This window comes from Sciurus carolinensis, chromosome 6 (genome assembly GCF_902686445.1).
Source record: "Sciurus carolinensis chromosome 6, mSciCar1.2, whole genome shotgun sequence".
Classification (NCBI taxonomy): domain Eukaryota; kingdom Metazoa; phylum Chordata; class Mammalia; order Rodentia; family Sciuridae; genus Sciurus; species Sciurus carolinensis.
Genome location: NC_062218.1, coordinates 138,577,828 through 138,803,840, shown reverse-complemented (window position 1 = coordinate 138,803,840; position 226,013 = coordinate 138,577,828). Strand labels below are relative to the sequence as shown.

General features: G+C 35.2%; 1 protein-coding gene, 1 non-coding gene and 1 pseudogene across 10 annotated transcripts; 1 reads left to right on the top strand and 2 right to left on the bottom strand.

Moving 5' to 3' along the window:
* Positions 1-7,759: 7,759 nt before the first annotated feature.
* Rapgef6 (Rap guanine nucleotide exchange factor 6) lies at positions 7,760-220,384 on the bottom strand. 9 transcript variants are annotated; one of them, XM_047556030.1, is made up of 31 exons: positions 220,142-220,384; positions 163,990-164,060; positions 162,171-162,227; positions 154,685-154,768; positions 136,257-136,326; positions 121,825-121,968; positions 99,641-99,718; positions 93,511-93,642; positions 84,622-84,799; positions 81,992-82,128; positions 79,771-79,929; positions 79,046-79,198; positions 75,206-75,370; positions 71,975-72,082; positions 68,968-69,171; positions 65,781-65,889; positions 62,038-62,278; positions 56,300-56,457; positions 53,579-53,593; positions 49,254-49,494; positions 48,430-48,813; positions 40,166-40,377; positions 36,444-36,567; positions 33,947-33,970; positions 30,197-30,417; positions 24,927-25,115; positions 22,192-22,326; positions 16,142-16,367; positions 13,510-14,012; positions 10,793-11,107; positions 7,760-9,689 (listed from the first exon to the last, which is right to left on the bottom strand). In XM_047556030.1, exons 1-31 carry the CDS (start codon positions 220,208-220,210, stop codon positions 9,664-9,666), a joined length of 4,932 nt encoding a protein of 1,643 aa, XP_047411986.1. In that variant the 5' UTR covers positions 220,211-220,384; the 3' UTR covers positions 7,760-9,663. The 9 variants fall into 9 exon arrangements, with proteins under 9 accessions (XP_047411986.1, XP_047411989.1, XP_047411987.1 ...); XM_047556033.1 differs by lacking the exon at positions 99,641-99,718; XM_047556031.1 differs by lacking the exons at positions 33,947-33,970; positions 53,579-53,593.
* Positions 66,347-66,425, top strand: Trnai-uau (transfer RNA isoleucine (anticodon UAU)). The gene has a single exon. It is a non-coding gene; the product is annotated as a tRNA-Ile (tRNA).
* Positions 181,091-182,454, bottom strand: LOC124987085 (poly(rC)-binding protein 2-like; annotated as a pseudogene).
* Positions 220,385-226,013: the final 5,629 nt, after the last annotated feature.

Sequence of the window (226,013 nt, the reverse complement as noted above, 5' to 3'; positions counted from 1 at the left end):
GCGTAGAATCTTAAGGCAGTGATAACGCAGCTCACAATTACTGGGCACATTCTATGTGCTGGGTGTTGCCAAAAAATCACAGGTGTGTGAACTCATTTCACGCTCATAGCAACCATAGATGGATTATTGTTATTATCCTGTTTTTAGGATGAGAAAACCAGGCATGAGGAAATATACGCGACTTCCCCAGCCACACAGCTAACAAGTGGTATTCTAGTTACTTACTGCTACATAACACCACAAAATTTGCAGCTTAAAACAGCATACCATTATTGTCTCCCCATTTCACTAGGTCAGGAGTCTGAGCCAGCTCAGTGAGGTCTTCTGCTTAGGGCTTTACAAGCTACTTAGGGAGTCAAGACACCAGTTGGGTTGTATGTAGTCTGGGGCTTCACAGGGGAAGAAGCCGCCCCTAAGCTCACTCGAGCCATTGACAGAAACTTTTCCTTATGGTCAAGAACTGAGGGCTCCCACTTCTTGGTGACTGCTGGTTGGAGGCCTCCCTTAGTTCCTAGAGGTCTCAACCTGTCCCATGAGTTTCCTCAACATGTCCACTTACATCAAGCCAAGGACAGCCTCTAGAACTAGCCTGTTAGCAAGATGGTTCTTCTAGAAGAGAACTGTGCACTGACATTCCACCTCTTCTGCCATTTTGTTTGTCAGCAGCAAGTCACAGTTTCTGATCATAATCAAAGGGCTTCTAGGAGGGCATGATCAAGTCACCATGTGTGGCAGACTATGTTTTTCAAACAGGGCTACAGCAATATTTTCTGCCCCCATGTTCTTCCAGAAGCTTGTCCCTTCATTAAGTCCACTCCCCCCGCTTCCCTGCCACTGGACCTGGGCGAGACATTGTGAGCATGTGGGGCAGTGAGAGTGAGGGGCTTCAGGGACCAGGTGATGAAGAGCTATGCGGCTTCCCTGGCTCTCTTTTTCAGAATGTTCTTAAAACCCAGCCTCCAGGGAACAAGGAATGCCAAATCAGCCCGCACGGAAAGACCATATAGAGACGGTAGGTCCATGTAGTCAGGAACTGAGGCCTCAAACAACAGCCAGCGTTAGCACCCAGCCAAGGGCCTTCAGATAATTCCTGTCCTCAGGTTAAGACCTCAGTCCTGTGGGGTAGATACAAGTGCAAATTCCTAACTCCTAACAAGCATAATAAATGCATTTTTTATGCCACTGTTTTGGGTTGATTTGTTATATAGCCCTAGCAACTGGAACAGTACATTCATAAAGGAGAAAAAAAATCACTATGACCTCAATAAATTCAAAAAAAGCATTCGACAGAGTTCAACATTAATGATAAAAACTTTGAGAAAAGTAGGAATAAAGAACACTTTCTTAATCCAATAAAGAAATTATACATATTTCATGGTGAAAGGTGGACATTTTCCTTATCATCACTTTCAGCATTATACTGAAAGTTCTGGCTAATAAAATAATAAAAAGGTGTTAGAATTAGGAAGGCAGAAATGGAACCATCTTTAGCTGCAAATTACATACAGAAAATTTAAACTATTAATCACTAGAAATAAGTCGAATAAGGCTGATGGATAAACATTAAAATCAGTTTTATTTCTATGAAGACAAAATAATTAAAAATTGAAAATTGAAAAGCTACTGTTTATAAAGGCAAACACCAAAAGACTTAGATTAAATTTTACATGAAAAGTATGAATGTTTTTAAACCCAAACAATAAAACAGCAATAGAAAATGTAAATGGAGAAACAAACCAAGTTCTCAGAAGACTAAAAGTTCATAAAGATTATTAATTTCCTTCAAATTGATAAACTCAAGAAAATTCCAGTCAGAATTGCAAGTGTATGTGTGCGAAAGCTGATGTGCTAATTCTAAAATCTATTTGGAAATAAAATGATAAAAGAACTAAGATATTCTTGAAAAAGAACGACAGAATACAGATCCCAGAAATAAAAATGTATATGGACACACACTTGATTTATAGCAAAGACGGCACTGAAGTGCGCTGGGAAATATCCTTTTGCTAAATGGCACAGGAGTGATTTGTAGGTAGAGGAATGCAGTCTGACTCCTACCTCAGACTATATACAAAATCTATTCTCGAAGTATTTTAGAACTGAATTTAAAACAGAACAGGTTCTTGAACTTGGAGTAGGGAAAGACTAAATAGAACACAAAAGGCACTAATCATAAAAGAAAATAACTTTCTCTGGTTCAGAATGAAGAACTTCTCTTCATGAAGAGACACCATTAAGGGTATGTATGACAAAAAAAAAAAAAAAAAAAAGCCAGAGTGAAGTATAGTGCTTTTGTATATCCTATTAGAATTTCGACTAGTTCTTAAACATCTTACCTGCTTTTCGTTCCTGTTCAGAGTGCAACCATTTGTATTTTCTATAGATTTCCCTTGGGATCCCTGGAAAAGAGCAGTACTCATCAAGTAGTTCCACATCCCGATGCTCAGGTTTACAAATACCTGCATTAGGAATTCGTTGCAGTTATACTGTTCATTCACTGTTGTTCAAAGATTATCCAACCAGAATCTGTTTAAAACTTCCTGGAATTTCCTCATTTGAAAATGCTCCCAGACCATTACTTTTGTGAAGAATAATTCTACTCAAATATCACTCGGGTCTGCAGATGTAGCCTGGAAAGTTAAGAAATTATCTCCAGTCTCTTAAAAAAATCCTCAAGAATTGCATGGTAGCATGAGGCCACCTAGTGGCTACTGTGTGTTTTTACCATTTCCCCTTGAGTCCACCCTCTTCTTCCTAAGCAGTTTTCTGGATCATCTACCATTACAACTACATTAGAGGGCAGTTAACACTTGCATTGTTGTCAATTCCAGACCTACAGAGGTTTTCATAATGAGATGAAGCATCTCTCCATATGATTATTGATAGCTTTCTCTCTTCAATGAAACGTTAGTCTTTTTTTTTTTTTTTAATTGGTACCATGGTTTGAACCCAGGGACACTTAACCACTGAGCCACATCCCCAGCCTAAAGTTGGCTTTGAAAGCAGCCCTGGTGACCAGGCGACCTTCATCATCAGTGCCTTAAGGACACTGCTGGCACTGCCTGAGGCAAGATGTGGCTGTCTGTAGAATGAGGAGGAGCAGAGAGCCTTAATTATTTCTTTTAGATAGCATTTTTTTTCCTATTTAAGAAATTCCTACCATTCTTGATTTTGTTATGTAAATTCAATGTTATTTCTTCTGTGTTTGGTATAACCTAGCCATGAGGCTGTCAAGGACTAGAATTTTCTCCATGGACTTTTAAGAATGTTACATCCAATTTATTATAGGACTACTAAATTTTCCTCCTCCTTGTTAAGGTTTTGGTAAGTTACTTTTTTTCTTCTCTATGCGGTACTGAGGATTGAACCCAGTGCTCTACCACAAAGCTACACCCTCAGCCACATGAGCTGTTTTATTATCAATTCCTGTGTCTTATTCTCTCCAATAAACTTTTCAGTCATGATGATTACTTTTTAGTCCTAACATTAATTCTGCCCTTTTTTTTCATTAATCATTATCACCAACAGTTTGTCAATTTTATTAGTCTTTTCAAAGAATCAACTTATTGTTTTGTTAACCTTTTGAGGGGGACATGTTATATATTAAACTAATTTGTGCTATTATTTCCTATTTAGGTTTAATTTTGTTATTATTCTGGTTTCTTGAGAACAATGCTTAATCAGCTTTTAGCCTTTCTTTTCATATATGCATTTAAGGCTGTATACTTCCCTTAAAGACCACAGTTAACAGATAATGGGAAAACAATTTGACTGATCATCAAATAGATTCAAGAAAAGCATTTGACAATACTCAAAACCATAAATTCATTTTTTCTTTTTTTTGGTGGCAGATACTGGAGATTGAACACAGGGCCATTCTATCCCTGAGCTGTATCCCCAGTCCTTTTGTTTTAAATATATCTTTTAGTTGTAGATGGACACAATACCTCTATTTTTACGTGGTGCTGAGGACTGAAGCCAGTGCCTCACATGTGCTAGGCAAGCGCTCAACTGCTGAGCCACAAGCCCAGCCTGCACCAGTCCTTTTTGAGACAGGGTCTTGTTAAGTTGCTGAGGCTGGTCTTGAACTTGTGATTCGCCTGCCTCAGCTGCCTGAGTTGCTGGAATTATAGGTGTGTACCACCATGCCTGGCTAAATCATAAATCCTTTTTAACAAAGTATTAAACTTTTTTTTAAAAAAGTTTAATACTTCCTTAAACTCATAAACACCATGGCATTTAATGGTGAAAGAAATGTGAATGATTTCCCCGAGATCAGGGACAAAGATAAGAATTCCACTCTGACCACTTCTGTTCAACACTGAACATTTTGGTCAATATAATAAAATTATAAATTATAAATTTTTATGAGCATATTAGCATGCAGAATAATCTAAAAGAATATATAAATTGTTAGAATCTAAGGGAGCTGTACTCATATATATTTTAATAATTGTTTTTATATATATTTTAGTTGTTGATGGACCTTTACTTTATTCATTTATTTATGTGTGGTGCTGAGAATCAAACCCAGAGCCTCACACATGCTAGGCAAGTGCTCTACCATTGAGCCACAACCCCAGCCCTGCATTCATATATTTTAGCAACAAATAGAAAATAAAAACCTAAACACGTTCCAAGAGTGTCCAAATAGGTTACACAAATGGTACGCCTAAGTTGTACCCCATTTGTTTACAATAAAAAAAAAGGTTCATTGATTTTGTAATATCTTTTAAAAAAAAAAGTGTCCAAATAACCAATAAATACTTGAAAAGATGCATCAATTATTAATCACTATGGAAACTGCAATTAAAATCACAATACTGGTACACACTTACCTGAATGTCTTGAGAGGAGGAAAACAATAGGCTGACTCTGGGATAGTGTCTCTCTCCTAGATTGATCACATGCTTCCTAGGAGTGGGGAGAGGTGGAAGGTTCCTGAGGTTTGCTTATGGACCTCCGCATTGCTGAACTACAGGGTCTAGGTCCCCAACAACAGGCAAATAAACTTATTGTATTAGTTTCCTAGGGCTGTTAACAAAATTGTCAAAAACTAGGTGGCTTAAGGCAACAGAAATAAATTATCTCAAAATTCTCAAGGTTAGGAGTCCAAAATGAAGAGGTCAGCAGGGTAGGACTTTCTCTGGAGGCTCCAGGAGCGAGCCCTCCATCTCATCCCGTTCCTGCTGCTGGCATTACTTGACTTGTGGCTACATCTCTGTGCTCCATCTTCACTTTGGCTTTTCCTGTGTGTGTGTTATATTTCCCTTTTCCTCTTTCTTATAAGAATAGTTCCACCAGCATTTAGGCCCCATCAGGTAATCCAAAGTAATCTTATCCCAAAGTGTTTAATTATTACATCTACAGATTCTTTTCCTAAATAAAGTTTTACAAATTCCTGCATAGGGTTTGATGCTTTTGGCTAGCTGTTATCCAACTAACTTCATTTGTGTTTAATATTTTCCAAATCAAAGAAAAAATGAGAGAGATGGGAGAAACTGTCACGGGAAAAACCTGGTGTTTATTTGGAAGGGGAGAACTAAGAATATGGAAGACCTGGCAACAAAGACTGGAGATTTTACAAAGGGGTGCTAAAGCAGAATTTCCTTCTTCTTTGACAGGTCCCTGATTGCAAAAAAAGGTTGCATTACCATATACTTGTCCAAAAGAGTTGGCAGTAGTATGCTGTGGTAGACCCAACTATCCGCCCAGCTGATATCCATTCTCATTCTTCACTGAAAAGAACTCTAATTTTGTTTGGGCTATCAAATGCTCAGAACAGATCACTTCCCTAATTTCCTTAGAGACAGAGGTCATACAACAGTTTTGACTACTGGGATGTTAAGCAGAAATACAAAAGGAACTTGTGTATTTGTATCTTTCCCTCTAAATCCTTCCTTCCTAAAGTACTGAGGTGATTCCCTGGGTTCTGTCAGGTTCTCAAAGTCCTTTACAGCATACAGCATTGTAGAGTTACTGTATCAAACTGAACAGTTTGGGGACTTCTCTGTTATAAAAGAAAAACAATTCCTAATGGGGTTTAAGTCACTGTTAATTGGTTTGCAATCAGACACAATTTTAACCAAAACAGTTGTTTCACAGATTCCATGTGGGTCAACAGTAACAGTAACAGACCACTCCAATTTCTCTGCACACTTAAAAAAATAAGGCCTAGGGCTAGGGATATAGCTCAGTTGGTAGAGTGCTTGTCTCACAAGCACAAGGCCCTGGGTTCGATCCCAGCACCGTGTAAAAAAAAAAAAGCCTGCCCACCAACACAGATCCCAGAACAGCACGTATAATTATTTCATCTATTCCATACATTTACAATGAAGTACAGAGAACGTTAATGTAGATTCTTTATTGATTCCACCAATGTATTAGTAGATATGGTAATAATAAATGGTACTTTTACATTCTCTTAACCAAAAATATAACAAATATTTACACTCAGTAAAAATACAAAAAGCATACAGAGGCACTGTCTTTCTAAAAGACATAAGTTTAAGAGGTATCAAAAAATAGGAGACAAACATTGCTTGTTACAGGATACCATACAATCACTGAATTGTGCAGTATAATTGCATTTTGATAATTAAAACTGTGCAATTTTGTTTTTGTCTTTTGCTGATAAGCTTACGCTTCAATTTTAATCAAATTTAACTGCATTCTGTATTTTAAAAATAAAGAAGCCTTAAAAGAAGCACAACAAAAGCTGAAGATGAACTGGGGTTCAAGTTTACATTTAAAAATGTATTCATTACTTTTCTGAAGATTTATCCTTTATTTCTAGCCTTTAAGTCAGCTAAAAGGATATACTTTAACAGAATGTTTTCTACAAACTTTTATATCCAAATAACAATCACCGTTTTAACTATATAAAGGACCCCCCACCCGCACCACCTTTTTTTTTTGTAGGGGAAAGAATACTTTATAAAGAACACCTTTCTTGGTTTGTTCTTAGAAATCCCTTTGATTACTGCTGCATTTCCTGTCTAGAAGAGATGCTCAGGAAAGTGATATAGATGACAATGATCTGACTTATCACCTTCATGAAAAACCCATTAAAGAATTTTTTTCCCCCGAAGATCATCTTGAAATCATCATTTGGAGGAAATGAGAATCTATTAATTATAATAAACTTTAATGGAACTATGTGCTGGATTTACTAATTCTCCAAATCTTGTATTACAAAGAGATTTTGTTGAAGCATACCATTTGGCAAAAGTTTACACTGAGGGTTTACTGTTTTACAAGTTTTGGCAGATGTAGAGTTGTGGTGGGAAGAGTGGGCACTAGCCATTTCAATGAAGTTTACATTTATAAAATAAACACAAAAAGGGATTTGGAACTGGAGCAAAGACAAGTTAAGGCTTCCCTGTTCTAGTCATATGAGAAACTAAGAAAAGGCAGAAATGTACCCTAAATTAAAATTTGAAAAAAATAAAAAGTTCATGATTTTGTAAGAGATTCATACATATCAAACTACGAAGCATTTGGTTTTAGTTCCTGATCAATGTGATCAGCTGATCCAAACACTCACAGTTAAAGCTAGATACAACAAAGGCAGCTACATGGTGCAAGTCTAAAACCACAGGCCTCAACTCTCTCTGAGCAAGGTATTATTTACATCGCTAAGGCTAAAGACAGTAAGGCTTCCATTTGGTTTGAAAGACCTGCTAAATAAACAGATGCTGTGCAAATAGCACATTTTTCTGGAGTAATGGATATAAAATGGTGAGAATACCTAAACTTGATAAAAAGGTGGTTATAGAAATTTTTTTTTTTTTTTTTTTTTGCTGAGGACACAAAAACATTATGCAAATCAGAAAATAAAAAACTTATAATCAGAGAACCACTATTTATAGACCAAATCACTAGAGTATGACTTTCAAATCAGTCTTTTTGATTCACTTTTCTCTTCAAAGGACCAAGAAAACTATGGAGTCACCTAGCTTTATTTTAAAATACTGGGGTTAATCTCTAAGACTCAAGTTTCAGATTAATGTTTTTTTCTCCAGAGAGATAATCATTTTGATGGGAAAAATATGAATTACTACCATTTATGACCTGGAATTCATTTATGATTTTAAAAGAAAGGGGACAGGAAGAGAGAGGAGAAAGCCAGGGGGAAAAAATACAGATTCCTAAAAAAGAAGTCACAAACTAAATCCTGTATGGTCACATATGGAGAATCATTCTGAAGTAAACCCATTTAGGCTCCAAGTTGATCTGGATAGTGCACCTTAATGGCTTTGGCTTGTTTTGTTCTATTTTTTTTCCTCCTTTTTTTTTTTTTTTTGTTATCACAGAAATTTGTGAAAATCTCACTTGCCTTTACATTAAAAAACAAATGAAAAAAATTTAAACTCGATATATATAGAAAACGTTAATTTTACTAACTTCATCTAGTAAACAGTCACTGAAATTTTAATTAAATACTTAAATTAAGAATGCTATGCCCAAGAGGACAGAAAGGTATGTTCCATCAAGGGCTAAAATGAGAACTCGGAGACAATCATTCAACTCTTTCTCCCACAGAGTTTTCAACCTGTTATCTACCTTGATGGGCTACTGAGCTTTACTGAGAGGGCTCAGAGCTGCATGTTTTTATCAAGATGGATGCAACCCTGTGCTGAGATATGTGGGGGTAGTATGTTGCAGGACAATGCATAAGATCAAATTCATCTTCTTGATTACAACACCAATGATTATACTTCTTTTAAAAACTGAACTCCATACTTGAATTGTCAGAATTTTTAGTTTAGGGTTTCCATAGAGTAGAATTCTCTGGAACTCATTCTCTATTGGGTTTATACTTTTAGTTTATAATTAGATGCAGCATGACTTCCCCTTCAGAAAGAATTTTATATATGTCATTTGACATTCATTCTTTGGAAATTAGGGTTCTACCTATTATTTTACCTCCCCTCCCCTTCCCCAAAGGTCCTACAAGAAACCCTGTGGCAGCTTCATTTCATATTATGATCTAGAAGGTTCCTAACACTTCCACTGCAAAGAGCTTCTTAGCTTACTCAAACTGAGATTCCCCCACCCCACTGCATTGGTGCTCAGATCAAGTTACATTTCTGTATAGATCAAGCACATCATCTTTACAAGATGACTTCTGTTCAGCCAGATCAGAGACAGTTTTATGGCCTCGAACAAACATCAGCTAACAAGGGCTCCCACATACAAACAAAACCACAACACTTTAAATAATAAATTACTTTTTAAATATACAAGAGTAACTTTGATATTGGCAGACATTTTGAATTTGTCCTTTTAGTCCAAGCTATAGCTTGGAAATAATAATACCACTACCTTTAAAATAACTTGTTAAAAAGGAAAACCTACAGTGATATACATGGGGATGACTCAGTTTGGATTGGTTCTGTAATGTGGTCGGTCCCAAGGCAGGTATGGTGTGCAAAGTGCAGAATGGTATCCAGGCACAGCATCGATAGCTGAGGAAACTGCATCTTCAGGAATTAAATGAAAGCAAGTATTACATAGGTCTATCTCATTGCTCAGAGTACAATGAAACCTCTGGGTTAGTAGTAGCAGCAAGCTATTGGTTGGCAATGGCCTGCGGAATCATCAGGGGTTCTGTTGACTTCTCTAAGACTTTTGGTGGTCTTCAAAAGGGTCATCCAATGGTTAGACTGCTGACACCTGTTCATTTTCTGAAAATTAAAAAAACCCACAAATAACAGATCAGCATATTAATAAAGATCAAGTGATAATCTAGTGATCTGTTAGAAAATTTACAGATCTCAACACAGAAATCCTCTAAAAAACAGCCCATCAAGGCCTAGATTTTATTGTAATGACATTTCTGATCACACCAAAGGGTGGAAAAAAACTGGAATTTCATAAATGTTTTAAATTCATTTTATTATTTTATTGTTCAAAAGGATAAAACCTCAATTATTTTTGCTGGGTGTGGTGGTGCTTGTCTATAAACCCAGCTACTCAAGAGACTGAGGCAGGAGGATTACCAGATTTCAGGTCAGCCTGGGCAATATAGTAAGAAGTCTGTCTCAAAAAAGGCTGAGGATATAACTGCTGGGTTCAATCCCCAGTACCACAAAAAACAAACAAAAGAAATTGATTTAAAAAAGCCAATTAATCCCATTTGTTTACAATAATAAAAAAAAAATAAAATTTTCATGATTTATGACCATTTAGCTCATTAAAAAAAAAAAAAAAAAAAGCCAATTACTGGGGCTGGGGTTGTGGCTCAGTAGCAGAGCACTTGCCTTGCATGTGTGGGGCACTGGGATTGATTCTCAGTACCACATAAATAAATAAAGATATTGTGATCATCTACAACTTAAAAAAGAAAGAAAGAAAAAAAAAACCCAATTATTTTTTTCAAACTATTACCACAGGTACAAAGGCAGTCAAGGACATGGCAAATAAGAGGAACTGTATCAGTAACATGATTTCAGACAATTTTGTATTTGAAACACTTCCAGGCATTATTGTAAGCCACAACTCCACTGATATCAAGTGCTTCTTCTGAAAATTATCCTATTAGACTGAGTTGCTATTCTATCAAAGATAAGAATACTCTACTGGGACTCAGCAGAAAGGTACTGGGCTCACAAAAAGGAGCAGCTTGCATCTCCATTTAAAAAAACACACCATCATATTTAGGGATTTCTTATTTTTTTAGACAGAAATAAAAAAAAACATTAATTACCATAAAATAACCAGAGTAAAGATCATTTATTATTGATTCGGCAATTCATTTAAGAGCCATTAAGGTAGGTTGTCAACATACCATCTGCTTCGCTATCTGCATCAGTCACATCTGCTAGTTTAGGATGGGATGGCTCCAAATTATGCCTCTGAGACTGAGTTACAATCTTCGATGGAACACAGGTCACAGGGCTGCTACTGAGAGAAGCTGGTGGCAGTCTAGAGAGGCTGTTATGCATCATCTTTGACCTCTGCACTGCCACACTATAATCAGGAGGTTTTAGGTGCAGGTGGGGTCCTTCCTTTAGGTCCGCTAAAGAAATTCCCATATATCCTGGAGGAGTAGGAGGTGGCTCCCTATACCTATCATCCTTCTTGGGTGAAGTGACACAGTACACTGGCATGAAAAATAAGCAGTGGAAATGTTAATGAAAAATGTAAGAAATAATACACACACAGAGAAACTTATTATGATGACAAAAGAAATTAAAATGGATAAAATAAATTTAAATATAATGACAGATTAAAACATTTTTAGAAAGCTTAATAAACAATATTGAAACCTGTTTTTAAAACACAGGTTACATTAAAAATACAATTATGTTAATTTATAAACGTTAGAGTGTGCTGAAGATGAATGACACTGATGACAAACTTCCTTCTGTAGCACTCACATCATAGAAGTGCGTGACAAACTCCTGAACTAATGCTAGTCTTAAAGATGACAGAGTCAAACATTTAAAAGTTCACCCTAAACATCATACTCTATTGGTTAGTAGAGTTTTCATTACAAAAAACCCAAAAAACCCAAACAACAAAACAACACACACACACACACACACACACACACACACACACACACACACACACACCCCAAACCAAAAGGACATTTGGATCACTAGAGAGTTGTTTTAACCTTTCCTGAGACATGAACCACTGTTCTATGGTACTACTGGGCAGGTTAGTTCTCAGTCCAGGCACTCAGACAAATTTAACTTTCCTGATAAGGATGAACTCATTTCTCTTAGGACCAGGACCTTACTTCTAACTTCTGCTTTCTGATTAAATGGAGAAGAAACCAAATCCATAATTTTAGGAAATTCATCTTAAATTAGGTTTATCTGATCTTCAGTGGGCATTAAAAGTTAATAATGACTTTAGTTGGGCACAGTGGCACATGGCTGTAATTCCAGCAGCTCAAGAAGCTAAGACAGGAGGATCACCAGTTCAAAGCCAGCTTCACCGCTGGGGGCATAGCTCAGTTGGTAGAGTGCCTGCCTCGCAAGCATAAGGTCCTGGGTTCAATCCCCAGAACCCAAGAAAAAAGCCAGCTTCACCAAAAGCGAGGCATTAAGCAACTCAGTGAGACCCTGTCTTTCTCTAAATAAAATACAAAATAGGGCTGGGGAGGTGGCTCAGTGGTTGAGTGTCCCAGAGTTCAATCCCCAGTACCCAAAACAAATAAACAAAAACCCCCAAATTAATGTTGACTTTAAATCTTTTTTTTTTCATAAGTTTTTTATAAATGTTGGGATTAGGGCAAAGCTTCAAAAAACATGAGAATTAGATAAAAGAGGAAGCTCCATGCAATGAAGACAAATCCATGAGACCTACATGACAAATGGCTCAGTATATTTTGATTTATGCAACTGATTTTCAAAACAAAAAAATGCCTGTAAGAATACATTTGAAAGAACTATTAAATAATTCTAATATTAATTCTCTTATTACAGGATTAGGTTTGTCCATATTGAAATTTCTATACATCTACTAGCATAATTTGAATGTGATATCAAGGTCAGAGAGGATGTCCATTTCAGTTATCAAGAGAAGAATGAAGAATGTAAGTGATTTTCCAAGAGCCACTAAGAAATGAAGAATTTAAAAATGTACATTCCCATTTGGATAAGAGAAAGATTTTTATATTCTCGTACACATATCCCTACAGTGGGGTTACCTAAAAAGGTTTACTAAAAAAAAAAAATCCTTAGGAAAAAAATGAATGAGAACTAAACACCCAATCTATAGTGCAATTTAACAAGTGACTATAAAATAAACACATTTTAGTAATTAAATGTGATATCACGACTATGTCACAGAATTAAGAACTGATAATGAATAATACTGATTTAACAAATAGTCATTCAAGTATTTATATAATTCAGGGAATACATTTTTCAAAAATGAGATTTGATGGTTAAATACACTATGAAAGCCTAGAATGAAATTCTCAAATTAGTTGGCACACTAATGATATGCACCAGAAAGTTATAATGAAAAACATTTCAGAATGATTTCTTTCTTTCTTCATGGTACTGAGGATTGAACCCAGAGCTTCCTGCATGCTAAACATATGCTCTACTAAGCCCACTCTCGATTTCTTTATCATATATTCCCCCTTACTTTTATTACCTAAAAGTAACAGAAGAATTAATGTTTTTACCGTGCATGCAATAGCAATTGTGGTCCAAACAATCTATTCCCTTATGACAAAGGGAAGAATCCCTTTATTACTACTGTATAGTAATGTGATGATGTTCTTCAACAAAACAAAAATATCTTAAAAATAACACGATAAATGTATTCACTTAATTACATATCTTCACACCAGACTTTTCATTTTAATGGTTTGAATATCTGCTCCAAGGCCCTTGAGAAGTCATGAATTTTAGGAACAAAGAGAACGATTTTTTTTCCCCGAGAATAACATCCAAGGTCAATATATTCCAATGCCTTATTATTTTCTTTTTTGCCACAATCTCTAAATACCAAATATACAACAAAAAACACATAACTTACCAATCAAGCCCTTTTCTGTGCTTGAAGTGACAGTTTTATAAACTGGGTCAGTGGCATCCTTGGGGTCCAAGCTGTCAGACGACTCAGTGGGGGTACTCTCCAACACTCTTCGTTTAACTGTCCCATAGTTTGGTTCATATATATCAGACAGAGAACTGGAGGAGGCCCAACTCTGTCTCAACTGATTAGTCTCTAGGTTTCCCTTACACTGGCCACAAGTCCTAGAGCAGCCTTTAGGACAGGAGTAGGGCTCACAGTCAGTGGGTTCCACTTCCGCAATGGGATCATCCAAATGAGTATGCCTGTAGGAGTTCAGAAAGTCCCAGCTTTTTGGGTTTGGAAGGCTCTGAAAGTTGTCATGGGAGCTGCTTGAACAGGAAGTCCAACTTCCACGACCACTATCAGCTGCTTCAATAACAATATGCTCATGAGAAATCTCTTCACTGCTCATAGAAGTGGAGACAGCTAAACCCTTGATTAGAGATGGCTTTGAAAGTGTCCACCTACAATCGGAAATAAGACACAATTAGAAGTAATTTACTGGCTTACTGGGAAATCTTTCTTTTGTCCATTCCAAGTATGACCTCTTATAAGAAACAGAACATACGCAGCTAGAAACATATAATGAAAAACTCAAATGCTTAGGCAACATTTCCTAAAAAAATTTTTAAATAAATTTTAAGTGAAATAAAATTAACCTTCTCATTCTTTTTCAATATACTCTTCTCCAATGGGTAGACTTAAGAATCCCCAACTTGAACCATGTTTTATTTTTCAAGTTACACCTGAGGTTAGCCAAGTATAGTACCAAGGAAACAGCAACTTCCCCCACTATTTACTAAATGAATCCTATCATTTATAGGAAGAATCCTCAAACTTAGGCTGATTGGCCAAATGTAGCCAACAGCCCATTTTTGTATAGTTTGGAGCAAAGAAAGGTTTCTATATTTTAAAGGGTTTCAATAAAACTGTACACGGCCTGCTAGTCTAAACTATTTCCTATCGAGATCTTCACAAAAAATTTGTGAACCCTTTATTTATAATATAGAGAAGGGGTTGGTAAACTACAGGCCAAGGTCAAATTCAGTCCTCTGCCTAGTTTTGTAAATAAATTTTTATTGAGACATAGTAATGCCTATTTGTTTATGTACTGTCTACAGCTGTTTTAGTGTTAAAAAAGGCAAAGTAGTTGTAATAGAGATCTTACAGACTGTGAAATCTAAAATATTCAGTATTTGGGGCTGGCGATTTAGCTCAGTGGTACGGAGCTTGCCTAGCATATCTGGGAACCTGGATTAGATCCTCAGAACAGGAAAAAAACAAAACAAGCAACAATAACAAAACAAACAAGAAAAAAGGTTAATTTTTATAGAAAAACTTATTCTATGATAATCACAACTTAGAAACCTTTACAAATGAATATACTAAAATATATCTTAAAATACATATATTAAAGTAGATGAAATTTAACAATATTTATTACTTTAGAATAAAGTTTTTCCATGCTTTATTGAAGATTTCTATTTTGCTTGATTCTAAATAGAAATTTGAAGTCAAATTTTTTTCTCTTTCTACATTTTTTATTGGTACATTACAGCTGTCATAATGATTGGAATTTGTTGTTACATATTCATATTGGAGTTAAGTTTTTTAAAAAAGATTAATCTTTGCTAACTCATTATTCTTATTCAAGTGATGTTTTCAGACAAGAAGTTCAAGGACTGGTACTACTCTCCCCACCTGTCTATGATATGCACAACACGGGGTGTACTTTTTTTTTTTTTTGATACTATAGATTCAACCTAGGGGCACTAAACCACTGAGCAACATACTCAATCTTTCCCCCCAGCTTTTTAAAAATTTTTGAGACAGTGTCTCAATAAGTTGCTTAGAACCTCTCCAAGTTGCTGAGGCTGGCTTTGAACTTGCTATTATCCTGTCTCAGTTTCCTAAGTTATTGAGATTACAGGCATATGCCACCAGGCCTTGTGGAGGTGTACTTTATATTATACAACCTTTCTGAGAAACCTCCAACCTATCAGCCAGTTTCTTTTTCTTCTTTTTTTTGGGGTGTGTGTGGGGGTGGTGGTGGTGATGGGAGTGTTGCTGGGAATCCAACCCACCGCCCTTGTGCAGGCTAGGCTAGGTAAGCACTCTACCACACAAATTTATCATTGGGCTAAAAATCCTTAGCCCTAATAGCCAGAATTTTAAGTACCACCTTCCCCAGATCAATAGTAGGTACATTTCTAAGTTCTTTTTGACTGAAAAGATATATAATGATAGAAGTTACTTCAATTCAGAAACACTTTAAAATAAGCATACATAGCTGGGAAGCAAGACTAAGACAGGAGGATGGCAAGTTTTAGGCTAGCCTTGGAAACTTAGCAAGATCCTGTCTCAAAATAAAATATAAAAAAGGGTTGGGGTGCAGTTCAGTGGTAAAGTGTCCTGGGGTTCAATCCCCAGTACACAAAAAGAAAAAAAAATCATACTTCTTTCAAAATGTATTTATTTCCATATTTAGCATAGATACGCACTTGGCCTTCACACAAGCTAAGATGGGGAGTACTGCTTAAGGATGGTCTCTTGGCTTAGGTTTTATGATGCAAACACAGACAAGGATGGTTACCCAGGACCAAGCTGAGTATGGTCTCCTATCCCTGAGGAGTGCTCTGTCTTTTCCAATGTCCCAATGGACTCAGGGACTGACATAGTCTGAGAACACCGTTCATCCTGTAGAGTTGCAGACATAGAGTCAACAGAACAATTGCTCACGATGCTGGAACGTGAAGAGATCTCACTATGACTGGAGTCAGACAAGTTGTCCGATTTAACTGATGGTATAAGTGCATAACCTGAATGAAAGGAAAAAAGAAAAACAAAACACTAATCAAACTTCAAAACAAAGGAATAAGAGTGGGAGTAGTTAGGGAGAGGATAAATAAAAATATTTAGAAAACAAAAAGAGAAAGAGGTAGCCATCTCAGTTTTCATCTATATAGATGTAATAGTGCCCAATTTCTCCATACATTCCCCTAAATATCTGTTTACCTACTTAACCCACATCTCACCAATGCTCTAAATTCAATAGCAAAGTAAAAATCCAGCATTACTAAGAAAATCTGTCCCAAGGTATGTCTGGTCTAGGTTTTCACACAGTCACAAGCATTTAATAAAACAAGAAGGCATTAAGCACATAACAAATATTAAGAAGTATACAGAGTTTCTCAATTTCTTTTTAGCCCTATGCCTCCTCCTTTAATTAACGCAAATATTTCATGGCCTAATTTAAATGCAAAATACTACCTAGAGAAAGGGGTGGGAGTTAGGACTCAAAGGAAAGAACTACATTTTTGGTTTTTCGAACTACATATACTTACCACAGTTCTCATTATGCCACCTAAGAAGTCTTGCCCTGAGTTGAGAATTACTCATTTTTTTGTGATGATGAGGAGAAACCCAGAAATCCCACATGCTAGGCAAAAGCTCTACTATTGAGTCATATCCCATGTTCTGTTTCAGTATTTTTTTTTGTTTTGTTTTTTTTTGGTACTGGGGACTGAACCCAGAGGCACTCTAGCACTGAGGCACTGAGCTATTATATCCATAGTCTTTTTATTTTTTGAGACAGGGTCCTACTGGGATTACAGGTGTGTGTCACTAAGCCCAGTCCTGTTTCAGTGTTTTTAAAGATTGTTTTGGATTTGGACTTAATTTTACACCTACTTTTCTCATTCTTCATTTGTTTGCAGAATACTAAACAGCTGAACAGATAGATTTAGAAGAATGTATAATGAAAAAAAAAAAAAAAAGGGACTACATGTTTTAAATTTTCTATAACTTACTGCACAGCAGATAGCCAGAGATTTTCTTTTGTATTCTTTGGGTTAAAAGGGTAAGGATGGAATGAGGTGGAAGGATCCAAAACCAAATCTGCATCATGATGTTTAAATGTACATAATGGTCCATTTTGATAACTGGAAGAATAGAAACCACACTTTTGTATAGAAATGAAAGGAAATGACCTATTAATCCCAATAAGCGGGTAGGTCTCTAGAAAGCAAACAGTATCTTCTTGCTCACAGAGAAAGGATCAACATGTATAATGATCTTGGACCAATCCCTAGCAACATCATTAAGAACTAGAGGCTTAGCTCCAAGATCTTTTTCTGATTTAAGAATCTTGGGAGTTTATTCACACACAATTATAGTCATTCAAGAAAAAATGTGTTGTATAATAACCACAGTAGTAGCCTCATTAACTATTTCAAGGAGAAGAATCAAGCCCCAGAAAATGTGTGATTAACCTATGGCTTAGGGGCCCAAGAACCACGATGACTCAAGATAAGCTAGCCTCTGGAGTTATATCACTCATCTTTGAGCTTGAGAATCATTGTTATTTGCTTATGCCCATAAACTGATTAGCCAATTTTCAAGAGGATCAAGAAAATGCATATGGTAAATTAAAAAAGAAATAAAACATAAAAAAAAAAAAAAACCTTCCTCAAAAGAAAGATCATTACTCTTTTATCCTATGGAACAGTTTTGACTCAAAAATAATTTCATCCTTGTGTGTTAGGTTCAGTATTTCTCAAATATAATGTATTCCAAGACTCACCTGGAAAGCTTATTAAAATATATATTCCCAGGCCAACTTCTGGCAATTTATGAGGTCTGGGATGGGGCATAGTAAAGCATTTTTAAACAAGTTTCCCAGATGATTTTGAACCTGTTAGATCTATTTCTCTTTCCTCAATTGGATATGTGAAAGGCAGATGATACAAAAAATGGATGTGAAAAAGGTACAATTTCTTGCCTCCCAAACTCATCTTTGTCCATTTGCTTATAAAGTACTTGGGAGTACTAAGATGGCAATAAAATTCTCTAAGGCACAGAGAGATAATCAAATCAGGTAATCAAAAATACTCAAATCAGATTATTACCGGGTGTTTTATGGCGAAAATGAACACTAATTCCTGAAAATCTATATTTATTTCACTCACAGACCCAGCTGCAGGAAATAAAGCCAACTACAGAAAACAAGAGAATAAAGTTTACTAACTCAACACATTAGTAAAATAACATGTACAAATAAGGCACTTTTAATCAATATTACTTTGTTGCTAGAGGACCTATAATATTAATCATTAAATGCTTATTAGTAGTATTTTACTAAGTTGTCTGCCCAAATGGCTTAATTCAAGCTACATTTACATTAATAACTGAAAACAAATTCAACACTAAAATTAAATAAGGAACTTCGTCAGAGTGTCTTTCTCCTTTTAGACTTGAATCGCGTATGGAAGCAGTTTAAAGTATTACTGTTGCCTCGGCTATTTGAATTGAAGATGTCACTCCCTTTCTCATCTTTGATATTGCTTCCAACATCCTTCACTTTCTCACAGCTGTCTGTAGCTTGATTGTGATCTGCGTCCTCTTTTTGGCTGTTGACTAGTCTTTCCCTTGAAAGAGTTCTTTCCCTAAATCTTCTAAACGGGGATGTCATTCTTTTTCTGGTTGTGTTCTCATAACTTGTCCTGTCTCTATTCTCCTCAGTGGCCTTCTTGGTCCTGTCTGTTCTTTTGGCTGTGCTCCTGGTAATCTGAAGGATTTTCTTTTGCAAGTAAACCCCACCTATTCCGGGGCAGCTCTGGCCACTGATCTCGATGCTGGACTCACGGGGAGGGGATGAGGAAGGCCCTGAGAGGCGCAGGAGGATGCTGTGATCAGATATACTGCCAACTGGAGGGAGAAATGCAAAAACCCTGACATGATCAATTAATTCTTTCCAGTTAATCACAATCAGCCTGGTTTACATAACATTTCACTAAAAATTTTATTATCTTGACAACATCTGAAAAACTGAAATCTAGCAACTTATTTTTTAATGCATTGAAAATGTACTATATAGCATAAATACATTGTTATTTTAAGACAGAACATAGGAAAAGGGTTATATTGATCGGAACAAGCTGGTGGTAAAAGTGTTCAAAGTAAAACAAGGTGGTCAAATCATCAGAAAAAAATAGAGTAACAGGTAACCAGAACTATTTATCGAAAGAAATTATGCCTGTCTAGAGTTTTCCAGCAGATTTTACTAAGAAAAAGCTTAGTAAAAACCAAATGGAACACACCAATGGTATAAGTATAATATTTATAAAACATAATTTCTAATGCTGCTGTGGCTCTAAGGTAGAAAGGTTGCCTTTCTTAAACGCCAAGGAAGATACAATGCTTAAAGTCTCTTGACTTCCCTCTTTTAAGTGCTTGCTTGTTTAAATTCCTCTTATGAAAACATGAAACAGGATTATTTTCTTAATTGTCAGAAAACAAGTAATTTTAACCCAGGCATGGTGGTGCACATCTGTAATCCCAGCTACTCAGGAGGACTGCAAGTTCAAGGCCAGTCTAGGCAACTCAGTGAGACCTTATTTCAAAATGAAAAATAAAAAGGGCTGGGGATGTAATTCAGTGGTACAGCCACTCTGGGTACAATCCCCACTAGCACATGGAAAGAAGGGGGGAAAATAGAGAGAAAACAAATAATTCTAGAGTTGAGCAAGAACTAAGAATGGAACCTAATAACATACTTAGTGTAATGACATTTTTGTTCAATCAGACAATTGGCAAAAACCTGTCTATGCAAATATAGTCAGTTGAGTGAGTTATTAGTTCATTCGTTAGTTTGTTCATTCATTCATTCATTCATGTGTGTGTGTGTGTGTGTGTACTGGGAATTGAAGCCAGGGGCGCTTAATCATTGAACCACATCCCCAGCCCTTATTATTTTTTATTTTAAGACAGGGTCTTGCTAAGTTGCTTAGGGCCTCACTAAGTTGCTTAGGCTGCTTTTGAACTTGCAATCATCCTGTCTCAACCTCCCTCGATGCTGTGCCACCATCCCTGGCTCAGTTGAGGTTTTGACAAAACATATTTGACAGAACAACAAACTGAAACAGTGCTCAAGAGAATTTCTTCAGGATTCTAAACATGATTATGACAGGTTCACAAATCTATAAACTTCATAGTCAACTGTCAGCTACACACTGAAAGACAATCCAAAAAAGACTTTTCTATTCCAATGGTGAGAGTGGATTTTCTGTTGGGAATAAGAGCAATGGGGGCCTTCCAATTCCTGACATTTCTTCCTCCAAGATATAGTCACAGGCACCAAATCAGATCCAACTAGCTTTCTGCTTACAGAATTTTCTATTCTGGAATGGACCTCTGAACAGTTTCCAAAAGGGGTGAGGGATGTAAAGTACTCCTTCAACAGCATTAGGAGCACACAAGCACTGTTCACAAGGATTCCCAAGGCACTGCTGCCAGTCCTGCTTGTCAAGACCTGATGAGGGCACTCTAGATGGGACCAGAAAAAGAGATAAGGTCCATGTGCCTCAAAAAATCATGTATGAGTCACAACAGGATGAGAGATATGTGTTTATATATGTGTTTATATATTATATATATGTTGCTTATGTGTTCTGATTTTTATGAAGTTTTCCCTGGTAAAATCTGAATGAAAATTCTAGCCAGTCTCAGCTATGTGAGAAAGAGCAGGTGAGTACTGGAGCTATGTTGCCCTGGGTTGGCAGCAGGGAAAGAAAAGAGGTGCTAATTTATAGCAAATAAGACTTTATAAATATTATTACATTTAAACTTTTGAGCACCCTAAAATAGATGGTCTTTCCTCTCCATCTTTCAGAGAGAAAACCTGACCCTATAAATAAGTTATATACTATAACACAGATATAGCAGGGGACAGAGTCAGGATCCAAACTCAGATCTGACATCACTGCTATGTTTGGTGGCAAAAAATAAGAAAGAGCCCTGAAGAATGAGATGAGATGAAACTCAGAACATGGGAGCTGAGGCAAACTCTGGAAGTTTCTCTGTCTTGATAGAATTTCCAAACTTATCTCCTGTCTGCCTATGTACCATCTTAAGTGATAATTATTTAAAGATGTAATTCCTTTATATCTGTGAAGATCCCAGTATTAGGGAGCTTTGTCTTCTAGGGTACAGAGGCCAATGTAAGAAATATATACCCTATCTAGGATGTTACATGTGCATTAGGATGAAATGGAATCTCCATAGGCACTGTCTAGGCTAGCCAAGAAAAGCTCTGGTTTTAAGTATAAAAACACATGTAAAAGAACAAGGACATCAGATTTTTTATGTTGTTCAGTTCTGTGTAAGTATAAATGTAAAAATTTATAAAAGTATTTATTGTTCAAAATACTGATACATAAAAAGGTAATTGCTATTGCTAAAAAAAGGAAGTATCAACTTAAATATTTGTTCCTTTTTCTACATCTTTACTTGCTTAAAAACAATTTTGCTGTAGAAATTTTTATAGGCAAATACTCCATTGAAATGTTCAAATACTGAAAATTTGGAAAATAACATCAAGAATTGGCATAGACCTCTGCCTTATTTTTATTTATGTTGGCCCTCTGTCACAGAAGTTAAGAACTACCCTCTGAATTCTGGAGTCCTAGATATAGGATGAATAACAACTGAAAAGCATTTGAATAATTCAATAAGAAATATCAAAGTTCAAAAAATAAGTCTTAGCAGTTGGACTTTTCTATTATTCATTTATGGACTAAAAAGCAAAATATTTGCTAGAAAGTGATGTTCAGTTTAACAAGAACAAGCCAGAAACGTCTGTCTTACCTTTGCGTGGGGAACCTTGGGGAGATGCAGGAGGACTAGAATGTAAAGATGATACCACAGACAGAGTGTCTTCTGTATGTTTCTTACCACTTATTTCTTCAGTTGGTCCTAAAACTTTCTGAGGTAAACTTGAACCTAAGAATAAAAATCAAAGAAGTGAGTAAGTGCCATTTCACAATTAAAATGTCTATAGTTGCCTAAATCACTACATTACTAAAGCCACAATGTACAATGGCTAGTGTAGTCAACTGAAATGTGTAAATGACAAACGGAGACTAAATGACTGGATAATGGCATACAGAGATTCTCACCTCTAGTTTAATCATTCAAATTCAGCTGGTCACAGACCAGTTTATAATAAATAGTTTGCCTTGTGGCAGAAGAGAAATCAATTTAACAGTCTGAGTATAGTGCCCCACCCCTCACAATTGACACACTTGTTTGAATTCTTAAAGAGGGAAGACATGGATTCAAACTCTTTCCTCCCCTCTAGAGGTGGCCTCTCCAAGTCAGAGTGAGGCATGTGGCAGGGGCAGTGTGGGGATGCTGGCACTGGCACTACCTGTGGTGCATCTGTGCTGAGGGTACACAGAAGAGGCTGCAGGGCTGCCAGTCCAGCCCTTTTCAAGAGCACTAAATTCACACTACAGGAGAGAAGTAAACAACAGAAAGAATCATGAATTTATAGAAAAATAGTATGAAGCCTAGTGGAAACATTCTTGCAAAGTTCTATCATTACCCTTGTCCAACAGCTGGCACTGTTTTTAGCAAGGGTCAAACAGAAATGCTTTCAATATATTGACAACTGACTTTTTACATGTGGTCTTCTCTAAGAAATGTCAAAGAACTACTGACACTGTTCTTAACCAGCAGAGTAAGCACAAGTTTGATGAGGATGTGGCCCCGTAACAAGCAGCTTTTGACACTGAAAACACTTTACTCACAGTATACCCGTATCACTTGAATACAGTTTTAATATACAATATATTTATCCACAAATACCAGTCACATTATAAGGGGCAGATGGGGGGGATGACACAGGACTATTGAGTACACACAGTATTGCCTCTCAGGTGCTGATATCCAAGTTAAGCAATAAAAGCTAAATTTGTCCTTCCCTCACTCTTAACAAAGTTATCAATTTTGCATTCAATTCACTTTTTATTTCTGCAGTCACTAAACTAGTCTAGGCCCTGAGCGATTTCCAATAAACTGTTACATCAGCTTTCCATTCAGGCTTTCTACCTCTGATCTTGCTGCATTCTCTACTATAGTCTGCATTCTCAAACATAATTTGGATTATTACTTTCTCTGTTCAAATCTCTTTAATGGCTTCTCAATGACAACTTGCCTTTTAGCATAGCAAATTATAATTCTGACATATTAATGACAGATTCTCAGTAAGGATAAAATACTACCTTTCTTATTGGGTTATTATAAAGACTAAACAAATGTATAGTCAGTAAAGCACTGTGAACTGTGTCTGGAACTCCCTAAATGCTAACTGTTAACTTTAGTTACTATATCTTTCAGTACTCTGCATGCAATTTGCAGTCAGTCAGCAAAGCACTTGTAGTTCCTTGTAGACACTAAGCAGTTTCCTCTGCTTGAAGCAATTTTTCTGAAATCTTTGCCTAATTACTTCCTTCCTCATCAACCGTCTTAAGGTTTTGCTTAAATCTTATCTCCAAAAAGCTTTCTTTTGAAGCCCCACCTTGTCACTCCTTCTGCTAAAAATACCTCTTGTTTTTTTCTTTTATATGTTCTGTATATACTCCCAGCATAACAGTAAACACATACTGAAGTATCTGTGAGTCTCTAAATATACCAGACTGAAAATCTGGCATGGGAGAGGGCATTTATTTTCAACTTTGTACCTTAAATAAAATGAAATTAAATTCACAAATTTCTACTGAATATGTATTATACATAATGTCTAGATTAAGTAATAATTTTAGGAACCAAATCTAATGTAGCTTCCCATCTGAAGGCTGAAATAGTGATAAACAATAAAAAAAGAGTAATCAGGATAATGTTCACATGGCCTAAAAGCGGGGAAGAAATTTGGTGCATATATAAATCTTTACAAACTTTACATTTTCTTCCTCTCTTTTCTTTTTTTTGGTACCAGGGACTGTACCTAAGGGCATTAACCACTGAGCCACATCCCCGGCCTATCTTATCTAGTTAGCTAGTTAGTGGTGCTGGGGATTGAATTCAGTGCCTGTGCATGAGAGGAAAGCACTCTACCAACTGAGCTATATCCCCAGCCCTTATTTTTTTATTTCGAGACAAGGTTTCACTAAGTTGCTGAGGCTGGCCTTGAACTTTTGATCCTCCACTTCAGGCTCTGGAGTCACGGGGATTACAGGTATGTGCCACTTAGCCAGGCTAATTGTCACAGTTTTTGCAGGTTACACCTGTAGTTGGTATTTCATTAAATTCATCTTTTAATGCAGTAAGCCCTTGATGTATTGCCCAAGTTTTGATGCAAATACCCAAGATATATTACTATAAGTTTTTTTGTGATAAACATTTTAGTATTATAGGAATTCCAAGGTTAACATTTAAAACATGCATGCTGTTATCAAATATCTCTAGGGAAAGTGAAACATTTTCTGATTCATGTGATATTACACAACTTACAACAGCTGATCTTCTGAGTATTTCTATTTGTCACTTTAATTCCCCTGGAATTTAATTAAATGAATATAATATTAATTTTTAATACTCACTCAATGTAGGGTCTCTTGTTTGTCCCTTCTTCCTGATGGGGTGCAAATTAACAGCTGGTACCTGAAGTACCTGGCTTACTCTGTGGGGCTGATGCAAGTGGACTTTAGCTGTTTGGCTAGCTGACCTCAGAGGTACTGGTGACATTTCAGATGACTTGGCAGATCTTTTCTCACTTAAATTCTTGGTCACTACAGGGAAAAAAATATAGGTAAGTGAACTTTATTTTAGGCAAGGCTATTACCACAGGTGGTAATAAATGGCTGATTAAATACCATTTATTTCTGCACAAAAATATTTTAGACTAATTTTTATAAATTTCATGCCTTCAAGTCATTTTCCATACAATGGCAGAATGCTTCTACCAAAATGAAAATCGGATCATATCACTTTCTTTCTCTATATGCCCTATATACAACTTTATATGACTCATGGGATGAAGGTCCAAGGCCCTAAAACATGGCCTTAAAAGACCCTGCATGAGTTAGCATAAACCTGCCCCCTCGAACTATGTGCATTTCCTTTGCTCAATCTCACACTCTCTAGAGTCCTATTAAAATAGATTGTTTAGTTCTCTAGACTGGAAAGCTCCTTTCTACTATGTAACAGTTGCTGTATCTTTCAGATGAAGATGTACTTGCTCACAAACTCAGGGAACTCTTACTAAAGAAATGAAGAGCTGCTTCCTTTGTATAAAATCAATACTGTAGTCTACAGGATAGTCTTCCTTCAGGCAGTACTTTTACTTATTTATTTATTTTTGTGATGCTGTGGAATGAACCCAGAGCTTCCTACATGCCAGGCAAGAACCACTGAGCTACATCCCCAGCTCAGTAAGTACTTTTAATCCTTCAGTGATATATTCAGGATTGTTTTACGCAGGTATAGCCTAGTACTTCGTCATATGTTTGCTTTAAACATCAAGATAAAAGCAAATAGACATTTAAACTATCCCAGCACAGATGTAATAGTGATTATGCTTTTATTTTGAGAGCCTAGTGAACCTTTTTGGTGATAAACATCAAGGGAACATCTCAGAAAGCTAAAACATAGGGACTCCAGGGGACAATACACACTGGCTCATCAACTAATTGGTCCTAAAATGTAATTTTTTGGTTAGAGCTTTGAAACACATTCTCCCTTCCTCTCAATACTAGTCAGTTCTTGACTTCACTGACATTTTAATAATTGCTTTAGAACAACAACAACAACAAAAAAAACTAAGAGACTACTTCAACTATAAAAGAGTCCACAGAAAAATGCCAAAGTTCATGTATTAATCAGCAAGAATTCAATTCTATAACGCTCAGAAATCAACTTTGGGCATGGATAGTTATTTTAATTAAAAAATAATCAATTAAACAAGAGAATATCAAATAAAGACTCAAACTAAATTAAACATATATTGAATTACATTTTCAAATCCAGTTTAGGAAAGAAAAGCCTGCAGGTTTTCTCATTTCAAATATATATTAGTATGTAGTACAGGACACTACTTAGTGTTATAAAGAAAGATAATTCTGGGTTAGGTGTAGCAAAGAGGAAGGCATACAGACGTATATACAAGGATGTGTATAAAATAACCTTGAATCAGACTAACCAAAAGATAATAAATCTTGAGTTAATAAATGTTAAATATCAAGTTACTTAATAATATATTGAGTTATTTAATAAAACAATAGTTATTCAGGAAAAAATACTTTGATGATAATTGAAGCTTAACCAGATGGCTTCAATAAAAAAAACAAAAACAAAAACAAAAACAAAAACAAAAAAAACCTATTTGGGTCTTTTTTTTCTCCTTTTTTTTTTGTGGTGCTGGGGGATTGAACCCAGGGCTTTGTGCTTGTGAGGCAAGCACTCTACCAACTGAGCTAAATCCGCAGCCCCCTATTTGGGTCTTTAATAGATGAATAAAATTTGAAGGTTCTATATACTCCTTACTTTTGACATGTTTCATTTCTACATAGTTGACACTATTCTTGAGATCTCATATGTGTTAAGAAATTTTCCCAGGTACCTTCCAAATTCAACATTAAAGAAATAAAATTATTATAATAATAAAAATTATAATTAAATTACTTTTTAATGGTCATATGCTATTTATTTCTTGTATATTCAGTATCTGAATGACTTCTTTTTCCACTGTAATAAGTACTGCAACACTTCGCATAAGGTTTTATTTAGGTGCTTTATCTCATTAGAATACAAACCCAATATTGGATACTTCAGATAGTTGTGCTGAGTCAATAGCAACAATTTTTTTTTCCAATATCATTTTTTAAAAATTCATTTTTATTGTAAACAAATGGGATACATCTTGTTTCTCTGTACATGAAGTAGAGGCATACCATTTGTGTTAGCAAACATTTACCGAGGGTAATAGTTTTTGATTCATTCTGTTATCCGCCCTCACCCCTCCCGTCCCTCTTATCCCTCTACAGAGTCCCTCCTTCCTCCATTCTTGCCCCCTTCCCACCCTCTAAATGTGTCATCATCTGCTTATCAGTGAGATCATTTGTCCTTTGGTTTTTTGAGATCGGCTTATCTCACTTAGCATGATATTCTCCAACTGCATCCATTTGCCTTCGAATGCCGTAATTTTATTATTCTTTATGGCTGAGTAATAGTCCATGGTATATATATATACCAGAGGTTTTTGTTTTTTTTTGTGGTACTGGGAATCAAACTCAGGGCCTTATGCTTGCAAGGCAAGCACTCTACCAGCTGAGCTATCTCCCCAGCCCCACAGTTTCTTTATCCATTCATCAATTGAGGGGCATCTAGGTTGGTGCCACAATCTGGCTATTGTGAATTGAGCAGCTATGAACATTGTTGTGGCTGTTATCTCTGTAGTATGCTGATTTTAAGTCCTTGGGGAATAGGCTGAGGAATGGGATAGCTGGGTCAAATGGTGGGTCCATTCCAAGTTTTCTAAGGAATCTCCATACTGCTTTCCAGAGTGGCTGCACTAATTTGCAGCCCCACCAGCAATGTATGAGTGTACCTTTTTCCCCACATCTTCTCCAACACCTATTATTGCTGGTATTCTTGATAATTGCCATTCTAAATGGGGTGAGATGGAATCTTAGTGTAGTTTTGATTTGCATTTCTCTTATTACTAAAGATGTTGAACATTTTTTCATATGTTTGTTGACTGCTTGTAGATCTTCTTCTGTGAAGTGTCTGTTCATATCCTTAGCCTATTTGTTGATTGGGTTATTTGTATTCTTGGTGTAGAGTTTTTTGAATTCTTTATATATTCTGGAAATTAGTGCTCTATCTGAAGTATGAGTGGCAAAGATATTCTCCCACTCTGTAGGCTCTCTATTCGCATTAATAGCAACATTTTTTTTTTTTTTTTTGAGATGTTTTTTCACTAGGTTGCCAAGGTTGGTCTTCAGTTGCTAGGATCACTCAAGGGATCCCTACAGGAACATGCCACCGGTGTCCATCATGCTAATATAGGTCTTTATAAATTGCTTGGTGATTCGCTGGCATACGGAATGCTCTCTCTCTCTATTTTTTAAACTGTTGCCCACTCCTACCACTCTTTATATATAAGTTGTATGTAAGACACAATACCTTTATTTTTATGTGGTGCTGAGGATTGAACCCAGCGTCTCATGTGTGCTAGGTGAGCATCCTACTACTACTGAACCGCAATCACAGCTCTGGCACACTCTTTATAATGGTTAGTTTTTGTTATTTTTTTCCTTCAAAATTAATAGGTTTGATATAGAAAGAATCACAAAAGATAAAATGTACTCAACACTTGCCAAAGTTTTACATTTGAGAAAACAGTCCTGGGATGAAGATAACCTTGCTCAAATGGTAATAAATGAGACTCAAATACTGCCTCTTTCCTTAAGTGTAGGTGTTCTTTCCATCACACTCCACTCCATTCCTTTTCTTAGAAGTGTTCAAGATGTTCTTCTTGGATGACAATATTTACCTGAATGGCTCCTTACTCTGGATTTTAAAATTCATTGCCATATATGAATTTTAAAATATCAGTAGTTGGTCCAATATCCATTTTCTTATTTTACTCTGCTAAAATACTTTTCCTACTACTATACCATCCTATTTACCAATCTTAGGATCTGCCCATGGTGACTATCATTTCCCCTCTGCCAATAGAAAACTTAGAATTCTATTGTAATATTTATGGGCATAACAATTTAACATAATTTTTTACTTTGGTTACAATGAAGTTTATTTCACCATTTTTGAATTCTGTTCTTACAAATCATGATTTCCTTGACCAGAGAAGTGTTTTGTTGTTTATACTTCATTTTTAAAAGGTCAGCAGAGGTGGGGATTGAAATCAAATTCCTTGTATGTATAATTTTGTCAAAAGAAACCCAAATACTATGTATAATTATAATAAAAATAAAAAACAAACAAACAAAACAAAAGCATAGGGCTGGAGTGTGGCTCTGTGGTAGAGCACCTATCGAGCATGACAGCCTGGGTGGCAGAAAGGGGGTGTTCAATACTGAGGACAGAATTTCTTTTTTCATTGTACTTTCTAGATATTATCAGAATATGCCCCTTTTCTTGTTTTACCTGACACCTCCCTTAAAACACCTATTATCTTTAATGTTTGAATTAGATTTCTTGTATTTTCTAATTGGTAAATTATATTATCCATTAAATAAAAAAGTAAAAATTTCACTTATTTCACTCTTCATTTTAAGCTCAATGTGAAAATCTTTTCAAACAGACTCTTCTATAAGGTTCCAAGTTTTACAAGATGTCTTTATAAAGCTGCTGCTTCTTCTTCCTGGTACTATGGATTTAACTCAGGAGCACTTAACTACTGAGCTACATCTTCATTCCCCCCATCCTTTTTTTTTTTTTTTTTTTTTTTTTTTTGGTGCTGAGGATTGAACCCAGGGCCTTGTGCTACTAACTGAGCTATATCCCCAGCCCCCATCTTCTTTTTAAAACAATTCTGAGACAGGGTCTCACTAAGTTGCTAAGGCTGGCCTTGAATTTGCAATCCCGTTGCCTCAGTTCCTGAATTGCTGGGATTACAGGATTACAGATGTGTGCCATAGTGCCTTGCTTTATAAGCTTCTTAAAGAACTATTTATCCCTCTCTTTCTTGCATATCAGGGATGAATAAGATTCAGGATCTGATTAGTAGAATTACATGTTTAGGGTATGCCAGTACAAAGTTAATTTTCCTGGGACTTCAGCATAATTCTAGAAAACGAACTATTTTGTTGTCCTCTGTAGCGTCACACGAATGAAAATGTGTACTCACAGGTACCATATGCAGGCTCCCACTGCAGTGACATCATCTGGAACTTCTCCTCATCTGTCTCTACATCCAGACTAGAGAGATACTGCTTCACTTTCCTTGCCATTTGGGCATCCTCATATAGCTTCTTGGCATTAAGCAGTGAGCTGCGGCGTGCCCTTTTTTTGTGAGCACCTCCCTGAACATCTAGCATGTTTGAATTTGTGCTGCCTTGACTGAGTGACCTGTAAGAAGACAGAAATCAAAATAAGGGGTTGTAAATATGAGAATTAAGTACAGAAGAATGAAAAGATCTTGCTCTGTTAATGCTATTGCATGCTGATGTAAATGAGTTAAAAGATGAAGAGCATTAATGCAAAGTAATTTGGCACATAGGGCAATATTCTGAATAAAGAACAAGATTTGGTAAAATGCAAATTTCAAAAGAATAAGATACCAACTCCTCCCTAAGCAATATATTCTATCAGATCTGTGTTTGTGCCTCTGCAACCACAGTACAACTGTGACAAGAAAAAGCATTCCTCTGGCCCTAGAAGCCATCCACACTCTGGAGATTTGGCAAGAGTCTGGCAAGACAAGACCATCCTGTGTCAGATCTCTACATCAAGGTTCTAGAATAAGGAAGTTTCTAGAGCAGTTTTGTTCGTCTGTGTTACTCTGGACACACTACTGCAATCATCATTCCTGTTTGTAGCAGGATTACTCTGAGCGTGCTGTCCAATTTTACAAGTAAGATATTAGTTGAAAATAACAGCATTTTTATTCAATTCAGAATAGTTAGAGATCAGAAATGTAAAAAAAAATTACTCAACTATATTAAGGTTAGGCAATATATGGAGTGTAAGAAATGGGGAATCTGAGATTAACTTTTGTAACACCTCTAAATATGATGGAATTGCAAGTTGAATAAAAACAACCACAATTCAAATAACCTACAGTTTCACCTACCTCTGTGGTTTGTCAAGGTTAGCAAACACAAGGTTCTTGAATGATTTTTATTTGAAAGCAGTTGCCACTCTAAAATAAGAATATCCACATGTTTTTCTAAATTTGCCTCATTTACATCAAAGTATTCTAAATACATAGACCACAACCATACAACAATTTGTTCGTTAGTGCTCACATACTTTAATTTGGTAAAACAGCTGAAAAAGTGTTATGGTATTTTTAAAAAAATCACATCTTAAGATCTCCGAAATGGGGGTATGTTAAGATTTAATGATAACTTTTCAACTGCTATTGGTTAGGCGGAAACTGTGATGTGGTCATCATTACTTACACAGGCAGAAACCTTAAAAAAAAACCTTAAAACTTGCAGAATGATTTGGAAGAAAAACCACTGATGTGATTGAATTACCCTTTCAGGTTCCAGGGAGCAAATGATTATAAGAAAGTGAATTTGACAATTTCAATAACATTCCCCAAAGTTGGCTAGCTCTAATTACTTGCAAAGCCAGCCTAAGAACTCAATATCAGAAGCTTTTTATTATGGCTTATTTTTAAAATGGTGGATTATCAATACACTGGATAGCACAGAAGACAAGATAGTGTGCATTTGAGTCTCTGTGTACTGCAGAAAACCCAGAAACTAATGACTCTAAAAATGCTTCAGAAGATTCACATTCTGAATATGAAGAAATTTTATAAAATCATTTACAGTTTACTTTATGTTTTCCTTTTTAGATATACACAATAAGGTTAGTATGATAAATTCAAACCTAAGTTCACAGACTTATGAGAGCTCTTTCAATAGCACAAAGTAAAAATTTGGTAACAGGATAAAAGTAGTGATCTGGAGGTAAGGGGGTGGTGGCAGCACAGGGGGACTGAACCTGACCACTAAGCTATATCCCCAGCCCTTTTTATTTTGAAATAGGGTCTTAAGTTGTCCAGGGTGGTCTTGAACTTGCAATTCTCCTGCCTCAGCCTCCTGAGTGGTTGGGATGATAGGAATGTGCCACCACACTTGACCATTGCAATGATTTTCTTGGGTTGCATAAAATAATAGTGTAGTCAACTGATGATATTTTGGATTCAAAGAAATGAAGTAAAATTAAGTCCTAAAATTTAGTGAGAAATTTTAATACTAATAATAATTTTATCTTAGTTGATATTCAAAATAAAAAAGAAAGATTTGTGTTAACAAATCTAGGATAGATAAAAATTGTTTTTATTCTTTTGTGGTACTGGGGATTAAACCAAGGGCCCTGAACATGCTAGGCAAGCACTCTACCACTGAGCCAAATTCTCCATCCTTTTAAAAACTGTTTTATTTTAAGACAGGGTTGCCCAGTTGCCCAGGCTGTCCTCAAACTTGTGATTCTTGTGCCTCAACCTCCCAAGTAGTTGGGATTACAGGAGTGTGCTACCATGCCTGGCAGTATAGATTACAAAATTCTAAAAAGAAAACATTTCAATAAATGACAGTGTCTTCTACACTATTTCCAAAACAGAAACTACTCTGATGTAAAATGAAAATATCTATGTGTAAGCATCAATTATCATAGAACGTAAACCCTAAAGCTGAATAAATCACCTCAGAAAACCATTATGATGATAATATTGTCCAAGTATTATCCTTTAAAATATTACTACCAGGTTAGAAGAGCCTGGAGACCAGGATGTAAGAAATACACAAGAAACACAAAGAGAAGGAAGGAAGAAAGTACAAGGAAAGTCAAATTTGCCAAGCTTTAACAGAAAACAACACCACAAATAAGACAAGACTCAAGAAAGTGGCTCACAAAAAAAATTCTTCTTACATGTAATAAAAGATCTAACTTCATGGTTCATTAATCTTAAGAAAATTCTTCTAATTCCTTCATGCATAAAAGTTATCTCACTTTTCATCTAAAAATGAAGGGACTAGGTATATGATATATAAAAATTTAACAATCTATGATTCTAAAGGGATGCCTACCTATGCAGAAGCAAAGACCTGATTTTAAAAAAAGAGGTGGTTTTTTAAAATTCTAACAGTTTTACAGAGAATTAAGGAAGTCTTTAAGCAAAGATGGTAGAAATTTTAAATAATTTTCAATCAGTGCTGGAAGTCTCAGGCATAAGTGGTTTGGAAGAATTAAAATCATCTTATAGTTTTATTTCACAGTATAGCCTGGATAAAAGCTACCTCTTTTTTGAAAACTGATGGAAAATGCAACCTTTACAAACAGACTTCTCATTCATTTTATACCACTGAAACAGTATGTTTGCTTTTATGAAAAAACCCATGGTATTTGAAGAAAAAATGTGGTGTGAACTCTTGATCAGACTGCCTAGATTTGGATCAACCATCAATGAGCTGTAAGACTGGGCAATTCTATCTTCTCCATCTGTACCATGGGGATAACATATCTACTCTAAGGGTGATAGGAGAATTAAACATCTAATTCATTTAGAATATTTAGAATAGTGTATGGCACACAGGAAATATACAACAAATATTCATTACCATCCTTGTCTTCATCGTCATCTAACAGATCCTGCTAAATTAAAAAAACTAAAAAGGGCTTTTAGAACGTCAATAATGGAAAAGTAAAATAAATAAATGAATAAAAATACAAAAAACAAAAACCAAAAAACTAAAGTTCTACTACTACTTTCACCTTGTTAGCAAAGGCATTTGTCAGGAATGTAGTTTGATAGAGTTAATAGAACACATGCTCTTTTATATGCGTGCATTAATGAAAGGGATGCATTATATGTTAAGAGTTACACAACCTTCATTCCAGTTGTGTTCATGTCTACACTTACCCCAGACTCCGCCACCTCTTCTTCCTGTAAGCAAGAGCCACAAACATTGAAGCATGTGTTTGAACAGGAAAGCACAGAAACAGACAACAGTTGAAAGTCAGAAAAACTATGTAGACAGGGCAGAACAGAAATATTTCACCAGGAAAAAACTGTAGCTTAACAGCAAAATGACTTTTATGGAATGCAAGGGGTTAAGATGGTTTATGATATGTATAGAAGGTCAAAAGAAACTTGATGATGTGTTTTTTAAAAACTCTTTAGGGTGCTTTGTCACTGAGTTACAATCTTAGTCCTTTTTATTTTTTTATTTTGAGACAGAGTCTTACTAAGTTGCTGAGGGTCTTGCTAAATTCATGTAGCAGTTTAAAAGAAGCTTAAATAAAAACATTTACTATAAATTTTTTGAGTTAAAAAGTTTTAGGAAAAAATCTTTCAGGGGAAAAAGGTACAAAATTTGTGGACATGATTTTGAAAATATTTTTAAGCTATTCATTTAAGTGATAGGATGAACCTACAAAGAATATAAAATACACAATTTATTTTCTAAGTGCAGAAATTTCTCTGATGAAGTATTCTACAAGAAATTATAAAGAATAGTTGGACAACAAATCCAACTTAAAATATAAGTAAAACTGTATCAGTGAAATCTTACAATACTGTATATCTTTAAGCTATTGTTTAATAAAGATAATGAAAATAGTTAGCAAACTGACTATTGTAAAAATAAAAGGGGTTACTTTGCCCATACTAGAAAATCATACAACACCAAATGGACAATTGTTTGCTTAAAGAAAGATGTTACATTTTAGTACTGGTGGACAAATAACACTGATTCAGGAAAAATTCAATGTTTAAGTGATATTTTCCATTTCTTATTCTATTTAACCCAGACTATTCCCAAGAAAATAGTCAGGTTTACTAATTTTTCACATCAGTTTTTTTCCCCCTTTGCCCTTTTCTGAGGCATAGCTGGTACTTATATTATCAACTGGTCTGGCAACCTCACAAATTCATTATGTCTTCAGGGACTAGAGTGGTAACATACATGAGTAAATGGAGTTCCATATAAGACAACAGGGAGTGTGTCAAGACCACTGTACAAGAACATGCAACAAAAACAAAAACAAAACAAATGAACAAGCCCTCCTCCCAGTTTGCTCTGGTTCCTGGTTCTTAATGTTTTCTGCCACCACACTGTTGAACAATGACATCTCTTATTATATGTAGTGATCTCAAGTGGCAGAAAAGGGAGGGAAATTGGGAAGAGGAGATTAGGCACACTCCTTCCTCCACACCTTGAGGATCTCTAAATTAGAGCAACCATAAGATCAACTACTTACAAAAACAGATTCCTGAAGAGTGATGTAAATAAGCAAAAAAACAAAAAACAAAAAACCAATCCTGATACACACTGGTTCTGTTTGGTTACAAAAACTCTTAACTCTGTTCCCCTCTCCCCCTTTTTTCTTTTGGGGATTGAACCTAGGGCACTCTACCCCTAACCTACAGCTTTTAAATTATTATTTTTTATTTTGAGATAGGGTCTTGTTGAGTTGCTCAGGCTGGCCTTGAACTTGCAATCCTCCTGCCTCAGCCTCCCAATTAGCTAGGATTGTAGGTGTGCACCATGGCGCCGGCTTTTCAACTCTGGTTTTTAAGATTTTTGTTTCCTTAGCAGAATATATATTTTTTAAACCACAGGAATTACACTGGCTTCTGTAAATTACTCCATTTTTAATGCTCTATTCAAAGAAAATAAAATTAGACCAAAAATTACAACTGCAATGTCTACTTATATCCTGAAAACGATAAAAACTACAAAGAGCAGGTTAATAAAACACTTTCTATAAACTACACAGCAATTTGAAGAAGCCTTTGTTATTACATTAAAAATGAATTTAAAATGCATTCATAGAAGATCAGATTAATAAAGAATACAAATACTTTCCATTTTTAATAAAGATGGAGAATAGTTAAATTTGCACTTCCTGAATTCTGTTAAAGAATGTACATGCAAATAAATAGCATTATAACGGGAACAAATGGAACTGTTTTTAAAAAATGAAGTACAAATTAGGACTATAACTTTAAAAAATATTCAGTAAAAAAAAAAAGACAAGGCAAACTAATACATTTAAACTAATATAAATGAGGTTTGAAACCATTTATCCTGTATGATAATTTCAGTGAGAATCGACAATGTGTTTGCTGATATTTAAAAAAATTACAACAGAGCTACCCATATATTCAAAAAAGACATACAGAAACTAGGGTTCAAATCTTAGCAAATACCATAAACTGCTTTGAGCTTTACATTCCTCAGATGTGAAAGGAAGGCTAATACCACCTACCTGTTAGGGTTACTGTGATAAACAATTACTTGAGATTGGCATTTGTAAAGCACTTAGTGCAGTGCAAAAGAAATAATACATATTATGAGGATTATTATTATCACTCTTGACACCACTCTGTAACACTTAACATTTCTTTGTCATACCTCTGTCGGAACATCATAGCTGGGTCCATGTTAGCAGAAGTCATTCGAACAACTTGACGGATTTCCTTAGCAATCATTCTTAGCTTCTCAAAGTTTACTAAACCATCTACTTTGGAATCATTTCCTATAGAATAAAAGTAATTTTTTAACTTTCAAAATTAAGATGTCTAAGTAGCAGAAGTCAAGCTGTTATTCTTGGAAAGTACAAACAAAAGCCTTCTTTATCAAAACTTTTTTTTTTTAGAACTGATACTCATGGATGGCTCAATCCTGATTCCATGGAATGTACTACTGGGAGGGATTGTGTTCCATATGGAAATAATAATTATGCATATTAAAAGGATGATGAACTGTCCCCTGGCACACCCATAAAATGTGCAGTCATTCAAATCTGTATCTCCAGCTGTGTAGCCCATTTGCTCTTTTAGACATCAAGGACATAGCTTGAACACTTAGACTTTAGTCAGAGTGTGCAAGGTTACCTCTGGGCTTAATTATTAATTAACTCAGCCTACAAGTTTTCTTTGGTTTACAATGCTTTGGAAAATTGTTTAATGAATTATAATCCTTTAAGAAGACATCCCAAAGGAATGTGAGATGGGAGATTACATGATGTTGGGTTTGTTTTCCCAAGTGGCAATTCTTAAACAAAGAGACGGCTGCCTCATAGGGGTATATGCTTTTCAGTCTGGCATCTAACTTTCCTTTCCCAGAACTGAATTTATAATCATGACTTCAATCATTAACTTACATTTTCCTGTCCATAATTTTCATTATTTTTGTTTTTCTGAATAATTCTCTGAGGAAAAATGTATCCAATTTTAAAAATGGTCTACTTTTCTCTAAAGAGATTGTTATGAGATGAGATATAGCCCATTTATAGTCTTACACAGGCTGCACTGAGAGGCAAAAACAATGTTCGAAGGGTAATCTGTATGCTCATAGCAGTGTTTTTTTTTTCTTTTTTTCATCTGTCTTTAACAGTGTAACCCCATTTTTTCTCCCATGGAAATCCCTGAGGTGCTGCTGTGTAAATATACACGTGTGGAACACACAGTACTCACAGTAAAGAGCACCTATCCATTAAAAAGATGAATTTTCAGGGTCTCGACATGAGTTGGTAACCAAATAATCATCAAAACTCTCAAGTTATATAAATATGCTTTGAGGGAACATGTCCAAAAAAGGATGTTGGAAGCCTAAGACTTTTTTTTTTAAATGAAAAAATGAGGGATGATAAAAGGGGAGGCAGTTTAGGACAACCATTCTATTGAGAACAATTAGAAAGTTGGACAAATATAAAAACACCTGAATGTTAAGAAGACAGTGAAGATCTGAGAGGAGAATGCAGAGGGGCAGGTATGGCATTTGCCTATGCTTTGTCCCTATATGTACTTGCTGATTTCAGAAGAGGGGGATGATGAGAAGAAGAACAGACAAATAAACAATAACCAAAAAAAAAAAAAAAAACACTGGGAAGAGTCAACCTGCTTTTTGAGATAAGAAAGAAGATACTTAAAGTCCAATAAAACCTCCAGTGTTTTGGGTTAGGATTCAGAAGGAGTCCTATATCCTGGGATGAAGGATGAACCAAATGCAGACTGGAATAAAAGTCTGGTGTTGAATTATTTCAAAATCTAAAAATGGATAAAATGAATTTAGCTGTGCAAGCTTAATCCTCTTTGAAGGAATGGAACATTGTTCAAATCCCTCAGATTTTGGGGGATTTTAAAGTATTCAATATCCATATTCTTTCAAAAAGCAAAACAAAACACCAAACAAAACAAAAAGCAAAAAAACAAACAAAAGCACAAGGTACACGAGGAGAAAAAAATAACATGACTGAAACGTGAAAGAAGAAGAAGAAAAAACACCAAACAAACAGAAAAAAAAGACCCTACAGGGGATCCAGATTATGGAGCTATTAGAGATAAACTTTAAAATAACTGTTAAATATACTCAAAGAAAAAAAAAATGTACATGTGTGATTGCACGAATGGTGTGACTCTATATCCTGTACAACCAGGGAAATGAAAAACTGTACTCCATTTGTGTACAATGAATTGAAATGCATTCTGCTATCATGTATAACTAAATAGAACGAATTAAAATAAAAAATAAATCGAAAAATCAAGAACCGTGGCAAATACAAAACTAAAAAAATAATAAGAGAAATTGCAAAACTAGAATAAAAGCAAACCAAATGCCCAAAATCTGCAATTAGGAATTTTGTGATGGATTAAACAGCAGATTAGACACAGTTGAATAGAGAACCAAATGGAAAACAGGGTAAAAGAAAACATGTAGAATGTAGCGTGGTGAGATTTAAAAAAAAATGATAAAAGAATGTAAGACAATAGGGGAACAGAGATCAGGTTTAAAAGAAGTAAAATCAGAATTTCTAATGGAAAGGCTAGAAAAGGGTAAATAAAACACTTGAAGATAGTTACTGAGAATTTTTCTAAAACTGAGGAAAAATATCAAACCATATATTTAAAGATGTCCTATAAACACCAGTGAGAATTAAAAAGACAACTCCACACCTAATCACATCAGCAAAACTAGAGAAAAACAAGAAATAAAGAGAAAACAAAAATCATAATTGTGTTATCAAATAAATGCAAACAAAAATTAAAAGAACAGCAAAATAAGACTGACAGTTGACTTCGCAACATTAAAAAATATAAGCCAAAAGACAATGAAATGCTATTTTAAAATAGTGAAAGGTGGCAGTTGCCAAAGATACAGTTCTGAAAATTTTAGATAAATAGCATTTTTAGATAAACAAAATCTGAAAGATTTCCATCACACACAATTTGCACCTAAGGGAATGCTAAACAGTGTGCTACAGGTCAAACACATACAGAAACCAACCAACCAAACAAAATGTACCTAAACAAAAAAAAGAACACCCAAGCATATGTAAACTTTGAAATAAAAATGAACAACATAAGTAGATAGATGAGGTTAAATACTGACTTTACTATATTGTGGGATTTAAAGGCATGTAACAACTGCCTAACACTGGAAGTTGAGTAAATGAAATTTAAATGGTTTATGCTTATTGTGTTGTCTGACATGCAAAAAACAGTACTAAAGATGAATTAATGTTAACAAATATATAAGATACAACACTCAGCTTAACACTAGAAATATAACAAGATAGTGAATAGTTATCAAGTTAACCAAGTAGAAAAAATACTATTACCATGTAAAAATTGATGAAATGGACTGTAAATAAGCTATATATAATGAAGGATCAATAAATCAGGCTTTTAAAATGAAAAACTTCGTTCATCAAAAGCAAAGGCAAATCATATCATACTCAGGATGCATAAAAAATTCTTACAAAAATATAAAACAAAAGGGACAAACTAGCCAGGCATGGTGGTGCACACCTGTAATTCCAGCTACTTGGGGGACTTAGGAGGATGACTTAAATTTTAAAAAATGTTGGAAGGAAAAATATTACTGAACAAAAAAAATTAATGATCAGAGTTTCATTCATCTTAGTGTATCAGGTTTACATTTTGAATGCATGTAGTAAAAATTTCAGTTTGTTGTTCTTAACAATGTTGATTTTAGATGCCTAAAATTTACTGCATTTAACTGTGTAAAGCTTTAGTAACTTACAATCATTAAGTTGGAATATATAATAAATCAATACTATAGAATTAGTTGAAGCTAAAGCATGCTGATTTTCAAATAACTTTTATAAATACCTTCATGTAGAAATGTCATGTCTTTCTTGACAACAGGGAACAGTGGAATAATTGGAGGCTGCATACTTTGACTACTAAGAATATTTCTATATTTTGCCATGTTTCTAGATGGATCAAAAAGGTCTTGTAGATCTTGGAGATGTTTCTCATATTTGCTTGGTAACTTTTCCCAAGTACCTCTGAGTCGTGCTACAGGTGCCAGGTTCAAGCCACTGCCAAAGATCAGAATAAAAACATTAAAAAAGGACTTGGGGAAGAGGGTAGACTCAGGTCAGAAATGTGTATATACCAAGTTTTTTTTAATACTGCTAAAAAGAGAAGGAACCTATTTTAATACACTACCGAAAAGAACTACTTAAAAAATAAAACGAACTCCTTTATCTTAAAACATGGAGAATGTCTCTTGGAGGAATTATTTTACGTGCTTATAGACGTATACACATAGCCTTTATTGTGTAGTTTGCATGCAAGTGGTAACTAATAATTCCATAAAACAATTAATAAAACTTCGAGCATCACAATGTTGTTCATTTTACACAGAAGTAACTTTACAGAAACTACATATTTGAGAATGATTTAAGAAATGCTTGGAACAATTGTTCAACAACAGAGGTAGCGTTTTTTCCTCTGGGATTTTGTTCATTTATGGTCCCTAATTTCAAAATTTCCATACCTGTAGGTTCTAATCTTGTCCACTAAGCCTCTTAAATATTCAATGTTTCCTTTCCATAGGACTTTAAAGAAGTTCAGATATTCCCTAACTTGAAGATCCTCATGCTCACTAGGTTGCAACTCTTCCCTATTCCTTTACCTCTATACACTATCACATGGTTAAGTTATCAAATGAACAGTATGTATATGTATGTATGGATATATATTTAAGTTATATGCCTCAATTTTCTTATCAGTTAATCCTTGTTTATCTGTCACTTGAGTTTTACCCAAACCACAATTAAAATGTTCTCTTGATTTCTGATTTTAAGGTGTAGAGTTAAGACCTCTTTGTTACTTTATTTCTTAGAAATTATCCCCAAACAACTGTTCTGAATAACTGAAATGCAAATTTCATCTCCAAGGAAACTAAGAGATATTTAACTCCTGAACTCATAAGAATGGTTGCCAAAAAATAGGCAAGGTCAATCAAGTATATGTAAAGATGCTGAAAATAACGTCTGTAGCTAAAGGCGAAATGAAAGCTGGCAAGCCAGGTGTGGTGACACGCTTCTATATAAGCCCAGCAACTCAGGAAGCTGAGGCAGGAAGAGCTCAAGTTCAAGGCCAGTCTGGCAACTTAGCAAGATCCTGTCTCAAAATAAAAAGTGCTGGGGATGTAGTTCAGTAGTAAAGTGCACCTGGGCTCAATCCCTAGTACTGCAAGAAGAGAGAAAGCTGCCAAAGCAGTTCTCCGTAGCAGGTAACTCCTCCTGATGTCAAAAACAACAATCCTTTATTTGGAACAATACAATAGTTTTCAGGCTGATGGGGTTAGTTAGGCAGGACTGGACATTCTTCTTTACCATGCAGTGTCAGGGAAATAAGATCCAAGCAATGCACACAGTGATACATTTTGGTAGGAAGCTCTTTAACAGAAGAGAGAAACTCTGAGTTGTAAGCAACCCTAAAACTTCCAATCGTCCTTTGCTGTGAAAAAATAAAGGGTAAAACAATTCAGATACAGGGTCAACTCCTGGTAGCTGGGAATTCTGTCCTGGTTTCTCTCTTACATGAACCTCTTGTAAAAACAGCACTGGAAAAACTATTGTCATTCAAAAGGAAGGAATGAACACAGCATCTATAACAAATAGTCACAAGAAAAAAAAAAGCAGAAAGCAGAAAAATGTCAACAATCAAAAACTGGAAATAACCAATGATGTGTCATGATTTCAATTAAACTAATAAAGAGCTTAATGCAATGATACCAGAGCTTAGGGAAAATATAAGAGAAGCTGATAAAAAAACTGACTAGTAAAGTTCATGAAAGACATGGAAGAAAAATAATATATGGAATTGAAGGCTGCACTGGAATCTTTAAGAGACAGAGACATTATTGAACCACTGTGCAAATGACATGGACAAAAGGATTAACAAAAGCAACCAATGGACATGGACAGAGTTGAAAGGGACTTAAAAGAAAATGAATATGTAAAACAAAGGATGTATAAAATTTATATAATTGGTATTTCTGAAGAAGAGGAAAAAAATTGAACTGAAGAAAAAATTCAGAGGTGTAATTTCAGGAAAATTTCTGAAACAAAGGAATATTTGAATCTATAAATTGAACAGGTACTAGGGTCTTATAGAACCATGTATGTAAACATGTATGTAAATAACTTCAGAGAAATGGGAAGAATCTGGGGATGCAGGAGAGAAGAAAAATTAAAGCAAATCTTAGGAACTTAAAATAGTCACACAAAATATTAGAAGAGCCACTGTTTATAAAGTCCCCAAGAAATAATGCATGAGATAAGACTTTTATAGCCAACTGCCAGTCATGTTCAATTGCAACAAAAAGATACTTTGAATAAGCTCAGTAACGATGAGAAAACAAACTGCAACTAAGACATGACTGGAGAAATAAAAAGACTAAATAAGCAGTCTGAGACTGTTTAAAACAAAGGCTTGGTGGCTCATGGGAGTTAAATATACACAACTAAGAAATAAGACTAGGAAAAATAACTGTAGATACATGTGAAATTATAAGAACACACAGAGTACCTAATTCTACATCAAGTTAACTTTATTAAAAGCAAAATTCCCATTTTTTTAGTTAAGTGAAATCTACAAGGAATGGGATGCCTCAAAATATATGTTGGATAAATGATTCCTGACTCCATGTGATTCCAGTGAGGCCATCACTGGAATCTTCTCCTCTATCTTGCTTCCTACCCCTTGTCATAGGATGGGCATATTATCCAAACTGGTCTTGTACCAACTATGCTGACACAATTGGTACAAGAATAAGTATATGACACAAGTGTTCTTATCTAGGACCATATATACTGAAGTAGAGAGAGTCAATAGTGCTCATTTTTCAAAGGGCTTGTTGACCACATAAGCCTGAAATCTTTTGCTGTGTCCATCCTCTAGTACTCCTCTAAATAGACAATCAAGAAAGCAAATAGAATCAGAGCACAATTCACAAAGAGAGAAAATTCTAAGAACATAGTTGATCCCTGGATCCATCTGTCTCTCAGTTCTTGTTATTCCCCTTAAGGCAGTAATTGTGCAGTAACTTGTAATCAAAAGAATCTTAATACAGTGGAACATTAATAAGAATGAAGTCAAATTTATATGGAATCAGAAGTTGATTTTTTAATGCTCAAATATTATATAATGATATTATAAAAATGAAAAATATTTCAAGAACTTGCATGGTTTTTATTTTTTCATCCACTGATGAATATGAATTAAGCAATTGTAACTTACACAACAGTATTTTAGGATTTTTTTCTTTTTGGTGGCGACTGAACCCAAGGCATGCTAGGCAAACACTCTACTACCGAGCTACAACCCCAGCCCCAATACTATATTAGGAAAACAAAAAAACAAAAACAGGGATTGGGTGAATACAGTCCCAACCCTCATACCATTAATGTGGAAGGTGCTATGATATGTATCTTGACACATTCAGTACTAAAGATCTTTAAATAAAGAAGTCAGAATAATCTAATTTGGAGTGATCTTCACATTATAACCATTTTGTTTTAATGGACACAATACCTTTATTTATTTATTTATTTTTTTATGTGGTGCTGACAATGGAACCCAGAGCCTCACACATGCAGGCAAGTGCTCTGCCACTGAGCCACAGTCCCAGCCCACAACCAGTCATTTTTAATAGGAGTCACAGAAAGATTTTTCAACCTTGACTAAGTCTTACCAGTTTTGGTTTCTTTTCTCCCTATGAATCTACCCCATAAGCCCTTATTTTCTGGTCCAAGGTCAAATTAATTTTTTAAAATTCAGATACGACAGATGATATATACAGTCACCAAATGATAACCAGTGGACCAAATTAAGTCTAATGCCTGTTTTAATAAGTAATATTTTAATGGAACATACGTGTGACCATTTGTTTATTTACTTTTTATGAGTGGACTTTTATGATACAATAGCAGAGTGGAGTAGTTTTAAGACTATTTAGCCCACAAAGCATAAATTATTTCTCCTGCAAAAAGAGGGTGCTGACCTCTATTTTGGGAAACACTGAAACTTAAAGACCCATACCTTCCCACTCCATTATAGATTTTTTTTTTGGGGGGGAGAGGGTAATAGTTACTGGGGCCCTTTTACCACTGAGTTATATTCCCAGCTCTTTTTATTTTGAGACAGAGCCTCACTAAATTGTTGAGGCTGGCCTTGAACTTGCAATCCTCCTGCCTAAATCTCCTGAGTTTCTGGGATTGCAGGTATATACCATTGTTCCTGGCCAAGATTAGAGAGATTATTAAAGAACACCAGGCCCAGAGAGTTTCACATGTGAGTTCTTTCAAACTTTCAATCAAGTAATTACCTCCAATGGGATTTAAATTGTTAGAGAGCATAAATAAGGAAAAAACACTTTTAAATTTTATGAAGTCAGCATGGTATTACTGATATTAAAATCCACAAAAAAGCCACACTAATCAGAAAGATACAACACTATAAAATTTACCATGCTTAAATGGAGCTCATGCCAGACTAGAAAGGTAATTCATTTTCAGGAAACTATTAAAATAATTTACAATACTAATATGTAATTAATTTCAATATTTATTCCTAATATTTAGAAAACCAGTAAAAGGAGAATTCAATTGTATAGTTCTTAACCGAGTCCGCATTATGATTAATGAATAAATGTAGGAACCATTCTTTTTATAAAGATATTTTTAGTTGTGGATGAACAAATATCTTTATTTTATTTATTTATCTTCATGTGGTTCTGAGGATCAAACCCAGTGATTCACACCTACTAGGTAAGTGCTCCATCACTGAGCTACAACCCCAGCTTCTTATAGAACCATAAATTATGTATAGAGGCTCATAATTACAATTAGTATTTAATGTGAAAGTACCAGCAGATAGAAACAGACAAGATTAAAAAAAATAATAAATGGAATGAAAAAGGTCAAGTTGTTATTGGTATGAAAATTAGACTATATAACTCAAAATCCCAAAAGACTTAACTGAAAATTATTTGAAACTAGAATGCAGTAAGTTGAGGGTGTACAAAACTGATATACATAAGAATTAGAATCCTTAGGCAGGCGCAAAAAAGTGGATATAAGAATCCCATTCCAAAAAGCATTAAAAGGTATTAAACATACAAAGAAATGTTCAAGATTTACATAAACAAGCTATAAACTCCAGAAAAGAAACAAGAAAATCAGAACAAGTGAAATTGATTGTACTTAGGTGTAAAGGGGCAATGGTATAAGATGTGAAGTAGTCGGCTAAGTCAATCTATCTATTTAATGTAATCTCAATGAAAACACCCACAAAACCTTTCAAAAGAACTAAATGAATGAACAATGAAGTTCATATGAAACAAACATACCAGAAATAGCCAGAGGAAAGTAAAAAAAGATTAATGAGGGTTCTGCCTAACTATCAGCTCTTAAAACTTATTATAAGGTTTTAGCAATTTAAACAGGAAATGAAGAGATAAATGAATGAAACACAGTGCCAGAAACAGACCCAAAATATGTATGGAATTTCATTAAATTTTAGGAGAAAAGATTAATGATTCTGGATAACTGAGAAGCCATTTGGAACAAAGTAAGATATTTTCCTACCTCACTGTTTATATCAAAATGAACTGAAAATTAATAAAGACTGTAATATAAATCAAACTATAATAGTATAAAGGTTCTGAGAGCTTTTGATGTACTCATTCACTGAATTAACCCTATAAGACAGGAACTACCATGATTCCCCATTTTACAGAGAAGAAAACTCAGTTCACTTATTAAGTACCAACACTGAATTCAAACCAAGGCAGTTCTTTGTTCTTAAACAAACGTAAAATGCAGAATCTCCAAGAGAGAAAAATGATTAATCTATTAAAAAAAAAAAAGGCACTTCTATATGGCAAATACAAACATCATACATTGTTTTAAATAGCTTAAAGGCCAAAATTTAGAAATATTCATAAATAATGTATAAAGGAATATTCTGTAGTTGCTTAAAAAACTGAGGCACCTCGAGCTGGGTTGTGGCTCAGTGGTAGAGCGCTCACCTAGCACATGTGAGGCCCTGGGTTTGATCCTTAGCACCACACAAAAATAAATAAAAAAAGGTATTATGTCCATCTACAACTAAAAAAAAAAAAATAAAAAAACACGAGGCATCTTCATAGGTACTAATTTGGAATAATCTCCATGATCAATCAATCAAATAAAAAAAAGAGGGAATACTTTCAAAATCAGGAATGGTATTTCTGAAAGCATGAAATTAAGTGTAAGAAAATTACTTGAGATACCAGGGAACATAAAACTGCCAAAACCCAAAGCAAAACAAACAAAAAACCTCAAATAAACCAAGGTAGGAGAGAAATTTGGGTGAACTGGAGATTAGTGGGAGAGTGGGAGAGAGTCACTTTACACAGTGTACTTTTTAAAGTATCTTTTGGATTTTTTTCTATGTAATGCTTTTTTCACAAAGTAAATATTTATTTTTAATACAAAATGCATTTAATCCCAGTCAGAACAAAATGATTCACCTGTCCCATCTCCAATGAAAAGAATAATTCTTTATATTCTTTGATAAACTTGAATTTAAATATAAGACTACAAAGCAAATTGTATACAACAACTGTTCTTTGTAACAAAACAAATCTCTTAACAAAGCAAAGCATCTTAACCAAACCTTGGGCCTTTCCTATACCCTTCTCGGGGCTACTGTGCACCACCTCTCAAATTCCTTGCCTTCAATTACACTATCATTAACTGTGCTGCTTGTACTGATTCTCCATCTCTGGTTGGGCTCTGTTTCTTCTTAGTTGCTCACAGAAGATAATAAGATATGTTTTTTTAGCCCTCTATCATTTTCTTTCTATACTCTCTTTTTAAAGTGAGATCATCCACTCTCTCCATGTCAATTTTCTTCATGGGATACTCTAAACTGGGCCTATAACTCTCAAATCCTTCACTTGATGCTTCCTATACAAACAGAGTGACTTTCCAGCCTTCTAAATGTTTATCAATGGCATCCCGCTTCTGTTTTAGTGTTAAAAAGTATAAGATAAGTGGTATAATTCCTGCATCTTATAGATAAGAAAACTGGTCTAAAGTTTTCCAAAAACACCTTGCTACTACATGGGAGAAACTGAATTCAAATACAGGTGCAGCTGATTGTAAAGGTTATTTTGATCATCTCTATTCCATACGTCTGCAGTGTTTAGTTCAATTGTAGGCTCATGATTAAAGAGTCCTGGAAAAAGACTCCACTTTTATCTTATGTAATAGGAACAAACTGTACATTTTGTAGGGGATACGTGTAGGTGGCATTGGGAAGGAAAAATTATGCTGTATATAAAATATGGCCTTCAAATGGACCTAACTATAACGCCCTTCCTCTTTAAAATCAGTCCTGCTTTAAGAAGAATCTCTTTGTTGATCAGCAGTATGCTCGATGAAGGTCAGAAAAGAAATGATCTAGAATTAGCTTCTCACAATGAGCAGGCAGAAGATAGCAGGGAGAGCTCATGCAGCCATCTATGTATCCCAGGCTTATAAATGTTTAAGAATTTTTATAATTCTAAAGGCTTATACTGCTCAAATGACAATATGCCCTGAAATACCCCATGCAGTGCCTGGCAAACAGGAAGAGCTTACCAAATGGTTGATATTATTATTTTTGCTATTATTTCAAAATACCAATTTTAGGTCAGAGAACTGATACCACACTGATTTTCCAGTGTCAAATAACAGTAAGGAGGTACTTAAACATGCACAGTACAGAAGTCTGATGATAAAGATCAACCCACTCGGGCACAAATCTAAAAAAAAGAGTATGATCACTGAAAGTAGGGAAAGGAAAAAAAATGGGAAGGCAATCACTTGCATTCATTAAAAAAGGAGTGTGGGGGGTACATTTTTAAGTGACAGATGGAAGAAACAAAATTCCATTCTAATGGTATTGATGAAATCTAATAATACTTCAATGAAGTCTTATTAATTGAACTTTTCTTTTCCTAGGCACTTAATACCTAAGCAGAAAATCAGCTTCATGTCTGACAGCATGAAAAAAACTAGAGATATTTGTTCCTGTTTGTACTAACTTACCTTATTATTGCAAACATGGAATTGAAGTTCTTACATTCTCGACAATGGAGTGCAATTTTAATAAAATGCTTAATAATTTTCATTCGTTTGAGTTGATTTGATTCAGTTAAAATCTCTGAGGCAACCCAGAATGTCTCTTGGTTTACAATGTCCTCAAACTCTTTCAAGTGAGTATTTGCTGTTTTGGAATCCAACTTAAAAAGGTCATCAATGTATTCAGTAGGTTCGATATTACGAAATAAATCAAAGTCCCTCATTGATAACTGGGTGGCCATCTCAATGGTACTGAGCTGCAGCATGGACAGTTGGCTTTCTTTAACTAGTTCTTGAGCATCTTCATCTGAACATAATGTTTCTGTTTCCATATTATTTTTTAAATAATACCTAAAAGGAAAAAAAAATCATAAATGTGATCATATATGTAATTTCATTTTTAAGAGTGCTTTCCCTCTTTATCATCATTTTCAAAATTATCACTGTATTGGAGAGAATGTCACTTACAGATGAAATGGAAACAATTTTAGACGAAAAGTTCTTTGGTGGGGTGGGGGCGGGGGTATGGCGAATTAAACTCAGAGGCACTTTACCACTGAGTTATATCTTTAGTCCTTTTTATTTTAAGACAGGGTTCTCACTAAGTTGGCTTAGGGTCTTGCTAAGTTGCTAAGGCTGGCCTCAAACTTGTGATCCTCCTGCCCAGCCTCCCAAGTCACTGGGATTATAGGCATGTGCCACTACATCTAACAGGGAATCATAAACATACACACACACACACACACACACACACACACCAAATAATTACATTCACTAAGAAGCTTATTCACCTTCCATTCAGTTGAATTCTATCAGCTAATTTGGAGAACTGGTCAGGAAGTCTTCTCTGCTTTATGACGCCCTCTGGAGTAACAGAAACTTCACAAAGAGAATATGTGTCGGATGCACCAGTCAAACCAAATTCATGAACAGCATGACAAACTACTTCTTTAGCTGTAGTGTCTTTACTGATGATAATGTAGCAACTTTGTTGATCTGCTTTGAAAACTCTTATAACTTGATCAGGAATATCTATATAAATAAAAAAATTCCTCATTATTTTCATGAAAATTACTTTAAAACTCTTCAAAAAACAATCTGGAACATAACCATATCTGTAAATGTTGCAATATATTTTCTTATTTCATGTAGGTGATTAGCAGAACTCACTGCTACATTTATTGATAAAAATGTTATATACTTCTTTTCAGGTGACAAAACACTAATACACATTCACAAAGATAAAAACTGGGATCATATCATCATATGGCTTGGAAGTCACAATTTTTTCACTTATAAACATTTTGACATCATTATTCTATAAAATTATTTTAAATATAGGCAAAGTACTCCATAATATGTAATTTACCTATTTCAAACCCCCTAAAGAAAAACATTTAGATTGTTTACCATTTTATATATTTGATAAGATATTATGACATAGACCCCATTCTTACCCCCAAAACAGATAAATCTTTGTAGGCGATTGGATTATTTCCTCCATGAAAACCCTCAAAAAGAATTGCTAAGTCTCCCCACCCCACTTCTGGTATTGGGGATTCAACCAGTGCTCTACCACTACAGTATATCTCTAACCAAATTTTGAGACAGGGTCTCATTAAGATGCCCAGGCTGGCCTTGAACTTGTGATCCTTCTGCCTCAGAATCCTGAGTAACTGTGATTACACGCATGCATCATTGTGACTGGCTCTTAAAGATTTTTGAGACACTGCCAAACTGCCCCCCAAAGAGATTATATTCTATAATACTCAAATGCATCAGTTTTGTTGCATCCTTATTAAAATGTTTTATAAAATAATATTTTATTTCATTTTCCTCCTTTTGAAAGTCCTATTCTTTTCCTCTAAAAGTATGTTATTATTTTATTTTTCATTTTTTTGGTTACTGATGAGATTCAGTAACTGAATTGGTTTCATTAATCATTAGTATTTCTTCTTTTCTAAAATACCTTTTGATATTCTATATGCCTTTTCCCACTGAATTATGATAGATTTGAACACCCATTCTACTCTACAGAGGTAAACATATGCCAAGTTTTAATAGTCTTATTTTATTTTTGACACAGAAAGGTTTTAAATGTTTGTATGGTTAAATATCTCAATCTCTGCCTTTGGGAATTCTGCTGTTAACAGATAAATTCCACCTGTTCATATGATATGCATTATGATATGACATTTTCCTTTTTCTTGTCCTACCTTATTATTTTTTCTCATCACACAGTACTGGTTAAAGCTTCCAGAACAATGTTTACCATGATGGCAGTGGCTAAGTTTTAATGTTATTAAATATAAGTGAAAAGTGATTTGATAGCACAAACAAATGGTAAATATTTTCCTATGAAAATAAATTACTGTTACAAAACTGCTTTTAAAAAAGTTTAGGAATATTTCTTCTTGTGGCTTTTCTCTCTCTCTCTCTGTGTATGTGAGATGACTAATGTGGAGTGAATAGGGGAGATTGTGGTGGATCAAGTAACTTTTTCTCTTTGCCCAGCATTATAAAAATTACTAACTTTTCCTTTGTTTTGTTTTTGGTACTGGGGATTGAACCCAGGGAAGCTCAACCACTGAGTCAAATCCCCAGCTATTTTTATTTTGAGATAGGGCCTTGCTAAGTTGCTGAGGGTGGCCTCAAACTTGCCATCTTCCTCCATCAGCCTCCTGAGACGCTGGTGGGTAACTATTTTTAAGAAGAAAAAATTTACAAATTTGTCTCAAAAGGAATGAAGAGAGTAATGGAACAAATTTGGCAGGAAATAATTTCACAGAATAAGGTGCCCTCCCCATCGCAGATAATAACACAAAAAGACAGAAACAGGCTCCCAGGGCTGGAAGATTCAACTGAATATAGGTGAACATATTTCCAAAGGAGTCTTGGCCTGAATGCTGAATGCTCTAGATCTACTGTCAAGTTGAAAGCTTCATCTACTCAGGTTTCTATCGTAAGAAGAATGCATCAAAATGTTTTTCCTTGATATATTCAAAGATTTGAAGACTGGATACTTCTTGATCAGATTTCTTGCCAATGAGCCAATCCCTTAATGTGTTGCTGATAGCATAAGGTTTCTAAACCCACAAGGCTAAAGGTCAGACTCTTTAATGATCCACCAAAATCAGAGATGTTTCTCTGCAACGTTCTAGAAAATAATTGCAAGCAGATGGATATTTTGGTTTGCCAGGAGAAAGAAAGTGGTTTCACTATTCAATTTAACTTGTTAATAAAAGACTGAACAATATACAGTTATTACTTGTTTTGTTCCTATCCTCTTCATGAAATGGGTCCTGGGCTCCAGAACTGGATCTGTTTACTAGAGCTTTGGAAGTTGAGCCTCAGCAAGTGGTACTAGATGACCTTGGGGGAATTGAGGGCAGATTTCCTTTTTATTACTTTCTTCAGGGGACTTTATTCACAAAAACTGGGTGGGAATTTGCACGTACTTCATGTTCTCTTTCCCTAATGCAATAACATCTTCTAGGAAGGAATACAGTTGTATATCTTGCTGAATGGGCTATTAAAATGCCACATTTTGTTAAAAGCATCTGTTCCCCTAGAGAAGTACAAGTTGTTCTCCGGTCACATAAAAGAGAGGCAAGCATTATCCAGAGGTACCTCTAGCACAGATCTACAAGTGGGATTATTCAAAGAGTCTCTTATGATCCAAACCTTGATGAATCTGCCAACATAATGAATGCCAACCTGGAAAACCAAGACATTAGAAGAGAACAATTTCTCTTTTCTGACACCAATGACAATGTAAACCTTTCTCTATTATAGAATTGCTACGGAAGTACTACATATATATTCTTTACAAATATGTATATGTTCTTAGAAGAACACATCAAGAGCAATACTCACATGGAAGAACTTTTTAAGTATTTAAGATCATCTTAAAAAAAGCAACAAAAGATGCCTTTTCTTTCTACTATAAATTATTCATTGGTACACATTACTTTTTGGTATGTGTCAACATGTTCCAAGTGATAAAGATATAGTGATAAATGAGACAATCTGCTCTCAGGCAATTTACTTTCCTTCAAAAGAGTAGTAAATAGTGTGTAAAAGAAAGACAATAATCAACTAAACATGACAATTCCTATAGTAAAAAGTGCCACTGAGAAAACCAAGTGTAATTAATGGTATAGATCAGGAATTGGTACACTTGTTTTTCTAAAGGGCCAGGTAGTAACTATTTTAAGTTTTGTAGGCTGAGAGGCAACATCCATGATAGTTTTTAGGTACTCATGTAATAAGAAAAAACAAATTTCTACAAAATTTCTACTGACAAAGTTAAAAATATATTAATGATGCAAATATAAAACATAGAGATATGTGTTTAGAAAACACTGTAGAAGTCCACTAATAGGAGACTGTGACAAGAATTCTATCAGCTGCTTAAAAATTTTGGCAGAACACCACATTCCGATATAAGAAAGTATTCAAGGTAACTTGCTAAGTGAAATGGGTAAATAAAAGTATAGTTATTCCATTTGGAATGAAAGCAATAGCATACACATTTTATGGGAATAAATTTTTGAACGAATATATGAGTAAATTAACAACTGTAAATTCTGGGAAGTAGAAACATGTATACCTGATTTTTCTCTATAGTTTGATTTTTCAAAAAAATATGATTATGTCTCTTTATAATTACAAGTTAGCAAAAAAAACCCCTCAGACTTTCAATGAAGAAGTTTGCTACATTAAGTAAATCAAATAAGTCTTATGCTAGTAAATGAAAAAGGAAAAAATTCTATATGCAAACTCTGAAAAAATCAAAACCAACAGAAAAAAACTCCTCAGTTTCAAGTTCCTTTTAGCCACACTCTGAAATTTTTAGGTTCCATCTTCTATTTGGTTAAAAATGTCAAAAACCTTTCACAAGCTGTAGAATAGCATGTACACTCTAAATATAGAAATATAATATATACATATTTTTCAAAGAAAATGACTAAAAGGATACATGCCAGTTAATACCATCTTGTAAGAACAAATAAAAATTCTGCTTTCTATTTCATTCAATTCTCTTCCATCTTACTTTTTAAAAATAACAAAATACCACATACAAAGATGAGGAATAGAATTCCAGGATACTTACAGTAAAAACCAACAGCTGTAAGGCAGCAAAAGTAAAGCAAAATCATAAAGAAGTCAGCAATCAAAAGAAAACTATCAACAGTTCTGTAGTTTTGCCCCCACTTTCATTTTGATCTAGTAACAATTTTATGTTTGCAGAATAAACATAACTAAGCTCAAGATTGGTAACATTAAGTAAGCCTGGCTGATGACACATAGGCACTACAATATATGAATGTGATGTGCTAATTTCAGTGCTGTTGCATACTATGTGAGGAGATGAATTTGGAATTAGTTGGTAAGAAATATTTTTTCAAGATAAATAAAAATAATACCACCACTAGGTAGAAGGCCTTTCAAAAAGGTACACATTTTGGGGCTTAAAATATATTTTGTAAGTTAAATACATATATGTGTTCATTTACATTACTAATATGGGCACAATCTGCAGACTGAACCATATTAAGATTCACTCTGAACAGATTTTAAAAAGGCATTTTCAGTTCTTTAAAAAATGTTTTCAATGAAGAGAATTATGATCCAATCTGTAATCAAGTTGGGCAGCATCTCCTCTGCAGAGGCCTAAAATTTCTGCTCCATGGGGCTTAATTAATAGTTTCTAAATTTTAACAACTTCAACCTCTTTCCTTTGTTTCCCATCTAATAATTCAACTTACCTCTTCTCTCATTCTTTCTCCTGTCCTGTAAGCCCATTCCTTATTACCTTAGTCTTATATTCTACATATGCTGATGGCAAAAGTACAGACATAAATTCATTATCATACACCCCTAAATACTTGTTTTATGAATGTATGCATATTTAGCTTCTCCTCTGGTAATGTAAATTTTCTATAAAGTATAAGAAGTACCAGCACAGAATGCAATACACACAGGCACAGAAATAAATTTCTATCCTATCACATAAGAAATAAAATAAGACAAGACATGAAAATGTGCTGGGAACTTCTGAAAAAAGAGAGAGTAACACTGCAGCAGAGGGAGTTGGACCTCCCAGATGAAGTAACATTTACTTTTAGCACTGATGAAAAGAAAAAGTTAATTGGACGTGCAGGGAGGAAACCCTAGAAGGGCAAGTCACACAAAGAGTTCTACCAGATGGGCTATATGGCCTGCACTACACAAAGAGTTCTATAGGGATATGCCATATTCAAGAAAGGATGAAGAAACAGTGGGGATAACGTCAGGACAGGAGGTAAGAAAGGAGGTTCATCCCAGCAAAACACCTTCACACTGGTAGTTAACATTTCCTTTATGAAACAGAAACTGAATCCAGATGGTAGTTTTCCCTACCCCGTGATACTTCACTGCTTGCTTTCTTACCCTTTCAAGTTAGTTAACTTGGTAACAACCTTTACATTAACTTCTGATCATATAATGAGAGTGATTTCTGTATCATAAGTGAATACTCACTGATAAACTGCTAGAAATCTCTAAGCAAAGTAATGATTCACTAAAATTTTTATTCTTGAAAGAATGCTGATAGCCATATACAAAATGAGGTGTGAAAAATATACAACTAGGTTTAGTAATCTCTCTAGTGGTTAAGAGGCAACTGAAATAAAAAGGAAAAAACCACAAACAGAATGACCTCACTAAACTGTGTTTTTGTGCTGTGTCCTGGAGTTTTAAGTTGTGATCATGAAACACAAACTTTACTACTACACTTATATTTTCTTCAAATACTGAAATTTATGTAATTGAGTTTCCTTCCTTTTGAATACTAGTTGCTGGAAGTGAAAGTTTAAGTTGAACCAGAAATATGTTGATCTTTGCAGAAGCATTTTTTTTCCTTCTCTTCCTTGGACACAATTATATAGCTAAGTTCTTAACTGTATGTGTCTTTTACCAAAAGCCCTTCTGAATTTCTTTAAATGATATCTAGTAGATTCTTAAAAGGTTTTGTTTCTTAAAATGAAATTTTAGATTATATAGTTAGGTGATAATTTCTGTCTCTGGGCATTAATAGGTATAAGAAAATCAACTTGATGTCCCACAATGAAAGTCTAAACAACAATGAAAAAGATGGTGTAATACTTTGATAACAACTTTAGCTTCAGATGTTGAGGGAAAAATCACTGCTTTTAGAAAACTATACTAAGGCATTTTTATACATCCCTGAGAAAGATTAGTGAGGCCACTTAAATTTAAATTTTTCATACTTTGGATTACATATTTCTTTTTTTTTAAATTTTTTTAGTTGTAGATGGACACAATACTTTTTTATATATTTAATTTTATGTGGTGTTGAGGAGGATTGAACCCAGGGCCTCACACATGACTCATACATGATAGGCAAGCGCTCTACTATTGAGCCACAACCCCAGTCCTGGATAACATATTTCTTTTTTGTGTGTGTGTGTGTGGTACTGGGGATCGAACTCAGGGCCTTGTGCTTACGAGGCAAGCACCCTACCAGCTGAGCTATCTCCCCAGCCCACTGGATAACATATTTCTTGACCAAGAAGTGTCTGTTTTCATTCCATTGCTCAGATAATAATTACCAAAGATACCTAAATCTGTGGTCAGAGGTAGTCTTTATGTACTTTTGTTTAATTTTTGAGTAAATACTATGCAAGTTTAGAAAAAAAGATAATCTTTCTGTCAGTTTTTCCTGTGAAGTCACCTAGAGGTAAGAGAAGGTAGCAGGCAAGCAAATTTAATATTTATTGCCCTGCCCAACCATTTATCTGTTCATTAGGTACCAATCACACATGGACATTACCTGAAGGATTGGAAAAGTCCAACATGCTGGTAGTAGGTTGCAAGAGATCAGGGCTGCTGGATGAGAGTGTTCCAGGAATAGGCATTATAGCCAGGCTGTGTCTACAATGCCTTGTTCCCACAATGCTGTCATCTTGTGATTGGCTCAGGCCTCCATCACTTAAAAAAAAAAAAAAATCATATATCACTTTAAAGTATTAGAGGGTATTTAAACAGTAAAGTTTTATTCTCTGTGTATCAAGGCATAACAAGAATTTCAAAATGGTGATTTAAACAATAGGATTAAAATTTTATAGTAATTTTTAAAAACAGGATAACTCTAATGATGACAATATAAATATTTTTTAACAACTATATTCAAATAAAATTTAATTTGTATATCTAAGCAATTCTGCATCATAAAAAAATAGTCATACTTGGTTTCTACTAATTTTGGTAGAGAAACTGAACCTGAATGTTTAGGGAGCCTTTGAAAAATTTGCCAGCTAATTCACGGATGCATGTTTTAGTGTCCTGTAATGTAAGTATCCAACAACGTGTAGCTAAACCACAGAAAATGTCCCTTCCTTCCTCTCTTCTAACATATAAAGTCCAGAATAGAAGGGAAATAGCAAAAGTTAAAACCCTTTTAAGGTTTTTTTTTTAAAGGCACTAATTTAATGGCCAAATTTAAGCAAACAAACAAAAAACATCTTTTAAAATGCTTCAGAAGTATCTCACAGGAAACTCTAAATCTACTTGAAGGGGGGAGGAGGAGCATATAATGCTGTCACTTAAGTTTTATACATCTCAAAATACTGGTTTAATTTTAAAGTATAACATTTCTATATAAACACAGCATTGTGGAGGGAACGGGGGTTAGAAGATTCCCATTAGTGTCAGTAGCCAAAATACCACTTCTAGGGGTGTCATTATGTTTAAAACAACAACAACAACAACAACAAAAAAAACCCAAAATACAGAAAAACAATGCTTTCCACTAATATTAGTTCTCATCTAAATTTTATTCGATGCGCCATTATGCCTCGTACTTGCTGTGCATTCAAATAGGCATTATCATAGAATACTTACCTATTATAATGGAAAGGATAAAGCAATAGTCTTAAAAATGAGTGATACGGAAAATATTTATAATATGTTAGAAGTAAAATATAGGATTTAGGCAGATTAGAAAAGGATGCTACAGAACTGTTAAATAGCTAAAGGATTGTCAGCAGCCATATAAGAAAGAGAGGGCCAGGACTGACAGAGCTGAAGAGTTGGGAAAAGCATGAAAACATGGAAGAAGCAAAGATTTCTGTTACTGTATAAAGGGAGCAAGTTTTGATGTCCTACAGACCTGGATTATTAGCTGTTTGACCTCAGGTAAATTTCTTTCTCTTTCTGGACCTTGGTTTTCCTTATATACCCCCAAACTATTATAAGGATTAAAATAGGTAAAGAAGGTAAATATTTTGGCAAAAAGGAAAAAGTACTTTTACCCAAATTAAAATAATTGCACAAACCTAAGAAAGGATATGAATTTTAATTAATTCACATTGAAAAGTAGAAGAGGACAATATGGGAACAATTTATTCTCAGGGAGAAAAGGAGTCTATCTGACAAGTAAGGCAAAGGAAATACCTTATCTGTAAAATTTATGCTTACCCTAAATTGGCTCCTTACGATTAGTTTGTATTCCTAGATGTCACAGTTAAATATTTTAAAGAAGAAGAGCTTTCATAGATGCTTAAATTATGTAGAAATAAAGATTTTTTAAAAAAGGAACAGCCCTTTTTTTCTTTCAATTTTTGCAAACACACCTACCAATATTTGGACACAGAGGGTCAGATAACTGAATCCAAGAAAGAAAAAAGTTACAGATTAGTGAGTAAAGTAGAAGAAACTTAAATGTTACTAAAAGTTAGAATTTTCTATAAAAGGGAATTAGTTGCATTAGTTACAGCAAATTGGAATTCATTTTAGAGACTAAGAGTAGTTCATGGAATACTAAAAACCCTTATATCATACTGAAGTTATTTAACATTAACTATGCTTACTAATAATGAATTGATATGCCACTGTAGCTACTGTCATGTAAAGTTGGTTACAGATTCATGGCAACTGAGGTGTGAGCATATATAAACGAAAATTATACTGTCATGTACAATCCATGCGATGACAGAAATGATATAGTATTTAAATGGCAAAATATCCATGCTTGAAGCTGAACTGATATAGCCTATTTGGCAAATAAGCACGTCAACTCTTACCATAACAGTCTCCTGAGAGGTGATGCAATAATAGAAACAAGACAGTTTTGAAAAATTCCTCAGTAATTCCCTGACACTAAATTCGCTGAGAATAAAAGTACTGAGTTTCATATTATGGAACTACAATAGTTACAAAAATAGTACCAATATGCAAATGAAAAATAACCCCAATGTTAAAAGCAAACAAAAAAAGGACGTTGACAAGAAGTTTGGAGGAAAAAAATAATTCCTGATAAGCAAGAAAACAGTCTACTATTGGGTATGTTACAATCAATAGTATACATATAACTTAGGCTACTGTGATTATAGAAATAAAAGTTGAGTGATTTATGAAAAGGCAAATGAATTGTCTAAATTGTGAAATATTTTCAGGTCAAATAAAAACCATACTACTATGTCTTAATTTACAGATGTTATTTAAATTAACTTTTTTTTCATTTGAAAAAATACTCAATTTCAAGAATATTCTTTCATCTTGAAAGTGTCATGATTTAGGATTTTGGAATTATCTTTTCTTATCTCAAGTATTTGTTTCTTCCTTATATTCTTTCTTTGTTTCTTTTAGAGATGCAGACATTTTCTCCTATAGCACTCTGAAAAGTCATTCCCTACTCTTTATAGAAATGAGTACTCCTAAAGGAAGAGATTAAGTTCGTTCTTGATGCTTCTCTCAAAGCATCTGGGCATATAGAAGATACTCAGGAATTGCAGTCATTTCAATTAAAAAGTAACAAATATTCAAAGTAGAAATCCTGAAAAATACAGAAAGCAAGGGAAGAAGGGAAAAATAATTTATAAAACTTTACAAAATCACCCACAATCAACATGTTGCTATTTTCCCTTCTAGTTATTTTTGCACTCTGCAGTACAATTGATTTAACTAATCTCCCGTAGTCAGAATTTAAGGGTATTTCCAATTTTGCTTTATTATTGACAAAACAATTAAGAACATCTGTACAAAATGCTTACATAGACATGCAATGGTGCATGCCTATAGTCCCCTTTCAGGAAAATCATGAGACCAAGAATTCGAGTCTTGTCTAGGCAACAGAGTGAGACTATCTCAAAAAAACAAAACTATTTATAGAAACACTACCTCATTTTATATTACCAACAGCAGTCTGAATTGATTATCTATCTTATATTATCAATTCTGGTCCCTACTATTCTCTGTCAATTTTTGATGAAAACAAATGGTGTCTTGCCTTGAACTGTATTCTTGATCAGTATCAATACGAAATATTTGAATTCATGTTCTCTGCCTACTAAGGTTTTAGAGATTTTTCCTGATTTTAAGAAGTCAGAGATAGTAAACTTTTGCGTAGTAAAAGCAATTGTCTGAATTCACTTCAAGAGTTTAAGTGCCAAGAAATACACCATACATTCTCAAAAATGAAAAATGGTCAGTATGATAAAATGATAATTAGCTCTCCTCACAAAATAGGCTCCAGAAACCTTTACGACCTCTACTAAAATATTCTGGGTTTTTTTAGTTGTATTTTGAGACAGAATCTTGTTTTGTTGCCCAGGATGGTCTTGAACTTGCAATCCTCCTGTTTCCTAAATAGCTGGTGATTATAGGTGTGCCCCGTTGAGTCTGGCTATCTTTTGGTATTTATGTGGGTGAAATTATTAGCATTTTACTTCATTAAAACTAATGTTTAGTAAAAACATCCAAGGTTAATATAAGCTTCTAAAACGCAGCACATTTTATTCATGTTTGTACTCATAGCTAACAGTTTGTTGCACAAAGTAAAACAGTCCATAAATGCTTGTTGGTTAATAAATGAGGAAAATTAAAGTTAGAAAAATCCCTTCTGAGTTTAAGTAAAATTATTTCTACTAGATCTTTCTTTTTGTGGTACCAATATAAGGTGATAATGTAGAAGGTACTCAACTGACTGCCCTGGTGATCTCAACTTCTATGCTGTAAGCAAAGATAGAATTCACGTACAGTAACCAATTCTCGTTTCCCAAAGGATTCCGTGGAGATGAGATATTGATTTAGTTGCCTGAAATCTGAGTAGAGCTTGCAAGAATTCAATACTAACAAGCTGAAATGAGTCATAATTAATAGTGTTCTTAGGTTTTAAATGACACATGTTGCAACTGTGCTACCAGTCAAAATGAGTACCACTTAAAAGATTCCAGACCAAACCCCCTGGGGTTTCTAGAAGTAAAAGAGCACTACCTTCTAAGAAACTCTGCTTGTGAATTCTTTTCTGTCTTCTGGTCTCCCTTTCCTACAGTGACGTCTGGTCATCTCAAAATTGTCCTCAACCTCTTCATTGTGGGTTGGTTCCTTTTATATTCTCCTTTATTGGATCCTCATTTGTGAGAATAAGACTTTTCTTACAATGTTTGCTATAGTATGCACAATATTAGCAAATTCTATTATTTTAAGGTTATGATTTTTTATAAATCCTTTACTTCAACTTAAGTCAGGCATTCAGAAAATGAATTATGAATTTCTAGATAGAGTGAGATTAGGAACAAGGCTCAGGATGTTTCAATCTATGAGTGCTACATTAAAGGAAGAGCAAATGTACTTTTCTCTTGGAAGAAAGAACTTTAGGAAGAGTACTTTCTGTTCTTCAAAATCTTTGTGAATTTTAGCTATTGAAAAAAATACTGAAAATTATATATGTGCTTCTTTGAATATGCTTTTTTCCCTCTGCTGATTCACTGTCTTAACTTATTCTATAAGTATTACTTGAGTGCCTACTATGTGCCAAGTATTACACCTGTATTTATAGTGTTCTCAGAACTGCTTTATGAAAGCAATCACAAAAGTTTTGCATTATATGTAACATATGTATAGTAAATAATAATCATGTAATATGTGTATATATACAAAATATAATATACGTACATCTATAAAATATATACCCATATAATATATACTAGAGTCATTCTCAACCAGGATACATCAGTAGACTAATTTAATTGATATTTTACACTTTAATTTACATTTAAAAATTTCAGGTTATCACTTAGTTTTGACGATATTCTGTTTTTGAAATAAAAATAGGTTTGACCTAAAAGTTCAACATTAGACTTCAGGAGGAGAAAAATGGTGTCACGATTTAAAAACAAAACAAAACAAAACAAAACAAAACAAAACAAAGCAAAGCAAAGCAAAGCAAAGCAAAGCAAAGCAAAACAAAGCAAAGCAAAGCAAAGCAAAGCAAAGCAAAGCAGAAACAAAACCAAAAAATGGTAGCAGTGAATGTGTCCCAAGATTGTCCAAACTAGACTGGGGACTGAAATTCGACCAAAAATATATAGATGATTATATAATTTAACAGTGGTAACTTCCTAAAAGCAATGGGGAGAATTCAGAATTTATTTTATTACAGATTGCTAGAAGATGTTATGATGCATTAGCTATATAAAAAACAGGAGTGACCCAAACTTCCCTCTCCCAAAATAAAAATTTTACTGTCAATATAAAAATTCCTATACAACAAAGAGTGATAGCACCTACCTGAATAGTTTTGGAGGCAAGATACTAAATCGTGTTTTATCCAAAATTTTCCTGATTTTGTTTCTTCCACCTGAAACGGTATTTGCTTTAACTTTCTTATTTCCTTTTTCCTGTGATGTCTGTTCAATATCTCCGGGGACATCTTGGATTGAATGCCGATTACTTTTTTTTTCAGCAATTTTGGGAATGTGAGGAACCCCATATTTCTCTTGTTCAATCCTACTAAGCAACTCCTTGAACACTGGAAATAAAAAAATAAGCTGGTCATTTCTTTTCTTTTCATTAGGAAGTTTTTACACCAAAAATAAATTTAAAGGAGAAACACAATTACTTTCTGTTATTTGGCCTTTTGCAGTCCCATTCAATTAAACATGATCACATTTATACCCATTCTTTATTTATCTGCTTTATCTACTTCTTTCTTCAGTTTTCAAATCTGACTATACTTATGATGTTGTACAAACTGATAAAATAAAGTTACTGGAGGAAATGGATAGGAAATGGGTAGGTTGCCAGCATGTTTGAAAAATTCAGAGGTTCCTATTTAGGTAATAAGCAATATAACTACTACTTAACTAATTTTATAAAAACAGATATTTAGATTCTGATGAAATGTGGAAAGGTGACTGCACATTCTGGAAAATACACTTAAATAATGTAACCAAATGATCCTAAGGCATAGCTCTGAGCAGTATACTTTAAAAAAGAAAAGATGTAAATGGTATAAATTTGCCCACCGAAACCCCAACCACAGAGAGTATCTTTTATGTTGTTTGGGGGATAAAAGGAAACAGGAGTTTCCAACAAGATCAAAAACAAATGGATAAAACCTTAAGAATCAACAAATTACAATACTAATACAGTTTGTTATTCAACTGTAAAATCTGTACTGTTTTGAGATTTTTAAAAAAAATTAACACACTAATTATATATATTTATGGAATTTAGTGTGTATACATGAATATAGCATGCATTGATTATATCCAACCACACTTCTACCTTCCTGCCCCACCCTCCCAGCCCCTAGTAACTGCTATTCTACTTTCAGGTCAACTTTCTTATGTGAAAGAGAATATGCTGTACTTGTCTTTCTGTGTCTGACTTATTTCACTTAACATGATGTCCCTAGCTCCATCCAATTTGCTACAAAATTTGCTTTTTATAAAATGTTGGAATAAAACGTATTGTGTATGTATACACATTTTCTGTATCCATTTATCTGATGCTGGGCACTTAGGCTGACTCTATATCATAGGTATGGTGAATAGAGCTATAGTAAAAAGTCAAGCAGGTATCTCTTTTGTATGCCCACCAATTTCATGTCCTTTGGATATACACCCGGAGGAGGGATTGTTGGATCATATGGTAGATCTATTTTTAATTTTATATTGTTCTCTAAAGTGGTTGTACTAAGTTACATTCTCATCAATAGTAAGAGTTCCTTTCTTCCCACATATTCATCCACTGTTATTTTTTAATAATAGTCATTCTAACTGGGGTGAGATGGTATCTCATTGTGCTTTTGATGTGCATTTCCCTGGTGGCTAATGATATTGAACATTTTCCATATATTTGTGTTTTTTAAAACCAAGTTTTTGAGTTCTTTATAAATTCTGGATATTAATCTTATGTCAGATGAATAGCTGGCATATTTTCTCCCATCCCGTAGGAAGATTTCAACTAAGGATATCATTTTATTATCAATTCCTTCTATTGAATGCTTTTGTCACTATCACCATATTTTATATCCTTTGAAGAATTATTTCTTCCTCAATTTTTTTTCCCTTCTAACATGCTGTTCTTGTTTCAAGGGATAAATTTTTAAACTGTTCTAAGCAGAGTTCTAGAAATGTTGTCTCCTTGAATACTTTCCCTCTCAGAATCTTTAAGATCACTTATTAGGGATTCCATCATGCTTTCTTGATGATTCTAATTCTCTTTATCCTTGGTGGTTCCTTGCTGTCTATACTAAGTAATATAAAATGAGTAAATATGGTTTGCTCTGGTATCATCTAAACATTTTCTGTTCACAGCTTTCCTGTTTTGAAGGTGTTCTCTTTGCTTACAAGATCCATGCAATATCCAGTCTGACATTTTGTTGGGCAACATTATTCTTAGCACTCAGAGGGTTCTGAGGGTGTGGGTTCCCTACCTTTTGTATCGTTAAGCCCTACTTTTTCTGTCTTTTGGAGTCAATGTTGTTTAACACTATATTATGCTATCTATACATTTTTGTATATAATAATATTTTATACTAATTAGTAATCATTAAGTGATAAGAAAAAAGGATTTAAAGGTATTGGATCCTATGACATATAGCTGGAGAAAATGAAGCCTGGAGAGTAAATAATTTGCCCAACATGCCCAACTCTGGTTTCATCTTTTTCAAAATTGATCTTTGTGGTTTAAGTTAAAAGCTAGTATTACTAAATACTAGTGTCAACTCTAGGAAATCTAAAAACTGTGAAGGTTTTCTTACTTATTCTATGTTAAAGTACTATATTATCAGGAAATTGCCAAATGACTGTTATGTATCAGAGTCAACATGATGTAATTCAGTCAAAGTGACTCCAATAAAAAGAGGAAAGATAACAAATGTCTTTTTTCAATATTACTAAACAGTATAAAGAGGGTCAAGTGGAAAAATTGAAACTTGCACTTCCTTTCTATAGGCATACTTTTGAAAGTCAACTCTTCTCTAATTGCAACTGAAATCTAGAGGAAACCAGCCCTGCCTTCATAAGGACTCTTAAATTTTCTACGGCTATACTGTGTTTACTGTTGCCTTTCTCAGAATTTCAGCAAAAATCCTGCAGTGTCAAATGAATCCAAATGACAGTGAATCTTTTCTAAAAATTATAAAAAGAAAAAAAAAACCCAGTAAATTTCTTAATAAAAGAAGTACAAGATTAACATTTGCTTTATTTATATGATAAAAACATAATGCAGGGGTTGGGGTTGTAGCTCAGTGGTAGTGCACTTGCCTAGCACATGTGAGGCACTGGGTTTGATCCTCAGCACCACATAAAAATGAATAAAATGGAGGTATTGTGTCCAACTACAACTAAGGAAAAAAAATTAAAGAAAAAAAAAAACAACAACAAACATGTAGCTCAGTGGTAAAGTGTTTGCCTCACACATGTGAGGCACTGGGTTCAATATTCAGCACCACAAAAAAATAAATATATTATGTCCATCTACAACTAAAAACTATAAAAAAATAACAATGCATATAATATAATCAACAATACACAGGAAGGTAAGTCTGTTGTTACAGATCTGTAAGTCACTGATTATTAATTCAATGCTTTAATTTTGATGAAACAATCTGGCATTCACCTTTTTTCAGAAAGCTAGTTAAAAGATTAGAAGTAGACATTGGAAGTAGATTAATTGGCAAATTAACAGGGAAAAAATGCCTGATTATGACTTCTAAGTTCTATTCAGATCATTCTAAATATTCCCCCAACAGAGAACAGACATAATAGATGCTCAACAGATATTTCATAAATGACTGAATTAATGTAGTTGTATGCCTACTTTCAAACTAAGATATTAAAATAATACAAATAATGAAAAGTGAAAATTCTAAATTATACTATTCAACATTAGCAATCCTAATATCTTAATAGCTCAGATAAGAAATGTTTTACATTTTACTGTCTTTTCATTGTAATGACTTTTACGTTTACATTATAAAAACAAAAAAAGCAAAGCTCAGACAGTATTTACAAAAAACTTACCAAAAATGTTGGTCTTCACAGTTAGTGCAAGGTGAGTATTATTCCTCAAAATTTCAATGGCCTTTGCAAATGTAATATTCTCAAAATTTTGTCCATTTACTTCCATTATCTTAAAAGTATTTGAAAAATACAAATTAAGAAAACATCACAAAAAGACAAAAGCTTAAAAGTTTTATCCTGAAAAAATTTAAAACAGGACTTCAATAAAATGTACCGTAAGTGAACAATGGCTCTCTTTGTGAGAAGGTAGACTGCTATTTAATATTTTCTCCTATACGGTTGCATTTTCCAAATTCTCTACTGTAAATATATTCCCTTTGGGATAATACTAAGGAAAATTGTTTTTTTCCACAAAGAACACAGTAAGGTTCATAAATGAAAAATTTTGATCATGTCAGATCATCTAAAAAATTACTGTTTATATATGTGTGTGTATAATCAAATATCCTAAATGTAAATTTACTGTATTTAAAAGTAAAATAATTCATTTGAAAGAAGCACTCTAACTATATTTAAAATCTGCTGTCACTGATTGTATCAGGCTGCCAAACAAGAAGCACAACTAAGGGGTTGGGGAGATAGCTCAGTCGGTAGAGTGCTTGCCTTATAAGCACAAGGCCCTGGGTTCGATCCCCAGCAACCCCCCCCCCCCCAAAAGAAGTACAACTAAGACGAGTTCTTTTTTCATGTGAACGCTGGGAATCCTTCATATCAAGAATTGCCCAATTTGGCTATACCTCAGAATCATACAAGAAGCTTAGTTTTAAAAAATACCAATTCCAGTAAAAAGTGATAATGAATAAAAAATAACAGAGGAGAGATCTAGGGGACTGACATAAAAATTCCAAAAGGATAAGAAAAAAGAGAAAGCAAAACTACATTATGAAAAGAAAATTCTAAAGAAGTAAAATTCATAGTTAAAAAAGACCTGCATCTACATGCTAAAATGGGTTATCAGTAGAATGCAAAGATAATAAAAATAAAGCAATCCCTTTTTTTTGGAGGCGGGGATTGCTGGGAATCAAACCCAGAGCCTCATGAATATCAGGCAAGCATTTTACCACTGAGCTATGTCCTTAATCCTTTTTATTTTATTTTGAGCTATTTTATATGCTATGTTATGATCCTCCTGCTTCAGTCTCCTGAGCAGCTGGGATTCCAAGTGTGCACCATCATGCCTTGGCAAGAGATCTGCTTTTTATCATATCCCAAAGACACTTTTTAATTCTAAGGGCAGAGAAAAAAGATTCTATAAACATCACAATGGGGAAAAAAACCCAGAAGCACAAAAGAAAAATAAGGTTGGTTTGAATTTCTTTTGGGGAACATTAAGATGAAATGATATACTTTCTATAACCTTCAGTGTTCTAAAGGAAAAAAAAAATCATTGTTACTAAGGTATCTCACACTTCACTGAACTACAACATCCTCAGAAATGGAAGGATAAATTTTTGAGAAAAAATACCAGAAGTGCTAAAGGTAATTGTGAAGTGAATCAAAATAATGGGGAAAGATGGTACAGATGAAATGAAGGTAAACAATGAAATTAGTCAAGTTAGTTGCAATGTCTTAATGACCACGTACAAATTTGTGAAACTTGATGCAAATGCCAAAAATATTCTGGAAAGAAAAGAAATGTATCTTTTTAAAAATGGTAATAATCTAGATGGGCACAGTGGTTCATGCCTGTAATCTCCGGAGGCTGAGGCAGGAGGATCACAGTTCAAAGTCAGTCGTATTAACTGTCTCAAAATAAAAAATAAAAAAAACGGCTGGGGATGTGGCTCATTGATACAGCATCCCTGGGTTCAATTCCCAGTACTAAAGGAAAAAACCAAAAAAAAAAAAAAAAAAAAAAAAAAAAAAAAAAAAAAAAAAAACCAAATAGATAACAATGACAATAATATAGATTTAAAATCACAGATCACGTCCCACAGTAGCAGAGAGGGCTGATGGAAGAAGGAAAAGCAGGGTAAATGTCATTCTTAGGAATTCAGGAGGCTAAGGTAGGAGTATTCAAAGTTTGAGGACAGATTCCGCAATCTAGCAAGACCCTGTATTAGAATAAAAATAAAAAGAACTGGGGAGGTAGTTCAGTGGTAAAGTACCCCTGGTTTCAATCCCTAGTACCAAAAAGAAAAAAAATCAATAATGAACAAAATATCTATCTACAGGCTGGGATGTAGCTCAGTGGTAGAATCCTTAAGTAGCACGAGGGAGGGCCTAGGTTTGAGTATCAGCACCTCTGCAAAACAACAACCAACCAAACAAAAAACCCAGAAGTCTCTTGGGGAAAAAAATCACCAATTGGCTGAGAATCACTGTTTTGAAGTTCGGCATCTTTCAAAATACTTTTTTATAATGTGAATACCCTCATCATATTAAAATAATGAGAATGGTTTAGTTAAAAGTGAAAGTCACATTCTAATTGAATGAATGAACACGTTTTTGGAACATGAAAAAGTAAGTTTCTCAAGTGATTCTGATGGTTACTAAGATCTGGGGAACAACTCTTTGATGTGCATGAGAATCACCTAGAGAGCTTTGTTAAAAATACAGATATAAAAACTTAATCTCTTGAGAATGTAATTAATATGACTAGAAGGATTGAGGTAAGCATGGAAATTGCATTTTTAATGAAACAAAAGGTTGTAAGTAAATCACATTTTCAAACAGGCTGCTCAGTTACCTAATGTCTAAATGGAAAGAATGGATCATACCAAATTCCTTCCAGTGTCTCATGTTTTCTGGTCCCTTATCTGGCTCATTCAGCTTATGAATGTAGTTATGTTATCATATGTATCATATGAACATTAGTTAAGCTGGTAACATCAAATTATGGTAATCTCCAGCACTTTTGAGAGTGCTATGAAGCGAAATGACCCTTCCTTCAAAACTTATAATTTCCTAATCCTTGGATATGAGGCAGGCCCAAAGGAGGTCATGATAATGAGGCCCAATCAATCATGCTGTTTCAAATGCTAGATCAAATTTTTCATTTACAGTACTGGATATATAATAAATGCGTTTAAAAAAATAAATCATATTTAAATACTACCTCTAAAAAGACACTCAAAAAAACACTCAAGCTGACAATATCTATTTAAGAAGTATCAGATAAGAACAAAATTAATAGACATACTGTTGCTAAGATGGCTTTAATTTAAGTGGTGAGTAATTTACTCACCTGATCACCACGTTTCAGTCCTGCATCAGCAGCTTTGCTCCCAGGTTCTACTCCTTCAACAAAAATACCAAATCCCTTCTCACTTCCTCCATTAAGGCTGAAATTCAAAGGGGACTCGCGGGAAGCCTTTTGTAGTACAACCTGTCTCCACTTAGCCTTTGCAGCACAGGCTATATTCAATAACCTGAGATGACCATTCATTTTCTGTAAAGTAAAAAAGGGTAAAATTATATATCTATTTTTATAGGCTTCTAAAAATCTTCTAAAATTATTAACATTGAACTTAAACACAGACTACGGAACATGTGACAAGGGATTGAAAAAAAATAACTATAAAGGGGAGGGCACTTCTGCAGTGTACTCTCAAGAATAAGATATCTGAGTATGTTAAAGACTTTTAGATAATCATAGGTTAGCAACTCAAAAGGTGGAGGTAGGAGGGTCAAAAGTTCAAGTCAGTCTCAGCAACTTAGTGAAATCAGGTAAAAAGAAAACTAAAAAACAGAGCTGGGGATGTAGTTCTGACAGACTATCTCTGGATTAAATTCCTAGTATCATCACTACTACTACCACCACCACCACCAAAAGATTTCAAAATGGTATCTCATCTACACAGGGATGATAAAAAATCATATCTCATTCTCTGAACTTTCCTAATATAAACACCTATCTTGCTCATCTCGTGGCTGTTGATGTTGGTGTGCCTCTGTATCAGGTTCCCCAGTCCCTGTTCATATCTCCCCATTTTGCATGAGCAGATATGCTGCTGGTAAGTCTACAGGAATTTAATGGGTAAGGAAATGGACCAATCTCTCAATTTTCTCTTCTTCAGGCAACTCAAGTCACTTATACTCTGAGAACTGTAATTCTTTGAGCATTTGCTATGTGCCAGGTTTGTTTTCAGACTGTTATTCATTAACTCACTAAAATCTTCATACAATCTCACTGAAGTAGGGACTGTTATCTTTCAAATGAGTTACAGGAACATAAAGATTAGGCAACTTGTCCAAATTCACATATCCAGCAAGTGATAGAGCTTGGATGTTAATTTAGGCAAACTGATTCCTGAGTTGTACTCTTTAACCACTATACTACATTATGTATTTCCTAAAATTTCAAGCTGATAGAAGCAGACCTATTTGCAGTTCAGCTGTATCTGACAATGAGAATAAAATGGATTTATCAATAGCTACTGTAGAAGTTAAGAGGATCTTGAGGGAATTATCATAAGTACTGTATATTTAGAAAAGGTGAAATCACATGTAGCAGGGAGAACTATAAAGTCTTAATGTAGATTTGATATAAAAGGTATGCACTGGAAGTTGCACACACTCTGAAATAGCAGAACTGGGAGAAAAGAATTCTATAAGATCTGTGATGCAGAATTACAAAATAGTCTGGTTTGTGCCACGTCTATTTCCTGCCACTCCAGCACTTGACATTGTTGGAGTAGAGGACCTGACACTTGACATGGTCCTGTTGATTGTCCTCCCTCTTGGGGGGTCATAGGCATGGCATGTCTCCATGTGTAGTTGCTTTTTAATATTAATAACCAATATATCATTTAGAAACGTATTGGAAAAACATTGGGAAGGTTTTACTGTATTGGGACACAAAATAGTGCACAATAAAAATTTAGCAGTAATACATAGATAAAAATATATGAAAATAAACAATTGTGGCTGTGCTTGAGTTTAAAGGAGACTGTGATTGCTTTAGTATAATAATAGATGGATAAAGAGGCATTCCTCTGAGCTTGGATGCTGTGTTTAGCCTCTGCTGCTTTCTTAGTTTCAGTAGTTGATTCTAGAGATACTTTACATAACAAAAACATTTAGATTAGTCATAAATATCATTTGCGCTTTTCCTATGTTTAGTCTAATTCTTTAAGAATCAGAATAAGATTGTAGTCCACCATTATATGAAATTAGAATAGACTAAATATTAATTATAAGTTGATTTCTTTGCCCTTTAATAATAGTAAAAACTTTTCACTGTTAAACACTGGAGTTCATGGTGGGGGTGGTTTCTCAGAAAATCTAGTGATATATTTATTCTGAAGGTTAAAGGCTGCCAGATCATGATGCCCTCAGTTTAGCTGGGAGACAAGTTTGTTTTAGTTTAGCTGGGAGATAAGATTGTTTTAATCTAGCTGGGAAATAAGGTTGTTTTGGTCTGGACAGTCATACAGAGAGAATGTGTACTTTGAGAAGAAGCATAGATTGTACTTTTGAAGGTTTTTCTTGTTTTAAACTAACCAAAAATGATATAATCATTACTAAAGAAAAATATCTATAAAAAGGCTAGCAGAAAAAATAAAGACAGATTCAGTCTCAGAACACGGTGTCTCTGCTGTTTCTCCACTGTACCGACGCCTCCCATCCCCCGAGGACCTCCGAGGACCCCCGAACCCTGCAGGTTTGGATATCTAGAGTGCATACGAAAAAGGCTGAAAAAATAGATGAGTGACAGGAGCATATAGGTGAGGAACTACTTTGGTAGAAAATATGATTTATTAACAAAGACAAGCAATATGCATTAGATTTATAGTTTAAAATCTATCTTTTGGACACACAGAATGGACTAGAAAGAAAGCTAGAACTAAGACCATTTACCAGGCTGCTACAACAGATTAGGTATAATGAAATAATGAGCTCCAAAACTGGGCAGTAGAAAAGAAATGGCTGAAAAAGAGACCAAAAGCAAACACATGTATGTATACATATATGCCTAAATCAGTGACACGGGTGAGTTTAGACAATGGGCTGGTCCACATAGGCCCAGTACTTATAAGTCTGAGAAATTAAGAGATACTAGTCTTAAAACAAAAATGAAAGAGTTTAGAGGAGCATGATTTTTGTTTCAGTTGAGGTGGCAGAGGATAAGAAGTACAGAATTCTCAGAATAGACATTTAAGATATAGGAGAATACGAAAGCTACTGCTGTTCTGAATTACTGTTCTTGCCAAGGAGTAGTAACTCTGAAAAGTCATTCTTATGAGCCTTACTGTATCTTCCAGGTTTTTTTCGAATTCCTCCAGAAACTGAGTCATAGCAGGATCACCTTCAAAATCATTAAAATGATTATTTACCCATAATAATACAATCCGTGTCACCTGTGGAAACACAGAAGAGGCAGCACATGGTTATGAGAGGCATTCTTTTTGCAAAAGTAGATTCCAAAAACATGCCCCAAACTGAAGGAAGAACTGAGCTTTATGGCTAACTTTCTTGTCCCCTTCCTTGTACAAAAGAAATTTTGTTCTAATAGAGGCATGGCTTCGTTTGAACTTTTGCTTCCTTGGGTACACAAGCAACAGAGAACTCTACACCCAGAAGATACAAGTCTTGGGTTGGGGCTATAGCTCCGTGGCAGAGCACTTGCCTAGAATGTGTGAGGCACTGGGTTCAATCCTTAGCACCAAGATAAAATAAAAAGGTATTCTGTCCATCCATCTACAACTACCAAAAAAGATACAAGTCTTAAATTCACTAAAATCTAAGTATATGGGATGTGTATTTCAGAGCATCTCAAAATACAAGCTTCATATCATAAGGGCAGGTAATCATGTCAAACAATGGTATGAGTTTCTATGGCTAAGAACATATATAGCCCAAAATTTGAACCAAAACAAATCTGAAATTTCCTTCATTGTAAGTACTGTAAATTTTAAAAAATGAATTGATTTGTTTACTTTGCTTCACAGATTAAAAGTAAACAAATGTTAAGTAGTAATGTACTTAACAATGTAATTTTGAGTCATATATTTTTAAAATTTTGTAAAATGCACATGCCCATAAAATTCAACATTTCAACCAATTTAAAAGGCACAGTTCAAAAGGCATTTCATACATTCACAATGTTATATGACCATCACCACTAACAAGTTTAGCAGATGCTTTGTATACTGTCCTTTCTCCAGTCTCTGGCAGCTTCCACTAATCTATTTTCTATATATTTGCCTATTCTGGACATAATCATATAAATAGAATCACATAATATTAGCTTTCTGTGATTGGCTTCTTTTAATTAGTACTTTCTTTTTATAGATGAACACTATTTTACTCAATTGCTGTATTTTTTACTATTTTTTAAATAAATAAATAAATAAATAAATAAATATATATATATATAATTTTTTTTTACTTGTAGATAGACATTTTATTTTATTTTTATATGGTGCTGAGGATTGAACCCAGGGCCTCACACATGCTAGGTGAGTGCTCTATCACTAAGCTACAACCCCAGCTCCTGCTATATATGTTTTGTTTATCCAAGATAAACGTCAGTGGGACATCCACGTCATTTCCACTTTTTGGCTATTGTCAATGTTGCTATGAATATCTGTGTAGAAATTTTTGTTTGTGAACCTGCTTTAAGTTCTTCAGATACATACCCAGGAGAATTATTACTGGGTTATATGGGTACTCTATGTTCAAATTTTTGAAGAAATGTCAAATGGTCTTCCAGAGAAGTGATACCATACTACATTCCCATCCTCAAAATTAAGGGTGAGGTATATAATTTCTCACATCCTTTGCAATACATTTTTTATTTTTAATTTTTGTATTTTTCCTTCTTTTTACAAAGCCATCCCAGTGGGTACAAAGTGATATCTCACTATGGTTTTGAGCTGCATTTCCCTAAAACTAATGATGTTAAGCATCTTTTTCATGTGCTTGCTATTCATTTATGCCACTTATCTGAAGAAATGTTTAAGGCCTTTGCCCATTTTTCAACTGTGTTGTCTTTCTGTTATTGAATTGTAAGAATACTTTATATATTCTAGATTCTAGACCCTTATCAGATAGATGATTTGCAAATATATTCTCTCATTCTGTGTGTTGGCCTGTATTTCTTGATAGTATCAGTTGATATGGAAAACATTTTGATTTGATGAGATCCAAGTATCTATTTTTTTTCTTTTGTTGCTTGTGCTTTTGATGTCATATCTGAAAAAACCACTGCCAAATCCCAGGTCATGATGACATACTATCTTTCTTGTAAAAGTATTATACTTTAGCTCTTATATTGCCTCTGATTTTGAGTGAATTTTTATATATGGTCTAAGGTAAGTAAGGGTCCAATTTCATTCTTTTGCATGTAAATATCTAGTTATTTCTAAATCATATTTTTGTTCATTCTCTAAGCATGCCTTTATTTTCTCAGCAACCAAAGTAATTATAATTAATTCCAAAAAAGAGGAGAGGAAGACAAATCTGTAGTTTTGGATGCTTCAGTTTCCTAAATAATACAATTCTACAGTTTAATCAGGTGTCAGGGTACACACCCATAATACCAGTGACTCTGGAAACCGAGGCAGAAGGATCACAAGTTCAAAGCCAGTCCTGCCTCAAAATAAAAAACAAAAGGGGCTGGAGATGTGGATCAGTGCTAAGTGCCACTGGGTTCAATCCACAGTACCCCCTCCCTGGCAAAAAAAAAAAAAAATTCCAAGTTTACCTTCATCCAACTTATTTTTTTTAAATATACCAGGCCATCATGATCCTACTTTTTCTTTTCTTAGAACTACTTACTTCCCACTAATGTGCTGAGTTATTACTAGCATTTCCATTAAATAGTACATACTATGAAACAGGTAAAATAATGTTTAAAATAGCAAACATTTAATGAAAAAAATTATTCAAAGAAAGATTTAAACAAGTCTCAGGAGAGAGAAATTAGGATTTGACATATTGTTTTTAAATGATTATAAAATATTTTGGCAAAATTCTAAAACTCTTACGCAGTTATTATGTTTCCTGAGTTTATAGCTATATATCATAGCCTTATTTTAATTTCTGCCTTTTAAGGCTCATGTCCCTTTGAAACTGGCAACTCTGTCATAAAAGTAAACAAGCAGATATATGACTACATCAAATTACTAATTTTTTAGGTGAACTGAATAATGTTATCAAAGTAAACATTTACTCTATCAACTACAAAAAGTTAATTAATAAAATTTAAATGTTGCCGTGTGTTGTGGTGCATGCCTATAATCCCAGCAACCCAGAAGGTTATAGCAGTAGGATCGCAGGCTCAAGACCAGATTTAGTAACTTAGTGAGACCCTCAAAATAAAATAAAAATAAAAGGGGAATGGGTTGTAATTCAATGGTAAAGTACCGCTGGGTTCAATCCCCAGTACGTAAAATAAATAAATAAACAGATAAATTAAAAAAAAAAAAAAAAAAAAAAGTTAAAATCACTTTCATGCCCTTGATATTTTTAAAACCAACCTTATCCCTTAAGCTGTCAATCTTAAACCATTCTAAAAGCTTGATTCCAACATCCAAAGGACTTTCAAGAAATGTCCTATAAGTTAACAGAAAATCTTCTATATAAGTTGGGTCCACAATGGAATGTTCTTCTATTAAATGCATGATGAGACGCTCAGGTGTTGCCTAAAAATTCAAGGACAAAAAGGAATCAATTAATTCCTATTGATTTTTCTTCTTTATAGCCATTCCCTTATACAAGTCCCCAAAGGAGTTTCACCTTTAAATCCTTAGCGCTGGGAGAAGGCAGTCTTTCTAGGTTGTAATGCAGCAGCAGAGGTTTAGATGAGAAAAGATAGAGGAATGAGTACCGAACAGCATTTACTCAGCTGAACCTTTTTCCATTGGCATTTCATCCTCTCAACTTAACTGATTTATCCCTTGTGTGGGCTCTTACTGCCATTTCTGGTACAATGGGGGCACGTAATGACAGTCCCAGGCAAAAGAAGGAAGAAGCAAAAGGTAAGTAGAAGAGGGGGGGGGGGGGAAGAAAAGGAAAAAAGGAAAAGGAGGAAGAAAAGCAAGCAAGCTTTCTTTCAAATTTATTCCACCTCAAATTCTCTTCTGTCCCAGGCTGCAGGAATAATATATCAGTTCAAAATAGCCAGTGTTACAGCTGTTACTTCCTCAAATAGTTTCCTCTTCTACAGTTCTCCCTGCTAGCTCACATCTTGGGAGGAATCAGAAGTCCTATAGAGATAGTTTTTATATTCAGAGTTTTAAACTCTTGCCTGTCTGTAAATTTATAAAAAGAAATGCAAACAAATTATTTAACACTGCTCCTCTTTGAGCTTCTGAATTAAACAGATAAGGCTGGTATAAAAACTAACTGTTGCTCATGACCCCAAACTTTTAATTTGCTTCATTCATTCAAACAACTTGTTGCTCAGAATAAATGTACAGTAAACATACTTTAGTACTTCAGAATTTATCTTCTTAAAAAAGGTGCCTGCTGCTAACAAAGTATGTAAATCATTTCTCTGAAGGAAGTCAGAAGAAAGTATTAAGTATTATCACATAACCAACTCGCAGGACAAGGAGACCATAGATTATTCTTCCACCTTCCAAAACACTACAAAATTGGCTTTATTATCAATAATGGTTTAGGGTCACTTAAATGTGGTTCTTAGATTATATATAGCTAATTCTGGGTGTAAACTGGTCAACACTAAATAGAGGACATCATTTGAACTGGCTAAGTCACTGAGGTAGGGTCTTTATTATAGAAACTAGGTTATACATTCTAAACCTTAAAGATGAGTTCCATAATTATTTTGAGGCACATCACTATTATGCTTATAAGCAGCCAAGATGGCAGGATGCTCACACACCAACAGGTTGCTGTTTCTCCCTCTGGAGAGGGCCCACATTCTTCCTTTAATGTGTATTCCTTGCTTTGTTCCAAAGATGTCTCACTCTCAAGATAGCCCACATTCTCCCCTGAAAGCCTCTGCTTTCCTAAATAAACTTCTATGTCTCTGGTGGAAGAAAAAAGAAGTTGGGATGCTGGATGTATATACACGGAGGTGGCAGGCAAAAGAGATGGCTGAGATTGGTTACAATAAGCAAATATGTAAATATACAGAGTATAATAAGAGTCACTGTTGGTGAATGTATTTACAGAAACAGAAAAAGGGTAGCGAAAACCCTTTGTGAGATATAGTATTGGAATTGGATGTATCTGTATAAACACCTAGATATTTAAGAGAGTTACAGATGGGCATGTATTTGTAATATATATACATACATTTCCTAGCTTTATCTGATGAGAGGCTCTAAAATCAATGCTATCTCAGTAGAAATAAACAAAGGGAGAACCAGATATTGGTTCATAAATACTATCCTCCACTGGAAAGATCATGGACTCTGGGGGAAATGGCTGACTCTAAATCTGTAGCAAGTGAAGTTCATGTCTGCCAGATAGGACATGTCAAAAAATAAAGGAGTCAGCTTGAAGAGGGCTTCACTAGCCAAATCTCACACAATTTGATCTCTGAAATAATACTGGTGAACACATGAGTCTATACCAACATAAATAAATGTAGAAGAGGAAGCTCATTCTTACCAAATGACAGCTTAAAAGTATGCAAGAAATTATGGAAATAAGGTATCACCATTTCAGGCAAGAGTAGTCAGCGGCAGTAACAACTTGTGGGTAGAGGTTTGTACCTACCCACAAACTAGAGGCAGTATATTGATACTATTCAGAATATCTCTTTACCAAGTACTCATCAGTTAAAAAGGATCAAATGGTGACTTTACAGTGAAGAAACCTGGTAGACAGATGGCAATGTTAGCAGGGTATCAAGTGGGAGAGGTAGCATCTTGTACCCGCTGATGCAGCATAATGAGAAGTGCCTATTTCATTTCTGTGGAATTCCTTCTAGGAGGGAACAACCTGAGTATGGTAATGAAAAAACATTACACGGATCCAGGTAAAGGTTCATTCCTATAGGATGTAAAACCTGTATTTTTTAAAATGATTGTGAATATGAATAGTGGGGAAAGATTGCAAAACAGGAACAAACCAAAGTAACATGACAACAAAATCTGTGTTCTTGGATGATTCTGGACCAGAAATGAAAAAGTGGCTCTGATGGGATTGCTGGTGAATATCCGACATGATTTTTGGGCCCAATTCTTTTGTGTTAGCAATGTTTAGTTCCAAACTTGAAGGACTTCATGATGTTTATGCAGGACGGCATTTTTGCTTTTAGGAAATAAATATTATTAGGAAATTAAGAAATACACATGAAATATTTAGAAGTGATAAAGCACTACTTTTGCAGGTTACTTTTCATTTCCACTAATGATAATGGGGCAAATGCAGTAAAATATTAAAATTGGGAGAAATCTGACTCAGGGAAATTCTGTACTGTTCTTGCAACTTTTCTGTAAGTTTGAAATTATTAGAAAAATAGGACTCTCCACAAAAAGATAAGGAAGTTAAAATAAGAAGATACATGTACCTATGGTCATCAATATGTTCATTTTTTTTCTACATAAAAAGCTTACAACCATCAGGTTAGGAAAAAGACAGCTCTGAGGAAGAGCCTCGATTCTAAAGAAGAGTAGACATATCAGCTTCAGATCTGTCTTTCTGGTTTATCTCCCTCATAGTAAATAAATTCCTCCATTTGCAATTAGCAATCAAGACTAGTCTGAAAAGACAAGAAGTTATGCATTTATTTCCTCTCTTTCAACTATATGGCTCTACTTTATATCCAGAGGCATTTAAAGACAGGGGGAGGAGGAAGGCAAGGAATGGGGAAGGCAAAAAAGGGAGAGTATGAATACATACTTAACTGTAACTGTGCTAAAGCTTTTGATTTACCTCATTTGACTTTAATCAAGTCCTTTGGCATTACCTCTGTTTTTAGATTTAAAAAAGTGAGGTATGGAGAAGTCAATGCCTATTTCAATGCTGCAGAGATCCATCAACTGCGTTTTCATCTGCATTTTCATCTAGGCTTTCTTATGCCTTTGTGCCTAGTCCTTGAATTTCTATTGTTTCTAAATATAAAATACATTTTAGAAGAAAAACTTTGACTAGTATATTCCAAAATAATACCCATCCCCTACCCATGCTGATATTAAAAGGCAGTAAGGTATTCTTCATCATTAAAATATACGAAAGCCAACTTAGAAAAAGGCAAAAGAATGAATATATTGATTGAAACTAGATTTCAATGTGTTATGAAGTTATCCTGCACTATTCAAAAAAGCAGTGCAGAGCCTCTTTAAAAGAAAGATGAAAACATTACTCTATCAATGTCTAGAATAGTAAATTAAAATACACACCTTGATTACTATGTGTCCTTTCCTGGTTCCACTCCGGTCTAATTCGCGATGTTCATGCACCATAACAATTTCTCCCTCTTCTTCAACTTTATGGGTATTTTTTTCCACATGATTTAAAATTCTCCAATAATCCTGCTGGGCTATGCAGACAAACTGTCCAAGAACAATATGGGGACAATTAATGAATCCACAGTACATAAATGTATCACTATGCACCAAGACAGAGCACAAAGGCAAGAAATCAAGTGGCATCAGTTCTTTCATTTATCCTTTAAACTTTTAACAAAAATCAAGGTGAAACAATGTACACATAAAGAGACCAAAGAAGTCAAATCTGTTTGAATTTTGCTCTAAAAGGAGAAGTGAACATCCACTTCTCTCAAAACTGACACTACGAAAAGAAAACACAAAGCAGGAGTTCGAAACAAACAATTCTGAAGTTCCTATTTCTTTCCCTCGTTTAAAAATAAAAAGACTGAGCTGGCTAATATCAGACAGATATGCAACAAACTAGTCATTACTTGGCATATTCTCTTAAAAATCTAGTTTGTTCAGTCCCATAAATATATGAGGCAGTTATAAAGTTGAGTTTTCCTTTATGAACAATGAACTATTGAAACTCTTCATTCTCATATAAAGTGATTTTATTTTGAGGAAGAAAAAAAATGAGGTTCAGTCATTTCAAATCAAACAAGCAAGAGTATTTGACCAAAGAGAAAGCTTACCTGACAATCATCTACTTTAGTCCTGACAATACCACGCATGTACTGCTTATCCAGAGTGGGAGTAATTCCAAAACTATTTCCCATAAAGAGATTTTCAACTTTTCCATCTGGATGATTAATTTCTACAGTGCCATTTAAAATAACATACCATGAGTCAAGCTATAGAGAAAAACAAAGGTTTTAAGAATCTTTAAGAAATGACAGTTACATGTTAACTTTGAACAAAACTCTATCAAAATATATAACTTGCATGATTTGAAAAAGAAAAATAGAGAACCTGGTTATATTATTAAGCACTTTCAATAACACTTGATGTTCCTCATCTAATCTGTGCAACCACTGAAGTTTATTTTACCTTCTTCTTTTAGTAACCAAAGGAAATCAGGAGTTTTCATAATGACCAAATTTCCTAAGGCAAAGTAGTGTAATGTTTAAGAGCACAAACTTTTGGAATTTTAATCTGGACCCTGACTGACTTTTGGCATGTTATATAACTGTTCTGGACCTCAGTTTTCCTATTGCTAAAATGGTTATAACAATAGACTCTATCATAGGACTAGTATATTAAGTGATATAATACATACTAAGTGCTTAGAACAGTGTCTGACATATAGTAAAAATTCCAAAAAAAGGCAGTAATTTAGGAAGAATAGGAAAAACCTGAAATTTAAGGCATATCTAACAAAATAAAATGTTCAAAATTTCTCCTAATGTTAAGAAAACAATGCTTTCATTTGTATGAAAGAAATTAATGCTCCAGGGAGATATTCTTTTTTAAAAGTCCTACTGTGTATCAATGAAAGGCCACTTAATCCCCTTTAAAAAACAACCCTTCTTACTACCCTAAACTTTCAAAAGTTTTAATGTGACTTAAGGGAAAAATCTAGGATTGTCAGTTCTGAAGAGGTATGAAAAAATTATTTTTCCCAAAGTGTATATTTTGAGCTATTTTAAACGTAAGATATACTCACTATAGAACTTGTGAGTATAAGCTGGTTGAGAATAGGGACTACCTGGTTTTTCCCACCACTACATCCCTGGGTCTAGAACAGAAGCTGGTACAAAGCTGACATATAACAAAGCTCATCTTATTTCTCATTTATGTGCATATTTTAAATAGTTAAAATTATTTATATTATTCTGCTTTTTAAAAGAATTTAATGCTATACTCATCTGTTCATCAAACTTTTTTTTGGAGCACATTTTGTGTAGGATGTAACGGGAAAATATATAAATAAAGCTAGAGATATGGCCCCTGTCCTCATAGCATTTCCATTAAATAATTTTTAAAATAATATGAGAAGTTGGGTTCAGTGGCAGAACACTTGCCCAGCATGTGTATATTCTGTGGCTATATAATAATTTGGTTAACCATTGCTTATTTTTGGATATTTTGGTGACCATGGCCAATTTTTACTATTATAAATATATTGTAATGAACATCTTTTGACATAATACTCTGAATCATATTATATCCTCAGGAGAAATAGTCATAAGAGGAGCAGTGGGTTAGAGTCTGTGAGTACTTTGGGGTCCATGTTAAGAATAGAAAGTCATTTAGAAAAATGACTTTCCAGAAATACTATACCAATTTACATTCCTACTAGAAGTAAATGACAATATTCAGCAACTGACATCTCAGCATTAATCATTATTAACTTGATAAGAAAAATAGTGAAACATTTCCTAACAATAGTCATACTTTCTAATCCCACTACATCCTTACTGCACTCACCTGAAAGTGTCTAAGCAGTTTAAAACACAGAATTGTCACAAAAGTGCCCCAACTGGGAGTTGTCCAGTAGGAGGCAGTGTTACCAATACATTTGCCTCATTTTTTAAATGTTAATATAGAAAAAGAAAATGAAGAGTAAATACATACCTGATAAACAATCTAAACAATGATATAAATACATGAATAGAATAATAAAGAACCTTTGAGAAATAAAAACAAAGTTGGTTCAACAAATATTATTTATTATCTATTCTGCATAAAGTCCATTTCAAGGAAATAAAATTAAAGTAAAGCTAAACAAAAAATTTCTCTCTTCAGAAATTACAAATACTTCAAATTCAGGTTTTCATTATAACTCAATGTTCAGTTTAAATTTCAAAAGTGAGGATTTACACAAGGTTATGGAAATAAAATTCTTCTAAAAGTAAAACTAGTAAAAATTAGCATCCATACTAAATAATATGTGACATTTATTTGCTAACCTACCTCTTGTCCATCTTCAAGAATAATAGCTCCAGCCTGATCCACCACTTCGAAAATCATCACTGAGCAGAGCTCCCTCCTTACAGACATGGTCATGTTTGCAAAAGCAGGAAGCTGATGCATAAATTCAAGTAACTGTTCTACAAAAAACAAATTTTAGTGTAAAGACCCTGAAGGATGATACATTAAAGATGGAATAAAATCTAGAATTCAATACCCAATTTCCTAAATGGCTTGTGAATTTATACTGCTAGAGTAGAGAAAGATACAATGACCATCGATTTTAAAAAATCAGTTTAGTTTATATGTATATTCAAACTCACACATAAAATATGGGCATATTGGAAGATACCAGAATTCCTAACTCCTACAGAAAATAATGAACTACACAGTGAGATAAAACTGGAGAGCTTATCTAATTTGCCTAGTCTGAGATGCCACTCTTTTGTGAATTAGGGATGCTCTTAGATCTAACAGATTAGTGAAAAAGTCTTTTGTCTAATCTTATTGGTCAGATCTTTCTTTCTTTCTTTCTTTTTTTCCTAATGTTACTAATCAATGCCAATAAACATTAGGAATAGCAAATCTGAATTCTAATTTTAGTATATGTGCTGCTGAAGCCAGCACGCAAATCTGAATTCTAGTTCAAGATCTGTCAAAGCAACTATGTACTCTAATAAATGCTTATGGGTTCTTCAGGTCATTCTTTAGTATACAGACACGTGAACAACAGAGATAAATACAAGGGAGAAACAGGCTGGGGGTGGTGGTGCATGCCTGTAATCCCAGCTATTCAGGAGGCAGAGGCATGAGGACTGGGAGTTCAAGGACAACCTGGGCAACTTAGCAAGATCATGTTTCAAAAAAATAAAAAGGCTGGGGATGTGGCTCAGTGTCAGAGTGCTTGCCTCAGGTGTGGGTTCAATTCCCAGTATGGCAGAGTTTTTAAAAAAAGAAAGGAGTTAAAAAAAAAAAAAGTAGTGTGGAAAGCAATGACTTGGATCATGATCTCTGACTGTTTCATGCCTACATTTTGCTGGAAACTTCCTGTGCACAGTTGTAGATAAGATTGCCCAGTGGCTATGGTGACAGCTGACCTGAGGAAACTGCAAAGGCTGGACCTTGAGCTCAGGCACCAGCTCCAGGGGGTAGAGAATTCTGAGCATAACAGGATAACCCTAATGTCTCACCAGTGCTGTGTCCTTAGTCTGTCTGCTTTGCAGAAACCTTCCCACAAACAACCTTTTGATGAAAAAGACCTATATAGTAAACGTGCTGAGCTAACTCTGGGTCACTGTTCCTCCATCAGAGGACAGTGTCCCATCTAGTCCCAGCTTTCTCTCTACATGTTTGTTTGTCTTTTTTCAATATCCCATTGCCCCTCACAGGTTTCTGAATTAACTGCCTTGGCAGAGAAAGAAGAAAGAAAAAGGGAAAAACACAGTTACTCAGAGGCTTTAATAGAAATGACTATAAGGAGTATTCTATGCTCACGGATAATTGGAACTACTTATATTTCAATTTCTAAAAAACTCTAAAAACAGCACAGCATGTAATTCTTTACCATTAAAAATGCATTTCCAGGCTGGGGATATATAGTTCAGAGGTTAAGTGCTTGCCTAGTATGTGAAGGCCCTGGGTTTGATCCCCCCACATTGTAAAAGACAAAAACAAAAAACAAAAACCTTCTCCATGACAAAAGTACTTCCAGTTTGTGTCCAAATAATGTTCCCATGAGTCTAAACTACAGGTTATTAAACAATGTAATATATCTTTAGAATGGTAATAATGTTCACGTTTTGATCTTTATTGATTTAAATTATGACTGTAATCAGCAGCAGCATCTTCTAATTTCCAACAATATGACTACTATAAATAGAAAATCTACAATACCTTAATTGAATCCTAACAATATGTACTTGACACTGAGTAATCCTTTGTTCCTCAAAGATAATATCAACATCTTTAGCATTTAATTTTCTAATCAATATATAATAAATAGTTCTTTAATAAATTACATAGAAGAATATGCATAAAGTTTTAACCAAAAGTTTAAAGGACATGAGTATCCTTTTCAAGCTAGGGAAATTAAAATATAATCCTTGAAAATTATGATTATTATTTTTGTGGTGCTGGGGATTGAACCCAGGGCCTTATGCATGCGAGGCAAGAACTCTACCAACTGAGTTATGTCCCCAGCCCATTGAAAAATTTTAAAAAGCTACTTCACAAACATTGGACATTATTGTACTGTTTTAATATCTTACTATTTGAACATGAAGAGAAAACCCTGAGTTTGATGAAATTCAAGTTTTTTTTTACAAACTCTGGCAGCTAATCTCAAAGATGGCTCTCAATGATCCAAGCCTCCTGATATTCATGTCCTTGTATAGTCCCCTGAATTTCTTTTTTTCTTTTTTTTTTTTTTTGGGCGGTGCTGGGGATCGAACCCAGGGCCTCATGCTTGCAAGGCAAGCGCTCTACCAACTGACTTATCTCCCCAGTCCCTAGTCTCCTGAATTTCTGACCCATAAAAACTATGAAAGAAAAAATATACTTTGCTTTAGGCATTAAATTTTAGACTAATTTGTTAAACAACACTAGGAAACTATATGAAAAGATGTATTTCTTACCAATGTCATCATCTGTTTTGTCTGCAGGTTCTTTTTCAAGACATTCTCGAACAAGATCTCGCCCCTGCAACGGATCTGTTCGATCAATCTCCTCCTCTTCTTCTTCTTCATCCTCAGAATCCACAGGTCCTTCTGGAAGGCGTGTTAAATCTACATCTCCTACTTCACTCTCTGTAGCCTACAGAAAGAAGTCTTACTCACTTACCATTGTATATTAAAATATTGTTTATCACAGTGTGAATTAACCCAAACTGATGTCCTTACTAAATATTATAAAAAATTTATGCAACAATGCATGCTGTATTAAGATTACAATGAAATGACACTTATTCATAAAAGGTTTCTTTATGCCTCCAATACATGTTTTTCTTTCCATAGCAAGATATCTAGGTAATAAATCTGAGCCAGGAAGTATAAAATGGTGAAGAGATTCAAACATCGCTAAATATATTGTTTTCCAGCAAACACTTGCATTTTTTTTAAACTACAAAGGTTTCTAAAATACAAAGCAAAGAAAGAGAAAGTTTACAACAATCACTTTATGAGTAAGATATTCTTTCATCACAGAGGCTAGATGGTAGGTGATGATGTAAATTCAAAACAAAAGTTTGAGCCAGGCACATCACAAGTTCAAAGCCAGCCCCAGCAACTCACTAAGACCCTGTCTCTGAATAAAAAATATAGGGGTTGGGGTTTTGAATCAGTGGTAGAGTACTTGGAGTCACTGGGTTTGATTCTCAGCACCGCATATAAATAAATAAATATCCATTGACAACTAAAATGTACTTTAAAAAATATATAAAAAAGGTTGAGAATGTGGCTCAGTGGTTAAGTGCCCATGGGTCCAATCCAAGGTACAGAACAAAACAAAAACAAAAACAACAAAACAAAACATCAACACATGCACACACACAAGCCCTGAAACCAAAACCAAACAAAACTTTGAAACAAGGTAGAATAGTACTGATAAAATAGACTTTTAAAGGATGGAATAGATACTCATCATTTCCCCATACCTTATCACTAGATTTAACAGCGTGAAAAGAGCTGAGAATATTCTAACTAATCTTTAAAATGAATTCAACAACCACAACTTTGGTAATACATTGGGTCATATATCTCTAAAAGAACCAGCAGTTTTTACAAAAGTATAAATTAAATGTAATTCACAAAAAATAATGGAGACGTATTTTAGAAAATACAGTAGTCCTGAAGTGGATTATTAGGCAATATTTCTGAATATTAAACTCTTGATTCATATTGTAAATGAAAAAGCATGAATGTTAAAGCAGTTACAGAAAAAATGTATTGAACATATAGAAATTCCATATAACAAAAAAGGACTCAAATATGAGTAACAGTGAAGACTATGGAAGTTTCATCCAAATAATTGCCTCATCTCCTGGTTTTGAACATTGACTGCTTTGTCTCTACAGAAGTAGGTTTTTTTTTTTTTTTTTTTTTTTTTGGCAACTGCTGTTTCTTTCCATTTTAAATTTAAAGATTCTAGTGGTTACAGTGCCTTGTTTCCTCACTATGTAAGCTAAGGTAGAAAGGAAATTCTCTCTGGATTTTAGTAATTGGAGCTAGATATAGAGCATCCTTTCTTCTCTACTTGCTAACCTGGAAGACACATCAGAGTATATTGCCTATAAAGCCAGGTGGAAATGCTTGTGATGGGAGAAAATAGAACCAATAGGTAGAGAAGGGGCAGGAGAATGGGAAAAAGGACACTGAGCAAAAGGCAGAAACAGAAAGACAGAGAAAGAAAGATACAAAGTAACAGATATTAAGCATTCAGGACAGAGAAAGAGCACAACATGTACAGCAAAGAGCACCTGTGACAGTGTCCCAAAGAAAAGAGCGAAGAAAAACAAGCAAGTCACACGGAATCAAATGACCAGAGCAGACAAATGGGACCAACACACTTGCAAGTATCCAGGTTCCCTGAGGCCAGCGTGTAAATACCCACTTCCTCTGTGGGTAAATACACAATCCTTTTGTTAACTCAAGTTAGGGCTCTCATACCTGCAACCCAGTCTTGTTTTGTTTTGTAAGGGCATGACTTTTACTTCCCTTGGATTTCTGCAGATTTAAGTAATAGTGGATAAACAACTCAAACAAAATACCTAACTTAAAGGTTATGCAAGCTGTTTTTTAGCAATCTTCTATGGTTTGACCTTCTTAATTTTTTGTTGTTCTGTTTTGTTTGTAGTGCTAGAGATAGAATCCAAGGTCATGTGCATGCTACACAAGTGTTTGATCACTGAGGTACATATCCCCAGATCCCCTAAAATTCTTATGTTTAAATCCTGATCCCAAGGTGGTAGTATTAGGAGGTGAGGACTTTGGGAAAGGGATTAGATTATGAAGAAAGTGAACGGTCATGGGAACCCTCAAGAATGAGAGATTAGTGCCCTGAATAAAGAGGCCCGATGGATACAGTGGTATTCTTTTGCAATCCCAGCAACTCAGGAGGCTGGGGTAAGAGGATGGCAAGTTCAAGGTCAGTCTCAACAACTTAAACAAGACCTGGTCTCAAAATAAAAAGGGTTGGGGATGTAGCTCAGTGGTAAAGCATCCCTGGATTCCATCACCAGCACCAAAATAAATAAATAAATAAATAAAATAAAAATAAAATAGCCCAGAAGACACAGGTAGATGGTGTCCAGAAAGATGGCTTTTACAAGGTACCAGATGAACCACAAAGAGAAAGGTTTCATTAGATGCCAAATCTGCTGGCAACTTGATCTTGGACTTTCCATAGATTTTGAAAACAAATTCTACTGTTTATAAGTCACCCAATCTACCTGAATGGACTAAGACAGGCTCATACAGGGGCAATCTTATCTTATAACTAACTAGTATGCTCATAAGGAAAACTGGAGTATCTCAATAAGGAAGTATGAAATATAAGATAAAAAATGAGAAAGGGCAACAAAAACAATACAAATTGAAAAGAGGGGAAAAGCCCCTCTCCACATTTTATTTTTAAATTTATAAACAGAATTTGAGAGACTAGTATGATAATATCAAGAGCTGGTACAAAAAATGTGAGCCATACTTTTTCTAAGGTAGGATACGCAGCAAATTGAGACATGGTCTTTCAACTACTTTATCCTAGCACTTCAGATACAGCAAGCCCTCAGAAAGACTATGATAAAATAAATTAAGCTCAGGGCAGGAAAATTATATTGGTGACAGAATTTAAAAGGCAAGTATTAAACCTACTGTGTTTTTCCTTTCCTGTCATATGAATGTGTCTGTGTATATACGTGAATATAATTTGGTGAGGTAGACAGTCTGAGGTAATTTGCTGATGACTTGGACTTTCCTAAATAAACCATCAGAGAACATTTTTCCTGTTCACATCTAGATAAGCATGAAGCTACCACATGTTTAAATTAAAAGAGTTATACAAACTTGCAAAAAACACATTTTCAAATTTAGGGCAAGGATTAAGTTAGAACTTTACACTTTGAATGCTGCTTCTTTCTGCATTCTCATTTTTAGTATTTTATTTTAATCCTTTTCATGGACCATTTAGCCTTTGTATTTCCTCTTTTTATTCCTGGTCAGGGCAAGAATTCTGTGAAATTAATCTTTCATAGTCATGCAGTCTAGGCTGGTCCATTTCATAATCTCTGTAACAGGACAGACAAGAAAAGTAAAGGCTCCTTTGCCCTTACTAATGAAACGTTAGTTAGCAGATATATTCTTCATTTTCCTTGGAACCAATGTTGGTTGGTTTCTACGTTCATTTAAAAAAAAAAAATTCTAGATTACTTTCTGCGTACCAAAACTGTGCTTGACTCAGCATGAAATATGTTAGTAAGATATCAACTCTACTCTCTGTAAATTCACTCTCATGATGCAAAATGTCACTATAAAAAATAAATTGGAAAAATGGTATGACACAGAGAAAAACTGCTGTGCATTCCAAGGAATAGAGACAAAAATAAAAATGTCATCAAGGTGGAGTTATATAGGTAGAGGAACATAAGTACAAAGTACAAGCATAGGAAAAGCAAACATGTTCAGCTGTTCATCTGCCAGGGAGCAGAATCTAGAATGTGTAAATAGGGTAAGAGTGGAATATAAATCCAGACTACAAACTGTGGTGAGAGGTGAAAGGTCTGAACTTATAGTCAAGAGTGTAATCAAGGTAATGGTGGCAACTAAAGCTTTTTAAATATAGAAGTGATTATAACATTCTTGCAATTTAAGTGGGAGTTTTAAAAAGTGGGAGTAGCCAAAACAAACAGATCAAAAAAGATACCTAAGATATTGACTAGGACACAGATGATACTCTTAACAGAAATGTTAAAAGACAGGTGGAAGAGAACATTTGGTGGGGCAAGGCTAGTTGAGGTAACAAAAGAACATACCTGTGGACATGTAGTATCAGAGTTCTGGCAAGATTGTCAGTAGAATCATGAATTAGGGGATTGTGTTGCCAGGGAATTTTTAGGAACACATTTATTTTCCACACAGAAACTAAAAAAAAGATAGGTGGAGAATGAATGTGTACCTCACGGTACTTAAGAATGAGTTAATGACGAACCGGGGCTGTAGCTCAGTGGTAGAGCACTTGCCTTTTATGTGTGAGGCATTGGGTTTGATCCTTAGCACCACATAAAAATAAATGAATAAAAATATTGTGTCCATCTACAATTAAAAAATATTAAAAAAGAAAGACTTAAAAGACAAATTCTTCTCAGTACTTCACAATTTTCCTGCTATTAAAAAAAGACTGAAATAAAGAGAAAAAGAAATCTTGAAAGAAGCATTACTTTGGTAATGTATAAAATATTCCATCCAAGAATATTCCAACATCCTAACACATACTTTTAGCCAAATGTTAAGCTAATCTGATTTTATAAACATATTTGCACTGAAACTATTACTTGCATTCCATGTCCCCCCCACCCCAAACTATGGTAAATAAGTTTCTTTGAGAGCCAAGGGTTTGTTTTTAAACCTCAAGATACAAAAACTCTAAAGAAGGAAATGATCAGGAGGCTGGGGATGGAGCTCGGTGGAAATGTAGGAGGACAGCCACATATTTGGCTATTTAAGATGGTATAAACAGTTTTTGTGCTAAGAATTACTGTTAGGCGCTCTCTCATTTCTTCCTCCCAACTCTTCACATTAAAAATACTTGCATCATTTTATAAGGCTTTACTTATATTCTTATAGGCTAGGTAGTCAGGTTTAAAATATGTCAAATGCTGAAATTCACATGAACAGATAATTCAACTACTGCTGGCTAAGGTACTGGCAATACACACTTGTCATCAAGTATATTTACAGTTTTGTAAGTATTGTAAAGGTAACCTGAGGTCAAGGGAAAACCCAAGAGACCAGTACTGATATTTAACTCTTCTTCTCTTTGCTTTAGTCCCAAGCATGCATGCACACAACACACCCAATTTGGTTCAGTGATATTATTAACTTAATGCAAGGGTTTTAAAAAATTGTAGGTCTAGAAATCCTGCATTTTTCAAAGTACATTTTATCATTCTGAGTCTGTTCTAATTACTTTTACTCTTTAGTAATGAATCCTTTATATTTTCCCATATTTTTTCAACTTTTCAAGAGTACACTCTTTATATCCTCTTTAACAACTGTCAAATATAGAAATAATAATGTTTAAGGAACATAATAAAAACTACCCACAAACCTACCACCACTAGGAAAACAGCAGTAACAATGTCAACTGTGCTCTTGAATTCAGTGTACATTCTGTGAATACAAATATATTTAAGTATGCAGATACCTATGTGTGTATTTTTTAGAACTGTAGTGGTTTCTGTTTCCTTCTGTTTTTATATGTTGCCTTGTTTTTGTTTTAAACTTTATGGCATTTCTCTTTCACTACTGCAATGAAGTGTAAAAGTTTGAGAATTTTTACTTTCTTTGGCTACTCTTAAAGATTTTACATTTTTGCATTTTGATTTTAGCATGACCATAATTTTCTTCTTTAAATTTCTGAGTTCCTACTTCTAGAATTGTAATATTTCTATTCCTTTGTTCACTCTCCCTAAATTCATTAAAACTTACTTTTATTTTATTGGTTAATCTGAGAGTTTCACGGCATTGTGTTTTTAAAAACTGTATGATTCCATTTATATGCCCTTCTAGAAAATACAAAACTATTAGGTAAAAAAAACAGATTGGTGGGTGCTGTGTGTGTGGGGGTTAGGGATCAGGAGAGGGGATAAAAAGGCGTAGGGTATTTTCTTAGGTAATGGAAGTGATCTGTTTTCAGGTAGGCTGTACTAAAGGAGGGTGAACTACATGTTAATTATATGTCAGCTAACACGAAACACACACACAATTAATAATGTAGGTGGCAGAACCAAGATGACTTGATGCTGAATGTACTGACCGAGAGAGAAGAGCCAATGATAACTTTCAAGGTCTGTTTCTGTGGTATGACAAAGTGTCATCTTCAATACCTTGTAACGTGCAGGCCACCTGGCAAAGATACCTATTCATCATCTGTACATCTTAAAGTGAATCTCTTATAGACAGAACAAAGGCAGGTTCAGTGGCACATGCCTCTAATCTGAGTGGCTTGAGAGCTGAGGCAGGAGGATCCCAAGTTCAAAGTCAGCCTCAGCAACTTGGTGAGGCCCTCAGCAACTGAATAATACCCTGTCTCAAAAGAGAAACATAAAAAGGGCTGGGGATGTGGCTCAGTGGTAAAACAACCCTGGGTTCAGTTCAACCCTCAGTACAAAAAGAATAAAGGAAAAAAAAAAAAAAAAAAAAAAAAGAATGAAGTATTACTGAGAAAAGGAAGATGTGCTGAAGGTTGGAAGCAGGGCAGTCACACAAACAGACATCATTCTGCAATATAAGAGTCCAAACAAAACTACCAGATGTACTACAATCCAGTCTCAGATTGGCCAGCTAGGTGGGTAATCTTTAGATGCAAATAGAAGTACAGTGTGTCATAGGCTCCTCCAAAATCATTCAAAGATACTAGTTGTATACAGCCCATTTTCTAGCTCAAAGTAAATTACAACTGACCGTTTACAACTGACCTTGATTTTCAATCTCTATACTGTCCTTTTGTCCCTTATTTCAGAACTACTCAGGGCTGTGCTCCTTGCTCCAAAAAGGTAATCACATCTAGATTAGAAATGGAATGTCCCAGAGAAAGCAGGTTCCTATAATTTGTTACCAACACCACCACAATTCCAAGTACAGTGCCTCTTAGCAAGGTCTAGATATTTCCACTTATCTTGAGAGTAACCTAAGGTTGCATTCCTGAACTTGATTAATTTTCCTCAGGGTTTCTCTCCTGGAAAAACACAAGAGACTAGAGAAGCTAGAGCTCTGCCTTGATTTTTTTTTTTGGTGTGCAACAACTCTTAATTCTTTCACAAAATACTTTTTTTGGGAGGGATAGAATGTGTTGAGTTCCACAACTACACAGTTAGTGGCGCCAGAGCCACTGCATTATTCCAAGTCTCCTCTGCCTTTTAGGAAAAAATTCTTTGTTCTGTCTACTATAAAAGGCAAACAGGGAGATGTGGACTGCCACAGAAATGGTCTTTGTTGAGAAAAGCCAGGCATAAACCAAAAAATGCAAGCTATCTTTTTCTGCCTACAAACTTCTCTTCACAGAGGAAGGCTGATTTTCCTAAAATATCTGAATCTGGGTAACTCTGTAAAAATGCAGTCTAAAATGTTTCCCTTAGACTACAAAAATGATTTCATTTCTACAGATCAGTACTATGAGGTAGCCACTACCAACATGTGACTATGGGCACTTAAAATGTGGCTAGTCTGAACTGAAATGTGCTGAGTTAGAATTAAACTGTCTTCTGAAAACTTAGCATGAAAAATAGAACACAAAAAAAATCCATAATATTAAAACATTGATTTTTATGTTGGAGTCATAATATTTAGATATATATATATATATATATATATATATATATATAACATACATAAAATACATAACAAGAATTAAATCTTACTTGTTTCCTTTTTAATACGGTTACTTTCAAAATTATATTTGTGACTCACATTAAATTTCTACTACTTAGCCCTATATAATACATCTGAATTCTCAAATAAACTAACCATCAATACCATGCATCCTCTACTTCTTTAATTAAAAGTGTTTTAATCTCTGGCATCAACCACCACTGGACTTCAGGACATAAAAGACCACCACCTAGGGAACTGCTCCCAACATCTTACATTAAATGAAACCTCACAGACATTCCATTATCAGGATCATGAAATACTGCACTGGCTTGCACCTAATTTGGATTTTATCTCAGTGGGATATTGTCTCTCCATGTATGGATCTTTCCAGAGCCATCTTTCCATTATATGATCACTGAAAATCTCAGTAAGTTTAGAAGTTTCTATTGGGTTTTTAAGAATGGAAAAGTCTGCAAATATACTGATTTTCTGTGTAATTCATGTTATACAATAATAGTCTTTACAATTCACAAACCACTGTAATTTTCCTTATGACTTGCACTTAACTGAAGACTTACACAACTAAATACAAACCTTTTTATAAGTTTGAGGAGTTCAGTAGTTTCAAAAAACTTTTCTTGCTTTCTTTTTTTTTTTTTTTAAACCAAAGCATTATATATTAAGATAGATTTGTCTGGATTTAAAAAAAAAATGAAAGAGATTGCTACAGTCGTATCTTACTAAATACTTCTCAAAATATAGGTCACCTCCTTAATCAGATTTATTAATTTGAAACAGTATATAAAACATACTTTTCCAAAGACCTTATGCTTGAATTTTATACTCTTATGAAAAGACACAGGACTATCTAAGGTGTAGGCACAGGGTATTTTGCAGAATAAAAAAGCTATATGCATAGCACACAAACTCCTAAGATATTACCTGATAGATATCAGATAAACTGCTGCTCCCAGAATCACTGGCAATGCTACAACCAGATTGACTAGAAGACACATGAGTCACCTGTGGATGAGGGTTGTCTGTGAGGTGCATCTTGGTAAGATCAGCTGGAAGCTGAAGAAGAAAAATAATTTTAGTTATTCTAAATGTCAAACTTTACCTTTTTAGGAGTTTTTAATATAGTATAACTTTTGCAGCACATTTTTGTTTTATGTACATTACTGTGCAACTTCATTTTTAACCTTAATTTTCCATTCTTAGCATAAATCTTTTAAATAGGAACAGCCAGATGACACTTTCTAAAACTCAGGCAAACCTAACAGAGTAGCAAGACCACTGAACATTTTTCAAAAGAGACTGCCATTACTAATTATTTCAGAGGACAAACTTTTCCCCTCTTTACCACCAAATAAAAGTATCAGCTGTTTCCACTGTAAAGGGTGGGAATACTATTTAAAAAACACACACCCCTCCATTCATACAAATTGGTGGCTAATGCCACAATAAAATTACAATACCTTGCCTTAAAATACAACACCTGGCAGTAAGACTTAAGTAACAAATTGACTGATTCAATGTTCTAAACTTTCATAATTATCTTTACAATTAGTATTGTATTATTTTGTAGTTGGCTCCTGAGAAATTTATTAGTGATGAAAATGATTTAAGGAATATCCTAGTGCAGGGATATAAGAAACACAAGAAGGAAATAACTCTACCACTCCATCTTTATTATGGTTGGTCAAGTGTTCACCAGGCTTTTCCATCTATTTCACTGCTATTATTGTAGCTAAACAACAGAAGCTAAACAAGAGGACATGCATCCATCAATATTTCTACATTCCTGTAATCAATTACCTTAGCTCACTGATTTTATTTTTGGTGCTTTTTCTAATATACATATTAGAACTATAAATGGCCTTTGATTTGATTTCAATAGGCTACTGTAGATTTGGGGGAAGAACAATGACATTAAGAGCAGCTGTATTTCTCAGCAGACAATGTTTTGCTGCAGTAACAGAAGGCTCCCAAGTCTTAAATGCTTAACTCATTACAGTGTATATTTTGAAGATTTAAAGTTCCATTTTCCCTCTACTGCTCTGACTGTGGAACTCATGTTTTCTGTACACCTCTTTATAGATACAAAAGTTAATATTCCCCCTCCCACACTTTTATTACCAAATGAAGGGCTGGCATAGTGATCCCTATCTTGTACACAATGTCTGCTCATTAAGTATGTATAAATGACTGAATATATTTGACTTCTGAACACTGTGCTATTCAGGTTTCCAAGGATATCTGAACAGATGAGATTTCATTTGATCTCCTGAACAGGAAACAAAAAGAAATTCAGCACATGCATATTCAGTATTTCACACAGGATAGTAGGTTCTCAACTGTTTAGAATACCATTCCAGGAGATAAAATCCATGAGTATTTGCAAAACTAAAACGAAAGAGTTCCATTGTTCAGTTCCCCAACAGAACAGCAATCCTCAAAAATCAAACTGCATTATTAAAACTTACTTTTAAAAACATAACTACTAGATTATAGAAGTACTATGCCCATCTGTAAGTCACTTATTTGTTAGTTTTAAAATGACCAAGATAAAGATCATCCTTGGGATACATAATGAAGTCTGTAAGTTCCTATATGCTTCTTAAAGGAAGACATTTCAGAACTCTACCCTATACTAATTTATTATAAATAAATTTCTGAGGTTTGGTGGTCTCAATTTTCCCTCTGCTGAATAAAGAGCACCTAGTGTATACCTGATGCTGGCCACAACACAAAATAAAAGTTTTGGGAGTTTGAGAGATTAAATATTTAAAAGAAAAAAAAAACCAAAATAACAAATGTTAATTTAGATCTCATTCCCATTGGATAGATGGCAGGAAGAATAATGTTTGAGATGAGTCCTGGGGATAATAAAGACTAAAGGTGCTGACAAAGATCCAGAACTCCAGCATTCAAAGCAGGAACACCAGTCACACATACTCAGCACTTCAAGTGGAGCTAGTTCAGACACAGACATGTTGTGAGTGTAACATATGGACTGGATTTAGAAGACTTCGAACAACACAAAAAGTAAAATACCTTATTAGTAAGTATTATATCTTTTATGACCTGTTGAAATAGTATTTTGAATAAGTAAGACATTTAAAAATAATTTTACTGGGCTGGAGTTGTGGTTCAGTGGTAGAGCACTTGCCTGGCATGTGTGAGGCCCTGGGCTCAATCCTCAGCATCACATATAAACAAATAAATAAAGGTCCATTGACAATTAAAAGAATATTAAAAAATAATTTTACCAATTTATTTTTTATATCATAGTTCTGTTGAATGGCACAAGGCCAGAGGCTTGAGGAACATGATGTATTCAGAAACCATAAGCAAACCAGGTAGGGATACAGAGAAGGATAGCAGGAGATGCCAGATATGGCATTCCTGGGAGCTTAGATTTCCATACTAAAAGAAAACCATCAAATAGTTTAAGCAAGTAAGTGGTTGGAAGGGATCTGCTTTTAAAAAAGACCACTCTGGAAAACACAGAAGATGAAGTAGAAGAAAAATCATACAAATCAGGGACAGGAAACATTAGTCAAGGCACAAGAAGATGGAGGTCTTATGAAATTAAAAATGAACCACCAGGACTTCCAGGACTTGGCAGAGTGACATATGAAGAAAAGTGTCAGCTGACAGTGGGGTGGGAGGAGATGGAGAGAGGGAGGAGAGGGGGGAGGGAGGGAGGGAGGGAGGGAGGGAGAGGGAGTGGAGGAGAGGGAGAGGGAGTGGGGGAGAGGAAGGGAGAGAGAGAGAGGGAGGGAGGGAGAGAGAGAGAGAGAGATAGAGACAGAGATAGATATATCGATCCCAAGATCTAAAAAATAGTCTGCAGTGTGCTTTGTGGACAGTCTAAAATTTCTCAAAAACTCAGAGGAAATAACTGTATCCGATCTTATTAACACTGGGTATATCTACAAGATCATCACAGAACTATGCTTGAGGCATGCAAAACTGCAGGTGAAAGAAATTTGGCACATTCCTCATTATTTTGTAAAAGATGAGAGAATTAAATGATCTAATTTTTTTTTTTAATTTTAAGATAATTTCTCCCCATTTTAATATTTTTGAAACGAGGAAGAAATTTTTAATCAATATTTACATTTAATATTTATAAAAGTAAAGGCAGATACACTTGTTGAGAAAAGTGAAAGTAGGTATAAAAACGTTGGTCAAATATGAGAACAAGTAAGGAAACCATAGTGGGTGGACTGAATAAGGGGGAGTGCTGGGAGAGAAGAGATCACACTGTCTGATAGGTCATGGGGAAGACTTTTATTCTGAAGAAAGTCTGAATGAGGGAGCAATCAGCTTTGTCAAATGATGAGGACAATCAAAGTAAGATATGGGCCAAGAAATGATTTAGGATTACATAATCCCTCCAATGACTAATGACTCAAGAAGCATCTAAACAAAGGAGAACAGAAGCCTAAGTGGTCTGCTTCTTCTACCTAGTAAACAGTCACCTCATTCAAGTAACCCTAGTAGATCAGGAAAGTGAGCCCCCAACTAAAAATATGCTTGAGGAAAGTCAATTCCCTGAAAGAAATCCAAAAACTCAACCAAGAGAAGAATTTATATTTGAAGATAGAGCTAAAAAAACAATAAGGAAAAAGAAGAGCATCTGTAAAATGGAAACAAAGGTAATTATAAAAAAAATCATTTAACAGACTTCAGATATACATAATACATGGTTAAACTTATAAATCTAAAATATGACTAGTAGTGGTTACATTAAATAGAAAATGAATTAGTGAGTCAGAAAATCAAAACTGAAACAAATGTTTACAGATATTATTGACAGACCCTGAGTTCCAAGATGTGGAGATATTAGAGATAATGAAGGAATTGTAACTTTTCCCCCATAAAATAAGGAAGTTCTCACAATTCAAGGCAAATAAGTATCTTTAATTTGTTAGAGTCCTTTAAGTACCAAGAAGGGAAAGAAAACAAAACTTTAGACAAAACTTTAAAACAAAACTTTATCCATGATAAAACTTGACGGCATCAAGGATAAAACAAAAACAATTAACCGCTAATAAGAAAAACAGATTACTTAAAGGAACAAAAGTTATAATAAGCTCAGACTTCTCATCAGCCAGAAGACAGTGCATTAGTTTTTGCAAAGTACTTTTAAAAGGAAAAGACACTGGACTTGTTATTTATGTCAAACTAAACAGTTATTTTAAGGGTAAATTAAAAATAGGCATCTTGAACATAAAGACTTAAGATTCATTCCCTCAAGGACCTTCCTGATAGAACTACTTATTTTAGCAAGAAAAAAAAAAAAAAAAAAAAAAAAGAATTTAGAAGCAGTGAAATAGTAAGTAACATAGGCAGAATACATAAATAACTAAATAAAAACAATAAAATGTATTAGGGAACCTAAAGTACACAGTAATGAAAAATTAATGACAAGCTTAATGTGTTTCACCACAATTTAAAGTTAAAATTCTGTCAGGAGTAACATCAGAGATGGGGGAAATGGGAAGGAGACATGTACTTTTATAAATCTTCTTTGATTCTTCTATACTTGTTAAATCTTGGACCAAAAGTTGTCTATTAGTACCTTCAAAGTGTTTTTGTTGGTAATCTTATAAAACAACCCCTATGCCTCATTGTTAATTTTCTTTATAAAGTTTTGCCTGATCTGGTCTTGCTCATTTACCTTCCACACACAGTCTGAAACCTTAGAGGAGTGCCACTATCAAGCTTCAGTAATGCTTGGGCCCCACAGGTGGCATTTGCACTAAAGAGGCTACCCTCTTAATATGTGCAGATAATAGCACAAAAAAAGATTGTGTATCTAGGCTTCTTTCCATCTCTTTACATTACAATCAGTTGTTTGTCAAATAGATAGTGCAGTCATTCCAGAAGATGCCTTTAGAAAAGATAGGCAATGAGTTAAACCAAATAAAACAGCATACCATGATGCCGCCACAGTATTTCTCCCTTAGTCACCATCGACTGGGAAACCTTTAAACAAAGACGTGATTTCATACCTTCCTGAAAAGGGCCTCTATCATACCTATCTCTATTCTAGAGATCCAGAAAGCATTTTAACATATTCAATATTACTACTGAAGAATTTTCTAAAACATTTAGTTTTATAAAATAAGACTAAAACTTCATACACCTGTTCATTTTCAAATCAGCACTCAGGAATGATGACTCAAGTGGCATAAAACTGCAGATGTTATGAACAGCCACTATGAACAATAAAATTTCCTGAATTATAGCATGAATTTTACAACAACCTAGTATTTTCTATGTGACATTTTGCTATTTTCAGTTAATATGTTTGCATTAAAATGACAAGTGGTTTATCTATTACTACTTCGAAAATAATTAGGAACATTATTAAATATTTTTACATTCATTGTTTTTTCATATTATTTCACAGCTTACAAATTATCACCTAATCTTCATAAAATTGTACTCTTCAATAACTTATCTCTAGCATCATATTAGGGAAAAATGTTGTAAAATATAAGGATTTTAAAAATATATTTTTAGTCATAGATGGACACAATACCTTTATTTTGTTTAGTTTTTTTATGTGGTGTTGAGGATTGAACCCGGTGCCTCACATGTGCTAAGCAAGCTCTCTACCACTAAGCCACAGACCCAGCCCAAATATAAGAATTTGACTCATAAATCTAAATATACCAACTGTTTAAAAAAAATAAAGCAACAAAATAAATTCAAGTTAAGAGTATGATCACAGTTTAAGTACAGTAATGGCCAGAACCAAATGACGATTCAGTCTGAAGGGAGTACCTATCAAATGTACTGCATTTTTTAAGACTACAGATTATTTAAAAGATACTTTTGAAATCATCTCAGTGGTTACATTAAAATGCTTTAGAGATTTCTTTGAATTATAAATAAAATGGCAATAACATTGAGCTTTTTAGGCTGCTTTGTAGTTCTTATTTTTAAAGTTTAGAAAATATAATAACACAGTAAGGCTAACTTACAATTCAAAATACAATTTAAATTTAATAACTGTATTACATCAATCTCAAAGAAAATGATAATTACTTACTTTGGAGGCCCATGGCTGAAGACAATTGGCATAACAGCGAACAAGAAAAGCCATTTCCCAGGCTGGAAAGGGTAGTTTCTTTTTCAGAGCCACACCAATGAGAATGTTGACAAAATTCTGTTAAGTCTCTTTTTACAAATCATACACCACCGTAAAGTTATATAAATGCAGCTTCTCCAAACCCCTTTACAAACTGAAATCAGGAGCCTTTAGAAGCTTAAGAGTATTGTTCTAAATAACTGTAATGGTTCTTATTCGAATTTTCACTTTAACAAGCAAATCATAGTAAATAAAGATGCTTAGAATTCTGGCTGAGAACATTTAGACATTTACATGCGTCCTTAGGCACCTGGCACAGACATGCAGGGTGGTAGCGTAACAGTTAATATTGTATCAATCAAAGCAAATAAGGCAACATGCACCAAATCTGTGTTCCTGGATTCTGTGAAACCTTTCTTCTCTGTAATATAGCTGTTTTTTTCTTCAACTTATTTCAGTCTGTAGAGCAAGCACTGCAGTGATTCTTCTTCATCAGAAGCAAACCAATATACTGTATCCTGAAGATTAAAGTTTCTTCTTTAAATTCATAACTACCAGAGGTTAAAAATAAAAAATCAACCACTGAACAAACAATAGTTAGAAAAATGTATGCTCTAACAGGTTTATCCTGTAGAATGCTTGAGAAATCTCCAAAATTCAAATTATTTCCTCTTTTCGCATGCACTGTTTACAGCTCTGCAGTACTGCTTCTTGTTCTAATGCATCAGTAAGACAGCACTGTTGATCTAAGTCCGGCTTTTCTGGTTAAAAATTTATATATGATATGGTACAAAAACACTACATCTTTTGATAAAGCAAGATTCTATGTTAGTGTCTTAATTCCTACACTCCTGCCTGTTTCACAGCAGCTCCCTAAGGAAAAGCTCCTATTGATTCTATGCTCTGCAGTAAGATGAAATATCTAATAAGGAGGAAAGAGAGTGGGAGGAGAATACAGCTAAAAGGATGACATCACCTGTACAGAAAGCCTTCAGAAACTGCATTAGATCAATTGGCTACTGTATCTGCAGATGTAGCCCAAAGAGCAATTTATTGAAAACACACACACACACACCCTTCAGTAAGACACGTCAGCAAGCTGAATTCTATAAGAAAAAAATTTGCTTACATATCCTTTGCATTTGTTTTAAAAATCCATTTTGAGTTTCAATTCTGTACACTGATATAAAGCTGTATTTGAGAAGCCATACTTCTAAATTATTATTCAAATTTAATACTGCACTGTCCTCCCAAGGGAAAATAATCAGCTGTGGTGAGATACTCTTGTGTTCCAAATACATAAGGCAGTCTAGTACTCGGTTGTCACATGTGTATTTTTAACACTACTAATTCAGGGGTTTCTGTTTACGAAACTTGCTATTTATCAAACAATTGTTCTGAAAGGTATAATATTCAGGCCCACTCTAACATTAAAAGTATAAAAACTGGTGCTAAGACTTATATGTGAACTATATATTTAAATAACTACAATTTGATTTTTGCAAGAAAACGTTGAAAAAAAAAATACACTGAACAACAGATGCAGTACTGCAACCAAAGTCCTTTGAGGAAGAATAATCTATACACTATAGTACCTTTCTGTGGTCTATTGCTAAATTCCTAGAAAGAGACAAGATGTCAGCAAAACTCAGAAGGAATAAAAGGAGAAAATAATCATTTTTCAGCTTCTAATGAGCTTGGATTAATAAAAACTTGTCCAATTTTTTCTTTAAAAATTACAGAAAAATATTAATTTTGCCACACCCTCTCCCATCTGAAAAGAACAATAACTCTAGTGCCCGCCCTTGTTCTTCATGTTTCTGCCACAAGGCATCTACTGCAGATACTCCTACCTGAGCACTTAAGCTTATAATAGTGCCTCTCAATGGCCAAAGGAAAACACAGTTTCCAATTGTAAAATACAGGTCCAGGCAGCAAAATTCCGAGAACAACAATCAGTGAACAGATTAAGGTAACAGAACCATTTTTCTTTATTCACCTAATTTTTTAAATTTTGGGAGTGAGGGTATGTAAAATAAAAGGAGATTCATTACCTAAGAGACAAATTTTAACAAAGGATTCCACTAACTACAGAAGAAACATCTTGTCAATGGGCACAAAAAAGCGGGGGAGGGGTAAGAAGGGAGGAGTTCCTTAATACCCTCGGGCAAAATCTGAGTCACTTTTAGAACAACACTATACTGCCAGTCTGAATTATGGGGCTACTTACATAACTAGAATGTAACAAAGTAAAACTAGATATTATCCTGAACAAGGAGAAATCATGCTTTCAAAATATGTGATTGTGAACTTGATTCCAAAAACTTAAGAATTGTTTTCTACAAAAAATTGGTGATACACAAAATTCACATTTAAATAAAATTAAATCTCACAAATAAAATAAGCATGACTAATTTTCTAAATGTAAAACATGGAATATTTAATTTGTACAGGTTGGTTTTCAAGCACAAATGTGTTTTTTCAATTTAATTCAAACAGCTGATATTTAAAACATTAAGCGTTTGAATATAAATTAAAATATATTAATCATTTTTTAAAAATAGAAAAACATTAGGCACTTATACATGGATGAAGACAAACTTTGGCTGAAGATAAATTGGCAAAAAGACAAACATTTTGTACTTCAAAATCTAACAGGACTAAAAAAAATTCAATTTCAATGCCAGACAATAATTATTCAATATTCACATACAGTTGTAGGTAGGATAAACTACAGCCAAATCAAAAAGCAAAATTCTAATGGGAACCTTTCCTATTTTATAAAACATGCTAGTATCACACAAAGGACCTCAAGCTAAGTAAGGAAGAGGGTCATCTCTCAGCTGCTTAAAAAATTGCTGCACAGCATATAAAACACAATCTACTAATGCCATATGTTAGGTATACTGCCAACTCAATAAAGGAACAAAACTCTTTTTTTCTTTAGTTTGGCTTATAAGTGAAGATGACATCATCCTTTTCCTTGTTCTACCAATCACCTCTGCTATTCTAGGAAAAAACTGTATGATGACCCTGTCATGCAAAATCTCCCTGTGTAACAGTACCATGAAAAGAAACGAGCTGGTCAAATTCTATACTCAGCATATGATTTTACCAGCATTCTTATGATACACAAAATCGTTTCTTCAGAAAAAAAACCAAAAAACAAAAACAACTTAACCTTTAAATTAATTACTGAAGAAAATCCCTTGAGAGAATAGTAATTTATCAAGTAATGAAAATATACAATTAGGTGAATAAACTATTTTTCACTCACATCGCACAGAATTTTATCATGATCTCACCTTGTTATTTTACCAATTCTAATGAAGTAGTTGCAACAAAGGAGAATGTCCCGATCTATACACTGTCTAGAATCATCACCAAAGAATAGCCATTTATGAATACATTTCCCCTGCACATGAAATGCCATGATACTAAACCATATTGATGAAATCTTTAAGAGGGTCTTTTACACTACTACAAAGCTTCAAACCATTACAATATACTTCTATAAAAAGGTAATTGCTATATACTTATTAAAATTGCTATTAACTGTATTAACTATAAACAAAAATACAAAATGGAATATTTCAAATTATGTATAGAAAATCAAAGATAAGGTTCTGATAGCTACTAAATTGACTATACATAAATGATGTATTTCAGTAAGTAATAACACTGATGAGAAAGGAGGAAAAAGGTTACTATGGATTATGGTAGGTTATCAGAAGATATACATTCTAGGCATTATGAAAAAACTGAGTAAAAAAAACCAGATTTATACTAATCTCAAGCATAGTAATATAGTCTATCTTCATCTGCACAGTGAAGCATAATCACAATTTAGAGAAACTGAACTTGAAAGGTGAGGAACAAAAGAAAAAAAATTCTGTAGTTGTATAAAATAAAATGAACAGGATTCATTTCTGTAATGTAGTTGCAATTATTTGGTATTTGAAATATAAACTGTTAAAGGTACTGATCTACATAGTAAAAACACTTTAATCTGTTTGAAAAATTAATGAATAAATGATGCACACTGCAGTGGACAGAGGTAATATACAGCCTTTTTAAAGGAACACAACAAGCTTTTCAACACCCTTTCAGTCCTATGCCTAACATGAACATCTGAAATGAATCTCTGTAGTTATCAGACATGGTTAACTCTAATTACTGGTGCCTCTTAGGAATTCCTGCCTTCAAACTGCCTATACTATCTATTTCTTAGCTTTTCTGAAGAAAGGGCTGTTATACTATTCTATTTTATAAGAAACAGTGTGCTTTAGCACACTGTCATCTGTGTCCACTAACTGATTACCACATACTGTCAAAAAAAGTCCTGTCAAAGCCACCAGCAGGACACATGCACTATGAAATATGACCTATCCTTAGGGAGTGATCTAGAAAGAAAATGCAAAGAGAGAGAGAGAAGCTGTTATCATCAACTAAGGTGATGTAAGCTTCTATAATTAGAATCAGTGAAACTGAAGGAACAATAAAAGGCACCACACCATGCTTCTACTCTCCACTACACTGGCTGTTTGTATCAAACGTTTTTCATACACACAAAAAAGAATACACTTTGAAAAAAGAGGAATCAGTCAAGTATAATATGTATTATGCATAAACCTACAGTTTTGAAACAGCATATTAATTTTCTTCAAAAATATGCCAATAATTAAAAAACCCATATATAGTATATACAAGAAAATCTCACTGTAAAACTAAACTATCAATATTGCCTCATTTGTAAATGTCTGCATTACATTAGATTACCTTTTTATTACTTCTCTAATTTTAAGTACTACATTTTCTAATGCTATGAAAGTCAAATACAGAAAACAGTTCAGTTGAACAGATATCAAATCAAATTAAAAGGTATAACAACTAGTATTAATTTCTTTGCTATGTTTGAGTAGTTATTAATTCCTTCTAACTGAAATCCTTCACAAATCATTGTCACAGACTGCTGGTATATGTCAATATGTTAATACTGAGTTGCTTAAACAATAATCAAGAGTATTCTTTAGCAATTACTGCGTGAAGTGTTTCAAGTATGACAAAAATCTTTGATTCTGGTTCCTTGTGCATATCCGTAGGAATCAGTGTCACTTTTAACAAAGGGAGAGTTATTCCATACAACCAGAAGGGTAATATGACCTGCTCTTTTCCCAACATTCCTAAGGTTCATACATGGTCAATAATAGAGACAAAGTTTTTTAACTGCCAAGAAGCTAGCAATTTTTATGTACAAACCTAAAAATACCCTAAATCCTGCAACTTAATTTTTTTAATGTTATGGTATTTTTTTGTACTTTTGTTTTATTTACTTTATGTGGTGCAGAGGATCAGATCAAGGGCTTCTCACATGCTAGGCAAGTGTTCTGCCACTGAGCTATAATGGCAGCCCCACAATTATTAATTTCTATGACTCAATCAGAAGGAAGTAATCCGTCATTTACAGATTTATCAATAAAAGTTGTATGTAACAGGAGAAAAATTGGAAGCTGCATGTGAGTACAATGTTTAAAATAATACTTTTGGGGAAAACTTAATTGCATGAAAAAGAAAATTACAGAATATATAATTAAATATTCAGCATTTAATTAGTTAAGAGATCTAAACTAATCAAAAACATATACATTTAAGTCACTAGCTCCAGTTTTGAGAGAGCTCCTTCTTTATACTTCTCTACATAATATATATTTCCATCATGAGCTTTTTTTTTTTTACAAAATTAAAAAAAAGTCTGCTCAACACTGGCATTTATTCTACTTAATTTTAGTTATATCACTCTAGTGCCCTCTTAAATAGGTATAAATACCTTCTACCAAGAATATAAGAACCTTTTACCAAGAATTCTGTTATTTTCCAGCAGACAGCAGAATTCTGCTAGAAGGTATTAGATACCCATGAACAAAAAGAGTAAGTTCTTGTAATTTTTAAGACAGATAGCACCACAAAGAATAAAACACCTATTCAAAGTCCCCTAGGTTGTAAATATAATGAGAGGAAAAGCAATGTAGAAAAGTTTGCAGATTCTCAGAGGTAGAACTCCAAATTTCTGAGTAGCAGTATGATCACTACTCACTGTCTTATACACATAAATAATAGCAAAGGCTCAAAATAAAAAGTTCTTGAGTTTATAAGTGATAAAAAATTGTTTATTCATTCATCACTTTATTCTACAAATATTTACACCAAATGTAATTAAAAACAATCAGGATGGATCAAGTATACAAATACAAAGTTCACAATGTAGACAGTTTCATCTGTGACTCTAATTTACATAGTTTGAATCAAATTCTCCTGATGAATGATGCAACAGGTGTGTGCGTGTGTGTATCTCTTTCATCCTGACTCCTGCTCTATGGAGATATCTTAGCAATCACATACATGCTTGCATTAAAGTCTTCTTATTTTCTCATGTGCAGGTAAGGGATGATTCCTATTTCTCACTACACAAATTGATCAATAAGAGAGACACACCCACACCCACACACGCGTGCAGAATTCATAAAAGCAAAAAACACATTGGGCAAAACAAAAACAAAAAAAAACTTTAGGGGTCACAACCACGAACAAGTGGTAGCATTTGCCATTATTCAGTGCATCATCATAAAGATGCTAAGTGGATCTGGTATCCTAATAATTAGGTTTTCCTCAACTGCATTGACAAGTATGCCTTAATCTCTCTAAAAAATGCTCTAAATCCAATCAAAATATGGAGCACTGCAGAAGAGAGAGGAACAGAAGTTATAATCATGGAAGCAGTACATGAGAAAGACATTTGGTGTATTAGTAATGTGAGACTACAATGAAAGAGTAGATTTCAGAGCATATCACCCACCACACTGTTTCAGAATAAAAGTCTGGGTGGAAAAAAAAATGCAGAAAGTCTGAGCAAAAGGAAGCCCTCCAAGTATAAATCTATGATCAATGATGCTGCCATAAAATTCCTCTTTCCAGGTTGGCTTCATATCTGTATAGGTTCTGTTATGGAGGCAACAGAGAGGAAGAAGACCAGAAGATTATTCTGCAACTAAGAATATAAAAAGGCAACCAGAAACCACAAGAAAGAAAAAGTTATGATTTAGTCTATTAACAAACTTGAGGTCTAGTTAAGTAGACAACAAATACATCAAACATCCATTCTGACACACTGTTATTTAAAAATACAGTAGCAGAAGAAAGGAGATACCAACAAAAATTTAAACCTTTGAGGAATGCCCAGATTTGTATTTGGTTCAATCATATTTCTACAAAAAATAACTGAGTATGAATAATACCTCATATTTCAGAGGTTCACTTCAGGTTGAATAAAGGTATACTGTGGTGCTTGACCTTGATAAAACCAATGTTTCACTTTCACTGGTCCTGGCTTAATTTTATCATTTAACTCTATGTATGTACCAACACCAGAAATACAACTCATCTGAAAACATTGTTATGTACTATTTAAAATGCCACAGTTAACTTTATATAAAAATAAAAAGCACAGAAATCTTTTTGGGTAGTGGTGGTGAGGACTGAACCTAGGGCCTTGCACATACTAGACCAGTGCTCTACCACTGAGCTATACTCCCAACCCCAGGCATTTAAAAATTCTTTAATAAGCTGTTGTTAAATTTTTATGTATGTTGCCATAAGGATAGAGCTGAATTATATGAGTACACTGCATGTAGTGATGTGTAACATCCTATGGGACCAAAGAAGAGAAACGCACTCCAAGACAAAAGATCAGAGAGGGCTTCTCCAAAGAGGTCATGGATGAATAGAGTCTTGGGAGTTACAACATGGTGGAACACCATTCTGCAAGAAAAAACTTCAGCTAGATGCACAGATTTTACATACATTTATCATTTAACCTTGTCACTCACTTCTGGATGTTCCCCAAAGATGTGTACATAAATGTTTATAGCAGCTTTATTTATAATGGCCCCATCAAAGTTCAGAAACGTTATTAGGTAAGAAAGCTCTTAAGAGCCTTCCAGACAAAGAGAATAAGATCATAGGAAGAAACCACCGAACCTAATGGAGACAAGAGGCTGAAGAGGTAGTAGCCAAGTAAGGCAAGGGCTTATATAACATATAATCTCAAAATCTGTTCAAATAATACACTAAATAGGGAAAAAAATCTGTGATACATTTCTAACATATATTGTTTAAAAATTAATACATTAGTGAAAAAATATTTGGATTCATTATGAAATACACAATCCCCCCAAATTTAAAAGGATAAGACACAGTACACACAAATTCTATTATATTCTACTACTTTCTTCCCATAGTCTGGAAATTGTTTCATAATCTAAATTGTAAGATATTTGGGCTAACCAACTGGATTTGTTAATTACTATCAGAAAGTTCCTCCCCCGTCTGAAATTTTGCTTTCTACGGTTTCAATTACCGTGATCAATCATAGTCTGAAGATATTAAGGGGAAAATTCTAGAAATATGCAATTCATAAGTTTTAAATTATGTACTCTTCTGAGTAGCAAAATGAAATCTCCTCTGATTTATTCCTTCACTCTCAGGACATGACTCATCCCTCTGCCCAGCATATCTGTGTGGCATACGCTACCTTCCTGTTAGTGACTTACTGGCCATCTTGGCTATCAGATCAGCTGTCATAGTATGTCACACTTGAGTTCAAGTAAGCCTTATATTATTTAATAATGGCCCCCAAATAGAAGAATGATGATAATGCTGGCAATTCAGATATGCTAAAGAAAAGCTATAAAAGTTCTCTGAATAAAAAGGTGACATTCTTGACTTAAGGGGAAAAAAAGCTGTAGGTCCAAGGTAGCTAAGATCTATAGTAAGAATGAACCTTCTATCCAATAAATTATGAAAAAAAAAAAAAAAAGAAAAAGAAAACAGTTTTGTTGTTACACCTCAAACTGCATAAAGGCAGTATGTGATTAAAAGGGCATTCAATTTGTGGGTAGAAGACATGAAGAGAAAATATGTTCCAACTGATGGCAATGTGATGCACTAGAAATCATGGAGCCAACATGAAGACTTCTGCAAGATATCCTCTGAAACAGAGTTCACTTTGCCATTTACTGCAAATAGATGGTTGTAAGGACTTAGGAATTGGTTTGGATTGAAAAATATAAAGATCACTGGAGAGGTTATGCCTACCAATGAAGAAGCTGACAGGGGTAGTTGGCTAATCATTATACTAACTTCAAACCAGCTTGATTTTTTTTTTTCCTACATTTATTCTCCCTTTGGTCTGATTCTTACTTGTTTTCATTTACTTTAATATATTTTGGTAAGTACTTTACATCAGTTGTTATGATTTGGATCTGAAATATTCCTCCACAGCCATGTACTAGAGGCTCAGTCCTGAGCCCCTGTTGGTACTGGAAAGTGGTGGGGTCTAGATGGAGGAAGTAGGTCATGTGGGGTGTGCCTTTGAAAGGCATATTTTGTATGTGAAGTCCTTTCTTGAATGCTATGAGGTGAGCACCTCTGCTCCACCATGTGCTTTCTGCCATGATGTTCTGCCTGGCTAAAGACTCAAAGTGATAGGACTAAGTAAGCATGAAGTGATACCTCTGAAATTGTGAGCCACAATAAATCTTTCCTCTTTTAAGTTGATTTTCTCAGGTATTTGTCATAGCCATAGGAAAGCTAACAGAGGTATACAATAGATAAATATCATTTTACAAGCAATAAGAAGATAACTTTTGAATATTTATAATAGTAACGACAGCAATATGAAGCTGCTGACATTATTTTTTTCAGAGCACCAGACACTAGACAAAACCCTTTATATATATTCTGACATTTAAGTCTTTTGCAAACTTATAAGTGATACATCAAAACAGACTTGAGAATTCCTCAGCACTGCAAAAACCAAACAAAACAGACTGAGAAAGGTTACATAATCTGCCCGAAGTTATACAGAAAACTAAGAAGGCTGATCAAAAAACAAATGCTATTATTCTCTCTGATAGGCAATATGCTTTGAGGATATAATGTTGATTCACATTTTCTTTTTACTCTTTTTTTCTTTTTGCGGTGCTGGGGGTTGAACTCATGACCTCATACATGCTAGGCAAAGCAATTCTTGCTATAATAGTATCCCATCAAACTAAATGCCTGGGGAGACTAGCAGAATAAATAACTGCACCCAAAAAAGAAAAAGACAAACCTAAGGCCAACCTGTGTTTTGTAGGCAGTCTCTGCAAAAGGATCTCAAGGGAAACCTAAAGAAAAGGATGGAAGGGGCCTCTCCTCCATCGTGTATCAATATACCTAGTATAAGGAAAAGACTTTGAAAACAGCCTCTGAGTACAACTGATAGTGGGGAACTCACTTAAAGTTGATGGCCTTGTGGTCAGGCTCAAAAATATCCTGTGCTCCAACCCCTTGAATGCAACCTGGGAGAAAAAAGATTAAGGCAGTTTTGTATATGCTGGGTCTAACCCTCACCTGGGATGAAATGTGTTGTGTAAATTAAATGCACAGAGAACATTTGTAAGGGCTGTGTCAGAATATTAATTTAAGAAAGGGTAGAAAACTAGTAAAGATAAAAGAAAGTTATAGGTATTGAAATATATTTAGTATGGAAAATTGAAAGGTAAAAGAAATGCTTCTGGACGAGAAAGTATTGGGCTAAGGTCCAAGAAGAAAGGGGGCAAAACCAAGTATGTAAAGTTGTGAATGTTTAAGTCACAGAAGGTTTGTGGAAGGTAAATCTCAAAATGTTTGTGTCTGTCTGTGATTAAATTGGCTATAATTAGCACAGTTAATTGAACTTCAATGTACTGATATGAAGCAAAGTGTGAAACAATGACCTGCTCTTATCTATTGAGATAATTTTCTTGTATTTGTTAGGTTTCATTGCTTGGGGAAACCTAATTAGGGAATTAGGAATTAGGGTTTGTATCTGTTTTAAAGTCTTAAATGATTACTTTGTAACTGGTTAAACAAACAAATATTCTTTAGGTTATAACAACATTGTTGACACCCAAAATACATGTGACTTGCTATATGTATGCATCTGAAAACTATATGTCTAAGCCTGTCTAAGTGTTATGTAAAAGTTTATAAAATGAAAGTTTATGTAAGTTTACTGGTAGGACAACCAGTAAGTATTCTCTTTTATACATTGTAACTGATATAGAAGGACCACACTGTCTTCAACAGTGTCTGCTCCAACTAAGTCCATTTCTGATCATTAACACTGTTTCCTAAATGTGTAAGAGATTTAAAGTTAACTTTTGATTTTTGTTAACCTATGCAGACCTGTGATTGTTGTTACTGTAAATGTAAAGCTTAGGAGAGCACTTTGCCAAGCTGGTGTAATCCAAACTGAAATTATCTGTAGCAAAGATCTTCGATTTGTATAGAAAAAAAAATTTGGTTGGTATTTATTCATGTCATTTGATGTTTTATAGCTGGATAAAGTAACCCATTGTCAATAAATTACATATACAATTTTGTGTTACTTTTCACACTAGAATTGGAATTTAAATGCAGTTTTGGAAGATAATAAGGAGATCCTGATCTGCTTAAAGGTGACACTGTAAAATATGGAAGCATTCTGCCACTTTTCCACAAAAAGAAAGTTAAAAGCTCTCTTAGCCTTTCTTTGATTCATGTTTCAGATGTAATGTTGCATGGTTATTTGTGACGAACCCCGCCTTACCTGAGATAAGGCTCTGCCTCCCACCTTACTCCATGTTAAAATGTCTCCAAAATAGACTAGACTTCAGCTCATTTAACACTGTGTTCAAAAGACTGATTTTTGTTGTAAAGATATCTGTGATATCAAACATGGAACATAATATATAACTAAGTGAACGTTCAAGATTATAAAAGTCATTTTTCTTGGTTCCTAGCTATTACACAAACTAAATATGTTTTTGCTCTGTTAATTTCATTTTGTATTTTCCTTGTAAACTTTTTAACTCTTGCCTGTTAGTATTTTGCAGAGGTACTGCTTCTTAAAAAGAAAAAAAAAAAAAACCTGGGTTAATTTAAGATAGTAAGTCATCATCTACAGGACAAACAGTATATAATGCTGACTTCCAGTACTAATACTAACCCCAACTGAAAGAAAGGGGTATCTGTAAAATTACAGATACTGAAATTATAACCTGTTACTTCCTCTTTAAGACTGGTGAAACTGGTTTGCTGGGTGTTTAAAAACCAAAAACTTGGAGACCAAAGTCAAGGAAGTGAAAGGGCCAAGGAAAAGGAGCCAGCAGTTTGGCCCTTGCCCTCTACTGTCAGTCAGGACTGAAAGAATGAGGGGATCCCTCTCTGGACCCTGAAACTATGGTGAGTCACCTGATCTGATCAGGGATACTGAGAGGACCATAGAGAACAGGAAGTCAACTAGTGCATATTCTGCAAAAAAGAGGGTCAATGGAGATGGAAATGTCCCTGATGCTTCCAAGAGAAGACACAAATGGTCAGCCAGACCCCAACCCATCCTTGCAAGTGGCACCACTGGTAGAAGAGAGCTAAAAAGGAGCCAGGAGGCACATGTCCCCAAGAGTGATCTCTGAAGAATTTCAGCTGACTCTTCAGAGTAGATAGGGCAAGGTGTGGTGGCACACACCTGTAATCCCAGTGGCTCTGGAGGCTGAGGCAGGAGGATCGAGAGTTCAAAGCCAGCCTCAGCAAAAGCAAGGCACTAAGCAACTCAGTGAGACCTTGTATCTAAATAAAATACAAAATTAGGGCTGGGGATGTGGCTCAGTGGTTGAGTGCCCCTAAGTTCAATCCCCAGAATTCCTCCATCCCCTGGGGAAAAAAAAAATAAGAGTAGATAAGAACAAGGTCGATTCTGACCAACTTCATCTTAAACACCTGGCAAGAGTATAGCCTAAAAGCACAGTCCTACATGGACGTTTAAAAGGAAAAAGAATGTTTTTTTTTTTTTTTTAAATGTAACTTAAGATGTACACTTGTGTCACTCCTACCAAAAGTAAGAAAAGCTGGAGGATACAAAAGAAGGGTTCTGTGTGAGAATGCCTAATGATAATGATCACAAGAGTCGAAAATCTGTCCTGAGTTAATTTGAATCTGATTTCACAGACCTAAAAATCTTCCTAACCTTTTACATTGATGAACTTGATCTGTTTTTTCACTGATAAGATTATGAGTTACTGTCCTGGTTTTCAGAGACTGGCTGAAATACTAATTGTTTTTGTGGTAATTATTTACAAAAAAGTAATGCTTTGCTGTCTATTGTTTTCTTAGCATGATCCTTGCCCTATGTATGCCTTATCCAGTCACCTGCCATCTGCCACTGTGGACCCTTGGACTTCTGTGTGGCTGAATGCCCTTAACTGTTCATGCCCTTTGGGTGATCCTTCTTTCAACTTTGCCCCCTTTCAGGAGGCTGCAGATTGGAGATGTTATCACCCATTTTTCCATAGAAATGGAATGTAGAAATTGACAGTGGGGAAATATAAGTGTGGTCCATTTTATGTGTTGAATATAACCCTTGCTGCTCTACTACTGCAACTTATTTTTAAAATGGACATGTTTTTCTTTTCCTCTCTCCCTGCTCCTCCCTAATCTCTCCCCTTTTCTAATCTCAGAGGAAATAAGATTACCTTTCTTCCCCATCCTAGGTAGATATCTGTCCCTGAGTATATATCTAACATAGGAACAATGTAATCTAGATTATGCGGATGGCACCAGAAAAATCTCAGAAATGGCTATTTCCCAAATAAACAAGTGAATTACAACTCCAGACACAGAACACACGAGGAATGTAGCCTTTCAGTCACCTCTGTTCCCTTGTTCCTGCTGATGGGCAGAATCACAGCCTTTGTGACAGGAGTCTAAGCAATAAATCATCTTTTTCCTTTTTCTAAAATTAAAAAAAAGAAAAGAAAAGAGAAAATGGAGGAAAAAAGGGCCTTATAGTGGTCATAAAACCAATTCTCTACTTCCAAAAATACTATTATGATTTTTGATGGAGTGTCATTACCTAGAACAATTGCCAGTAGGTGGCACTGTGGCCAGATGCACAGATTTTACATAATTGATAATATTAATTAAAAGTAAAACAAGCCAGGTGTGGTGTCACAGGTCTGTAATTCCAGTTACCTGGGAGTCTGATGCAGGAGGATTGCCAGTTTGAGGTCACCCGTGGCAACTCAGGAAGACCAAGTCTAAAAATAAAAAGGGCTGGATTGGGGTTGTGGCTCTGTGGTAGAGTGCTTGCCTAGCACATGTGAGGCACTAGATTCAATTCTCAGCATCACATAAAAATAAATAAATAAATAAAATAAAGGCATGTGTCCATCTAGGACTAAAAATATAATAAATAAATAAGTAAATAAATAAATTAATTAAATTAAATAGGAAGGGCTGGGTAGATACAGCTCAGTAGCAGAGTGTTAGCCCAACATGTGTGAGGCCCTCAATTCAACCCCCAGCAATGCAAAAAAAAAAAGTTAATGAAAGCCTCTCAATGCTGCATTTTTCTAAACTGCCTGAAATATATGCTTTTAAGAAAAATACCCTATTAATTTAAGGAGAAAATGCAAGTAATATGATCTTTTAAAAATGCCTTCTCTAACCTGGTTTCATGTTAATAATTAGCTTGTCCAACTTGAATCAACTTAGTTCTCATTTTTCTGATTTGTCAAGTTTCTGACACTATTTGGTAAAATAAATAACACTAACTGTGTAAGCCTAATGTGTAAAAATCACACTCAAGAGTTATTAGTAAACAATCCCAAGCAGTGTGCCTACTGCTCTATTCTGCTCCATTTGGAAGACCAGTACATACAAAAGAAAACTTTTTTTTAGCACACAACAGAGCTAAAAGCAAAAGACCCAGAAGCATAAGCCACAGCCATCCAGAGAAAATATGGTATCTGTTCAGGCTTTACAACACGATACCAAAAAAAAAAAAAAAAAAAAAAAAAAAAAACAACAACAACAACAAAAATCTGGGAACAGAACACACTAATGTTGAGACAAGAATAAATGAAAAAAATCAAAACACAACAAGCTGTACTCTCCAGCTTACACAAGGAGAGTCAACTAGTTTTAAAGTTACTTTAATTAGCAATTCTTGCTATTTTTTTCCTCAAGAAATTAAGAAGTGGGTATATATTTCCACAAATAAACTTCTTAACAACTCATTTAAAAAAAAATGAAAAACTAGAAAAAATTAAATGACCAAACACTGGAAGCTGAATAAACAAGTTATGGCACATTATTATAATGGAGTCTCATGCAATGATTAAGAATAATGTGATCAGGGGCAGTGGCACATGCCTGTAAGCTCTGGAGGCCGAGTCAAGGAGGATCACAAGTTCAAAGCCAGCCTCAGCAGCAGCAAGGTGCTAAGCAACTCAGTGAGGCCCTGTCTCTATATAAGATATAAAATAGGGCTGGGGATGTGGTTCAGTGGTTGAGTGCTTCTGAGTTCAATCCCTGGTACCCCCACAAAACCTCCCAAATAGCATAATGTTATGGTTGGGCACAGTGGCACTTGCTTATAGTCTCAACTACTTGGGATGTGGATGGGGTATGACTGCTTGAGCCTAGGAGTTCAAGATCAATCTGGGCAACATAGCAAGACCCCCTTTTAAAACATAATGTTATAAAAAAACAGCTAACAGTATTTAAAGTTGTTCATATTATAAAGTTTAAGAAATGTTGCAAAAGATATGGACATCTAGGTATAGAAGCCCTACAGGGCCCAAAGACATGAATAGAAAAGATCTTCACAAGGGCATAATTATCAAAAATGTCAAAAGTACAAGAAAAAGAGAATTAAAGAAACTGCAAGAGAATAATGCCATGTACATTTTAAGGGTACCACTATTAGACTAAGTGCAGATTTCTTAGTAGATACCTTACAGGCATATCGAGCACAGCTATCCTTTAGAAATGAGTAAAGTAAAAATTAAGGGGACTCATCACCACAAGACCAGTCTTACAAAAGTTGCTTAAGGGAGTCCTCAGAAGTGAAAGAAAGATAACCACCATTATGCAAATACATGAAAGTACGACACTGGAAGAGCAGTACACAAAACAGAAATAGAAATAATCAAATCTTGCCAATAAACCACCAAATCACAAAGTTGAACCATAAAGAAAAATGGATATTCAAAACAATTAGAAGGGCTGCAGATATAGCTCAGTAGGTAGAGTGCTTACCTTGCATGAAAAAGGTCCTGGGTTCAATCCCCAGTAAAAAAAAAAAAAAAAAAAAAAAAAAAAAAAAAAAAAGGAAGAAAACTAACAAAAAGAGAGGATTAAGTCTTTACCTATCAACAATAACCTTAACAGAAGATACAGACTAGATGAATGCATTAAAAAAAAAAAAAAAAAAAAAAAAAGACAATGATATCCTGCCTACAAGAAGCTCACTGTAACAAATTCATTTGTGTAGGAAAAATTCTACACAAATAGAAACCAAAAGTAACCAAAAGTGACTATACTTACAAAAGACAAGAGACATGAAGACAAAAACTCTAAGAAGAGACAAAGAAGAACAGTATGTAACTATTAAGGGATCGATTCAACAAGATCCAATGACCAGGCATGGTGGTGCATGCCTGTAATCTCAGTACCTCAGGAGGCTGAGACAGGAGGATCACAAGTTCAAGGACAGCCTTCACAATTCAGTGAGAGCCCTAGCAACTTGGAGAGACACTGCCTCAAAATAAAAAGTGAAAAAGACTGGGGATATAGCTCAGTAGTAAAGAACCCTTGAGTTCAATCTCTGGTATATAAAAAAGAAAAAATGATAAAATGTTTGTAAATATATATGTACCTAATGCCCGAGCATCCAATTTAATAAAAAAATACATATTATGAGATCTAAAGGGGGCCAAAGGTTCCAAAACAATGATAGTAGGGGACTTCAACACCCACTTTTATCAATGAATAGATTGACAAAACGACAACAAAGACACATTAAACTATATTATAGACTGAATGGACCCAACAGACATTGACAGAGCATTTCACCCAATAACTACAGAACACTTACCATTTTCATCAGCATATGGAACTTTTTCTAGAATAGACCACATATTAGGCCAAAAAATGTCTTAACATTCAAGAATACTGAAATTGTATTCTGTATCTTTTCTGACCACAGTGGAATAAAACCAGAAATCCACAAAATAAACTTATACAAGCATGTGAAGGAAATTATACAAATAAGTGGAGAATGAACAACACATTATGAAGGAACATTATGTTGCTAAAGAAATAAGAAATAAAAGGGAAATTTTCAAAATTCCTCAAAATAAATGAAAATGGAAACACAACACAGCAAAACTTAGGAAATACAGTAAAAGCAGTACTAAGAGAGGCATTTACAGCAATAAGCGCTTACATTAAAAAAAAAAAAAAAAGATTTCAAATAAACAACCTAGCACTGTATCTCCTGGACCTAGGGGGAAAAAAAAAAAAAAAAAAAAACCCAGAAATTAGGAAGGAAATAACAAAGATCAAAAGAAATAAATGAAGTAGAGTCTTAAAGATCAACCAAATAAAGAGTTGGTTTTTTGAAAAGACAAAATCAACAATCCTTTAGCCAGTTAGACCAAGAAAAAAAGACTCAAATAAATCAGAAATGAAAAAGGAGATATTATAATTTATACCAAAGTAACAGAGGATTATTAGGAAAAACTGTATAACAAATTAGAAAACTCAGAAGAATGGATATTTCTGGACAAAAGTGACCTAGAATAATTGAACCTAAAAGCCCTGAACAGACCAATATGAAGTAGTGAGATTAAATCAATAATAAATACAACTTCCAACAAAGAAAAGCTTAGGGCCAATGGCACCACTGCTGAATATTACCAGACATTTAATGAAGAATTAAAGCGAATTCTTCTCAAACCATCCCAAAAAACTGAAAGAGAGGGACCATTCCGAACTTAGTTTATGAGACCAGCATTACCCTGATACCAAAACCAAATCAGGCAGCAACAAAAAAAGGAAATTTATATATGAATACCCCTGATGAACATGGATGCATAAATTCTCAAACAAAACAAAACAAAGCAAAAACAAAAACAAAAACAAAAAAAACTAGCAAATAAAATTCAACATCACATCAAAAAAATCACTTACTACAATCATGTTGAATTTGTCTTAGGGAACCAAGGATGGTTCAACACAGGCCAATCAATAAACATTCAATATCCTTTCACAATAAAAGCTGGGAATGAGCCAGACATGGTAGTACATGACTGTAATTCCAGCTACTTGGGAGACTGAGGCACAAGGTACACAGTTTCTAGATCAAACTGGGCAACTTAAGATCCTGTTTTAAAATTAAATTTATAAAAGGGTTGGGGATGTAATTCAGTGGTAGAGCACTTGTTTAGTAAATATGAGGATCTGAGCAATATAGCACTGCAAAACAAAACAACAACAACAAAAATACTTCTGAAAAAATCAAGTATAGAAGAAAGGTACTTCAACATAATAAAGGCTGCTTAAAACAAACCCATAGCCAACATCATACTGAATGGGGGAATGTTGAAAGCAGTTCCACTAAGATTTTAACAAGATAAGCAACTGTGTCCACCCACTCTCACTGCTCTTGTTCAATAGTTCTGGAAGTTTTAGGTAGAGACAATTAGGCAACAGAAAGAAATAATAACCATATCAATAGAAAGTAGGAAGTAAAAGTAGGAAGATGATATAATTCTCTACACAGAAAAGCTTAAAAGTTCCACCAAAAGATTATAAGAACTAATAAGTGAATTAGTAAAGTTGTAGAATTATAAACTCTATATACAAAAATCAATAGTACTTTTACACACAAATAATGAACTTGTTGAAAAAGAAATCATGAAAGCAATACCATTCACAACAATTATAATTTTAAATACCAATGAAGAGATGGACCTCAAAAATGAAAATTATAAAATATTAATAAAAGAAATTGAGGAAAATGTAAAAAATTGGAAAGAGCTCCTATGTTCATATATTAGGAAAATTAACACTGCTAATGCCCACACTACCCAAAGCAATTTACAGATTCAATGCACTATTTCCTATCAAAATACCAAAGACATTCTTTATAAAATTAGAAAAAACAATCCTAAAATTCATATGGAACCACAAAAGACCCTGAATACCCAAGGTAACCCTAAACATCAACAACAAAAAACCCTGAATGCATTATTATACCTGATTTAAAGGGATAGTAAAGGCATAAAAACAGAAATATATATACCAGTGGAAGAGAATAAAGGCTCCCAGAAATAAATTTATGCAACTACGGCAAACTAATTTTTTTGGTAAGTACTGGGGATGCATGTTAGCTATGTGCTCTACCACTGAGCTAACTCCAGCAAACTGGTTCTTGATAAAGGTCAAAAACATACATTGTTTCAATACATGATCCTAGGAAAACTGGATTATCTATAGGCAAAATACTATAACTTGTTCCCTATCTCTTACTCTGTACAAAAATGGATCAAAGACTTAAATGTAAGACCTGAAATTCTGAAACTACTAGAAGAAAATGTAGAAAGAACATTTCAAGGCAATAATAGCCACTGATTATCTGGATCTGACCTTAAAAACATAAGCAACAAAAGAAGAACTAGACAAACAGAGGATTAATATCCAGAGTATATAAGGAACTCAAAAAGATTTAACAGAAACAAAAACAAAAAACAAGTAATCCAGTTAAAAGATGGACCAAGTGATCTAAATAGCTACTTCTCAAAAGAAGAAATGCCAATGGACAACAAATATATTTAAAAAATGCTCATTATGCAAATTGAAACTAAAAAATAAGCTCTCATCTCACCTGAGTTCGAATGGCTATTATCAAGAAGATAAAAAAATAACGAATGCTGACAAGGATGTACAGAACAAGCAACTCTCATACCATCTTGGTGGAAATGTAAATCAGAACAGCCATTATCTCCATAGTATGGATGTGCCTCAAAAAACTAAACTGAACTACAATATAATACAGCGATCCCACTCTTGGGTATATAAACAAAGGAAAGGAAAACAGCCTACCAAAGAGATATCTGTATGACCACAACCCTGTTCACTGTGACACTATTCCCAATATCTAGGATATGCAATCAACCTAGGTACCAAACAACAGGTGAATGGATAAAGAAAATATGATACACAATATTCAGCCATAAAGAAGAATAAAATCCTGTCTTGCAACAAAATGAATGGAACTGGAGGACTTGATTATCTTTAGTGAAATAAGGCAGGCACAGAAAGATGAATACCACATGTTCTCTCCCATATGTGGAAGCAAACAGTTAATCTGAATGTAAAATAGTAATTATTAGAGGATGAGAAAAGTGGGGGAGGGTAGGAAGAAGTGAGTAGATAAAAAGTGGTTGGATTCGATCAGTACACAAACCCTATTAATATGTACAATTAATATAATACATATTAAAACAAAAATAAAAGTATTTTAAAAATTAAAAAACTAGAAGCAATTTAATGAGAGCCAAATAAATTATGGCATATTGTTACAAAAAAGTATTATGCAATCATTAAGAATAGTGTTGGGGCTGGGGTTGTAGCTCATGGGTAGAGCACTTGCCCAGCGTATGTGAGGCACTGGGTTTGATCCTTAGCAACATATAAAAATAAATAAATTAAAAAAAAGTATTTAAAAAAATAATAGTGTTGTATGTCCAGTGTAACTCCACATCATGTACAACCAGAATGGGAAGTTATATTACATGTGTATATAATATGTAAAAATACATTCTACAGTCATGTATAACTAAAAAGAACAAACAAAAAATTAAAGGAAAAAGAAGAATAGTGCTGTAAAAAATCATTTAACAGCATTCAAAAATGTTAAGATTATATATATTGTTTTAAAAAGTCACAAAACGGGTTGGGGAGATAGCTCAGCTGGTAGAGTGCTTGCCTCGCAAGCACAAGGCCGAGTTCGATCCCCAGTACTGCAAAAAAAAAAAAAAAAGTCGCAAAAAAACATTATATATTTTAAATTTTTGAACGTTGTGAAAACAAACGTATATCTACATACTGAATAGTTTTAACCCTAAATATATGAAATGTCATCAATGGTTACATAACTAGATGGTGAGAATGTTTTTAATTTGTCAAATACAGACTGTAATAAGGCAAAACAAGTCAGCTTAAATAGTGACTATAATACAGAGGATTAATATTTTATATTATAATATTTTATAAAAAGAAAAAATGTTTAAATAATTGGAAGAGAAAATGAACCTTTGGTGGCTCTGAATGTCCTAAGTTTTTGAACTAGTATTGTATGCTATCAAAAACAGAACCCATGGAAAGACTACATTTCTGTTTCTGACAACCAAATCAATACAATACACATTAACCAAAAATAAAAGTATTTTAAAAATTAAAAAACTAAAAGCAAAAGATACCCTTAGGAATTCTGCCAATCAACTAACCCCCCATCCCTCATATTATCATTAAACACAAGCAAACAAAATAGGACAAGGTGTACAGTAACTGTTCTTGGATTTGGGGAATCATGACTCCTTGGAAAACTGGTTACTATGTAACCTCTTCCTAAAAACCACACATGGATTTGTTTGAACATTATCCTTATTTCTTAATCTACTTTGTAACTGAAAAAGAAGCAATCTACAATTACAAAATTAAAGACTTCTGAAGAAACAGCTTACTTTTTTTCTGGTATAAGTTAATATTTCATCTGCTTTTTCTTTTTTTAATATTTGTATGTGAAAATGTACCTTCAATACTTGCATTATTTCTGCACTAGTACATGTTATGTATATTTGACTCACTTTTTAAGGGAAGGATGTCTTATAGCATGTAAAAAAAAAAGAAAGAACAAAAACCCTCCCCATTCTATACCTGAGTTTTCAAATAGGACTCTGATCTATCTATACCACATTCAAGAAACAAAAAGGAAGAAAATTCACAAATATGTCAAAAAAGTAACATTTCTTCTACAATATTTAAATAAAGGCAAAATAAAAAACAAAATTCCCACAGGTGAGAGTACTTCGTATTTTAAAAAATACTTCGTATTTGCCTGTCCCAAATTTTATTTACATGTAGAGACCAAAGTGTTGATATCACCAAAAATATTTTGAAATTAAATACTGCATGTGAAAATTAAAGAAAATTCAGGAAACATTTCCAAATATACTCACAGCAAGATAGCTGTTAACATCCACATCATCAGTTATGGTTTGGCGTTCTCCTCTGTAGTTTATTTTCCGAAACCTTCGTCGAGACTGTCTGGCAGGAATTTCTCTTTGTAGAAAACTATCTTCGTTATCTTTGGAATTCTCTACCTGAAAAACATGTTCATATTCCTGACTAAATAGCCAATTTTTCCATGTTACTGACAGTCTATGGAGTCTCATCAGGCTCATAAGGAATCTTCATTTATTTCTGGCAAGAAACTGCCTCAAAAAAACAATGTGTATAGGACAAAGCTCATGAGTTCAAAAAGATTAAAGACAATGTTATAAAGAGACCACAGTTTCCTTCCAGGAAATAGTCTCTTATGCACATAAACATATATCCTCTTAAATAAAGTCACTTACCAGAAATGAAGGCTGTTAACTACACCTACAGGTTCAATAATTATAACTTCTAAGTCAGTCTAATTACAAATGGCCTGGTTATACATATATTTTACTTAGCAAACAATCATGGCTATGATTTACAGTGAAATGCTAAAAAGTAAAAACAAAAACACACTACTCATTATTCTTGGTGTTTAATTTAATACATGACTACAGCTAAAAGTAAGGCTGGCATCTTTTAAGAAAGGAGGATGGTGGTACAGGTCTGTAATTTCAGTTATTCAAGAGGCCCAGTCAGGAGAATGGCAAATTTGTGGACAGCATTGGCAACTCAGTAAGAACCTGTCTCAATATAAAAAGCAAAAAAAAGGGCTGGGACATAGCTCAATGGTAGAACATCTCTGGTTTCAATCCCAAGTACAGAGAGAGGGAGGAAGCAAAAAAGGGAGAGAAAAAGGGAGCTAGGGGAAAAACAAAAACAAAAACAAAAAAACCCTAACATTTATCTAGAATTTAAAATAAGCCAGCACGTACACTATGTGCATGTGTGCGGGGGAGGTGTATTAAACACCATCTAGTTCAGATATTATCACTTCTAGTTTACAGACAAACAAAACCCCCAAAGATTAATGACTTTCCAGGCTCACAAAAGTGATACTTATTAAAGGTGAGTGGGCATAAAGGTCTATTTCCAAAGCTTGTTTGGTTGATGCAAGAATGCACTGCTTGTCCAATCACAGACCAAAGCATAATTTTAAAAAAATGAACTATATTTACAAAGGGTATATTGATATGGTCTAAGATATACCTTACAATTAACCTCAGATTCAATATATAACAAATGATAAATTCACTTTTCTCCTACAACTACTTTTCCTGTTAATGCCATACCTCTGCTAATATTATATGTTCTAGGCACCAAAATGCCATCTAATTAACATTCCCAGCTTCCCTGCTCATCTTCCAAATCTTAGGTCCAATCACTTTTCAAATTGTCAATTCTTTTTGTACAAGCTCCTCATAATCCCATTCTTTCATTTCCACTACCACCATCTCTTATTCGTGTCACTTCAGTTCTGAATATCCCCAATAGGTGATATTACTGCTGGGATTCTCCAATCCTATCCTTCACAGTCAGATAAATTATCACCTGGATAACTTATCATTATGTCAGGTCTGCTGTTTTAAAATGCTTTAATGGGGTGCTAATGTTTACCAAATAAACTTTAAATTTAAACTTTAACTTTAAATTCTTACATTTGATATTCAAATGGAGGCATGCTCCCGCCTATGCTCTTATCACCTTATGAGGTATATAACAACCTTGGAAAAGTTGTTCTCTTATCTTTCTTCCCTTAAAAAATACACTCATATAAAAACTTTAATGAGATAAGCAAAATTTCCCAGTGATTTCTCAGAGTTGAGTCTACTCAATTCTGTTTCAGGTTTTACTCAGTTTGTGGAGATACAGGGAATTTAAGAATAAGTACTAGCTAAGTCAATGTGACTATTCATGTGCCTCTCCATATAAATAGCGTATATTCTCTCCTAAGTAACCTAACTTAGGTTATTTCCCTCTGGTAGTGCCATCAACTGAACACTACCAATCATTTAAGATATATCTCAATTGCCATTTCTTTGACAACCACAAAAAACATTCCTCTCTTCAGACCTTGACTGGCTTAGTCTATTCACATCTAGACTTCTTATAAATGGTATCTGCTCCCCATTGCTTTTATTCCTTTACAAATGCTGCTATTACTTCTGCCTAAGATCCTATTCCTTTTCTGCCTACTTGTTGATCTGCTAAATGTTGTTATTCATTACCCATTTTAAACAATCTGGTCTCTACTCTAGGACAGTATTTCTCCCTCTACAGCACTAAGCATACCCATTATAATTATTTAAGAAAACCTTGGGGCTGGGGATATAGCTCAGTTGGTAGAGTGCTTGCCTTGCAAGCACAAGGCCCTGGGTTCCATCCCCAGCACCACAAAAAAAAAAAAAAAAAAAAACAACACCTCACTAACAATGTAACAAGTTCTCCAAGGCAAGAACTGTATTATATTCACCTTTGTTCATTTAACACCTAGGGGATTTGCCAAAATGCACATTACATTAAGTCCCCATTTATTTTCAAATATGTGAAATTCGAAGAGAAATATGTATAAGTTCTTCAAGAAATAAACAGGCAGGCTAGGCATTGTGGTGCACACTTGTAACTCCAGCAATTTGGGAGGCTAAGGCAGAGGATCACAAGTTCAGCCTCAGCAACTTACCAAGGCCCTAAGCAACTCAGCGAGACCCTGTCTCTAAATAAAATACAAAAAAGGGCCAGGGAAGGTTTCTATGGTTAAGTGCCCCAGGGTTCAATCCCTGGTACCAAAATATCAAAACAAACAAAAAAAACAAAAACAAAAAGAGCAAAAAATGGATGCCAGAAAATAGTGGAATATATTAATTGTATTGAGAAAAATTATTTCTCCTAAATTTGTATCCACAGCAAAACCTCCAACAATCAGCAAACCAAAAATTTCAGACAAAAAAAATATATAGAACAATAATATGCCAATTGAGATGTTTACACACAAAAGAGGTTCACTAAAGAAAAGTCAAAAGGTATACTTAAAACATGAGTGTTCCCATAAGTAAGGTCTTGACAATAAGAATTAAAAGTAAAATGCTAAATATATAATTATGAGGAACTAATTACTGAATAAAATAACATAAGGCAAAATTTGTGAAATAAAGCTAAAATACTGGACAACAGAAATTATATCTGGATACTAACATTAAAGTCTTATAAATTGGTTACTTATTGATTTCAGTTATTTTTTAAGTAGGCATTTAAAAATAGCCAGAAGTAGTATTAAAAGAAAAACCTACACCCTATTTCTAAGATAGTATGGTGAAGAAGACAGGAGGGAAAAAATAATTTACTATAAAAAAGAACAAAAGCAATACAAGGTAAAAATAAATAACAAAGATAGTAATAATGTAGCAAAGTAAATCCAAATCTATTAGCAATCACAATAAACATGAATGCCTTTCCAGATTAAAAACCAATCTTAAAGTGCAGAAAAAGAGGGAAGACTCTTAAGTATGAAGGCACACAGAATCCTGATACAGAAAATATGATAAAAAATATGAGAAATTAAAATAACAGATTAATATATCACTAAGCAACAAGAATCCTAAACTCAATTATCCAGTTGGGCCCATAATGTAGAAAAAAGATAAGTATCTAAGGCTAAGTTTTTATGGGGAATGTAAGGGTAGTTTGTCATAAAAGTGTATTAAATTATTATACTAAAAGATAAAAAGATTCAGGTATAATTCTCTGTAAAAAATGCAGAAAAGTTTTTTTTAAAATAAATGTCAGAATCCTTTCCTATAACTCTTAGCAATATTTATTTTCTTTACTAATTTTTTTTTTTTTTAGTTGTCAATGGACCTTTATTTTACTTATTTATATGTGGTTTTATTTTACTTATTTATATATGCCTCACACATGGTAGACAACTGCTCTACCATGGAGCCATAACCACAGTCCTAGAATTATTTTTTGATACTGAAGTTAACCTCTTTAGGTTACTATGAACTTTTGACAGAATACCAATAATGTCTGCTATTTCCTTGCAATTAAAAAACAAAAATCACTCTAAGACATCGCCTACTCTACACCTATTATAAGTAAATGATTCCTGGAGGTCTATATCCATTTAGTGGTAGAATGGTGCCTATTCACCATAACTTGGGCTCCATATATACTAGGAACAGTTGTAAGTACTTGGTCATCACTGCTTTTAAGCTTTTGTAATGTAAACAGTCCTAAGAATAATACATTTTTTGTAAGTACTTAAAAAAAGTCTACTATGGTCTAATATATTTTATTTATTTATTTAGGTAATTACTAAAAATCCTACATGATAGGATAAGACTTAACAAACCTAAACATCAAAGGAAGCAAAAATGAGACAAGGTGCAGGACAATATAAATTAACAAACATGGGGGCTGGGGAGATAGCTCAGTCGGTAGAGTGCTTGCCTTGTAAGCACAAGGCCCTGGGTTCGATCCCCAGCACCCCCTCAAAAAAAAAAAAAAAAAATTAACAAACATGGAAAATACAAGGATGCAGAAAATAGTGAGCATGTATTGAAGACAGCAGGGAAGAGGATCTGGTGAAATTTTGATCTTAAGACTAGTGCCTAGGTAAAGAAGGAATGGAACAGATTTCTAAACCCCACTACATGCTTTAGAGTCATTCTCTGCTTCTTTAGCTTCTATTTCATCACCATGATCAACTCAAGCTGGTAATCCCATCTTCATTATCACCATCCAGTAGGTAGCTTCATATTAATCTCTTTCTTCAAGGTGCTGCCACTCTGCTCCTCTTTTGATTTACTCTTCATTTCCCTTTCTTGGTTGCTCCTTTTCAAAAAATTTCTAGGCTTTCCAGTAGGGAATCCACTTTTTTTGTTGTTGTTCTTTGTTTGCTTTTGCTGTTGTTTTAAAATCTGTGTCTGCTCCTTCTTAATGAATTGAAGATCATTTTCTTTCAACTTTCCAGACTTGGAAGAAGATCCCTGGTATCCACTTTTATAACTGAAGCCTATTTGCCTTTTTATGATGTGTTTCCCATAACTAGTGTTTAGAAATCAATATAGTCCAAGCAACAGGAGGAGGAGGAACACTTGTTGGGTAACTGTACATCCTCTCATCATAATCCTGTTGAAAGTCATATTCCAAAATGAGAGGAGACATACAACTCTTCTATCAAATCATGTCACATTGCTTTTCCCCACTTCACTTTTGGCTCTTCAGCCATTCAGTATCTAGAACCTGGTTCGCAATCCTTCTGCTGTTCTCTTCTTCTACAACTGCAAGGACATCTCTCATTAACATGCTAAGAGAAGGCAATGCCCTCAAAAGAGCAACCCACAATTTTGCCATAATATGAGAAGATCACTTCTATATCAACCTTGATCATAAGAGTTGATATCCCCAAAGAATACATCTTTTTTTCCTGCTCTTTCCTTGCTTTCTGACATTTTTTCCCCCTTGCTTAAATACACCATACAGAAGGTTCTTGCCACTGGTTTTAGTATTGGTGATTCCTCTATACACATTACCAATCACTGAGAGAAAATTTTCTGTCTTTGTTGGGTTTCTGCAGATAACTTAAATAAGGTTACAGAAGTTTCCTTCTCTTCATGTTCATGGAGCGAGGATTTGTCCTATTGTTAAACAACACCGTCAGCCTTCATATGTGATGACAAACTTACCCCCACAAAGTAAAAAAATGTAGCTGAGGATCAAAAAAATATCGCTCAAGCTATGTTCCACTAACATATATTTCAAGTGAGTTATAATATGGTGGGGAGGATTCAATTATGAAATCTCTTACTCACAGGTTCTCTGTGGAGAAGATGACTACTGCTAGAGGTTGGCAACAGAGCTGCAACCACTCAGTCAGTATTCATCTCTTAACAAAGCCTGTTTTTTTACTTTATTATTTAATTGACAAAGTAATTGTATCTATTTATGGGATACATAACATATAAACACAAATTACATAATTTTATATTAAATTAATTTTGTTTTGTTGGTGGTATTAAAACTTTCCTCCTTTTTGAATTGTTTTTAATTATATAAAAAGATTTACATGGCTCCATTAAATTGTTCTTCTTTCCTCTTCTAGTTATTATTATTATTTTTTAAGTTTTAAATCTGTGCTTGGGTATTTTTTATGTTGTTATTGTAAATGTATTCTTCATTTTGGGGACATGTATATATCATAGATTAGTTTCCTGATCCTTATGTTTAAAAAAAAAAAAAAAAAAAAAAAAACCTTCCTGGGATTTTGTTGGGGATTGCACTGAATTTTAGAAGAATTTTTAAGGAATTTGTATCTTACAAATATTGATTCCCTTAACTGATTTTAGATCTAAAGAAGATCTAAAAAATGTTATGGTTTTCTTTCTAGAGGTTTCCTGTGTGGAAGTCTATAATTTTTGTTACATTTATTCTGATGTACACAGATCTTTTGATGTTTATAAAAGGTATATTTACTAAATTCTATTTTCTTTTAGTGCTTATAAATAGAAATACAGTTGACTTTTGACTGTGAACAAGAATCTAGTAATATCCACGAATAACTATTAATTTCAAAAGTTCACATTTACGCATTTTTGAATTTTCTACATGCAAATCATGTCATTTATAAATGATAGTTTTATATTCTCTTTTTCAATCTTTTTTCCCATTTTTTACACCATATAGAACTCTCTTGTCACTGGTTATAGTATTGGTGAGTCTTCTATACACATTACCAAACACTGAGAGAAAGTTTTCAGTCTTTGTTGGATTTCTGAAGATAACATAAATAAGGTTACAGAAGATTCCTTCTCTTCCTGGTTTGCTCGAAGCCTTTCAAATCATGGTTTTGAATATTTTAAAATGTCTTTTCTGTATCTATAGAAATGATCATCTGACTTTCAGTTATACTGAGGTACTAAATCACATTGATTTTCAAACCTTGCAACTCTTAAGAGTAAGTTCAAATTAGTTATGATGTTTTATACTAGTTGGAGATTTGATCCCCTATTAATTTTTTAAATTTATTTTTGATTCCTTATAACCTTCCCAACATACTCCCACTGAAAACACTGACTTTGTAATGCTGCTTTTGCATAATGCCCTGGTTGGGCTTTGTGATCAAAATTAAACTGGGCTCATAAAAGAGGTTCACTAGTCAAGTTTCTCTATTTTATTTTATACATTATTTCTTCTTTAAATATTTGGAAAAATTCATCAGTGATGCTATATGGGTTTAAATTTTTTGATAGAAATGTATATAATCAGATTTATTTTCTTTTAAAGATAATGGTATAAGCAGATTTTCCTGTATGTGTGGACTGCTTTAGTTAAATTGTGTTTAAATTTTAAGGAGCTGGACTACCTCAAATTTCAAAACTAGTTGGTTTAAGTTTTTCATAGTATCCTTTTAAAAATCTTTTCTTTTAAACATGTTTGCTGGATCTACAGTAGTGTATACACTCTTTCTCATTCCTATCATGAGTTCTGTGCCTTTTTTGTTCCTGATTATGTTTCACAGAGGCTTATCAATTTTATTAGTTTTCTCGAAGAACCAACTTCCACCGCCTTTGTTGCTTCTATTTAAATGCTTTTATTAGTGCATTGTAGTTATACTTAATAGTGGGTTCATTCTGACATAATCATACTTGCATGGAATTTAATTTGCTCCATTTCAGTTCCCAATGCCTAGTCTTTCCCTCTCTTCTTCCCTCCTTCTAGTCTCCCTTCCTCTACTCTACTGGTCTTCCTTCTATTGTTTTTTTTTTTTTTTTAAGTTGTGGTTTATTGATAATACATAAAGGTGGAACTCACTGTGGTACATTTATACATGTACATAGCATAATTATGTCAAATTCATTCTACCTTTCTCCTCCCCCTCAATTTACTTCTTCTACCTTACTGATCCTTCCTCTATTTTCTGGGAGTTGTCCCTACCCCTCCACCCCATTTTCCCCCCTTACTTTGCCTTAGCTTCCACATATGAAGAAAACATTTGAACCTTGACTTTCTGAGTCTGGCTCATTTCACTCAGTATCTTCTCCAGTTCCACCCATTTACTGACAAATGTCATCATTTCATTCTTTTCTGTGGCTGAGTAAAACTCCATGGTGCATATATACCACATTTTCTTGATCCGTTTGTCTGCTGATGGGCACCCGGGCTGGTTCCATGACTTGGTTTTCTGGTGAACTGCACTGCTATAAAGACCGATGTGCCTGTATCACTACAGTGTGCTGATTTTAGTGGTTTTTGATAAATACTGAGGAGAGGGATACCTGGGTCATATGGTGGTTCTATTCCTGTTTTTTTTGAGGAATCTCCATACTGCTTTCCAAAGTGGTTATACTAATTTGCAGTCCCTGCAATAATGTGTGAGGGTATCTTTTCCTCCACATCCTCACTAGTATTTGTTATTTGTGTTCTTGATCGCCATTTTAACAGGACTGAGATGGAATCTCCGTGTAGTTTTGATTTTCATTTACATGATGGTCAGAGGTATGGTACATTTTCTCATGTATCTGTTAGCTATTTGCAATTTCTGTTCCAAGAAACTGTTCAGTTCTTCTTGCACATTCATTGATTGGTTTATCTGTTTATTTGGTGTTAAGTTTTTTGAGTTCTTTATATATTCTGGATATTAATACCCTGTCAGAGGAATAGCTGGCAAAGATTTTCTCCCATTCTGTGCCGAAGAGGCTTTTTAACTTGATACCATCCCACCAGTTTATATAAAATATATATATATATATATATATATTTTTTTTTTTTTTGTAGTTGTAGAAGGATATCATGCCTTTATTTATGTGGTGCTAAGGATGGAACCCAGTGCCCCACCCGTGCTAGGCAAATACTCTGCCACTGAGCTACAGTCCCAGCCCCTATTCTTGGTTTTATTTCTTGAGATTTAGGGGTCTTGTTAAGGAAGTCAGTTTCTGTACCACTATGTTGGAGTGCTGACTCTATATGATTCGCTCTATTTTAAGTCTGTTTTTATGACAGTGATTTTTATTTTTTATATTTATCTTTGTTATTTGTTGGCTTCCCATTTCTATGTGGTATGCTGTTCTTTAACTTCCTGACATGGATATTTAACTCACTGAACGCATTTCATCTTACAACATTAAGGCTCAAATGCACAGCAAAAAATGCTTAAGCTGAATTGTATACATTTTGGAAATCCTCTCCATTCAGATACAATATTTTCTAATTTTCCCAGTGATTCTTCTTTGACAAGGGATATAAAGGATACTTCTGAATTTCAAAAGCTGAATTTTGTTCTAGTTATGTTTTATAATTGATTTCTTAAATCGAATTTCATGATGTTCAAAACTAAACTGAAAAGTTTTAAATCTTGAAATTTTAGGGGACTTGGTAATGTCTCATCATATGGTCAATATTCCAAGAGCACTTGAAAAGTATTCTGTTGCTGACAAGGCAGTGTTCCCTATGTATCTATTAAGTAAAGTGTAAATGATCAGGTCCAAACTTTCAGTATCTTTTATTCTTGATGTTTGCTTTCTCAGCTGTTTTCAGACATACACTAAAATTTCCCACTGTAACTGCAGGATTGACTAATTTGCATTTTACAAATGACAATTTTTGCTTTATGCATGCATGTTTTATTTTACATTTATTTATTTGCAGAGATGGGGATGGAACCCAGAGTCTCCCATATACTAGGTAACAAATGAGCTACTGCCCCAGCTAAACTTTTTTTGGCAGTACTGCAGATCAAACCCAGGGTCTCCTGAATATGAGGTAAGAACTCTACCACTGAGCTACATCCCTGAACTTTTTGTTTCTTTTGAGAGGATCACGTGACATTGTTCAGGGTAGCCTTGAATTTGTGATCTTCCTGCCTCAGCCTAAGTAGCTGGGATTACAGGCATGTATCACCACTCCAGCTCCCTCTAATAATTGTAAACTATGCATTTAGATTGAAACAAAGCCTTGACTTAGGTTCATTAGATCTAGTCTTTATTATTCTCTATTCCACTTATTTCTGGTTTTATTTTTATTATTTCTTGTGTTTTATTTTGGCTTACTTGACTGTCCTTTTTATGTTTAAAATTTTGGGAGTATAATCAGTTTATTTCTTTCATTTTGAACTGATAAGTGTTTAGTGCTATTCATTTTTCTCTGACTGTTTTAGATGTATTCCATATATTTTGATATATGGCACATTTTCATTGTAATCACTTTGCAAAGTTCTGTAATTTTAGGTTGTATTTGTTCTTTGACAAAAAAAGTTTTTAGAATTTCCACATAAAATGGTCTTTTTGTAGTAATTATTACTAATTATTTAGTAATAATTTTGACTTTCATTGTGCACAATCACAAACTGTTAATATATTTACTTAAAGGAAATAACCTATTCTTTAGTGCATGAAACAATATGACCAATTTTCACAACTGTGCCATGTGCACTTTTTTGTCTGCTTGATTTATATTTTCTACCAAGAACAGAGGATTACATTCACCTACTTAGTAGTTTATATTTCATTGAATCCCCTATAGATTTTGTTTTACAGAGAAGGGTTCTGCGTAATTGGATGCACAGATATTCAGGTATTATATCTTCATTATAAACTATGACTTTTAATGTTGAAAATATCATTCTGTGCCACAGTTAATGCTTTTGGCTTAAATTCCACATTTTATGCTATTAAAATTACCACACTTCTCTCGGGTTCTTACCTGCTTAGTTGTACCACTATTCACTGCTTTATTGTAGACTTCTCAAATCATTAAGAGTATCTATTATAAAAAATACATGGTTGGGTCCTATGTTGTGACTTCAAATTGAAAATCTCTCTTTTAATAATAAGTAGCTGGGATTGTAGTTCATTGGTAGAGCACGTGCCTGGCATGTTTGGGGCACTGGGTTCAATCCTCAACACGTTAAAAAAATAATAGAGTGAAGGTACTGTGTCTATCTACAACTAAAAAACATTAAAAAAAAAATAAAGCCCATGCACATTTACTATTATAACTAATATTTTGGGTCTCAATCTTGTAATAACATTTTATAATTATGTATATTTGCAATATTTATCATACTATGAGATATGTATTCTTTGCTCTTTGATTATAAAAAATTTTTTTTGGTATTTAGGAACACCTTTATTTTCATTCTAGTGTTTACCTTTTTTGGTTTAATATTTTTTGAGGCTCTTTGTCCTGTCTGCTTTTGTCTCACACAATTTTTAATTGATACATAATTCACATTATCATAAAATTCACACCTCAAAAGAGGGCACGAGTTATTGGTTTTTGATATATTCACAAAATTGTACAACCATTGCTACCATTTAGTTTTGGCACATTTCATCACCTTGAAGAAACCCTACATCCATTTGTATCCTTTTCCCATTCCTCTCTTCACAAACCCAAGTAGCCACTAATCATTAATCTTTATGAATTTCCTTATTCTGTATACTTCATATAAACAGAAACAGGTAACAGGCATCCTTTTTATTTAGCTTCTTTCATTTAACATTTTTGAGTTTCATCCATGTTGCAGAAGGTATCAATACTTCACTTTTTTTTCTTTTTCCTTCAATGCTGGGGGATCAAACCCAGGGCCTTGAACATGCTATGTAAGCATTCTATCTCTGAGATACAAGCCTCAGCCCCACTTCCATTATTATTATTTTTTTTTTTTGGTGGTTGTGGTGGTAGTGTGGGGTGTGGGGTGGGTATTGAACCAGGAGCACAGGACCACTGAACCACATCTCCAGCACTATTTTGTATTTTATTTAGAGACAGGGTCTCATTGAGTTGCTTAGCACCTTGCTTTTGCTGAGGCTGGCTTTGAACTCATGATCCTCCTGCTTCAGTCTCCTGTGCTGTCGGGATTATAGTCATGTGCCACTGAGCCCGTCCCCACTACACTTTTTATGGTACAATAACATTCTTTCCTATGAAGATAGGACATTTTGTTCATTAATTTAACCAGGTAATGGACATCTGGGCTATTTTTTCCTAATATTATGAATAATGTATATATTAGATTACGAGATTTTATACAGACACATGTTTTCTGTTCTACTGAGTATATACATAGAAATAAAATTAATGGGTCATATGGTAATTATTTTTAACTGTTTTGATGAAAGTCAAACTGTTCTAATTTGGCTGCAGCATTTGTACATTTCCATCAATGTTATAAGGCCTCTAATTTCTCCACGCCCTTGCTAATACCAGCTATTGCCTATCTGTGAAATCTTATGTATGAATTATGATTATTTTCAAGTTTGACTATTTTCAAGTCCTCTGTCTTCCAGTTAGGATGTAAATGTGGTTTGTGTGTAGATTTCTTTTATCCTTCTTAGAGTTCTACATTGTTAGGAAATTTGACATTGGAGGGAAAATTTGGGAGAAAGATAGTTAAGTGGATAGAACTGCTTTCAACTATCCAGAGGAAGCCAGATTTAAAAATTAAATTAAAATAATTAACTAATGAATTCTATAAAGCAATACGGTTTAAGTTAAATAATCTTGTCTCGAGGAGAGACTTTAAACATGACTCTAAACCAAAATTCACTAGGAGAAAAAGAAAAAAAAAATTGACACATCCAAATAAACAAAAACAGTGACAAAATGAATGTTAGATATGGAGCTGAAGAAAATGACAAATTTACAGCCTTTTAAAAATAATGACTTTATAATGTGACTGATTAAGATGACTAATCTATCATGTAGTTGCTGGGATTATAGGTATGTACAAGGCACAGCTCATATTCAAATTTCATCAATTATGCCAATAGCATTTGTTATGACCTTCACACTCCAGGATTTAACACAAGATGAAACGTTGTATTTGTTATTTTTTCCCCCTCATTTAGTTTAGAACTTGACAGTGGGATATTTAAAGAATAGGCCAATTTGTAGACTGTTTTTCAATTTCATTCATCTGATATTTTCTGATGATTAGACTCAGGTAAGCAGGGCTAGCAGGACTATGTGGCAGAGGTGGTACTCTGTTCTTCTCAGTGCATCACATCAGTTGCATGACTTCAGCTTGTGCCCGTAAGATGGTGTTAATAGTAATTGCTGTTATGGTAGTATTTGCTATACATTCCCACCAGAAACGAGGTAATTTTTCTCTTTATAAATGATTTGTGGGGTCATACTCAGAGATTACAAATGTATTCTGTTTCTCATCCCCCTGTGACCCACTCTGTGGCATTTATCAAGGATTTTAACTTAATCATTCCTTCACACTACTTGTTAGTTGGCATTATCTTGTTAGGAAGAACATTCTCTTCTCCCTAATTTGTGAATTTTTTGCTTTCCACAGTTTCAGTCACACACAGTCAACAAAAAAGGGTGAGGTGAGTATAGTATCAGAAATTTTGAGAAAGACCACAATCACTTTTACACACTGCATCTTTATAATTGTTCTATTTTTATTATTTTGGTTAAACTCTACCTAATTTTTAAGTTGAACTTAATCAACAGTATGTGTGCAAAGGAAAAGACTCGGTACATGTACAGGTTTTGTACTATCCATTGTTACAGGTATCCCTTTCAGGGTGGGGTGTGGTCTTAGAATATGTCTACCAAGGAAAAGAGTAAACTATTGTACTGCAGAAGATATAAACTAAATAAGACATAATTTTTGCTTACTAGGAGCTTAAATTCCAGTTGTTTTTATAAAACTTAAATGACAGTTCACTTATGGTTATGATCCAGTTGGAAGAAGAGAAAACTATTTGAAGATGTTAATCTGACTATAGTATCATGAAATGGAAAAATGGTTAGCTCTGAACCCTGATATTCATTAAGAAATCAACCTTAATTCTTAAAAGTTCAAATCAAATTGGAAGACATGATCATCTGCACAAAATACTAGTATGACAATGCATCCATTCAGCACATGGTATTTTCTAGTAAGGGCATCTCAGAACAATGTAAAAGTGAACTGTTGTTCTTTATTCTTCTAATAAAAAAAAAAAAAGAGGAGATGAAGGGGGAACGGAGAGGAGGATGAGGAGGAAAAGGTGGGGGAAGAGGAGGAAATAAACAGAATTATTAAAAAGCAAAATATTTAGATGCAGATCACCTCTGGTGTCTGCTTGTAAGACTTAACTTTCCTCTATCCCTACCCCTTTAGGGCACATTATTTGGATATTCAAAGTTTACTGACTAAATTTAATGAGAAAGAAGATAACATTTGAAAAAAGTCATAGTATCTTTCCCCAAACCGTTAATTTTCTTTCTGATAGAATGGGTAAAAGAAATTAACAAATTTGGAATATGTTATATATAACTGTATCATGTTTCATATTCTCTTAAAAATCAGAAAAAGTTGGTACATGGTTCTCAGGCTACTTAAAATCTCTGGCAGGTCATAGCAATGGAACCTTCCGCAGTGTTTAAAGCCTACTACATTTGAAGTTGAAACTGAAACATATAAAAAAAATTCAGCATTCTTTAAAGTTCTTACCACAATCATTTCTGAAGGCTCTAATACAAGACAATCACATCCTCTTTTTCCTCCAAACTGCTTACCAAAACTATAAAAACAGAAAAACAATTTCTTTAGCAGACGTCATAAATAAAGTATATCAATATAGGAAAAAAACAAACATCAAAAAAACCCTGAGATATAACTGAAAAATTGATTCTTTCTTAATTTATAAGATTTTCTTTAAAAAGTTAAAAAAAAAAAAAAAGGCCCACACAAAACCACTTTGCTCTTAATTGCCCATATATAACAGGTCTCAATATAGTTCTATATGGAAATTTTAAATTTCTGCCTTTTACTATTCCCTAAAATTAGACAATACCTGCTTAATCTCAATTTTGAACATGTCAATACATACTGAATGAAAAGGGAACCATACTTAATAAGGAGTGATATCAAAATTCTGTAATGTTTGATAAAAATATTCCTTACACAATAGATATTAAAAACTTTAATAAACATTAACATTCATGTATATAAAGAAATGTACCTAGGCACAAAGATGAATTACTTAAAAAAAAAAAAAGTGTTACAGCCACAATGCAAGACGAGAAGTCTAATAAAGCCTGACAATCTCAGCAGAGACAGGAGTTATGGGGGTGTGGGTGATGAGAGAAAGATGCTTTGAATTACTAAGAGAGAGTATGACAGAAAAAAGGGAAGAAAGGGGAAAAGAAAAGAGGGGAAAGGAGGGAAGAAGAGTAATAGAGAAAACAAACATGTATGAGTGTGAGGAAGGGAATGCACTTTGGAGATCTCTTTAGAAAGATTCCCTTGAATCTTTGGGTGACTTATGTACTGTGAATGTGTGAGCCAAAGCAGAACACATGGGGCGCAATATATTTCCTTAGTAACATGACATATTGGTCCTATAATAAAGTAATGCTGGATTTATTCAAATTTAAAAAGCTCAAAATAATCAAATGCATTACAATTAGCTAAATTGTATGTTAAAACAAAGCCCAATACTAACTAAAGAAATATAACAAAAGCTCAAAATCAATGATATAAAACAGTCACAATGTCCAATACTCATAAAAAGGGGAGGGGAGGCAAGAAACAGGAAACTATAGTCCAATAACCAATAAAAACAGACCCAGAAAATGTCAATAGGTAAGGATATTAAAACAGTCCTTTTTAAGTAGGCTCAATATATTCAAGAAAGTAGAGATAGATATGAATGAGAATATATAAAAAAAGATTTTCTAGAATATTATAGCATGTCACATGTGCAAACACATAAGGTTTGCCTGTTTCACTCTTTTAGCAATGTTAAAATTGGTGAGCAGCTTCAGTCAGTGCCAACTTGATCTACCCATTACAGAAGTTCCTCTTAATCTTTCATCAGTTTTAGCATTCATTTTTGATTCGTACTTACATACAAAGTGTTAGGCTACTGAAATAGCTTTTTATTATTCTATCATTCTTACTGAATTTATCAAATGGTACAAAAAGAAAAATTCTCCATTTACTTCTTGAGCTTCAGGAACTACAGTTTACAAATGAGAAGCAGAATAAATACTTCACAGACAGTATGGCTGTATATAAAATAAGAGTTCATAAGATACCAGAAATAAGAGAATTTAGCAAGAAGGAGGGATACAAGCTCAATATCAGAGAAGAAAAATCATTTTATTGTATATTACCAACAAATTATTTAAAAAATAATTTTAAATTCCATCATAGATAATAGCTAAAAGATAAATTATCAAAATAATACAAAACCCCCACAAAACAACAAACCAAAAAACTATAAAACAAGATACATCAAGGAAAGAAAACTTCAGACCAATATCCCTGATGAACATAGATGCAAAAATTCTCTAAAAAGATAATGTACCACAATCAAGTGGGGTTCATCCCAGGGATGCAAGGTTGGTTCAACATATGGAAATCAATAAACATAATTCATCACATCAACAGACTTAGACAAAAATCATATGATCACCTCAATAGATGGAGAAAAAGCATTTGACAAAATACAACACCCTTTAATATTCAAAACACTAGAAAAACTAGGGATAGTAGACATACCTCAACATTATGAAAAGTATATATACTAAAGTCAAAGCCAACCTCATTCTAAATGGAGAAAAATGAAAGCATTTACTCTATGGGAACAAGACAAGGATGCCCTCTTTCACTACTTCTATTTAACATCATCCTCGAAACTTTAGCCAGAGCAATTAGAAGAAAGAAATTAAAGGGATATGAATAGAGAAAGAAGAACTGAAACACATCTAGTTGCTGATGACGTGATTCTATATTTAGAAGATTCAAAAAATTCCACCAGAAAACTTCTAAATTAATAAATGAATTAAGCAAAGTAGCAGGATATAAAACCAACACCCATAAATCAAGCATGTTCCTATGTATCAGTGATCAATCTACTGAAAGAGAAATTAAGAAAACTACTCTGTTCATAATAGCCTCAAAAAATAAAAATACTTGGGAAATCAATCTAACAAGAGGTTAAAGACCTCTACAATGAAAACTACAGAACACTAAAGAAAGACTTTAGACTTTAGAAGATGGAAAGATCTTCCATGCATCTGGACAGGCAGAATTAATACTGTCAAAATGGCCATACTACCAAAAGTATTATACAGATTTAATGCAATTCCTACTAAAATCCCAATGACATTCTCCATAGAACTAGAAAAAGCAATCAGGAAATTCATTTGGAAAATGAGACCCAGAATAGCTAAAGCAATCCTTAGCAAGAAGAGTGAATCAGAAGGCATCAAAATACCAGACCTTAAACTATAGTACAGAGCCATAGTAACAAAAATGGCATGGCAATGGCACCAAAACAGACATGTAGACCAATGGTACAGAACAGAAGACACAGAGACAAACCCACATAAATACAGTTATCTCTAAAGAGAAAAAGGTGCCAGAAACATTCATTGGAGAAAAGATAGCCTTTTCAATAAATGGTGCTGGAAAAACTGGAAATTCATATGTAGTAAAATGAAGTTAAATACCTAACTCTCACCCTGCATGAAACCTAACTCAAAGTGAATCGAAGACTTAGGTACTAGAACAGAGACCCCCACCTAATAGAAGAAAAATAGGCCCAAATCCTCATGATGTCAACTTAGGACCTGACTTCCTTAACAAAACTCCTAAAAGTATAAGAAATGAAATCAAGAATCAATAAATGGAATGGTATCAAACTAAACTGCTTCTTCTCAGCAAAGGAAACAATCAATAATGTGAAGAGAGAGCCTACAGAATGAGAAAAAAATCTAACGACCCGCATCTCAGAACATTAATCTCTAGGACATATAAAGAACTCAAAAAACTTAACACCAAAAAACCAAATAACCCAATCAATAAATGGGCTAAGGAAATAAACATACATTTCACAGAAGAAATACAATCAATCAACAAACAGATGAAAATATGTTCATCATCTCTAGCAATTAGAGAAAAAAAATCAAACCTAAGATTTCATCTCATTCTAGCCAGAATGGAAATTATCAAGAATTCAAGCAACAATAAAAGTTGGTGAGGATGTGGAGGGAAAGGTACATTGCTGGTAGGACTGCAAATTGGTGCAACCATTATGGAAAGCAGCATGGAGATTCCCCCGGAAACTTGAAATGGAACCACCATTTGACCCAGCTATCCCAACTCCTCAGTTTATACCCAAAGGACTTAAAATAAGCATACTACAGTGATGTGGCCACATCAATGTTTATAGCAGCTCAACTCTCAATAGTTAAACTATGGAACCAACCTAGGTGTCCTTCAACAAATGGATAAAAAAAATGTGGTAAATATACATAATGGAATATTATTCAATCCTGAAGAATGAAATGATGGCATTTTCAGGTGAATGAATAGAAATGAAGAATATCAAGTTAAGTGAAACAAGCCAATTCTAAAAAAAGGCAAAGGCCGAATTGTTTTCTCTGATATGCAGAGGCTAATTCACAATAAGGGGTGGGGGCTAGGGAAGAATAGAGGTACTTTGGATTAGGCAGAGGAGAGTGAAGGGAGGGGAGGGACTATGGGGGTAGGAAGGAGAGCAGAATGAATTGGTCATTATTACCCTGTGTGTATATATGACAACACGACCAGTGTGATTGTACATCATGTACAAAGAATGAGAAACAATACTCCATTCATGTATGATGTGTCAAAATGCATTCTACTGTCATATACAACTAATTAGAACAACAGCAACAACAACAACAAAAGAACTATAAAACATTGCCCAGAGAAATTAAAGAAAATCCAAGTAAAAATAAATATAACTTGCTTAATGGATTGAAAAACTTGCCAATATTAAGATGGCACTTCTCTACAAACTGCTCTACAGATTCAAGGCAATCACAATAAAAAATCCCAGAAAGTTGCCTTAAAAGATTGCTGCAATGATTCTAAAACGTACATGGAAATGTAAAGAAACAAAAAGATCTAAAATGATTTGGAAAATAACAAAGAATACTATTTATCAAATTTCAAGATATACTGTTAAAGAAAAGCAAGGCATGGTGGCACATGCCTAAAAGCCCAGTGACTCTTGAGGCTGAGGTAGAACTGTAAATTTGAGGCCAGTCTCAGCAATTTATCAATACTCTCAGTCTAAATAAATAAATAAATAAATAACTGACTGGGTGTGTAGAACAGAGGTTCAATCCCTAGTACTAAAAATAAAAAACAAAGAGAATAATCAAGATGATGTGGCATTGGATCAATACATAAAACAATGATAAGATGAAAAAAGGGAGACCTATATGTACTTATATGCTTTTCGGGGGGTGGGGGGCAAAGGTGGCAAGAGAATAAAATGGGGAAAGATAATCTTTTATATAAATGGTGCTAGAATAACCAGGTATCAATATGTACAAGAAAAAATGGGGGGCTGTCTTAACAACACAGGCAAAAAATGATTAGAAATGAGAAAGACATACAAGAAAAGATTAAAACTATAAAAATTCTCCATGTGATAACTTTTTTGCACATGCCTTATCTTCATGTCTAGAATTTTATCTTGAACAGTTTTGAATTTTGCTCTTTTGTTTCTTTAAATGATTCAGTTTTTAAAAAATATTATCTTTTTACTAATACCACATATTGTATTAATTGATTTATGGATGAAGACCATCCTTGTATTCCTGGAATAACCTCAACTTGATAAAGGAATATAAACATTTGAGTATGTTCCTGGATTCAGTTTGCTATTACTTTGTTTATTTTCCATGAGGGTTTGTATAGAATATAATAATGCTTCCTTATGTTTCAAAACATTCAGAAGTCAAGTCATCTGGGCCCAGGATTCTCTTTGTATTCTTAAGCTATCATTTCTTTTTGAGACTATTTTGGTCTTGAAAAGATTTGCCCAAATTGTTGTATAAATTTATCAAATTTCCTTCTAATACTTCTAATATCTGTAGGTTAGGAACATTTCTTCATACCTGATTTTGGTAATTTTTGTCTTTGTTTTATTTCATGGCCCATCTAACTCAGTTTGGCTTACATTTCAAAGAATTTTTTATTTCATAGATTCTTCTCTATTTTTCTTTCCTACATGGAAACTTAAGATGAATGAATCAAGATAACTCTTTTCTTATTAACATACTGCATCTCCAGAAAGTATTGTTTAGATACATCTCATGATTTTTGATGTGTGCTCATTTTCATTCAGTTCAAACTATTTACTAACCTATTGTGAAGTCTTCCTTGATCTGAGTAATTTACAAATATACTACTTACATTCCCACTTCTTTCTGCTATTGATTTATAATTTAATTTCACTGTTGTCAGCAAACTTAATTTCATTAAAATTGTAAAACAATTATTTTATTATTTCTTTTAAATTAGGACTTGTGTTATGCTCGAGAATATGTCTTACCCTGGGGAATGACCTGTGTGTGAGTCTTGAAAAAACCTTAGATATTCTAGATCAAGGTAGCTGACAATACATTTCAAGTTGCCCTTTACTTATTTTCAGTCTAGTATTCTATTACTAGGAAAGTTTTTGAAACCTCCAGTTATAAATGTTAAACTAGAACAAAAAGACAAAAAAGCAAATCAATGAAATGAAATTTCAAATCAGAAAATGGGCCCACAGACATAATCAATGATTATATATGTGATGGGCTGACAAATCTGATTCCATGAGAATGTTACAGGCCAGACTCTAAGGGAAATGACTAAACAGACTCCATTTTGCTGAGACTCCATGTTATGTAGGAGATAAGCTTCTCCCATGGGAACACCCCGCCTCTGCACCCATCATCAGTTACTTAGCATGACATGTTTAATAATATACAATGGCAACTCCTATGTAGTAACCAATGTACCATGTAAATGGTAATTGTGTGGATGTTAGCAACCATTCTTTAGTTTGTACCTAGGTAAGGGTCAGTCTGACCCACTTCCCCCTCTGTCGATGATCTCATGATGTTAGTATGTAGCAACCATTCTTTAGTTTGTACCTAGGTAAGGGTCAGTTTGACCCACTTCCCCCTCTGTTGATGATCTCATGATGTTAGTTTGTAATTTTAAATCATAGCAACAGATACTTATGATTGATGTGATTTTTGGTATAAAAACCCTTACAACCCTGTGGTCGGGGCTGTTCTCCCAATAGCCATTTTTTTAGGGCATTGTGTGAGACAGTCAGCTGGCCAGCTTAATAAAGACTCTCAAATTTGGACTTCTCAGTGATGATCAGTCTGTTCTTAATTTGCGCCCCATAACAATATAAAATTCAATAAACACACAAAGGCAATCCAGAGGAAAAAGGATATTTTCATCAACAAAATGTTACTGGAACAATACAGAAAATATATGTACAAGTATAAAATTTAGATCCATACCTCATGTCATATACAAAAAATTGTTCAAAAAAGATCCAAACAATTCATAGTAAAATCTAAAAATTTCAGAAGAATTTAAAGAAAAATTTTACTCTTTGTGACCTTAGGTTAATCAAAGATTTCTTATATACAGCACAAAAAGCACAGTCTGTTAAGCAAACAAAACACATAATAAACTGAACTTAACAGACCTTTCATAAAAGATACACAAGTGACAAGTACATGAACATGCTCATCATTATGAGAACTACAATTGGATAGCTGGTCATGGTGGCCCATGCCTGTAATCCTAACAGCTCATAAGGCTGAGGCAGGAGGATGGAGAGTTCAATCCAGCTTCAGCAACGTAACAAGGTCCTAAGCCTTAAGCAACTCAGCAAGACCCTGTATCTAAATAAAATATAAAAAAGGCTGGGGATGTGGCTCAGTGGTTGTGCCCCAGGGTTCAGCTGCTGGTACCAAAGAAAGACTGACATTGACCCAAATGTTGGTGACGAGGTGATATGTAAAAATCCCTACAAAGTTGATGAGAGTATAAAACAGTACAACTTTAGAAGAGTATAATACTTTCTAAAGATTACACATGCACTTACCATATAAACTGGCCATTCTTAGGTATTTATTCAAATTAAATCAAGGTATATGCCCACATAAAGACTTATTCTAATTCTATACTTTTATTTATTCAAGAAAAATGAAAGTTCTTTGGATGTATAAAGAATTAGAAACAAAAGTTCATACCAACTTTCTGTATTAGTCAAAAACAGGAAAATACCTGTAATCCCAGTGGTTGGAAGTCTGAGGCCCTAAACAACTTAGTGAGACCCTGTCTCAAAATAAATAAAAAGGGCTAGAGATGTGGCTCAGTGGTTAAGAGCCCCTGGGTTCAATCCCTGGTACCAAAATAAAACAAAACAAAATCCAAACAACAAACCCCAAACCTAAACCCCAAACTGGAAAACAATCCAAATGTCCATCAGTAACTGAATGCTAAAACAAACAGTGGTATAGTCAATGTAAGAATACTGAAATAAAAATGAAACATCAATACACATGGATAAAATGTCAAAAAGTTTTTTACTGAGTGCAAGAAACCAGATAAGAGTACCACTCACAGTATATGCTTCCCTTTACATCAAATATTTTCAAGAAAGTGTACACTGACTTAAAAAAAAGAAAAAATCAGTAATTGCCTGGGGACCAAGGAAAGAAGCAGGGAAGGTTAGTAGAGAAGGTTTACAAAGGGGCATTAGGAAAGTTTTTCAAGTAATAAATTCATTATCTCGTTTTACAGGTGTTCATATATACCCTAACTTATCAAATTGTAGACTGTGAATACTTGTAGTTTGGTGTATCTTGATTACACTTCAATAAAGTCATTTTAAAAAGACAAAAGTAAAAGTGAAAATACAAGTCAAATAAAAGAAAATGTTTGATAAATAGCTTGTATCCTGAATATATTAAATTATTACAGAATAATAATAAAAGCCAAACAACTGGAGTTTAAAACAGGCTTCTACCCCAGAAATTTAACAAGGTATTGTTCACTAAAGAAGAGCGAAAGCAATGGCCAATAAGCACAAGAAAAAAATAAGCAACATCATTATTAATCAGGAAAATGAAAATTAAAACCATTTCACACTGATAATAATAGCTCAACTAAAGGACTGACACCATTGCACAGTGCTGACAATATGAAGAAATAGAAGCTCCAACTCCAAATTGCTGGTGGGAATCTAAAATGGTACAAACACCATGGAACAGTTTGGCAGTCTCTCTATTAACCAGCAAGAAATGCTGGAGCTCAGAAAGGGATACCAGAAAGCATACTAATTTGTACTTAAACTGAGAGCAACTGGGGAGCAACAAAAGCAGAAAAGGACTTTTCTCTGAAGTTTCCTTATCTACTTAAAGATAGTATTCACCAAAAAGGGACACAACTGTTTTCTTTCTCCTCCTCATTATTTCATCAATGAAAGAGAATTAAACTTTAATTTAATTATGGAAAACAGAGAATCACAGTTAACCACCACAACCAGAGCCTAGATGAACACTGTCTCAGGCCACTGTCTGTTCTTTAGGCCCATTTGATTCCCCTAAAAATCATTTACTCTGCCTTTAAAACTGCCTGCAGTGGCTCACTTCCCTCTAATCTTTGAAAACCTGTATATAAGCTTCTGAATCTCAATGGATAGTGGGTTCTCCCCATTCTGTGATGCTCCTATGCACATATATTTCTATGCCTTTTCCCCTGTTAATTGGTCTACTGTCAATTCATTTCTCAGTCTCAAGCACTGAACTTCATTAAGAGTTCTCTTGCCCCTGTAGTACATTACAAAGCCAAAATAATTACAACAGTGTGGTATTCAAGCACATTCTGAGTCAACCATTCCCTGCTAGACATATACCCAAGAGAAATGCACACACATGTGCATCTGATACACAAAAATGTCTGCAGTTGTTATACGTAATAGTCCTCAACATTCAATGATTATTTGTTGCATAAATGAATAAATTTTATTTAAAAATCCAATGTAATGAAGTCTGCTTTCTTGAGCTAAAGTCAGATTTTACTGTAACAACTAAAAAGTGAATTTAATTGTAGAAAAATACTAAATTTGTTTCAAAACAAGAAATTTAAATTTCAGACTCAGAGACTCAATGTAGTTCAATGGTAAAAGGCTTGCTTAGGATATGCAACAAGATCCAGGGTTTGAACTTTAACCTGGACAAAAGAAAAAAAAAAATTCTGACCTATTTCTTAGTTTCTTTGTTCAGAATAAACTGTAAATATGTTTTACCTATTTAAATTACATATAAGATTTCATTATAAAATAAGGGAAGTATTAGGAAACAAAATCCTAAAAATTTAGAGGCCTCCCTCATCAGCAAGTTTCTGGTGGTTTCATGATTTGAGGATGACAAGATATCCCTCCCCAAGTTGCTACAACTCATCTACCACACACATAAAAAAGACAGTGTTTAGTTATTTTCTTTGGATTGCGGAGTTAACATATACTACACGTGCATGTCCTACTCTTATCAATCTGAAGATTGATTATGCATAAGTTATGCATAAGACTGTCACCAAGTTCAGGATGCAGCAAGAGCCACTGTACCATTGCACATACAATTCAGCATATCCAATGATTACCTAGAGTGTCTATGGTAAATAAGAATCCTCTCCAACATGGACACAAATCCAAATAAATACAATTTTCTCATACTAGACAAAGGGGCCAAAAATATGCAATGGAGAAAAGATAGCCTCTTCAACAAATGGAGCTGGAAGAATTGGAAATCCATATGCAACAGAATGAAACTAAACCCATATCTCTCACCATGCACGAAACTAAACTCAAAATGGATTAAGGACCTCGGAATCAGACCAGAGACCCTGCATCTTATAGAAGAAAAAGTAGGTCCAGAGCTTCAACATGTCGGCTTAGGACCAGACTTCCTCAACAGGACTCCCATAGCACAAGAAATAAAAGCAAGAATCAATAACTGGGATAGATTCAAACTAAAAAGCTTTCTCTCAGCAAAGGAAAATATCAGCAATGCAAAGAAAGAGCCTACAGAGTGGGAGAAAATCTTTGCCAATCATACTTCAGATAGAGCACTAATCTCCAGAATCTATAAAGAACTCAAAAAACTCTACACCAAGAATGCAAATAATCCAATCGACAAATGGGCTAAGGAAATGAATAGACACTTCACAAAAGAAGACCTACAAGCAATCAACAAACATATGAAAAAATGTTCAACATCTCTAGTAATAAGAGAAATGCAAATCAAAACCACCCTAAGATTCCATCTCACCCCAATTAGAATGGAGATTATCAAGAATACAAGCAACAACAGGTGTTGGCGAGGATGTGGGGAGAAAGGTACACTCTTACATTGCTGGTGGGGTTGCAAATTAGTGCAGCCACTCTGGAAAGCAATGTGGAGACTCCTTAGAAAGCTTGGAATGGAACCACCATTTGACCCAGCTATCCCACTCCTTGGCCTATACCCAAAGGACTTAAAATCAGCATATTACAGAGATACAGCCACATCAATGTTCATAGCTGCTCAGTTCACAATAGCCAGATTGTGGAACCAACCTAGATGTCCTTCAATTGATGAATGGATAAAGAAACTGTGGTATATATATACAATGGAATATTACTCAGCCATAAAGAATGATAAAATTATGGCATTTGCAGGCAAATGGATGAAACTGGAGAATATCATGTTAAGTGAGATAAGCCAATCTCAAAAAAACAAAGGACGAATGATATCGCTAATAAGTGGATGATGACACATAATGGAGGGTGGGAGGGGTTAGTGTTAGGGTTAGAGTTAGGGTTAGGGAGGGGGGCAAGAATGGAGGAAGGAAGGACTGTATAGAGGGAAAAGAGGGGTGGGAGGGGTGGGAGGGGTGGGAAAAAATAACTAAATGAATCAAATAGCATTACTCTATGTAAATTTATGATTACACAAATGGTATGCCTTTACGCCATGTACAGAGAAACAACATGTATCCCATTTGTTTACAATAAAATTAAAAAAAAAAAAAAAAAAGAATCCTCTCCATTGAAACTTGCAAAGAGTAATAAGAGAATGATGATGTAGACCTCTAGGATTTCTGAGACATCTATGCCCTCTTTCTATAAATAACTATTCTACTTTCAAGAAACAGCTTCTGGCTTGCTACTGGGTCTTGGTAGGGGCTCAATGCCTACTAACCATAGGATATCATGAAGTGAGTGCCCAGCCATCAGGGCTGGGTCTGAAGTGACCTACTACTGAGTGAGCATAGAATGTAAGAGACCTAGTTCACACAGGTCCAGAGCAAAATATACATTCAGGAAGTTCAGATTCCTTGCACATTAACTCCTGTTACCTTATTTACCTCACCCTCAATCCATGCTTATGGCCATGGGAGTTCTTTATGATCAGCTGACTGAGGGAAAAAAAAAAAACCCAAACCTGTTTTATAGATGGGTCTGCATAACATTCTGGAACCACTCAGAATGAATACTCCTGCTGGGTGTGGAGGCACAAGCTTGTAATCCCAGTGGTTTAGGAGGCTGAGGCAAGGAGGGTCGTGAGTTCAAAGTCAGCCTCAGCAACTTAGTGAGGCCCTAAGCAACTTATCAAGATTCTGTCTTTTAAAGAAAAATATAAAAGGGCTGGGGATGTGGCTCAGTGGTTGAGCACCCCTGAGTTCAATCCCTTGTACAAAAATAAATAAAGAAAAAAGAAAAGACACTCTCAGGGACGATCCTGAAAACCATTGGTGAAGAGCAATCCTCCCAGGGAATAGAACTTCAAGTAGTACCAAAGGTTGACCATTTTGTCTAGCCTGAGAGATGGCCAGACTTACTGATCTAAACAGACTCATGGGCAGTTAATAATGCTCAAATGAATGGTTAGGGGCTTGGAAGAATAAGACTGAAAAGACTGTTTAAAAAAAAAAAAGTCTGGGAAAGGTATGTGGATGGGCCTCTTTCAGAACAGGCATAGAACTTACAGAGAGTTATATCCCATGTATACTTTCAAAGGGCATTCACTGTGGAGAATCTTGTTAATAAGAAGGCAAAATGGCATGATCTACACATGTCAACTAACTAACCTCTTTTCCTGGCTACTTTAGGGCTTGTTCAGTAGGACTATGAACTAAGTGACCAGGGTGGCAGAGGTTGAGAAGAGACAGGAGAACTCAAATGCTAATGCTACATCTGGGTGCCTAATTTGCCAACAGACTAATAACTAAGTCTCTGATATGGAACTATTTCTTTTTTTTTTTTTAATTATTGTAAACAAATGGGATACATGTTGTTTCTCTGTTTGTACATGAAGTAGAGGCATACCATTTGTGTAATCATAAATTTACATAGGGTAATGTTGTTTGATTCATTGTTATTTTTTCCCCTTCCCCCCACCCCTCCCACCCCTCTTTTCCTTCCATACAGTCCTTCCTTCCTCCATTCTTGCCCCCCTCCCTAACCCTAACTCTAACCCTAACACTAACCCCTCCCACCCCCCATTATGTGTCATTATTCACTTATTAGCGATATCATTCGTCCATTGGTTTTTTGAGATTGGCTTATCTCACTTAGCATGATATTCTCCAGTTTCATCCATTTGCCTGCAAATGCCATAATTTTATCATTCTTTATGGCTGAGTAATATTCCATTGTATATATATACACCACATTTTCTTTATCCATTCATCAATTGAAGGACATCTAGGTTGGTTCCACAATCTGGCTATTGTGAACTGAGCAGCTATGAACATTGATGTGGCTGTATCTCTGTAATATGCTGATTTTAAGTCCTTTGTGTATAGGCCAAGGAGTGGGATGGCTGGGTCAAATGGTGGTTCCATTCCAAGCTTTCTAAGGAGTCTCCACATTGCTTTCCAGAGTGGCTGCACTAATTTGCAGCCCCACCAGCAATGTAAGAGTGTACCTTTCTCCCCACATCCTCGCCAACACCTGTTGTTGCTTGTATTCTTGATAATCTCCATTCTAATTGGGGTGAGATGGAATCTTAGGGTGGTTTTGATTTGCATTTCTCTTATTACTAGAGATGTTGAACATTTTTCCATATGTTTGTTGATTGCTTGTATGTCTTCTTCTGTGAAGTGTCTATTCATTTCCTTAGCCCATTTGTCGATTGGATTATTTGCATTCTTGGTGTAGAGTTTTTTGAGTTCTTTATAGATTCTGGAGATTAGTGCTCTATCTGAAGTATGATTGGCAAAGATTTTCTCCCACTCTGTAGGCTCTTTCTTTGCATTGCTGTAGTTTCCTTTGCTGAGAGAAAGCTTTTTAGTTTGAATCTGTCCCAGTTATTAATTCTTGCTTTTATTTCTTGTGCTATGGGAGTCCTGTTGAGGAAGTCTGGTCCTAAGCCAACATGTTGAAGCTCTGGACCTACTTTTTCTTCTATAAAATGCAAGGTCTCTGGTCTGATTCCGAGATCCTTAATCGATATGGAACTATTTCTTAAGAGATCTAATTAGCTACCAGAGGCAGGTTATTTACACTGGATCTCTTCTATGATAGAGGAAGCAGGTATTTCTTCTCAATGGAATAGACATATTCTGGAAATGGATTCATCTTAAATGCTTCTGCATGGTCCAAGCATGGGTTCACAAAAAATTTTAACTCCTGTCTTGCTACTCAGGACAATCAAGGAACTCACATTTTAGCAATAATGTTTTTCATCTTCCTCAAGAGCTCATAAGGGCTCATATTCAAGTCATGAAGGTAGGAATGGGTCTTCTCACTGCTATATTTAATAATTAATTAACAGAATTTTGTTCCCACCTTTGAACTCTGCTGGTTTAGAGGCTTAATGCTTTTCCCAGGAGACACAATAATGGTCCCAATGAGAGACTTCTACCTGACCACTCAACCAAAGGCTTCTTAGATCATTCTACTAGTTCAAGTGATGAATCACAATTACCAAGAGGAAACTGGGTTACAAGACACCACAAGAGAGGGGGACTATGTCTGGGGCCCGGAGGGAATGTTCTCTTGGGCTCCTTGTTATGCTTTAGAAACAAGAAGTGCCACAAAAGTTCATGTGCAAGAAAATACAAGAAAGTTTAGAGGTGAAATGATTGAGTTACAACAGTCTTAACCTAATCAGTATGCATTAATCCACTCAGAATGAATTAAGGGGGTTGTAACTATAGGTAGGTAGGGTATGGCTGAAGGAAGTGGGTCACTGGGGATGTGCCTTTGGGGTTTATATTTTGTCCATGGTGATGGGAGTTCTCTCCTTGCTTCCTGATTGTCATATACTGAGCTGCTTTCCTCTACCACACACTTCCACCATGTTTTGCCTCACCTTGGGCACAGAGCAACAGAGCAGGTCATCTATGAATTGAAAGAAAATATGAATATGAATATTTTGAAGATATGAAAATTTTTATTCTAAAGTTTATATGGAGAGGAAAAATACCTATTGAAGAGTAAAATCAGAGAACTAACACTACCCATCTTTAAGACTCACTATAAAACCATGTTATGGTTTTGATATTAGGTATCCCCAAAAAGTTCATGTATAAGACAATAAAAAAAAGTTTAGAAATGAAATGTCTGGTTTATGAGGGCCTTAACCTATTCAGTGCATTAATCCACTAATATGCATTAACTGGGTGGTCACTGAAGGCAAATAGTATGTGGCTGGAGTAGGTGGATCATTGGGGGGTGTGTCTCTTGGGGTATATATTTTGTCAGTGGTGAGAGGTGTCACTCATTTTCTGCTTCTTGGTGCCAGATCTGAGCTGCTTTCATCCACCATATCCTTCTACCTCACCTTGGGCCCAAAGCCAGTTGTTTATGGACTGAGAACTCTGAAACCATGAACATCAAATAAAATTTTCCTTCTCTAAAATTGTTCTTGTCAGTGTCTTTTGGTCACAGCAACAAAAAAAGTTGACTAAAACACTCTGTGAAGTACTTCCATGTCATTATAAAAGGTTAATATGAAACTACAAAAAGGGACAGGGTAACTAAGAAGCCTTTAGAAATGAAAGCTTTATTCCCATGATCAGGTAAAGAATCCAGAGCAGCTGAGGGCAAAAATATCAAATGAGATGTGAAAGAAGAAAACCAGGTAATTACAACTTCGTGACCAATCATAGATACAAGGACTACAGTAACTTTCATATTTTCTCTTTGCTTATTGTAATATCTCTATTTTTATGTTAACTATTTTCTTCTTTTCCCCATATTTATTTTATACACAAGTAGTTTAAAATGAACTTCATTAGTCTTTAGTAAAGTTAACAGAATATTCAGAGACATTATGATGAAATATATAATTTATATATAGCAATGATTGTTGGGATTGTGGATTCCCTTTGTTGTTGAATGAAATTCCAAATGTGTTAGGGGCATTCATATGGAAGATCAGCTCTCAAGGTAGTGAACTGTGACAGTTATTTACTTCCTCTCAACTCTACCCTTCATTGCCCTAGTTTGTGTTAAAGGATGTGGATTCTATAAACTTTTGCCCGGTGGATATGCTAAAGCTTGGTCAGCAGAGGGTGCTAGAGGGATACTGCAGTAGGAAGTCCTTTCCTCTGCATTTGGGGGAAAAGGGTGTTAAAGGTTGAAGGAGGGGATTTGTTGTGCTGGTCGCCAGCTTTGGAGTATTTCTATACCTTGAGGCAAGGAGCTGGAGTGGTGAGGTTCTTCTGCTTGCCTTTTCTGGTCAGCAATACCCTCCCCACCAGCCTGGATGAGATTAGTATGGACCAGCTCTGGCTCAGGGCAAACCAGTGAACTGGTTTGCAGCTGACATATTCACCAGTCAAATCTGAATTTCAGCCATGGGAAGGGGTCCCCCTTTCAAGCTTATTCCTTTCTTGGGAATCCTCCCTCAGGTGTGGGGTATTCTCCTTTTTCCTTCTTCGTAGCTATTATGGTTTAGATATAAGATGTTATGAGAGCCTTAACCCAATCTGTGCATCAACCCAGTTGAATGGATTAACTGGTAATAACTGTAGGCAGGCAGGGTGTGGCTAGAGGAGGTGGGTATATATTTTGTTCCTGGTGAGCTGAACTTACTCTGTCTCTGCTTCCTTGTTGCCATGTCCTGAGCTGCTTTTCTTTTCCATATCTTTTCTCCATGATGTTCTGCCTTACCTTAGGTTCCAAGTAATACAGTCAGCTGTCTAATGACTGTGACCTCTGAAACAAGGAGCCTCAAAATAAACTTTTCTTCCTCATCAGGTCTTTTGGTCACAGTGATGAAAAACTGACTAAAACAGCAACTAATTCTCTTCAGGGGTTAATAATTCTTTGAATAAAACTGTCCCTGTAGGTAAATTAGCTATATTTCTATAAACTAAAATATTATTACTCCTACTCCTTTATGAGGTAGTGATCATATTTTATTGGTATCATAATGATCACATCCCACTGTTATTATGCTATAATAGTTATATTAACAAAACCCCCAAATTATTTGATGCTTATTATATGCCAAACATGATTCTAGGTAGTTTATCTGTATTAACTAATTAATCCTAATAATCATTCTAGATATAACAAATAAAACAAATCTGACCTGGAATTATTCTTTAATATAGAGATTAAATAAATTTGTACCATGTTATGAAGCTCACAATGGCTACATTAATGTGTAGCATGACTTTGTCTTTTTAAAACCTTGTATATTCCTATCCATTATTTTAAAAAAGTTAAATATCACTGTCTCAATCACAAACCAGTGGTGAATTACTGTAGCTGAATAATGTCTACAAAGTCTTTACAAAAAATTTTCTACCATTTATAACAGCAAGAGAGTGAGAAAATATTGAAAGAAAAACACAGTCCTAAAACATAACTACATGCAATATCAACCCAGCTTGTTCTAACTTAAGGGCTGACTAAATACAAATCCAGTAATGGGAGTTTCATAAATATAGAGGAAAAGAATAATAGCCAAAGGTTTAAATAACAAAGAACTAATATATAATTTATTTGTAGAAATAATCAACTATGTTTTATTCTACCAGTCAAGAAGCACAAATTTTATTTCAATAAAGTCAACAATATAAAGCTTCAGAACTCAAGACATGACTTTAAAAATACATTTAAACTGAGATTTCCCATACTCTGATATTTAAATTTAATAGCTATACCACTAAATCCATTTAGCTGCAACTGCAAGTCTTACTTAAAAGTTTAAGAGCCTCTTTTCAATATTATGGGAAATGTCACTAAAAAATTAATTTTTATGTCACCAAAATGCAATTTGAGGCCCCAAAATCTGAATTGCTAAAAGACTAAATCCCCTAAGAATATTGTAACTGAGCATCTAATTATCCTTCTACTCTTTGCCTTAATAATTATGATGATGAGCAATTTCTTTTAGTAAGTAGGCATGGCTCTAAGAGATTTAAATAGATCAATTCATTTATATCTTAGCAATAGTCAACGAAATAGGTTGTTAGTGCCTCATTTTACAAATGAGCAAACTGAGGTACAGAGATTAAGCAATTTGCTCAAGAAGTGGTAGAGTGCACTCATGAAGTATGGCTCTAGAGTGTAAACCCTTACAGATTTTTGTTGAGAGCTTTGAGTAACAGAGCTTGCTAAAGCCTCATGACAAAACTCAAGTCGGTTTTGTTATTATCCTTGTTTCACAGAAAACTAAAGTTTGTCCAGTCACAAAACTAGGAAGTGATAAAATTAGGATTTTAATCTAGTTTGCTTATTCCACAAAAGAATTTCTCATCTACTATAATATACTGTTTCTCAATAATCAATAATGTATTAAATCCAAATGCCATCAGATAAATCAGATCAAATCCCACACAAAACCATGTTCCAAACAGGAAGTGGATACTATGTCATAGTATAAACTTCAAGATCATACCCTCAGAAGTAAGAAATCCTGTCAAATTATTTATGATGGTAATAAGAAGCAGACATTTTTAAAAAAATGTATCACCCACTGAGAGAAAATACACACCTTACATAAAATAGTTTAATATAAGAGACAAAAGAACTACAATGTTACTTTGCCTACACTAAGAAGTTAATGTAAACTTACCTGCAAGGAGGCAAAACCATGGAGTCTTTGACAAGTACAGATCCAGAAAGCAGGATATACCAACATCTGGCAATAGTTTCTGAGCTGTTTAAATAAACAAGTAAATAAATACACATGCTCACTTGTATATGGATTCAATGCAAAATACACAATATGGTAATACTGCAAAAATCATTAAAAATTAAGTAACAATACTTGGAAACTTGGGAAATTTTGAGTGTTGCATAGGGTTTTATATAGACCAAATTTACATTGGGAAAAAAGCAGCTAATTCTTAACAGGTACACAGAGCACTTATCTGTAGTATTAGAAAATGAAATGAAAATGAAAACATTATCTATGCAATAGAAAATTTTTTTTAAACTCAAAGAAAAAAATGTATAGAACATAATCACAGCAGTAATCTAAAACATCTAGAACTAAAGGCAACCTAAACATCTAGTATTAGAATGATTTTATAATCATGGTATAATAAATATAATGGGCTATCATACATTCATTTAAAAATAGAACTATAAGGAGATACATTAAAATAGAATTGTATATAAAGCAGCAAAGAACATATATATGTTGTAAAGAAAATATAAATGCATACAAAAGACATAATCCAAAAAGCAGCAAGGGAGGACTGAAATTAAAAGTGAATTACTATTATTATTAACTTTCAGATGGAAAGAGTTGCTCAAAAGTATGTAGAGCTAGAAGTTCTCAAGAATGTGGAGAGGGAAGGTAAAGGAAGGAATGCTGTCCTCCAGGGGAAATTCAGCAATTGATACACTCTACCGTTTAAATATTTCATTTTAAAATTAGAAAACCGTTTCTCACAAATATATGTTACTTCTAGGAAAAAATAGGGAAGAGCAAGGATATCAAATGTTGAGAGAATCTACTAGTGGAAAACAATAATACCTTTATAGACAAAGGCAATTACATTTAATTACATTTATATCTATACATGATTTAAAATTTCATATAGCTTCACAGTCTGAATGACTTTCTATTAGTTTGAAGTAATTCTAATTTAAAGCCAATTAAAAACCAAGTATGGTGGTTTTTAATTTTAATCCCAGCAGCTTGGGAAGATCACAAGTTCAAAGTCAGCCTCACCAACTCAGCAAAGCCCTAAGCAACTTAATAAGAACCCTGTCTCTAAAAAAGGGTTGGGGATGTGTCTCTCTGGTTAAGCACCCCTGGGTTTAATCCCCAGCACCAAAATAAATAAAGCCAATAAAAACCACAATAAAGGACCTGTGCTTTATGATTAAGCATTTTTTCTAAGTCATAAAACTACTAAGTATAACTCCTAATGATTTATATGCAATTCAATTACTTCTGCCAAACGCTCTAATTTTTCAGATTTCCCCTGATTTAGCACTTGCCTGATAGAAGTTAATACTAAAATGTTATATTGGATAAATCTTATTATTTATTGGATAAATAATATAATATTAGATAAATCCCCAAACTACCTTTGTTCAAGTCATACTCAATAAACCAGAAACAGTAATGAAAGCACTTAAAAGAGCATTATACACTTTAAGAAAAATTCCTCTTTCCTTCATCATGAATTTGTATGATGAAAGGAAACTTACAGCCAAAATAATTTCTAGTCAAGATCTTATTACCCCTAAGATAAAGAAATACCAGTCACTTGAAGAAAAACATTCTTAAGTCTTTAATCCTGGTTTGTATCAATCACCATAAAAACCTTGGTCTCCCTTTTCATCCTACATCTGGAAGTATCTGATCTGCCTATGGCTCTAGATGGACTAATTTCTGACTAATCTTTCTCCCAAACCTCTCACAGTCCTAAAACTCATCCACTAAGTCTATGAAAAATACCTTTTATTTTCAATGTGTTCTCAATATTTCTTGAGGACACTACTTCCTTTAAAATCATTTAAAAATGGTGAATTCTTTATCTTACACACTCCTCCCACTAGCCTAGAGACCAGGTCAGTGACCTCCCTTGTAACTAATCAATTCGAAACCAGTTTTCCTCTCCTCACTAAAACCCCCCACTTTGAATCTTACATCATCAAATCATTCCATTCACTGTCCTTCTAAATGCAACCTATTACACACGTCATGGTTCTCTCATTTCTTATAAATTTTAATTCTTGACTTTTAAATACTGCATTTCACTGTGTAATTTTCCCCACAGCATAATTGTTGCATCCCATTTTTTTCAATGCAAAAACTGGCTTACAAACTTTTCATCCGTAATTGTCATATGGTATAAACCTGCTCATTATGCCTCTTAAAAAAGTAAACAAGAGCAGCAATGTATCCACCAGTAGCATATACATGAGTTTTTGTCTTCCTGTGAACTGCAAGACACAAACTTAGAATTCTCAGCACAGGACCACTGACAGTATATTTTGGAAAGTCTAGTTCACATGATTTGTTTAAAGCACTGCAGTACTAATGTATGAGTGGTGCTGGGGACTGCATTTGAAGTAAGGAAACCAGTGAGATGAGTCCAGAATTTCTGGACACAGAAGATTAAAACTGTCACAAAGAATGATACGCGTTGACTTGGACTATTCAATTTTAATGAATGTTCACCAAGTATTCTGTGCATACTAATCCTGCACCAAAGACAGCTTATTAATAAATGCTTTCAAAAGTAATACTAGCATAATTAAAAAAAAAAAGCTTCAAGTAAAGGTTGCACACGACGTTTTTGCCAAAAAAGTTGGCATAAAATCTATGACGATGATGTGTTGAAATATGGTAACCATTCTAACATTGCTTCTGTCTTTCTGATATGATAACCTCTCAATTTCTTGATCTCTTCTTTAAAGATCTTATCCTCCACTTTATTTCAGGCACTCACTTCCATGGCCAACCACAATAAATCTCGAGTTAGCAGTAATTATAATACTTTCATAATCAGAAGATTCAAGCATCCCACTCGATTCCTTCTAGTTCACTGTATCATCCAGACTCCCATAATCAATCTCATAAAGATCCTGTCATCTCTTTTCTATTCCTCCCTTCTGTACCTTCCATTTTAAGTTACTACTATTATTTCTTTGCTTAAAAAAAACCTAAAAAACCACTTGATTTTATTGTATTTAGTGGGCTAACAAATCCAACATTTTACCTACTCTACTTCTACCCCACAGAAGAACATAGCTGATTAAAAAAAATAAAATAAAATAACCATGCAGCCAGATGCATACCTGTAATCCCAGCTACTGGGAAGGCTGAAACAGGAAGATCCCAAGTTCAAGGCCAGCCTCATAAAAAGCTCAGTGGTAAGAGTATTCCTACCAGTTCAATCACCAGTACCACAAACAAAAACACAACCATCAAAAATTTCAAATAGGCTCTTAAAGTTGCCTAGCGACCATAATACATTTCTGAGCCCATCCACTGTCCCATCTCTTGAGTATCAGATATCTTCTTCCTCATCCAATCTCTCAACTCTGATTCCTATTTCACTGAGAAAATAGAAGCTACCAGAAGAAAACTTCACTACTGCATGTATCACTTAGCACTCTCAACTATATCAAGATGTTTGTACTCTGCATGTCAAAACAAAACAAAATTCTAAATACTTCCTAGGGGAAGACAGTATTTCTATAACTTTTCATACAACATCTGGCATTCAATTTAAATTACCATCCTGAGAATGGGATCAAAAAATCTAAAACCAATAGTAAAAAGAAGTTAGTATATTTAGTAAGTTAAGGAAAATAGATAAGATAGAGAACTTAACCTAAGCACTGAAATCTATAGCAGCAAAAGACAGGAATTCACAAACCAGAAGTAAGTTAGTAGGAATAGAGTAACAAAGAAAAAGGGCGGCAAACACAGAAAATAGTATAAAGAAAATAAGGAACAAAATGAAAGAAAAAGAAAATAAGCAATAATGAAAAAATATTGGCTAAGAATTTTTCAAAGCTGATAAAGGTATTAAATCAAAGAATCAATAAGTTCTATAAACCCAAAACAAAATAAATATAAGGAAAATCATATCTAGGAACATTAGACACATCTAATATAAGCAAAAAGAAAAAAAAAAATCCTAGATAGGCATGGTGGCAAATGCCTGTAATTCCAGTAACTCAGGAAGCTAAAGTAGGAGGATCACAGCCATAGCAACTTAGCAAGGCCCTAAGCAGTTTAGTGAGATCCTGTCTCAAAAAGGAAAAAGAAAAAAGTGCTGGGATTGTGCCTAAATGGTTCAGTGTCCCTGGATTCAAACTCCCATACAAAAATTAAATAAATAAAAAATAAATAAATGAATTAAATAAAATCCAGAGAGAGAAAACCATGTTACCTGAAAAGGAGTAATGTCACTGATTCTTCAAATAAACAGAAGCCAGTACATGGTAAACCAATGTATAAAATGTATTAAAAGAAAAAAAAAAAAAAAAAAAAAAAAAAAAAAAACCAAAAACCAAAACCCTGCAATTCTTTCTGCAGTAAAAATATTTAAAACATTGCTGTGGGGTGGGGCTGGGGTTGTGGTTCAGTGGTAGAGTACTTGCCTAGCATGTATAAGGCACTGGGTTTGATTCTCAGCACCACATACAAATAAATGAATAAAATAAAGGTCCATCAAAATCTCAAAAATAAAAAATATTAAAATAACACATTATTATGAAAATTAAATAAATGAAAGAATATACACAATCACAGACTGAGGATATTTATAAAGACATGGATTTTCTCTTGAATGATTGAGACTTAAGGCTACTCTTCACTCAAATCTCCAGCTGTCCAAAAGGTTTTTATGTGTGTACATGTGTGTGGAAATTGATGAATTAATTCTAAAATTTATGCGGCAAAGCAGAATACTAATTGAGACAATCTTGAAAAAAATAACATACAAAATACATGCTACCAGATGTCAGGATACACCATAGTAATTAATAATGGCATTAATATAGACAAATGGACCAATAAACAAAATAAACTAGAGAGACACAAACATACACACACAGAATCGCTTAGTTTAAAACAAGGTGAATGTTGTGCACAGTGTTGCAGACATGTAATCCCAGCTTTTCAGGAGGCTGAAACAGGAGGATTCCTGTTTGAGACCAGCCACAGCAACTGAGTTAAGACACTCAAATTAAAATAAATGCATAAATTAATAAAAAGGGCAAAGGATATAACTCAGTGGAAGAGAGCCCCAGGGCTCAATCCCCAGTATCAGTAAAACAAAACAAAAACAAAGAAACATCTCAGCAAAGAGCAGTAGGGATATTTTTCAATAAATGGTGTAGGATCAATTGGACATTCATAGAGATATATAATAAATTCATGCCAATGATAAAATCCAAATTTCAATCAAAATTTATATATTATTGAACTTCACACTTTTCTGGACCTTTTGGAAGAAATCAGAAGTGATAATAACAACTATTATTTTTGATAATGCATAAAAATGTGTCAAATTATAAAAACAATATAATCTAGTACAAACAATATTTTTTAAATGACTAAGACATGCTGTTACAAAATCACACTTGGGTGAATGATTCCTTCTAAGTACAAGACAGATCAATGATTTATAATGCAATGGAGTACATAACATTCACTGATGAGGTCAGAATCCATGCTGCAACTAAGCTGTAAGAAACCTAACAAATATTGGTGTTGTACCAAAGAAGAATATCCAAATTATTTGAAAAGACTATTAAAACGATCATTTTTCAAGCCTCTTCTCCGTTTGAGCTGGGATTGTGTTTCTGTACCACTGACCATCTGCAGCATCCACTTTGTTTTAAACTAAATGTGTGTGTGTGTGTGTGTGTGTGTGTGTGTGTGTGTGTGTGTGTATGTTTCTAGTTTATTTTGTTTACTGGTCCATTTGTCTGTTTTAGTTTTACGTAACTATGGGAACTTTTTACTTCATTTTAAAAAATATATCACAGTAGACTGAATGTAGATGATTATGAGAATCTGTTAACCACATATTAGATTTGAAAAAATATAAATTTATTGTTTTGAAAAATAATTACTTCTCACAAAGTAATTGTGTTAACACGTAATAGATTACTTATTTTATTTTTTAATTGGTTCTGGGGCTTGAACTCAGGGACTCTTAACAAAAGAGTTATATCCCTAGTCATTTGTATTTTTCATTTTGAGACGAGATCCCGCTAAGTTGCTTAGGGCATCACTAAATTGCTGGGGCTGGCCTTAAAACTGCAATCCTCCTGCCTCAGCCTCTCAAGTAGCTGGGATAACAAGAGTGTACCACCACACCTGGTTTAGATTACTCATTTTAAAATAAACATTTTTAAAATTCAGAGAAATGAGTCAGGAATTTACACCCTGCACAAGCAACAAAAATAAATTCCAAGATGAATTGTAGACCTAAATTTGAGAGGCAAAACATAAAAGAAATCCAGATTATCTTCAAACTTTTAAGGGAAAGAGTTGACTTTTTAAACAGGACATGAAAAAGCACTAATCACAAAGGGAAAAACTAACAAATTAAAAAATTTCTCTTCCTCAGAAGATGCCATTAAGAGAGCAAAGAAGAAAAATTGCACATGGTGGGAAGTATTTGTACTAATTATAACCAACAGAAGATTTTGATTCAGAATTAATAAAGAATTTTTACATAACAATAGAAACATGACAGGTAATCCAAATGAAAAAAATGGTCAAAAACTTCCATCAGGATTTTCGTAACAGAGTTTGTCCAAATATTCTATAGAAACATTAAAATCATTCATCATCATTCGTAAATACGGAAATGTAAAATAAAATCACAAGATAATGGTTAAATTCAAAACAACCAAATACACAAATAATAACAACAAAAAAACACCTGACAATTTCAAGAGCTGGCAAAGATGCAAAACAACTGGAACTTACTACATACACACAGCTAATGTCTACTGCAACTGAATCAACCATTTTAGAAAAATGTCAGAATTTCCCAAAATTGAACAAGAAAATTTCTAATATTCTATTTCTAGGAAGATACCCAACAAGAAAAGGTATATAAGGGCATAAAAAGATGAGAAAAGTCTACAAAAACATTACTATTCACCACAGTATAACATCCCAAATATCTACTAATAGTGGCATGGATAAATGTTATTTTCACACAAATGTACACTGCATAGCAGTGAAAAAGAACAAATGCAAAACACTGAAAACCTGCTAAGTAACAAAAGCCTGACCAAAAGACAATCCGTAAATTCAAAAAGAGGTAAAAGTAATAATGAATGATGACTGAAGTCACACGGTGGTTACTGTTCCCAAAGAGAACATCTGGAAAGTTGCTATCTTCTATATTTTCATTAGTAACAGAAGTTACCCAGTTGTACATATTTATTAAAATTTGCTGCACTGGACACTTTTTGAGCTCTAAATATGTCATATTTCATGGTTTATGACTATATTTCTATTTGCTCTATGGTAATTTTTCCAGAATCAAATAAATTTAATGCTAAAAGTCAAAATTTAAACATAAAAGTCACTGATTTATACTAATTGTGGAAACACTTACCAAAAAAGAATCTGGTTGCCACTGTATCTCTCATAGCGTGCTCTTGCAGACATTAATCTAATATATATTTTAAAAAGTAAAAATTTTTTAGATTATCTTACATTTTGTTTAAAATATATTTTATTATAATCACATCAACAGAAAATAATCATATTACTAAATTTAAACTAGGAATTTAGAAATATAATACAGTAATATTTTATAAGAGCAATTAGATAATATTAAGTAGCAGTAATGATAATATTCTTACATACATTATAAAATCTGTCAATTTACACTAAACAAATATTACAAATAAACAGATCACTATGTGGTTCACTACTGTATCCTCAGCGTGAAAAATAGTTATTAGCACAGGCATGCACATATGAAAAAACTGTTAAATACATTTGCATTTAAAAAATACCTCTAATATTACTAACACCTCTTCTTTTCATTTGTATTCTTTCTTCCTGATGTACTTACCTGATATAGACTAACACCTGAATTGTTATATAAAAAATAGAATAAATTCCAAACAATCTGGTCCATAACTTAAGGAACATCCAGAAAAGTAGTCAGATAAACAGGTCATGAAAGGAAAATGTTTAACTAAAATGTTACACAAAGTTACAACAGTGTTTTACAGTACTTTTACAGTAAAAGAGCTTTTACAAATATAATCACAATGATGTAAAATGAACAAGTAAATAGCCCATTTTGCAGAAAAAAAATGAGGTTCAGAAAAGTTGATGGGTCTTGTCCACAGGGATTTGTGCCAAATCAAGGGTTTTCTTCCTTCCACTTTAGTACAAGATACCATGATTATCTTAAGTATTTGGTATAATAAATACTAATACAAACTACAAAAAGGAAATAGTTTTGTTTTTACTAACTAGAACATACCAAGCACTATGCTTTGCTTTTAGATACTTATTCTCATTTAATCCTCAAAACACTGGGAGACAAAACTGCAGCCTAAATGTGAAGGCTTGGTCAAGGTCCCATCGCTCAGGAGGAGCACAAGTTTAAAGTTAGCCTCAGGAAAAATGAGGTGCTAAGCAACTCAGTGAGACCCTGTTTCTAAAAATATAAAAAAAGGGCTGGGGATGTAGCTCAGTGGTTAAGCACTCCTGGATTCTATCTCCAGTATCATTAAAAACAAAACAAAAAAAAAAAAAACAGCGAATTCCTGGGCTAGGGGTGTGGTTCCATGGCAGAGTAGTTGTCTACGATATGTGTGGCATTGGGTTCAAACCCCAACATCACCAAAAAAGGAAGAGGAGGAGAGGAGAAAGACAAGGGGAGATAGAGGGTCAAGGGGAAGAGGATGAAGAGAATAGGGATTGGAAGAAGAGGGAGGAGGAGAAAGAGAAGAAGAAATGTAAATTCCTATGCCTATCCTACAAAAGTCAAATGACTTGGACCCTGTGACTACCATCCAAACTCTTTTCCACAACTCTCTTCTTTTCTCACTCTGCTCCAGCTACCAAAGTCATCTTTCGTGGCTTAGCTCCCTCCTGTCATTCAGGTCTCTGTTTAAAAATTACTTCTTTTGAGAGGTTATCACTAACCATCTAAACTCAAGGAGCTACTCGGTTTATTTCACCATTCATGGTACTTATAATTCCTGGATATTATATACGGTTTTTATTGTGTTTTTCCCCAACTTTAAAATCAACCCACCAAAACAAAAACCTAAGGAAAGGTTTTTGACATATCATATATGTCAAGTACTTAAAACAGTATGAGAAATACCAAACGTGCTTAACATATATTTGGTGAATAAATGAATAAATAGCTGCATGCCACATGCTCTTAAATACAACACCACACTTACCTAAGCTGATGTTCCCTGAGATTTGATAATATTTCCATTCCATGAAGATAAGAATAGATAGTATTTAAGTCCTGTGGAACAGAAAAGATTAAAGATTATTTTTCACATATACTATTTAAAACATAATGGCACCAAACAATTCTGATTTTAAGCACACACCCATTTATTATAGAACTGTTAACTATAGAAGAGACATAAAATCTCTGAATTTCAAAAGATCCGAATAAGAGCTCCCCTCTACTCACAAAGGAATTCCTCCTCAACATGGCCAATAGCCTTTACTCAACATCAAAAGCCAAAACCTCGTTATTTAATATAAAAATACATGAACTTAGGTAACCTTTTCTTTTTCAATGACCACAATTTGAAAAGTTATCACATCTTCTTTTAAGTATTATTTTGATTTTTGTTTTCTCTAGATTATATAATCTCAATATGTGCAGGTTCCAGATTTCTAAGCAGCCTAGTTGACATCCTTTGTAAGACCCACTTTATTTGTATTCCATTAAAACATGACTTTCTAAATAATATCTCTTTCCAAAGAGACTGAAAGTTACATAATCTGCCACTAAATGAAACCATGTCCAATGGACACTGTCCACTCTGAAAAAGGTAGAGAATCTTTCTTTAACCTTCACTCAGATAACCAGGTGTAAAAAACAAAGACATCCAGGATGACACAGTATAACATCAGCTAAGAGCAAAGGTAGAGTAAGAATGAAAGAGTGGGACTGGGATGCAGCTCAGTGGCCCAGTGCTTGCCCAGCAAGCACCAAGCCCTGGGTTCAATCCCTAGTACCAGCACAATATATAAAACCCAACAAAAAGGGTCAATTTGTCCTTAAAAATAGCTAGCTAGACAGATAAATATAAAAACAAAAAAGAAAAGAAGAAATGTGAGAAGAGTCCATATCCCTGAAAAGAGTATTTTACCACTGATGTTAAGATTATCGATTAATGATAATAATAAACAGATGAGCTCAAATTCTATACATAAAATGTATTTCCTTATTTCCTTATAAGAACAGACCATTCCCAAACATTGGCGCCCCAAACTTTGATATGCAACGTGACAATTATCAGATGACAATAAAGAAGGAAAAGAAACTAAGATAAGTTTAATAACCTGGAGGTTATTAAGACAACATGGAGTCACTAAGGAAAGGAACAATAGTCCCTGATTTCAGAGATTGCAACTGCTTATCATCATGAATTGAACACACACTCTTATCTGTTAAATCCTTACAAAAATGACAGTTTAAAACGATTTTTAAGTGTACAAAAAGGATAAACAGATCAAAAAAGGAAATCCCAGCAAACGAAAAATATCGCCAGTGTTCTACAGAAGCCCAAGCTAGGCTCAGAGAGACAGAAGAGCTACATGAAATAGCACCAAGGCACCAGATATGTGATGTTGTTTTACAACACTACCAACTCAGGGTAACGAACAGAATGATTCTAAAAGTTCTATGGAGCCACAGAACCAACAATCCAGCCAAAACCTCCTGAATGGAGATAATATAGTTCTGGCAAAAGCCTGGCTCACAGTGGGTCCACTAACCCTACAGACGCACCTACTAAGATAGTTGTTTCTTCTAGCAGGGCAAAGAATAACAAAGACTACATCACAAGTAAACACACTTAAAATATGCACAGATAATGATATTTATCATACCTTTTTAATATGTGTGGACCCTTCAGAAAGCAAATGGATCCTAGTAAATGATTGAGTAGACTATCACAGATTTAATCACATTTCAGTTAATTGCAGCTGCAATTCCAGACCAAAAAATCGTTACTGAAGCTTGGCAATCCTCAAGTAGTGCTGATTTGGTGAATGAATTCTTTTCATTCGAATTACAATTTAAGATCAGAAAAAATTTATGCTTATGTGGGGCAATATTAACCTGTATTTGCTTAAAGATATTTTAATTCTCCCACTCTGCCATAACGTAGTCTGCAGATATCTACATCTCCTGATCTATTACAAAGATGACAGCGTGCTGATTGGAGAGAATGAACAAATACTAATCCAGAGGTGGTTGGTACCCTGGAGTATTAGGTATAATACATATATATGCTCCAGAAGTTGGGAGAGAAACACTATGAAGACTCACAGACCTGCTACTTTAGTTAAGGTTTTAGGGGTACGGTGGTTGGGGGCACACTTCTGGTCATTGCCTACACAGAAAAAAGACCAACTGTTGTGACTTCAGCTTTAGGTCAAGATGGAATAAGAGGAAATAAACTCACTATCCACTTAGAACTACTAAAAGTCAACAGAAATATATGAAACAACATTTTGCAATAGATAGGATATCAAGAACCAAAGAACAGTGGCTCCTGAAAGGGAGTAAACAAATGAAGTGATACATATGATTACCCCACCTTATTACCTGGTGGTTTCTTGAGCTGAGAAAAAGCTGGTAGCCAGGGAGTAGAAATGGTTAGAATTTGCAGAGCAGAAAGGAGATGCAAAGGAAGCTACACACAAAATGTGTTCCTTCTTGAGTCTTGAGAATGTATGGATTTAAAAGATAACTGATTACTTAAATCAATAACATATTATAGGGTTTATAACATGTAGAAGTGAAATATACCAGTAAAGTCAGAAGGTAGCATGAAGGCATACTGTCGTGTAAGATTCTTATACAATATGTAAGTTAGTATATCACTTCAAAGCATATTGTAATGATTTAAGATGCACACTATAAATCCTATAACTACAATAACAGAATTATAGTTAATAAGCCAACAAAGAAGATTTAAGAAATAATAATTTAAAAGGCAGAAAAGTAGAAAAAGGGATTCAAAGAATAAATGAGACAAAAAGAAAGAACAAGTGGTGGCTTTTAAAGGTAAGCATAATACATAAAATGTAAATGCTCTAAACACACAAATTAAAAAGGACAGACTGTCCACTGTCCAACTAGATAAGAAAAGCAAAACACAATTATATTTGGCTACAAGAAACCCATTTCAAATGCTCAACATGAACTGCTACATTTTATATCTCCTACCAGGAATAAGGAAGCTTAGGGCTGGGGAGTACTTGAATGCGCTGTCCTGGATTTTAAACCCCAGCTCTGCCAAAGGGAGTAAAAAACAGGAGCTAACAACAAAAAGGAAGCAATGTGATTAGCAGCTACCACATTTAACACCCAGAAATACTGTTCTGGGTGCCAGAGAAGATCACCAGCCTTGAGTATGGCTTCAAAAACCAAAGTGATCTGCTGTAGGTCTAGTCTGTAATGCAAATGACCTTGACACTTGGATCACACAAACAGGTAGTAAGAGTGGTGGAAAAAAATCTGGAGGACATCAGGCATAAGCTTCCAAAGTCCTCTCCCAGGGAAAATCACCCGGTAGATGCAATTAATTCCTCTAACATTAAATTGTGGTAACACCTGTGAGGTGTCCAAAAAAATAAAATAAAAAAACAGTACCCAAATGTTTATTGGGGGAAGGTCACATAAGCACCCTCTACCTAGCACATTCTAAAATTCTGGACTCCCAGAAAGTGGTGTTCAGCACAAACCACAGTGTTAACAAAACCAGTTTGAGAACTACAACCACTCTTTTCAGTTACGAAATGGTGGGAATATTCCTGAAATCCAAGTTACCAACAAATGTTTACCAAAAACATCAACCATGGAATAGGCACTGAAAAATTACAATGACAAAATGACTTGGTCAGTTAACACTGGCTAGCCTTCACCATCAGATAACCCAGAACTACTATACAATGAGTACATAAATGGAGTGACCCCACGCTGACACAAGGTGGAGGCCACACACAGGTTTAACAGCAAGAACTCCCACTTTATCGAATTGATCTATCAGCAACAGAGGTCAACCATTTGAGCTCCTGATACAAGACTATTTTGCAAGAATAATCAGTTACTTGGGAATAAGTAGACTACATGTCCCCCCCATTTCTGAAGATCATTTTTCAGGGATATATATCTCTATTGTCTGAATTTGGGTTTGGCTTTCCTATCTTGCAGCTTCAGCCAGGTCTATAATCAGGGGTTTATGAATGCCTGAAGCACAGGAATGAAATCCCACACAGTAAAGTATCCAACTAGTGGACTCAACTCAGAAAAAAGTGCAGGAGAGATTTGAGCCATAATCCTGAAAGAAACAAATCTGAATGCCAAAATCCCAATTGCTGAAATCCCCAAAGATCAAAATCCTGCTAGCTAAAAGATGACAGAATAGAAGAGGCTGCATTCCTGACTGCTCCATGGGATGAAACCAAGAAAGTAGGCAGCTTCTCTGCAAGGTGAGTGAACAAAAAAAAGGGGATGGTCACTTTACTAGAACCTAAAACTGTACATTCAAAGCAGACGGGGGACACAGATCATTGGATATAATAAAATAAGGAAAACATCACCAGTGGTATAGCTGCTGCCACAGTCGGGCAGGAAGCTCCAGTCAGAGAGGTCCCTCCATGAGCATAGTAAAGGGATAAGAGAATTAAAGGAACCCCCATTTTTGGGAGGCCCATGGTGTATCTGGGTACAGAGTGTTTAGAGAACAAGGCCACTGCCCCACAAACCTGAAGAATTGCTGCACAGTATCCCTGTGTGGGGAAAGAAGTTGCCATCTCTCGGTGGCCTGTGGAGAATAAAGGAACCATTTTGCAGTTGCAATGGGCGGGGGGGTGGAGTCGGGGCTGAGGCAACTGAGGAAGCTGATTCCTGGCAACCCAGGAGAGGTTCACACAGGGGACAAACAGTCGAGGAAACCCACCTGGCTCTACCTCTTCCCACTCCAATCCAACTGCTTGCAGGACTGGCTGAGAGAGATGGAAGGGTGGGGGTGAGAGAAATTAGAAACTGAACCCAAGACCAGGAAACATGGGATCTGCAGGTGACTTGGGCAAATAACAATTTCCTCACCAAATTAGTGGAGCCCAGGGGAGATCCCTGGGGTAAAGTGTGGACCAGCAAATACCAGGTACTGGTGGTGCACTTATTTAAAATTTCCAGACCAGTAAGCATTCACTAAAGAGCCCGAGGCTGGCCTCCAGAAAATCTGCCTGCAGGATTACCTCTCTCACTCCAGCAATCCAGAGGGTGCAGCATCAGACTCCAGAAGACCCTACCTAAAACTGCTGAGAAGAGAAGCTGAGAATATTTCAAACTGCAAAAGAAAGAATTCTTAAACTTTTCATCAAGAATTTTTTCCTTTTCTTTCTTTCTTTAAAATTCTTTTTCACAGTTTGTGACCTTAATGGCACATGAACATTTATACAGTTTCTTATTTTTTTTTCTTCTCATCTCTAGCATTTCTGAAGCTAGTAATTTTACCTGGATTAAGTTTTTGTGAACCAGGACGCTTGATGAGTATATTTTAGTTCTGTTTTGTATTATTTTATTAATTGTATTTGTATTATTTTGTATTTTTAAAATTTTTGCTTTATATATTTTTTCTCCTACCTGTTACCCTTGATCTGTCTTTTCTTCTAACAGCCCATCTCTGTTGTTCTATCACTCTTCCTTTAATCTTTTACTTCTCTCTTCTCTCCTCCTCCCCCCTAATAATCATCATATTTTATCTCTCTTCTGTTCTCTCACCATCTGAAAATGTCAACCCTTTTGCAAACTTGCTGTTTTTATTATAGTAAATAACTGATCATTTCTATTTATTATGATAACATTATAGACATCATAGTGGGAACTATTTGGTTTAATACTACAAATTGTTTACACTGGTTGTTATTATTTGTCTCCCACTAAACAGTTGGGATGCTTACAGGACCCCAAATGTGCAAAATTATGACAGACCCACATTGAGACACGAAAATGCCTAGCACACAGAATAAGGATAGATTTAAAGCCTGCCACAGAAAAATAGATTACTATACAGGGAGAAACCAATACAGATCTCAGCTGATTTCGCAAACCAGACCCTCAAAGTTAGGAGGTCCTGGAATAATATACACCAAGCTCTGACAGGAAATGGATGCCAACCAAGAATGCTATATCCAGCAAAATTAAGTTTCAGGTTTGAAGATGAAATAAAAACCTCCATGATAAACAAAAGTTAAAAGAATTTGCAATCAGAAACCCTGAACTTCAGAATATTCCCAATAAAATATTTCATGTAGATGGAAAAAAAAAAAAAAGTGAAAACCAGTGAAGGGAGGAATAGTCAAAGGAGAAACGAATTCAAATTAAAAAAAAAAAAGAAATAAACCAAAATGACTGGGCACACAAATCATATCTCAATAATAACTTGACATTAATGGCCTAAACTCATCAATCAAACATCAAGAGATGGGCAGATTGTATTAAAACACAAGATTCAAAAATAAGCTATCTCCAAGAGACTCACCTCATAGAGACATTAGAGTGAAGGTAAAATGATAGGAAAAAAAAATCACTCACATGGATCACATAAACAAGCAAGGATTTATATCCTCATATCAGATAAAGTGGTCTTCAAGCCAAAGTTAATCAGAAGGGACAAAGAAAGACATTTCATACTGTTTAAAGGAATTATACATCAATAGGATGTAAAAATAATAAATATTTAATACCCCCCAAAATGGAGCATCTGTGTACATCAAACCCTTCTCAACTTCAAGAATCAAATAGATCACAATACAAATATACAGTGTTTTGACATTTTTATCCATATATATGAATACAAATATAAATATGTATGTAAAATATACATGAAAATATTTAGATGGATATGAATTTGTATATAGTATTTTTCTTGAAATGGATGTTTACAATTCTGTTAAGATATAGGATATGATTATGTAACTAAATATATATGAAAATTTATTGGTAGGATTTTGGTTGCCACATACAGATATATATACATGAATTTATATAAACATACACAGAATATATATGAAAATATAAATGGATGTTCAAAGTGATATTTATAATTTTTGTTTAAAAGACAATTATGGGCAATGTTAGGTTTAATTTTGAGTTAAGGCTTTGGTTTAGTTGACAGATTAGCCCTGGAACATATTTATCAATATATATGCATATAAATATGAATATAGCAGTACTATGTATCAAAATGTATATATATATTTTATCTATGGATATTTTTAAAGTAAGCAATATTGTTATATTATGTGTGACATCTGGGTTATGCCTAGGGAAGTATATATATTTTATATGTAAAATATCTATGGGTTTTTATGTGAATTTATGAATTTATATCCCCAAATGCATATGTACATTCATGTAGATGTTCCAGTTCATATGTATAGAGGTTTCTCTGAGGTGTACTGATAGGTATAAAACTAATGTAGAAAATCAGGGTTAGTTTAGAAACTGAACATTTTTATTCATATATAAGAATACAAATATGAAAATATATGTAAAAATACACATAAATATATCTAAATGGATATAAATTTGTATGTAGTTATTTCTCTTTTGAGATGGATGTTTACAATTTGTTATCGTGTATGATTATGTAACTGAATATATATGAAAATGCATGAGCAGGAATTTGGTTGTCATTAGGGTGTATTTCATATATGTATGAATGTGTATAATCATCTAGGAATGCCTATGTGAAAATAAATATGGATATCCAAACTAAAAAAATAAAGGGTCTGAAAATATAAAAGATAAAAGAAAGTTATAGATATAGAAATATATTGGAAGGTAAAAAAAATCTTTCTTGATGAGAAAGTATTTTGCCTGTTAAAGTAATACTCTTGGGCTTAAGTCCAAGAAGAGGGCAAAACTAAGGATGTAAAGTTGTGAATGCTTAATTAAGTTATAGAAGGTTTGTGGAAGGTAAATCTCAAAATGTTCATGTTTGTGATTAAATTGGCTACAATTAGCATAAAGTTATTTGAACTTTAATGTACTGATATGAAGCAAAGTCTGAAAGATTGATGTGCTCTTATTTATTGAGATAATTTTCTTGTATTTGTTAGGTTTTATTACTTGGGGAAACTAGGAATTAGAGTTTGTATCTGTTTTAAAGTCTTAAATGATTACTTTGTAACTAGTTAAACAAGCAACTGTTACTTAGGTTAATAATATTGTTGACACCCAAAATATATGTAACTAGATATATGTATGTATCTGAGAACTATATGTCTAAGCCTTGTCTGTTATGTAAAAGTTTATAAAATTAAAGTTTATGTAAGTGTACTGGTAAGACAACCAGTAAGTGCTCTCTTTTATACAATGTATCTGACATAGAAGGACCACACTATAATTTGAAGACCTTTTATCTGTTTGCTTTGACTAAGTCAATTTCTTTTTTTTTTTTTTTTAGAAGACAATCCTCTTTATATAGCTTTGGGGGGTGATGTGGAGTGTGCAAGGGGACTTCCCTCATGGGTCAATGCATCTGCCTTGGCGCCCTCAGTGCCCTCTAGAACCTGGAAGGCCCCAGCATTCAGGAGGTTCCTATGTTTCAATGCTGTGGCCTTCTTTCTCAGAGGCACCTGGCTGTAATGTTGGGAAATCCTGGCCAGGACACAGTGAACCATCTGGAGCAAAGGTCAGCATGACCTTCCATCCTGCTTACAGTTTGGAAGCCCATTTTGAGAAACTCAGTGCAAAATGACCTTCCTCCAATGTCTTTTCTGTACTGTGGGCTTTGAGCGTATACCTTCTGAGAAGGCAGTCACTTTCCTTGAGTTTCATCTCCAGTAGAAAAGCTAACCCTGAGGTCCTTGCTGCTCCTGGACGCCTGCTGATGTGACAACCTGCAGCCACACTTGCCTGACCTGAGAGCAGGAAGAGCAGGGGTGACAGCGCTGTCCAGCAGCAGTTAGCCACCAAGGAGACTCTGCTGGGGTTTTGAAACTTCACTGGAATTCTAACCTTTCTTTTTTTTTTTTTTTTTGCTTTTTTTTTTCTTTTTTATTGTAAACAAATGGGATACATGTTGTTTCTCCATTTGTACATGGAGTAAAGGCATACCATTTGTGTAATCATAAATTTACATAGGGTAATGTTGTTTTGATTCATTCTGTTATTTCCCCCCCACCCCTCCCAGCCCTCGTTTCCCTCTATACAGTCCTACCTTCCTCCATTCTTACCACCCTCCTTAACCCTAACCCTAAACCTAATACTAACTGTTCCCACCCTCCATTATATGTCCTCATCTACTTATCAGTGAGATCATTCGTCCTTTAGTTTTTTGAGATTGGCTTATCTCACTAGCATGATATTCTCCAATTTCATCCATTTGCCTGCAATTGCCATAATTTTATCATTCCTCATGGCAGAGTAATATTCCATTGTATATATATGCCACTGTTTTTTAAATCCATTCATCAATTGAAGGGCATCTAGGTTGGTTCCACAATCTGGCTATTGTGAATTGAGCAGCTATGAACATTGATGGGCTGTATCTCTGTAGTATGCTGATTTGAAGTCCTTTGGGCATAGGCCAAGGAGTGGGATAGCTGGGTCAAATGGTGGTTCCATTCCAAACTTTCTGAGGAATCTCCATATTGCTTTCCAGAGTGGCTGTACTAATTTGCAACCCACCAGCAATGTATGAGTGTACCTTTTTCCCCACATCCTCACCAACACCTGTTGTTGCTTGTGTTCTTGATAATCGCCATTCTAATTGGGGTGAGATGGAATCTTAGGGTGGTTTTGATTTGCATTTCTCTTATTACTAGAGATGTTGAACATTTTTTCATATATCTGTTGATTGCTTGTAGATCTTCTGTGAAGTGTCTGTTCATTTCCTTAGTCCATTTGTTGATTGGATTATTTGTATTCTTGGTGTAGGGTTTTTTGAGTTCTTTATATATTCTGGAAATTAGTGCTCCATCTGAAGTATGAGTGGCAAAGATTTTCTCCCACTCTGTAGGTTCTCTCTTTGCATTGCTGATAGTTTCCTTTGCTGAGAAAAAGCTTTTTAGTTTGAATCTACCCCAGTTATTGATTCTTGCTTTTATTTCTTGTGCTATGGGAGTCCTGTTAAGGAAGTCTGATCCTAAGCCAACAAGTTGAAGGTTTGGACCTACTTTTTCTTCTATAAGATTCAGGTTCTCTGGTCTGATTCCGAGGTCCTTGATCCATTTTGAGCTGAGTTTTGTGCAGGATGAGAGATAGGGGTTTAGTTTCATTCAGTTGCATATGGATTTCCAGTTTTCCCAGCACCATTTGTTGAAGAGGCTATCTTTTCTCCGTTGCATATTTTTTGCCCCTTTTTCTAGTATGAGAAAATTGTATTTATTTGGGTTTGTGTCCATGTCCTCTATTCTGTACCATTGATCTACCTGTCTATTTTGGTACCAATACCATGCCGTTTTGTTACTATTGCTTTGTAAGAGAGTTGAAGATCTGGTATTGCAATACCCCCTGCTTCGCTCTTGCTACTGAGGATTGCTTTAGCTATTCTGGGTTTTTTATTCTTCCAGATGAATTTCATAATTGCTTGCTCTATTTCTGTAAGGTACATAATTGAGATTTTAATTGGAATTGCACTGAATCTGTAGAGCACTTTAGGTAGTACGGCCATTTTGACAATATTAATTCTGCCTATCCAAGAACATGGGAGATCTTTCCATCTTCTAAGGTTTTCTTTAATTTCTTTCTTTAATGTTCTGCAGTTCTCATTGTAGAGGTCTTTCACCTCTTTTGTGAGATTGATTCCCAAGTATTTTATTTTTTTCGATGCTATTGTGAATGGGGTAGTTTTCCTAATTTCTCTTTCTGAAGATTCATCACTTATGTATAAAAATGCATTGGATTTATGAGCATTGATCTTGTAACCTGCTACTTTACTGAATTCACTTATGAGTTCTAAAAGTTTTCTGGTGGAGTTTCCAGGTTCCTCTATCATGTCATCAGCGAACAGGGATAGTTTGAGTTCTTCTTTTCCAATTCGTATCCCTTTAATTTCTTTGGTTTGTCTAATTGCTCTGGCTAGAGTTTCAAGGACAATGTTGAATAGAAGTGGTGAAAGAGGGCATCCCTGCCTGTTCCAGTCTATAGGGGGAATGCTTTCAGTTTTGCACCATTTAGAATGATATTGGTCATGGGCTTACCGTAGATGGCCTTTATAATGTTAAGGAATGTTCCCACTACCCCAATTTTTTCTAGTGTTTTGAGCATGAAGGGATACTGTATTTTATTGAATGTTTTTTCTGCATCTACTAAAATAATCATGTGATTCTTAACTTTTAGTCTGTTGATATGGTGAATGACATTTATTGATTTCTGGATGTTGAACCAACCTTGCATCCCTGGGATAAAACCCACTTGATCGTGGTGCACTATCTTTTTAATATATTTTTGGATGCGATTTGCTAAAATTTTGTTGAGAATTTTTGCGTCGATGTTCATTAAGGATGTTGGTCTGAAATTTTCTTTCCTCGATGTGTCTCTGTCTGGTTTAGGTATCAGGGTAATATTGGCTTCATAGAATGAGTTTGGGAGGGTTCCCTTCTCTTCTATTTCATGGAATACTTTGAGGAGTATTGGAATGAGCTCTTCTTTAAAGGTTTTGTAGAACTCGGCTGAGAACCCATCTGGTCCTGGACTTTTCTTTGTTGGTAGGTTTTTGATGACCTCTTCTATCTCATTGCTTGAAATTGATTTATTTAAGTTGTGTATGTCCTCCTCGTTCAGTTTAGGTAATTCATATGTCTCTAGAAACTTGTTGATGTCTTCGAGGTTTTCTGTTTTGTTGGAGTATAGATTTTCGAAATAGCTTCTAATTATGTTTCGTATTTCACTCGTCTCTGTTGTGATATTTCCTTGTTCATTCCGAATTTTAGTAATTTGAGTTTTCTCTCTCCTTCTCTTTGTTAGTGTGGCTAAGGGTTTATCAATTTTGTTTATTTTTTCAAAGAACCAACTATTTATTTTGTTAATTTTTCCAATTGTTTTTTTGTTTCAATTTCGTTGATTTCAGCTCTGATTTTAACTATTTCCTGTCTTCTACTACTTTTGGTGTTGGTCTGCTCTTCTTTTTCTAGGGCTTTGAGCTGTACTGTTAAGTCGTTTATTTTTTTATTTCTACTTCTTTTGTTGAATGCGCCCCATTAAATAAAACTTCCTCTAAGTACTGCTTTCATAGTGTCCCAGAGATTTTGATATGATGTGTCTTTGTTCTCGTTTACTTCTAAGAATTTTTTTATTTCCCTCCTGATGTCTTCTGTTATCCATTCATCATATAATAGTGTATTATTTAATCTCCAGGTATTGGAGAAGTTTGTTTTTTATTCTGTCATTTATTTCTAATTTCAATCCATTATGATCTGATAGAGTACAGGGTAGTATCTCTATCTTCTTGTATTTGCTAACAGTAGCTTTGTGGCATAAAATATGGTCTATTTTAGAGAAGGATCCATGTGCTGCTGAGAAGAAAGTGTATTCGTTCTTTGTTGGATGGTATATTCTACATATGTCAGTTAAGTCTAAATTGTTGATTGTGCTATTGAGATCTATGGTTTCTTTATTCAATTTTTGTTTGGAGGATCTATCCAATGGTGAGAGAGGTGTGTTAAAATCGCCTAGTATTATTGTGTTGTGGTCTATTTGATTTCTTGAATTAAGAAGGATTTGTTTGACATACGTGGATGAGCCAATGTTCGGGGCATAGATATTTATGATTGTTCTGTCTTGCTGATTTATGCTTCCCTTAAGCAGTATGTAATGTCCTTCTTTATCCCTTCTGACTAGTTTTGGCTTGAAGTCCACATTATCTGACATGAGGATGGATACTCCAGCTTTTTTGTTGTGTCCATGTGCATGGTATGTTTTTTCCCATCCTTTCACCTTTAGTCTATGGGTATCTCTTTCTATGAGATGAGTCTCTTGCAGGCAGCATATTGTTGGATCTTTCTTTTTAATCCAATCTGCCAGTCTATGTCTTTTGATTGATGAGTTCAGGCCATTAACATTCAGGGTTATTATTGTGATATGATTTGTAATCCCAGTCACTTGACTCATTTTTGTTTTTTGACATGATTTGGTTTCTCCTTTATTTGGCTATTCCTTTAGGCTAGTTCCTCCCATTGCTTATTTGCATCGTTGTTTTTCATCTCTTCCTCATGGAATATTTTGCTGAGAATGTTCTGTAATGCCGGCTTTCTTTTCGTAAATTCCTTTAGCTTTTGTTTATCATGGAAGGATCTTATTTCATTGTCAAATCTGAATGTAAGTTTTGCTGGGTATAAGATTCTTGGTTGGCATCCGTTTTCTTTCAGGGTTTGATAAATGTTGTTCCAGGCCCTTCTAGCTTTTAGGGTCTGGATTGAAAAATCTGATATTTTTATTGGTTTCCCCCTGAATGTAATTTGATTCTTTTCTCTTGCGGTCTTTAAAATTCTGTCTGTATTTTGTATGTTAGGTATTTTCATAAGAATGTGCCTTGGTGTGGGTCTGTTGTAATTTTGTATATTTGAAGTCCTATAAGCCTCTTGGGCTTGGTTTTCCATTTCATTCTTCAGATTTGGGAAATTTTCTGATATTATTATTATTATTTCTGATATTGTTCATTGAATAGATTGTTCATTCCTTTGGTTTGTTTCTCTAAGCCTTCCTCAATCCCAATAATTCTTAAATTTGACCTTTTCATGATATCCCATAGTTCTTGTTCATGTTTTCTTACCATCTTCTCTGTTTGGTCAACTTTGTTTTAAAGATTAAATATTTTTTCTTCAACGTCTGAGGTTCTGTCTTACAGGTGTTCTATCCTATTGGTTATGCTTTCTATGGAGTTTTTAACTTGGTCTATTGTTTCCTTAATTTCAAGGATTTGTTTGTTTTTCAGTATCTCTAACTCTTTATTGCAATGATCTCTTGCTTCCCGTATTTGGTCTTTTAACTGTTGATTGGTGCGATCATTTAATGCCTGCATTTGCTCTTTCATCTCCTCCTTCAATGCCTACATTTGCTCTTTCATCTCCTCGTTTGCTTCCCTGATTGTTTTAATTATGTACATTCTGAACTCCCTCTCCGACATTTCTTCTGCTGTGCTGTCATTGGGTTTTATTGATATAGTATTTAGGTTTGTTTGGGACGTTTTCTTCCCTTGTTTTCTCATATTGGTCAGATGTCAGTGGGACTCTGAGATATTGCAGATTTCCTCTATTGGCTTATAGTGTCCCGGTAGATTTCCAGTGTTTCACCTCCCAGCCTTCAGTAGCCTGAAGTCTTGGAGGAACTTGAGAATGCAGTGCTTCCGAAGAAAGCTGCCCCTAGTCCGCTACTGGTTCCAGGGCTTGGAGCTGGCTCTGTGTGGAAAGGCTCTCACTGGGCGGTCTGCTCCGAGAAGCTGGCCGTGAAAGGATCCTGCCGCCGGAGGGAGCAGGGCTGCTTGGGGAAGTACCTGGCTGCCCTGTCCTAGTCCCTGAAGCTGCCTGTGAGCCGGAACTCGCCGTGGAGTTGGTTCTGTGCAGAAAGGCTCTCACTGGGTGGCCTGCTCCGAGAAGCTGGCCGTGTGGGAGAAGCCCACTGCCAGAGGGAGCAGGGCTACCTGGGGAAGACTCTAGCTGCCCTGCCCTGCTCTGATAAGCCGTCCCTATCCGGGCCTGCTGCACAGGCCGAGCGTCACCCAGTCGGGGAGACTCACCCCCTGGCTCTATTTTAGTCCAAGTCTCTCAATGCCTCCCCTTCTTGAATCCTGGGTTCTGGAGCGACAGGAGATGCAGTCACCCTCTAGTCCGCCATCTTGGATCGCTCCATGGAAAGAGACTAAGTCAATTTCTGATGGCTAATACTCTTTCCTAAATGTGTAAGAGATTTAAGGCTATCCTTTGATTTTTGTTAACTCATGCAGACCTGTGATTATTTTTATTGTACATTCTGGATTCTAAACTGTAATTTGAAAAGTTAAAAAAAAAATCAAAATTCCTGAAGTTTAAAATCCCAAGATGAAAATTATGAGATATAAATGTAGAAAACAATTTTTAAAAATCTTTAAGACATTTGTCAATATTTTTAAAAGGGAATTTGAGATGAGAAAGGTATAATAATATGACTGAATACAAACTTCATGGCCTACTTTACCCAATAAAGTAGGCAATGACACATAGATTTATTGTTTTTCTTTTAACACTTGGATTGAACTCAAGATACTCATCACTAAACTACACCCAAACCTTTTTTTTTTTTTTTTTTTTTTTTTTGAGACAGGTTTTACTAAGTTGTCCAGGTTGGAAATGAACTTGAAATCCTCCTGCCTAAGTCTCCCCAGAACTGGAAACAGAGGCATGCACCACATTGACATGCACGGTTTTGCAAGCATAAACATTCAGGTATACTAACCACAGTTGCAAATGTGGGTGTAATAATTATGAGCAGATGAGCCATATTCATAAACAGATCAAACAGCAAACTGTATGTATAATCATGTATCAGTATGGTTGGGAATTATATGCACCCAGCTTTAAAACTACATTCATCTGAAACACAATGACAGACAACCTAAGTCTTCTACTGTGTACAACTGAAAAACTGATGCTCACCACTACATATGCAGTTACTCAGAACCAAGATCTCAAGACATTTTCTTCCACAAATGCAGATACACAAAGAGAGTATCTCTTCACTTACAAAAAGTTTTAACATTTTTACACACATGCACAATGCTCACAAAAGTCAATGTTGTGGAGACAAATTTGCCAAAAATGGAAAAAGAGATTAGAATTCTGATTAGATACTCAATCTTTACACAATTTAGACCTTCACATGGAGAATGTTGCCAAAAAAAAATGCAAAAAATATTGCTGACAATTTAAAATGCAAAAAACTAAAAGGGAAAACTTGACATGTGAAAGTGTATTACTATCATACTTTCAAGCCTTGCATCACAAGGGAATAGCTGCTCATGGGGGGGGGACGACATGGCTTTTCTCACAATCATTTTGTATTTGGCATTACTCATTTTGAGACTCTTTTATGATCTGATACGTAGCATTTTCAATATGAGCATTCCCTTTTACATTTTCCCATCTTCCACACCATGCTTCTATACTGCTTTAGTAAGCAGATATCCATTCCACATGTGCTCATATAAAGACTACAAATTTGGCAGAAAAAAATACTGGTGATCATATGGTAACACTGGTGTCTATCTTCTTACCCTACCCTGAAAATATGTTTGAGCTCATCAGTATCTTTGCTGGTTTCTTCAAGCAAACCTAGCTTTAATTCATTAAGAGCTCCTGGAATTTCATCAGCCTTCCAGCCCCTTCCAGGAAGCCAGTGGGGACATTTTTTTCCCTCACTGTCTTATCAATGTGGTCCACACACTAATCTGAATTTTCCAGCAAGTACACTTGGGATAAATGGAAGAAACAAAGAAAGAAAAAAAAAACTTTACAGGTAACAGCCTGAAAATAACCTTTAGAAGCCTTGATTGCAATCAGTTTCAAATCTGTTACTATAGTTTGGAATTTCAATTGAAATTTATTTTTCTTCTGTGAAGTCCACCAAACATTCAAATAAGTATGTATAAAGTGTTTCATTTTTTCCAGTCATTAATAAAAAAGCAAATAAATTCAACTTTCAGATGCGATAGGAACATAAATTATATTTAATAAAGAAAAAAAGTAGGGACAGTTTTGAAAGTGCCATTCAATAACCAAAGTGAAGTATGTGCTAGTTTTCCTGTTAGACTTAGAAGTAAATATGAAGTCTATCTTCTTCAACAGATTCCTAATCAAGAATAGTCACCATTAAATAATTTTTCTAACACTCTATGTATCAGCAAGTATCTTTAGTTCAGGTGATCACTGAGATGCTTAAATTCTTTTCATTCTCTGATGAAGCTTTCTGGAAGGCAAGCATGAAGTATGTGTGAAAGAACCAATGCACACCTGACGTGTACTTTCAACTCCTCAAATTCGGCTTTTGACCTTTTGATTATATTTTTGGTGGTGCTGGGAAGCAAACCTAAAGCCTTGTGCATGCTAGGCAAATGCTCCACCAATGAGCTACACCCCAACTCTCTACTCTTTTTTTTTTTTTTAAAGCTCCAGTCCATCTTTTAATTTTTTTGAAAAATTCCTGACATTATAGAACTAAACTGAAATGTATTAATAGTCCACTCTTACATTTCTATGACAAACAGAAAAATTCATGAGCAAAAAAAAAACAAAAAACAAAAACAAAAACAAAAACAAAAAACAAAAAAAAAGGGGGTGGAGAAGCTTATAAAACTAAATATGGATCTCAGCATTAACAGCTGAACAGAGAAAGGAATTAAAAAGCTTTAATTAAAAAATCATGAGTGGATGATAAAGTGTGTAGAAACTGAAAATTTACAAACTATTTAAAACCTGGAATCGCTGACTGTTCAGAAACTACACAGATGGATCATGGGTGGTGGTGAACAGCACAAAGGGATTATGGATGAATCTGCACTGTTCTAGCTGCTCCCCATGCCACCCTCTCCGAGGAAAGCCTGACGTGGATTAGATACTGAGCCAGGCTAATGCTGGCAGCAGATCCAGTGATGTAACCTGCCTATCAGTAGACCCTTTCACTGGGTTCGCAATTTTGATCTGCGCCCCCAGACATCTGACGGATCTCATTGATTTTGGCGCCTTGACGCCCAATTATGCAGCCAATCAAGTCGTTTGGAATGGTGAGTTCATGAGAAGTAGTCTGAGCAGATGCATCCAAACCTGCACTGAATCCAGTGTTGCCAGGCGTCATAGGAAAATGAGACTGTTGCATTGCCAACTGGTGCAGCTTGGTCAAATCTGGCTGTCCAATGGCATACTGTCCTTAAATGGTATAGGCCTCTACAGGTGGTCCCTCCAGGTCAGGGTTGAGGCACATAGAGGGGGGGTGGTGTGGGGAAAGTTCGCACTGTCGCTGCCTGTGCTGTACCTGTCCTGACTACCTGCAAAGATGACTGGAGAACTTGACGACTTGGGCCGGTACGGGATGGTCATGCCCTTCGGGGGGGACTCCAACATGACCACCACACAGATCTGTTTGACACACTCAATGATGGATTGCGGAATGCCAGCAATAGTGATGGCACACTCAGTTGAATTGGGGAGCATATCCCCTGCCGCCTGGACTTGAGTCCCTGTACTCTCTCGTATTTCCTTAATCTTGCAACCACCTTTTCCAATGAGAGAGCCACACTGACTAGCAGGGACCACCAGCCTCAGAGTGACCGAGGGTCTACTGGCAGCTGTGCTACTGGTCACAGAGCTGCTGATGTCCTCTTCCAGTTTGTCAATGATCATAGCAAAGGCTTTGAAGATGGCATTAGTGGGTCCAGGCAAAGTGATAATTCTCTCAGGGCAATTCCCTTCTGAGATGTTGATACATGCACCACTCTCCTCGCGCATCTTAACTGATTCTCCTTTCTTTCCGATGATACTGCCAACTTCCTTTCCATGCATAAGTAGCCGAATGGTGAGAGTGACATTTAATCCACCTTCAATCACACCGGTGTCCATGTCGAGCAGTGTTATGGGGAGCTGGACTTTGAGTAGTCAAGACTTTGGTCACTGGTTGGGGTGAAAGCCAAAAACTGAAATGCAAACCTGCAGGCGCAAGACGACTGAGGGGAAAAGGGGAGCGGGCGGGAAGGAGAAGGGTGGGAGGCCCGGGGTGGAACAATAGGGGCGGGCTGGAAGGCAAGGGGGGCTCCCGTGGGGGGGCGGAGGAGGAAGGGGGGGTGGAGGAGGAGGAGGAAGGGGGAAAGAGACCCCCGGGGCGGGTGGAGGACGCAGGCTGCGGCTGCTCCAGCTGCTGTCTCTGCTGGTCTGGGCTACTCTTTTTTTAATAATCTTTTTTCCCCAGTGGGAACTGGGGTGGGGTGGGGATGAAGCTCAGTGGTAGAGTGCTTGCCTAGTATGCACAAGGTCCTGGTTCAATCCCCAGGGCCAAAAACAAAAAACAAAAAAAACCTGTTTCCAATGAAAACTGGGGTCTCAGGTTTTCAGGACCTTAATCATACAAGATTATGAGATTCAGGATTTTGATCTTTAGGATTTTATTTTATTTTAGTTGTAGGTGGACACAATACCTTTATTTATTTTTATGTGGTGCTGAGGATGGAACCCAGTGTTTCACATGTGCTAGGCAAGCCCTTGACCACTGAGCCACAACTCCAGTCCTGATCTTTAGGATTTTAATCTTTCAGGATTTCAATATTTGAGATTATGACATGTGGGACTGTCTCTCTTGGGATTATGATGAGTACATGTGACGACTGGACCACTTAGTCTATCACATTCTACACCATCCAGAAGCAGCTGGTCCCAAAGAATGCTGAAATACTCTTGTAAAGACACAGCTGAACTTTTAGCTTTAGGATAATAATACTAAGAATGGGACTGATGATTTTTAAGATATGTAATATACTTCAAATCAGAAACCTCCATCTGGTGCTATACACAGCAGCAAGAATACATGGGTCCAGCAACCAATCAGTAGAAGCAAGGATCACCCTCTTATCATTACTGACAACAAGCCATTAAAGGATTTGATGCTTCCTATCCCTGAAAATGTGGACTCTGCAGGTTTGGAAGTTCCAATTTCAAAAGGATGTGTACTCTTGTCAGGGTATAGTGCAACAGTCTCACTGAACTACAAGTTACAGTTGCCACCAGAGTACTTTAAACTCCAAGGCCCAAGAGCCAGCAGGCAGGTAAGGGTTTTTCTTTGTTTTGTTTTGGTCCTTTAATACTAACAAGGAGGACTATGTGTGGAGACCAGATGACCCACTTCTTTATTCCTTACCTAACTGTATATGTAATGGACACATATCCTGAAAAGGATATGATTACCAAGGGTTCAAACATTCTAGGAAAGGTTTGAGTTATACCATTAGAAAAGTCACTGAGACCTGCCTAAGTGATCATCTGAGACTAAGGAGAAAACAAAATGCATAGTGGGAGAGAAGGTTTGCAACTCTGAGATCAACCATAACAATAAGGGCTATGGTTCTTTTCAGTGCCATCTATCTTCTAAGGCACTTCTCAGGAAAAAGATTCATGACTATAAAAATGGTTTCCTGAGCCTTGAACCTGTGTAAAGAAGTGTATCTGTATGGTACAAAGTATAAACTCAACTGGTATTGAAAATGTGCTTCTCAGATCCCCAATTATAGGGCATATAACTGACCAAATGCCTCTGTTAACTGTGCTGTGTAATTCATCACATTTACATGGGGGCCAACCTTCCCTGAAATACTCCTAAACAGTGACTGAGCCTGCAGAGACTACTAGGGCAATCAAGTTCTGGGAGACTCAGAACTATTCCAATGGGTTCAAGGATTTCCCATCTACCTTGCTAAACATTTACAGAATTGTATTGCAGTCTAAGGCTCTTCTAAACAACATTCTTTTCTCCTTTCCTTCAAGAGGGTTACACCAGCATCCTGATCTGACTTGATCTCCCAGCTCTCTTTCTCCATTTTTGCTCAGGTATTTTCTTCATACAGGGGAATACAGGTATCCCCCTAATACACAGGCATTCCCCTAATAGATCTCTTGCATGTATAATGCTGTGTTGCATCTGTTTTTTACAGGACCAGACTAACAAATGTTTTGTAGTATTCTACACATTTGACTCAAATTCAACAATCTTGCTAGTAAATTCACTTACTTTCATAATTTGTACATTCTTCTGGATTCTCTACATAAAAACATCACCTATCAGTAATTACAGTATTATTTCTTCCTTCCCAATTTATTTACTGATTTGCCTAATCACATGAACAAAGAATTCTAAAACAATAGCCAAAGTAAGTATGGCCATATACACTGTCCCTTCCAAATCCATTGGTTCTACTTCCCATGAATTCAACTCATCTTGGGTTGAAAGTATTTTTTAAAAAATGCATTTATACATGTAGAGGCTTTTTTTGACCTTATCATTATTTTTAAAATGATACAGCATAACTACAATTTACATAGCATTTACATTTTATTTGGACTATTTTAAGTAATCTAGGGATACTTTATACTATATGGGAGAATGTGCAGAGGGGATAAGCAAATACTACAGTTTTATATAAGGGACTTGAACATCCACAAAGTTTGGTTTCACCATGGTCCTGGAATCAGTCCCCTAAGAGTAACACAGGACGACCAAACTACCAACAAAGCTAGCCCTACCCTTTGAGTTAGGAGTCATTATAACCCAGGCAAACATACACAAAGTGCCTATCCTATGGTAAAATGCTTGTGATTTTTGATACCAAGACAATTTTTGCTTTAGTATCAAACAAGTCCTAAAAACTCTAAAACACAAGGGTTACAATATGGCAAACAGAATTAGAACTCCTATAAATTGACATACCAGGTAAAGGTAGGCTAAGTGTTAAAAAGCACCAGAATTTTCTGAAATTCTCAGCTAAATTTATGTCATATAATCTTATCTGTTCTCAAGTCAGAGGACGTCTTTGGTTCATCTTTAACCATGCCACAATACTGGGTGCAGTAGTGCATGTCTGTAATCCTGGTTACTTTGGAGGCTGAGGCAGGAGGACCTCGCATTCAAGGACAGCCTGGGCAATTTAGAAATATCCTGTCACAAAAAAACCAAAAACCAAAAACCAAACAAACAAAAAAACTGGGAATGTAGCTCAGAGGTAGAATATTCCTGGGTTCAATCCCCAATACTACAAAACAAAAACAAAAACAAACAAAAACAAAAACAAAAACAAAAACCATGACATGAATGTCTGACAAAATGGGAATTAAATTATTAAAGATTAAAGTCTCAATGTCATTCACAATTTTGAGGTACATACATGTTTTTTAGTTCTCAGTCTGGAGACACTCAGAAAGTTTATAACTTTAGATCCTTCTTCAAATATCTAAAAGTTTGCCTGATTATTCCTATTACCTGTAATCTTCTTATTATGGAGGGACAATTAGGCCAAAAGAACTTGCTGTTCCCTAGAACATCTATTATGGTGTCTGGACTGATGTGGATTGAAATATTAGCATTATTCCTATTTAAGAGTTGACAAACTATCTATAAAGGGTGAGCCAGTAAAGATTATAGATTTTATGGGTTAAATGGTTTCTGTCACAGCTACATAACTCTGTCTTTGAGCATGAAAACAGCTAAACAATAGGAAAATGAACTGGTAATTCTGAATTCCTATAAAACTTTATTTACAAAAAATAGCCAGCAGGCTAATTTAGGCCCTAGATATTATTTTAAAACTCCTGAAGCATATGTTCAAAAGTATCTAACCAGTGGGCTGGGGTCATGGATCAATGGTAGAGCACTTGCCTACCATGTGTAATGCACTGTGTTCAATCCTCAACACCACATAGAAAAAAAATGAATAAATAAATAAAAGTTATTATGTTCAACTACAACTAAAAATATATTTTTAAAAAATCTAACCAGTTAAACCAAGTCATAACTCCTTTTTGGAGAATATTCCACCTTCAAAGTTTTGGTAGTTTTGTCTCCCACCATGGAAGCTGAAAACACCATTCTCCCCCTGTACAATCTCTCATACAAAGAAGTCTCAGATTACTCAAGAGCTACCAGACACATCAAGACCAGACTCTGAATCAGAAACTAGTAACAGTAAGAATCAAGAACTGCACAGAATCCAAACTGGTAGCTAGTTGTAGCAGCAGGGTCTGCCAACAAATGCAGTACATAGTACAGGTGGTCAGTAGTGCAAGCTATGGCACTTAATATTCAGTGCAGCAGTAGTATCTTTCTCAAATCTGTAAAAGGAAAGAATGGATCATGGTTACCTAGCTCCAAGTCTATTTCTCCAGTACTCCAAGCGATTCTGTAGTTACCCCCAATTTTTTTTTTTGGGGGGGGTACTGGGGACTGAACCCAGGGGCTCTTAACCACCTAGTCACATCCCCAGCCCTTTTAAAAAATTTTTTATTTAGAGTCAAGGTCTAGCTGAGTTGCTTAGGGCCTCACTAAGTTGCTGAGGCTGGCTTTGAACTTGTGATCCTACTGCCTCAGTCTCCAAAGCCACTGGGATTTTTTAGGCATGCACCACCACACCCAGCCCAAATCTTTTTAACAAGTTCATTTTCTTTAAAATTGGCCAGAATTGAGTTCTATCACATATTAAGTAACAACTTATGAGACCCTGAACCAGCACCAACAGCATTACTTGAAACCCTGGCAAAAATGCAAATTCTCAGGCCCTACCCCCTGAATCTCTGAGATGGGTCCAGTGGTCTTCAGCTTAGGAAGCCCTATAGGTAGTTTTGATAGACACTGAAAAGCAAAAACAAAAAAACAAAACAAAACAAACAAAAAAATAAAAACAAAGAATCCCACTGATTTATAGGTATGTTCTGTGTCACTTTGGATTATATGTCTGGTAAGCTAATAATGGAGAACAAAAATAATTACTAGGATGTCTAGTCAATCACAGTCCTTCCAGTATACCAGAGATTTGAGGGTCACAAAATACTAAGCCTTTACAAAAAAAGAAAAGAACCTCCCAGAACAAAGGATGGCTGTAATGACAAGCTGATTAATTTTTTCTCACATATAATGGTATTTTGTTTACAGAAGACACCAAGGATCCTGTTGTGTAATGCTAGGCTTGGAAAGGGGATTTTAGGGGCTTTTGTACCAATAACCTGTAAAACAGGCTTGAGGTACTATACTATTAGGTTCATGGTATGTCTATTACAGAAAAAGATCAGTAAAATCTATTGCAGAAAGTCTCCTCACTCCCAACAACAAAAGAACTCTGACAGAAGCAGACTAAAATCTTACGGATATTTCTTCAGAGCCATAAATGTAAATATTAGATTCAAGGGGGCACTAATCATTTACCTAGAGAGCACTTGAAAGATACTACATGGAGTCTGAAAAAGGGAAGTCATAAGGAAAACAGAAAAATAGCCATTCAGGATATAGTGACATCCCAGATCAGTAACATTTGTTTCTGTAACTGCAACAATAAAACACTGAAGAATTTATGCAGGGATATTAGAAGAACAAGTATCAGCTCAAGATTAGATATAAAATAATGAGTTCCACCTAGGGAGAAAAAGGAAGGTGAGGAAGTTGTGATGACCCATGCACTGCCTAACAACATTCAACCATGAGACCACATGAACAGTAGTTGCCCTGTAAGATTAATGTTCTACTGCCTAGTTGCCTCATCATCATAGTAATGTCACAGTGTAATATATTACTCATGTGTCTGTGATGATTCTGGAGTAAACAAACCTGCACTGCCAGTTGTATAAAAGTATCACACATACAATTACATACAGTACAAAAACACTTGATAATGATAATACATGACTGTTACTGGTGTATGTTCTTAATATCTTGTGCTTTTTATTGTTATTATAAAATGTACTCCTTCTACTTATATTTTAAAATTTCACTGTAAAACAATACACCATGTTACACTGGCAATCAGCCAGATGTTTACCACATCTCTTGATTGCATCAAAAGGCTACATCAAGTGGTTGAGCTCTACCATCTAGGTTTGTGTAAATACCCTGTATGATGTTCGCACAACAAATTACCTAATGAGGCATTTCTCAGAACATGTGGCTGTTGTTAACCAATGCATGACTATACTTCCTGACAGATAAGTTATACCCTCTACCGGTGTTTTGTGACTGAAGGTAGGTAGACTAAAGTGGTGGGAACACTGCCCTCCTACAACAAAGCAGCTCTCTTTTTACAACCTTCAAACATCTGTAAGTATGGCATTCACTGTAGACATAATCTATGGGCTTTTAATTACACTGCTGAATGAAAAATTAGATTCATGTTTGTAGCATGTATATATAAGCAGTTAGTGATTGCTTTAAACATATTTCTATTATTAGATTGGGATTTTTATCCTGTTCCTTAGTTTACACTGTCATGCCAGGTTGTGTCTTAAAGTCTAACACTACTGAATTACTTATTTATGGTATAAGTAATTCATCACATATAACTTTCAATTTTAAAAAATTATCCAAAACCTTCATTAACCATGATAATTTACTCAGTCTCTTTTGCACCGAGAAAATAAGTCCAACCCAGAGATCCTTCAGGATAAGTTTCAAGATCAGTACGGATTCAATTTCATTATATATATATATACAGTCTATAGCTATGGGTCTATAATGAAAAATTATACTGAAGAATCTTCTCCAAATCATGTAGGAACAATGTGGTTAAAAACTTGAACTCTGGGAAAAAAGAAGAAGAAAAAAAAAGCCTTGTGACAGATTTAGTCAAAGAAAAGATCTCTACAATGAAAACTCTAAGATACGCTAACAAAAGAAACTAAAGAGGACAAAAAAAAAAGACATCTTGTGCTTATAGTTTAGAAAAATCAATATTGTTAAAATTCCTATATTATCCAAAGTGACTTCCAGATTTGATGCAATCTCTATCAAAATACCAATGACATTCTTCACTGCACTAGAAAACACAATCAAAATTCAGTTATGAATTTTACAAAATGTAAGAAAACAAAACCCCCAAAACAAACCCATACAAACAAAACCAAAATAGCCAAAGAAATCTTGAGCAAAATGAACAAAAGCTTGAGCCAGGTTCAGTGACGCACATGGGTAATACCAGTTACTCAGGAGGTTGAGGAAGGAGGATTGCCAAGTTTGAAGGCAGCCTCAAAAGCTGAGACAGTGAGACCCTGTCTCAAAATGGAAAATAAAAAGGATTAGTGATGTAGCTCAGTGGTAGAGCACCCCTTAAAACAGCAAAACAAATAAAACCAAAGCAGGAGGCATTATACTACCTGACTTCAAAATATACTATAAAGCTGTAGTAATTAACTCAAAGTTCCAGGTTTTAAATTCTGTGAATATTTCAATGGAACTGTTATAGATGCATTAAAATAGGTTGGAAATCATAATCTCGAGCCTATATATTCTTTATGTATATTCATATGTACAGGAAATGTAAATACACATTTTCAAGTGCTTTAATCATGTACCTAACATCTTTCTCCAAAGAATAAAGTGCTAAAATAATATTTATTTCAAAGGTTATCGTAAGTGGTTTTTTTGGTTGTTCAATTTATGTTTCAAAGGTAAGAAACATCTGAGATGATGGAACTTAAGTTAAAACAGCACGGTGAAAGGCAGAGCAAGATGACAGCTGAGTAAGATCCTCCTGTGATCATCTTTTCACAAATACAACAAGTCAAAAAGCTTTTCACACACCAAAATATCTTCACAAGAGCTAAGGAAATCAGGTGAGAGATCACACTGCCTGCTTTTATATAGCAAAATGAAAAAAGGAATTGAAGAAGGTACGAATAAGAGTTGCCTACATCACTTCACATCACTCCCTCTCTAAATCCAAGCAATCCAGGCATAAGACTTGAAATCCAGTATCAGGACTGCCACACTGAATCCCAACACTGGGCAAAGCACCACGACCCCCACACCAGACCAATACCCACAGACTGAATTACTAGAACTGTACTGGGCCAGGCAACTGATTACTTCTATTGCCTCTCCCAATCTTGGGTAGCAGAGTGTACATAAGAGTACATATTGGATAGTAAGTTATGAAAACAAGCATAGGACTCTATCTTGGAGCTAACAATGAGACCAAGCACCTAGTAGAAACTAGCAGTCCTTATGCAGGCCAGAGTTCATAGACAGAGCCCCTAGACTTGCCCCAGCACTGGGCAAAGACTTGTGTTCAGGTGGGACAGACCCGAATTTCAGTCTGCATCATTTCCAGCCTTGAACTGAGCACATCTGCTCTCCTTCTAAGACAGTGCAGGCTCCTGGGGCTGTGAGACTCAGATGTGACCCAATTTAGTGTTGGATTTGGTGGCTAATAGATTGTCTCCACCACCCATCCCCCAACCACAGGCAGCAGAGCTATCATCAGATTAGTGCTTAGACTGGACTCTAGAACTGCCTTGGCACTATCCAGAGATCTGCTTCGGTTTAAGTCAATTTTGCATTGCTGTGACCAAAAGACCTTACAAGAACAACTTAGATGAGGAAGTTAATTTTGGCTCAGAGTTTCAGTCCATGGTAAGTTGACTCCAAAGCTCTGGGCCTCAGGTGAAATGGCATCATAGTGGAAGGGCATGGTGGAGGAAAGCAGTTCAGGACTTGGTAGCCAAGAAGCAGAGAGTTCCACGCACCAGAGGCAAAATATAAACCACAAAAGCATTCCCCAATGACTACTACTTCTAGCCACACCTGCCTACAGTTACCACCCAGTAAATTTGTGGATTATCAGTGGATTAAGTAACCAATTAGGTCACAACATTCATAATCTAATCATTTTCTGAATATCCTTGCAAGGTCTCACACATGAGCTTTTGGGGGGACACCTCATATGTAAACGGTAACAGTGCCCCACTGGGATGGACTCAGTTTTCAGACTGAATCACTGTCAGCTGTGGCACAAGTCTCAGTGCACCTGAGACTATGCAGGTCCCTGCAGCTTTGAGACTCAAGCATGACCCAGCTGAGTGTCAGTCTAGTTGGTCAATCAACTCCCTTCACAAACACTACCCGAACCTCAGGCAACACAGAGTGGTGCAGACTCCATTTGCTAAGGGTAGCATAGGATAGTAAGCACAAGACTTGGCTCTGAAACGTAGTGCTGAGTAGGTGACACCTAACCTTGAGCAGATACTAATGGCCCATCCTCAGATCACCTGTGACAGAGCCTCTAAAATAGCTCCAATGCCAACATGGTCCCAGTCCAGCAGATTTCTTTTCTAGCTAGCTTACCTGTAGTTAGCTGCAATGGTCTAGGGCTACAACTCCAAGTTGGTCTATAGCAGTGTAGCTGTTGGTCCTACCTCAGTGTATTATGCTGACCTTGGCAGGCTATGGGCTTAGAGTATTATACATCTTGGTGGCACTGATGGTGAGAGGTATGACAGAGGAGCCTGAGGCTGGTCTGTCAACAGTGACTCTGCCAGACCCAGGCAGAATCCCACATTCTCTGACCGAAGAGTTTAGGAAAAGGCTTGTAACTATGGATCAGGCAACATGTACGTTTACTCTAGACCCCAGGAGAGACCTGTAGGTATAAACTCTCTAAGTACTCTTCTGTTTCTTTCTGAGTAACACACCAACAGTATATATGAGAAAAACCTGGGACTGAATTGCCCTCTAGTACTGATAGGATGACAAAATACCAGTAGCAGACTCCTGGCAAATCTGGAACTGAGTGCCATCGGTGCTGAAACATTAGTGACAACAAGCTTAGAGAAAACAAACAGCAAGTTTAGAATTTCTGGAAAGACAGGCACAAACAAAGTCAGATAGGAAGCCTGGAATAAACACCTAATCCTTCAATGCTCAGATCATGCTGCATGCCAATAAGCATCAAGAGCTTTCATGAAATTCTTTACCTAGTAGTTCAAATAATGTGCCAGAAATTGACCAGATAATTATCAGTATGGAGGAACTCACAAGAGGATTTATAAAATAGTTATTTTAATGAAATTCAATGAACCTCAAAACCCAAACAAAAAAAAGTCCCAGATATGTTTCAATACTCTTAACAGAGAAACTTAACAAAGAGATGGACACAATTAAAAAGAAAATCTGACGGGGCGATCCAAGATGGCGGCCTAGAGGGAGACTGCACCCCCAGTCACTCCAGAACCCAGGAGGTAAGAAGGGGAGGCATTGAGAGACTCGGACTGAAATAGAGTCACAGGTGAGTCTGCCCACTGGGTAAAGCTCGGCCCGGGTGGCAGGCCCAGATAGAGGTGGCTTATCGGAGCCGGGCAGGGCAGCTAGAGTCATCCACAGGCAGCCCTGCGCACTCCGGCGGTGGGCCCCGCCCACACAGCCAGCTTCTCCAGGTTCTCGGAACGGAACTGGCCTGCTAGTGAGAGCCTTTCTGACCAGAACAAGCTCCGAGTCCCAGAGCCACTGTAGCGCAGCGTACTCCGGCAACGAACCAGCGGAGAGCCTCGATCCATAAGCAGCCTCTGGGATCACGGCAGGGCAGCCAGAGACCTCTTCAGGCGGCTCTGCCCACTCCGGCTGCAGGCTCTCTTCACGGGGTGATCCAAGATGGCGGCCTAGAGGGAGACTGCACCCCCAGTCGCTCCAGAACCCAGGAGTTAAGAAGGGGAGGCATTGAGAGACTCGGACTGAAATAGAGCCACGGGTGAGTCTGCCCACTGGGTAAAGCTCGGCCCGGGTGGCAGGCCCAGATAGAGGTGGCTTATTGGAGCCGGGCAGGGCAGCTAGAGTCTTCCCAAGGTAGCCTTCCACACTCCGGCAGTGGGTTCCTCCCACACGGCCAGCTGCACGGTGCAGGCCCACAGTGAGAGCATTTCCGCACAGAGCCAGTTCCAAACCGTGGAACCAGTAGGGGGCTAGGGGCAGTTTTCTTCTGATGAGCTGCTTTATCAGATTCCGCCAAGACATCAGGCTACTGAAGGCTGGGAGGTGATACACTGGAAATCTACCGGGACACTATAAGCCAATAGCGGAAAACTGCAATATCTCAGGGTCCCACTGACAACTGACCAATATGAGAAAACAAGGGAAGAAAAAGTCCCAAACAAACCTAGATACTACATCAATAAAACCCAATGACAGTACAGCAGAAGAAATGTCAGAAAGGGAGTTCAGAATGTACGTAATTAAAACGATCAGGGAAGCTAATGAGGAGATGAAAGAGCAAATGCAGGCATTGAAGGAGGAGATGAAAGAGCAAATGCAGGCATTAAATGATCGCACCAATCAACAGTTAAAAGACCAAATACGGGAAGCAAGAGATCATTTCAATAAAGAGTTAGAGATACTGAAAAAAAAACCAAACTGAAATCCTTGAAATGAAGGAAACAATAAACCAAGTTAAAAACTCCATAGAAAGCATAACCAATAGGATAGAACACCTGGAAGACAGAACCTCAGACATTGAAGACAAATTATTTAATCTTGGGAGCAAAGTTGGCCAAACAGAAAAGATGGTAAGAAATCATGAACAGAATCTACAAGAATTATGGGATATCATGAAAAGGCCAAATTTAAGAATTATTGGGATTGAGGAAGGCTTAGAGAAACAAACCAAAGGAATGAACAATCTATTCAATGAAATAATAACAGAAAATTTCCCAAATCTGAAGAATGAAATGGAAAACCAAGTACAAGAGGCTTAGAGAACTCCAAACATACAAAATTACAAGACCCACACCAAGGCACATTCTTATGAAAATACCTAACATACAAAATAAAGACAGAATTTTAAAGGCCGCGAGAGAAAAGAATCAAATTACATTCAGAGGGAAACCAATAAGAATATCAGCAGATTTTTCAATCCAGACCCTAAAAGCTAGAAGGGTCTGGAACAACATATACCAAGCCCTGAAAGAAAACGGATGCCAACCAAGAATCTTATACCCAGCAAAACTTACCTTCAAATTTGACGATGAAATAAGATCCTTCCATGATAAACAAAAGCTAAAGGAATTTACAAAAAGAAAGCCGGCATTACAGAACATTCTCAGCAAAATATTCCATGAGGAAGAGATGAAAAACAACGATGTAAATCAGCAACAGGAGGCGCTAGCCTAAAGGAATAGCCAAATAAAGGAGAAACCAAATCATGTCAAAAACAAATATGAGTCAATTGACTGGGAATACAAATCATATCACAATAATAACCCTGAATGTTAATGGCCTGAATTCATCAATCAAAAGACACAGACTGGCAGATTGGATTAAAAAGAAAAATCCAACAATATGCTGCCTGCAAGAGACTCATCTCATAGAAAGAGACACCCAGAGACTAAAGGTGAAAGGATGGGGAAAAACATACCATGCACACGGACACAGCAAAAAAGCTGGAGTATCCATCCTCATCTCAGATAATGTGGACTTCAAACCAAAACTAGTCAGAAGGGATAAAGAAGGACATTACATGTTGCTTAAGGGAAGCATAAATCAGCAAGACATAACAATCATAAATATGCTCATCCACGTACGTCAAACAAATCCTTCTCAATTACAGAAATCAAATAGACCACAACACAATAATACTAGGCGATTTTAACACACCTCTCTCACCACTGGATAGATCGTCCAAACAAAAATTGAATAAAGAAACTATAGATCTCAACAACACAATCAGCAATTTAGACTTAACGGACATATATAGAATATATCATCCAAAGAACGAATACACTTTCTTCTCAGCAGCACATGGATCCTTCTCTAAAATAGACCATATTTTATGCCACAAAGCTACTGTTAGCAAATACAAGAAGATAGAGATACTACCCTGTACTCTATCAGATCATAATGGATTGAAATTAGAAATAAATGACGGAACAAAAAACAGAAACTTCTCCAATACCTGGAGACTAAATAATACACTATTATATGATGAATGGATAACAGAAGACATCAGGAGGGAAATAAAAAAATTCTTAGAAGTAAACGAGAACAAAGACACATCATATCAAAATCTCTGGGACACTATGAAAGCAGTACTTAGAGGAAGATTTATTTCATGGGGTGCATTCAAAAAAAGAAGTAGAAATCAACAAATAAATGACTTAACACTACAGCTAAAAGCACTAGAAAAAGAAGAGCAGACCAATACCAAAAGTAGTAGAAGACAGGAAATAGTTAAAATCAGAGCCGAAATCAACGAAATCGAAACAAAGGAAATAATCGGGAAAATTAACAAAATAAAAAGTTGGTTCTTTGAAAAAATAAATAAAATTGATAAACCCTTAGCCACACTAACAAAGAGAAAAAGGGAGAAAACTCAAATTACTAAAATTCGGAATGAACAGGGAAACATCACAACAGACACGAGTGAAATACAAAACATAATTAGAAGCTATTTCGAAAATCTATACTTCAACAAAACAGAAAACCTCGAAGACATCAACAAATTTCTAGAGACATATGAACTACCTAAACTGAACGAGGAGGACATACACAACTTAAATAAACCAATTTCAAGCAATGAAATAGAAGAGGTCATCAAAAGCCTACCAACAAAGAAAAGTCCAGGACCAGATGGTTTCTCAGCCGAGTTCTACAAAACCTTTAAAGAAGAGCTCATTCCAATACTCCTCAAACTATTCCATGAAATAGAAGAGGAGGGAACCCTCCCAAACTCGTTCTATGAAGCCAATATCACCCTGATACCTAAACCAGACAGAGACACATCGAGGAAAGAAAATTTCAGACCAATATCCTTAATGAACATCCATGCAAAAATTCTCAACAAAATTTTAGCAAATCGCATACAAATATACATTAAAAAGATAGTGCACCACGATCAAGTGGGTTTTATCCCAGGGATGCAAGGTTGGTTCAACATTCGGAAATCAATAAATGTCATTCACCATATCAACAGACTTAAAGTCAAGAATCACATGATTATTTCAATAGATGCAGAAAAAGCATTCAATAAAATACAGCATCCCTTCATGCTGAAAACACTAGAAAAAATTGGGGTAGTGGGAACATTCCTTAACATTATAAAGGCCATCTACGCTAAGCCCATGGCTAATATCATTCTAAATGGTGAAAAACTGAAAGCGTTCCCCCTAAAAACTAGAACAAGGCAGGGATGCCCTCTTTCACCACTTCTATTCAACATCGTCCTTGAGACTCTAGCCAGAGCAATCAGACAAACCAAAGAATTTAAAGGGATACGAATAGGAAAAGAAGAACTCAAACTATCCCTGTTCGCTGATGACATGATTATATATTTAGAGGAACCTGGAAATTCCACCAGAAAACTTTTAGAACTCATAAGTGAATTCAGTAAAGTAGCAGGTTACAAGATCAATGCTCATAAATCCAATGCATTTTTATACATAAGTGATGAATCTTCAGAAAGAGAAATTAGGAAAACTACCCCATTCACAATAGCCTTGAAAAAAATAAAATACTTGGGAATCAATCTCACAAAAGAGGTGAAAGACCTCTACAATGAGAACTACAGAACACTAAAGAAAGAAATTCAAGAAAACCTTAGAAGATGGAAAGATCTCCCATGTTCCTGGATAGGCAGAATTAATATTGTCAAAATGGCTATACTACCTAAAGTGCTATACAGATTCAATGCAATTCCAATTAAAATCCCAATGATGTACCTTGCAGAAATAGAGCAAGCAATTATGAAATTCATCTGGAAGAATAAAAAACCTAGAATAGCTAAAGCAATCCTCAGTAGCAAGAGCGAAGCAGGGGGTATTGCAATACCAGATCTTCAACTCTACTACAAAGCAATAGTAACAAAAACGGCATGGTATTGGTACCAAAATAGACAGGTAGATCAATGGTACAGAATAGAGGACATGGACACAAACCCAAATAAATACAATTTTCTCATACTAGACAAAGGTTCCAACAATATGCAATGGAGAAAAGATAGCCTCTTCAACAAATGGTGCTGGGAAAACTGGAAAACCATATGCAATAGAATGAAATTAAACCCCTATCTCTCACCCTACACAAAACTCAACTCAAAATGGATCAAGGACCTCGGAATCAGACCAGAGACCCTGCATCTTATAGAAGAAAAAGTAGGTCCAAATCTTCAACTTGTTGGCTTAGGATCAGACTTCCTTAACAGGACTCCCATAGCACAAGAAATAAAAGCAAGAATCAACAACTGGGATAGATTCAAACTTAAAAGCTTTCTCTCAGCAAAGGAAACTATCAGAAATGTGAAGAGAGAGCCTACGGAGTGGGAGAATATCTTTGCCAACCATACCTCAGATAGAGCGCTAATTTCCAGAATCTATAAAGAACTCAAAAAACTCTACACCAAGAATACAAATAATCCAATCAACAAATGGGCTAAGGAAATGAACAGACACTTCACAGAAGATGTACAAGTAATCAACAGATATATGAAAAAATGTTCAACATCCCTAGTAATAAGGGAAATGCAAATCAAAACTACCCTAAGATTTCATCTCACCCCAATTAGAATGGCGATTATCAAGAATACAAGCAACAATAGGTGTTGGCGAGGATGTGGTGAAAAAGGAACACTCATACATTGCTGGTGGGGTTGCAAATTAGTGCAGCCACTCTGGAAAGCAGTGTGGAGATTCCTCAGAAAGCTTGGAATGGAAACACCATTTGACCCAGCTATCCCACTCCTTGGCCTATACCCAAAGGACTTCAAATCAGCATACTACAGAGATACAGCCACATCAATGTTCATTGCTGCTCAATTCACCATAGCCAGATTGTGGAACCAACCTAGATGCCCTTCAGTTGATGAATGGATAAAGAAACTGTGGCATATTTATACAATGGAATATTACTCCGCAATGAAGAATGATAAAATCATGGCATTTGTAGGCAAATGGTCGAAATTGGAGAATATCATGCTAAGTGAGATAAGCCAATCTCAAAAAACTAAAGGACGAATGATCTCGCTGATAAGCGGATGAGGACATATAATGGGGGGTGGGAGGGGCTAGCATTAGGTTTAGGGTTAGGTTTAGAGTTAGGCTAAGGAGAGCGGTAAGAATGAAGGAAAGAAGGACTGTGTAGAGGGAAAAGAGGGGTGGGAGGGTGGGGGGAGGGGAAAAATAAAATAAACATCATTACCCTATGTAAACGTAAAAAAAATAAAAATAAATTAAAAAAAATAAAAAAATAAAAAAAATCTAACAGAAATCCTTGAGTGAAAGATAAATTCAGTGAAATTAAAGACAGAGTATAAGATCCTAATAGGATAGATCAAACAGATGAAAGAATTAGTAAGCTTAAAGACATGTTATATGAAAATACAGCTGGAAGAGAAAAAAAAGAATGAAGTGGAATGAAGACAGCTTATGGGAATTTGGGGAAAATATTAAAAGGGCAATGATTCATGTTACTGGGGCTCAAGAATGACTTAAGAATGCTAAAGGGGTAGAAAGCTTATTCGAAGAATAACAGAAAACTTCCCAAATTTCCAAGTTCTCGAAGGTCAAAGGTCACCAGTCAGATTTAACTCAACTAAATCTACCCAAGACATAATCAAGATCTGAAAAGTGAAACGTTAAAGATTCTAAAGGTTGCAAAAGAAAAGACACAACATGTAGGGTGCCCTAATTTGCCCTAAAGCAGACTTGTCAGCAGAAATCTTATAGGCTAGATAGTGGCATGAAATTTTCACACCACTGAAGGAAAAGTAATGTCAATTAAGAATACAATATCTAATAAAGCTATCTTAGAAATGAAGAAGACCTAAAAACATCCTAGACAAACAAGACCTGGGAATATTTCCCCACAGGACCTATCTTTGAAGAAATGATAAAGGAAGTACCTCAAACTGAAAAGACATTAATAAGAAGAAAATATGACATAATACAAAACTCACTGTTAGGAGTAATTACATTAATTCAGAATACTCTAATATTAATGGTACGTAAACCATTTGAAATATCTTTCTCATGAAGACTAAATAACAATCTTTGCTTTTTCTTTTTGATTTCTGTTTTTATCTTTACAATCAGGTTAAGATGCTATCATTTTGAAATAGTCTATTATAATCAAAAGACATTTTTTGAAAACCTCATGGTAAACACAAAGCAAAATCTAGAATGAACAAGAAAAAACAATAAAGAAGGAATTTGAAAAAAAATTACCAGAGTAAATCACTTAACCACCAAGGAAAATTTTAACATGGGGAGAAAGGAAAAAAATAAAAATAAAAGGAAATATAATGAAACAAGAAAACAAGTTACAGGAAGGTTATAGTAAGACCTTACCTTAATCTTTCAACATTTGTCTTGATTAAATAATATTTGCAGACTTTAACACACCACTTTTGGCTGTGAACAGATCATTCAGACAGAAAATGAACAAAGAAACAGCAGATTTAAATTCCACCCTGGACCAAATGAACCTAAGATACACCTACAGTACATTTCATCCAAGAACTACCAAATACACATTATTTCATCAGCACAGGGATTCTCCAGATTATATGCTAGGTCACAAAAACAAATCTCAACAAACCTAATAAAACTGGAAAAAAAGTAACAAGAACAACTGAAAACTATACAAATACACAGAAATCACACAAAAAACTTTTGAACAAACAGTGGATCAAGGAAGGAATGAAGAAGGAAATTTTTTTTACATGAGAATTCATAGCAGATTTACCCATAACGGAAACCATCTAACCATCTATTGCTGCATAACATTCCCTCCAAAACTCAGTGGCTTTAAACAGCACATATTATTGTTTTACAATTTCTGTGGGTTTCTGGGGAGATGACCTCATAGTTCATGTGGGACAGACACTGAGAAGCAGTCGAACAGTTAGTGGGTGATTCTAACTTAGGGTCTCTATGGAGGCTACAATCAAGATGTCAGTCAATCACCCTCCATACATGATTTAGGTGGAACTAAAGCCTCATCTTACATATGTTCCAGTCACATGTTGCTTATTTTTTTTTAATTTGTTCTAATTAGTTATACATGACAGTAGAATGCATTTTGACACACTGTACACAAATGGAGCACAACTTCAAGAAGGAAATTTTTAAAAATTCTTGGAACAAATGAAAAGGGAGACACAACAAACCAAAACCTGTAGGATATATAGCAAAAGTAGTACTAAGAGAAAAGTTTATAGCAATCAATGCTCATATCAAAAAAGCATAAAGATCTCAAATAAACAATCTGGCACTACAGGCCAATGAATATGAAAAATAAGAAACCAAACTCCAAATTAGAAGAAAAGATATAGTAAAGATTAGAGCAGAAAAAAATTAAGATAAAAAAAATCAAAAAAATCAAAGAGGTGGTTCTTTAAAAAGATAAAATAGATATACCCTTAGCTAAACTGAGAGAAGACTCAAAGATGAAACAACTAATACCAAAGATATACAAAGGACTATTAATAAGAACTATATACCAATACATATGACAACCTAGGAGAAATAGACAAATTCCTAGACACACAAATCTTTTTAAAAATTTGTCCTAATTAGTTATACATGACAGCAGAATACATTTTGACACATCATACATAAATAGAATATGACTTCTTCTGGTTGTAAATGATGTAGAGTCATACAGGTCTTGTAATCAATACATGCACATAGGGTAATAATGTCTGATTCATTCCATTATCCTTTCTACCCCCATATCCCCTCCCTACCCTTCACTCCCCTCTGCCTAATACAAAGTACCTCTATTCTTCCCTAGCCCCCACCCCTTATTGTGAATTAGCATCCACATATTAGAGAAAACATTCGGCCTTTGGATTTTTGGGGATTGGCTTATTTTACTTAGCATAATAGTCTCCAGTTCCATCTATTTACCAGCAAATGGCATCATTTCATTCTTCTTTAAGGCTGAGTAATATTCCATTGTGTACATGCACCACATTTTCTTTATCCATTCATCTGTTGAAGGGCATCTAGGTTGGTTCCATAGTTTAGCTATTGTGAACAGTTGCTATAAAAATTGATGTGGCTGCATCACTATTTTAAGTCCTTTGGGTATAAACCGAGGAGTGGGATAGCTGGGTCAAATGGTGGTTCCATTCCATGTTTTCTGAGGAATCTCCACAGTGCTTTCCAGAGTGGTTACACCAATTTGCAATCCCACCAGCAATGTATAAGTGTGCTTTTCCCCTCTACTGCTTGTGTTCTTTATGGTTGCCATTCTGCTTAGAGTGAGGAAAAAAATCTCAGTGTAGTTTTGATTTGCATTTCTCTATAGAGATGTTGAACATTTTCATATATTTGTCAACTGATCGTATTTCTTCTTCTGTGAATTGTCTATTTAGTTTCTTTGCCCATTTATTGATTGGGTTTTTTTTGTGTGTGTGTGTGTGTTTTTGAGTTCTTTATATATCCTGGAGATTAATGTTCTATCTGAGGTGTATGTGCTAAAGATTTTCTCACAATGTGTAGGTTCTCTCTTTATGTTACTGTTTCCTTTGCTGTGAAGAAGCTTTTTAATTTGATTCCATTCCATTTACTGATTCTTAATTGTACTTTTTGCGCTTTAAAAGTTTTGTTAAGGAAGTCAGTTCCTAAACCAACATGGCTTTTTCTTCTATTAGGTGCAGGGTTCTCTGGTTCTAGTAGACACATAAATCTTACCAAGAATAACTCATGAAGAAACAGAAAACATGAATAGACCAATAACAAGTAAGAAGATTGAAACTAATAAATTCTATTTAAAAAAAAAAGCATCAGATAGCTTCATTGCTGAATCTTGTCACTTAAAAAAATACCTTATATCAATTCTCCTTAGGTCAGCGATCAATGCCTGTATCAAAAAACAGGAGGGGATTCTCCCAAACACATGCAAGCATTACTGAGATACCAAAAGTGGATAAGAACACGACGATGATGAGAGAGAGAGAGAGAGAGAGAGAGACACACACACACACACAAACACTACAGGCCAACATCCTTGATAAACAAAGACACAAAAAATCCTTAAGAAAATACTTGTAAATACAATGCAACAGTAATTAAAAATACTGTTCAACACAATCAAGTGGGAATCATCTCAGGAACGCAAGAATGCTTTAACATATGTAAATCAATAAATACGATACATCAGATAAACAGAAAGAAGGACAAAAACCATATACTCATCTCAATAAATTCAGAAAGGATAAATGATAAAAGTTTAATATCCCTCCATGACTGAAATATTGAACAAATTAGTTATAAAGGAATGAACTGCAACACAGTAGAGGTCATTTATAATAAGCCAAGAGCTAACATTATGGGAAAAATAGAAAGTTTTCTAAGACAAGTTTGTCTACTTTCACCACTTTCCAATATGCAGTGCTGGAAGTCCCAGCTAGGGCAATCAGGCAAAAAAAAAAAAAAAGACATCCAAAGATGGAAAATAAGTCATTGAACTGTCACTGTTTGCAGATGACAAATCTCACATTAAAAAAAAAAAGCCTTCAAAAAACTATTAGAAAAAATGAATTTAGCAAAACTGCAGAACACAACATAAATATACAAAAATCATCAGCACAGCTGGGAATGATACTTGGTGATAAGAGCATGGGTTTACTATATGCAAGCCCTGAGTTTAATCCCCAGCATCAGAAATTAAAAATAAATAAATAAAATCAGTAGTACTGCTACATGCCAGTAGCAAATTATCTGAAAAGCAATCCCATTTATGATACGAACAATAAACCAAAACCGAAAAAAAAAAAAACACCTCACAAAATACCTATGAATAAATTTAACAAAGAGAGTTGAGGATAGAGCTAAGATGGTACAGTGGTTGCCTAGTATGCACAAAGGCCCTGGTTTCAATCCCCAGCACCACCAAGGGAAAAACAAATAAAAAAAAAAAAAACAAATAAAAAAAAAAAAAAAAACCAAAGAGGTAAAAAAGATCTTTAAAATGAAAATTATAAAAACTGATGACAGAAATGGAAAAGGACACAAAAAAGTGGAAAGACATTCTGTGTTCATGACTGGAAGAATCAAAATTGTTAAAATGTCAATGCTGTCCAAAGTGATCTACTGATTCAATGCAATCTCTAGGAAAATATCAATGACGTTCTTCACAGAGCTATAAGAAACCCTAGGAGTTGGGGGTGTATGTAGTTCAGGAGTATAGCATTTGCCTACCATGTATGAAGGCTTGGGTTTGATCCCTACCACTAGGGAGAAAGAAAAGAAGAAGAAAAAAAAACACCCTAAAATGTATATGTAAAAGCAAATAGCCAAAGTCATCTTGAGCAAAAGAGCAAAGCAGGAAGAATTACCCCACCTGACTTCAAAATAAATTATAAGGCTACAGTAATAAAACAGCAAGGTAGTGGATTTTTAAAAAGGTACATAGACAAGTGGAACAGAACAAAGAGCTTAGAAATAAACCTCTGCATCTACAGTGAAATAATTTTAAACAAAGGTGCTTAAGGACTACTTGCTAGAGAAAGAACAGTCTTTTGAATAAATGGTGCTGGGAACACTAGATACCCACATGCAGAAAAAGCAAACTAGACGAACTCTTATTTTACCAAAAATCAACTCAAACTAGATTAAAGACTTAAATTTAAGAAGTAAGAAAACAGGGGAAATACTTTAGGACGCTGAAATGGGTAAGGATTTTTTGAACATGACTTCAGAACAGGAAATAAAAGCAAAAAGAGACAAATGAGAGAAAATCAAATTACAAAGTTTCTGCACACATACAAAAAACAATAAAAAATGGGTAACAGACATTTTACAAAAGACAACATATGAACGGCCAACAGAAATGTGAAAACATGCTCAATATCACTGATCATAAAGGAAATGCAATTAAAGCCAAAATAAAATACCACCTCACTCCAGTAAGAATGGCCATTATAAAAAAAAAAAATAGCAATTGCTGGAGAGGATATGGAGAAAAGAGAACACTTGAACACTGTTAGTGGGAATGTAAATTAGTATAGCCATATGGAAAAAAGTACAGAGATTCCTTGAAAAATTAAAATAGAAGTACCATATGATCCAACAATCCCACTACGGGGCATATACACCTCTGCCAGAAAAAAATGAAATCAGTCTACTGAAGAAACATCTGTACTCCCATGTTTATTGCAGCAATTACTGGCTATTTTTCACAAAAGTCAAGAAATAGAGACAATCTAAGTGTTTATCAAATAATAAATGGATAAATAAATTGTGGTATATATATACAAGGGAATACTACTAAGTTATTAAAAGGATGGAATCCTGTCATTTCCAACAATAGGGATGGAACTGGGGATCATTATGTAAAATGAAATAAGTCAGGTACTGAAAGACAAGCACCACATGATCTTTTTTAAATGTGAAATTTAAAAAGTTGCTCACATAAAATAAGAGTAGAATGGTGATTACCGGAGGCTGGGGAAAACAGAAGATAGGCAGAAAAGGAAAAAGGTTGATCAGTGGGGTACTAGGTTACTTAGAAGGAAGACATTCTGGTGTACTCTTGCATAGAAGGTTAAATAAGGGTAATAATAATATACTGTATAGTTTTTAAAAAGCTGTGAGAAAGGATTTTCAATGTTTTCACCATAAAGAAATCATAAACATTTGAACAGATAATATTTACCTTTGTTAGAACATTACATAATGTATACATGTACCAAAACACCACATGAAACCCCACAAATATATACAATTTTTATGTATCCATTAAAAAATTCAAAACAATCTTGGACTCCATAACAGAAAGACATGATCTCATAATATGGAAATGTACAATTTTTATATGTCAATAGAAATAATGAAACACACAAAAATTTATTACCTGTACAGAAGGAATGACAAAATACTCTTGGACATAAAATTTAAAAATGCTTATTAAATGTATAGCATAGTGACCATTACCTGTATAATAAAACTATAAACTAAGGATCAATTTATATTCAGAAGACTAGTAAAGCTATCTTATTTTATAGATGTAAAAAATAATTTTTCCAAGTTAACAAGACCATATATTAAAACAGAATTTCATTCCACTGCTTTTCTCATTTATCAAATATAAATGTATTCAAAGTACAGAAATATAAAACACTGACCACACCCAGAGCTCAGATATTGTTTTCCTCTTCTTCTTTTCTTTTTTTTTTTTTTGTACTAAGGATAGAACTCGGGGGGGGGGGGGGGCACTTAACCACTGAGCCACAATCCCAGCCCTTTTTTACATTTTATTTGGTGGTGGGGCGGGTGGCTTAGAGCCTTCCTAAATTGCTAAGGTTGGCTTTGAACTCATGATCTTCCAGTCTCAGCCTCCAGAACTGCTGGGATTACAGGCGTGCGCCACTGTTAAAAACCAGATACTGTTTTTTAAATACATTGCCACTAAGAGGAACCAGGTTTCTTTGAATAAATGGCTGATTTTAGTTCTAAATCAAGGAAATTATAACCCTAGAACATCTTTTTATGAAAAACAATGAGAAAGTACTTAAAACACTAGAAGGATCATGTCAAAAGCTGACTTTGGCCAGGGCTCACCACTACCTAAATGTGGGTCAATTTAACACAACTGAATTCATAGTGCTTTTAAAAAAAGAAGAGGAGAGAGAATGGTGGAGAAAGTTATTTTATACAGAAAATATCTAATAAATGTAGAAGTAATACAGAATCAGGGCTGGGGTTGTAGTACTACAGCACTTGCCTAACACGTGTGAGGCATTTGGTTCAATCCTCAGCATGACATATAAATAAATAAATAAAGATTAAAAAAAAGAAGTAATATAGAATTAGAAAATTATTATTCTGTAATAGCAAAGTAACAGTTAACTTAGGTAAGGATAATCAATAAATGCTAAAACCACTAGGTGAAACATTGTTGAAGAACAGGACATTCACATAGTCTTGGAAGTATAACCTTAAGAATGATTTAGAAATCACAGCATTTGTTGGGCACAGTGGCAATATCCCCTCCACTCGGGAGGCTGAGGCAGGAGATTTACAAGTTCCAGGTCAATCTCAGCAACTCAGGCTGTCTCAAAATAAAAAGCAAAAAGGATCGGGAATGTAGCTCAGTGGTAAAGCCGCCCCTAGGTTCAATCCCCAGTACTAAAAAAAAAATAATAATAATAATAAAAAAAAGAAATTACAGCATTATGATTTTACCCTTTAAAACGGAGATGCAAATGATCAAATTTAACATCCCCAATAATGAAAATAACTAATAATATATGACAGGACAGAACAGGAAGGACAGAACATTATCTAAGTACTTTCTCAAGAAAATATTTTAACCTGAATCTAATCATGAGAAAACAACCACACAAATCCTGATTATGATAAATTCCTCAGCCAGCAGGTCAGACACTAAATTGCCTTGTTTATGAAAGCGGGGTTGGGTGGTGGGAAGAGCGGGGGATGGGGGCAGCAGGGGAACTATTCTATTTATACATTTCTCATGGTAAACTTGAGAACTTTTAATTTGTAGATTAATACATACTGCTTAACTAATGTAAATGAAAATTGTATCTTATTAATAAAACTCCTAACATTAAAAAATTATGCCTTGAAATTATAATTCTTTAGGGATTAAACTCCCAAAGAATACATATAAACTATAAACTTCAGAACTCTAATAATTATCTACTAAAATTCCAATGTATCAAAAAAGCAGGCATCCTGGGGGATGGGGATATAGCTCAGTAGGGAGAGTGCTTGCCTTACAAGCATAAGGCCCTGAGGTTCAATCCCCAGTACCATCCAAAAAAAAAAAAAAAAAAAAAAAGCAGGCATCCTGTTATTTATAAATTCACAGTGTGATATAAAGTTCACTTTCCTGATGCTACCACCTGTGCTTCACCACCTGTGAAGTCACCCAAGACTTTTTCACATGCATTTTCAATTCTCCTCCCTCTTCACATTCTGTAGTTTTTAACTGCCATTGCGTTCAACATTCATTCACTTCCCCATCCTAAAAGACCCTGTCCCTTCTGTAAATATGGTTCTCTCTGGGTTCTTGTCCTCATGAGAATTATTTAGCAATGATGACAAGCAAGGCCTACAGAATCAGACTGCCTAGGTTTGAAGTTCGACTTCATTGCTTCCCAGCTATAGTACCTTTGGCAAGTTAATCTTTCTGTAATTCCACTTCCCCATATGTAAAATGTGGATAATAATACCTTCTTTCAGAAGGCTTTTTGAAGGATAAAGTAGGTAAACATTTCATAACAGTGATAGGCATCCAATAAATCCTAAATAGCTTTACAAGTCTCAGCTATTCCTTTTGCTACACAATGCCTTTCTGCTCCTTCTAGCGTCCTTTACAGGCTTCTTGTTTTTTGTTTGTTTGTTTTGTTTTGTTTTTTTAAATTCTTATTCCCTTAAATCTTTATAAAGTTTATGTTCCCAAAACTTTGACATCTACCCTTACTTCACTGGAGAGTCATTACCATGAGGAATATTTTCCACATGCATAGCTATAATCACTATACGTAAGCTAAAGATTTCCCTATTTGTATTGCTAATCCACACTTCTCTAGTAAACTAGTGCAGGTTCTATTGGAAACTAACACTTTCACCTGGCTGATCCATCCACATCTAAAGTGCAAAATATTCAAGACAAAAATCATTACCAGTTCCATGATTTAGATGACAGAGCTTACCTTCAATGGTCCCAGTCAGAAATCTGTCAATTCTTATTTCTGAAGATCTCTGTTTACCATTCCACATGAAGCAATGTAAGGAAGGACTCATTAATTCTCACAGGATAACTGAAAATAGTCTTCTGGCCTCTAGTCTGGCGCCCTATAACCTATTCTTCGCACTGCTGCCAGAATAATCTTTCTAAATGCCAAATCCAAATTCTGTTACAAAGAAAATACAGTTTTTCATCATCTTGATCCTGATCATTTCTCTGGCCTCATCTATTTTACTACTCATTCTTGTTCCAGTGTTCGAGCAGTAGTCAACGTGCATGCACATCTGGCTTATTTTGTGGCCTTTCCACATGAAGTTCCCCTTTTAAGTAACACTTATCCCCTAAATTTTTGTATATTCTAACTTCAAATCAGGGTTCCCATTTCCAGAACAAATGAATGGCACCTTCCTATCCACTCTTCCCCAACAGTCTTTTTCTAGAAACACTAGAGCACCTGGTATTTATAATTATCACTGTACTTGATCAGGCTGTATATTAATCGTGTGTACTTGTCTATCTCCTTGAGGCTTGATGAAAGAACTGTCTTTAATCTTTTATCTCTGACATTAAAAATAGTGCTTAAAAGATATTTACTACACAATGCTCATTAGTCAGCCTCCAAAAAAAAAAAAAAAAGTGTATTCAATGTTCCTCATAGTCATTTAACAGCCCATAAATAATCCAAACTTCGGGCCTATAACACTCATGGACACTTTTCTAAAAAACTTACTGTGATGAAGCATTCTCATTTTACTTGAATGGTTTTAAGAAGCCAAACTAAACAGGTTACCATCTAGCCTCTGAAAACAAGGTGTAAATTAAAAAAAAAAAAAATAATAATAATAATATTAAAGATCACATATTAAGCACACCTATTTTCACTTTACATAAAACTTGAGAATCAAAAACTTCCACTAAAGTCAGGCACGATGGTGCACACCTATAATCCCAGTGACCTAAGAGGCTGAGGCAGGAGGACTGCCAAGTTCAAAGTCAGCCTCAGCAATTTAGTGAGGCCCTAAGCAACTTAGTGAGACCCTGTCTCAAAATGAAAAGGGCTGGGAATGTGGCTTAGTGATTAAGCACACTGGGTTCAATCCCCAGTACCAAACAAACAAAAAACAAAACAAAACAAAACCTTTCACTAAATTAACACAGGCACCTTAAAAGTACAGTCTTTTAGCATACATAGGGATTTGGTTCCAGGACCCCTTACAGATATAAAATTCCACAGATGTTCAGGTTCCTTATATAAAATGGTGTAGTATTTGCACATAACCTAAGGACATTCTCCCATATACTTTTTTCCCACATGACAGGGCTATGTTGCTCAGGCTAGTCTTGAACTTCTGGGCTCAAGAGATCCTTCTGCTTCAGTCTTCATAGTACCAGGGACAACAGAGGAGCACATCCATGAAGGGTTTCTCCCATATACTTCAAATCATCTCTAGATTACTTACAATACCTCACACGATGCAAATGTTATATAAATAGTTGTTATATTGTATTGTTTAGGGAATGACAAGGGAAAAAAAGGAGTCTGCACATGTTCAGTACAGACACAGTTTTGCCCCAGAAAACTTTCTTTAGTTTTGAGGTGCTGGGGATCAAACCTACGGGCTCAAGCATACAACTAAGCAAGTATTCTATCATGAGCTAAACCCCCAGTCCCTTCCCTGAATATTTCCATCTGGTGTTGGATGAATCCATCAATGTGAAACTTGTGGATATAAATGGCCAATGTACTTCACTACAGCACAATCAAGATAAGACTAAATAAAAGGCATTTATTTGGGGAGGGGGGATGTGCATCTATGAAGATGTCAGTATAGAAATAAAAGTTCAAAGTTTAAAAAGTAAACTAAAATTCACTGTCCTGATAAAGAGAAGGACAAGGCTGAGGAAGTCACTGATGAGTCATATAGCATTAAGCAAGGCATTTTACCTCTCTAGAGTTCAGTTCCTTTATCTGTGTGAATCTCATTTTACCAGTTAAAGTATTACTGGAAGTGCTATATATGTGTTCACAAATATCTGACAGGCAGTGCAATTTCCACTATGTATTAAGTATCCTATCCAATAACCCTCACTATCTTTGCCATGTGCCAGAGCCCTCAAGCTCTCTAGCAGTCAAAGTTCCAGTTTATGGCAAGGCAGTAAGGAATTATGTCTCATCTTTGGAGTTACATTTTAAAGGAACATCAAACATGCTGCTTCTTCCTCTAAAACATAAATAAAGTGCTTCATTCTGTTTTAATTTAGTCATACCTTAGTTTACCTAGGATGGTCCAAGATAAAGTCAAATGATAACCATAATGTTAAGAGTTCACACTCATTCCTCCTTCCCTTTCAAAGATCAAGATTTTATCACGTTCATCGTGCCTGGCTGCTCATTCTCTTTAGAATATTCACTCAGAGGGAAGTTTCTCAGCATCTCAGAAACAAAATCATATGGTGTCTAAACTCCAAGACTGTCAGTTTTTCCTCAAATTGGCAATCTCCAATACATGTAAAATGAAGTGGTATAAAAAGATGTTCTCCAATAATGGGTCCATCCAGATCTAACATCCCCCTTCTATCCAGATGGGTTCACAATTGAAGGTCCACGGGCCCCAGAAGAATAAATGAGTTATTTTTCTTCCCAAGGAACCCTCTGAATGTACATCTTCTATGGAAACACAACAGAATCTTTTGTGCCACCCTCAGGGAAGTGCGCAGTGACTTACTCAAAAATGACTCCAAGTACAATGTTGTTGTTCGGTCAATGCAGAAAAAAACCTCTCCAAGTGAACAGTTAAAGACCATTATTCTAAATTCTGAAAAAGATTAATAAATTATTACAATAATACTAAATTTTACATTTTCAGTTCTAGCTCCCTCTTTGAATTTTGGTAACAAAAATAAGCTAATTATTCTTTTTAAAAAGAAACTCCTGATTTTAAGAAGGCGATTATATTAACACTTATCTGAGCATAAAATTTATGTCCAGCAAAAGTTTTAAATCTTCTGGTGATAAAATATAAAAAGGTAAAAGTGGCATTTACCTATACTTCTCTGATATTTCCTATAAATTGTTTTGAAGTCATACAGAAAATGAATTCCTGTCCCAAGATATTACAGTTTCCTCTACATGAATGGTCTCAGAGGAAAAGCTGAGTGATTTTACTTTACTCATCTTTTGGTAGAAGAAAAACAGCAAATTTTGCAAGTATGCCAAACTTCTCCAGTCCTTTTATCCTAATACTTCAACTATTAGACAGATAGAAATCACTAGCAGACTAGTAAAGAACAGCACTTTCCCACACTACTTTTCTTTATAACTCATTTATTCTACAAATATTACATGGTGGGGCACTGGAAGATAAAAATAAAAACACTGTCCTCAAGGAATTTACAATCATGCTGGGAGCAGGAGACTAAGGCAAGCGTTCAAGGCCAGCCTTAGCACATTAGCAAGACCAGGTCTCAAAATAAAAAGGACTAGGGACGTGGCTCAGTGGTAATATCCAGTACCCCCACCCCCAATACAAAGAGTTTAACATCAGAAAGAAAAATATAACAGCAATTATAACACAGTACAGAAATCACTATGGTAGAAGCTGTGGGGTATCCTGGGGACACAGAGAACTTGAAAAGTGAAAAGGTTGGCTGCACCAATCTGCAAAGCACTAGGGATGAGATTTCAGTGAGAAATCTGTATTTGTCAAGCCAGAGAATAGTTTTCCAGACAAAGGAAACAAGCTAATACATATGACTACTATTTATTGTGTCATTGTGAAGGTATGTGGTTAAATATATATTTCATGCATACAAACACATACGTATACAAAATCTCATTTGGTCCACACAACAAGACTTCCCTGATTTAGTTTTTAGAAACTATGTAGCTTATCTAGGACCAAATTCTCAGTATTAGACCCCAGATTTGAAGTCACCTTGTTCAAATACAAATTTCAGGATGATATAACACCATACAATTTCTATCCTGTGCAAAACAGAGACAGGAGAGAATATGGCACAATAGACAATGCTTCTCGCCTCTCTGTTATGTATCAGAACAATGGAAGGTTCTTTTTATAAATAATAATGTCTATACTCCCTTTCAGAAGGTTCTAGTTTAAGAAATTTAGGGTCAGTATACTTCCCAGATTGGGAAATATACATAGCCTAGGTTGAAAGTGTTAGGATATTTTCAAATACAGTCCTGCATCACTTAACAGAGACATGTTCTGGGAAATGCCTCATTAGTGATTCTGTTTCTGTGCAAACATCATAGCATATACTTATAAACTAAGGTGGCTATTTAGGCACTATATTTGTATGGGAATGGTACTGACCACACTGCTGTTACTGACCAAAATGTTGATAACGATACATGACTATAGTTAAAATCAGTGTTTGAAGGTAGAGGATGATAAGGTTAGAGTAGGGGGCAGAAGATTGTGAAGGACCTTGTATCTTTTTCTCTTCCCATTAGTCAAACCTATAAACACTACACTTGCTGTTTTCAGTTTCTTGTGTCTTGTTCTCTCATATCCTCTGCAATCAAGCTCTTTCTTAATCAGTCTAATGGAATCACTCTGACAGAAGCCAGTCAAAGAATTTATCAGTCTTCACTTTTCATGAACTCTCCCTATTATCTGACATTACCAATTAGTGTCTCCCTGTAACAACATTCTATTCTCCTACCCTATAACAATTCTTTTCATTCCCTCACCCTTTTAATATTGGAGCACACAAAGATCTGTCTTTGACCCTCTTATTTTCATTCTGCATTTCACTCCGGGCATTCCAACCAAGCTCATGACTTCACCCATGTCCTATATGCTGTAGAATATTAAAACAATTCAGGTCTGGTTTGACCTGAAGTTCCAAATACTTACTAAACATTTTATCTGTATCTTCTATAAGAGGTCTCAAACTGAATCCCCCCACACTCTGCTCCTTAATCCTCCTTTAACAATGTACTATTATCTATACAGTTACCCAAGTCAGAAAATTAGAAATAATCTAACTTCTGCTTTGCTTGTGCACCCAGTCAAGCTTGTTCCTAGTAAGTAAAAACCAAAAGACAGGAATGAAAATAAATATAAATATAAATATAAATATAAATATAAATATATTTTGGGAGGTACCTGGGATTGAATTCAGGGGCATTCGACCACTGAGCCACATCTCCAGCCTTACTTTGCATTTTATTTAGAGACAGGGTCTCACTGAGTTGTTCAGCACCTCACTTTGGTTGAGGCTGGCTTTGACCAACCTCCTGCTTTAACCTCCCAAGTCCCTGAGATTATAGGCATGCACCACCACGCCCGGGCAAGACAGGAGTATTTTGCCAGAGTTGGGACTGATGCAGTGCATCCTGAACAAATGGAGCATTTGAGGCTGACAGGCAGTTATTCCAGGAGTTGGTCTGAACAGAGTAAGTAGATGATACAAAAGGGTAGGCAAAAAGTGGGTCAGGATATAAAGTATATGCAGTTAACACCAAGGAAAGCCCCAAGAAAGGAGGTTCCAAGTTCAGTCTAGAGAGAAAACAGAACCAGAGTAGCTAAAAATCCTCTTGACTGCCAGAAAAAATACACAATTCCACTAAAATGAAGTTCAAAAGCAGGAAGAACAAATCTATGGTGACAGAAGCATAACAATGGTTTCTTCTGGGAAAGGGTATTGACTGGGAAGGGGAAAGAATTTTTTTAGAGTACTGATAACATTCTATATTGTAATCTAAACAACTAAATATATTTGTAAGAATTTATCTGGCTAAATATACTTAGGGTATGCAGACTTCCTATTCTGTGTTTTTTAGTCAATTTCAAAGTTAAAAAAAAAAAAAAAAAAAAAAAAAAAGCCTAGTGGGGAACAGACACTCCCCCTCCCATCAGTAGCCATGCTGAATCTATTACCTCTCTTCAGTATCTCAGACCATCTGCTGTCACTTTTGTGTCTAGGACCTTACCTTACATATGAACTACTGCATTTGTTTAACCAAACCACATATATCTCTTGGGTTTCCCTATTAACTTCATATAATTATGAATAGTCTTACATTTTACACGGAAATGTTTACCAGTTTAGACAAAATGTTTTACATTCATTCTATTTACCTATAAGCCTTCCTGCCTCTAGTGTGCTTCATCCCACCCCCAAATACATCTCCATATGCTCACAGTAATCATTATGAAATCGATCTTATTTCCAGAACTTAAACCCTCCAATGTTTCTCCTTTACTCATAAAATGGAGTCCAAATCCCTGAAATGATTCAACCACACTAGTATATTCAGCTTCATTGTTAGCAGCCAACATGTTTGATACCACCTCCACCAAACATCCCATACACCAGACCAGTGTACCAACCTTTTTTTATTTTCCATTATCAACCCCTCTCAAAGAACCTTTTAAGACATTTTTTCATAACTGCCAAAACCCCAATCCAATCAATACTAGGAAAAGAATTTTGACAAGTAAGGTTGGGTTTTGGAGGGTCACATCCGTACTTTTTTTTCCCACTCCCCTTAAAAACCAGCTTCTGTCACTTTTGCGGTGACATCACTTCCATTAGGAATGCATACTCTTATAGACTGACTTCTTGTTGTACAAATGTATCTGGCTTGCCACTATCTGTGCCTTTGCACATGTCTAGAATGATCTTCCCTTGGTATACCATATACCATTCAGATATCTATTCATGACATTTAAGTCAGAATTCAGTGTTCCTCCAAGAAATCTTTCCTGCTGGGCACTATGGCGCAAGTCTTAATTCCAGCAACCAGGGAAGCTGAGGCAGGAGGATCAAGAGTTCAAAGTCAGCCTCAGCAGATTAGTGATGCACTTAGCAATTCAGCAAGACCCTGTCTCTAAATAAAATATAAAAAAGAACTGGAGATGTGGCTCAGTGGTTAAGCACCCCTGGGTTCAATCCATGAACAACAAAAAAAAGTCTTTTATCCAACTTGCAATCTCAAATCCCTAACAATAACCATAATGTTTTCATGTTTTTCCCCAAGCCACTGATGAAGAGGGACCAAACCCAATTTTTATCTACAACCTTTGTTTTAGTACCAGGTTTGACCTATTATTTGTTAAAGGAACGGATGTTATCATCTGGGCAATACAAGTACAAATCTAGGACAGTTCCTCTGTAATCTGTTTATATATATGTATATGTAAATACACACAAACATATATATAACAGCTACTCTTTTAAATTCCCAAAATGGTAACATATTACTAATTTATACTAGGGAGTGGAAAATAAATTCTAAACAAGAGTAGAATATGATTAGATTCAAGATCTAACAGCAAGATGATGATAAAATGACTAGAACAAAAATGCATGGGTAGAAACAATGCGGGGGGGTCTGAACTAAGGTAGAACTGGGGAGTCCAAAGACAGATTCAGGAGGTAAGATCAATAAGATGTATTAACCAGTTGGATATACAGAGGAAGATACCAGGAGGAATCAAGAGCAAAAAACCACACATTTTTGAGATGGGCAAGTGGTCCAGTCATCTCAACAGAATACTAAGAAGGAAGAATAGTGAAGGTTTCAATTAAAGACAAAAGGTTGAAGAACCTGGAAGACAATTCTGAGGTTACATGGACCTGAAACACATAAAAAGGGAGTAAACTGGGCTACACTGTGCTTGGATGTGTCAACCTATAAAAATTAAATGAAGTGAAGTTGCTGAAAAAGACAATGTACAAATCAGCAGTTCTGATGAACATAGAATATTTTTTAGTACTATGAGGACTTTCTAAAATATATTTCCAATTCTTGTTTTTTTGATGAATATTGCAAAACATAATATTAAACTGAGAAGGAAATAACCATAAGAGAGATGTACATTCACTCTGAAGCGGAAAAAAAAATTATAAAGAATGGTGTTAAATATGCACTCAATTGAGAAACAGCTACATTCAATTTTACCTGTGACTTTTTAAATACTTTTGGTGTAAGAACTCAAAATGAGTACTTTTAACAGTTTTTGTCAAAATCAGCTCAGGCTGGTCTTGAACTTGGGCTCCTCCCACCTCAGACTTCTGAGTAGGTGGGATTACAGATTTGCCAATGCACCCAGCTTCCCACAGAGTATTTAAGTCCAAATTTTCCCATAGGAATATTTTTACAAAGTGGAAAATGAAATCAAAGAACTAGTTCAGGAAAAACAATTCTGTGGACTCTGGAGAAGTGGCTAGAAAAGTAAAAACTGTTAGATACCTAAATGGCACACTTTACATGTGTCCATACTCAGTGTCTGGCTCACAAGTTTTATTACAAAGTTGAAAGACACGAATTCTTTGCCATTTGTATATTTTTCATAATAATTTCCACCCAAAGGAAAATAAGTAGATTAACCTTAATGAATCAATGTTAACCCTCCCTAACACCCAGTTTATTCACTTGGTTTCCAGGTCACTACCACACTCTCTCTTGGTTTTCCTCCTACTGGACAGTTCACTCCCACTCCTTTGATGGTTTTTGCTCTTCTCCTCCAACCTTATAATGATGGAGTGTTCTAGGGAACTTACTGTTTTTGGTCCCCTTCTATTTTTGATGTACACTCTTAATCGTAGTAATTTCTCCTGCTTTTAAATTTTGCAGTCATAAGGTTACATAAATTATTTAAAGTACAGAGTCTAGAGATTGAAATTTTAGTCAAGTTATATAGACATTTTTTAATATCTCAGCACAGCATTCTTTTAGAATAAATTTGTACATGCACCTCCTAACTCACCATTTCTAACAGACATTATAAATTTGACATGCTTAAAACTGAATTTCTGATATTCCTCAAAAAAACCTACTCCTTTTGCAAATTCCCCCATCTTTTGTGTGTGCCACTGATTGAGTCAAGGGCCTCAAACATCCAAGACAAGTGCTCTACTATTGAGTTACATTCCAGTCCACTTTCCCAGCTCTTTGAGGGCACCTCAAACTCTCCTTAATGGTAACTCCAACGCTCCAGTTATTCAGGCCAAAACCCTTGAAATAATACTTGATTCTTCTCTTTCCCTCAAAGGTTGCATCTAATGTATTAGCAAACCCCACTGGCTAAACATTCAAAATTTTTCCAAAGTCTAACTACTTCTCACTGCCTCCATTACTACTATCACTTTAGTCTGAGTTATCATCATTTACCTGATTTAATGCAATAATCTCTAACTTCCTACTATTTGCTCCCCACAGTCTACTCTCTATACAGCAGCTATGAGACTTTTTAAAAAAAGCTGATGTCACTCCTTTGCTTCAAAATATTTAGGTAGCCCTCCCACCCCTATTATTAAAAATAAGGAAAGAATTTACAATGATTCAGAAAGTTCTACATCATCATTCTTTCCTCTAACTTCACTTCTTACTCACCCTCCTTCACTCTTTCAAAGTTCCTTGCTATCCCTAGAATGCATCAAAACATGCTTTCTACACAGGGCTTTTGCAATAACTATTCCCTCTACTTGCAAAGCTCTTCCCCCATAGTTAATTCCACCACCAGCATCAAATCTTTAATCAAAAGTCAACTCAAAGCAGGGTATAGTGGCACACGCCTGTAATCCCAGCAGCTCAAGAGACTGAGGCAGGAGGATCTTGAGTTCAAAGCCAGCCTTAGCAAAAGTGAAGCACTAAGCAACTCTGTGAGACCCTGTCTCTAATAAAATACCAAACAGGGCTGGAGATGTGGCTCAGTGGCCGAGTGTCCCAGAGTTTAATCCCTGGTACCCCCCCAGCCAAAAAAGGCCAACTCAACCAGGAAAACAGGAACTACCTTATTTAAATTGCATCACAGCTCTTTTCCATTGTTTCCAGGCCCCCTTATCCTGCTCTTTCTTCTAGCAATTAATAGCTAACATATTATGTAATTTACTTATTTATATGTATCATCTGCCTTCTTCCCTCCTTGTTCCATTAGTATTTAAGAACCACTAAGAGCCAGGAGTAGTGGCACATATCTGTAATTTCAGCAACTCAGCATGAGCATGCTGAGGCAGGAGGATCACAAGTTCAAGACCAGCCTCAGCAACTTAGCAAAACTCTGCCTTAAAATAAAAAATTAAAAGAGTTGGGGATCCAACTCAGTGGTAAAGCATCCCTGAGTTTAATCCCCAGCACCAAAACAAAACGACAACGACAAAAACCACTAGGACCAGGCTATTTTTTCACTAATATACTCTGGTACAAAAAATTGTTATCTTGAACTGATAGGCTCTCAAGAAATAATTACAAACTAATATGTTTATGAGACCCTTAATAGTCCACTAAAAGATAAAGGTACTTATGAACTCATAAGAATTTAACCAAATTTTTTTCTTTTTAAATTTTTTTGTAGTTGTAGATGGACAGAATGCCTCCATTTTATTTATTTTTATGTGGTGCTGAGGATTGAACCCAGTGCCTCACACATGCCAGGCAGGCGCTCTATCACTGAGCCACAGCCCTGGTCCCTTAACCAAATTTTTAAATCAAAATAAACCAGCCCTATGTTTTGGGTTCTTTATTCTCATTTTCCTTATTTCCACACTTGTACCCCAATGAATGAAACAGTTAACATATTATACTGCTAGATGTCAAGCTCTATTCCATGAACTGTATGAACAATGCTGACCTTCCAGTAAAACAAGATAAAGTACTTAACAAAGCACAACCTGGCAAACATAACTTCGCCAACAGTTTAGAAAGTTTCCTAAGCTCAAAAATATGCAATGCCAATTCTGCCATTAAAGAAAAGAATTCTACAATTAAAATATGAATGTAGCAAATGTAATGTTTAAAAGTAAAACTTACATTGTACATTCAAAATTTTGTTCCAAAATTTCTAATGATATAAAAACTATTGGAGGGCTGGGCATGGTGGTGCACACCACTAATTCCAATGACTCCACAGGCTGAGGAAGGAGGATATTAAGTTCAAGTCCAGCCTCAGCAATTTAGCCAGACCCTGTTTCCAAATAAAAAAAAAAATATATAGTTGAGGATGTAGCTCAGTGATAGAGAGCCCTGGATTCGGTCTCCAGTAATTAAAAAATAAATAAATAAATAAATAATTCAAATGTTTAAAGGAATTGCTTTCACTTAGCTCGCATGACCTTCCAGAATCATAATAAGGAAATTAAGATTCATTGGATCAGAGATGCAAAGAGGACTCTAGAGAGTGGTAATAGTTAACCTTGTTCCTGTGCAAAGACCGGATTTCCAATATCAAAGTTTGACCTAATACGACTTAAGTTATGGCTTAAATAACAATATGTCCTAACGGGCCAGGGCAGTTACTTATAACTAAGCAAAAAACCCGAAAATCTGAAACTCAAAAGTGGTTTAGGAATTAAAACATTTCAATTCCATTAACGAAATATAAGAGAGATACTTCATTCATTAGCTTTTGTTTTGGTTTAGGAAACATACCCGTGATTATAAAAACTTCTCAAAACAAAGAATATCTTCCCAAAAAATTTTAAATAATCCACATGGATGTGCAAAGCTAACAGGTTTTTTGTTATTTGTCTGAACTTTAGCCTTAGGGTCAAATGAAAACTTTTTCAATTCATACCATTACTGCTAACCCAAAATATTTTATCTTATAGTCAAACCCAAAATATTGTGAAAAAATTTCCACTGACAATCTGAAAAAGTACCTACAGAAGTGATTTTAAACAGGAATCATCCGCCACAGAACTTACTGACGGGATGCAAAGTTTTAAACGGACTAGATAATCTTTTTACCTTTTTTTTAGTCAACTGTTCAATATTTCTGGGACGCAACACACACTGAAGTTAATTGCTTGACTGTTACAGTACTCTTAAAATTCTTATTTCCTTTCTTAGTCTACCTGAACGTACGGGCAAACTCCCTCACCCACCCACATTTTACCCAACTTAGAAAATACTATTTAGTAACCGTGCTTTCTCATCGAAGATATAAGGAAGTGCCCGGCAAGAACGGGTGTGCTGAGAAGACAGTACTTCGGACAGGAAAGGCGGCCACCGTCCCGTCCGCGACAAGGACCCGGGTGAGGGTTAGAGGACGCAAAAAACAGATACCCGGCAGCAGGTGAGAATTTCTGGCAATGGGCTAAGCTTCGAAACGACTGGCAAGCTTCGAACCTACGGAGCAACGTTGTCCGTTGGTCTGGAGAAGCGCGCCAGGATCAAACGGCCTTACCTCGGGGGTCCGCTCAGGCGGCTTCTTCTTCAGCGCTTGCCTAGCGCCGGGGTCCACGGGTGAGTTCATGGCAGTAGCCCCGGGGCTCCCCACCCCACCCCTAGCAGCCCACGAGACGTCCCATTCACCGCACGCAGGGGGTGCGCCCTCCCTAAAGGGAGGGAACTCCGCACCGTCGTGGGGACCGAGCTCAAGCAAACAAACCTTCGCAGTGCCCGCCCAGGGCCTCAGCCCACGCGCGACTGGCCAGAAAGTAGCCCGCGCGGGGGCGAAGGAAGGCAAGTGCGCATGCGCATCAAGTGTGCACACGGTAACCAGCGTCTAAGAGTGACGTAAGACCTGGGGCGGTGCCGTTAAACCTTTACCAGCCCTCCGTGAGATTTAAGGACTCGTCGCGAGATTTCATCCGCCTCAGAGTTGTGGTTTTGGCCTCTCTGGCTTCCGGTATAGGGCCGGAAACGCACTCACAGGGTCTAAGCAAAAACAGCCTGTTGGGCAAAACTCTGTGGAAGGCGCCTGGGTGAAGTTTGTACCCAAATCCGGAAGCCAGTCGGAGCTCCTCCTCCGCAACTCTGACGCCTCGCCCTTGAAGAACTTACGGAAGTCGAGGTCGCTAAAAACAAGGAAATCGTCGCATACCCCTCCCTATGTTTATTTCAATAAAACAAAATCTTTTGTGAAAGCTGTCCACAAAAATGTGCTTGTTCTGTTCAAGACAAACAGTTTGAGACCAGGGCAGAAAAAGCAAAGCTTTATGGCACTGAGAAGGGTGTCCTGGTGCTTGGGGCCAACTACAGTCATCGCTGTTTTGCAAAGCCAGGTCTAAACCACATTCAACTAATGCCCGGGGCAGGCCTCCCTCCACCTCTCTCTCTCAGGCAGTTAGGCGTAGGGATGCCTGGACTCTATAATAAAGTGGACGCTTTGGCGCTTTTATATTCCATCTGCTTCTTAACAGACTGGATAAAGCCCCTTTCGATCTACTTGTCCTTTGGTAAGTAAAACATCACTTAGGGGCAAGCAGACAGCTGCAAAGGCTGTTCAAACAATAAAAGTTTAGTAAAAATTCCAGAATCGATCATTTTAGAACAGTGCTTTGTATCATTTCTCATTAAGGCGCAGGAGGGCCGCATTAGTCACAGGGTTCCTCACTTGGGCCTTCACCTCCTTTACATAACTGAAACTTAAGGTCCTTCAAGGCTTTGGCCACATATTGATACATCTTAATATACCTCGCTAAATTGATTTATGATTATGACGTGATTTTCAAAGACTTTTTAATGACATGGTGAGAATTGAAATTTATCTTAAGAGTAAAAAATGGAAAAGTTCAGGCTTCAGTATTTCAGAGTAATGGCAGCTGCCATACTTTGCACTGGGTCTGGGGCTTGCCCATACTTGAAGTTTACAACACGCTATTAAGTCTTTTTCCCCTCTGCTAATTTTGGGCAAAAACACCAAAGCAGAAGTGGCTCAGCGAATACAGAAATAATAGTGGAAAAATCACAAAGCATATCAGGCAAACTATTAAAAAAAATTTATGTATATATATATATATATATATTTTTTTTTTTTTTTATTCAAAGGTCTGCCCAATATCATACAAAGGTTAAGTCTTCTATTCTTCAAGGATCTATTTCCAGTGTCATTAGTATATTTAAAAAGGGAAAAGGAATTAAACGCATGGATCATCGTGAACTTGGATTTCAGGGGCAAACATCTGAATTTCTGTCTTTTAACAGACCACTTCTACTTAGGTGACTTGAAGATTTTTTTGTTTTGTGGTACTGGAGATTGAACCCAGGACAGTGCATGCTAGGCAAGTGTTCTGTAACTGAGACACACCCCAGCACTGAAGTTATTTAATGTATCTTTGAACTTCAGTTTCCTCAATAATAAAATGAGAACAGTAAAGGACTCATAGCTTCAGGATTTAAGATTACATATGAAAATTCACTGAAACGCTTATTATGCTGCCTGCACAATTCAAGCATTCTTCATTATTTATACTTTACCTCTAGGAAATGATTTCTCTAAAGTAGAGACTGAAGTTTGAAGAATTGAATAGTTTTAATTTTTTTTCATTTATATTCAGAAACATGTTTAAGTATTCATGAAGAGTGGAATAAGGTATCCTTGGAAAAACATTTTGGGGAAAAAATATAAAGCTGAAACTTAACATTCCATGAAAGTAAGTCCACCCCTTTATAAATGTCTCAAAGAATACTCAGGTACACTAGAAAAGATGGACAAAAATATTCACAGTAGCCAACACTAAGAAATAAGTCAAATATCCATCAATTTCAGAATGGTACACTCATTCAGTGAAATATTGGCTACATTGCATATGGATGAATCTCTCAACAATATTGAGGGGGAAAACAAAAACAAAGTAGGGAGTATGAATATACTCAGGGTTCAAACACAAGCTAACGTGTTATGGATATATACATAAAGACAAAACTGAAGAAAAAGTAAGTACACATTCACAAAGTCATGTTGGTAGTTACAAAATGAGAAAGTAGGGAATTATGATCAAGATAGGTACAGGAGGAGGGAGCTTCTGTATTGCTGAAAATGATCTACTTTTTGACCTGGGTAATTGTTACATGAGTGTATATTCATTTTTCTGTATGTCATAAGAGAAAATGAATTAGTATGCAAAGATAACTTGTTTTATTAGGTCTTTTCCTGATAGGAATAATTAAGTTGTTAATATCCACAGTGACTGGTATGCTGCCCGTGTGTCCCCCAAGAGTTCATGTGTTGGAAGCATGAACCCAGTGAGTTGATGGATGGAACCTTTACTAGATAAGAACCTAATGCAAGACAATTAGATCATTTGGACACTGCCCTCAGGAGGGATCAACATAGTTATTGTGGTACCCCAGTTAATTCCCAAGAGGAGTTGCTATAAGACAGTAAGACCTGCTCTTCCTCACTCCTGTCTTGCCATGTGGTCTTCCTCTTGCACAGGCTTCCACCATGCCATCTGCTATGTGACGCCACTAAGGGGGACCCTGCCAAATCAGGCACCATGCTGTTTTTATTACCCCTTCCAGAACTATGTCTGTATACATTATACAGCTTCAGGTATTTTGTTATGGCAATTGAAAATGAACTAATAACACTTCCCATTATCTAAACACAGGCACATGTTCAAAATCTATCTTGTCCTTAACCATCTTGTATAATGTTGTTGCATATGTAAAAAGCTCTAATAGCTATCTGCAAACAAAAGAACCCTCCAGGACAGGATTCACTAGCAGTAACTGTGTTTAAAGAGAAAATTTTAGTAATGACGTGAATGCAAGTAACTTATTAAATTGTGAGAAAATAACAGTAATGTCTTTTTAAAAATTAGCTTAACTCCTTACCTTATTTTTCTTCACCGTAATTACACGATCTCGTCTGTCTCCTGCACCAGAGGGGAAAATGTAAACTCCATGAGAATAGAAAAGAATGTTTGTTATTTTTTATGGGCATATCGCTGGCACCCAAATCTATGCCTAGCTGGCACATAACTAACTGGTGCGCAATAATTTTTTGCTGAGTGAAAAAAAATAGAACTATCTAAGTACTAAGAAGTAATTTTGCTATTAGCAAGATAGGCTCTTGAAGCTGGACATAATGGCACATACCTGTAAAAAACAAGTAGTAGTAGTAGTAGTAGTAGTAGTGAAAAAAGCAAAGCACTTGATTGCTTTCTAGTGGTAAAGGAAGATGTCTGGCTAGATCTGTTGCACATATCAAACTGAATGCTCACTAAGCAGATGTATATGACCATCTTTCCAAAATAACTGTAAATCAACAACAAAAATGGGAGTAAAAAATCTCCAGTTTTAGTAGCACCTGGAATGAAGTAAGGAATTAAGGCATAATTATGCTGAAGATTGAGTCAGCACTAGCAGAAAAATAAAGAGCACTTTCTGGTTCAAATCCAGGTCAGCTGTTATCAATGAATCACAATCCCTGGAGTTGGGTTCTAGAAATTAAAATTTTTCTGTGTACATGGTCCTGGGGATTGAAACCAGGGGTATTCTATTACTGATCAAATCCCAGCCCCCTTTTGAAAATAATTTTGAGACAAGATTTCACTAGGTTACCTACCCAGGCTGTTCTCAAACTTGGGATCCTCACACTTTAGACTTCAGAATAGCTGGGATTAAAGGTGTGTGCCACTGTGCCCAGCTAGGAATTAACATTTTTTCAAAAACATTTACATGTCTGAGGTCCTGGGTTGGATCTCCAGCCCAGCAAAAATGTGTGTATTTCAAAAGCCAGGTGTTTGCTGGATGCAGTGACTCACATTAATCCCAGCAGCTCAGGAGGCTGAGGCAGGAAGATGGAAAGTTCAAAGCCAGTCTCAGCTACTTAGTGAGGTCCTAAGCAACTCAGCAAGACCCGGTCTCTAAATAAAATATAAAAAAGGGCTCAGGATGTGGCTCTGTGGTTAAGTGCCCTGGGTTCAATTCCTGGTACCAAAAAAAAAAAAAAAAAAAAGGCAGCCAGTTGTTTCTAATATGCAACCAGATTTGAGAATCATTTGAACTCAGGTTAGACTAGTATGACCCATTTCAACTCTAGTCCCTATACTTTTTGAGTGATAGACTGAATGGGTCTCAAAAGGGTGGTACCACAAACTTCCAGAGGAAATAATAATTCCTTCCTTGTACTCACACAACATTTCATCAGATTTGTTCTGCTTGATACAATTTAGGAAAGTAATATGCCTTTATCAATAATATGAACTTGAGCAATTAGGTGAATATAAAGACATATTTTTCTTCTTTGTGATGACAGTCACTTGGAATTTCGTCTTTTAAATATAATACTTTCTTATTGGGCATGGGAACACATACACGCATGTAATCCCAATGACTTGGCAGGCTGACGAAGGAGAATCACAAGTTCAAGGACAGCCTCAGCAGCTTAGCAAGACCCTATCTCAAAATAAAAAATAGAAAGGACATGGATGTAGCTCAGTGGTAAAGTGTGTTTGGATTTGATTCAGTGCAAAAAAAAAGAAAAAATTAATACTCTCTGCAGGAGGTCTAATAGGATAGTGTTAACGTAGACCCAGAGTTGTCTGCAATAAGACAAAGGGATCAGTGTAGGTTCATACATTCCCTGGAAGAAAATTCTACTTTAAAAGAAAGGTGATAAGGGGACCTAGTGTCCTGGTTCCCGCAGAAGAGGAGATAGTATGACCTGAGTATATCATCAGATCAAAAGCCCCACCAAAGTACTCTTGGCAAATAACAGATGGGAATTTCACATATTCTTTAAAAAAATTGCTTTGAACTATTTTCCTTTTTAAAGGTTATTCTTTTCTTTTCTTTTTTTTTTTTTTTCCCTGCAGTGCTAGGGATCCAACCAGAACCTTGCACACATTAGGCAAATACTTTACCACCAAACTACATGCCCAGCTTGTCAAATTTATTATCTGCCTAGTCCCTTCCCACACAGAGCTATAATTTTCTAGCCCCCATTCCACTTTCAGCTAAGGTTTGTTCTCACTTGCAACCCCACCACTATCTTCCACATTGGCAAAGACAAATGAAGAAATCCCAGACATCTTTACATCTCTCATCACAACTAGTTGAGAAACCTTCTGGTTTGAGAAACAATGGACTATATAGGAAAGATTGTATGATTTGAGGTAATGTTAAATCCTCTATATCTAAGTTTCTCATTAGCAAAATCAGTCCTTCTTGTTTCTCAGAAGTGTTGCAAGATGTTTTCTAAGTTTATGTGTGAATAGCGCTAAGAGAACTGATAGTTGCTTCCCAAATATTTGATACTTCTGCAGCTTGAAAACAACATACTTATTCTCTTCTGCTAAATGCAGAATTCATACACATAATATAAT

Coding starts and splice junctions, on each gene's coding strand:
- Rapgef6 (XM_047556030.1), bottom strand. CDS start 220,210: ATGAACTCACCCGTGGACCCCGGCGCTAGGCAAGCGCTGAAGAAGAAG. Junction 75,371..79,045: donor AAGGACACATAGTAATCAAG/GTGTGTATTTTA, acceptor TTGAATTTTTAG/GCAACACCTGAGCGTCTCAT. Junction 72,083..75,205: donor TTGACAGCTTAAGGGATAAG/GTTGGTTTTAAA, acceptor GTGTTTCCACAG/GTGACACGGATTGTATTATT.